Source organism: Odocoileus virginianus, chromosome 10 (genome assembly GCF_023699985.2).
Source record: "Odocoileus virginianus isolate 20LAN1187 ecotype Illinois chromosome 10, Ovbor_1.2, whole genome shotgun sequence".
NCBI lineage: Eukaryota > Metazoa > Chordata > Mammalia > Artiodactyla > Cervidae > Odocoileus > Odocoileus virginianus.
In genome coordinates, this window is record NC_069683.1 from 23069248 (window position 1) to 23357605 (window position 288358).

At 43.8% G+C, this 288358-nt stretch overlaps 2 protein-coding genes across 12 annotated transcripts in view; one reads left to right on the plus strand and one right to left on the minus strand.

Annotated features, from left to right (window-relative positions):
- The first annotated feature begins 13529 nt into the window (after nucleotides 1-13529).
- On the plus strand, nucleotides 13530-173110 carry SLC1A2 (solute carrier family 1 member 2). Its single transcript, XM_070473187.1, has 11 exons — nucleotides 13530-14191; nucleotides 109317-109456; nucleotides 111487-111639; nucleotides 113881-114131; nucleotides 118961-119129; nucleotides 123782-123908; nucleotides 134654-134887; nucleotides 140607-140801; nucleotides 144909-145043; nucleotides 158694-158925; nucleotides 163074-173110. Exons 1-11 carry the CDS (start codon nucleotides 14175-14177, stop codon nucleotides 163143-163145), a joined length of 1725 nt encoding a protein of 574 aa, XP_070329288.1. The 5' UTR covers nucleotides 13530-14174; the 3' UTR covers nucleotides 163146-173110.
- Nucleotides 173111-202180: 29070 nt separating this feature from the next.
- Nucleotides 202181-288358, minus strand: part of CD44 (CD44 molecule (IN blood group)) — an 88993-nt gene continuing 2815 nt past the window's right edge. The window contains exons 1-17 of one of the 11 annotated variants that reach the window (XM_070473188.1): nucleotides 274214-274449; nucleotides 254010-254175; nucleotides 249398-249531; nucleotides 244858-244926; nucleotides 242193-242441; nucleotides 235030-235155; nucleotides 232791-232904; nucleotides 232195-232311; nucleotides 229041-229169; nucleotides 227444-227581; nucleotides 223786-223887; nucleotides 221962-222051; nucleotides 220906-221100; nucleotides 218044-218109; nucleotides 213658-213729; nucleotides 211581-211659; nucleotides 202181-203131 (exon numbers count right to left, since the gene is read on the minus strand). In XM_070473188.1, the coding sequence (XP_070329289.1) occupies nucleotides 202927-203131; nucleotides 211581-211659; nucleotides 213658-213729; nucleotides 218044-218109; nucleotides 220906-221100; nucleotides 221962-222051; nucleotides 223786-223887; nucleotides 227444-227581; nucleotides 229041-229169; nucleotides 232195-232311; nucleotides 232791-232904; nucleotides 235030-235155; nucleotides 242193-242441; nucleotides 244858-244926; nucleotides 249398-249531; nucleotides 254010-254175; nucleotides 274214-274223 (2061 nt within the window). In that variant the 5' untranslated portion in view covers nucleotides 274224-274449 and the 3' untranslated portion in view covers nucleotides 202181-202926. Of the gene's footprint in view, nucleotides 203132-211580; nucleotides 211660-213657; nucleotides 213730-218043; nucleotides 218110-220905; nucleotides 221101-221961; nucleotides 222052-223785; nucleotides 223888-227443; nucleotides 227582-229040; nucleotides 229170-232194; nucleotides 232312-232790; nucleotides 232905-235029; nucleotides 235156-242192; nucleotides 242442-244857; nucleotides 244927-249397; nucleotides 249532-254009; nucleotides 254176-274213; nucleotides 274450-288358 lie in introns of those variants that run through there. The other 10 variants (XM_020912260.2, XM_020912261.2, XM_070473189.1 and 7 more) reach the window with 10 other exon arrangements.

The following is a 288358-nucleotide window of genomic DNA, read 5'->3' on the forward strand; positions in this document are numbered from 1 at the left end:
TATCCTTTCTCCCCGGCTTTCACCAGTCTCCTCCTGTCCCAGATGGTACCATGGAGGTGTAGTGACTGAGCCCTGGGACACTGGAGGCCTCCTGAGTTTCTGCAGGCTCTTGGGTGTGTGTGGTAGCACCTTCTCATTCCTGGGCGTCTGGGGGACACTGGGTGCTCAGGTCTGTAACAGTGTAAGTTGTGCGGAGTTCTCTCTGCTTTCCTGGGACTCTGCGGTCCTCCCCGCTCACATGGCTGCTCTTGGGGTCTGGCTTGCACTGATACTCCTGAGATCTGGGGGGAGTCTGTCTTGACACTGGTTTGTTTGGGTTACTCAGCCTCCTGGCCATAGAGGCAGCCTTCTTGGGAGGCTCCCCAGCCAGACTTTCAGTGACCTCCTCTTCCTCCCCTGAAGGCTTCTGGAACTTCTCTGTCTTTTCCATACCTCCTGAGGCCTGAAAGCCCAAGGTTGGTGCAGGACACGTGGGGGACAGTCCCATCCTACAGACCCCAACAGACACTCTTCCCTCCCTTATCAGAGAGAACTTCGACCCCAAGGACTTTAGCCCCAAGGCAGGTTGCCACCTCTGTCCCCCAACCTGCGTCCCCAGCTCTGTGTCTTTGCATCATTCCCTGAGCCAGCAGAGAATTTCTGGTACTTTCTCTCTTGTTTAGGCTTTCTTGGGGCTTTCCATAAGTCAGGCTCCCCACCCCCCACCTTTCACTCACTCCTTCCATCCTTGCAGCTTAATCTGAGAACAATGTATCAACTTCTGAGGAACAACCATCCAGCACATAGTAGGTTAAGCTGGACTGTTGGATTTGACAAATATTTATCAGGTTGCTCAAAAGGTTTTTTCTTGCTGTTTTGAAGCCTAGAAAGTTTGGATCTCAAGAGGTGTAATGGTGGTCAGATCAAAAAGATCTAAATTCCTGTCTTTCTACTTATTTTGAGTGATCTTGGGCAAGTCACGTAATGTCACCTGCGTCAGTTCGTCATTTATTAGGTTGGCATGCTGAAGTCTGTCTTTTGCGGTAGCTGTGAGGATTCAGTGAGCTACTGTGTAAAGTAGTAAACATAGTACTTGACACATAGCTCAGTGCCTCTAACCCCTGGCAGGGGCAGGACTGTCCAGCTGGGCACAGCTCCATAAAGCCTTCATATCTACCAGTTCTCACCTGGGCATCCATACTTACACCTTTGATTCTTTCACGCTGGTCTGACTCCTCACCTGCAGAATCACATTCCCTAGTTTCTTGACACTCTCCTTACTCTTTATGTCATTTTCTATCTTTGCCTCACCGCTCAGATTTGGTTCCTGTTACATCATCTCTGCTATGACTTTGTTCCCTTTAGAAGCTGAGTCTGGCCCCAGGCCGGGTGACACCACCTGTGGCTGCTTATTTTATATCGTCATGGCCACTTACCACTCTCCCTAGATCTTCCTGCCCCAGTACTGCTCTCATTACGGGCACTCAACCACACCAATCAGGACGAGGGAGTGAGATACAAGTCTGTCCCTGGGCCATACCTGGCACTGGAGGAATCCATCCATCTCTCTTTGTCATGTGGTCCTTACATCTTAGGGACAGAATGCCAAGGATGAGGGATCTCTTCTTAGCTGGAAATCTGGAGTGCATATCAGTCAGGGATTTTTCAGAACTTTTAAGGGCCATGTAGTATAAGGGATTACAATGACCAGACAACTATGCGCACTGGTGGCAAAGTCTCCTTGAGGTTGTGGCCTCTGCATCCGGTGTTGGACCTGAATTCAAGCAGGCAGCAACTGTGAAGGAAAGTTGAATGTGAAACTGGAAAAGCAAGGACGAGCTGCAACTCACAAGACATCGAAAGTCATATCTGTCTCTGCTGTCCCCAACCTCCATGATTTGAGTGACCTGCACCCCCGCACCCCTGGTCAGGGAGATTCGGAGAAGCTAGAAGAGGATTTCCAGCAGGTACGGGAGGGGCTGTGGGCCAGGGTGCTGTCCCGCCTGGGAAGGCTGAATGAGCCAATCAGTGACGCTGTGTATGAATGGCCACGGTGCCCGATGCTCTTACCAACTTCCAGAGCGTGGAGACAGCTGTGGCTTTACTCTCCTTTTCAAATCTCATGTTAAGTTTCCCTGGTGCCCACTCTAACCTGAAGCCATACAGGGAAGAGGACTCTGCGAACGTAGTTGCAGGCCCCTCTAAGTCGACACGGAACAGAAGTCATCACAAGTTACTGCATGAAATATTAATGTGGTTGTCGACTGGGGATGCCTTTGTGGAGAGCTGGTGAAGGCTTCTGTTTCATCCAGATTTGTTTGGCTCTAATTTCTTTTGTAGTGGTTTTTTGTTTAGTTTTGTTTTAGACACATGGAACCCCCAACATCTGACATTCTATCAGTGAGGCCTTGGTGTCTAAGAGCTGGCCTGGCACTCACTTCAAAGCTATGGTGTTCTCCTGCTGAAGATCAATTATTTCACAGCATGCTGGTATCAGTCAAGATCCTTCTGTGAATGTGATGGATCAAGGCAGACACAAGGCTGCTTTATATCTTGTCAGTGAAGAGGCAAAAGCAAGCTCATGATACAAACCAAAAAATAGCAATGGTCCCCCTCTCCCGGTTAAGAGCACTGACTGTCTTTACTTCTTTATCAATTACAGTGTTAGCCTCTATTTTTCCTTCCTCCTAGATAAGAGTTACAAAGATAGCCAATTACAGAATTATCTCCACTTAACTGATAGCATCCAATCCACAACAAAGCCCCACTTCCCTGGAAGTTCCTCAAAACCACCTAATAGAAGCCCGAATCTTAGAATAAGTTCTTTCTAAAACTCTCTTATTTTTTTTTTTTAAATTTTTTGGTTGTTCTGGGTCTTCGTTGCAGCTCTGGAGCTTTCTCTAGTTGTCATGTGACACATGGGATCTTAGTTCCCTGACCAGGAATGGAACTCAGGTCCTCTGCAGGAAGATGGATTCTTAACCACTGGACCACCAGGGAATTCCCTCTAATACTGTCTTGATGATGTACATTCTCTTTCATTTCAAAGAGCAATAAATCTATCTTGTTCAACTAGGATTGGCCAGGTTTAACATCAAGTGGACTTTCAAGAATTACTGACTGGTCAGCCACATTGCTTTCTCTTACTTAAACTCCAGCGGGAATTGAGAGGAAGGAGCAATCCAAATAAGCCAGTGTTTTTATTCACAGGGTAGTTAGAACTTCAATTGAGTCTTGAGTGTAGGTGGAAAGGAAGTAGGATACTGTAAGTACAGAAAAAGCTTGGAAAGTACATAAGATTAAACATGGAGGGGGGCTGGTTTAGAGAAGGGCCAATTCTCTTTTTTTTAATTAATTCATTTTTGGCTACACTGGGTCTTGGTTGCTGTGCACAGGTTTTTCTCTAGTTGCAACAAGCTGGGGATACCCTTTATTTCACTGCACGGGCTTCTCGCTGTGGTGGGCTCTCTTGCGGCAGAGCATGGGCTCTAGGCGCCTGGGTTTCAGTAGCTGCAGCACGTGGCCTCAGTATTATAGTCGGAGCTTGTAGACTTTAGAGAGCAGCCTCAGCAGCTGGGACGCACGGGCTTGGTTGCTCCGTGGCATGTAGAATCTTCCAGGACCACGGATCGAACCCGTGTCCCCTGCACTGGCAGGCGGGTTCTTATCCACTGTGCCACCAGGGAAGTTTAGGAAGAGTCAATTCTTTCCTAATCATGAATCCTTTATTACAATGACAGGCCAGGTTGGCCAGCCAAGGCCAGTCAAGGTAAGGCCATTTGGTGGTAGATCTCAAAAGCTAGGATCAAGAATTTGGCTTCTTATTGCCCATTTGCAAACATTCAAGCCCATGTTGATGTCTCCAGGAGAGTGAAAGGACAGAAGTGGAATTCTAGAAAGACCCGTCAGGCTGGCTGTGCTAGATAGAGGCAATGGTTAAAAGACCCAGCCTGAGTTCAAATCCCAGCTCTGTCACTTACATGCTGTGACCCTGAGCGTGACATTCAATCTCTGTCCTACTGTTGTTCCATCCACAAGTGGGAGTGAAATGATATGGGATTCAGGGAGTTAATGTGTCCATGACTGAAGTATGTAGAGCAGCATCTGCCCTGCATTTAGTCTGTCAGTCGTGGCCAGCTCTATGCGACCCCATGGACTGTAGCCTGCCAGGCACTTCTGTCCATGGGGATTCTCCAGGCAAGACCGTGTCTGACCTACTGCACTCTGTACATATTGGCCACTGTGATGATGGTGGTTGTTTCATTGCTGTTCTTCAAGGAGGAGGAGACTGGAAATGGAGAAACCAGTTATGAGTGGCCTTGCAATGGGTGGAGAGAGGAGAGGATTTAGAATGCTGTTGAGGTACAAGCATGTGGAAAGAAGTTTGGCAATCTGTGGAATGAGGTTGAAAACAGGAAAGGGTGGGCAGAAATAAATGAGGTTTCAGGTTAAAAGAACCAGCAGGGTTGAGAGCAAAAAGCAGTGGGACTAGAGACTTCCCTGGTGGCCTAGCATCTAAAACTCCATGCTCCCAATGCATGGGGCCCCGGTTTCATCCCTGGTCAGGGAACTAGATCCCATATGCCCGCAACTAAAGATCCTGTGTGCAACAGTCAAAAAAAAAAAAAAAAAAAAGAAAAGCAATGGGATTATGTAAGTGGGAGTAGTCTGGATAAATTTTTTAAGAAAAAGTGCCAGAGCTTGCAATTTTTACACATTTCCCTGTTTGCATGTGTGTGTGTGTGTATGTTTGGTGGGAGTTTAGGGGCATACAGGATGGACTTAATAAAAAGAATCAGGTACAGCTGGACAAGTAGGATATTTGCAGCCCTCTCGCTGAGTCCTAACCAGCATAATACTTGTTGTTCTTTGGAGTTATGGCTGTGGAGTTTGAATATGAATCTTTATAGTTCTTTAGGATTTTCATCCCTCCAAATTCATCATCTACTCATAACTTAATAGGCCTTCCACATTTGCCTCCTCTATTGGACTATTAGTCAATAAAATCTCTTCCATCATGAGTTCAATCAGAGATTGTGAGTTTATTGATTTTTCTACCTATCATTCATCCATCCACAAAAATTGAGTGCTAAGGATTGGAATACTAAAGATGGACAACATAGGCTTGGTGCTTGCCCTTAATAGGAGAGTCCCAGAAATAGAAGAATAATCAGAAATCATGATGAATACTAGGAAGGAAATCCAGAGTACTGTAAAATTGTAGAACAAAGGTTGCTGATTTAACCTGGATGGGGCAGAATAAAAGGTTTGCCTCCCTGAGGAGGTGATGACTGATCTGGGAAGAAGTTGACTATTAGATGGAGGGTGGGGAGAGGAGAAGAACATTCCAGGCAGAGATGAGCATGTGCAGAGATGTTGAGAGAAGGGCTTTTGGCATATAGAGAGAACTTCCAGAGAACCAGTAAAGCTTCAGAGGAAAGCAAGAGGTAAGGAGAGGTGGAGGAGGCTGGAAATGCAGTTTCGGTGTGTATGGCCACCCCGGAAGCTGGGAGCACCACACTCTGTCAAACTCCATGAACTCCGAGAATGTGCGCTAGGAACTATTAGTGAGGCCATCAACTCATCACCTATAGCCTTTGGCTCTGACCTTGTGTTTTTCTATTATCTTTCTAACCTGGTTATGAATGAAGACCTTGAGTCTCCCAGCAATGACACAATTGCATCATGTTCTAAAAAAGATCTTAAATGAGGATGAGGTGAGTTAAAAAAAGACTGAATGTCAATGCAAGAGGCAAAGAAGTGAGACCCTTATAGCTTCACTCCTGCCTTATTTTTTTCTCTTTCTTCAGTATCCTGTGAAAATGTTGAGTGAAATACTTTTTGGATCTCTAGGGCTTGGGGAAGTTTATCTTTTTAGGGCTGTTGGGAAGACAAGAACATTTTGGAGTGATTTGGTAGCCATTTGTGGTCTCTTTTTGCTTTTCTTGGCAGCAGGACCTGCTTTTCCTGGCAGGGATCTGCCGGATGTGCTGAGGCCCAGCATTTTAAGAAGACTGTCTCAATGGCTGAGGTTTTTAGGGATCGCTTCACGTTTGTATTCCAGTTCCCCAAGTGTTTATCCAGAGGCTTGTGGATCAGGCATGATGGAGAGTTTTGTCAACAAAGAAAAAAAAGTCAGTAGATAAAATTAGGGACTAGCTTTCTTGGGTGACAAATAATATCAGAGATTGAATTCTCAGAGGAAACAAAAATCAGTGTTATGTTTCTGAACTTATGGTTTCGAGGAAAAGATAACTCCAAACAAAAGAGAAAGAAAGAGTGTCATTAATCTTTGTTTCAAAAGGGGGAGAGGATGTTACAAATAAAACAGTATCTAGGTGCTAATAAATGAAACCTCCAAGTGAATTGGGACTCTTCTAATTTGCTGTTATTCCCCAAAGGCATAATTTAGCCTCTGATTTAAAAAATATTGCTGAATCAATAACCTCAACTTAGAAGTCAATTACCTGGTTGCTGTCTCTCTCTTTCTCTTGATAAAGAAAATAACTTTACAAGAAAAAATATTTTGGGATTTGATAACAAAGCCTCCCTCAGAATTGCCAAGTGGAAAAAAAAAAAAGTGAATACAGAAAATAGAACCAGAATCATATCACTGGATTTCTGGGGTCACAGAAGCCTAGCTTGGGTCCTTGACTTGATCCTTTAGCCAAATCATTTAGCATTTAACCCCAGTAAGCTGTGTCAAGCAACAAAATCCTCTCCTGAAGGTTAAAAAAAACCTCTCTCCATCATTTTGCCCATCATAAAGATGTCATTACTGAATGCCATCCTAGCAGAACAAAGGGAAGTGAAAGATGTATAAGTGGCATTCTTTGCCATGATTAGAAGAAATGTGATGGGTGGGAGATAGAAATGAAAATACCAGCAATAACTCTCAAGAAGTGTTTCTACTTTCCACCAGGATCAAGCTACTAAAAAAGAGACAGTTACTGTAATTCAAAATTGTGTGGTTTTTATGGTGGACATAAAGAATTTGCACCAACCCTGACATTTTGCCTCAAGTTATCTCCTAGAAGAAGATGCTGACACATAGGAATGATGAACCAGGGACTCACAATTCATCTTTTCCCACTGTGTCCTTTCCTCTTTCATCTGTGCTGAGTAAATGGAGTGAATTCACACTCCTTCCATTAGAATTCATCAGGCAATAAGTGTAGCTAACAAATGATTCAGTCTTCTTGAGCCTTCTACTTAATGAGGTGGTTTCTGCCTGAAGAATGGATTATATTTAGACCAAGTTCTCAGTCTGAATTGAGATTTCTCTGAAGTGACATCTCTTTTCTCATCAACATAGAGAGTCAGGTAAAAATAGAACTCCCTTACTTCCTTTTGCTAATGCGTGTTAACAGGAAAAGAGTGAATGAACCTAACTTGTATCTTACTGCTCTGAACACCTGTGGGAGGAGCAATTCTCTTTATCTTCTATTCAGTGACCACAATGGACAAACAGAGCTATAAGCAGGCTCTCTGTAGCTGTACTGTGTGGTTGGATCTGAAGCACTACCACCATTATCACTTCAGAGTGATCCCAGCATGATGGCCAGGAGGCTGACATAATAAAGATGACAATAGCCATCACTGTGTGCCCGAAACCGTGGCATCACCTCCCTTAGTTCTCCTCCAAGCACAGGGGATGGGGTCATTACTAGTCCCATCAATGCCCAGAAGGTTAAGTGATTCACTCATGTTCATTCAAAATGGAAAGAGGGGGAGATGGATTCCATTGGAAACTCACAACTCCAAACATGATTGAGATGAGTGGTTCCCAGGTCAGTGTAATTCTGAAAATGAAAGTCGCTCAGTCTTGTCTGACTCTTTGCAACCCCATAGACTATCCGTGGAATTCTCCAGGCCAGAATACTGGAGTGGGTAGCCTTTCCCTTCTCCAAGGGATCTTCCCAACCCAGGGATCAAACCGAAGTCTCCCTCATTGCAGGCGGATTCTTTACTAGCTGAGCCACAAGGGAAACCCAAGCATACTGGAGTGGGTAGCCTATCCCTTCTCCAGTGGATCCTTCCGACCCAGGAATCGAACCAGGGTCTCCTGCATTGCAGGCGGATTCTTTACCAACTGAGACATCAAGAAGCTAATTCTGAAGGTCATGCTATAACTTCCGCGTAGGCCACCATCACTTTCTTAAGACAATGACCTGTGGCTGCTGCTGTGAAGATTTTCCTCCCACCAGTTATCACCCTAAATTTCCTTCTCTTTCTAAAACCTTTTTGTTTTCAAGTTAGTTTCAGGCTTCTCTAACGTCTCTCTTTGATGCTTTTAGCTTCAGAGCCAGTGCTGTGCGAGAATATCACCTTTCCTCTAAAATAGAACATTGTACAAGGATTTTCATTCATGGTTTTCATTCATCCTAAAAATAGATTGCAGTTCTGAAAAATTAGCATACTCATTTTAATTGTCCCGATGAAAGGGCCTCCAACATCCCCTCTGTTTTATTTCTTTCTTAAAACCCTATGGTGTCTATCTTGCAGTCTAAGTGTTCAGACCAAAGTTTCAAAAGACAGATCCAGAGATGCTGCTGTTTCTCTGGGTCACTTTCTTCTGATAAACTCTGGACATTGAAACATTTCTCCTCTGTTGTCATCAGATGCGGAAATGGGTTTATTTAATGGCCTTTTATGGAGAAGCAGTGTAGGACTTTTTTCTTTCTTTTCTATATTAGGAGTCCCCCTCCCACACTGTGCAGCATCAGAGATGCAATAACCAATCTCAGGCAATCCGAAGGAAAACCAAGACAGGGAATGAATTCCTTAGAAGAACAAATAAGAGAAGGCAAAGTCTTTATCCCTTCTTTGGTCCAACTAAGCTCCTAAAAGGACTGGAGAAGAACACTGAGAATTATAGGATTTAGGATTGGAACCTTTGAGGCCATCTGGTGATTTCTTCCGTGGTATTAAATGTACCATCTTCTCATTTCCAGCAAATGGTCTGACTGGGTCCTCTCTGCTAGAAGATCCTCCATGATGGAGAGAGGCTGTTCCATGGGGGCATCCTGTTCCAATAGTGATGTCATTATTATTACTAGAGGTTGCATAGAAGAGAGATTAATAGCAAGATTCTGCAGAAAGACTGCCTGTACTCAAACACCAGTTTTGCCCCCACTTCATCCATCGGTCCTGTAGGTTCATTCTCTGATTGTCTCCATTCTGCGCTGTTCCCTGGGAGGTTGAATTATAAGAATTGAACTACAACTACTGCATATGAGTTATGCTAATGTGCTCCCCTGCCCTCTGCTTCCAGCTCTCATCAATAGGGAGTCCCCGCAGGGGAGAGGAGAACAGGAGGGAAGTGGGGGTTAAGTTATTTATTCCCAGACCCCTTTCCAGCAGGTTACCATGGCAACAAAGTCTCAGTTTGCATCAGGTGGAACTGGTGTGCCCTTTGGGTTCAGGCTTAGGGTGAGTAATGATGCCCCACTGTTACAGTCTATGGGCTCTGCCTTATGCTTTAGAGTTTCCCCACATCCTTCCTTGACCCTTCTAAATTGTCTCTTTATTAAACTTTGCACAACTTCCTTAATTTGAATACGCCAACTTTTTCTAGCTGAGATCTTGACTGACACAACCACTCACTATCTGTGTAATGTTGGTCAAATTCTATAACCGCTCTTGAACTCAGTTTTCTCTTCTGTAAAATGGGGGTAATAATAATAATATATGCTGTAGAAGGACATCTTAAGAATCAAATGAGATGATATATAAAGATACTTGGAACACACAGTAAGGACTCAATAAATGCTAGAGTAAAACTATTAATGCAACTACCATGAAGTCTCAACCTGAACACAACCTTAATTCAACTATGCTAAGTTGCTTCTCATAGCTTGACTTAGGTTTTAAGTCAACAAACGATAAAGCAAAAAAGAAAAAGAAAAATTCCTCAGAGTCAAAATTAGCCTTGAACATCCCTTAAGACGATGCAGTCAATTTTTTGGTATTCAGTCCTACAGAGTTTTTATTCATGCCAAGTTTGATAACCTGTGGGTGAGACTTAAGAAAGGTCAGTCTACGTGCAAATGTCAGAGCATCCCACCCTTTCTGCTTCTGTCATAACCATGCAATCCCCAGAGGAGACTGAGAGAAGCTAGAAAATTCTAAAGTGTTCCTGCTGGCTTACAGGGTTGACCTCGTTCTGTTCTCACATCAGAGCTTTATCGACTTAATGTTGGCTGGGAGATTTGTAGTTTGCTGTGAAGATAGAAAGGAGTTAATGGGGTCACACTTTAGATGGTTTTAGGGGAGGCTAGATTTTAAAGTGGGCTCAGTGGGAAATCAAATGGGGTGCATGCTGCTGCTCCCATATGTCTGAGATGACCCTTTGCTGATTATTCAGGGTGTGCCAGCCTCAGAGCTAAGCGTCTCCTCCATGTCAGTTATCCAGTTTAACCTCATGGCAACTATGAGGTGGAACTGTTATGTTCTCTGGTTTTCAGATGAGAGAGCTGAACACTTCAAGTGCCCAGTCTAAGACTATGCAGTCTTATTGACGCCAGGGGCAGTATTTAATGCGTGCCTCACTTAGCTCTGAGTTTAGATCCAGGACTGAGGCCTCAGAGCCTGGCTTACCCTCCAGTGGTCCATGTATATGCAAACTGAGAATTAAACTCCACGTTTGATAGCTTTTCGTGATAGTTGTCCAAAACAGCACACATGCGTTTGCATAAACAGATTTTTACATGCCTTGTGTATGATGAGAAGAGAGTCAGCCTGGTATCTTTCTTCCTCCCCCAACACCCCCAAAAGACTAAACACAACAACTTGCTTCAAGTGCTCCTCAGTGCCATGTTTCTGGAACCCTTTCCATCCTGTTGAACCATCTCTAGTCCAGTGGTTCCTGATGCTGGCTGGAGTAGGATAAATCACCTGAGGAAGTTAAAAACAAAAACAAAAAAACCAAACTGAGTCAGCACCCTGCTCCAAATATCTGGCAGGTGGCCTGAGCATTATTGTTTGTCAAAAGCTCTCTCAGTACATTTTAATCAGCAGCCAATATGGGAAAGCACTGCTCCAATTTGCTGCTAAAAAATTGAAGAATTAGTGGGGATGTTGGCAGGGCCCTCTGGAGCGAGGAAAAAGAATCGGTTCCTTCTAGCTAATGATTATTATCCAGAATTATCTGCGGCATGTTCCACACGATTTAATAGGCCTCATCTCCAAGGGCAGCTGGATGCAAATGTCTCTCATTGTAGCCTGAGATGTGAAGGTTCCCGAACAAAGCCATTTGCGGGGAAGGTGCAAAGTGGATCCACTTCTCCTGAGGAATCTGGCCATGCTTGTTGACTCACCAGAATTTTCTCTGATCCTGAACACTGAAAATATAATTAAGGTTGCTTTTGATGGGATGGTTTAAAACAGAAAATCAATGCCATCCCCCTTTCTCTGTCCTTTTACTGCCTCTGTGCTTCTGTGCCACCAGGAGTATTACCCTTGGCAGTGAGGGCTGAGGAACGCTGTGGCTCGGTCCTCCTCACCTGTGGGCAGGTGCTGAGGGTTCAGACAGAGGGGTTTCTCCGTGCTCCTTGTGGAGGCGGTGCGGTAGTGGGGCTGGGGTCACGAACATCCAGAGATGCCCGCGGCTTTGTTCTCCAGCTGCCACCTCAGCAGAAAGGGCACTAAAATCTCTAAGTTATAAAGAAAATGAGACTGCATATCCTGTACCTGATAACTTCACACACACAGTCACAGGCCCACTCTTGATGGGACTCGAAGGGCAGAACCAAATACCACACGGAGGCTCAGGAAGGTAGTTTTTCATCTACAAATGACGATAAATCACAACTAAATTTTAAAAAAAGAAAATCAGAGGTGCTATGAAGGGTCTTATGATAGATAAGATATAGGTCTGGTTAATCTAACGGGGCTCACAGGAAAGAGAGTGAGAGGGAAGGGACGAGATGGGGGAAGGTTTGGATGAAGCAAGACGTTCAGATTCAGATTTGGAGAAGGGAGGTGAAAGGAGGAGGTGAACAGAAAAGTTTAAAAAACTTCCATTTAGTTCTTTCCTCTTTTTCTTGTTATTTTTCTCATCTGCCTATTCACTCTTGGATATCTTGCTCAGAAAAATATCCTCCAAGGACGCTTAGATTAAACTGAACACTTTTCGAAGGTTTACTTGGTGCCAGACTCTAGTTTAAGAACTCTGCGTGTCTTTTACATTTCATTAGATCCCTTAGCTCTGTTCGGTTGGGAATGGTACTCCCGTTTTGCAGAAGGAATGAGGAAGAGTTGAGGAATTTCCTCCCAGATTATTCCACTGGAAGGTGAAGAACTCAAGCTCTCAGATATCAGCGTCAGGCGTTTAACCACGAAGCTCCCCTGGCACGGTGTCGGGGAGGAACTCCCGAGTTTCCACGTGGCCAGCTGCATTGGGTCTTCGGAAAGGTGTCAGCACAACCACACCCGGCTGGACAGCGCCTCTCCCGGGGAATCAGGCCAGGCACGCGGCGACGGAGGGCACTGCCCGCGTCCCAGACCCCGCCGGGAGAAACCTGGCAAGTTCCAAGGGGCAGGTTTGCACCGCGGACATCTCTCGGGCGCGTTGCCACTCTGCAAATCACTCTCTCAAGAGAGCCTGTTTAATTCTCACCGCGGTCCTGCAAAGGGGGTTATTTTGGCTCCATTTCTTAGAAGAGGAAAGTGAGGCGTGCCCTCCCCAGTGGCCGCTACGTCGGCAGGTGGTGGAGCAGTAGGTGTCTGCCTTGTCCCAGAGATAATAAAATCTGCACGGATTTTGCCATTATTATGCAAAGCCGGCGGGGAGGCTCGGACCCTCCCTTGACCTAGCCCATCTGTCTCCGCGCGCCGCCCCCGGGGCACAGAAGCCGAGTGGGTGGAAACCCGTCCCCGCCACTTGCCTCACCATCTCTCCGCTTCTTCACCGCCGGCGTCCCCAAGGCCGACCTCCCTCGGCTTAAAAAAAAAAGAAAAAAAACCCTCCCGCCTTCCCCGTACCCTCCCGCCGCCCCAGGGAGCTGCATTAATATTAATCCCGATGCATAATTGAAGGCCGGAGATTTATTTGGGCCGAGGCGGGGGAGGGTGCGCAGCTGGGCTGTATTGCGGCCGCGGCCACTCTTGTGTTTCGGCCGCCTGGGTTTCGCGAGGCCTGGTACCCAAGACGTGGGAGGATGGGGTGGGTGTGCCGCCGGTGAGGATGAGCTTGGGAATAAAGTGAGCCCGAGCGGGTGTGCCAAGGAGTGAGGCGGGGTGCCGGGGGCTGCTCCAGGGAGGCAAGGACGGAGGGGCATCCCAGGTCTCCGCGACGTGGCCTGCGCTGTGCCCAGCGAGGGGTGACCCGGGGCCACGCGGGCTTGAGGGGAAACAATAGCGACTCCTTAGATCCTGGGCTCCTGCCACGGGCAGCCCGGGCTTTCCCGGGAGACCAGCCGGGCTTCTTTTCTTATTTGGCTAATTTATGGCGAGAGGCTGGGGGCGGAGGGATGGCAGAGGAGGGACCGCGTCTGGAAACAGGGGGCGAGGGGGCGGCAGTTAAAGGAGTCTCCCGAGGCGGCGGCCCTGGTGATGTCAGCTCTCGACGAAAATAGAGAGGGATCGCCTGCAAATCCCTAGCTCCGGCGGGGCTAAACCTTGCAATCCCTCCCCGGCCGGCGCGGAGCCAAGGCGCAGGGGCCTCCACCGCCTCCCCTGGCGCGCACACAAACACCGCACACGCGCGCACGCACGCACCCACTCCCTTGCACACCCACGGCACACACTCGCCGCCCTCCCCCCTGCCACTGTCCTCCGAGCCCGCGCTCCGCCACGCGGCGAGCCCCGAAGCAAACACAGGTGGCCGCGGCTGCACGCCGTCCAGCGCCCCCTCCTGCAGCACGGGGGTGGCGCTCTCCCGGGGAAGCCACCCTCCAAGCACCCCCACTCCCCCGCCCTCCAGCCAGAGCACCCAGCCGAGCGACACCGAGGCCGGCGGAGGGAGCGCGGGACGCGCGCGGTGGAGAGCGAGGACGCGGCTTAGCGCCGGCTGGAGCCTCCTGCGCCCGTTGAGGCGCTAAAGGGCTTACCCAGGAGGGGGGTGGAAGGGCGGGGAGAGGCTCCCCCCTTAAATACCGCGTGCCGCTGCACTCGTGCGCTCAACCCGGCATCCGCTCACTCCTCGCCCGCCGCTGCCGGATTGTGCCGAAGAGGAGGGGGTGTTACCCCAGGCCATGGCATCCACGGAAGGGTGAGGGGGGCTTTGCTCGCTACCGGCAGGCAAGGGGAAGGGGGGCGCGCGCGCGGAGTGGTGGTTCCCTATCCCGGATGAGAACAGAGAGACGCCGGCGCCGGGCCTCGGAGACCGTGACGGAGCGATGGCTGGGCTGGGGGTGGGATGGTGGAGAGGATATTGATTTTCTTTCCCGAAGCTTGCTGCTTAACCCTTTGAAGATGCGAGAGACAGAAGATTGTTTCATTTTAATTAAAAAAAGATTTCGGTGGAGGCGTGCAAAAGAGTGACGAAGAATCCTTTTGAGGTTACTTTTGAGATTTGCAAACAATAAGGGATTGGGCACAGTAAGAGCGGCAGATGCTGCCGAGGGAAGCAGCGCCTAGAGCTCGGCACCGGCTGGAAGGTGGGGACCGGCCGGGAATGAATGAACTGGGACCCGGGCCGGGGCGGGGCGAAGCCCAGCGCGCGCAGCCTTGAATGTCAGATTTGCAGAGTCGCAGAGCAGATACCCGGCTTGCTCTGAGCTCTGGTTATCCCTGGATGGCGGAATCTCCCTAGCCAGTTTGAAGGAAGCGTGGAAAAGATTTGTGTGCTTCCCGAGAAGAGGCGGGAAAATAAGTGGCTTCGGGCAAGGACAGGAGGGACAGGAGACCCCAAATTCCAGCGAGGGGAGCGTTGATTTCCCCTGATTCTGCCCTCTGTCTTGGAGTTGTCTCCTACCTCCTGAGGCAGCAGTTGGATGGAGAATGGTCCCGGTGATAATAAGGGCAGGGTCTTTAGCAGGAAGGAGATTTAGCTGCAAGAAACCCTTGAGTACTCCTATGTCAAAGAAAATGAAAATTGCTCAGCCGTTTCTGACTCTTTGTGACCCCATGGACTAAACAGTCCATGGAATTATCCAGGCCAGAATACTGGAGTGGGTAGCCTTTCCCTTCTCCAGGGGATCTTCCCAAGCCAGGGATCAAATCCAGGTCTCCCACATTGCAGGCGGATTCTTTACCAGCTGAGCCACAAGAGAAGCCCAAGGAAGGGTCCAAAACCAGGTCCCTGGATCAGTATTTCCCAGGGAAGTCTCTTGGCTTGGTAGAGTCTGAGTAGGAATGAAAGGACTGGTTGGGGAGCTCGGCCCTTTGATTCATTCACAAAAGTGCACTAGCCTCTTGCAAGGCATCCCTGGATCCTTATTAAGTGGCAAGGAAGTACCAGGGGCTCCTCTGAGCACAGGTGAAGCATCCCTGGTGCTGGAGCTTTCCAGGGCTTCTAACAAATTTTACCAACTCTGCAGGCTTGTTTTGGGAAATGGATCTCTAAGTAGGCATATAGAGCAGCCCCAAAGTTTGATCTCTAAACTTCAATCTCCAAGGAAGGACAGATATTTCTTTAACTGTCTGCTCTGAGTTCAGGAGAAGGAACCCATCTTTTTTCTGGCCCGGGAGTGCTTCTGGCCCCTGGAGTCCTTCCAAAGGGGGTGGGTGGGGGCAGCTGGTATCTTGTGGTAGCATGAGATTTCTCCTCTCTTTTTGTCCTAGCAGTTCAGCTGTGTGGACCTTTTTGACTGTTTCTTCTCCAAACCGATGCTCCGGAAAGAGGTTTGTGTACAAGGAGGGCAGTACATTGTTCTCACACAGATCTCCAGAATTCAATTTTAATATGCCTCATCCTCAGTGTCTTTTTGCCCTTTTAATTAGTCATTCATATTAGAAAAGATATGAAGGCACTATTGACTGCTTTCAGGTCCCTTCTAGATTTGCCTCTGTTTGTAAGGACTAGGTTGGACAACATCTGTGAAAGAGATTGATGATGGCAGTGTTTCAAATTCTGCATCCTTATTTCGATGGCCAGATAGAAAAGGGAGAGGTTAAGACAAAAAGAATCCCCCAATTAAGTGGTGTTTATCTCACCTTTGTCCTAAATGAGAGCTGCCAAATGATTTGACTCTATATTTGATTTAAGTATAGAACAGAAGGGATTCACATTCTGTTAGTAAGGTATTATGCACCATGCCATTATTAAGAAAAGATTGGTCAAAGGCATTTGTATTTAGGGAGGAACTGAGAAAATTTGAAAGACTGGAAAACAAATAGAGAAAGAACTCTGACTCATTATCATTTCAGAGCAGTACTGATGAGCAGGTGACACTCTCAGAAGCCCTGGTCTTTCCTTTTTTCTTTTCTTCCTTTCTTCCATCTTTTCACCAGGTGCATTGATTCAGCACTTGTAGGGTAGACCTCACGTGGTGGGCACTCTGGGTGTGTGGGGGCTCCAAAGGCATAAGACTTTGATTAGTAGATTGTTCATATGGTTCAGTGAGATTCTCTTGCTTCTTCTGATACCTTTAGTCAATGTACCTTGTAAAGGGAAGTTCACGGAGAATCCGCAGACTGGTTGCCTTTGTTAGCCCATGTCAAGCTGTTTCCTTGAAACATACATTGCTGAGAAGGAAACAAAAAATAGCAACAGTCTTATGCTTTCAATATATGTATTTTCAGTTCGATTGATCCCGAATGTTTGGGGAATGGAACTGTATGGCAAACTGACCATTCTGGTCACCATTTATTTGGTGATGTAGTTACAGTCAACAACATAGGCAGATGACCAGTTTTGAAAGAATTATTAGAAGCCATAGTGACATCTTATGTTTGTTTAGCACTTCACTTTCAAAGCTCATTTGTGTCATCATCACATTTGATTCTTCCAGTAACTGTGAAGTAGGCAGTCCAATGAGGATGAACTTTAAGGATAAAATGATATAGAATGTATCGTCATCTTTCCCGGAAGATTCCAGGACTTGACCCAACTTTGGAGTTACCATCTGGAAATATCAGTTATCATGGAAGAGTGTGCTAGGCATGTCTGGCACAGGATACTACCAGCTTTCTTTCGAAACTTTGGCATACACTGTGCAAATTGCCTTTTGGAATATTCTTCTTATCAGCCTATGCACTTGATCATTGCCTTTGCAAAGCATACTCAAATGCGATCTGGTTATGTGAGGTTTCTGATTGTTTGGAATTGGGATTATTCGCATCCAGCTTCTAGAAGACTCTATGTGGACTCTTTGGTAGTTCCTAGACCCTGAGGGGCATTTTCCTGCAAGGCAGCGTCTAATTTGATAATTGAGGATTCTGTCTTTCTGAGTCCTCAGACATGGCTAAGAATTATGGTTTTGGTCCCTGATCCAAATTGGAAAGAGATTATTAGTATTAGACTAGCTAGTGTCCAATATAGACTGAATTATGTTGGAGGACTCAGATGCGTAGTGGCAGGCATTTCAGAAATATGTTCTAGGGGTGGGAGATGGCTAGGTCACCAAGTATGTCAGGGACCCAAGGCGATCTGTCTTCTGATCAGCTCCCAGGAGCCCAGGGGTCAGGGCAAAAGCCAAGTGCAAGGGCTTGGGTTTCAATTTGACTTTGAAAGCCAGCAAAACAGAAAGCTGCTGACAGCAGAGAAACCGGGCAAGAGGGACCACTGGATTTATTATTTCAAGCAAACAAAAGCAAAATATAACAATTGCCTCCTCCCGCCTCCCCTTGGGAGTGAAGCTGAGGTCAGCCGGAGGAAGAGCCCACAGAATAGACTTATTGAAAAGGGAACGGAAGGCTTGGGTTTAGGGTCCAGAGGGGGTTGCATGTTGCCTGCCTCATGCAGTTTTAATTTCTCATTTCAAGTATATAAAAATCAGCCTCCCTGGGTAAAATAAAGATGCGTGAAACTCAAATGAGAAAGCCATTTCACGTTTACTAAGATCGCCTCTTGTGAGTGATTGAAAGCTTAATTCTCATGAAACAATTTCTAAAACCAAATGAAGCCTGTGACATGGAAAAAGCCAAGATGTTAAAAACCAGAAACAGTTCTGCCCGTCAGTATCGATGGCCACTTTTCTTCTCTAATGCAGCATAATTAGGGGCTGTCTCCCCTGGCTTTGGATTTAAGGGAATTGTCAGATAAGGAAAAGTCTTTAAGAGATGGCAGTGCTTGGGCTGCAGAAACAGGCGATATTTAACAGCAAGGTGTGAGATTTCTGGGTCAGTGTGCCATAAATCATACAGATCCAGGATTGCAAAACTGACAGCTTGAAGCTCAACAAAGGTTGATTTCAGTGAAAATCTTGCCTCCCTACCCTTCTCCACCACTGTATCACACAATGCCCAGATGTCTGGTTTTTCCCTCTTTTAAAGGCAAACTAAATTGTTTTTCATGCTGATTTTTACCCCTTTGGGACTTGCTTCCTCTTGGAACCAACTGCATCTCCTCATTTCAATCACTTACTATGCTTATTTTAATCAAACCAGACACTGGTCATTTCAAATCTAGTAATAGTAGGCAAAAGAGTCATTCTCAAGATGAAATTTTAGTTTTGTTTGCATTTTCAGAACTTGTCCTGGAAGTTTGAAAAAGCAAACAAATGCCACACACTGCCTTGCCTGCTGTCTTCTCTCCCATACCCTTAGCAGCTTGTTGGGGGCCAGCAGACTGTTTCATAGCAAGGGTTTTAGGATCCAGATTACGGCAAATCTCTTTATTTACCAGATAGTGAATTTGCTCTCTCTTCCCTCTGTCTGCCCCTCACCCCTCACTGCACCAAGCGGCCAAGTCCTTGGAGTGAATTAATTAAAGGAGTGTTTAAAAATATCTCATTGCTCCATCTCCATGTGCTCCATCATTGATTGGAGGCAGATGGGTTGCAGATTTGTCAGTAGAATAGAAAAGGACCAGCATCTCGTTATAAATCTGTCTGGTTGGCATCGATGGCAAAAAAGACAATAGGCCAGCAATATGAAAGGGGAATAAAGGCAGGGGTAGATCCTTAAACTTTGAAAAAGGATACCTCATTTTCTTAGTGCGTGTTTTTTTTTTTTAATTTAAATGGCTGTTTTCCAATGATATTGATATTTATTTACTTATCTTTCATTTGTGGATCTATTTAATTTCTCACGGCTGTCTGCTGAACAGCCGTCTGGTGGTCTTGGCAGTCTCAGCAGCTGCCTCGGATTATGGACTCATTGAGCAAGGACTGTCCTTTAAAACTGGAATGAACTGTATTTGGGCAGCTGGATTTGTCCATCTGGGTCCCAGTAGAATAGGTGGTGGTCTGTGTTAAAGACCTTGGATGAAGTCTCTGGGGGCAAGGAGAGGGACAACCCCCACCCCCCCACTTACACACCCTGTATATTAGAGGCTTCCTTTCCTCTGTTACATTTCGTCAGGAGTGCCATCTGTCACTCCGTCTTTGTAATCTGGCCTGGAACTTCCCATCACATGCTCCTGCCACCCCTGCATCCCAGCCCCTGTGCCTGAAGGATCCCGGATTTGGTGGTCAAGGTGGAAGTGGGGTGGAGGCCTGTCTGCCCCCAAGCTCCGCTCTTCCCACAGCAGCAGATTTGGGGTATCGGATGCCCATGGACCGTAGGTGGCCCACAGACATCTATGTTTTGGGTCACACAGGATTCTGAAAACCTTTGAATAGTTTGCTTAGACTTAACAATGTTTCACCTAAAAAAGAAAAGATGTTGATTCCGGTTTTTCCCAAATGTTGGGAAATCTGATAATAAAGGACCAGCCCTTTTGTCTTGGTATCATTTATTGAAATGCTTAACAGTCCTACAGTTGTTTAAGCACTTTGCATGTATTAGTTGATTTAATCCCCACAACAATGTGATTGAAAAGGACTATTATTATCCCCATTTTACAGGTGTGAAAACTGAGGCATAGAAAGATTAAGCACCTTGCTGTTGGTTTTACAGCTAGTGAGTGGCAAAGCCAGGTTTTAAACCTGGACAGCCTGGCTCTGGAACCCATGACTCTAACCACTAGGATACACTGCTTGGTCCCACAGGGGTGGAGGGTGGGAAGAGTCAGCTGAGGATGAAGAGTGGCTGTCCCCTGAGACAGGGCATGTACTCTCCAGGTTGGACACAGTCTTTTCTGAGATCCCTTGCTTGTGTTACTTGCTTGACCCCTTATCTCTCTCTCTCTCTTTTTTTTTTTCGCATTTATTTTTATTAGTTGAAGGCTAATTACTTTACAATATTGTAGTGGTTTTTGCCATACATTGACATGAATCAGCCATGGATTTACATGTGTTCCCCATCCTGAACCCCCCTCCCTTGACACTTATCTCTCTAAGGCAGCCACTGATAGAATGAGAGCTTGGATTCCCTCTTCTCAGGGTATGACGCTGTCTAGCAGTTGTGGCTACTTTTTCTTGTTAACCCCTCAAAACACTCTCTTCTTATTTCCTTTAACTTTGTCCTTAAGGAAGAGTTCCTTTGTCATTATTGGTTGTCCAGACACCAATAGCATGGTCTTATCAGATGCAGCGCTTTGAGACAGCCCCGTGCACGGCCACATGGGTTCAATCCTTTGGACTATCGAGTCTTGAGAATACACTTCTTAGTGGCAAATGTAGTGGAGCATTTAGCAGGCCCTGGAATTTATTCTTTCTTTTGTGATTTTCAAGAGTGGCTGGTTAGGGCTGTGACTTCACTTACCCATTTCCTAAAACAGCTACTTTTCTTATCTTTTTAGGAGAGTGGCTGATGTCCTTGGTTTGTTGGTTTGTTTCTTTTTTTTTTTTTTCTTTTTGCAACATATGCAGACAGTGATGACTGGGGATGCCTTTTAAATTGAGAAAGAATCATTCAGAGAGTGTGTGTGTTCAGTCAATAGGTCGTGTCCAACTCTTTGCGGCCCTATGGGGTGTAGCCTGCCACGCTCTTCTGGCTATGGGATTCTCCAGGCAAAAATACTAGAGTGGGTTGCCATGCCCTCCTCCAGGGGATCTTCCCGATCCAGGGATTGAACCCGTGTCTCGCTGCATTGGCAGGAGGATTCTTTTACCACCACTGAGCCACCTGGGAAGACCCTCAGAGAATGTATTTCTGTGCATGTTTAAGAGTGGCACATTTTTAAGTAGTGGCTGATTGTCCAGTAGGTGGCAGTAAATGTCAGGACTTTGTCCAGACTGATTGACTGCCTTTGGACCTTAGGGAATCTCAGTTCCCACTGTATCCCATTCTCTTTTGATTAAAAAATGGCTCCACCAAATATATATTTTTGGTATTTGTGAGATGATTCTCATTTGTGTGTATGTGCTCAGTCATGTCCACCTTGTTCTGCGACCCCTTGGAATGTAGCCCACCAGGCTCTTCTGCCCATGGAATTTTCCAGGCAAGAATACTGGAGTAGGTTGCCATTTCCTCCTCCAAGGGATATTCCCAACACAGGAATCGAACCCTTGTCTCTTGTATCTTCTGCACTGGCTTACCACTAGCACCACTTGGGAAGCCCTGTTTACAGATATCACCATGAACAAATACAAATAGACCCGTTTGTTTGAACTTGGAATTCCAAGTCTATGTGACTATACATATATGATTTCATTAAGTCCTTGAAAAACTCTTAGGAAATATTATGCTCATATTACAGATGGGGAAACAGAGATATTTTGCTTTTACTCTGTAATTAGGTACCTGTTTTTTTGTCATCTACTTCTACTGTGTTCCATAGTTATCCACATTTTCCAGTAAATTCACATTTCTTTAAAATTTCACAAGCTTTGAAACAGTACAGGGCACAACCACATGGCTATGGTCCTTTTTTCATTTGTTTGGATTTGCTCCAATCACTTTGACCAAAGGAAGCAAGACAGCCAAGTGTCCTTGCAAGAAGAGATAATCAAGAATTTAAGAGGCAGTGCACAAGAAGGACAGCAATGGTGACAAAGAGAAATGAACTTATCTTGGAATGGAGGTGTGACATTCAAAAGAAAATACTGCCAGTGAAACAAAGTGGGAATAAGGTTAGGCACCTGAGAATGATCGTTAGACCTGAGCTTGTAGACGCTAATCTAGAGATTTTCAAATGGAAGACGTGGTTGCAGTGCACGAAGGGAAATAAGGTAAAAGAAAACAGATAAAAGAAGGAAAGCATTCTTCTCAATTAGGTATCAGGCAAAATTGTATTTTTGTTTGTAGACAATTTTTGTAGTTTTGTTTTTACCTCTTGTGCTTAGTCGCTCAGTCATGTTTGACTGTTTGTGACCCCATGGATTGTAGCCCGCTTGGTTCCTCTGCCCCTGGAATTTTCCAGGCAAGAATACTGGAATGGATTGCCATTTCTCCTCTAAGAGATCTTCCTGACCCAGGGATCAAACCCTTGCCTCCCACATCTCCTGCACTGGCAGGCAAATTTTTTATCACCGAGTCATCTGGGAAGCTCTTGTTTTTAATTTCAGTCTTCATGTAAAAAGACGGTTATGATCTGATAACCAGCTTTGTTAGAGAAGTGGACCAAAGTCCATGTGAACAAAGCAAAATTGGGTTAATATGTCTAGAAGTGACATGGATGAATATCAACTTAGACATGCTAAAGGAACTGATGATTTCTGGGTGATGGTTCAGCTGTTACTTTTTATACTAAAATGCAACATAGGGTCTAGAAAGTGTCAAAAGTAAATATTGGACTAATTTCTAAGAAGAGAATAGAGTGTAATGGAATTACAGACTGAATCTGTTCCCCTAGTGTTTTCCTGGGATTCAAAGTCATCCATCAGCAGACATTAGTAAAACCATCGTAGCATAGAAGCACTGAAGGGACCATTGATTTTTCCATCATGATTAATTGCTAACATTTTAATGAAGAGCTAATCATTTGTAGGCATTTCTCTCTTAGTCTGAGAAGATTCAAATTTGGAGTCTTTTCAAGACATTAATACATTGGGGTTGAGGACCTGTTGTGGTTCTCTCCTGGGAAATACTTTGGGATGGAGACTTGTGTGCAGGAAATTTATTGAGGGAACCTCTCAGAATAAATCCTTGTGGAGGAGAGAATGGAGCAAGGGTGAATAGAGGGAGAAGTTGAAACAGTCCAACAAAGTGCCTGTCCCATTCTTCAGGGAGTTCTGGTGCAGAAAGTTCCTGAATGGAGAGAAAAGAGACCTCTACCACTATATCAACCCGGCCCCTGGATTGGGTTGTGCTTGGGCAGTGGGCCTGGCCCTGGGTGAAGACACGGCAAGGCCTTAGACAGAGATAGAGTTGGTAAACATTGTCACTTATCAACACTGCCGGCAGCTGGGGGGACAAACGCCTCAGTCCTAAACGTGGGGGCATCCAGGGAAACTCCCCACAGCATCCACTGTTAGCTCCAAATTCAAATGTTCGAGAGAGGTTCCGTTGCTTTCCATCTGAATATCCAGGCTCCACAAAACTGTCATCTGTAATAAAATACTGTCCCTTAAAAGGAAGGTGCCGTTGGGCGACAGGGAGGCAGGTGGATTCTGGTGGGCAAGGCTGGGGAGAATCAGCAGGCGTCACTGCCTCGGTTCTAGCTGTGACCCACACAGCCCCCAAAGACAGATGACCTAACCCTTCTCATCACTCAGACCTTCCAAAGGTATCTGGTCCAACAGCAGGCTGGTTATCTCAAATGGATGTCCAGGAAATGGAAACCAGCTTTAGTGAATGGAAGGGGCCAGAAAGATCAACAGATAAATATCCCAGGAACCAGAGTCTTGCTGTTACTGATATTTCCAGCATTCACAGCAGCTGTTTCTATAGTCCTGCTAGTATAGTTTCTCATGGAGTCCTTGCCTTGGGAAAGGGGAGGCAGTGAACTGGGTCATCCCTTTCTGGAATATCCACTGCCTTGCTCTGTTGATTCAAGAAGTCATGCATTCTGTCAACCTCCGGCCCGAAGTGCTTGTATGTTGACTTTTCTCTGCTGTATTCCCTTGGTAAATATTCAGATGTGTTCAGAGACGAAAGAGCACTTTTGTATGTAATCCAAGGCTTTGCAAATTGTACCTCTGTGGGTATTTCCACTTGTTTTCTCACAGCAGGTGAGACCTGGTCTGCTTTGAGACCAGGACATTGGTTATCAATGTGTTTGTGTTTTTATTAGCATGACAACTCAGTTCAAATGGCTCAATTATAGAGTAACAGAAGATAAAGCAACCAACATTGAAGCCTTCCTTTCCTTATCTGTTTTTAAGAGTTACACATCTCTTATTTACAATGGCAGATAGATATTGTGTATGTTTCCAGCAAATGGGTAAGGCAACACTGATTGTTTACAATCTACATTTAGAAACTACATTTGGCACATGGAATATATCAGTTGAATAAAGGGGTATGAAGAATTTACTATCCACTGTCAAATAGATTATCTTAAACAATTAAAAGAAAAACTTTTTGTCCTCTGGGTCAGTGGCTCTTTTCCCATAATGAAAAATGTGGCCTTATTAAAAAACAAACCAAAAAACCCCTAAACTCTAATATTACAGAGTAGCATAAAGAAATAAAAGATTGTCTCTCAGCTCAATTCTGTTCTCTAAAAATACTCACTTTTTGGGTCTTTTGAGACAGACATGTAACATGAGACAATGTAAACATCCAATTCTTAATATGCAAATTGCATTATCCTATCCAGCTTACTTCAACTTGCTTTTCACTTCATACCTCTAAGTATATATGCATGTGATATATCTCTATATATCTTCTATATATAATCTATATATCTGGTAATAGCTTGCTGTCCACTGTATGGTTTTATAATAATTGATTTAGGCAGTCCTTGATTGATAGATATTTAGGTCATCTCCAAGTCTTTGTTATTATAATTATTATAAGAATTTTGAGTGAAATATGAGTTGGAAGAAGAGAATGAGGCAGGACCACTGAGATTGGTTAGAAGATGACATCTGGGTGGAAAATACTGACCTATATTAGGTTATAGAGATGTGTATGCATTACCAGATCCCAGGGATATTTAGAAAGACTCAGTCACCAAGCACGTGTAGTGGGCTGAAGGAAGAATCCCAGGGAGCTCTCCTGTATCTCGGGGGACAGAAGTGCTTCAGGGTACTTAGGATGTTGAGAAATAAGGAGGGGAATCAGGAGAGAATTAAGGGTCTTGGAGTGGCTGACACTGCTTCATGCTACAGTGATATCAAATACTGTAAGTCCTGAAAAGGGATAATTTTCAAGGCTGTTGCTGAGCAGAGCTAGAGTCAGCAAAATAATGGCTACTGTTGCCATGTTGGTGTGAGTTGGGAATGGCTGGAGAGAAAACAAAATGTGATTTTTTTTCAAGAGGGTCATCAAGGGGAGGATGGGAGAGCAGGGTTACGTTTTGGTTTACTTGCTTTAGTTTCAGTATAGGTGTGAGGTGAGCATGCTCAAAAGGTTGTCTAAGTGATGCTGAGGTCTTGAGTACCCTTTGTGGAAGAAGCTGATGAAAGAAAGGAGTAGAACCAGAGGGTAATTCATCACTTGCTCTGGAGGTTCCCGCAGGAGAGGACAGGACAGCGCTCTGAGTACTTGGTCAGAGCTTCCTGCAGTCTTCCTGCTTCATCCCATGATGCAGGGAACGAGAGCTCAGAGCAGAGGGTGAGGAAAAGCTCACATGCCTAGACTGCTAGACCCATGCAGTCAACCCTGGTGACCCTTTGAGTGACAGAGGGGGCAGCTGGCTGGAGTTGGATATATTTTAGTCATGGTTGTTTACAGTTTTGTTTCACCGTCCATAGCCTTTCTAAGTCTCCCTAGCTGGATCTCTTCTATTTTTCTTCATAATCCTTCATTTGTGCGCTTGTGTAACTCCTAAAGCTTCCTCGGACTCATTCTCCATCCCCATTCTCTTGGCTCTGCATTCTCTTTGGAGCCCTTCTTGGGCACTTGCATGCCACATGTATACTGATAACTCCCAAGTGTGTGTTTCTATCTCAGACCTTTCCTCCAAGCTCCAGTTTCCTATATCCTTCACCCTAATGGGCATCTCCATTTGGGCAATGCACAGGCATCTCAAAATGACCACGGTGCAGTGGAACTGTTGGTTATTTTCCCTGCAGACTCACCCCCTACTCCTTCCCAAGTTTCTCTAGAGAGTCAAAGCTAGAAAGGTGAGTATTGGCCCTGTTTTTTTCTCTTCCATCAGTCCCCACCTACAAGCTTTCTCAGTTCTATCTCCAAAACATACCTAAGTCTGGCCTTTTCTCTCCGTGGACATGCTTCATGCTAGCCCAGGCAAGTCATCTCTCCAGTGGAAGCTTCCCAACCTCCTAACTTTCATTTCCTCAAACACCCTCCAGTCTTGCCCACCTTAGGGTCCATTCTCTTTGTCTGGACCACTTCCTACCCTCCACCTACCACTATTCTCCAGTTGGCCGTCACCCTCTGATGCAGAAACATCCTTTAGTTCTTAGCTGGAGCAGTGTTTCCCAGAGAGCTCTTCTCTCATCCCGCCACTGAAAATAGGTCTCCTTTCTTAGTTTTACATCACTCCTCTTTTTCTCCCTTCCTCAGGGCATCAGTGACAATTTTATTTATCTTCTTATGTCTGTCTGCCTCCGTCACCAGAATGTAAGCACTCTAATGGCTGGTTCATCATGGCATCTCCCAGGATCCTAATGCTGTGCACTCTATACACATTTATTAATTGAATACTCACCTACCTCAGCCTGGGGATGTAGGGAAGCCTTCTCTAGAGAGATGACATTTGGGCTGGGCCTTTTCCAGGAACTTTGTCCCCAACGCATTTACTACAGCACTTTGTTATCACAGGAGTGTGCTAAGTGTTTTCTTGTCTGTCTGAGCCATCACAATCCTGAGATCTCGCTGAGGAGGAGGACTACATTCATTTCTTTGTGCCCCAACTTATCATTATCACAGTGCATGTTGGTGTAACTGAATTGTCTGATTTGGGAAGGAGACACGCAAGGGCACAGAGAGGATGGTTTTAAGGGAGGAACGGCACCAAAGTTGGGAAAAAAAACAACAACAACCCTACTCTTTTGCTTGTTAGGACAAGCCCTCCTTTTTAGGTCCTGGCGATCGGTTGAACTTCTCTGCCTAGCAGTCAGTAACCAGCCTTTTCACTGCAAAGGTTGACAAGGTTCAAGTAGGTTACAAGGATAACCGGGCAGCAGCTCATCTTGTGAAGCCAGAAATGTATTTGTCATAGTCAGTTATGTTACCATGCTGTTGTCTGGGAAAGACTGCAAACTCCTGTAGCTGCTGTTATTTTAAAATGGAATAAAATGAAATCAGATAAGAGTTTTTGAATCCATTCCACCCCCCTTCCCCCTGTCTTTTCCAAGACTTCTGGCTGTCTCTAAGTGATGTCTTTCTCTTCCTTTTCTTCTTTCCTTCTGAAGGAAAACAAGGAGAACTTAGCATCCATTTGATATTCAAAGAAGTATTTAAGTAAAAAATGATGTGTAAATTACATCAGCGAATAAATCCAGGGCTCAGCAGTACAATTGCTTGTGAAACTGGTCTAGAAAAAGGTCCCAGTAGCTGACAACTTCATTGTTAATATTGATGCTTTTAAAGAGATTCTGAATGTGTTTAATCATTCCCAATAGAGTTCTCTTCTTTGACTTCCTATTGTGGTTGGAAAAGAAAAGGCCTGGGTCTAAAAATAAATACATCTTGTGTTGGTATATGTTTTCTGGTAATGTTGCAGGAAGGGGGACCCCTTCCAGGGCCCGAAACTGGGCTCGTGTCTAACACTCAGAAATGAACTGTCCGAGGAGACACATGTGCTGACAAAGCAAGAGACTTTATTGGGAAGGGGCACCCAGGTGGAGAGCAGGAGGGTGAGGAAACCCAGGAGAGCAGCTCTGGCAGTGGCTGGCAGTCTCGGGTTTATGGTGATGGGATTAGTTTCCGGGTTGTCTTTAGCCAATCATCTGACTCAGAGTCCTTCCTGGTGGTGCACCCTAGTTCAGCCAAGATGGCTGCCAGAGAGGAGGATTCTGGGAGGTGGTCGGACATGTGGTGTCTCCTTTTGACCTTTCCTGAACTACTCTTCTGGTTGGTGGAGACTTATTAGTTCCTTGTTCCTTACCAGGACCTCCTGTCCTAAAACAACTCATGCAAATAGTTACTATGGTGCCTGGCCAGGGTGGGCGGTTTCAATCAGCATGCTTCCCCTAACAGTAATGTAAAGAAAAATGCGCGATATTCCTATATTTCTTGAAGTGAAGTTCTTTGCTGGAGTTTTCTAGGGCTGGGACAGACATGTTGAGGACTGTTTTTTGTGTCCTGGTAGAATAAGAAAATAAAAACTTGCTTGCTCGGCATGCTGTTTTCTCCATCCTCACGGAGAATTCTGTGATGGGATGAAGGGCCCGTTTATGGAACCCCTTCCTGAGCCTTATGAGAAAGTCTTCAGCTGGAACCACCCTCATCATCCTTAATGGCGAATGCTGGATTCTTCCTAGATTCAGAGCGGGGGCAGTCAGGCTGCTGTTTTGGAGTTGAAAGTAGAATCAAAGTAGAGACGCTGTGTTTTCTTGTCTCCTCTGACATACAAGTCGTTGTTAGCTGGAGCACCCAGGGATCATGTTTTTACTTTCTTTGCTTTCGCTGTCGGTCTGAAGACTCCCCGTTGGTTTCCAGGGGAGTAAGCTGCAGATCTCCACACACAATCCCTACGTGTAAGCAATGGTTCAGCAAGCAGAAAAATCTACCCGGTTTTCCCAGAAGGGGGTGCTGTGGGGCCTCCTGCAGGCCAGCTGCGGGGCGAGCAGGGGTGGTTTTCCTGCTGCACTGTATCAAGAGCCAGAAGGCGCTACTTCCTTCCCAGGCCAGCACCAGCTGTTGCCACGCTTTTTGAGAAGGGAAGCCCTACCGCTTTGACTATTTATATTCCAAGTGACCTGGAGTTGTTAAAATACCTGGGGACCAGAGCTCTGGAGCACAAGGCTATACCTGGGACAACAGGACTGAGGTTGAGAACAAGTTGACCGCAGTCACCATCGACAGCCTGGTCCTGGGTCGTCGTCCTGGTCCGCCTGGCTTCTCCCTGAGACTCGAGCAAGATTCGCTGGCTCCAGAGCCTGGGTAGGTCCAATCTGGTTTGGTCTGGGTTCTTGGCAGACTTTTTAAGAGTGAAGGGGCAATCATGGGGAGGGAGAGAAGGTTTTTAATGAGAGAGGGAAAAGACAAGGGATTGAGAAGTACATTTCAAAAGAACTGGAAAGGCCCCAGAGTAAACATGGCAAGAGAGGAAGCGTGAAAGCAGATATTCCTCTCTTCCAGATGACTAACCAGCCATCCCAGAAGTCCAGCTCGTGTTCCAACCCAGTTGGAAGCAGGAAATCGAATTCAAACAGGTGTGAAAGTGCTGTGTTTTGGGTGCCGGGCTCACTCCCTTAGGAGGAGACCATAGAGGAAGGAGGAGGGCCTTAGCCATGTGTCCACATGCTGGTCGAAAGAGGACGTTGCTCTCCACCTTTGAGCTAAGCTGCCCAGGCCAGTGAGCAAGATGGAGGTCTTCCCGAGTTTTCAAGCAGCAGGAAAATCAGGCTTCTGCGCAGCTGTGAGTTTAGCATCTGGTCAAGGGGGCATTTAAAATTAACTTTTGAGTTTCTCATGTCATAGAATCACAGGGTATTTACAGAATATATACAGGAATACAGTCAAAAATATCACTGGAGGGTTGAGCTTTACTGTGAAAATTTCTGAGTCCTCCTTCAAGAGGATCTTAGATTATTTGAGTTTATTGATTATACACATAGAAACATAGGGAAGCAGAGCTGACTTCCTGGGCATGGGATGGGCAGTTACACAGGGCTCAGAAGGGACCTGTCCTTGGTTTAAAGCTCTGTAGTCACGTTCTTGAAATTCTTAATAACAGAGTCCTGGGGTTTTAATTTTTGCACTAAGGCCCGCAAATCATGTGGCCAGTCCCACAGGGAAGCCAGCAGAAACAGTCCTGTATGGAATACTGCAGTTCATGGTGACAGTGACCATGAAGAGGATGATAACCTTGAGAATATCTGATCTCTTGCAGTGCCCTAGACTGTAGCATAATGAGATACTTAGCATAAAACAGCTTCTGGGACCCGTGTTGTAGTGGTTGGAAGGATTTTCTGTTGCACGGCTTCCTAACAGTAAAACTCCAGGGAAGTTGACTAGCCTCTCTGAGACTCAGTTTATTTATCTGTTAAATAGGGACAATATCACCCACCTGATAGGGTTGGGAAAGGATTAAGGCAGAATGTGAGCCTGGGACATGGAGGCCACCCCTGTAATGATGATTGTTTTTCTATCTCTTGGAGTAGCCTTTACTGTGTTGCTCTAAGCCTGCTGAACCTAGGTGGGGTTAACTGTCAATCTCCCTACTTTGTAAGTTAGGTTGCCAATATTCATACGCAGGGTGTGTGTTTGCTAATTCTTTCTTGAGGACCATAGGTGATAAGATTAGAAAGTTGGTCCTAGACTTCTTTGATCTTGTGGTATTTGCACTAGTGATGGTTTGTTTGAAGGTTTTTCTCTTTTTGTGCTTTTAACTCTTGAACTGTTTTTACTCATAACACACCTGACTCAAAACGTATGGTGCCTTTTCCACCACACTCTCTGATACCAGCTGGGTGACCTACCATTCAATTCAGTTCTTACACCATCTTCCTGGGAGTTAGCATCAGATTCCATAAGTTAAGAGCTCAGTCCCACGAGGCTGCCCCACTGCAGATGCCGGTCGAAAGCCCAGGTTGTATTTTGATTGACAGGCTGGACATTCAGGGGGTTCCCATAAGCCCCTCCTCAGGTTTGCTAATGTGCTAGAATGACCCATAGAACTCAGGGAAACACTTTACTTATGTTTCCAGAAAGTGAAAGTGAAAGTCACTCAGTCGTGTCCAACTCTTTGCAATCCCATGGACTATACAGTCCGTGGAATTCTCCAGGCCAGAATACTGGAGTGGGTAGCCTTTCCCTTCTCCAGGGGATCTTCCCGACCCAGAACTTGAACTGGGGTCTCCTGCATTGCAGGCAGATTTTTTACCAGCTGTGCTACCAGGGAAGCCCCCTATGTTTCTAAGTTTATTATAAAGGATACAACTTAAGAACAGCCAATGGAAGAGATGATAGGCAAGGTATGGAAAAGGGGGTCTGGTCCCCTCTCTGGGCACATGTTGATGTGTTTACAACCTGGTAGCTCTAGAAGCTTCTGTTAGAGACTTCTATGGGAGTTTCATGGTGTTGGCATGATTGATGACATCACCAGCCATTGGTTATTAACTCAATCTCCAGCTCCTTTCTCCTCCTCTAGGGTCCGGGTGGGAGGAGGGGCTGAAGTTTCCAACCCCCTAATGCTTTGGTCTGACTGGTGATAGCCGCCAGCCTGAAGCTGTCTTTTTGCTGCAGATGGAAAGAACTAAGTATCCTTTCTACGCTGCCTAGGAATTGATGATTGAGCAAGCTGCTTCCAACTGCAGGGCATCATCTACATGCAGGCGTTGAGTGCCAGCTCTGCTTCTCCCCTTCTTAACCTTCTTGTCTTGAGACCCAACCCTGTCCCAACCTGGGCCACCTCCCTGCCTCCAGCTGTGGTCATCTGGATTTTGTGCCCCAAGTCTGAGAAGGTGACATCTACCTAACTGCCAAACAGGGAGAATCATCCCATTTGTCTTTATTATCCAGGCAGGTCAAAGTTAAGGTGTGAGGACCAAGTCATTCAGAGTTCTTGCTTTCCTTTCTTATGTGACCCAGGAGATGTCTGTGGGGAGCTGAGTCTGTTGGACAGCTCTCGACTTCCTTAAGGATGAAGGGGCTCCACGTGGGGAGGACAGCAGGTCAGGGAGCAGGCGGAGTAGAATGGCCATGCTCAAGGTCTGCGTGGATGGGATGGCTCTTTCCAGGCTGGTAAGAAGAGATGAGCTGAAAATTTCTATTTTGCAAGTAACTTGCAGGCTAATCGCCCAGTAAACTCACAAATGGAGTCTTTCAGCTGGTGGCCCAGCCGTGGGCAGTCTCCATAGGGCCAGTGTCCTTCCTTCCTATCCAGGAGGCTCTGAATGGCTTCTCTTCTCATCTCACGTGTTTCACAGCCCCGTGGAGCTGAGTAAGAGGCTAAGCTGCTGCTGCTTAGGGTAAGACTCTGCCTTTATTTAGATCTCTTAAGATTAGGTAACTCACATCATCTTCGTGAGGGAGAGGAAGGGGCATTGCCTTTTATTACCCGACAAACAGTGGACCCCAAATATCTATTTCAGCAGGCTTTACTTAACTCAGTGTGGGGTTGCTGGAACTTAATACCCTCTGGCCGACTCACCCAGGGTAGCACTTCAAGTTTGGGCTGTGTTTTCTTAGCCAAACTCGGATCTTATTTTTGTTCCACCCTCTTCAAAAGAGAGAACAGTCAGGGCATGTGAAACTGCCTTGGCAAGGAATGCTGAAGTGGCTTCTCTGTCACGATAAGGATAATAAGGTATTTCTTGTTGTTGTCACCATGGACTCAGAATGTTCCAGAACATTTGGCTCAGCCCCCTCATTAGCCAGAGGTCCACGGTCCAACTGAGCAGAGAGACCTGGGTTTTAGTCCTTGCTCTGCTACTGGCTTCTGGACCAGAAATCGGTCCATTAAATCTCACAATACCCTGAGTACTGTGAGTTTGAAAGAGAGGGGGAGGAAGAAGGAAATGAAAGTTGCAGACTGTCCCAGGCATATTCTAAGCTCTTCTTCTTCCCTGCTCGCGTGTGAGCTTTGGAAGGCATGTTGCTCACGTCACCTCTGTTTTTCCCTCCCCCTTGAACCTCTGCTGGTTATTCTGGGGCTATTACTGTCACCCTGGGGCCATTACTGTCCCTTGGATGATGCTGCTCTGTCTGCAGTCTTGGGGGAAGGTGAGGTGGCAAAGCCGAACTTCCCTTAGCTCCCCCATCCTTTAATTCCCCCAGAGCCTCTCACATACGAGGGGGTTGTGGATGTGTAGACTTAATTGAAGATATGAGAATATCCAGAAGGGATAATGATTTTTTAAAAAAGATAACCTTTTAATGATTTTTAAAAAGATAACATTTAAAAAAAACTTTAAAAGATGTTTTTAAAGATACTAAAAATGTTTTAATATTATTTTTAAAATATATCTTAAAATGTTATTTAAAATTTAAATTTCTTTAAATATTTAAAAAATATTATTTTTTAAAAATACTATTTTTAAAAATTAGTATTCTCCAACTGCCACGTCATGACCAGCAGTTTAACTGGGCAGCAGAAATGGGACCCAGAGCTGTATCTCTCCAAACCCCGGGGCCATTTGGCTCTGATCATTTCCACTAACTAGATCAGAATCTACAGGTTCGAATTTTCCTGGAATTCCCTCCTGTTCTTGTCCGGTGGGATGGTGGCCCTCCAGCCGGTGAGCAGTGATTTAAGGTGTGGCCATGGGGTGAGCTCTCCAGGGTAGAAAGGAAGGGATCCGCCCGTCTGGCCTGTCCTGCCTTTCTCTGCTGAGTCATTCGGTCATTTTCTAGGCCAGAAAGTTCATGCTTCTTTGACTAATGTTAAGCGAATTTTTATATTTAATCAGGAGAATTAAATGAGCTATTTGCACTTTTATGTAGTTGAAAAGCATTCTTTCGCTCCAGCAGGTTCAGATGGCCAGATTTGCACATCCAATGTACGAGGGACAGTCCGGCAGGTATCTGGTGCCCGAGCAGTGAGCTGAGGCTTTGGAGACCCAGGAGCTGTGTCTCTGACCCCTTCACACCTGGCTGAGGACACGTTTGGGCACAGAGTGTGGATCTCAGCCTTCACTGTGACATCATGAGCAAAGCAGTATGCCCCCACTGCCTGCAGGAGGGAAGTGGGGGAAAAGGATCACAGCTGGGGGTCTTGTGCAAGGCAGGGGAGTTTACCTTTCAAGACTCCTGGGGTTAAGGTTGGGATTTGTTCAGGAGCTGGGGCAGGAGTTGGTGACAGAAAGGCAGTAAGCTTGCAAATTGCTGAGGATGGAAGGGCTCCATTAAACAAAGACGTCTTCTTCCTTCACACATGAACTGGAGGATGCTGGGTCTTGGTTATAAAAGGGGCTCAAATGTCTGAAAATTCCTCTAGTCATTCACACGAGATTAAAACCTCGGAGACGAAAGAGGAAAATTGTGAAAGAAATGCACAGGATGATAAAGGGAGTCTGGTCTCTCCTGTATTTAAAAACTTGAACATTTTTAGGCAAAGAATCCTTTAAAAAGTCTTTTTAATATCCACATGCCATTTTAAGATACATGTTCTATTGACACCTATAATAATTTTTATTTGGTTATATTTCATATATGGAGGAGGCCACAGATTAATAGAAATCAGTCTTGAATATTCATTGGAAGGACTGATGCTAAAGCTGAAACTCCAATACTTTGGCCACTTGTTGCAAAGAACGGACTCATTAGAAAAGACCCTGATGCTGGGAAAGATTGAAGACAGGAGGAGAAGGGGACGACAGAGGATGAGATGGTTGGATGGCATCACTGACTTGATGGACATGAGTTTGAGCAAGCTCCAGGAGTTGATGATGGACAGGTAGGCCTGGCATGCTGCAGTCCATGGGGTTGTAAAGAGTCAGACACAACTGAGTGACTGAACTGAACAGATTACTATAGAGAATGCTCAAAACTTGGAGGAAAAGTGATTGATGACTTTGTTCAAATTCATGAAACATCCTTTACATCTTGTCTGAATGCCTCTTCCCGATGACCAAATATTAATTTGAGGAAGGCTTAGCAGTGAATACCAGTTTGGGAATTACTTTTGCCATCTCTGCTCAGGACATTAAGATAGCAAAAAGAATTGGAAGAAAGAATGCAAATGCTGTGGGTCACCTGCAGCCGTCTGGCTTAAAAGTGACCAGGGAAGGGACTCCTGTGTTAACTGCAGGATGGAGGTAATATCAGGGGCTGGGCTGGCCTCTGCCTTCAGCATGGGAGCTTTAGGAGTTAGGGGAGTCTTCTGGAATATCACCTGGACCTCTGGCTCAGCTGTAGTAAAATAGGTGCTGTTCATTGAGCTAACAGATGCATGTAGAATGGCTGACCCTCTGCTTAGGTGTTAAGGATGACCCTCTGTAGGGATTCCCTGGTGGCTCAGATAGTAAAGAGTCTGCCTGCAATGTGGGAGACCTGGGTTCGATCCCTGAATTGGGAAGATCCCCTGGAGAAGGAAATGACAACCCACTTCAGTATCTTGCCTGGAAACTCGCATGGACAGAGGAGCCTGGCAGGCTACCATCCCTAGGGTTGCAAAGAGTTGGACACAACTGAGCGACTTCACTTTTCTCTGAGTCAGATACCGCCATCTGGTGGGGCCCAGCGCCCTGGTGCCTCGAGAGAATGCGGTTAGGTCTCCTGCTACCTGCTGTCCTCACAGTCTGGCCAGAACCTTAATGCAGGACCCCCGGCACCTACAAGGAAAGAGAGGCGCTCCAGTATCATACTGGTTATTTTCCTAATGAGCAACTTGGCTTCTCAGAGCTTCAGGGTCCTCTTCTGCCCCTACTATAAAGTAGAGAGAATAGCATCTACCTTGCAGGGCTGTAATGAAAGTCATCTGCCATTTGACTGGTCCTGAAACAAGTAGGTGCTTGGAAAAAGTGGCTGTTATAAAACATATTGTCAGGGCTTCCCTTCTGGCTCAGTGGTGACGAATCCGCCTGCCAGTGCAGGAGACATGAGTTTGATCCCTGGGTCGGGAAGCTCCCACATGCCTTGGAGCAGCCAAGCCCGTGAGCCACAGCTACTGAGCCTGTGCTCCAGAGCCCAGGAGCCACAACTACTGAGCCCTTGTGTGGCAAACTACTGAGCCCGCGTGCCCTCGAGCCCATGCCCTGCAACAAGAGACGCCACTGCAGTGAGAGGCCTGCACACTACCATGAAGAGTGGTCCCCGCTCACTGCAGCTAGAGAAAAGCGCACACAGCAACGAATACCCGGCACAGCCAAAAATACATGATAAGTACATAAATGCAAAATATAAAACATATTCCCAGGTAAGCACGGTAGTGCTTCAATCTCTCTGGAACACCTGAAACAGAGCCCTCAAAATGTATACAACCTTTATTCAGAGTGTACTCATTCTACATTTATGCACGTCCGCCCTCCAAGCACACATGTGCACCTCGTCGCTGTCGAAAATCTGCCAGAAAGAGAGCTCTGAGGATGCCAGGCCTGGACGGATGCTGTGCTGGACTCAGGGCATCGCTTCCAGATGGCTTTCCCAAGCCCTTCCGCTGCCACCGAGAAGAGTCTGGAAACCCTGGAAGCCTTTATTCTGACAGGCAAAATCCAGGCCTTGGAGCTCGAGCTCTCTCACTTGTCTCACTCAACAACCATAAATATTGTTTGACCCGGGCATTTCTATTGCCCGCTATGTGCAATAGTCTATATGCAATTGCCCAACAGGACCCCTGCCCCAGAGCAAGAGGCAGGCTTCCTCTGCCCGCTGCTGGTGATATCCCCCGCCCTTGACACAGGGGGGCGCTGTGGCCCCACGTTTTCTCAAAGACAAATGAGGTGCTCCCTGGGTTTCCTGACTGAGCCCTGAAGATCGCAGTCCTTTGTATGTATATGATTTCATTTTCGCTGTCTTTTCCTATGTGGAAATCAGTGGAAGGATGGCAGCGACCTAAAATCGCACACACAGAAAATGTGTGTAGCTTCTTCAACTAGGAAACGTCAAAAACTTGCCAGCAGTAATGTTTTCATTGTAACAAGTATGTATTCCACACACCTTGCGAGAATAGTCTTCAACACACACACGCACACACAAAATAGGACATTTATAAGTAATTTTTATATATTCACCAAAATAGGATATCACTCTGCAATCTTTTTTTTTTTCCACTTTATAATAGCCTCAGTGAACTTTTTCAGTCTTTCCCACACTATTTTTTTTTTCCCCAAAATGACTTTATTTAGCTATCTGGAGCCATCAAATCTGAGGTGCGAAGCCTTGAAGTATTAGGGTTGAAAATGAAAAAAGAGGCACCTTAGTGAAAAGCCCTAACTGAAGTAAGGCTTAAAATGATGGCATTTTGGTTATTCACAGAGCAGCATCTGAGCAGTATTTATTTGCATGGTGGGTCGAAAGCTGCTCACTCTCCCTAGAACTGAAGGAATAGTTACAATCCTTGAATTCCCTGAGGAGAGGCCTTCTTCCCCAAACCTGTCCCCATTTTCCTCTGGACTGGTTGACAGTCCGATGGGTCTGTTCTCCAGCCACAAATATGTTTAGTGCTATATCTAGTTAGGATTTGTTTGAGGGTTTGTCTGAGGGAGGGGAAAGTGTCTACAAGGTAGAAATGGTAGCCCAGGACTTGTTGTCAGGCTGTTGTTGCCCTGTATTTGCTGAATCGTGTCCGACTCTTTGAGACCCCTTGGATCGCAGCACACAAGGCTTCCCTGTCCTCCACTGTCTCCCAGAGTTTACTCAAACTCATGTCCATTGAGTCGGTGATGCCATCCAACTGTCTCATCCTCTGTCCCCTGCTTCTCCTTTTCCCTTCAGTCTTTCCCAGCATCAGGGTCTTTTCCAGTGAGTCGGCTCTTTGCATCAGGTGGCCAAAGTGTTAGAGTTTCAACATCAGTCCTCCCAATGAATATTCAGAGTTCATTTCCTTTAGAATTGACTGGTTTGATTTCCTTGCAGTCCCAGGGACCCTCAAGAGTCTTCTCCAGCACTCCATTTTGAAAGCATCAATTTTTCAGTGCTCAGCCTTTTTTATGGTCCAGCTCTCACATACACACGTGACTACTGGAAAAATCATAGTTTTGACTATACAGACCTTTGGCAGCAAAGTGATGTCTCTGCTTTTTTAATATGCTGTCTAGCTTTGTCATAGCTTTTCTTCCGAGAAACAAATGTTTTCTAATTTCATGGCTGCAGTCATGTCCCATAGTGATCTAGGAGCTGAAGAAAAGAAAATCTGTCACCGCTTCTACTTTTCCCCTTCTATTTGTTGTGAAGTGATGGGACCAGATGCCATGATCTTAGTTTTTTGAATGTTGAGTTTTAAGCTGCTTTTTCACTCCTCTTTCACCCTTATCAGACTAGCATGGGTTCAAATCCCAGCGCTGTTTTTTGCTGCCCAGTTGAGTGATCTGGGTCCAGTTACTTAATTGCTTGGAACCTCTTTTGAAAAGTGTGGTAATGAAAGTCTTCTTGCAGGATTGTCATTAATATCAAGTCAAATATATATGTATATACATATATATATGCACATTGGCTGGCAGATAATAAGCATCTGATGCTCTTTTAGAGATCAGCAAACTTTTTCTGCAAAGGATCAGGTGGTAAATGTTTTAGACTTGATGGACATGAGTTTGAGCAAGCTCTGAGAGTTGGTGATGGACAGGGAAGCCTGGTGTGCTGCAGTCCATGGGCTTGCAAAGAGCCGGACACGACTGAGCAACTGAACTGAACTGAGGTCATACACAGTCTGTGTGGCAACTCTTCACCAATACAATATGTGAATGAAGCAGAGAGGATGTGTTCCAATAAGGGTTTATCTACAAAAACAGATGGCGGGGTGGATTTGACATGGACAGTTGCTGCTGACCCTGCTCTATGTCAGCGCTGCCCGCTAGAACCTTAATATGAGCCTCCTCTGTAATACTAAGTGTTCTCATAGCCACAGAAAGAAAAGAGAAACAGGTGACATTCATTTTATTAAAATATTTCATTTGCTTCAAATTATCCAAACTATTCTTGCTTCCACATGCAGTCAGTAGGAAAGATCATCAATGAAGTATTTTACTTTAATGTTTGGTAATATTTTTAAGCATCTGCTGTGTATTTTAAACTCACGGCCCCTCTCATTTCATACTAGTCACGTTTCAAGTGCTCCATCATTACATTGAACAGCGCAACTATGGACAGTACTTCTCAAACTGCCATGGTAACCATTTAGTGGGTCAAGAAATCCATTTGCTAGAAAAAATTCAAATTAAGAAAATAAAGTAAAGGAGGATAGAATCTGTCAGAGTACATTCCATGTTGAAAGGATACAGATTATTTCCTGCAGTCTTGTGTGTACTTGCCCATGTGTCTATGTGCTTGTGTGTGAGTGATACGTGTAAGTGTGTGCTGAGTCATGATGAGAAACATCAGATGTATTTCTTCCTGTGGGCTGTTGTCAAACATGTTTAATGTTCAGTATTTTACACACTGTAGTCAAGCTTTTTTTTTTTTAAAAAAAAAAACAAACCTAGGCTGAGTTGTTTAGCTTCTTCTTAACTTAGGCCATGCAGACACTGTGCCAAGAGCGATGTGTTGACCACATGACTGGTGTAGAACCAGTCAAACTAGTTACCAAGTGTCATGCCAACCATTTCAAAAGCACAAATCAAAATTCTCAACTTTAAACTTTACCATCACTGTCCTGAATTTCAAAGAATCCTCCTTTTACAGATAGTAAACTGAAACCCGGCGTGGTGGAATGCATAATCAAGATCTCAAACATGAGCCGGGTTTTGGGGTGACAGTGAGACACGCTGTGTGCCCAGCTTGGGGACGGTTCCTGTGTCACATGTTGGGGCTCCACCTGCGCACGTGGACTGGAGCCTGGGCCAACTCACCCAGTGACTTAAGTGTCACGAGGCCCTGAGGCTTCGAGCTTTGGGATTTATGAAACACAAGTTAAAGGGATATTGCTTAAAAGTGTTTCCTTCTCTTCTTGATTCTTTCATTGATTCTTCCACACGTTTTTCTGAGCAATCCTCCATGACCCAAAAGTGAAGTAAGTTCATGCTCTGCCCTCAAACAGCTCAGCTTTTATCTTTCTATAATAATATGTCTAATATTTTTCAGAAGGTTGTGGAGAAGAGCGTGTTGTTGTGTCTAGCTCCTAATTCCATAAAAGTTGAAGATAAGAAACTGATAAAACTAGCTTTCCCTTCTTCTCTTTAGCTATGTGATGAAAGATATTTTAAATAATGTGTATAGTAAAAATTATTTAAGGTCCATTTTCCTGAAGTATCTTCTGAGTTTATCCCACTCTCAGTTGGGTTCAATTTTCTTCCTTTCCCACAGGGCTGGTGTGTATACACAGTACAGACTTTGGATTCAGGTTGACTTGGGCACAGATCCTGTCTACATGACTTCTAGGCTGTGAGGCTTAGCCATGGTCTCGAAGACTCAGCTTCTTCACCTATAAAATAGGGATAATAATTTTGGCCTCATAAGTTTATGGTAAAGATTAGTTGGGGAAATATATGTTAAGATAAGAAAAACTTTGTATGGAAAAATTTTTTTCCATATGAATTTTCCATATGAGTATGTTTTTGTAATAATAGAGCCAGGTATAGAAATGTTATATTTTTTCACTTCCTGTTCCTTCCAGGAGGGTGCAGTATAGAGCCAAGAAATGTTTTTGTGGCATTTCTTTTAATGTCCTGATATTTAATGACTTACAGACTGCATTTTACGGTATCTTTTCTCCACCTGTTCACATTTCACTCTCACACATATATAGTTTCTGTCAGGAATTCAACATTTGAGAAGAAATGGTCTTAAAAAGAAACAACAAATAAGGGCTTTCATCTGTCACCATGACAACCAAACCCTCTCCAGTCAGTTATCCAGAGTGAATTATTAAAGAGCTCTGTCCAGAGAGTCGTTCTAAGGGGAAGGTCACACGGTTCTAATAGCGAGAGATGCTTGCAGTGCTGGAAAGTGGGGTATGGGCTTGCTTTCTCACTTCATCCACAGGGAAAGGCTCAAATGAGCTAACCATTTGCACGTGATCCTCTTCAGTGACTAAAGAGTCTGTTTTCCCAGAATTTCAGGTTGCTTAAAAGAATGAGTGCCTCTCTGAGTCACTTTTTCAGAAGCAGGATGCTTAAATGAGCACTTTCTCTCATTCCCGGAAAGAGTTGACCTGTTTCTGCTCAGATAATCCTTCCTAAAAATTAAGATGTCCATCTATAGTGATTGGTCGATCAGGAACAAGTTGTTATACCAATTCCAGGAGAGAATGGAGGAGGCTGCTGGAAGATGAGAAAGTCAGAAAGTGTAGGTTTCCAACTTATTGAGAAATAAATGGCTGTCCTCATGTTTATTTTAAAGTAAGAAATGCCACATGTTAGTCATAGATAACCTTCTCAGACCAAGTAATATTAAGGCAACTTACCTAAATTTTCTGAGCCTCAGTTTCCACATAGGTAATATAGGTTTCACCAGATCTTTTAGGGGCAGTTGTGAGGATAAATGCATAGAAAATGTAGAGCAAAGTTCCTGGCACACAGTAAGTTTTCCATGTGCTAATTGTTGTGCTTAAAATGGTTGATTCCCATGCCACACATCATTATTTCCATAACATTGTTGAATCTCCTGCAATCTATTAGGATATTCAAAATAAAACATCTCAAAGGTGACTTTATTATCATTTTCAAAAATAAGAATTGGTTTCCTTTGTTTTTCTTTCCAAAGAAAATGCTTGAACCTGACATTCAAGTAATAATATTTTGATGGCTTTTCTTCAGCTTTGAGTTTTGCTTTATACTCACATCCTTGAATTTCATTGCAATGGTATCTGAGGTTGTCAGTGTCTGAAAGTATATAGAAAATATATTCATTTGTAAAAGACATGGTCCTTTGTGTTTGTGTGTGTGTGTGCGCTCAGTCGTGTCCAACTCTTTGTGACCCCATGGGCTGTAGCCTGCCAGGTTCCTCTGTCCATGGAATTTTCCTTTCCTGATGAAGTAGAAGAGTGAGAGATGAAAAGGCAAGATGGCCCTAGGATTTAGGTATCCCATTGAAGAGAGAAACCTGATGATATGGAAAAAAACATGGCAAGGAGCATGGTGAGGCTCAGAGACAGTATTTCCCGAAAGATGATTTTGCTTGCTGCTTTGTGTCCCTTCTGCCTAAATTCTTTTAAAAATAATTTTATTTATTTATTTATTGGCCGTGCTGGGTCTTCGTTGCTCCTCGGGTTTTTCTCTAGCTGTGGCGAGAGGGACCTACTCTCTAGTTGTGGTGTGTGGGCCTCTCATTGCCCTGGTTTCTCTTGTTGTGAAACGTGGGCTCTAGTGAACATGGGCGTCAGTAACTGTGGCATGTGGACTCAGTAGTTACGGCTTCTGGGCTCTAGAGCACTGGCTCAGTAGCTGTGGGTGCATGGACTTAGTTGCTCTCAGGCATGCTGGACCAGGGACCGAACCCATGTCTCCTGCATTGTCAGATGGACTCTTTACCGCTGAGCTACCAGGGAAGCCCCTAATTTCTAACTCTGATGAGTCAAATTTCTGTAGGGTCAAAAAAAATTATATGAGTTTGGTTAGAAGATGCTAAGGAGAATCAGGCAGAGAGAAATGAAACTAAGCCCTGAATCTTTGAAGGAACCCATCTTGGGGGAGGATCAGGAGAGCAGATGGGCTTGCCTGGTTCGTTGTAGAACTGGTGTTCTGAGATAACTTACAGGTCTCAAACAGTGTGTGTTTAAGGAATTCCAAAAAGACCATTTCTCTGGCAACCATGCCCCTCGCAGGATCTTCTGCCTGGGAAGAATGGGAGACACAGTACTGCAAAATTTGGAGGCTTTAGAATCAAACAGACTAGCTTGGAGAAATTACCTAACCTCTCAGAGACTCCGTTTGCTCATCTGAAAAAGGGGAGATACTATTTTTCTTGTAAGGTTGTGAAGAGGATGAAATGAGAAGCAATCTGTGATGTGCTTCTCATGTCATATACTTTCAACATCGTTATTTCTCTTCTGAGTATCAAAAACGTCCATTTTTCTAATTCATAAAGAGGAGGACAGAGATGGTTTGACCTGGTAGATTTACTGGTCTTTCTAAGTTACACTTAGGGGCGAGGGGGAGTACTTTTGTTTTTGAAATATTTCTATTTCACTCTGAGGCCCAATCACATATGATGTATATGTGACTATGATCTTACCATCATTCAGCATGTGGGTAAATTTGTATTATCATATGTCTTTAGTGTATCCTTGTATAAGCAACAAATTTCTGGGAAGTTTAACCAAGTGCCTCTCTATGAGTTGGGCCATATGTAGACAGGTGGTTACCTATTTGGTACACAGTACAGTAGGAAAACTATACTGCCCTGAGACTCTGACTGTAGGCTTCTGGGCTTTGGCAATCACCTTGACCTCTCTAACCTTTATTCTTTCTTTCACATGTAAAATATAAGGTTGCTGATTGGATTTCTGAAATCCTTTTGCATCCTCCAAATTCTATGATTGAAGTTCTCAGTTATTTGTGTAATTGTCTAATAGCACAAACAGGTCAATGGCCAAACTTCTGTGATGGTATTTTTTCATTCCTGAAGTTGGTGAATCTTCTGAAGGTTTGGAGGTTGGGACACTGATGGGTATGCTGCAGCGCAAGTATGAATAGGTAACTCAGCAACTGAGTAAGCCTCAGTGATGAATGGATGTTCTCTAATCCACTGGGCCTAAAGCTGGAACAGTCTGAGATTCATTTAGGATTCAGGATTCTTGAATCCTCCACATGCTTGTCGTTTTGAATTATGGCCATATGCGGAGCAGATGGCCTCTGGGCTGGCCTTCCTTGTTTGAGCAGGAAGAGGTCATCTTCATTTATCTGTACATTGTATTTCTAAAACTCATGGGATTTTAAGGATGAGTTCAGAATTAAGACATACTCGGATCAAGCCATATGGATGAGAACACTCATCTTCCATATTCCATGTGGGATCTGAGGTCATCCAGAGCTTGGCAAATGCTTGTCGTTACATACTTTCAGTTAAAATGTTTCAAGAATTATGATATTTCACAAAGTCATTCTCAGCTCTCACTAACCAATCATCCAGTCCCTGGTCCAAATTGCATTTGGCAGGACAACTTCTGTTATTACTTTGTTTCTTGTTGTTGAATTCCATGAGATACCCATGCCTCACAGTATCACACTCTTCCCTTTTGTTGTGTGTGACTGCATTTCTCTTTCAAGTAACCAGCAGAGTCCAGGCCAGAACAGTGGAGGAAGATGGCAGGCCATTGCTAAACTTTATTGGGTTGTGGCTGTAGTATTTTTCAGCTGTCTCCTTTATTCTGTTAATTGTCAGCACTCCAGACTTACCACTAGAGCGACTGGGACAGGATCTGGAGAGAGATTTACACAAGACGCATCATGATTGGGTGGTATCGTGGTGGCTGCTCCTGAAAGCCCTAGCATTTCTCCCAGGAATCCATCTGGGCACCATTCAACAGACATTGATCAGACACCCACTGTGCATGAAGCCCTGTGATACTTGCTGGAAATATAAATGTGGATAAGATAGGGTGCTTGCCCTTGAGTCGTTTTCAACATAATAAGCAACAGCTTATCCAGAACATGCCCTATGCCAGGCATTGTTTTAAATACTTCACGTGTGTGAGCTCATGTGACCTTCAGAACGACTCCCTGGGGTCACTATTACTATTCTCAACCCTGTTTTCTAGGTGGGAAAATGGACATGCGAGAGAATGGGCAACTTGCTCAGTTACAAAGCGAGTGAGTAACAGAACCAGAATCCAAACCCAGGCAGTTGACTTGAGTTTGGACTCCCACCCACCCTGGCACATTCTGCTAACACTTTCATTTTCTCTGATAACCTCAGTAACATCTTCATCTGCCTAATCTTTGTTGCCTTTTTATTAATAACCATTATTAACGATCATTTGTCAAATAGCATCATGATAAAAATAATGTTGCTCAAAACAAAACAAATTTCAACCAAAACAAAAATCACAAAGCAAGAAAGCAACCAGCAAAAAAAAAAAAAAAGTCACCCACAATCATTTTAGTTTATGTCCTTTTAACCTGTGTGTGTTATTTTTTTTTTAATCAACATTTTAAAGTCTGCATCTTTCATTGAGCACTGTGACAGAATTGTTTTTTCCCCACTATATTCTTCGTCAACATAATTTTAATGACTCAGTCACTTTGCAAGTTTTCAAATCATACTTATACTGTACTATTGACTTAATCACTTATTGTTGGACATTAATTCTTACACGTCACTGTCACAAACCATGTGATCATGCACATCTTTGTATATACATTTTTTTGCATATGTTTAACAATTTCCTTAGATTGTCTGGTTATCTGTTGGATTTTAACTTTTGTTGTGTTTGGGTGAGGAAAGCAGAACCAGACTTTGGAGTCAGTTTCCAAAGAAGCACTTAAGTTCTTTTTATTCCTGAAGAGCTGAGAAATAGTAATACCATAAATGCTTGAAGCATGATCTAAATCATCTTTTACTTTTTAGGTAAACAATTTTGAACTTAGGATTTGTTCTCTTGGAAATACAGAGAATTTTCATCTTGAGGACTGGATTCGTGATTCTGCCAAAGATTAGCTAAATCATGATGTAACTGGTCTGGTTGCCCCTCTTCCTCCTTCTTGAAGAATCACAGTGAATCAAACACACAAGAGTCAGGAAGACATCAGTTTAACAGGAGCTCTGTGGGAGTGAAAATGCAGAGAGGCTAACAGACCAGGACAGAACACACAGCGTGAATAAACAGCAAGTAAAGGTCCATCAAGCAATGGGTGGTTCAATACATAGTGGTTGACCACAGGCTTTGGAGGTACATGGGGTTGAATTGGAAGCCTGACTCCACGTCTTACTTGCTATATGATCTATATGATCTTGCACAAGTTGTTCCGTCTTTCTGAACCTCAGTATCTTCACCTGTAAAATGGGTATGTGATAGTTATCTGCTTCAAAGAGTTGTTATGAGGATTTAACCAGATCATGTAAGTGAACATTTTATGTGTATATATATATATATATATATATAGTAAACATTCCAGCAGTCATGTATGGATGTGAGAGTTGGACTATAAAGAAAGCTGAGCGCTGAAGAATTGATGCTTTTGAACTGTGGTGTTGAATACTCTTGAGAGTCCCTTGGACTGCAAGGAGATCCAACCAGTCCATCCTAAAGGAAATCAGTCCTGAATATTCATTGGAAGGACTTATGCTGAAGCTGAAACTCTAATACTTTGGCCACCTGATGCGAAGCACTGACTCATTTGAAAAGACCCTGATGCTGGGAAAGATCGAAGGTGGGAGGAGAAGGGGATGACAGAGGATGAGATGGTTGGATGGCATCACTGAGTCAATGGACATGAGTTTGAGTGAGCTCCGGGAGTTGGTGATGGACAGGGGGCTGGCGTGCTGCAGTCCATGGGGTTGCAAAGAGTAAGACACGACTGAGTGACTGAGCTGAGCTGAACTGTAAGGAAACTTCTAACTGCTGTTGACTGGCTGCTTTGCACAGGGCAGTAGACTATGGCAAGTTCATCATCATCAGTATCACTCAGTGGAGGGGACTGTGTGATCAGAGGTCAGTACTCACACTCTGTTGTGGGGCATGAAAACCATCAGGGAAGTTTGCTCTTCTGGGAATGACAGCAAATGAAAGCTTGCCATGTGACATCTGTGGGAAATGAATGTTAGTCTTTATTTTCCAAAAGTACAAAGTAGGATCAGCTTGGAATTCCCCATCTGCTTTCTGAGGGCAAATGAGGGCAGTTAAAAGGCCTTAGGTAGCAGGATGGGCGTGAGTGGATAGGCTTATGGCTTGTACTTGAACATTCCTCTGGTGTTTTTAGAAATCTACATTTGGAGATCACTCTGCCTTATGCTTCTTTGGGGTACTCTTGGTAGAACCCCAACTCAAAGGGAGGAAAGGGGAGCTTTATTGGTTAAGGGCACGAGGGTGTCTAGGGAGTCAGTGATGGACCAGGGCCACGGGCACAGACACCATCAGGGTCGTCCCATCCCCTCCCATCTCTTGGTTGGGCTTTCCTGGGTTGTCTCATTTCAGGTAGTGGTTTGAGGCTCCTGGGAGCTCAAAGCTTACAGCATCCTCACCGTCAATGCTCTTAGTAATAAAAAGTGCTTCTTTCCTGATGTTTCAAGGAAAAGGCCCAGGGAACAGCCTCATTAGCTGGACTCTCAGTCCCACCCATTCCTCATCTTATTGGATCACTTGGTTCACTTCTAGGAGCAGATGGAAAGGGGTGGAAGAGCAAAAAGAAAGGAAAAAAGAAAAAGAAAAGAAGGGGGGGAAAGGAAGGAAGGAAAAGAAATACATATAGCTACTAAAAACTCCTAAAACTCTCATGGTTATGTGGTTTATACCTGAGCTCTGCAATACTTAATTTACTAAATTTATGAAGAATTTTTTCTCCCTTTTCCACCTTCACTTCCCCATATGTGTGATTGCTAAGTCAGGTGTGGCCTTCTGACGCCTGAAGCTTCAGCAGTCGCTGTGTGCATCCTGCTGCTTTAAGCTCAGGGTGTCATTAGTGGCATAACAGCCACGCTGTGCCACTTAACTTCTCCCTACAGATTCTAAAAATACCCAGAGGCTCTCAAAACAAACAGCGAGGCTGCGGCGTGCGCAGGCGCGACCGCAGCCCAGCTCCCTAAATGCCTTAGCGCTGTCCTTGGAAAGACAGCCTCTGGGTCCCTCAGCTCCATTCTTAATTCTTTATTTTCCGCTTTGGCTCACCTACACCACTACTTAACATAGAGGAGGAAAAAGGGCTTATTGACAGAACAGAATTGACTGGAAGAAAGGGAAAGAGAAACAAACCTCCAACTAATTCATGCTGTCATTTTGCAGTTCGCTTGTAGACCTGAACTAAGATGTGTCAAGAAATCAGTCCAGGGAGCTGCAAAGATTAGCTGGGATTTAAAATAGAACTCTTAAACCTGAGATCACCTAGAATAACTCTCCCGTATGTGTCCATGAAGACACTCGAGGACCCTATTCAGAGAAGGTTAGTGCTCACAAACCATCTGGGTCGCTACCTGGATGATTTTTTCAAAGGAGTGTAAAACCCAGTCCCCTTTCTGTGAAATTCTTAGGTAGAGTTGACTCATCCAGGGTATTGAGGTTTTCCTGTTTCAAGGAGGTGTCCCATTCGGTGGGGCTGAGGCGCTAAGAATATTGGCATCACATGTTTGGGAAACTGCCTGGTGGTGTTTGATCAAATCAATGAGCCCTGGGTTGTTTTGGGAACTTGACCAAGGGATTAAATGATAAAATCAGATGGGTTATGAAAATATGTGAGTCATTACTGATCAGACCTTTTATAGATTTCCTGGAAGAATCAGATGTCTTTTGAAGATAATGAACCTGAACCCAGTAGAAGCGTGAGAGTAAGGGCTTTTGCTGTTTGTGCTTACATGGAATAATAGATGTCATGAGTGATGCTCATGCAAAGGCCAAAAAAAAAAAAAAAACCAAACACAGCTTTTTACTAACTCTATGGATGTCCAGACTACATTGAGCATTTGTTTTAGCTCTTGGGAATTGCCACGCGATTAATAGATTGCCCAGAAGTTGTTCTCAGAACAACCTTTCAGTTGGCCGATTTATGGCAGAATGCTGGGATTTAAATTAAAAAGTTCAGCCTTGTAGGCTAAGCATGAGTAAGTTCTTGGGACAGAATGTACTTAGCATTGTTTCCATCCTTACGTGAATGAAGGAAGCGTGTGTACCTTGGACATATGCTTCTCATTGGAAAATGCGATCAAATGTCTCTTTCTGAACTGGTTCTCATCAGAAGTCCTTGGCATCTTCTCAAGACTCAAGTAAAGACTCCTCAGCTCTGCAGTTGATAGGTGGTCTCTCCCTAGGAAAGTGTCAGAGGCAGGGGCTTCTTGCTCTTTGTGGGTGGGAGTTTGCTCATTCAGGATGTCATGTCCACCTTTTAAAAAAATCTGCATTGCTTATCTAAATGGAATTGCCTAAATGTGATGAAGGTTTTCTAATAGTTTTGTGCATATGGGCAGCCTAATAAGAATGTTAGTAATAACAACAGCAGCAGGAACAACAGCTAACTAACGTTGCTGCAGCACTTCCTTTATGCCAGGCACTGGCCTGTGTGTCACAAATTTTAATGCACTTAATCCACAAACAATGGGGTTTCAGCTTACCCTTCTGTCTTCTTTCAGAGCTACCATTAGCCAGGATGCCTACACACACTTTCCAAGATTGCCAGCTTTTAATGGCATCCATGCAGATTTGACTTTCAGTAGAATTTAATTGAAGAGAGCCACGTGTTATGTGTTTGTTGGGACACACTTCTCTTTTACATTCCTGTTGGTCTGTGAGCAGTAAGTTCAAAGCACACTATTTATCAATCCAGTCCAGAGTTTCAGTTCCTGGCAAAGACTCATTTTGTTCCCTCTGCCCTTCTTGCTTCCAGCACTTTGGAAAGGTTCTCATTGTATGCTAAATAGTTAAGTAAATTTCATGAGAAAGAAGAGCTGTGGACTTTTAGAGTTGCTCATAAAGACACAAGTTGCTGATGCAAATAGGAAGGGTGAGTGTTTTCCGAAATGAAGATTTTGACAAATCAGTTCAGGTTTGTGACAATTTTAAACTGCTTAAAATCAGTCATTAATATTCATTTCTGGCTTTTCCTCTGCCTTTGTACGGAGCTGCGAGCTGCTCTAAGATTGCTGAGTTCCCAGGAGACAGGGTCCCCCGAGTGGCCTGTATGTCATCACCCAAACAACATTTCAGAATAATCGGTCCCCAAAGTATTACAGTGCAAAGGCATCAGGCTGCTTCCACTGTGCCTGTGTTTTAGGGTCTGGGGATGCTGTCCTTTCCAAAATTCCATATTGCCTTTCTTTTCAGAATGTGAAACCCTATACTGAGAATTCACTTTTGAGGAAGGGGAAAGTGGTATTGCTGATTCTGTTTCTAAGTTTGAAACCAGTGCATTGGGCTTGCATTGAGGGGCACTAATCTGGTTTGGTGTAGCTTTATTCTGGCTTAAACCACTAAAGGAACTCCCAAGTGCCGGGCTGGTCCCATTTGCCATGTGCACGTGTTTTCATTTAGCAATGCCTATTTTGTGAAATGGATTGTGAATCTGAGTTTCTTAAAAACACACACACACTGGAATGCAAGAGTGGGGTGTTTGCAATTATCTAGTTGGTTTAAGTCATGGAGATGTCTAAAATAAGAGATGTAGGCCCCAAAGAAAAGAAAACAAGCAAATTAAACAAGCCACTCTAGTTTTTTAGGGTCTAAATAATCTGGATTTGATCACTGTGACAGGGAAAATCAAGGGCAATGGCAGAATCTGCGTGAATTTGCCTATGTAGGCCTATCTTTTAGGGTTACTTTGCAGGGACTTGAGGTTTTTTTTCTTCTTACCTACTTGATTTTTTTTCACCTTATGAGTCTTCCTTGGAAATGGAATGAATGAAGAGAGCATGATGGGCCTTGGCTATCAGGAAGATTCAAGTGTGAAAAATTCTGGTGTGCCCACTCAGCTGTCTGGTAACCTTTCTGAGGCCCTTACCTCCTTTGAACACGGAGGTGATAATCATTCCTCTTTGGTGATGATCAAATGCAATGATGGATATAGAGCATCTGGTACATAGTGTGTGTTCTGTGATATTTGTCTGGTTCACTTTGCATCTTACTGTCTGAGTTGAGGACAAACCAGAGGATGATTTGTTAGAGAGAGCCAGTCCAATTTTGGCTGAAATAAGAAAGTCAGCAAAGAAAGGGAAACCTACAGTCTCATGATAACATGCTTTTCATGCTGTATCACAACTCTACTGCTGACTTGCTGTGTGATCTTTAGAAATTGTTTAACGTCTCTGATCTTCAATTCCCCGATCAGTGACTTGGGAATTATAATCATAGTTCCTTCCTCCTAGGACTGTGGAGAGGATTAAACGAGCTGTTGCAGGCAGAGTGTTTATCTCCGGGCCCTGTACCTAGTTATAGGGAGCTGTGCGTCTGTTTGTCCTTTACGTCTCTGGCTGCCAGTCGTCTGGACCTTCATGAAGACGTGGGTCTCCCTGGCTTGCCCTTTCCCCCTAGTGTGTGTCAAACCTGCTGCACTTTGGGAAGCTCACCCGTGCCTATGAAGTGGTACTTCACCTCCAGGGGATCCAAGCCTTTCTTGGGCAGTGGCCATCAACCTGTTGGTACTGAGTAGATCTGTTGAGAAGTGATGCTGAGCATGTGAATCAGAGAGGGAAAGATGAGAGAGAGAGACACGTCAAAGCATGTGTAAGTGATCTGTTCTTTTTTCTTCCAGTTCTATTGAGATATAACTAATGTGCAGACCTGTGTAAGTTTAATGTGTATGGCATAATGATGTGAGTGACATACATCATGAAATGATGATCGCAGTAAATGTTGTGAACATCCATCATCTCACATGAATATAAAATAAAATAAATAGAAAAAATGTTTCCTTATGATGAAAACTCTTAGGATGTGTTCATTCTCTTACTAACGTCCATATATAAAATACAACATTATATTCATCATTTGTACGTTGCCTCCCTAGTACTTATTTATTTTCTAACTGGAAATGTGTGCCTTTTGACAGCCTTCATCCAATTCTCCTGCCCCGAATCCTCATTTGTGATCTCTTTTGTCTATAAATTTGGAGTTTTTTTTTTTTTTTGAAGTATAGTTGACCTACAACACTATACCTTAGTGATTCAACATTTCTATACATTTAAAACTGAAGTGATGTGTTTTTCTAAAGAAGATCCAGGTTTCTAAACTTAATCATTACCAGCTTTTGTTGTTGTTCACAATTTTAAACAGATTTAATGTCAAGTCAAAATGAGTACCTATTTACATATATAAGAGGAAATGTAGTCCGATTACAATGACAAAGATAAACACATTCATTTATAAACTGAGAATGTCACTGGTTTTGATCCTTTTGTCATTTGTATATTTGTTTTTTTCAACACCAAATTCTGTAAAAATTTTAGATAATTTTAGACTTAAAGAAGAACTGTAAAAATAATACAGAGAGTTCCCGTACACCCCTCACTCTGCTTCCTGTAATGGTAACATTTTACATAACCACAGGCCATTGATTAAAACTAAGAAGTCAACCTTGCTCCAATACTGTTAGAACTTGCTTGGATTTCCCCAGTTTTTCTAGGAAGGTCCTCTGTGTTCCGGGATGCAATCCAGGGTCCTGTGTTGCATTTAGCTGTCCCGTCTCCTTCCGCCAGTGACAGTTCCTCAGTTTTTCCTGTCTTTTGTGACCTTGCCATTTCCTAAGAGGTCTGATCAGTTATTTTGTAGAATGCCTCTCAAGTTGGAATTGCCTAATAATTTCTCCATTTCCAGATTTTTAGTTGACTGTTCTATGTATACTTGACTACTCAGGCTGAGAAAGATAAGTATTTCAAGGTCTGATAAATTATCTAGTTGCAAAAAAAAAAACAAAAATTATCTAGTTGCTTCTGAGAATAGCCTGATTAGGTATTATAGATCCTAGAGGTTAAGAGGACTGTGGAGCCAGAGAGCCTGGGTTTTGTGCCTGGCTCTGACTTACCTGCTCTGTGACCTCACGAATGTTACTTGACCTCTCTGTGTCGTCCACAAGATGGGGATAGTATTGGGGCTTCTTTGGGTTGTGGTGAAGACTCAGTTACAGCACTAGGTGCCTCAAACTGTGCCTTGCATGCAGTCATCACTAAGTATGTCTTAGCTGTTAGTTACCATTGCTGTCCTGCAACCCTGCCCAAGGAAGTTCAGGACTAGTGATTTCCTGTGGTCACTTCTCAGGTCTGCAAAGTCAGGTGTGGTTCTTGCCAGAGTGATGACTTGGCAGTAAAGCCCTGGGGTGTTTGGACATAGGCCTCATGTCCCATCTAGAAAACTCGTTTCAACAGGAGGATTGAATCTCGGCTGCCAGAACCATTAGAAGTTCGGTCTCCAGTGCGTCCTGACTGCTCAGCTCTTAGAGGGCACTTGTCTCGTCTCCCACCCTCAGCCCTGCCCACAGCCCTGGGATCTGCTCAGAGCTCTCTCCGGAACTCCTGTCTCTGTTCTGCCTTCTCCCGGGCCTCTCACCTTGGCAACGTCTCTTCACCTTGTTCCTCTGACCTGATGTGAGGCAGCAAGGCATAATGGTTACACACACTGCTTCCATAGGAACACTGGCTGGGTTTACTTCCCCGGCCCATCACTTCAACGTTACTTAGATCTCTGTGCTTCGGTTTCTTTGTCTCTGGAAAGGGCAAATGATAGTAACAATTATTGTAATGAAATTGACTTTATTCTCTGTGATGCACCATTTTATTTGTTACCTCTATTATTATAACTGTGTGACAGAACCACTAACATTCTCCCATTTTACGGACGAGGAAACTGAGAAACACAAAATTTAACTAGCTTGCCCCAGATCACAGAGCTAAGACATGGAGGAGTCTAGATTCAAACCCCACCTGGTCTCGGAGCTAACATTTCTATTCATGCCATGCTCTTTGCCACATGGAGTCTCAGGGTGGGGTGTTCTGTAAATAATTCTCAGGGGGTTAAATAATTTACATAGAGCATTTATCAATGTGCCTGGCTTGGGGTTAATGTTCAGTCAGTTTTAACTATCATTAAGCCCATGATCTGACTTCTGTTTCCTCTTGCTCGTGGTTTATGTGATTCTGGGTTGCAGGTCCTGGGGTTTATCAGTCATCGACCTGGTGCCCTGCACCGTGAGCAGTGCAGTCCCAGTCCCAGCCCAGTGTCCCCCCCGCCCATGCTGTATTAGTCCCACAAGCCCCCCACCCAGCAGATGGGCTCGCCCACAGAGCTTCACCTCGATACAGTCCAGCCTGCACTCCTCTGTCTGTTTCTAATCGACTCACTTTCCAGCATCTTTACTCCTCTTCGTTTAGTTTCACCTTGCACCTCCGACCCTTGGTTCCGCTTCTCTGGCCCAGCTTCTGCCTCCTTCCCCTCACCCATAGTTGGCCTCATGCCTTCTCTGGACCAGCTGCTTCCTGTCCCCAGGCTCAGCCCCGGCGGCCTCTTGTGTGGGACAGTGAGACGATCCTCATGACGGGTGTCCCTGCTGGATTTGCCCAAGTGGTGAAGGAACTCTGCCCTGTGGTGGAAACACCTGTTCGTAGGCCTTGAGGTCTGAAAGAAGGCGTTCAAGGAGCTGTTGTTGTTTGGTCGCTAAGTCGTGGCCGACTCTTTGCGACTCCATGAACTGTAGTCTGGTCAAGAATGCCGGAGGGGGTTGCCGTTTCTTTCTCCAGGGGATCTTCCCGACCCAGGGATCGAACCCACGTCTCCTGCATTGGCAGGCGGAGTCATTACTGCTAAGCCACCGGAAGGACAACTGTGGGAGGGGCAGGGGGCAGGAGCCAGGCAGCGTTTTGTTCCCTGGTCCCAGGAAGCTCTTCTCCTCAAACCTCAGAGTGTTTAGGGATCACCGGGAGATCCTGTTAGATTCTGTTTCGTGGGCCGGTCAGGGCTGCAGGGCTCTGCGTTTCTGTCTCCTGGATGATGGTCGCTGGAGCACTCGTTGATAAACAGAGATGGAGCACAGTAATTCAGCCAGTGGCATTTCTGACTCTTCGATAAAGAATTCAAGCTACAAAAGCGATGTCCTGAGCATCAGTGCAGATGTTGCCGCCTCCTAAAGGTGTTAAATGAGGTCATGGTCTCCTTTGGCACAGGTTTTGAGGCATCCCTCATCTTCTGGTACCAAAGAAAATGAGGCCACAGGTTCAAAATCAGCCTCTCAGGGAGCAGTCAGCTTCTTAGCTCAGTAGTCCTTGGCCACCAAGGTCGTATGCGAGGGCAAGAAAAATCCACTGTGGCCAAGGGATGGGGTCCTGAGGGCCCAGCTGGACCACGGTAGACACTTCTCCAAGTCAGCAGGAAGGGAGTGAGTGTGGGTTATGGTGGAGTTGGGGCCACATCCAGGTGCTAAGGGGAGGCCATAGATAGGAGATGAATGAAATGATAGGAGGCAAGGGAACGGGACCTATCCTGGAAGTGTCCAGGCTGGACTGGTGGAGGGGACCTGCTCAGGATGCATGAGGCCAGGCTGTCCTCACTCAGGCTTGCCACCAGGCTTAAAGGACCAGAGCCAATACAGGTGAATCAACTCATTCCATCGCCTGAGCAAGACTCTTCTACCACTGAGCCACCACGGAAGCAGGGAATGGAGACTCAACATGGAGGCCTCTTTTCGCCTTTGGTTTTTCCCCTCTGCCACCTGCCTCCAGTGAGACAGCCGCTCAGATGGAATGGAGAGAGATGCGTGGCCTTCCTCCTCCCCTCCCCTGCTCAGCCCTTCTCTTCCCTCTCTGCTCCTGTGACACCCTCTCTCTTGTTTGGGCTTCTCTTCCAACCTGTAAATCCCATCTCTTGGGCTGCTGAGCTTAGAGACTCCAGGCTGCTTCTCTTGTGGCCGGTGGGACATAGCTACCCCCATACCAGCATCATCTTTATTCCCTTGAAAGCTGAAGTGACTCCCACAGTTATTTCAGGAGAGTCCTGGCTCCTTTCTTGAGGACGCTTAGCCCAGCCTGGACTGTAGGTGGAGTGCCACCAAAGGCGGGTAGGAAGGGTCAGTGCCTTGGTCTGTGATTGCCTGCCCCCCAACATGTCCCCTAATGATTCTTAATTTCCATAACCAGATGAGCTCATTATTCCTATATGGGCTGTTCCTTCCATTTCTAGATATAGATACTTATCATATTCTGATTTTTGTTAGTTATGTATTTGAGTTACTACCAGTATCATTCTACTCCAGCCCCCTGTCTCACCACATACACATCCTGCTGACAAGTATGATGGTCAGTTCTCAGATGGTGGGGCCTAGCCCTGTTGAGCCTGCAACGGGTAGCATAGAAGGCAGTTCATGAAAATTCAGAATAAAATGTATCAGATGCTGATATGGAAATGCCAGGCTTCTTTCAGGCCCTTAGATATGGCCCATATCATGCTCTGGCGGGGTTTGAGGGATCTGGTGTTAGGGACAGTGTTGTGACAGGGATCCATAAAGCCATGTTCATAAATGAAAGACCATAAGTTTCCATCCATAACTTCCTTTCTCCTGCTTCCCACGAGTGCCTACAGGCAACCTCAGTGTCCTTAGCCACAGAACTAAGTGTCCTAAAGCTGCGAGCTGGTCAAGACCTTCAGGGAACTTCATGGGAATGTCCAGCCAGTCCTTTGCTTCAGAATCAAGTGATCAAAATCCCACTCAAGAGTCCAGTAGGTTGTGGGGATGCAGAGTGGCTTTTCTGGACTCTTCCACCTGTCCTGGGGCTCCCAACCTCAGCCAGAGACTTTTGGGGTACACTCTGAGTCTGACCCTATAGTGGGTTGAGAGCATCCTAGGTTCCCTGTCCCACTGTCTCCCAGACCATGGAGCTCCTTTCTCCCCCAAAGCCTTGTATCTTTATTTCCAGCCTCCAGCCTGGGTTTCCTTTCATTCTCTATGTACATGTGTTGCTTCAGTTTGGGTAAGTCAGGGACATGCAAGTCTTCTGATTAGGAATCTGGAGTTTTGTAAGGGGCACATAACTGAGCACCAAACATGTATGATATGTATCCCTTACAAGACTGAGGATGGGGCACCTACAGCGCAATCAGACCTTGTGGGTGATGCTGAAATAGAACTTTTTTTTTCTTTTTCATTTATTTTTATTAGTTGGAGGCTAATCACTTTACAACATTGTAGTGGGTTTTGTCATACATTGACATGAATCAGCCATGGATTCACATGTATTCCCCATCCCGATCCCCCCTCCCACCTCCCTCTCCACCCGCTCCCTCTGGGTCTTCCCAGGGCACCAGGCCCGAGCACTTGTCTCATGCATCCAACATGGACTGGTGATCTGTTTCACCCTAGATAATATACATGTTTCGATGCTGTTCTCTCGAAACATCCCACCCTCACCTTCTCCCACAGAGTCCAAAAGTCTGTTCTGTACATCTGTGTCGTTTTGCATATAGGGTTATCGTTACCATCTTTCTAAATCCCATATATATGTGTTAGTATGCTGTAATGTTCTTTATCTTCCTGGCTTACTTCACTCTGTATAATGGGCTCCAGTTTCATCCATCTCATTAGAACTGATTCAAATGAATTCTTTTTAATGGCTGAGTAATATTCCATGGTGTATATGTACCACAGCTTCCTTATCCATTCATCTGCTGTTGGGCATCTAGGTTGCTTCCATGTCCTGGCTATTATAAACAGTGCTGCGATGAACATTGGGGTGCACGTGTCTCTTTCAGATCTGGTTTCCTCGGTGTGTATGCCCAGGAGTGGGATTGCTGGGTCATATGGCAGTTCTGAAATAGAACTTTTATGCTAAAGAGTATCTGACTCCCTCCACCCCCACCACCACTGCCTTGAGTTCTGTGACAAAAGCCCCATCCCCTCGGGATTACATTAATCTGTAGAGCCCCAGTCTCTGGGAAGGCAGTGGGGGAGAAAAATCTACTTTAGGATGTGTTATTTCTGCTGCACCCACACTGTCAGCCCCAGAGCAGGACTTGATGCTGGTGCTTTAAGACCAGTAAGGGGTGTGGGGAGGGAAGGCAAGTGACACGTGTGTATGCTGTCTCTCTTCCAGACTTGTGCTTTTCTATCCAGGTGGTGCTAGTGGTAAAGAATCCACCTGCTAATGCAGGAGATGCAAGAGACCTGGGTTCAATCCCTGGGTTAGGAAGATCCCCTGGAGTAGAAAATGCAACCCACTCCAGTATTCTTGCCTGGGAAATCCAATGGACAGAGGAGCCTGGTGGGCTACAGTCCCTGGGGTTGCAAAGAGTAGGACATAACTGAGCACCAAACATATATGTATGTATCATCTTAAAGTGTTCTCTGCAAGTGGTGAATCTGAAGTAGAGTAGGATTAAAATCAGGTGAGACATGTATAAATGGAATATTAAAAAGGCACAGCAAATGTCAGCCTTGTCTGCAGTGACTTCTGCCATGATGAGTGGCAGGGCTTCGCATGTAATGATGCATCTCTGAGTGGTTTTAGATTAGATCTTTGCCCTCATGTGCTGCCCTCCACAAAATGGCAAGCCCCAGGGCAGGTTGGAACACTTTGGGGGCCAAAGATGAGGCAGGCGCTTCTCACTCTGGCCTGAATCTGCTCCAACTGACTGCTTACGTCCGGGCATCAACGCCTTCTGTGTTTTTGTCAGAGGCAACCAGGCAGGCCTGTAGAGTTAGAAAAAAATAAAATAGGAAGGGAACAAAAATATCCAACTTAAAATAGGTAATAATCCTGGCTGCACGTTAAGGCAGCTATTTATAAGAGTGGAAAAAGCAAGGCTGTGTGACCTTGACAGATTATGCAACCAGTCCTTCCTTTTTTTATCTGTAGAATGGGTGTCAAAATACCTAGCATATATTGGGACTTCTCTGGAGGTCCAGTGGCTAAGACTCTGCAAGCGATCCTGGTTCAATCCCTCGTCAGGGAACTAAGATCTCACATGCCACAGTTAAGACCTGGTACAGCTAAATAAATATAAAAAATACCTATCATACAAAGTTAACAAGAATAAACAGTAATGACAGCCATAATTAATTAAGCCTGACTGTAAGTCAAGCATTATTTGAAAGTCTTGACATTACGAAGGTGGGACTATGATTATCCTCACTTTGCAGATGAAGAAAGAAACCCAGAGAGGTTTAGGAAGTGGTAGAGCTGGACTCAAACCTGTGCTATTAATAGTAAAACCACACACGGTAAGAATCCAGGGCAGTGAGACAGCTTTATTCAAAGCATGAAACAGATGTCCCAGTGAAATGAAAGATGATTTAGATGACTGTGCACTGATGACAAATTAAGGAACATTTCATCACATGGTGAGAAACACTCCTTTTCTGAATCTCTTCCAATCTTTCTGATGATGACAACGTTAAAACCTTGGTCAGGTGCTGCTAGGCCTTTATCACTGTCCTAAAGCCTTTCAGTTTCCCTTTTAAACAAAGAGAGCAGGAGCCCGAGGCTTCAGCAAACATCCAGCTCGCATTCAATAAAGATATTTGTTGTCACGTTTGTTTTCATGCCTACCTTCTATTTATGAGAAGGGTTACTGGGTTTTCATTGATAGTAGGCATGTAAAAATCCCTCTGAAGATACGGATTTAACAAAGAGTCTGTCAGCACTAAACATTATCAAGTCAATTTTAGAAGAGGTGGTATTCAGATAAGGCAAAACCAGCCAAGGCTTATGCTTGTGAGTGACTCAGGCATGAGAAATCTTGTGATAGATCGTGAGCAGGTTTCAGCCTGATGCATAGCATGGGCTTCATACTCAGTGAATGTTAAAGACAGAGGGAAGGAAGGATGCCATGCTGTCTTCTGATCTGGGAACTGGAGAAAAAAGAAATGAGTCCTTGGTAAACTGCAGGAGACAGTCTTTCCCTTGAAATTTTGGGTATGAGTTTAGCTTATTCTGAAGGTTGCTGGATCAAGCAGGGGATGGAGAGAATGAGGTTGGTTTTGGTCTTCAGAGAACCCGGGTGGCTGAGTCTGGTGATGGATTCGGATCTTAGAGTCAGACCCCAAGTTACAAATGGGAGGCTCCAGATGGGGGGAGGGTTTTCCCCAAAGTCACTCAGGTGGAGAGCAGCTGTAGTATGGACTGGTGTTTTCATCTGTTTCTAGCCAAGTGCCTCGTCTTCGTCTCTTTTCCCAAAATAGTCACCAGGCTTGAACTGGTTCCTGGTAAAACCCAGATGGCTCAGGGCCAAGTCCCCATCTCTAGGTGCTCACCACTTCTCAGCACTGCATGAGGTACCCCGAGTTACAGGAACCTCCATGAGGGGAAAAAACAATCGTCTCCAACCTCAAGGATCTGGTAAAGCTCTGCTATATGATTTTGCCCTTAGACAAGCATCATTTGAGAGGTAAGTAGGCCAGGTTTTCTAGAATAGCATCAGTTAGGAAGGTCCCTCTAGGAGTGATAAGCCCTGTATGACTCGGCTTTCACCAGGTTTTGCTTCAGTAACAACAACTCCCAAATCTCTGTGGCTTACAACCACGGAAGTTTGTTTCCTGTGTCTGTTACATGTTGGTTGCAGGTCAACTGCAGTTAGCCACTGTGTTTCCTCCATAAGGGACCCAGGCCGAAGACACAGCCCTCACTTGGGTCATGCTTTTCTCACAGGAGAGGGAGAAAGCAGTGACAGAATCACCTGGTAGTTCTTGAGGCTTCTGCTAGGAAGAGAAATGTGTTGCTTCTATTCTGTTTTGGTTTGGGTAGACTCCAGAGCAGAATCCAGAATGAGGATTCCAACACGTGTAGTTTATTTGGGAGAGGCAGGAAACACCAGGAGGGAGGGCCGAAGTGGAAGGGCAGCCAAGAGAGGGTGGGTTATCAAGCTCACCACCTCTGTGGGCAACTCTAGTTTAACCCACTGGGAAGTCGTGGAGACAGGGAAAGTTATGTGCCCTGTTAGCCCTGGAGTCATGTGTCCTGGTTTCCTCTCCAGCAGTGAAGGGACTGATGTATTTACACATTCAAACCTGCTGGTCATTAGTTGAGGGCTGCTCCTTGCAGGGGCGTTTAATTTCCCAGTGTTTCTGGCACATATGGGGCCAAAGCCCTCAGGCCAAGAGATGCAGATATTGGCAGTTGGGAGTTAGCTGGAACCCATTAGAGTGCTGGACAAGTGCGAGCGGTGAGGCATGGAAAATGGCCTCATGGAAAATGGTCGTTCCACTGACCGAAGTGGAGAGGCATCAGGGATGGAGACAAGTGGTCCTCCCACAGAGGTCCAACTGTTCTCTGAGGTCTGAGGTGCAGTGTTCAGCAGCCCCTGAGCCCTGATGTACTGGGCGCAGTAAACTCTTGAGTCAAGAGCATGAGTGATGCTTAATTGAGAACTGCTAGGTAGACTAGGGGCTTCTAGTGGCTCAGATGGTACAGAATCTGCCTGCAATGCAGGACACCGGGCTTGATCCCTGGGTCGTGAAGGTCCTCTGAAGAGGGTAATGGCAACCCACTTTAGTATTGTTGCCTGGAGAATCCCATGGCCAGAGAAGCCTGGCGGGCTACAGACCATGGGGTCGCAAAGAGTCGGACAGGACTGAGCGACTAACACTTTCACTTTTTGGAAGACTAGACTGTGTTGACAACATTGGCATTTGGGGCTGGATCATTCTTTGCTGTGGAGGGGCTATCCTATGTACTGTAGGATGTTTAGCAGCATCCCTGGCCTCCACCCATGAGATGACAGTAACACCTTCCCACCTCCAGTTGGGTCAACCAGAAATGTCTCCAGATTGCCAAGTGTCCCCTGGGGGAGCATAATTGCCACCCACAGAGAGCCACTGATATAGATCATGCATGCATTGCTAATTCCCAGAGAACTGGAATAAATTATTAATTCCCAGAGAATTAAATTTTAGGTGCCTGGGCGGAGGGGTTCATAGCCTAGTGGAGGAGACAAATATAAACTCTAAGGACAAGTCACTCTGTATTGCAGCACTTTGAAATATGTAAAGGCAGGAGAACCAGTTCAAGAGTGGAAAGAAAGCATTCTTGAAGAGGGAGGATGGGCAAGGAAGGCTGTATAGAGCCAGAGACAGCTGAGTAAGGTTTTGAAGGATGAAGAGGTGTTTTCCAGATGAGTGATACCATGTGTAGAAGTCAAATATAATCTTTGGTGATGGTGGAGACTTGGGAATGCTATAATAATTGATGCTGGAAATACTGACTTCAGAGCCTTCTCACACTCAGGCCAGATTGCAGGACTGTAGTTGAATCAGCTTTACCTTGTGATAACAAAGCATTCTGAGTGTATCTGGACCTGAGTTCCAGCCCTCCTCTGTCCATCCACCAGCTGTGACCTTCTCTGACTCCCTCCCCATTTTCTCATCTGTAAAATGGGCATAACACCTACCTATGGGACTGTCTTGAGGACTAAATCATGCTATGTCTCTAAACTCTCAGCCCTGTATCTGGCATGTAGTATGAGAAGCATAAATGACAGTTAATTATTACCATAAATATTATGAAATAGGCTGAATTTGCATAATAATAGCTAACTTTTATTGAGAGCGTATTCTGCTCCAGGCACCACCACAAGGGCCTGTCTGTATTAACCTTTGAGCATGATAGGTATTGTGATTGCTCTCTCCATTTTACATAGGAAGAGGCCGAGGCACAGAGTAATTGGTATGGTGGGTGAATGATACTCAAATGCCAGCAGACGTCTGGACAAGCAGTCTCTTTGCTGGATGGTTTAGTACTTAGCATTTCTCCTTAACTTTTTGAAAAGAAATCAAGGGCTTGGTTATAAAGTTATTTTCACCAAAGTTTTAGAGGCAGTGTAGCAACTTTTGAAAAAAATGAACTTTTTCACTGTTGACTGAAGGTCCTTAATGCAGTTATAGAATATTAATAAGAAGATGAGTGAGCAGAGACTTATTTTTAACCACAGCATCTGAGCTGGCCTTTCACTGCAAGTCTATTGGGGTAGATGATGAATCACCCAAAGCTGACCCCTTCCAGAAATGTCTGTGAGAGGAAACAAGGGGAAACTTTCAGCTATTTAACTCTTTCCCCGGCCCCCACCCCCACCGCACCCCCCGGCTGTTAAAAGAAAAGCTGCAAGTGTGTTTGTCAGCCTCCTGGATACCAGGTCCAGAACAGGAGATGTGTCTCCTCTCCCTCTGTGACCGGGGCACATATGGTGTTCTAGGTATTACAGGAGCAGAACTGCTTTTAAACCCAGCCCCACTCCGTGTGCCCGCGATGGGAATCAGCGTAGGGTCCCGGTGTCTGGGGGAGCACCCTTCTTCTGCTGTACCCCTGTTTCCGGCTGAGCTCTCAGCTCTGATGGCCTCTCCTTGTAGGAACAGAAAATGCAGCTCAGTGAGGGCATGGGCCTGGTCTGCCATACGTAGTTCTGTGTCCTGAACCCATTGGAGGCGCTCCAACAAGAAAGAGTCAGTGATGAAAGGTGTGAGTGCTCCTTCTTTCCCAACACCACCCATCACCTGCCTAGACTACACCTGAGTTTCTCCCATCTTGGGCTCAGGTCCAGACTCCAGTCCTTGCCAGCCACGTGTTCTGGAGTAAATTACTTCCCCTCTTTATGCCCCGTCAGTAAGGTGGCATGTGTGTGTGCTCGGTCGTGTCCGACTCTTTGCAACCCCATGGACTGTAGCCAGCCAGGCTCCTCTGTCCATGGAATTTTCCAGGCAAGAATACTGGAGTGGGTTGCCATTTCCCTCTCCAGGGGATCTTCTTGACCCAGGGATTGAACTTGTGTCTCTTATATCTCCTGTACTGACAGGATTCCTTACTGCTGGCGCCACCTGGGAAGCGCACCAGTAAGGTGGAGCAAATAATAATTCCATGCAGAAGGAGGCTGGAAGAAGTCAGTCTAAAGCACCTGGCTCGTAGAAAGTACTCAGTGGTAGTTTTTTTGCTTATCATTTCAAGATGGAGCTGGATCCGTTGGAGGTATCCCTCGGGTGGGGGAGAGGGATTGGCATCCTAGAATTCCACAATCCTTCCCTTGGAGGGATCGTAAGGTGCCCTCGGGTTCCTTATTCCAAATGATGTTTGAAACCCTCTGGTGAGCCCATGTTTTCCAAATGACAAAAACCGTGGCAGCCTAGAAAAGCAGGCGTCTGCAGCAGCTTTGCTCTCGTTAGCTGTGGCCCGGGCTCCAGCTGGCCCCTCTTCCTCGCTGCCACGCAGCATCTGCTGTCTGCCTCCTACTTAGACGTCCGTGGGTGGGTGGCAACCCCAGAACTTTCTGGGCCAGATGTGAATGCGGCTCGGACTGTGCCCAACTAGGTGATTAGCTGGCTGTTTTCTCTGCACGACACCCCCCCAAAATGTTTTTACTCTCCATGCCTCACCCACACCCGTTGCTGCCTCCCCCACTTTCTATTCTTTCATCAATATGCGTGCTTCACACTACCCCTTCTCTAAGAGACAGTCAGCCCCTCCAGGGAGAGGCAGGGTCATGTAGTGGGTCCGGGCTCAGGCTCAGGAGTCCAAACTTGGAGGGTGTGGACCCCAGCTCTGCTGTGGAGCTGCTGTGTGAACTCGGGCAAGTTACTCAGCTTCTCTGTGCCTTCTCCTGGACTAGAAATGAGAATAATATCAGTGCCTACTTGACAAGGTCTTTGAGAAATTTAAACAAGCCAAGCTCATGTAAAGCACATAGAATGTGCTTTGACATATGGTGAGTCTTCAGTGAAGCTTAGCTAATATCAAGATCTTACAGTAACAAGTGGTAGCAAAAGAGGATGGTGATGCTTCAACCATAAGAGCTTGCATGTAGTCAGACTGCCAAGGGGATCTGGGTTCGAAAATCCAGTTGGCTGTGGATTTGCCATGGATTCTTTTAAAAATTTTTTTCTTTCTTTATTTATTGACTGTGTTGAGTCTTAGTTGTGGTGCATGGACTTAGTCGCCCTGCGGCAAGTAGAATCTTCCCAGACCTGGGATCAGGTCCCCTGCATTACAAGGCGGATTCTTTACCACTGGGTCACCAGGAAATTCCTTGCCATGGATTCTAATGGCAACTCTCAATAGTGAAATTGTTCAAAGGACCTTAAGGGCTCGTGAAGTGAAAGTGTTAATTACTCAGCTGTGTCTGACTCTTTGCAACCACATGGACTGTAACCTGCCAGGCTCCTCTGTCTAAGGAATTCTCCAGGCAAGAATACTGGAGTGGGTTGCCATTCTTTTCTCCAGGGGGTCTTCCTGACCTAGAGATTGAACCCGGGTCTCCTGCATTGCAGGCAGATTCTTTTCTGTCTGAGCCATAGTAAAGCCCTTGGGCAATGGCTATTGTGCTTCTGTAACCTGATGAATCCAGGTTAAATGTCAGGGAGCGAGGCTGCCAGGGAATGCGTAGTTAATGATCACAGCGGGTGTAAGGCTAGTAATGGAGGAATGAGAGTAAGTGCCAAGGAAGGATGGTGTGGTAACAGTGACTGTGGCTTGCCAGCTAGCTGCTGGGCTCACTGGGTGAAAAGTCACAAAACCCTGATAGGAAAAAGGTGTAGTTCTTGCGTATGGAAAGGAGAGGGACATCAGAGGTCTAAGATGATCCTATCGAGTTCTCTAACTCCAGTAATTACACAATGTTCAAACACTTACTGACCGTGGCGCTTTTCAGCCAAATGATACACTCAATAGGACAGTTTGTTACTTCTGTAACCAGAACACTGGCTAGATAAACTTTAAAGCACCTGAAAGATCTTCCTTCAAGGTACAATAGCACCGAAATGAAAGACAGAACTCATGTCGGTGCTACGGGGCCAGCCCGTTCCTGGAGACGAGAGGACGGTCAGGTCAGAAGTCTTGGGATGGGGTGGGGCTGGGCTGTGCGGGGCGATGAGAAGGGAAGAATCACTTTATATTCCTGGAGGAAAAAGAAAGATGAAAAGTGAAACAATGGGTTATTATAGCACACTCATTGGAGCCTGTTTTGGTATCTGGCAAAGACACTTGCTTTTCCCAGGGGTTGAGGTAATGTGTGCTTCCTTGTGTGAACCAAGTCTTTCCTGGGAATGTAGAGGTGTCAAGAAAGAAGGAGTAAAAACTGGGAAATATAATCTGTTCATCAGAAAACAACTGGTTCTGAAATGTTTGATACAGGTGAAGAAAATCTGTGGTCCGTGTACCCTGATGCCTAATGATGAGCCAGGGGTATGGTTCTGTTTCCGATGGGTATGTGTTGAATGAATAAATGAATGAATGAAAATCGTACATTTTCATATAGATGTTTTCTCCTTTAGTTGTTGTTGTTTAGTCAGTAAGTCATTTCTGACTCTTTTTGCAACTCTGTGGACTGTAGCCCACCAGGCTCCTCTGTCCATGGATGACTGCTTAAATAGCATATTAATAAGGTGTTTAGTGATGACTTGGAAAAACTGTACCTTGTACTGAAATCATCATCTGTGATTGCATCTTGAAGAACTTAAGCACCCAGATGTGAGACATAGTCCTTAATGAGGATGTCACCCGCATTCAATCCCAGACTCTTTCTAGAGGTTCGAATGTTAGCATTTTCAGCAATCATTGCTGAAGGAATTGGTCCATATAAAAGCCTGTGCATCTCAGTTCAGTTCAGTTCAGTCATTCAGTCATGTCTGATTCTTTGTGACCCCATGAATCACAGCACGCCAGGCCCCCCTGTCCATCACCAACTCCCAGAGTTTACTCAAACTCATGTCCATTGAGTCGGTGATGCCATCCAGTCATCTCATCCTCTGTCATCCCCTTCTCCTCCTGCCCCCAATCCCTCCCAGCATCAGGGTCTTTTCCAGTGAATCAACTCTTCGCATGAGTTGGCCAAAGTATTGGAGTTTCAGCCTCAGCATCAGTCCTTCCAATGGACACCCAGGACTGATCTCCTCTAGGATGGACTGGTTGGATCTCCTTGCAGTCCAGGGGACTGACTCTCAAGAGTCTTCTCCAACACCATAGTTCAAAAGCATCAATTCTTTGGTGCTCAGCTTTCTTCACAGTCCAACTCTCACATCCATACATGATCACTGGAAAAACCATAGCCTTGACTAGAGGGACCTTTGTTGGCAAAGTAATGTCTCTGCTTTTTAATATTCTATCTAGGTTGGTCATAACTTTCCTTCCAAGCATCTCAGCTCTGCCGTTTACCTGGTGTGTGATAACTGTATTTCCCTGTGCAAGCAAGTACCCGCTACGATTTCATTAAGACTGTGTTGTCAGTTAACCCTGCTGCAAAAGCTCTTCAGTCCAAAGATTTAAAAGCAAAAGTGTTTAAGTGGTGTTTCTCTGTGACCTGAACTTGGTGTGATGGGAAAGCCAGCAGGCTTGGTTTTCACTTTGGAAAGACACTTTCTGATATTGCTAAATACATAAGGTATTTGGTTCAATGTTGTACTCTGGGGCCCTGGTAGCATTTCTTATCTCTCTTGCAACACAAAGTGTAGGAGTTACAAAGACCACCAGCTCCTCCTGTCATTTTTCCTCTTCAAATCACTCTTCAATTCCCTCCATAATCAGGAAGAAATGGCTGCTGTTCATTTGTTAAGTACGTCTATTGAGTGTTTGTTATCAGTTTGGTGCTCAGTTTTAGGGTTTACTAGAATTGGGATGGTGCTCAAACACTCTGTCTTTTTATACATTGATTTGTGTTTTCAGAAGCCCAAAAAGATGTTTTAAAAAGTCTAATGAAGAACTAACTGCTGATAGCCATAATTCAGGAAATCAAAAAGAAGAGATCAGTGTGGAAAGGTTGGACTTTGAGCAAAGACTCTCTGTATGTGTTTGCCACTACCAAGTTGTGAAAAACCTAATGATATTCATTTTTTACATTAATTTAAATGATTTATTCTGTTCATATTTTGGCTTATTTCTCCTCACTGCTTTAAACTAATTTCTTAAAGTTCATTTGTTCATAGTTTCATTTTTTATAAAGGATATTAACATTATGATTATAAAAGTTCTATGTGCTTCTTATAACCAATGGTTAAAAATTTTTTAAGTATAAATAAGGGGGCAGAATCACCTGCAATTCCTTCAACCAGAGATAATCTCTATTCAAATGTATCTTTTTCTAGTCATAATGTAGGATAATATTTGGGACCATGTTTTATATCTTCAGTCTTATATCTGTTTTTTAGATTATCCTCCTCCATTATTTTTTTTTTTAAGAAAAGGAACTCAAATCATTATACTGTAAATTCCTGTTCTAAAGTCCCTTCTACTCCTAGTGATTATTCTTAAGTCCATCCTGTCTTGTGTGGGCTGTGAAGGGCCTGCTCTATGTCCAGCTGCATAGATAGGCATTAGGTTGACAAATGGAAACATGGATAAGAAATTGCACCTTTTAATGGCTCTGTCATACTTCACTACTGCTGTGGCATTGTTTGCTTAACCTTTCAGAGAGAATGAACTGAGTTGTTTCTAATTTTCTTATTATCTAAAGAGTGCTACAAATAATCATCTTGGTCTGAATTGAATTTATTTTTCTTGGACATTGTTCCAAAGATGGGGTTACCAGGCCCATGGATATAAACAGACTTATAATACTTGTTACCTCTTTACAGTATTACTTAATCCAATTAATACTGCCACCTGTGATGTCCAAATGTACTTGTTTGCAGAAAGCCCACTCCTGTCCAATTTAAGTCATTATATTTGTTGGGTTTCTCCGGTGACTCAGTGGTAAAGAACCCGCCTGCCAATGCAGGAGACCCGGGCTCGATCTTTGGAGTCAGGAAAATCCCCTGGAGAAGGGAATGGTGACCGACTCCAGTATTCTTGCCTGGGAAATCCGATGCACAGAGGAGCCTGGCAGACTGCAGTCCGTGGGGTCTCAAAAGAGTCAGACACGACTGAGTGCACACAGCAATTTATATTTGCTGCCTTAATAGGGACCTAAAATTAAGTGAAACAGGTTTGAATTTACTTTTTGAAACTCTTACCTTTTTGTCACCAGAGGTACATATAATGCTTGCCAAAAATGTGAAATGAGCTTGTTAAGTATTACCTAAACAGTACTTTAAAACATATAATGTATTATTAAAAGGTTAGCTTCTACTAAGTAATAAAATTAACATAAGGACTTAATGTTTGGGAAAAGTTCTGAAAGAAAAGACTTGCTTCCATCTTGATTTTCCCTCATTTTTCTTTATCTTCTCAACAAATTCTCAGGAATTTTACCACTCTCAATGCCATTCACCTACTTGCCCTAAGTGTTTCAAGCAAGTCTAAGCAATAAGAGAAAAGTGATATTCTAGACCTTCAGAACCAATTTCCTTTCAAGTGGTGCAGAAGGGTCCTTGGATTTCCTTGCCTAGGAAAGAAAAGATGCCATGTGTTCTGACCCAAAGTAGCTGCCTTGGAATGCACCCCTTCTCTGCTCAAATCCGAGCTAAAGACATTCTGCCCAGAGCTCCGGGTGAGCCGGAGACGCTGCCTGGAGTCTTGATCTTAGCAAACACACAGCCATAACATTTGGCTAGAGAAGCACGTAAACATGAGTGGGTTCTCTCCAAATGAACCTTTGTGCTCTCCAGGGACACCAGGGGAGTGGAAGATCTCATCCCTGTCCATTTATGAGACAAAGCAACACAAGCCCCTAACATCGTTGTTAAAAATCAATTAGTAATATTGTATGGGTTGATTATAGGTTTGTGAGTATGAATTTGGAAAAAATGTTACAGGCTCCCTCATTTTGGTCTACTTGATGGCACTGAACCATCAGGCTGAATTCAAGAACATCCAAAGCATAAACTGAGTACAAGGCTCTGGAGGCTTTAGAATCACCATGGCTGGATGTCTTACAATTCACTCAGAAGACCAAAACAACGGCTGCAGGTAGTCGGCCGTGCGTTTCACATGATGACTTTCACGTGATTATTTTACTTAACATCTAAAGAGGAAAAAACAACTCTGTAGTGGGCAATGCTATGATCATCCCCTGCCACTCCCTGTCTGAGAGAACCGAGCAGGGTTACCTTACCATGTCCAGTGAGATAGTCAGCCAAGGTGCTGAGTCTGTCACTGACCTCGCTCACTCCAGTCATGTGTTGACCAACCCCGCTGATCTGCAGCACCCATGCAGTCGGACAAGATGGTCAGCAGGCAGGACCCATGGGTGCTGCCCTCCCAGGGAGCCTCTGAACCCCCCCAGGTGCTAACCACAGGAAATGACGCCAGTTACGGGAGAGAACAGAACAGGGACCGTGGAGATGAAGAGGGTGGAAATGCAACAGGAGTGTATCGAGGGCCGAAAGGAGGGGAGGAGGGCAGCCCTCCATGGTCAGTGTCATCCCAGACCCTCTGGGTGCTAGTTGATTTTCATCCTAAGAATAAAGTCTGTGCTTTGAACTTTTCTTCCAATGAGGGGGAGGACTGTGACTTCCCACTGGGTGAGAGAACCTGCTTCAAGGCAGAAATCCTCTGAAGGCTTGTGTTTTGTCTTTGGCATTCAAGCGCAGTTTACACCACCTTCTATCATATCTCTGTGTTTATTTCTATATGTTATATTATTTAAAATTACCATTTAAATGATTCTAATATGCAATCATTTATGTTTTCATTGATTTCAAAACACCACATGGGTGGGGAGGGAACTACATTAATTAAAAGGCACATTCCATTTTCAGAAATATTAAAATATGGGGATAAGGTGTACCTTAGAATGAAGACAATTCAGCAAATTCTGAGTAAAATTACTGCTCCCAGAAGCTGTGTCGTATTTCTGGTGGGGCTGAGTCTGTTTTCTGGTATATGTTTGTGTACAGGTGGGGGTAGACAAGTACCTTGGTATCTAATGCACAGCCTTTGATGTGTTGTGGGGTGGGGGTGGGGAGTGTGTTGGGTTTGGGGGTGAGAGGCGTGAGGAATTTCCCGGTGTCCATTCTGGATTCTTTTCTGACATTCCTTAGGACAGGGTTCCTAGACCTTGGCAATGTTGGCATTTGGAGCCAGTTAACCCTGTTTGGGGAGATGTTTAGCATCATGCCTGGCCTCTATCTAGGAAGAGCATCCCTTGGCCCTGGTTGTAACAACCAAAAATGTCTACAGATGCTACAGAATTGCCCCTGCTTAAGAGCCGCTGCATTAGGGCCAAAGAGAAGCTTCTGAAGCAGTGGACCAACACAGAGCCTTTGGCATTTCTGTTCTTGGGAGAGTATTGTGGTTAAGAACAAAGTTTCTGAAGTTAGGCTGAGATTTTCAAAACCCACTTACTCTGTCACTTTGGGCAGATAACTGCACTTTTGGGGGCCTCAGTTTCTTCACCTGTCAAATGGGCATAAGAGTAGCACCTACCTCTGTGACCTCCCAGGATCGTTGTGGGCATAAAATGCTTGGCAGGACACCTGGAGTAAGTGCTTCGGACATATTATCTGCCATTACTATCAGTGTTGTTATTGTTGCTATTCTTATCATTGCTATTATTATTGTGGATCCTTTGGCCACCCCCACCAGCTGGGATAATCACTGGCCATCTCTTGACTGCAGGCTCCCGCCTGCTGACTGTATTGATAGGGCTTCTCACTCCCTGATCAAGCTCTTCACTTTTCCCCCTTAGATCCATCCTCTCTCACCCCCTGAATTCTCATTTACTTCTGCAGCGCTGTTTACCATCACATTAACCCACTCACTCCCAGCCTAATCCTCAGAGTGAAACGTGTCCAGTATGTTTATTACAAAGTAAGAGCAACTCAGATATGCAGATGACACCACCCTTATGGCAGGAAGTGAAGAGGAAATAAAAAGCCTCTTGATGAAAGTGAAAGAGGAGAGTGAAAAAGTTGGCTTAAAGCTTAACATTCAGAAAATTAAGATCATGGCATCTGGTCCCATCACCTCATGGGAAATAGATGGGGAGACAGTGGAAACAGTTTCAGACTTTATTCCTTTGGGCTCCAAAATCACTGCAGATGGTGATTGTAGCCATGAAATTAAAAGACACTTACTCCTTCGAAGGAAAGTTATGATCAACCTGGATAGCATATTAAAAAGCAGAGACATTACTTTGCCAACAAAGGTCCATCTGGTCAAGGCTATGGTTTTTCCAGTGGTCATGTATGGATGTGAGAGTTGGACTGTGAAGAAAGCTGAGCACCGAATAATTGATGCTTTTGAAATATGGTGTTGGAGAAGACTCTTGACAGCCCCTGGGACTGCAAGGAAATCCAACCAGTCCATCCTAAAGGAGATCAGACCTGGGTGTTCATTGGAAGGACTGATGCTGAGACTGAAACTCCAGTACTTTGGCCACCTCACACAAAGAGAAGACTCATTGGAAGAGACCCTGATGCTGGGAGGGCTTGGGGGCAGGAGGAGAAGGGGACGACAGAGGATGAGATGGCTGGATGGCATCACCGACTCAATGGGCTTGAGTTTGAGTAAACTCTGGGAGTTGGTGATGGACAGGGAGGCCTGGTGTGCTGCGATTCATGGGGTCGCAAAGAGTTGGACATGACTGAGTGACTGAACTGAACTGAACTGAAGAGCAGCTCATGTTCTCCCTCTTTCCCTCTCTCCTCTCTCTCTGTCTCGGGTTTGGTACAGCTCACTCTGAGTTATTTTTGTAAATCTAGATGGAGATGATGCTATTAGGAAGAGAGAGAGGAAAAATTGTGCCAGTCCTTTGGAGAAGCAAGCAGGAACCTGGCTGTTTCCTCAGCCATTGGAATGGCTTCTAGAAGGACAACCTTGGCACCAGGACAGGATAAAAATGCCTCATCTCTGTGACCTCTGAGGATCGGCCAAGGCAAGAGTGGATAAAGAGCTAACCTGCCCCGCCTGCCAGCCAAAAATAGGCCAACTGCGTCACAGGGCTTTCAGTCATTAAACCTTTCCTCTGCAGAAGGCTGTGGTTCCAACTGGAAAGGGGCCAGGGATGGGTTAAGGTAATTCCCTCACAACCCTGACATTCCTCTCTTTGCGTCAGAGGCAGGTTGGAAATTGAGTAGTGCTACATGGAGGTGTAAGTTCGTAACCAGGAATGATGTATAAGCAGCTAGCTGAGGGAACATGTGCAATGAGTCTACTTATAGATTAACTATTCTCTGTCTTTAAATAATGAAGACCTATTATTTGGATCAATCAATTTATTTTTTTAACTTTTGTTTCTCATTCTAAAGGTTAATTCATGTTTGTTATAGAAAGTTTGAATGTAAAAAATCAATAAGAAATTGAAATCCATCCATCATATTACCATTACAGCCCCTGGGAACATTTTGTGCCTTTCTTTTTTCTTTGCATCTTGGTGCAATGTAGAGTTTTCCTAAAATTGTGATCATATGCCATTTTCTGTCTTTTCATTTTAAAAGTGCACCCAAAGTACTCACAATGATACTGTATCTCAGATTCAATTAAAGTGTTAGGCGCCCAGTCATGTCCAACTCTTTGTGACCCCATGGGCTGTAGTCCACCAGACTCCTCTGTCCATGGAATTCTCCAGGCAAGAATACTGGAGTAGGTTGCCATTCCCTTCTCCAGGGGATCTTCTGACCCAGAGATTGAACCTGGATACAAGATCTCATGAGGTCATTAAATATATTACTTGAGAACCAGATGGATTTTGGCTTGTTAACCTCCTCTTGACTGGGCTGAGTGTCCATGTTGGTAGGAAGAGGCTCTGGTCTGGAGTGTTCTTCAGACTCCACAGTCTTAAGAGGAACTGATGTGCCATCTGTGGGAGCAGAGATATGCTGGTCATTCAGGGAGGTGGGGAAGGAATGGGAGGCTGTCCAGCTGCCCTGGAGAAGGCGTGGCGCAGGGAGTGGAGCGTGGGCTCCTAAGGAAAGCACTTCTGGGTTGTATTCGGTCTATGCCACCAATCAGTTGCCTGACTTTCATTAACCCATCTCACCCTCTAAACCTCAGTATTCCCATCTATAGAATGGAACTAATGATTGTGTCTGTTTCTTTGGATTACTGGGGATAGTACCTGACAGTGTGGGTACACAGTAGTGATCATTAGTATGCTATCATGATTAATTCCTCAAATGAAGACTGGGTCGCTGCCTCCATCCTATGAGGATAGTGGGTAGATGGGTTCACCTTTTAAGAAAATGTCTAAAAGAAAATAAAAATGTGGATAGGATTTAGTATGTTCTCCCAGAAGGGAGGTGCAGTCAAAATATAGGGTGGTCCAAAGAATGGAATTAGGGCTCCTTCCATTATGCTTTTGAGACCATTAGTGGAGATACTTCCAATGCCTGCTAGGAGGTCACCCACCCCAGAATCTGGGTCTAGACCAGGGAGGCAGGCATCTTTCTAGTCAGGCTTGATGGAGCAGCTAAGAGTATTCAATACATCATCATCATCAGTTTGTTGCTGCAGCCAAGGTTGTTAGGACCAGGAATTGACACATCGGGATGAAATCTTACCTCCCAGTGCTTTTGTGGAAGGATCCCCAGGTAGTGGGGGTTCAGGTCTGGCTTCAGTCAGGAGTAAGAAAGCATCTGAAATGGTTGGAGAGACCTGGGTTTGAATCCTACTTCTGCGGTAGCTTTAGGACTTTGGGTAAGTTTCACACACTCAGTCTCTCTTTACCTTCTCACTTGATCCAACTTAAACATCTGTACCTTGTGGGTTGATGTTGAGGATTAAAAGAGATAAAGTCTACAGCATGCCTAGCACCATTCTGGACTTGCTATAGATACTAAAAAATTGTTGATATCATCTTCCACTCCCCACATTCAGCAAGATAAAACAAGGAATAAAAGAGTCTCTTGGTTTCTCCATCTGTAAATAAGAAGGGTTGATAAAAGTTAATGGCTCACTCAGCCTCTAGGGTTTGGGAAATGTTTGTCTTGTCCTCCGATTGTCAGTCCTAAACATCAGTAGTGAGTTTCCAGTATTTGCTGCCACATCCTGGCAGATAACCATTGAGTGTATACCATGTGTCGGGCACTGAACTCAGCCCTTTGCATGGGTCAGCCCATTCAGGGACTACATTCCATAAAGAAGAGAAACAGAGGCTCAGAGACATTATTAAGAGACTCGTTCCAAGTTTCTTAGCTGGTAAGCAGTGGAGGTGGGATTTGTGCCTAAACCCTTGGACAGCAAATAGATCAAACTAGTCCATCCTAAAGGAAATCATCCCTGAATATTCATTGGAAGGAATGATGCTGAAGCTCCAATACTTTGGCCACCTGATGTGAAGAGCTGACTCATTGGAGAAGACCCAGATGCTGGGAAAGATTGAAGGCAGGAGGAGAAGGGGGTGGCAGAGGATGAGATGGTTAAATAGCCTTATTGACTCAATGGACGTGAGTTTAAACAAACTCTGGGAGATAGTGAATGACAGGGAAGCCTGGCATGCTGCAGTCTATGGGGTCGCAAAGAGTCAGATACAGTGTCGTGACTGAACAACACTTTACCTCTGGAAACCATTTTCTCAACTAAAGACTTCTGACCCTATTGGCAAAGATAAGTACAAAACAGGCTAGAATGGCCATTTCAGCAGCTAAATTGAAGCCCCCCTGAGCCCAAGGACTGTGGGTTGTGCACTCTATCCCTTCCCAGGCAGGCATGCAGCAAATAGGAACTTGTGGACGAATGTATGGAAAATCTAAGCATCTAAGTCAGCTTCCTTTAAGTGCAGATGTGAAGTGAACAGCAAGTGCTGTTCACGTAACTAGACATGTAACTAGCTGGACACGTTCATGTAGCTGGACATGTTCACGTATCTAGACACATAACTCCACTGCAAGGGAGACCAGGATTTTCTCGGGTCCCTGGGTGAAGGAGACTGAAAATCTGGAGGGGAAGGATGTTCCCTCAATTTTCGTTTCCCCACAAAAGGAAGAGAGGAGAGGACCAGAGATGAAGAAGACAGCTTCATAGGTTTCAAAACAGAAAACCATCTGAATTATTGATTTCCAGGACCTGGACATTAGCTGGACAAGGTTTGGTGGTTAGCAGCATATGTAAAGAATCCTTGTTTCTAAGGACTTAAAGAAAACTGCCACTTCATCCATCATTTAATTTTTTGTTCCCGGGAATGTTGGCCTTTGATTCCCTTTGTGCTTTGATTCCTTCCTGACTCTTCTTTTGTGTGTGTGTGTGTGTGTATTTATTCTTTTTTTTGACTGTGCTGGGTGTCCGTTGCTGCGTGCGCTCTTTCTCTGGTTGTGATGAGTGGGAGCTACTCTTCATTGTGGTGTGCAGGCTTTTCATTGCAGTGGCTTCTCTTGTTGCAGAACTCAGGCTCTAGAGTGTGGGCTTCAGGAGAAATGGCGCACAGGCTTAGTTTTCCCACCACATGTGAAATCTTCCTGGACCAGGGATCGAACCCACGTCCTCTGCACTGGCAAGTGAATTCTTAACCACTGGACCACCATGGAAGTCTCTGATTCTCCCTTTTAACGTGGCCTTGGTTTTTATCTTTATTTCCATCTGTATAGTGCACACCGTAATTTTGGCCTCATTCCTCACCCTCTAGGGGCCCCCATTCACATCCTAACTTCCCATTCTGCTCCCTGTTGCTCCCAGATTCACCTCCCACATTGTTCTGCCTGTTTCTGAACCTTGCCTTTCCCAGCCCGCCCCGGGCGCTTGCCCTCCGCTTCCTCTGCCTGATGCAGGTCTCCACTTCTCTGTCCCTCTGCAGTGTCTGCCTACGGCCTTCCAGGCTCAGCCCATATCCTCCTCCTCTGAGACTCTGTCCCGAACTGTTTCATCCATCCCTCTGTCACTCCGGTTACACTGATGCGTGTGTGCATCTGTTCCTTTGGCAGTTAACCGTGTGCTTCCTCTCTCCCCTCTCTCTTTTCTCCCCATCTACTCAGGAAGTCTCTAAATGTCTGTCTTATTACGGAGACCCCACTACATACAAGGCACTCTTCTGAGAGCTGAGGGACAGCTAAGAGGAATATCGAGTTTGCTCATCAATAGACACTTGAGGGAAGACACCCCAGAAATGTGTCCATTGGCCTGACTCATGACTGTAAGTTCTTTCACCAACCGCAGGGAAAGCCAAGGCAGGCATGTCTCTGCTTTTGACTTCCCTCATCTCTTCTCTGCAGAAGCAGATGCCTGGGGAGTGCTTTAGTGTGGGCCTGGGTTCACAGCCCTGTTCCTAGCGAGGTTGTACTCATCAGTCCCAGAATCCTCCAGCTATGTGAATTCAGCCTCTCCCACCGGGCAACATGTGGATGTTGTTGGTGGGTTGGGCACTTTCTCTGAATGAGAGCGGCCTCAGCTCAACCCAAGTGGACCCCAGACCATCACAGGGAGTACAGTCCTTGGCAGGGTCAGACTGGAAAGCTGGCTTCAGAGGGAGAGGCGCCTTTGACCACTTTTGCATGTCCTAAAGCTCACTGCACCCAGCTTCTTTGTTGTCGTTATTCTTAGGAATAAATGAGTGTAATAATTCATTTAATAAACATTTGCCAAGCACACCATTCTCTGATGCCCTAGTTCCTCGCTGGCACAAAGATAAATATGACTGTCTTGCTCTAAATGAGTTAACATCTAGGAAAGAAGGTATATGCAAATTACTCAGAGAAAAATGGCAAATATGGGCACTCCTCAGTGTTGTGTGCATGACAGACATTGCTAATCAAGCATAACTCACTCACTTTGAATCTGGATTCAGCTTCAGAATCCTTCTCAATACATTGTTCTAGGCAGCCTCGGTTATTGAATTGGGTATTGGGCAAGAGTCAACTGGCTCGTGATCCATTCTTATCTTTGTTGTTCAGTAACTAAGTTGTGTCCAACTATTTGTGACCTATGGACTGCAGCACACCAGGCTTCCCTGTCCTTCACTATCTCCTGGGGTTTGCTCAAACTCACGTCCATTGAGTCGGTGATGCCATCCAACCATCTCATCCTTTGTCGGCCCCTCCTGCCCTAAGTCTTTCCCAGCATCTTTCCCAGGGTTATTTTCAATGAGTCAGCTCTTCTAATCAGATGACCAAAGTATTGGAGCTTCAGCTTCAGCATCAGTCCTTCCAGTGACTATTCAGGACTTATTTCCTTTAAGATTGACTGGTTGGATCTCCTTGCTGTCAAAGGGCCTCTCAAGAATCTTCTCCAACACCAGAGTTCGAAAGCATTCTAATCTTTAAGGCAGTCTAAAGGCCACTGAGATAGAGGGAGGGGACTCATGTGTTGAGTTACTGTGTCTGTCTGTTTGGTGGAAGTGCTCAAAAGTAACACTGCTTTTGGGGAACCCCCCTAAGATCGCTCCTCATGACATCTTCATGCTTCCCCTGCTCTCTCAAGGCTCCTTTCTGCCCGTATTTTAAAAGGATTCTTCTTCCTCTCTTTCTCCACAGAATTAGTTGTGAGAGTCAGCTCTCATCCTTTATAAGGTCTTTGTTTTTGCCTGTTCTCCCACTTGCAGAGTTAATTGAGGTGGTCAACTCCCAAATCTTTATCTTCAGGTACGTGTTTTTTCCCACAGTCTCCCCTTCTTCCTTTGGCACTGGAGCACCAGGATAACCTGAGCCTACTTTATCTTCCCTACTCCCTCCCCAGCCCCCACTCCTGGCCTCCAGAGCCTCCGCTGGGAGCATCTGGGTCCACTCACGTGGAGTCAGCTTTGGGGCATCCTGCCCCCATGTCTCTCTTCTCTGCTTTGTCACATCCTAGCCAGCATCTGAGTCTCAGCTGAACTGTCACTTCACCTGGGAAGTCATCCCCAACTTCTTTATGCTTTCCAAAGAGAACCAGGGGCCGAGACTCTTACTATCTTACTCTTTCAGTCATTCAGTTAATAGCTACTAACTGCCTCCTAAGGATCTGCAGTGAATAAGATGCGAAGGCCCTCAAGGAGCCTGGAGTCTGGCCACGCTTCTGCTGCTAATTGTTCTTGTTCCTATGTCACACCTCTGCCATTAGACCAAACCCCTCATGGCCACTGTGTCCCCAGAGGCCTGTGTATGTACCAGATGCTCCACATATCCTGGAGTGGACTGAAAGGTGGCCTCTCTCAAGTTTGATGAATATGTAGTCCTTAGGGCAGCTCAGAAAGGGTGGAGGGCTGGAGAAGAAGGAACTTGGGACATGGAGGCTGGACCCCAGAGCATTGGGAGCCGGGGTAGGGATGGACGCCTCGAATGGAAAGCAGTTGTGGTTCAGACGCGTTAAGGACATGGTCTGGGTTTGCATTCCAGATTTTCTTAATAACTAAGAAATTTTGTCAAGTAACTTAACACATTATTGACCAGGGGATTTTTCAGAAACTTGTGGCAGATGATTTGTTATGTAAGTGAATATTGTTACATCTCCAATCAATAACATTTGGGTAACATATGTTACGTCTCTGGTCAATAAATTGTTAATTTCTCTGTGCCTCAGTTTTCTCATCTGCACAATGGGTCTTAAAATGTCACCCTTATAGAGTGGTTATGAGGTTTAAATAAGTAAGTGAGTTTAAATGAAAATAAAGCACTGAATACAATGCTTGGTCTACACATTGGCTATTACTTAGACTTTCCTGACAGTGGGATTTACTGGGGATTTTTAAAGTAACTTTCTGTAAACAAAGTGCATATTATTTATGTAATCTGAAAAAACAGACAATAAAACTATTTTTTAAGAGACAAGGAAAGAGTCTGGCGGGTAAGGGGGTCACAGTCATCCCTGCTAGCTCCTGCTCCTTGCCCCATGTGTAGATTTCTCGGTGCTCTGCATGTCGGGGAGGTAAGTTTCAATCCCGCCACCCTGCCTGTTCTCTTTGGCCCCTACTTGTCCTAAGAGTTTCACAGTGTGAGGCTCCAGCCTTCCTGGATGCTGTCATGGTTTGCTCCCAAGAGTCGTTTGTTCTCATAACTTGCTTGGAGAGCAGAAATGAAATCACCCAAGGGTTCTCTTGCAGAGAGGATTTGCTGAGCTGTGCAGTAGCAGGGATTCCTGAGGACTGGGCAGAGATCTCCAAAAGTGGGAAGGTATATGCAGTGCTGAGCAGAGGAAGGAGGGAGGGCCAGACTGCATTTGCAAAAGCAGGAGCCAAGTCCACACGTTTTATGAAGTGTTTTATGGTGAAGCTGTAATTGGAACCCTGCTATTTAGCACGAATTATGAGGTGTGATGGTCTTAACGCTGAGAGTCCTGTGGGAACCTGAGAGAAACTGGCAGGGGAAACAGAGAAGTAGGCATCGTGGAGTGGGTTGCTTGGACTCTTCACGCTGCTTAAATCTGCCTATTTATTATTTTTAAAATTATTGCCATTCATTTTTTACTTTGGGACATTCAAAACTCAACTTGAAGACAAACCAGAGATATTTGTCAGTTACCTGCTGTCTCTCTGAAATAGAGTTGCTAAGCCTCATTGAGTGGTTCAATTCTCTTACTACCTTCTAGAGACAAAAAGTGCCTCTGGGTCACTTCCAGCTCAGAGGGCAGGGGAATGGGATTCAATCAGAGTGCTCAGGACCCAGAAGCCCTTGCCATATAAAGAGGGCGGTTGTCAGGCCCACAGTTGATTCCGCTCATCATTGCCCCATCCTAATGTCTTAGTCCCCCGAGCTGTGGCTCAGTGGTAAAGAATCTGCCTGCCAATACAGGAGACTCGGGTTCAATCCCTGGGTTGGGAAGACCCCCTGGAGAAGGAAATGGCTACCCACTCCAGTATTTCTTGCCTGGAGATTTCCATGGACGGGAGCCTGGTGGGCCTACAGTCCATGGGGTCACAAAAAGTCAGACACTACCGAGCACGCACCCACAAGCTGAGGGAAGGGGCTCGCATTCCTTTGGAAATTCACAGCCTGCAGGCTGCCTGAAGAAGGGATGTGGTCTCATCTTTGCCTCTTTTACCACGTGAGGGATGGCGGCCACGACTCAGGCTTTTGGAGCCATGCCATGTCCAGGGCAACAATCTTCAGTGGTTGGAGAAGGAACAGAGATTGTTCAACAGGGCCCGTGAGTAAAGGCTTCAGGGGTCTTGGGTTGCAAGGAGAATGTTTCTGTATGTGCATTTTCAGGGGGAAACGCCTTCAATCACATCAAACGGGATTTGCCTGTCTGTGACGGTGAGGAAATCCTCCTTGCTGTTTTCCGAATTTACCACCTCGCTCCTGCCTCCGGGCCTTGGCACTTACTGTTTTTACTCTCAGAATACGTTTCCCAGGGTTTCCACATGGTCACCCTGACTTTCTTCAAGTCACTGATCAAATATGCTCTCCTGACCCACTTATATAAAATAGTCCTCCATCACTCTCTGTCGCATTGCATCACTCCATTGTTTTTCCACAGTACTTTGTGGTATATACACCGTATGACATTATTTGTTTATGATCTCTCTCTGTGTAAGCCTCTATGCTGTTCACTGCTCTTTCTGTGGTATGTAGAATAGTGCCAAGACCAGAGTAGATGCTCAGTAATGGATGAGCAGATGCTCAGTACCATCTGAATGGATGAGTGAATGAGCAAATTAATATCTTTGATTATATTTGGGTCTCAGATGTAAAATGTATTTTTTTTAAATGATAGAAGATGGAAGTCTGAGTTCTTTTTTAAAAATTTTTTATTGAAATATAATTGCTCTACAGTTGTGTGCTGGTTTCAGTTTCAGATGCCGGGAAAAGCAGTTCAGTTACACACACATATTTTAAAAATATATATCCTTTTTTTTAGCATTTGTCTCCATTATAGGAGACATTGAATGTCCTCCATTATTACACTGAGTTATTACAATAATATTACATTATTACATTGAGTCTCTTCCCTTATTATAAGACATTGAGTATAGTTCCCTGTACTATACTGTAGGTCCCCTTTGGCCATCCATTCTATCCACAGTAGTGTGTAGGTCCCAGTCCCAAACTCCTAATTTGTCCCTCTCCTGCTCCCTGAACAACCACAAGTCTGTCTTCCATGTCCATGAGTCTATCTCTGTCCCACAAATAAATTCACCTGCATCACTTTTCTAAACTTCACACACAAGCAATACCACACAATCCGTCCCTAGCTGTCTGTCCCACCCCTGCTCCAGCACTCAGCACACACACACCGCATCTTCTCCGTCCATCCATCTATCCATCCATCCATCCGTCGACACCCAGGCTACCTTCCTGTGCTGGCCACTGCAGACGGTGCCGCTGTGAACACTGGGGTCTGAGTTATTAGTGGGGCTGCTTCTCAGCCACGTACCTTGTGTCTCAAGCATCTCATCTGCTATGAAATACACATGGGTGCTGCAATGAACGTGTCTGTGTGTGTATGTGTCTCCAAATGAGGCGGTCAGATATTGGTGCACAGTTATTATTATTATTATTAATTGTTATATTCTGGGGGGCAGATAATGGGTTCCCCCCTTTGAAAATGGGTTTCCCTTCTATTGTAGACACATCGGCGTGGGTTTTGTGACTTACCTGAGCCCTTACAATCTGTCAGAGCAGGGCAATGATGAAAGTCTCATTTGCAAGCTGCAGCCCCATCCTAGAATCATTATTAACATTTTCTGGGGGAGATGTCCCAGGGGTTGACCTGAACTGACCAGGACCAGTCTGGGGCTAGTATTTTCTCATACATGAACTCTTGTGTGAATGGGATACAATAGCCTCTGTTACTGACCAAGGGGAAGTGGAGCTAAGACTAGGAAAGGAGATTCTGCATTTTCCTCTAATTTTATTTTTTAAAAATAAAAAAATTAAAATATTTATTTACTTACTTTTGGCTGTGCTAGGCCTCTGTTGCGTGAGGGCTTTCTCTAGTTGCAGCGAGCGGGGGCTGGTCTTCGTATCTGTGCATGGGCTTCTCCTTGCGGTGGTTTCTCTTGTGGAGCCTGGGCTCTAGGCACGTGGGCTTCAAAAGTTGTGGCACACGGGCTTAGTTGCCCCACAGCAAGTGGAATCCTCCTGGACCAGGGATTGCATCCATGTCCCCGGCAGTTAGCAGGTGGATTCTTAACTGCTGGACCATCAGAGAAGTCCCATTTTCTTCTAATTTTAAAGAAGAAATTAAAAGGTACCCACTTTTCCAGAAAGTATATTCCTTCTGGTCTCTTCTGGACAGATTATTTGTTTTGTTTTTGAGGCATAAACCTCAGAATCATTTTGGACAAAAGGTTGTCTTTTGTCAGTATCTGTATGGGGTGAGCTTGGAAGTAAATTCAGCACACAGGCTTATGACCTTCCTGACAACTCCTCTCTAAAGGACAGCTTCTAAGATTCGTGTTTTAAAAAGGTAATACTTTCCTGTATTAAAAAATATTCTGTCCTCTTCCAGGCATTTTAGATGGCTTATTCACCATTCTTCAAAATAAATTTTAACTATAGAGCATGGACACGTGTATAGCATTGTTTCAAAAGTCAGAACCTAAAAAAAAAGCCTACCAAAAATATGTATACACACACTCACCTCTGAAACACTCTTCCATTCCCAGAATTAACCCCTGAGAGTATTTTTTACTTCTTTTTCCGGAATTTTTCTCCATGCATTGTAAGTGTACATGTGAGTATACAATTTTTATATACTTATATCTTGTATATTTTTCCAAATAGTGATATATCATTCTTTAAAACAGATGTGGTCTTTCATTGCATCAAAGTGTATCAGAATTTATTCAGTCATCCCATATTGATGGAATTTAGGTTATTCCTCAGATTTTACTATTATAAACAGTTCTGCAAAGACTGTACATCTTTGTGCATAGGCATACATGCTTCTCTAGGACAGATATTAAGGAAAAAAATTTCCAGGGGATCCAAGAGCATTGCATACTTTTAATTTTGATAGAAGCTACAACATTAACCCTCCTTCCACCCCACCTTACCAATCTAGACATCCATGTTTAATTTCCTACATCCTTGCCAATCCTAGATGTTATACCTTTAAACTATTTTGTCAATTTAATGTGCAAAAATTGCTCTTTTCCTTTGCTTGCTCTGATTTCCAAGGTATTTGAGAATCTGTCTGTCGCTTGTGATACTCCCAGCACTGCTGGGTTTTTAACTTTATTTTCAAACATTTTCATTAATAAGACTATCCCAGAAATGCCTCTCTTCCAGGACTAACACACAGTTGGTAGTTAAAATATTGAAATCTTTTGCAAAAACAACCAACTTTTACCGTATGTGTGTTGATAGTGATATGAAAGTGACTTGGAGGGATAAAGCATTTTCTAATCTGGAAATCAGTATGGAATCACAGCTTCTGGTTATGTTATATGTTCTCAGTAACTCTGAAAACACAGAATCCTATGGAAAGAAATATATTGGGGTACATAGTTGGGTGATAATCATACTTTTAAAGCTAATATTAGAGGACTGAGGCCACCTCTGTCACTGATGTGGCCTGTGACTAGTTAATAAACCAGGAGATGAAACAATAAAAAACAAGTAAACACTGAAATACTTTCATACTTGTTGGTAGAGTGCCCTGACCTTTAGTTCCTATTCCCTCACCCCATGCCATGGACCTGCCTGGGAGGCAGCGATGAAGAGGCTAGGGGTGCGGGAGACCCTTGAGACCCTGCTTTGTCACAGTCCCAGCCTCTGTTCAGATGGTTTGGTGCCCTGATGTACTATTTAAACATTGTTTAGACAGTTCTCTCCCCTACCCACAACCACGTGTGCTCCATCCACCTACCTGTGTTTTAAGACATTTGGCAGTTTCTGGCTTCTGAGAGAGCCACTGGAACATACTGCTGGCTTGCTTCTTGAATGGGTCCCTGTTTTGTTTGCTGGTTTTCCAGGATTACGCTTGCATAATTTCCTTGTGCCCTTAGCCTGCACACCATAATCCCAGAGGGCACATCAGGGAAATAAGATGCCCCTTATGTAACTTGTTATGTAAGAGCCCAGAGATCCGAGTCTCACTGCAGAGTGTCTGCCACTTTTTCCAAGACTCTTGTCTCAAAGTTCCTTTTGACAGGGGTTTATGTTTTCTCTTTCAGTCAATTGAATTCTTTCAAAAGCATTGTGTTATTTCAGAAATAGCTGACAGGAAGGGAGAAGAAAGGCCAGTACTGCTATTCTGTGTTAGATGCTTAGCGGAAGTTATTATATCTAATTTAATCTTCTCTGCAATCCTCTTTCCTTCTAAACAGACCCAGGCTTTCAGGGACAAAAGCGAATAGCTGAGATTCGTGGCTGGAGATACCAGCGCTGGGCTATACAGTCAGACCCAGGTTCTGTGTATGGAATGAGCCTCTGTGAGTGTGTGAGAGTGTGTGTGTGTGTGTGAGTGCGTGTGTGTGTGTGTGTGTGTGTGTGTGTGTGTGTGTATGTGAGTGAGTGTGTGTGTGTGTGTGTGTGTGTGTGTGTGATGGAGCATGAGTAAATCAGAATCATGCTAGACCACTCTTGTTTCATGTCCTGTTTTCTTGAAGCCAAACTTTGCCTACTGACTTAAGGCTGATAGGAAGCTCAGACCGTTCTGAGCGCTTTCAGTGCCTTGGGGGCCAGGCTGAGGCCAGCTCTTTGATCTCTGTGCCATAGATACCCTCCCTGGGCCTGGCTGTGCCCAGATGGACTGAAAGCTGGCACTTTGGTTCCCTCATGCCCATCCCCTTCCTCTTTATCTCAGAGCTATGGCAGACCCCAAAGCAGCAGGTCCCAGGTAACATGCTTGCCCATCACAAGCTGGGTCTCCCTGCTTCTTCTCCCTCTGCTCAGGGAGAGTGGAGAGGAAATCACACCAGGGTGAATGTTTGCAATGACCAATCTCACCAAGCCTCAAAGAAAAAGCTTAACCAGGAAGCCTGAGGAAATGGGGTTCTGGTTGTTTAACTTTTAGGGTCACTGGGAGATGAAAGTAGAGGGGTTTCTCAGCAAGGATATTTTTGGTAATTCTCTCTTAGTTGTAATCCTTACATTAAGAAAGTAATAAAAGGCAGCCAGGCAATTGAGACTTACATATCATCCCAAGCTAAGAAAAGGGATAGGGGTCTAGGGCTTCAAGAGGAGAAAGGCAATTCATAGGAAGAGAAGAAGGGCAGACATTTGGTAGATAAATGTTTGCCCTGCCATGCTGCTAAGTCTCTCAGATGAAAAAGTTACGTCTGGTAATAGTTTTCTTCCAGAAATACAGACCTCCTTTCTAAATTCTTTTAGATAGTTAACAGGAAGGTAATGTCTTCCCAGGTGGCACAGTGGTAAAGAAGCTGCCTGCCAATGCAGGGTGTGCAAGAGACGCGGGTTCAGCCCCCGGGCTGGGAAGATACCCTGGAATGGGAAATGGCAACCCACGGCAGTATTTTTGCCTGGAAAATTCCATGGACAGAGGAGACTGATGGGCTCTAGTCCATAGGGTTGCAAAGAGTCAAACATGACTGAGAGACTGATCACACTCAAAAAGCTTTACTGAGTCTGCTGGATCTTGACTGACTTCAACTCAAGACAGTCCTCAAGCCAAAGAGGTTTATTTTGGGGTTGGCATGTTCTGCTCCCCTTCAATGTCCTGTGGGTGAATGGATCCAGTTGGGTGAGATTTCATGGAATCCCTGCTTCAGCAAAAGCAAAGACCTCTTTGATTCATCCTTTGCTAGAGAAGGATCCTAATTTTTAATCCTTTCTCCCTGCTTGGAGACTACCTGTTTACCTATGTTAATTGCTAGATCACCGTATGCTCTAACAGAAGGAGGTCAGTTTTCTCCCCAGCAAATTTTTCCCCCCTTAAGTATGGCAAAAATAAAGGGCTTGAGAAATGGCTAAGACACCACTTTTTATTACAACTGCCTCTGAATTACCACCTGAGAAACCAGTACTCTTCTGGGCCTTGTCACAAGTGGAAAACAGGATAATCCCCAAAGAACTACTCTCTAGAGAGCAGAGATACAGTTAGGCAGATTCATTTTTCAGAGAAAGGAAAATAACCTGTTGGTTGTGTTCCTGTCCTAATCTGATCTTCTGAAGAACTCTACATCTGGTTCCCTCATCTCATAGAGCCCCATGTAGACCTGGGTCCTAGCCTCTGCCATCTGCTACTCAATAGCTATGTAACTTTGGGCAGGTAAGTCTCCATGGGCAAAATAATTGTCTATTTCAAAGGATTGTTTTGTTTTAGTTGCAAGTGATACATGCCTGACTTAACCTGACTTTAACACGTGAACGTATTGGCTTATTAGCTGAAAAGTCCAGGGGTAGCTTCAGGCAGTGTTGGATCCAGAAGCTAAAATCCTATCATTAGGACTTGTTCTTTTTCCATCTTTCTTTGTCTTCAAACACAGATAGTTCATTTCCATGTAGGGTCTTGTTAGCTCTGGACTTATATCCTAGCAGCTCAGAAACCTGTGCAAAAGAAAAAAAAGCTTTTCCTTCTCACAATTTCCAATTTCAGTCTTAGGACTGAAACTTACATTCCCACCTCTGAATCTCTGTTGTCCTGAGGATGGAGTATCTTGATTTGTCAGGCCTGAGGTGGGCAATGGGTCAGCTCCACCCAAACCACAGGGTCACCAAAGGAGGTGTCCTAAGGGAAGTTAAAACAGCAGAACCAAGAAAGTAATATATGGATGCTAGGTAGGCAAGAGCAACAGGTTTGCAGAGTAGGGGCTAAAAGAGGGATCAGCAATTTTTTTCTGTAAAGGGCCAGATAACAAACATCATAGGGTTCCTGCTACAACTCCTCAACTCTGCCCTTGTAGTGCAAAAGCAACCACAGGTAAATGATGGACCTAGCTATGTTCTGATAAAACTTGATTTACAAAAACAGGCAGTGGGCTGGGTTTGGTCAATGGCTAGAGTTTGGTGATCCCTGATCTAAAAGAATGCACAGGATCTTCTCCCATATATTCCAAATGACATCTGCACATACAAAGTAATTAACAGATACTGGCTATTATTATCATTTAGGCTGTAAGTAAAGATAATAACAATGATAACATTGACAATAATTAAAGGAACACTAATTGGATAATGAGACGTAATGCATTGTGAGTAATATGTCAGCCCTGTGTTCCAGGACTGTTTCTACCCTGTTAGTGGGGCTTCCACTCCACCTACTCAAAGAGCTGGAAGGCACCACAGAGTGTCCAATGCCAATGTCTCCTTTTACCCATGAATCTTAGGCTAAGACCAGGGGCAGCTCATGTACAAGTTCATACAGCATACTGGTGGCGTTTTTGGAATTTGCAGCTGTTACCTCTGGCTCCTCTCCTTCAGTCCTAAAGGACTCCACCCTATAGACATGAGGTTTACACCTAGTACATTTTAAAATAGAAATAGAGTCAGATCATAAGTATTCATTGATTTTGAATCCAAACTGAGTAGTGCAGTGACTTCGTATCCGTACAGCTCTTGGCACATTCTTGAGCCAATGGAAAGACCTTCTTCTGGACCAGTATGTTTTTTATAACCCAGGAGAACTGCCTGCTGTTGGGATAACTCAGATATCTGTTTTACATGATTACTGAACACCTCTTGCTGCTTTTGAAAACAGTGAATAAAATGAATAGTTACTCATTGCCTTACTTATTTCCCTCTTTGTCATTGTTTCTATTGGCTTAGCATGATGGTAGCCATCCAAACAGCTAGTTTCCACTTTGGCTATATGCTGATGAAAGGTTTCCCCTCAAATCCCCCATCAGCATGTACAGAGACCCATGTGCACTAAGCGGGTCGACTTGTGGTGCTGGAGAAGACTCTTGAGAGTCCCTTGGACTGCAAGGGGATCAAACCGGTCTATCCTAAAGGAAACCAACCCTTGAATATTCATTGGAAGGACTGATGCTGAAGCTCAATACTTTGGCCACCTGATGTGATGAGCTGGCTCATTGGAAAGACTTTGATGTTGGGAAAGATTGAAGGCAATAGGAAAAGGGGGCAGCAGAAGATAAGATGGTTAGATAGCATCACCAACTCAATAGATATGAATCTGAGCAAACTCCGGGATATAGTGAAGGACAGGGAAGCCTAGTGTACTGCAGCCCATGGGGTCACAAAGACTCGAACATGGTTTAGTGACTGAATGACAACAAAAGAGTGTCATACCCTTTGGGCAGAGGCTTCATGATTAGCAAAGTACTCTGTGGGGTTTGGTTAACCAATAAACAGCCCCACAGTGATCCAAGAGATGGATATTGTAGAACCAAAGCTCTGTAGCTTCTCTTTTTTTCCACAGATTTATTTCCGATTGTCATTACTCAGGCTTATAAATCAGTTAATTTACATAAATCAACAAAAAGAAATTTTTCATGAATCAAAAATAAGCCATAGACTCCTCTGATCTCAAGTACTATAGGGACCTCAGTAAACACAACAGAACATTTGGGATTTGGTTTATCATTCCTCTAAGGCAAGGGTCAGCAAACTTTTTCTGTAAAGATCAGATGGTAAATATTTTATGCTTTGTGATCTGTTTGGTGGGCTATGATTTGCTGACTCCTGCTCTAAACTCTAGTTAGTTACAAAAAGCAGAGCAAAAGATATTTGCATGTGCTGCCCAGTTTCTCAAATGCAGTCTTTAAAAACTCGAGCTTTAGAGTTAGACAGATGTAGGTTTAGCTCTGTGGTTCTGCTGCTTTGTGGGTGGATTTAGGCATGTTAGTTTTCTTGCCTATAAAATGGGAATATTCGCAGTCTTCCCTTGATGGCACATGAAGATCAAGCAAAGAAAGTCACTTGCCCCAGAGTTGGTGTGCTGTCTAAATTATATTAGTATAACTTGCACAGTTAGCAATAACAAAGACCAGTGGGTAAAAGGAACTATTCGGTAGGACGCAATTGAGGAATTGACCTACCTGGTTACCTTCAAAGAAAATTAGGTAGGGGAATGACAAGAAACCTATTTTCATCATCATCTTCTAAGGGAGGACTCTGTGACTAGATCAGATTTGCTTTGCACTGTTGCTAGGAGGCTAGTGCTCACTCATGACAGACCATGTTCCTTTCTCTGATGAATGAATCCTTACATCATTCAGAGGAAAATCTCAAGTTAAAAATCTCATTTCTGAACACTTTCTTCAGTCATAGAGTTAAGGCAAGTGGCCTGCTTTAGGTCTGGATCATCAGCATGGTCTGAAAACAGGTGGGAGGAGGAAATACTGCCTTGGGAGCTCTGGGACCTTGCTAATTACTTCCCAGTGACTTCATCACGCTGCCTTGAGTTTGCAACTCTTGTTGCCATGGCTGAAGCCTGGAAGAATCTGGCCTGAAGCCACCTATATGCTCAACATACTGGGGAATGTAGCTTTCAATAGCTAAATTTTATATTTATTTCAGAAGAGTTATGAGCTATGAGGTTGAAGTTGGGTGTGTTGGTTAAGACTGGAGAATGAAAAGTTTACTTCCGAATGGCAAAGTAAAAGAAAGCGCAAAATAGTAATCTCTTTTTCTTACACACACACACACACACACACACACACACACACACACACACACCACACATCACATCACATCACACCACACCACACTCTACTTAGAACAATTGGAAGTCAGGTCTATGATTCAGTAAGTAAAGGAATATCTAAGAATGATATTCTCATTTGAAAGTTCCAGGTTTTTGCAGCTGCCATTTTTACGGTAAAAAAGGAAGAGGTTTTGAGTAAACACAGATCAGGCTGTGATTTCCAGCTCTGTTTTCTCCTAGCTATTTGACAGCAGGCAAATTGCTTAATCTTGTTTACTCATCTGTAAAATAACTTAACAGTAACTTCTCACATTGTACAAAACGTCTGTCTTAAAAGATGCTGCAAATAACGGACTGCACAGACTGGAGTCCAGATTACGAAATCTGCACACTCCGCCCCTCACTGTAGACTTGTTTAAAAAAAAAAAAAGGCTGAAGTCATTCTCAGCATTTTAGCACATCCTGAGTCATTGCTCTAGAGGGTTCTAATCCTGGGGCCATGATAACAAGGAGACCTGCTGGAAAGACATTGTAAAAGCTACTCCACCCTCCATAGCCCGGCTGGCCTGACTTTTTAGTTGTTCTTCTTTCCATTGTCTCTACCGCTCTCAGGGAAGGTGAGGGCACAGGTCACTTGCTTTTCACTCTTGTCCCCTGGGAAACTGTGTTCAAAGTTGTAAATTGTGTGACATCTTTAGTACCAACATGATTGACTCTGAACCACACTCCTGGCCAATAAATACTCAGTCCTTGCTTGGGGATTTCGTTATACACACAGGAAAAGTCCTCATCTATATAGAACTGCAGAGGACAGGGATTGCTCACTTAACAGGAGCCAGGCGTATAAATGAAGTCAGGAGGTGGTTTATGCTCCTGTTAACATTTCTTTCAGGAAAAACAGCAATGTAAGTTTTTGTTGTATCTGACACTTGGCCTTGGCATCAGGGAGCAATAGGGACTGGTGGGAACTGTGGCAGAGTAGAAAATTTGTGTCTGTCTAAAGGACAATCACTTCTCAGTTCTAGTTACCACTCAGGAATTAAGTTGGAGGATACCTAGATTTTTCTAGTACTCTAATAGATGAGAGAAATCTGAATTTTGACATGAAATCTGTTAGCTTTTAAACACTGTTCAATAATTGAAATTTTAAAAAGTAGTAACAACAACTGTGTGTTACTCTTGTGTTATAAGCCCTTCCATAGACTGAAAGGAAGAATTGGTGGGGAAAAAATGAAGTTGGGGTAAAGATAGTTGTGTGGACTAACACCTCAAAAAATGGTATATGGCATTTCTTGCAATACTCTCCAAGTGGAAAATCTAGCCTATTTCATTTAAGCTTTGTCATATTCCTCAGACTTTACTTACAAAGGCAGGAAAGTGGTCAAACACCTTTGGTACTTTAGATCCAAACAAAGAGCATTGATGTTTAGTTAACAAAAATGTAAATGGTTAACAATTTGCTGGCATTTATCACTGCAAATTAAAAGAGATTTTTCCGATTAATTCTCAACTTGTTACCTTTAACATTGCTAAAATTACTTCTGGCTGAACTTAGCCAAAAAGAAAAGGAATATTTGCCTAAAGGAGTGAATGGGTTCTGTGACTTCTCTCCCATTATTTTTGGTGTAAATACATAAGAATATTTTCTTAGTGGCTGAGAAAGACCTCTTTGGAAGTACTTGTTATACTGTGTAGGGATGGGGAAGAGACCCACTAAAAGGAGCGTGCTTGAAGAACAACAGCTGGGCAGCTGTTGGGCAATCCATCAGGCTTGTGTTTTGCTCAATGGACTATGGTAACTCAGAGTGAGGAATATGGAAGAGTATGAGGAGGAAGGACAAAGATGCTTACAATGAACTTTTCCTGTATGTTGCTAGGTGGTGTGTGATGTAAAACCTCGTTTCCCCATACTCTGTATTGCACTGTGAAGTTAGATCTGTTCTCAAGTGAGGGACAATGGGCCAAGTGTCAGCAGAATGTGACCCTAGGGCACATGGGCTGGGTAGAGGAAGGAGGCGAAGTTGCCCATGGCAAGGAATCCTGCCACTTCTGTATTAGCTTGAAGCCCTAGGATGTCCTGGATCCAGCGAACTGATTTCAAGGAACACTGTAGATCTTATCCAACCCCTATTATCATATTTTATCCTAGCACTTAATTTGACCTACTAGTTTTCACTCAACACCTATTAGGTGCCTGGCATTGTGCATGCCATTGTATAGTGGATTCAAGGAAAGATAAGACATGATCCTTGTTTTGATGTCATGATTTAAGAGCCAACCAGATAAGTCCTTGATGTGGAAATAAAGCACACTCAGAAATAAGTGAAAGATTTTAACGGTTTGAGCAAGACTGAACCTTTCTTCCCAAGCACCTGTGATGAAGAACTTCCACTTCAGTTGTTGTGGAGTGAAATGGTGTTGATGGTCCAATGGCCAACATACCAGACCCCTTCCAGGGATATTGGAAGAGCTGTGACTGGAATGATTCAAGAGTGCATAAAAAGTTAAGGTATGACTGCTTTCAGTAATTAGAGGCCCTGGTTGCTTTCGGCAGGTCATCAGATGTTAGTTTGAGCTTCCGGCCGACTTCACGGCTGAGCAGTTTTATATATTCTTTCCTTGTGCTGTGTTTCCGCTTCTCTCCAAATCCATGTCCACAGAAGAGCCTCTTATTTTGTGCCTGATCTGAGGAAGCTCCTGCCGCTTGGTGACAAAATCACCTCCTAGATCCTAAAGACTTGGGCCCCCCTGGTACCTGCAAATCATTAGTCTCTCAATGAAATCTTGTGTGCTTAGTCATTCAGTCATGTCCGACTCTTTTGACCCCATGGACTGTAGCTCACCAGGCTCCTCTGTCCGTGGGGATTCTCCAGTCAACACTGGAGTGGGCTACCATGCCCTCCTCCAGGGGATCTTCCCAATTGAGGGATCAAACCCAGGTCCCCTGCATTGCAGGCAGATTCTTAACCAGCTAAGCTACCAGAGAAGCTCCAATGGAATCTGAATAAGCACCTAATAAATATTGGGTCCAGGAGTAGATATGGGCCCTTCCCTCACAGAGTTTAAAGCCTAATGGGGAAGACATTCAGACATTAAGGAGGCAATTTGAATGTGATAAAGTATGAAGTGCAGGCTGTTACAGGCATAAAAAGTAGATTGGGACTCAAGAAAGGATTATTCAAAGAAACAATGTCAAAGAGTTGTTTGTCAACAAAATGTTAAGATTTTAGGTTTAATATAAGAAGTAATATAGTCCTAGAACACCATGAACTGCATCTAGTTATTAAAAGTGGCGGCGGTGGGGAGAGGGGGGGAGAATGGATCATAAAAATGGATATATTCCACTTGTGGGCTTTGCCGAATTTATGTAGACCACTGTGAATCAGATTGTCTCAATAAGTTGCCAGTTTGAGAAATGCACATTCTTCTCTTAAGAAGGAATTTTCCTGCTGATTGAATGGCTCTGTTTATCACTTGTAAAATAAACATACAAGACTAGTTAAGAGAAGATTGGGCAGTCAATCTGGTGGAATTAACAGGGACTGAATATCTAGTTGATAGATTCAGTTCAGTTCAGTCACTCAGTTGTGTCTGACTCTTTGTGACCCCATGGACTGCAGCACACCAGGCTTCCCTGTTCATCACCAGCTCCCAGAGCTTGCTCAAACTCATGTCCATTGAGTTGGTGATGCCATCCAACCATCTCATCCTCTGTTGTCCCCTTCTCCTCCTGCCTTCAATCTTTCCCAGCATCAGGGTCTTTTGCAATGAGTCCATTCTTCACATCAGGTGGCCAAAGTATTGGAGTTTCAGCTTCAGCATCAGTACTTCCAGTGAATATTCAGGACTGATTTCCTTTAGGATTAACTGGTTTGATCTTGCAGTCATTTGCAACTCCTTGAAGTTGACAGATTAATAGCCATATATTTAGCAGCTCATTAGAAGGAACCAAGGTAAGAAAAAACACAAGTCATCTAGGAGGCCCTGAAATGCTTCCTTTGGTGTGTTAACCTAAAACAATGAAGCAGCCAGTTATTTTTTTTACTAGCAAAACGGGTTTACTTAGGAGCAGTGGAGAACTGAAATTTGGGACATGCAACTGTGATTAAACATGTATAGATCTGGTTAAAAAAAAAGAGAGACTGTTATAGAGGAGAAGGGGAAGTTGGGAGGGACTGCTATAAACATAAAGTCCAACGGAGGAAACTTCGAGTTCAACTCTAGTGGCTTCTCATTGGCTAAGTTGTGACAGTCTCTCATTGGCTTAGCTTTTGCCAGGAAACCAGAAATCTTTCTTCCTCCTGATCAGGGTAGTGTCTCTCCCTGCTGGAGATGCAAGGTATGTCTCTTCCTGTTGGTTTGTGCATCAGAAGTCTCTCTTCTGGTCTCCTCACCCCACTGTAGTGAGTTTGCTTTTGTTAATTTTCACAGGAGATCAGTGCCATTTAGAGATAGGATGATGACCAGTCTTTGAAACAGGCTAGTGGTTAGGGAAAGATGGTGCTTTATCCTCTGTTTATCTAGAGCTTCCTTCACTAGTGGAAGAAGGGTGGAAGGGTGATGTTGAAGAGTTCTGCCTACATCACAGGAAGGAAGGCTGAGAGGCAAGTATTTGAGCCAACTGCCTCTGTGAACAGAACTCTAGAAGGAGAGGAGTGGATATTAATCAGAAACTCTCAGTGTCTGCCACCTTGCCTCTTAAGCTTACTATAAATGTCAAATAAGACACTTAGCCTACAGTCTGGGACTATATTACTTTTCTATTGTTGCTATAACAAATTACTACAAATTAAGTGTTTTAAAGGCTTTCCAGGTGGCGCTAGTGGTAAAGAGCCTGCCTGTCAATGCAGAAGGTGTAAGAAATATGTGTTCGATTCCTGAGTCGGGAAGATCCCCTGGAGGAGGGCATGGAAACCCACTCTAGTATTCTTGCCTGGAGAACCCATGGACAGAGGAGCCTGGCAGGCTATGGTCCATAGAGTCACAAAGAGTCAGACATGACTGAAGCAAGTTAACGTACACACACAGCCTAAAATCAAGCTGTCAGCAAGACTGTGTTTCTTTCTGAAGGCTGTAAAGAAGAGCTTGTTTTTTTGCCTTTACCAGCTTCCAGAAGCTGTCCACGCATCCCTTGACTCACGGCCAACGATGTTAGACCAAGTCTTTCTCACATTGTCATTTCTCTAGTTCTCTCTCTCTCTCCTGCCTCCTTCTACTTATAAGAGCACTTGTAATGATATGGGTCTCACTTCAATAATCCAGAATAAACTCCATCTCAAGGTCAGTTAATGAGTAACCTTAATTCCCCTTTGCCATGTAACTGACATTCTCATGGGTGCTGGGGATTAGGGCATGGACATTTTGGGAGAGTGGGCATGATTCTGTATCTGTACTATTATGCTGGTACACAATAAAAGTCAATCAATGGTCCCTGTTTATTATCAGTACTCCTGATCTGTTCTTTCTCAAGTGTAAGGTTAGCTACTGGCCTTCATTCTTCATATGCAGGACCAAAGCCTCAGCTCTGGTAGACTTTAGAAAGCCTGTACTTGACTGGCTCAGAAGGCAGGGATGTGGCCAGACCCCTCCTGGAGGGTTGTGTCTGGCCTAGGAGGTACATTGTAAGTGGATGTAAGTGGTCTGAAGTGCTGCAACCAGGGTGGTCAGGAACTTGAAGGAGAGAAAAATATGGGAAAGCTGGTAAGTAGAGAAGGAATTAGACTTCGTGTATTACAAGCGTGTCATGAATAAGAGCATGCACCTTACACATGTAGAGCTGGGTTCCCATTCCAGCTCAGTCACTCACCAGCTGCCCAGCTTTGAACAAATGACTTCCCCTCTCTGATCTTCAGTTTTTCATCTATGAAAAGGAATAATAATAATATCTATGTCATGAAAGTGTTTGAAGTGGTCAGTGAGATAATGCATGTGAAATGTCTAGTATGTTGCCTGGTGCTAACTATTATTAACTGATTCCATGGGGTAGAAAAATAACCAGTGAGTAGAAGCCACAGGGACAACTTAGTTTCATCGTAAAGGAGGAGCTTTGTAATAGTAAAAGCTGTCCACTGGCAAGATGGTGAGATGTGTGAAATCATAAGCGCCCCTTCACCGCACTGGTTCAGATTTTGACTGGACATCAGCCTGTGGATTGATAATAGCAAAGCCACCTTGATGTTTTCTAAAAAGTCCAGAGGTCTAGGACTCACCTGATGTACTGAACTGGGATAGTCAGGGATGGGGCTTAGAGATCTGTGCTTTTCTAAAAAAAAAATAGCACCCAGGAGCATTGATTGTCTGAGACAGGTGACAAAATGATGGGTTCCCTGAGTTCACATTGCCTTTTCCCTCCACTAGGGTCAAATTCCTCTCTCTGCTTTCCTTCTCTGGGAGCCAGAATCGCATGTCCCATAAGTTGCTAGTGCCTGGGCAGAGAGGGAAATATTTTTGTGTCCATCACTCTGCAGACATCCCTAGAGAGGATGTAGCCAAAGGACCCTAGGCTTAAATGCAGAGTACAACACAGGATTTCATTCTACTGCAAGACCACCTGGTTCAAGCCCCCCAGCTCAGCTGCTTCTGAACTTGTGCGAGCTTCAGAATCTCCATGTCTGAGATGGGATAACTCCTTCCCAGTAGAGGACGTCATAAAGAAATAAGTTAATAGATGTGCAAATATTTTGTAAACTATGCAAATGCTAGGTTGTTACTATTTTTAGTTTATTTATTTTGGCTGCACGGGTCTTCACTGCTGCTGCCGGGCTTTCCTTAGCTGTGGCGAGCCGAGGGCCACCCTGCAGTAGTGGCTCTCAGGCTCCAGAGGGTGGCTCAATATTTGTGGCTGCTCTGCGGAATGTGGGATCCTCCTGGACCAGGGATCGAACCCATGTCCCCGGCCTTGGCAGGCAGATTCTTAACTGCTGGACTACCAGGGAAGGCCTTATTAAGTTATTAGTAACTTATGTGTTTATAAGTTCAGTGGATAAAATGTTAGTTATTATTTATGATTTCAAAAGAAGAATGAGAAGAGAAGAGCCTACAAGGAGCATTCCCTTGGAAGAAAATCTGTGCGAGTGCTTTGCAGTTACGGGCATGCAGAGGCAGATGAAGCCTGGGAATAACTTTCCTGCGGCCCATGAGACCACTCTCGGGTTAACCTGGGCTACCCAGAAACCCCACCAATTTTGTCTCATCTGAAGAAGACCTTTGCTGTTGCTGCTGCTGTTTAGTCGCTCAGTTGTCCGACTCTTTGTGGCCCCATGAACGGCAGCCCACCAGGCTCCTCTGTCCATGGGATTCTCCAGGCGAGAATACTGGAGTCAGTTGCCATTTCCTTCTCCAGATCTTCTTAAAGTGTTTCTTCAAGTCTAAGGGGCACACAAAAAAGCACATAGACTTTAAATCACCAGCTTAATTAATTTTTGTAAATTGAACACACCTATGAAACTAGCCTCTAAATCAAAAAGGAAAGTAGAAAAAGAAAATTGGTAGCCTTAAGAAACCCTGCTGAGGCCACAGAATTTTGAACACAGTGACTTCAGAACTGGCTGGGGCAAAATTCACATCCAGTGTTCTGGCCTCCCCTCCTTTTGTTTGGCTTTTAAATGTGGTTCTGGTCAGGACTTGTGTCTAGGGATTTTTCCCCAGCAAGTCCTGTTCTTTGGGAGAGATCTGAGAAGATCCTTCACACTGATGTGTCAGTGAATATCTTTCCTTGGATATCTGTGTTTCATCTGGTCTCCTACTGGGAAATAAAGGGACAGGTCCTTCTTGAGGAGGACTTTCAAGGCCTCTGGGAGCCAGGAGTGGGTAATTTTGAAGACGATGGAGAAACCTTAAAGAAATCCTAAAGCATCACCCCACAAAAGCACAATGTGACCTTTCGATTCCCCGCCCTTGGAGAGCTGATCTTTTACATGGTCATGATGGTGACTTGCCTTCTTACTCATTCCTGACACCACATTTCAAGATTGGCTGCCTGGAGAGAAAAGGCACACAGACGACTGCATTGAAGAAAAGCAATGGTGAGGTGTGACCACAACGCCCAGGAAGTCTTAGCTACTGGATGCCTCACCCAGTTTCTACTGGTGCCTGAATGCTGTGTAGCTCATTAAGCTACTTAGTCAACATATCAGCCACTCCCATGTCTCGGGCACTGATTGGGAAGGCCCAGTGTGGGAAGCTTCTGGGGCCAAAGGAGGAACTTCCCAGGCCTCTGGGCCAAATCCAGAGCTCTGTTAATAAAGGGCGTGCCTTGAAGTCAGAGGCCCATTGGGAAAGGAATAAATGTCCAGGCTTTTTGGTTGAAGGATCACATTTTCAAGAATCCAGATTTAGGGATGTTGATCTTGGCATTGGAGTCCGAGAAATGGAATATTTCCTGCCATATCAGTAAACAAGGATGTCACAGTCACTAGCAACTGCAGCCACCACTAATGGTAAGGCAGTGAACCCTGAGGAAACTCAGGAATGCCTGCTACCTAGCAGCCATCAGACTGCAGCCACTCCCTACTGTAAACCCTGGAAAAACTCAGGATGTGAAAAATGCCAGAAACCAGCCCCAGATAGCTGAGGTGCATGTCAAAGGAATGATTTTACTGAGCCCAGACTCTCGCATCTTCCCAAATATAGAAAAGCTCTTGTTGTTTAGTTGCTAAGTTGTGTCGGACTCTTTGTGATCCCATGGACTGCAGCACACCAGGTTCCTCTGTCCTCCAGTAACTCCCAGAGTTTGCTTAAATTCATGTTCATTGAGTCAGTGATACTATCTAACCATCTTATCCTCTTCCACCCCCTTCTCCTCCTGCCCTCAATCTTTCCCAGCATCAGGGTCTTTTCTAATGAGTCAGCTCTTTGCATCAGGTGGCCAAAGTACTGGAGTTTCAGCCTCAGTATCAGTCCTTCCGAAGGATAGTCAGTTCTTCCAATGAATATTCCAATGATTTCCTTTAGGATTGACTGGTTTTATCTCCTTGCTGTCCAAGGGACTCTCAAGAGTCTTCTCCAGCACCACAGTTCAAAAGCATCAATTTGAAAAATGATAAATTTCTTAATTTGGGATATCTGGCTTCTTTAACTAGTAGTAATCTTTCGATGTTCATACTACCTGCCCTTTGTTGCAAAACTTCTGTACATGCTGGCTCCTCCCCTTGTCTTTTCAGCAGTGCTCTCAGGGTTACTTCAAGTGCTGTCTCCCAGCCTTAAGTTCTAAAAATTCCCACCAAATAAAACATAACTCTTAACTTTGAGCTTCTGAATATTTTTTAAGTCCCCAGTCCTAATGTATCTTCCTGTGTCTTCATCAGTTTTCCTTGAAGGCCTCATTAGCTGAGGTTCATGGCTCCACATTCCCAGAGAATGCTGGAAACAGTGAGGCCACCACGCTTGGGCAAGGCAACTGGATCAAAACTACCAGCAAGGAAGGGCCAGTCCTTGAGTGGTGCTGACCTGCCCTTCCTACCTCCCACTGGTTTTTCTAATGTATTTGTACTTTTGTTCTCTTTTCTCTCCTCCTCATAGATTTCTTAGTCTTTTAGAACACTGCCATCTAGAATGGAGTATCACACAGAACCTGTGATTAGAACATATTTTTTTGTCTAGTCACCCATCCATTCACTTATTTCTAAACATATGTTGATTGAGTGTCTACTATATGCCAGGAATCACACTGAGTATGGAGAAGACAGAATCAAGGAAGTCAAGATCTTGCTTTAAAGAATTCTATTCTCGTGGGGGAAAGACAAGTAAATTGTGATAAATACCTTGAGAGAGGTAAGCTGCAGGAAGAACATCCAAAAAGCAAACCCGGGAGTCAACAAAGACTTCCCGAGGGAAGTCATAACTGAATTGAATTTTGAAGTGGAAATAAAGATTAGTCTACAAAGGCTGGGTCAGAGGGCGTGGGGAAGAGGGAATTTTAGCAGAAGAGACAGTTTGCCTCAAGGCAAATTAATTGGGGCCAGGTTCCCTGTGGCTCAAACCTGGAGCCCATGCCCCATAAATTGCCTCTTTTAATCGGACTAATATGAAGTTTTCAAATTTATTTTCATATTGTTCAGTGAACCAGAGCCAAAGGGAGTGGCATTTACTTCAGAATCAACACGCCTCTGGGGATTGGGCTGACCAGCGTGTTCCTAGGCCATGGCTCAATCTTTATTTTTAGAAGGAGTTCCCAGTTTGGGAAGATCAAACACCTCCACCCCAGTCTGTCACTTGGGCCTGGAGATTCACTGTTCCTTGGTGTCTTATTTCTGTTTTGGGTGATGTACCTTTCTGGAGATGGGTGATTCCATTGGGTCAAGGCTGACTCAAGTCTCTACCCTGGGGAGGACCTCACAAAAATCCAGAGGTTTTATACTTAAGGGTGTTCTCCTGATGCTCTTCCAGAGGTGGTCCAGGCCAATTCATAGTGTGGAGCTTACAGCCCTGGGAACTTCCTAGGCTCCCACCCACTTGGGCCTCCTTCTGGTACTTTCTTTTTGTAAAAAGCACAAATACCATCTGTTGCTATAGCGACGTACTAAAACTCACTGGTAGCTAAGCTATCTGAGTGGTCATTTTGTACCATTTTAGGCATTTAAGACAAGGAAAGGAAGCTGAAATAGAATGTTGATTTTGCGTTAAATACTGTTGGTGCTTTCATAAGTACCATCTATTTTCTTCCACTCCAAAATCATAGTGGACGGTGACTGCTGCCATGAAATTAAAAGACGTTTGCTCCTTGCAAGAAAAGCTATGACAAACCTGGACAGTGTATTAAAAAGCAGAGACATCACTTTGCCTAAAAAGGTCTATATAGTCAAAGCTATGGTTTTTTCAGCAGTCACGTTTCATTGGAAGGACTGATGTTGAAGCTGAAACTCCAATACTTTGGCCACATAATGTGAAGATCTGACTCATTGGAAAAGACCCTGATGCTGGGAAAGATTGAGGGCAGGAGGAGAAGCGGACAACAGAGGATGAGATGGTTGGATGGCATCATCGACTTGATGGACATGGGTTTGGGTGGACTCCAGGAGTTGGTGATGGACAGGGAGGCCTGGCCTGCTGCTGTTCACGGGGTCGCAAAGAGTTGGACATGACTGAGCGACTGAACTGCACTGAACTGTACAGATGTGAGAGTTGGATCATAAAGAAGGCTGAGCACCAAAGAACTGATGCTTTCAAACTGTGGTGTTGGAGAAGATTCTTGAGAGTCCCTTGGACAGCAAGGAGATCAAACCAGTCAATCCTAAAGGAAATCAACCCTGAATACTCTCTGGAAGGACTAATGCTAAAGCTGAAGCTCCAATACTTTGGCTGCCTGATGTGAAGAGCTGGCTCATTGGAAAAGACCCTGATGCTGGGAAAGAGTTTAAGGCAGAAGAAGAAGAGGACAACAGAGGATGAAATGGTTGGATGGCATCATCGACTCGATGGACATGGGTTTGGGTGGATTCCGGGAGTTGGTGATGGACAGGGAGGCCTGGCGTGCTGCGGTTCATGGGGTCGCAGAGAATCGGACATGACCGAGCGACTGAATAACAACAAAAAATCTTACTGAAGGTTCTATAATGACCCAGTGAGTTGAATGTTATTGTTCTAGAGATGAAATGAATGCCTTGTCCCAGCCATAACTGGAAAAGGTAGATTTTAACCAAGAATCTGATGACCATGTAATTATGTCTTTGCATTCTGCCAAAGTCCCTTCTATCAGCTGCTAATCAGAGCTGGTGTTTTTGACTTTTGGTTCTCAGCAGAATGAGTGTCATTTTATTTATTCCTTCATGGTTTTTTCTCCTAGTACTTCTTCTTTTTTTTAATTAAAATTTTTTTAAAATTTATTTTTTATTGGAGCATACGTGCTTTGCAGTATTGTGTTGGTTTCTACTGTACAACAAAGTAAGTCAGCTATAGGTATATATATATCCCCTCTCTCTTGAGCCTCTCTGCCACCCCACCCCCTACCCATCCTAGCCCTCTAGGTTATCACAGAGCACCAAGTTGAATTCCCTGTTCTATACGGCTGCTTCCCATTAGTTATTTGTTTTACATATGATAGTGTATATGTGTGTGTATGTATGTGTGTGTGTGTGTATAAATTTTTTTGTGTGTGTGCTTAGTCGGTCAGTCATGTCCGGCCCTTTGCGACCCCATGGACTATAGCCCACCAGGCTTCTCTGTCCACGGGGATTCTCCAGGCAAGAATACTGGAGTGGGTTGCTTCTGCTGTTCTCTCAATTCATCCCACTCTCCCCTTCCCCTCACTGTGTCCTCAAGTCCATTCTCTGTGTCTGCGTCTCTATTCCTGCCTTGCAAATAGGTTCATCTATACCAGTTTTCAAGATTCTATGTATATGCATTAATATACAATATTTGTTTTTCTCTTTCTGACTTACTTCATTCTGTATAACAGTCTCTAGATTCATCCACATCACTCTAACTGACTCAAATTAGCTCCTCTTTCTGGCTAGGTAATATTCCATTGTGTATATATCTCCTATTACTTCCTGTGTGAGGTCACCTGAAGTCCCAACTGACTCTATTTGCCATTTATGTCATTACCCAGTTTGGGCCCCTTGGCTTGGAAAGTGATTTTTTTTAAAAATTTCATTTTTTTTTATCTTGAATGTTTTGTGAGTGCCTCCTGTCCAAATCCATAGGATTTGACTGTGTATGAGATATGTGACCTTTCAGTGATTCAGTGGTGAATTTGGCAATTGGCTGGTCAAATGCCAGTTCACCTGTTGGACTATATTCCCACGACATTGATCTGCCTCTTACAGAAGTCTAGACTAAGAATTGGTCATACATGAGAGGGTATTAAGATGATTCCTGTGTCTGAATTATACACTGAATTTGACCCCAAACTCAATGTTAGTAGCTCTAGAAAACCGTGCTTATGTAGCAGAGACAGGAAAGGAGAAAATGGAGATAAAGACATTAAGCAATGGTTGTTGTTATCACTGGTTTGTCTCTTATCTGTAAGTCACCCATAAAGTCTAAGCTCATCAGTCCTGAATAGAATAGAATGGAGGCTGCCTCCCTGGAACTGAAGGCTATTAATTACCACCTTGCACCCCAAGAGAATTAGAGAATCACAGAATTTTAGAATGATAAAGGATTTCTAATACAACCCTCTTACTTTACAAATTAAGAGTCTGGGACCTAAAATATAAAAATCTGCCAAAACTGATACCTAAACCCCACTGGTATTTCATTTTAAGAGTGTATTTTTATCATTTCACTGTGCTTTACTCTTCTGTCCGCTGATTATGGTCAAGTAAATTTACATCCATCTGATACTATTTCTGACACAGCCAGTTAGTAGCACCCTGGAGTTAGAACCCAGACCTCCTGACTTCCCATCTCTTGTTGTCTACTAGGTCCCATCCCGTCATGATTTGGGATAATTGTAAGCTGTGCTCCTTTAGCCAGACCCTCTGATAGTCAAGAAGGAGCTTAAGATGTATCATTTGTGAAGTCTGGTGTTCACTGGCAGGGCTTTTCCAGCTAGTTAGTATGTGATCCAGGAAATGGACACAGTGACCAGGGACTGAAGGAGATTTGGAGGCTGTGAACCTCTAGGTTTCATTTATTCTCAGGATCAATGAGGACACAGCATCTGTCAGAGAGATTCTGACTTCTTGGCTAGTGAGCATCCTTGACTTGGTTAAACCCAGTCTTACAGGATCTAGAATGGGTGAAGGGAGTGGTTGTTAGAAAGTCCCAACTGTTTTAGAGTTCCAGTACCTTTCCCTATGGGGTGGTGTTCTTTAGGGAGTCAGGGAATTCCCAGATGTGGGACAATCACAACTGTAACCACCATTTTATGGTGTTCAGAGCTGACAGCACTGCTATTTTCTGCATTCTTCTCCAAAGACCTTGGCCACCTTGGGGGAAAGCCCCCTCAACAAACACTGTTTCTGTTCTTGAGGGTCTAATCTAGTGTCTCCCATTAGGGCAGTTTCTGGACACTATCTTTTCTGCGCCTTTGAGCTCTTTGATTTGGGCAGCAGAGGGTGGGAGGGGTGATGTTCATGGCAGATCTCACATCCTCCAGATGAAAACACACCAGTTGCTTTTAGGTTCCCTGGGGAACATTCTGTTGTCACCTCATTGAACCAGCGTAGGAGGAAAAAGAGAATTCAGTGCTAGTTAAGTTGACACAGAAGCGTGCAGGCAGGAAATCTGTATCCAACACCACATCTAATGAGCCTATCCTTAGAGGCTCTTGGCAGAGCGAGGAAAAACAAACGCAAATGAAAAACAGGTTCTGAGAACTGTTTAAAACTTAGTACCAGCCCCATTACATGCTCCGTTTGGATTCACTGAGGATGTTCCGTACATTAAGCTGAGCTTGCCTTTGAAACAGAACTCACGTGGATTTGCATGAGAACAGGCCAGCAACTGACTGCAAAATTAACAGCTGTTTAAATAGTTCAGTGGAGGAGCTAAGGCAGAAGGAAGTTATAGGCTCGTTGTTCAAGTCTGGATTATCCAAGGACCTCTTCCATCACATGGTCTTACTTTGTTGGGCAGTGGAAAGAGATCTGGTGGAACTGGCTTATAGAACATTCCAGTAGTCTGTTAAAGAATTGCATTGCTAAATCTTCCATCCAGAAGGTACTCAAGTAGAAATAGAGGTGATGAACAGTTTGGAGAGAGCATCAGGCTTGATGGATTTGGTAGAACCAAGCCATCACACTTGGCCTTTCAGAGTCCTTATCGCTTGGTTCCCTCTACATAGCCACAAGTTGTAGGAATGGAGTGTTACTATAAGGATAAGTATGCACACTTGGATTAACTTATTGTGTTTATCCAACAGACTTACCCAGATCAGGCCTTGCCCTTCCTGTTCATTGCCAGGGTAGTAAATCTGCAGGCTGCTGTGACCTCAGGCCTTCCTCCTGGGTCCAACTCACATTTCTCTGGAATTCATTTCTCTTGAAGCTGGGCCGGTCATTGAAATCCACTATATTCATGATGATAATGGGATGCATTACTGCCTTGACTTTTGTTTGAATCTGTGCCTGTGCTAAAAACCAACATGTGGACACCAGAATTGGCATCTGATGGGAGCTTCAGGTGCTAGTTTGGACAAATACATTCCTAAGTTGTGTATATTTCATTTATTTTGCTAAACTCTGGACAAATTGCATTCTTAATTTAGGAGACCCCTCATTCCTCCAGGTTTCTGGTCAATGTCCTTTATCACAGAAGCTCTCCTTTCCTGACCAGCTGATGCAAAATAGCTCTGTCTTCTTTCTGCGTGTCACCCCCTTCCTAGCATATCTTCACTTGAAATATATTTATTCATTTATTTGTTCCCCACTAAAATGTACATCCTGCAAGAGCAAGGGCTTTGTCTCTTTTGTCTATTGTGTTATTTTAGCACCTGTAACAGCATGGGGCCTATAATATATGCCTGGTAGGAACTTGTGGAATAAATGCAAAATGGTAAGAGGGTTGCTAGGTCGTATGCTGCCAGCTACTGTAGAAGGACCTTGTTCCCAGGAGGAAGCACAGTGCCCTGTATAGCTGCTTTCCGGCTCATAGTTTCTTTGAACAAACATTTATCAAGTGCTTGGGGCCAGGTGTTAAAGAACACAGTCCTGCTCTTAGGGTTCGAAGAGTGGTGGAGGATGTAGACGTTTAAATTAAATCCATCCTTTAAGATCCAGCTATGGTATCAGTCCCTCCTGGGAACCTTTCTTGAACTCTCTTCTTCTTCCCCAAAGCTAGGTTAGGCACCGTTCTTACCAGGCCCCATAGTGTCCCGTACAGGATCTCATCATGGCCCATATGTCAGGAGACCAGTACCAGACCTTGCGCTCTGTGTTCCACATACGAGCTCCTTAAGGCAAGCATTATACCTCACTCATTACTGCCTGTCATGTCTGACACAGAGTCCTCAGTAAATACCCGGTATCCTTGTTATCACTGCTGTTACTGGGTACATTCAGTAGCCAGCATCCACATAGCTGTGGATGTGTGTAAACTCATATGGAAAACTGTATCTGTTCCAGGGATGTAATGTACACCATGATAAGTATAACAACACTGCTGTATGTTATATATGAAAGTTGTTGAGAGTAAATCCTAAAGGTTGTCATCACAAGGAAAAATTTGTTTTCTATTTCTTTAATTTTGTACACATATGAGGTGATGGATGTTTTCTAAACTTACTGTGATACTCACTTCACATTATATGTAAATCAAATCATTATGCTGCTTACCTTAAACTTATACAATGCTGTGTGTCATTTATATCTAAGTAAAACTAGAAGGAAGAAAACCTTACAACTATTGGAAGGAATAAAAATGATTGTTGTTATTCAGCAGCTAAGTCGTGTCCTATTCTTTGCTACCCTTGGACTGGAGTATGTCAGGCCTTCCTTGTCCCTTGCTATCTCCCTGAGTTTGCCCAAGTTCTTGTCCATTGAACCGGTGATGCTATCCAACCCTAAAGATGATTAGAAATGGTAAATACAAAACAAAAACAAAGCAATACATCTGTTCCTCTGAGGATATATAAGGCTTAGAAGCAGTTCTGTATTGTGCTGTACCATATTGTTTAATGTTATGTTCTATAATATTCTCCATTGCAAGCTCTCTTTGTGTTCTGGGGGATGTAGGGATCACTTAGATTTGTCAAGGATTTTTACAAAAAGTTCTTAGGGGACTCACTGCATCCCCAGAGGCAAGACAAGACCCTGATGCACTTTAACAATGATTTTCTACACGCAGATGTTAGAAGCTTCTCTGAGCCTGGAGCACGTGTTTAATTCCAAAAGGGCAAGTCACAGGCATCCTCTCAATAAATACTTGTGGGTTCATGACATTTTGATGCTGCCACTTTGATGTGGCTGTTTTGATTCTGGGCTTCAGGGATATTTTGCCATGGCTTAAAAGACAAATCGCTAAACAAACAGAGATTTTGTGCGACTCAGAAGGGTGGCCAACCACACTGCTTGATGGGGTGTGGACATTAACCTAATATTTGTGTGTTTTTACTTGGACGTGGCTGTCTTGATGCCTGACACTTTCATTACATCGTATGGATCTTGCCAGAATGTCTGGTTTAAATACTTGATAGTCTCACTGAAATACCAACCATGATTCTAATTTCAGTGGCAGGAGGGCTTCAGATGAAACAGAAGGCAGGGGATTTTGCTCTTGAGGCGCTCATAGAGTATTTCGCCAAGGGCTGGCTAACGAACGCATTCACCATTTTAGAACACGTACGGCCGCCATTCTCTATTGGCAATTTCCTGGTTTACAATTTCAGATTATTGGCTGGAGAAGTGTTTAAAAATATGAAAAGATCCTAATGCAAGCATGGAAATATGGTCCATCCATGTTAAAAAGATCGTTTTTATCATTTTCCCTGCTATGCTGTAAAAAAGAACTTTTCCATCTGTTTTATTTGGTGATGGGAGGAAATGGTCTTTACTGCTTGCCGGTCAGACAGCCCTTGTCTGCTTGCAGTGAACTTCCTGCCCTGTTTTCTTTAGACTGCCTGAATGATCATTAACATACACACATGCCAGATAGTCGGGGGGTGCCCCCAAAATAACTAGATGAGTAGAAAATTAGGCCACTGTAGGAAGACTAAGATGCTTTTATTTTGACTAATGTTTTCATCTGAGTGTTCTACCAGACCTTGCTACATTATTCCTAATTTTAAAATATTTTAGAAGCAAGTACATTAAGTAAGAAAAAGTAGGTCATTGTATTGGGTCCCTGGTCTTGACTTTGAGAGTCCAGAAGCTAAGCTTGGTGTCTTGAAAGAAAGAAAGAGAAGTTGCTCAGTCATGTCCAACTCTTTGCAACCCCATGGACTGTAGCCTACCAGGCTCCTCCCTCCATGGGATTTTCCAGGCAAGAGTACTGGAGTGGGTTGCCATTTCTTTCTCCAAAGATTGTTTCCGCCCAGTTTTGAACCGGGGACTTTTCACGTGTTAGGCAAATGTGATAACCACTACACTATGGAAACCATATGGCTATATGTCCCTAATGGTGTCTAGAGTGGTGGTGCAACTGGATGGGTCCCCTAAGTTAAATGTCACACGTGTCGTGAAAATTCTCTGGAGAAAGGAACCATGTGTGCTGGCTGCCTAACATACATCATCATGTTTAACTTCCACAAGGTAGGCCTCGAGCTTTTCCTTCCTTTTTCTTTTTTTTAGAAAATATTTATTTATTTATGGATATGTCAGGTGTTATTTATGGGGCGAGGACTCTTCCTTGCAGCCACACAGGCTTTTCTCCAGTTGTGGTCTGCAGGCTCCAGAGTGCCTGGGTTCTGTAGTTCGCAGCACACAGGCTCTCTAGTTGAGACCCTGGGCTCAGCAGTTTCTGGATGTGGACTTGGTTGCCTCACGGCACGTGGGATCTTAGTTCCCCGACCAGGGATCAGACCCATCCACCCTGCACTGGAAGGCAGATTATTAATCACTGGACCACCAGGGAAGTCCCAAGCCCTTCTTTCTATAAACCACACAGCTAGCAAGTGATAAAGTCATGATTTGAACCCAGGTTCTCTGATTCCAAAATCCACACCATTTCCAGTATAACCAGTGATTTCAAACTACTGGTCTGCAGGTTGGTGTTGACTCCAAAGGAATGTCTCTCCAGTCTGTGGTGGGAATATCAGGGTAAGGCTGACACCTGTCTATCTTGAAGAAAGGCGTGTGTGCTAAGATGATTCAATCTCGTCCAGCTCTTTGCAACCCTGTGAACCACAGGCCGCCAGGCTCCTCTGCCCATGGGATTCTCCAGGCAGGAATACTGGAGTGGGTTGCCATGCCCTCCTCCAGGGGATCTTCCCAACCCAGGGATCAAACCGGTATCTCTTAGGGTCTACCTGCATTGGCAGGCAGGTTCTTTACCACTAACGCCAGCTGGAAATAGTTGTTTATTCAGAGACTGTGACTTGTGTTTCAAGGTGTTAAAGACCTTTTTTTTGTTTGTCACCTGATGGTAGTTGTAAATGACAGAAATGTCCTAAGATGTCAAAGTAAAAAAAAATCAGCCTCCCTATGTTGATCCCCAAGCTTAAACTTGAGATGTTACTGGTCCAGGAAGTGACACAGCTGGAAAAAAAGAGACAACTACTCATTGTCCTGGCAGGGGCTCTGATGGCTGACTTAGCAGAACTTGGGTTCACGTGGGGTTTTTCTGGAAGAGGACAGGAGTGCATCTGCAGTTGGAGGCAACCACAGGCTGCTTAGAGAGATGCCCCTTTGACCCTGAGGAGCATGACTTTTGGGTGGCTCAGAGGAGTCCTGATAATGCAAGTGACCTTTTAAAAACCACAATGGAATCATTTTTTTTTTTAACTAGAAAAATCATCTTTTCCAAAAGAGAGGTAGAACTTGGACTACTAGCATGTCTGAGTTTTCTGTGTCCAGGATGGGAAGACTGGAGCTCAGAAGCATTTAATTTAGCAGTGACTCAGGCTGTTACTTTTCTGACCTTAGATTATTAAAAAGTCATCTTTTTGCTCTTGATACAAGAATGAAAGGGTTCAGATTTTGGAGGCAGACATATCTGGGCAAATTACTTTCTGTAAAATGGGGCAGGGACACTTGCCTTGGAGAGTTACCATGGGACTCTTGGAAGAACCTTCCACTGCCTTTCCTGCGATGATTCAAGATAATAGGGATAAAAACACTTAGCTCGTTGGCATTTGGTGTGTCCTGGTGTCCTGCTTACAGGTGAACAATCATTCAGGGCACCCTGAGTTTCTTTGACTTTTAATTCCCTGCCAGTGATTCCAGAATCCCAGCTGTGCCCGGGGAGGCTGTTTTGCCTCCTACATCCTGAGCCCCTCAAACTGCAGAGGGGCGGTGCCCAGCAGACTCTAACCACTGCCTTCACTTCTGTTTCAGTGCCAACAACATGCCCAAGCAGGTGGAAGTACGGATGCACGACAGCCACCTGAGCGCGGAGGAGCCGAAGCCGCGGCATCTGGGGCTGCGCTTGTGCGACAAACTGGGGAAGAATCTCCTGCTCACCCTGACCGTGTTCGGTAGGAGACAGGTGGCCCCACCCGCCCCTCCGTCCTGGGTCTCTCCTGGCTCTGTGTGGAAGCTGGTTCTGGCAGCGGGCACTCTCACCCAGAAAGCAAGCCACACGTGCTGCCTAACCCCACCTTTGCCCTGACACAGCTGCCTCAGTGAGACTCTTCCCTTTCACCCTCCCCAGCCATGTTTTCCTCCTTGGGGTTCTAGTGGATCTCAGATTCCAGTGAGCATGACCAGTTTCTGTGGGTATATTAGCATGCAGTTTCCCGGGTCCTACTCCCAGAGACTGTGCTGTGGGCCATTTGCATGAGACCTTGGAATCTGCATCTTAAACCGTCTGTGCATGTGTGTGTGTGTGTGTGTGTGTGTGTGTGTGTGTGTGTGCGTGCACTCAGTCACTTCACTCGTGTCCAACCCTTTGTGACCCTATGGACTGTAGCCCGCCAGGCTCCTCTGTCCATGGGATTTTCCAGGCAAGAATACCGGAGTGGGTTGCCATGCCCTCCTCCAGGGGATCTTCCCCACCCATGGATCCAACCCACATCTCCTATATCTTCTGCATGGCAGGTGGATTCTTTACCACTAAGCCACTGGGGAAGCCCCTTAAACCTTCTAGGTGATTCCAAAGCAGATGGTCAGTATACCACATTTAGAGAAGTACCTGAGTCCTGATGAAGACAACAGTTGCCAAAACCTCACCAACAGGAGTCCAAGGATTCACCTTCTCCATGCCCCTCATTAACTTAGATTCAGTTAGCACAGTAGCTAACAAGGTCCATGTGGAAGAAGCTTGTCCTGAAGCTTTGACCTGCTCCAACTCCACCTCAAAAGCCTTGCTCCTATGCTTCAGGTCTCAGCCAGGTGCTGGTTGTCCTTTTGTGTGACCATTGATATAGACTTGGCCTTGGGTTTTCAACCAGGATTTATTGAAAATAGGGGAAATTGCAGTTTCTTGTACTAAAACCACATCACTTCACGCCTTCTCCTTTGAGTCAGTCATCTTGGATGTCAGTGGACGACAGTCAGGAGTGGACATTTGCCCCAGCTCAGTTCACTTAATAGAAGAAAACCACAAGCATGATAGGGTCTTCCAAGGGTTACCCTCCATAGAAGGGATGAAATTTCATTCACCTTAAGTTTTGAAAAAGTGTGCTCTTCACTTGTGGAAGAAAACAATATCCGATTTCTGGCCGTGTTACTTACTCTCTTTGCATCTCGGGAGTTAATCCCGTAGCCACATACCTAGGACCCTGCTGCCTCCCTCCCCGACTCCCGTCATGCTTATGACCCCATTTATGGTTTCCACAAGGGTGGCTTATGTTAGCCACCAGTTTTGAGCGATCCAAGGTTTTGTTGTGGAATCCTTGAGTATGCAAAGCAAAAGCCTCCTGGTAGCAACTCTGCCTGAAGTTTCCTCCCAAATCTTATATTTTTAGACACCCTCCTTGATCTCCCTTCTAAGATCAGCACGTCTCAAGATTATGTATCAGGACATAGAAGTCAAAGACAAAGCTCCTTGAGGATGAGCCACGGGGAAATGACTGGAGGTCAAAGAAAATAGTAGAAAAAAGAAAACTAACCCCAGTTTGATTGCTTAAATGTTCCTTTTGTCTGATATTCAGTTAAAAAGATAAGAAATATATTAGACACCATGGCATGTTGCCAGGCTAGACTTGGAAAAGAAGCATATCTGACGTTGTGGGTTATTTCTACTGACAATCCCTGACTCTGCAAGTGGATGATATCCTAAAGAAACTGGGATCAAGTTGCCAGGTTATATTTCCCACAAAGCCTTCAGAAGGCTCTTCTTGGCTCTTCCAGTGCAGCCTTTTAGAAGAGTTGGAGATAGAAAATATTTTCTCACAAGTCAACAAAATTATCTTCACTTTTCTAATGGTATTTTTGTTATGTGTTAGTCATCATCTGATAATAGAGAGGTACGAGAAAAGTCAATGTTATTGAACGATATCCTAGAACTATTTATTCACTTGATGAGGGCAAAAAATAGATTCATATTTTTTCTCCTTCCTTATAGGTGTCATCCTGGGGGCAGTATGTGGAGGACTTCTTCGCTTGGCATCTCCTATCCACCCAGATGTGGTTATGCTAATAGCGTTTCCAGGGGATATACTCATGAGGATGCTGAAAATGCTCATTCTCCCTCTAATCATCTCCAGTTTAATCACAGGTAAGACCACTTCTCTGGCACTGGGTTGAAGTGGGTCATACTCCTGCTCCTGCTTTTGGACTGACCATAAAATCTCAATTTGGTTGAATCAATGAATCGGATCATCATCTGTGTCATTTCACTTCAGAGTCTTGGTTTTCCTATCTCCAAAACTGAAATAAGCAACCCTAAAAAAAAGAGTTTGCCGTCTATTGGTCGGTCCATCTGTCTGTGCAACAAAAGATAAAAAGGAAATAGCCATATGTTAAAAGTGATCATCTCTATAGATTTTAATTTTTAATGTACACTTTTCTCATTTTCTATACTGTACTTGTTCAGAAACTGACAAATAAAGATAACGCATAGAAAAAGAAGTTTTTTCTTTAATATTTAATTGGGTGTAGAGGGAAGTGGTTATTAAAGATAAATGAAATACTAGATAAGAAACTCTTGGAGTGTTTCAGAAGAAAGATACCCTTAATGTATAGTTCATGTCTACTTGTTTTTTGGCTCAAAGAGTTGTTTCATTTGAAAGTATCTTTTTTTTCCCCTCCCTGGGCTTATACAGGTAGTTTCCTCCTTACCAAATATTACTCAAATGTTGTTGAAATTGTTGCATTTTAGAGACTAAGTTCTGGGTTAGGGATGAAGAACTGGGTTTTGGTTTGTATCTGGGGGACCAACAGGCTGGGAAACCTTGAGAAATCTGTTCTAGACCATCTACCTTATGAATATAGTGAAACTCTGGTAACTCCAAGAACTCTGTAACTCAGCTGTTACAGTCTCATAGCTGGTTGACCAATGAATCCAGTGAGGGAAAGAGCTGACACTCAGTGTCAGGAAGGTGTTAGCATTCAGCCTTAGACTGAGTAAAGCTGTATTTTACTTTAAATGCTCCTTTTGAAACCAGAGAAATTTGTTTTCCATGCTTGTTTAATAGACTGTACATTAGCCAACCCAGTAAGGAAGTCTCATTTCCATTAGTCAGAGTTAGACTTCAGATTGTAAGGACAAATAGGTCATATATGGGTCAGCTTCATTCAGAAAAGTTAATGTCAATCATAGCTTCCTCCCCCATGGCAAAAAAAGACTGATCCCCAGTAAAAGTTGCATGTCTCAGTCTAGTAAAAGCAGGAACTGAAACCAGGAAGTAGAAAAACTGAAGAAACTACTGGAAAAAAACCCAGTGAAGGCTGGAGTTTTTGTGACTTGCTTGGAATTTCTGCTAACCATCACAGAAGCTTCTGAGATACAGATGAAGCTTCCACCCATGCTGGGTGTTTTGCGCATGTGTCCTGACATCCCTGCAGAAGGTCAGAAAACGTGGTCTCCATCACGAGTGATAGGGCTATGCTAGAACCATTTCCACTTTCCCAGACTTTGGATTTTGTGACCCTTAATGTATTCAAAAGAGATTTTGAATACATAGGGCTACCAACCTTTTGTTTCCCTAAGTGAGGACCTTCAAACAAACAAACAAGAAAACCTAACATGTACCAGCATCACCACTTCATAAGGAAAGGATTTCTTAATACCTAAGAAGTGGGAAGGACATAATCTCAGAATCAAAAATTGAATAGAGCATTCAACTTTCACTATCACAGGCTGAAAAAAAAATGTTGCCACCAATCAGTTTATAAACCCTGGACCAGATGTTCTCCAACTCTTCCCAGTTCCCTGTGTGCATGTGATCAGTCGCACAGTCATGTCTGACTCTTGTGACCCCCGTGGACTGCAGCCCACCATGCTCCTCTGTCCATGGGATTTTCCAGGCAAGAATACTGGCGTGGGTTTGGATAGAATTGTGTCTCTTGTGTCTCCTGCGTTGGCAGGCAGATTCTTTACCACTAGCACCACCCTCTAGAGTCTCAAAAATATCCTTGGAAAATTGAATCATAAACTGTGGCAATGACCAAATATTCAGTTGAAGGAGGTTTAATTAACCATTAATACATTTGAGTAATACAAAGCCAAGGGTTGGTATAGGTATGCGCGCCAAGTAGCTTCAGTCGTGTCCAACTGTTTGCAACCCCATGGACTATAGGCCATCAGGCTCCTCTGTCCATGGGGATTCTCCAGGCAAGAATACTGGAGTGGGTTGCCATTTTCTCTGCCAGGGAATCTTCCCAACCTTGGGATCAAACCCAGGTCCCCTGCACTGCAGACGAATTCTTTACCACTGAGCACCTGGGGAAACTGTGGGTATGCAGACGGGGGCAAGTAATAGGAAGATAATGGAACTGGACTTCTTTTTCTATCCAGGGTTGTCAGGCCTGGATGCTAAAGCCAGCGGCCGCTTAGGCACAAGAGCTATGGTATACTACATGTCCACAACCATCATTGCTGCGGTGTTGGGGGTCATCCTTGTCCTGGCCATCCACCCAGGAAACCCCAAACTCAAGAAGCAACTGGGGCCTGGGAAGAAGAATGATGAAGTGTCCAGCTTAGATGCCTTTTTGGACCTTATTCGGAATCTCTTCCCGGAAAACCTCGTTCAAGCCTGTTTTCAGCAGGTAACCCAGAGTTCTGATAGTCTTACGTCTCCAAACTCCAGTGTTATGAAGGTGATAACTTTGAGACTATTTCAGCAAATCAGCTGTGGGCAGTAATTTTTTTCATATTTATATCTCTGCCTAAGTGTTGTGGGGGGTCCTCTGGGGCAGAATATTTGGATAGGAGTCGCTTAGTCTTTTTTTTTTTTTTTTAACTTCCATTTCTTTTGCAGTATTTTTAATAGCATTTAGCTCTGGAATTTCTCTTCTCCCTTTTTCTGTTTGTCTCTTTTTCTTCTTTTTGGTTCTTGTCTCTTTATCATCCACAGGCACATTTTTATCACCCTTGCCCACAACCTTCTAGAGTACCCAGTGGTTCTTGATCTTAGCAATGTAGCGAAAGCACATGTGGTCCACTTCAAAATGCTTATTTATGCTCTACAAAATCAGAATCTCCAGAATGGGCCCAGTAATTGGGTATTCATCCAATTAATACTTGAGGGTATTTGTCAAAGTAATACATGAGGACTGTAGAAATTTAAAGAAATTTTTAGATGCACATAAAGTAAAAATTCAAGTCCCCATGTCCCTTCCCTAGACTACTCATGTTTCCTCCTATGTGTGTATATATATATATATATATATTTGTCACATATATGTTGTGTATATGTATATAAAATTAAAAAAATATCTATCTGGGAGTATTGCATCATACATACGGTGCTATATTCTACTTTCTTGTTTAACAGGGTTTTAGTGTCATCTCTCTTTTTCTGTTGTTGTGTAGTATTTCTAAAGGATAATTTCTAGAAGCAAAACATGCCTTGCCAAATAGTTGATATTTTGAATTTGCTGATGTTATAAAAAATGGTCCTAAAAAAATGGTCCTACAAAATTTGTAGCAATATATACTCCTACCAACTGCGTACACGCATATCTGCTTTTTTTAACACACAGTTTTTAAAACCTGTTGATTCTGCTGGGTATATTACCGGCCAGAGTTCTTAGACTCTAGAAATTGATAAGAGGTCAGACGAGAAATTCAGGCAAGGCTGCAGCTAGAGGGAGTGAGAACAAGTAACAGCCTCTTTTGCTTTGTCCCTGAATGTGTGTGGGGGGGGGTGGCGGGTTGGGGGAGTGCAGGGGTGCAGGACAAGCTGGTCCCTTAAACTGGGTGAGGGTAGGGTAGTCCAGGGGTTAGGCCAGTAGGGTGCCTTGGGTGGTCTGCCCACTCCCTTGGTGGCACTGTGTGCAGGGGTCATGCCTGGTACCCTGCTTTTGTTCCAGAAACCTCAGAAGTGGCAGTTGGGTTTTGGGCCTTTTTGCATTGTGTTGTTCATAATTTGCCTCAACCGTGCATGCATGCAGTTGTCTTTAGTCCCTAATAACTTCTTTTTCCTGTTGATTGAGGAGACATTTGCCCCGATGCAAGCGTGGTAGCAAAGGGTCCTGGGTCCCGGGTCCCAAATCCTAGCCTCTCTCAAGTAAATTCACTGAGTCAGCTGCCCAGACCCCCCTCAACAGGCAACCAGCCTCTTGTCTAGACCCAAAATTAGTTTAGGTTAGAATACACCTCCGTTCCCATTAGCCCCGGTTGGAAGTAAACTAGAACCAAGGGACCTCCTTCAACCATTTCCAGTGAATCACAGAAGAATAAAGTTAGGAAACAGGTTACAGAGAAGAGAAGTCTGCATCTCCAGCTGACCTCAAGGTGCCATTCCCACCCACTGCTGAGCCAGTGCACTCTGGATAAATCTGGAATATGGTCTGTGCTTTCCAACGCCACTTTGGATGCACTTGTAGCAAGGAGCTATATTAAAGGAGACATCCCAGGCAGGAGAAGCTGAGTGGGGAGTGACTAGAAACCGACTCGGGGGCTTCCCTGGTGCAGTGGACGGGAGTCCGCCTGCCAGTGCAGGGGACATGGGTGTGGTCCCTGGTCTGGGAAGATTCCACGTGCCACGGAGTGGCTGAGCCCGTGTGCCGTGACTGCTGAGTCCGCGGGCTGCGGCTGCTGAAGCCTGCATAACCGAGGGCCTGTGCTTCGCAACAAGAGAAGCCACTGCCACAGAAGGCCTCGTGCCGCAAAGAAGAGGAGCCCCCACCCGCCGCGACTAGAGCAAGCGATGAAGACCCAGTGCAGCCGTAAATAAGTACATTTAAGAAAATAAAAACATTCTTTGTCCTGCAAGGAGTCATAGATTGAAAAAAAGAAGAATGAAACAGGCTAGGGAAGGGGTGCTTCCAGGTACCCTCTCTCTAATGCCCCTGCCCCTCAGCCAGCCTGTTTAGAAAGACGAACTTGCTGGTTTTAGGGCAATGGACAGGTGCCAAGTCTATTCTTAATGTTTTGGAAAGAGCTCTCTGGAGCGGGAGCAGCGGGAGACTGAGCCGGTAGGAGACCCGGGGTGGGAGTAGTATCGGAGGGAGGGGAGAGGGACAGATTTGGGCTTCCCTCCGGTGCCCGATCATGACCACGCTCCATGCAAGGAGTGCCTTTTGTCTGAGTGAGTGAGGCAGGACTGAGAAGCAGGCAGGCCCCTGGAGCTATGGATGTGAGCTAGAGGAGAGTTCTTTGGTGTCAGCCATGCTCACGCTCCCTGAGCTGTCTGGTCGATGGGCAATCTCTGCAGGTTGCTGCCCCAGCCAAAGGGCACTGAGGGGTGGGGGGCAGCACCAGGATGTGGGGGGCAGCACCTTCTCCGCCCGGCCCTGGACCCACACCTCCACTGGCAAAATTCACATGAGGAGTGAGCCCTTAGTCTTCCAGCGAAATCCAAGGACATAGTCCCTTTGGGTTAGGACTACTGGGGGGAAAAAAAATCATATGGAATATTTTACCTCAGGCTGAGGGAGGGTGCAGATTTCATAAGCCAATCTCTGGGCAGCCCAGAGGAAAGGGAGCTTAACGTGAGTGCAATCCCACGGGCTTAGGAGGGTCTTGAAGAGGGTTGGAAGACAGGGAACGCTTAAACGGTGACATGGTATTGCCAGAAAGAAAGGCAGAGAACCCCGTCTGGATGGCAGCATCCCTAGCGCCTGGCCTCCAGCTCAAGCCACTCACCTGTGCTCTTGGGGAGCAGCATTTTGGAGTCAACAGAGCTCACTTTGAATCCTGCCTTAGTAACTACTAACTCTCGGTCCTAGGGTTAGTTACTCAGCCCTGTGAGTCTTGAGGGGCTCCTGTTGATATAAGAGATAGACAGATGTTGCATGATCATGGAATACCTGGCCACCTGATCCTGGAGGCCACCATTCATTCAGGCCAATGGCTGTGGTGGCGCTAGTGGTAAAGAATCCGCCTGCCATGCAGGAGACTCAAGAGACAAGTGTTCGATCCCTGGATCAGGAAGGTCCCCTGGAGAAGGAAATGGCAGCCCACTCTAGTAATCTTGCCTGGAGAATCCCATGGACAGAGGAGCCTGCTGGTCCATGGGGCCGCAAAGAGTCGGATATGACTGACGTGACTGAGCACACACATGGCCATTACCCTTTGGAGCTTTAACTATTTTAGCTTTCTCAGAATAGGCCTGTATTTGGCTATGGTCCCCACTTTGTCCCCAGGCACATGACTCTGTTGTCCATGGAGGCTTCCCTTCAGATCTCCCCTGCATTCTCTCTTTGGGCCATCGTTGCCCAGGTCCAGGGGGCTGTGAGCTGCCTGCTCCCATTCAGCCGACCTGCCCCTCTCCCAGCACAAGTGCATGTGGCCAGGTTGGAGCACAGAGCACTGCCTCGCCCCAGGGAGTGTATGCTGTACTTCCCGCTCCCGGTTAGGAGAGCCGATCTGCTCAGCCTTGCTTACCCTTGAGCTCAGCTGCTGGAGGATTGTGTCCACATAGTTTAGCAGGCAGCACAGCTGGTAAAAGAACTCGGGGGTGGTCAGTGCATCGAAGTTGAAGTCCCAGTAACTCTATGACATCTGACGAGTCACTTGACTTTTCCATGCCTCTGCTTCCGTATCTATTCAGGCTTCAGCCATCTGTCGCCTACTACGTGCCGGCACTGACATTCTAGGATTCTGCACGCCTTCTATTTTCATGCCCGGGGAAGGAGTGATTCTCTGGGCTCAGACGTTGCATTTTCACAGCATGCAGAGTGCCTGGCACCTTTGAAAATAGGATGGCTGCCCCCAGATGTCGAGGAACAGCCCAAGAGCTTCTTAGGGGACTGTTGGCCCAGAGATGCTTGGGGAACAGGAAGCAAGTCTTGGCATTATTGCCCGGAAGGAGAGGCTGTCTTCCCACCTCACACCTCCCTGCTGTGGTGGCTGCTGGTGGCTGGCACATCTGGCAGCCAGGTGGAAATCCCCAGCAGAGCCAGGCTCTGGGAGGAGCCCGCATGACAGTGGGTCTGTGAAGACTCCGTGTGACGGAAACCAGGCAGAGAGAAGCAAATCATGTGGGTTATGGGGTGCTGATCTGACCCCCACCAAGACCCTCTGCCTCCTGTTCCGGGCCATACCCAGGACCCATCACAGGGGCCAGCAGGTCATCCAACTGGGTCTCATATTTGATATTGTCTCCCTGGGAATGAAAGAAGAAGACAGGCGTCCCTCCACTCAAAGCTTGTGTCCTGTTACTGACCGTACTGCTCATAGTAGTTACAAGAGAATGTTATAAATCCTGTCCCTACCATGGGATGAGGACAGCCATTTCTCACCTGTATTTGTGCCTTAAAGCATCACTCTGTCAAACACAGACATATAAAATATTCCCCAATTTTATAATCTCGTTTATGACATTTCTTAATTATTTTTTACCTATTAGGAATTTTAAAACATAATTGGCTAGGATTTTGGTAATTTTAACCGCATCTTGTCTTTATGTTTTTTCCCCCCACCCCATTAGATTCAAACAGTGACAAAGAAAGTTCTGGTGGCCCCCCCATCAGACGAGGACAGCAATGCCACCGACGCTGTCCTCTCGCTGTTGAACGAGACTGTGACCGAGGCTCCGGAGGAGACCCAGGTGGTTATCAAGAAGGGCCTGGAGTTCAAGGATGGCATGAATGTCTTAGGTGAGTACCCTTGTCTTCACCGCCTTGCCGGGGCCACGTGGCCGGCCTTTCCCGCAGAGCAGCACCCGGGCCTCCCTGTGTCCTTCTCAGAAAGCCAGTCACCCTGCTGTCCTGTAGGTGGAGCAAGAGGCTTTCTCTGGGGAGCGATTTGAGGGTAACTGGGACTGAGAGTTGAGATGAAGGGCAAGGGAGAAGGCTGGAGCAATACCAAGTGGGGGTGTGGGGACTGGAGTCGGAGAAGGAGAAGGGACTGACGCTCACGGGGCACTTCCCCCGACTTTCTGTCTGGTGTTGGCCAGTCACTTGCTCTGACTCTCCATTTCATGAGGTTACACTTCCAAGTCTTTCATTTCTTTCTTTTCTAGCCACCCTTGTGTGAGTCCCAAGACTGTGTAGGCATAAGAGCTGTCCCGCCCCAGTCCTCACAGTCTATAAACAAAGGCAGTACTTTTAGAAATGGAAAGTGTTGGCATTGGTGCTTAAAGGAGCTTCTCAAAAGGAGAAGCTTTTGTTTTAACTTTCTGGGATTCCAGGGAGCCCTTTCCCCAAGTGTGGAACCATCTGAGCATGCCATCACAGAGGTTCTTTTTTTTTTTTTTCATGTATTTTTATTAGTTGGAGGCTAATTGCTTTACAATATTGTAATGGTTTTTGCCATACATTGACATGCACAGGGGTTCTTGGACTTTGCAGTTAGACCAGTTTGGATCCTGTTTGCATCCCTTGTGGACTGCATCACTGATTATCTAACTGTGGACAGATTCCTCTATGTCTCAAGATTCATCTGTAAAGTGGGCATGGAGTTGGCATTTCTCTTGTAGATCATTGTGAGGATTCCGTGAGACTGTGCACATGGGCACAGCAGTATGTGCCATGTGCTTTATCACGTGAGCTACTCTCATCATTAAAGGTGAGCTGCTCAGTAGAAAAAACCCATAGAAGATACTCCTATCATGGGGATAACTCTAGTTTGCTCAGTTTACTCCCCACCTACCCCCTGGGTCCATTCTCCCCACCATAACCCAGTCCACTGTTAGAATGGTGTCCCCAAGCCAAGACAGAGGGACATTTGGTCATAAGGGACAAGAAATGGGAAATCTATGTGGAAGAAATATGCTGATCCATGCAGAGTGAGCTTTCTAAGGATTTGAATGAGAGCTCTTTAGAAAAGATTGAGCTCTCTTTGTCATCTAGGAGATCAAATGCCCTTGTCTCTTTGGTAGGGGTGTCAGTTAAAATACGGGGTGCCCATTTCACGTGAATTTCAGGGCTTCCCTGGTGGCTCAGATAGTAAAGCATCTGCCTGCAATGCAGGAGACCTGGGTTCCATCCCTGGGTCGGGAAGATTTCCTGGAGAAAGAAAAGGCAACCCACTCCAGTATTCTTGCCTGGGAAGTTCCATGGATGGAGAAGCCTGGTGGGCTACAGTCCATGGGGTTGCAAAGATTCAGACACGACTAAGCGACTTCACTTTCACTTTTCACTTTCAGATAAACAACAGATAATGTTAAAGGGTTATATCCCAAATATTGCACCAGATATACTTGTATTTAAAAAATTCACTCTTTATCTGAAATTCAGATTTTATCTGGGAGTCCTTTTTTTTTTTTTAATCTAAATTTGGTAACCGTACTCCTTACTCATCCAGAATGGTTGACTCAGCAAGATTGCCCCACCACTGAAAAGTGTCTTTTTCTTTGACCTGACAGGAAGTGAGAGTGAGGGAAGAGATAAGGAGACCAGGTTGCCAGGCAACAGAAGATCAATAAATATTGTTGACAATCAGTGGGAGGCGAGAGGAGGAAGGAGAAAGTGGGAGAGTTCCTCTGAGGAGGAGGGTTTGCAAACACCTGCATCCAACCTTGAGTGGCTCTTCTTTGCCACTGCCCAGATACCTGTGACCTTTCAGGCATTCCCAACTCCCCTTGTCCCCCCACAACCCACGGTCAATGTGGCCCCACCGTTTTGTACTGTGGCCATGAGTAATGGGGTCAGGCTCTGGAGTGAGTCATTCAGAATACTTTTTGTGGTCGTTTCCAGCATCTTGGTGGATTCTGGGAAGTCACATGACCTTTGGTTGTACTGGGGAGTTTCACCACCATTCAGGACTTGCTCAGCCCCAGTGACCAAGTCTAAGAGGGCTTTGTTCAAATGAAACACTGGTTGTTCCAGAGAGTGAGTTCAATGAGGCAGTGTTTACAGAGGGAAATGACAGGCTGGCCATGGGTTTCTAAATGCAGATTGAGGCCCTGGAAAGCTAAGGGAAGTTAAACTGTTGAGAAACTTCCCATTTACAAATCATGGCTGAAATAAGGTTCTTTCCATGGTCTTCCAAGGCAGAGATGGTGGCTTTTTTTTTTTTTTTTTGGTTTTGGTTTGTTTTTTGGCTTTGGAAAGTCCCAAGGATCAAGCATTGCAATAGTGAAGATAAAAACTCCGCTTCCAGCCTCCCACTTCTTTAAAGACTCATTTCTCTACTCCCCAAACCTCCAGACTACTCTGGGCTTCACTTCAATTCAATCCCAACCACTTAAGTCAACTCCTGTGAGAGATTGCTTCTTTCAACATCTCTCTCTCTTATACTCATGGAGATGGACACTTTCTGCTGACCCTGCCAGGGATGCTATTTTATCCCAGTTCTTTGGGACCTTGAGACCTTGGGCATTTTCTCTTAAAATTTCCAGATGGAATTAACCATGTGACACTAACTATTCTCAGCCATGATATTCACAGATTATCACTCACCACACACCTAGAAAACTCCTCTCTGTGGGCTTGAGATGAGACTAAATTTGATTTCCTCTATTACTGCAGAACTAGGTCACTCTAATTCTAGGTCACGCTAATTCTCATTACACCTTTGTGTTTATGGCCAAAACTGACTTGTAAGTCACTAGTTAATGTTTCTGGCTAAGAGCTAAAAAGGGGAAATATTAAATATAATGGATTAAGAATTTCAGTGCAACTGCTAGATTCTTTTTGCTGAAGAAGAGAGGGTCCAGCAAAGGATAGTTGAACAATCTGGGTTGATATGTACTTGGTATGAGAAGTGAATCGTTTTGGTAACTATGGAAAAGGCAAATTCAGAAGTTTGGAAAGAAAGAATTTTCCTCTAAAAGAATCAAATCATAATGCTATAATTTACCTTGATATGGCTCAAGACTGTGGGCATAAGTGGACACTTTAGGAAACTGGATATAATAGGGAGGGGCTGGAAATAAAGTCTGCCAACATGGGACAGAGTAGGTGTAAGGAAAAGGAAGGGGAGAGAGGGAAGAGTGGATGGCCCATACTGCAGGGCAGAAAAAAAGTCAGATGGGCAAGCAAGGGCCCATTGCCAAGGGGACAATGACATTGACTTATAGTCCATGGCAGTCATTAGCATTGGAGCACCAAGACTGGCAGTCACAGATTGGTAGTTGGGCCCATGATGACTGGTTATCAGAAATCCAGAGACACTGCCTGCCCCCCCACAGTCAGTATGGGGACATCTGTTAGCCATGGAGTGCACCCCAGACACTGGGAGAGTCTGAGTGAGACTCCAGGGTGAGATGCTGAGGAAGAGGGGTGGAGGGAGTGATGGCAGAGAGAGTTTTCTGGGGAGAGGAAAGCTGGGTCTTGCCTCGGAGGAACTAACATATCAGACAGGTTTCCAGGACAGATACTCAGAGAATGAGGCAAAGGCAACACAGAAATAAGATCCAAGGTTGGTTGTTGGTCTTGGTCCAGGACTTAGTGCAATTTGATGCTGACATCAAGAGGTGGGGACGGGCTTCCTCAAACCCTCCTGGCCTGGGATTAGATCGACCCTGGGAGCTGGGGTGCGGCTGCACTTAGATGTAAGTCAAGTGACATCAAGTAAAAGGAGAAGAGGGCCAAGGGGCTAGGAAGTAACAAAGAGTATATTCTAGTTTTATGATCCTGAAAAAAAAAACACACACACAGTAAAAAAGAAAGTATTCTAACCGTTTGGACCTTGGAAAAAATGATGATGAATTAATAAATAACAGGTTAAATCCAAACAAACTGGGTCATCTGGGGTTTCCCAGCTGTTTTGGATTTCTCATTGCTTTCCCTTTGATTTTTCAAGATTTCTTCCTCCTTCTCAAATTAGCAATAGAAAAACAATTTTATGTTTAGGATTTCCCTAGAGTGAAACATATACCAACCATATATTAATTTGGGATAACACCAAACTAATATAGACATAACCCTGGCAGAGACTGAATTGGCTAATTTATCTCTACTCTTCTAATATTGACTCCAAAGTTTGCATGATAATCCCCAAGTCCCAACAAGCCTTCCTTCATTAATCTATGTACTAATGGAACCCGCTTACACATGACTTCATAAGTGAGGGGGAGAGAGAGAGAAGAGAGTGCTTTAGTTTGGAATGAAAATGAATTCATTTTCTCCAAGGAACTAACCTGCTTACAGTTCAGCTTGCTCATGTGGAAAATATTCAGGAAAGCCATAGTTGTGCAGGGGAAAGGTATTTTCAGTGTGGGACATAATACTTCTGTCTTTTAATGCTTAATTCATAGGGTAGCTGGTAGTGAGAATGTGGCTGCATACACAGGAGATGGTTACAAACAAGAAGAAAACATGTATTTTATCATTTGTCCTTTTGTGTCCTGTGATTCACCCAACAGGTCTGATAGGGTTTTTCATTGCTTTTGGCATTGCCATGGGGAAGATGGGCGAGCAGGCCAAGTTGATGGTGGAATTCTTCAACATTCTGAATGAAATTGTAATGAAGTTAGTGATCATGATCATGTGGTAAGTGGATCTGTTCTTACATCATTGTGGTGGGGGTGTGAGGTGGTCTTGGGGTCTCCAAAGGACCCTGGACCCTCCTAGCAGGAAAGAGTGAGCAAGCATGAATCAAGGAAAGATTTCTCTGGAAAGACTTTGAAAAAAGGAATGCAAATCTCTTTTTTGAAACTTTCCATAGAAAATGGGCAGGAAAACTATATAGCCTGTGGGCCAGATCTTACCTGCCATTTGTTTTGTGTGACCTGTGAGTTAAGAATGGGTTCTATGTTTTTGTTTTGCTGGAAAAAAAATCCAGAATAGTAATATTCACAACACATGGTTATGCAAAATTCATATTCAGTGCCCATAAATAGTTTTGTTGGGACCCAGCCTACCTATTTGCTCATGTATTGTTTAGGGTTGCTTTTGTGCTAAAAGACAGAGTGGAGTAATTATGACCAAGACTGTGTAGACTGCTAAGCCTAAAAAGTTTACTGTTTGACCCCTTACATAAAAAGTTCACCCATCTCTGCCCTGGAGGAAAAGAACACACCCATACACACAAAACCGAAAAACCAAACACCAGACAAGCTGAAAATATCAATCAGTAATCATGAACCTGAGCAATATCAGGATACACTACACTAAGATAGGGCCAAGATCCCAGAGATGTGGCATGACCCAGGGTGTGTGGAAGAATCACTTCTCCAATATTCTGGTGTCCAAAATGAAATGCCTCTTAGATCTGGGTTCGCATGACTCATAAAGAAAATAAGTAAATAAATAAATAAAAGAGACAGTTCTCAGGCTATGCAAGAAAAAGTGCCATCACACAGGATTAAGTGCTCTTGGAAATCTGGTTCCACCCTCTAGTTTTATAGCAGAGAAAACTGTGGTCCAGAGACACTAAATCTTGATTCTTTAACATTGTCATGATTACCTTGATCTTTATGGCTTTCCTTTTATCTGCCAAGAGTCATGAGAGTGCTTCATACCTCTCAAGTGCAATCCCTACAACCCTGCAAAGATGGTGTTATGGTTCCCATTTGATAGAAAAGGCAATGGGAAAAGGTTCATGGAGGTGAATTAACTTGCCTAAGATGATATAGGCAGGGAGAAGAAGAGCTGGTGTTATACTGACATCAAAGTCTGTGGTGTGTAGGTGGGTGGGGGTTTTGATGTTGTTTGAATCATGTGAGTGGTATTGTCTCCACTTCATCTCATGTGTGTTTCTGGTCAGTGGTTCTGAAGTTTAGGGTAGCCCAGGAGAGCATAAGCTTCTCCTTCACAAGGGATCTGTGTCACTTCCAGTTACTAGAAATTTCTTACCAGATAGAATGATTTTTACATGTATGCATTTCAGATCCCTATGATGGTCCTGTATGCCTTCCTGGGAATAAAGTAAAACCACTCTTAGACCAAATAGCATGTGTGTTCTGTTTGCCACGGAAATTCTGGGTTACAGATTCCTTCACTCTGCCTGCTCCAGTCCCCTACACCTGCCTCCCCAATCCTCCTCCACTTTCCTTCCCCTGAAATTCCACCTGTTTCATCTCTTATTGCTTTCCTTGGCCCTTACTTCCCACCTTCCAAGGGCAAAATCTGTTCTCAACTTGTATCACCAAGCAAAGTAATGTGCCAGTAGTAAATTCCTACTAAAACTTTAGGAACAGTGGGCTAGCTGAAAGCCCCAGGGTCTCAGATCAAGAAGATGTTCCTCATGGTTTCATGAACCATATTTAATAGTTCTGGTCTGTTCTGATCATTGCTTTATTGACTTTGGAAACACAGGAAAAAGTCTCATACAATAGTGTGTTCTTTTCAATTATTGTATTGATTCTTCAACTTCCTAGGCAAGGCTAGATTTCTAAATATTTCTTTTGTGTGAAGATTTAAAGTCACACACAATGTCATGCTGTAGAAATATTTTAAAATATCTTTTAAGGGCTTTTCTGGTTGGTCCAGTGGTTAAGGCACCGTGCTTCCAATGCAGAGGGCATAGGTTCAATCCCTGGTTGGGGAACTAAGATCCCACATCGTACAGCCAAAAAAAATAGTCTTTTGAATCCATTCTGAGCTTGCTGAGAGTTTAATAAATGGTAATATGCAAAGCTTCCTCCAGCCCAGCATTTCTCATGATGTACTCTGCATATAAGTTAAATAAGCAGGGTGACAATATACAACCTTGACATACTCCTTTTCCTATTTGGAACCAGTCTGTTGGTCCATGTCCAGTTCTAACTGTTGCTTCCTGACCTGCATACAGGTTTCTCAGGAGGCAGGTCAGGTGGTCTGGTATTCCCATCTCCTTCAGGTTTTTCCACAGTTTACTGTGATCCACACAGTCAAAGGCTTTGGGTCTGTCTAGTCAAAGCCATGGTTTTTCCAGTAGTCATTTATGTATGTCAGAGTCGGACTATAAAGAAAGCTGAGCGCCAAAGAATTGATGCTTTTGAACTGTGGTGTTGGAGAAGACTCTTGAGAGTCCCTTGGACTGCAAGGAGATCCATCCAGTCCATCTTAAAGGAGATCAGTCCTGGGTGTTCATTGGAAGGACTGATGTTGAAGCTGAAACTCCAATACTTTGGCCACCTGATGCGAAGAGCCGACTCAATAGAATAGACCCTGATGCTGGGAAAGATAGAAGGCAGGAGGAGAAGGGGACGACAGAGGATGAGATGGTTAGATGGCATTGCCGACTCAATGGACATGGGTTTGGGTGGACTCCGGCAGTTGGTGATGGACAGGGAGGCCTGGCATACTGCGATTCATGGGGTTGCAAAGAGTCGGACATGACTGAGTGACTGAACTGAACTGAATATGCAAAGCAGAACAGGCCTCTTAGTTTTAAACATTAAAGATCTGCCTTTACTTCCTAGAATTCCTAGCAGAGTGAGCACCCTCACTGTAAATATGCAGCTCCGTTTTCTTTACTCTGATGCCAGTGATGTGGGTTATGTATGAAAATTCCTTCCTTGATCCATGCCAGTGTCATTTCCACTGAGCCCTTGAAGCAGAAGGAATCTTCTAGGAAATCAAATGAGTCATGGGATAAAGTGTAGCCTCCCTTCTCCCCAGGGATGGAGTGGGTGTGGATCAAAATGTTTCTTCTTCACTGAAACCAAAACTCCTAAAGATTTAGCATCATATCCCAGGCGATGAAGAGCAATTGTGAGTCAGGAGCAAGGCCTATGGAATGGTTTCTGACAGCTGTTTGGTTACCGCATCCAGCCCAACAGTCTGGAGGGTGTAATATGACATGAGATGTCAATCCTACATATTTATTTCATTCTTCAGCTGCCTTGCCAGCAATTGATGATGATGTGTATAAGAAGGTTCTGGATAAAACAGCCAACCACATCTTAACTGACACCCTCAAAGCTTAAGTCATCAGAGTTCTTTTGTGGTCATCTCTATGCAATAGTAAGAGCAGTAATCTTAGTTAGAAAACAACCTAGTGCTGCCACATGACCCTACAATCCCCCTCCTGGCCATATACCCCCCAAAAACATGATCTGATAGGATACATGCACCCCAATGTTCATTGCAGCACTATTTACAGTAGCCAAGACATAGAAGCAACCTAAGTGTCCACTGACAGGTGAAAGAGCAAAGAAGATACGGTTCATGTATACAATGGAATATTAGCCATCAAGGAGAATGAAATAATGTCATACGTACTAATATGGATGGATCTAGGGATTGTCATGCTGAGAGAAGTAAGTCAGACAGAAAGGGAGAAATATCATATGACATCCTTTATATTGGGAATCTAAAAAGAAATGATATGATCGAACTTATTTACAAAACAGAAACAGATTCACAGCCTTAGAGAATGAACTTATGGTTCCCGGGGGAAGAATGGGGGCAAGAGATGGTTAGAGACTTTGGGGTAGACATGTACACATTATTGTATTTAAAATGAATAACCGACAAGGTCCTACTGTATACACAAGGAACTCTTCTCAATGTTATGTGGCAGCCTGGGTGGGAGGGGAGTTTACAGGAGAATGGATACATGTATATGTATGGTTGAGTCCCTTTGCTGTCTATCTAAAACTGTCACAACATTGCTAATCGGCTATACTCTGATATAAAATAAAAAGTTGTTTAAAAATGTTAGAAAAGAGTAGTAATAATAGCACAAAGCATCATTGAGGAGATTGCTATTAATCTAACAATGCTAGCGTGTGATGTGTTAGTCACTCAGTTGTGTCCAACTCTTTGTGACCCCATGGACTGTAGCCTGCCAGGCACCTGTCCATGGGATTTCTCAGGCAAGAATAATGGAGTGGATTGCCATTTTCATCTCCAGGGCATCTTCCAACCCAGGGATGGAACCCGTGTCTTCTGCATTGCAAGCAGTTTCATTACTGTCTGAGCCACTAAGATGTTAAATTATAACAGAATTATTAAATTCTGCTATATGTTCAGCACTTTTTCAATTATTCTCCTGTATCTATTATTGAGAAAGTAATAATTGTTATAATTATTATTTTAGGTCATAACTAAGATTTTCCAAATTCCTGCTACATGCCTAATACTGTTCAAGTATTTTACATGCATTGACTCTTTTATTTGTCACAGTAAGACCTAGTGAAGGTGCTTCACTCAATATGCCAGCAAATCTGGAAAACTCAGCAGTGACCACAGGACTGGGGAAGGTCAGTTTTCATTCCAATCCCAAAGAATGGCAATGCCAAAGAATGTTCAAACTACTGCACAATTGCACTCATCTAGCAGAGTAATGCTCAAAATTCTCCAAGCCAGGCTTTAACAGTATATGAACCGTGAACTTCCAGACGTTCAAGCTGAATTTAGAAACAGAAGAGGAACCAGAGATCAAATTGCCAACATCCACTGGATCATCAAAAAAGTGAGAGAGTTCAAGAAAAACATCTACTTCTGCTTTATTGACTATACGAAAGCCTTTGACTGTGTGGATCACAACAAACTGTGGAAAATTCTTAAAGAGATGGGAATACCTGACCTGCCTCTTGAGAAATCTGTATGCTGGTCAAGAAGCAGCAGTTAGAACTGGACATGGAACAACAGACTGGTTCCAAATCTGGAAAGGAGTATGTCAAGGCTGTATATTGTCACCCTGCTATTTAACTTATATGCAGAGTACATCATGAGAAATGCCAGGCTGGATGAAGCACAAGCTGGAATCAAGATTGCTGGGAGAAATATCAGTAACCTCATAGACACAGATGACACCCCTCTTATGGCAGAAAGCAAAGAAGAACTGAAGAACCTCTTGATGAAAGTGAAAGAGGAGAGTGAAAAAGTTGACTTAAAACTCAATATTCAGAAAACTAAGATCATGGCATCTGGTCCCATCACTTCATGGTAAATAGATGGGGAAACATTGGAAATAGTGAGAGACTTTATTTTGGGGGGCTCCAAAATCACTACAGATGGTGAATGCAGCCATGAAATTAAAAGATGCTTGCTCCTTTGAAGAAAAGCTATGACGATCCTAGACAGCATATTAAAAAGCAGAGACATTACTTTACCAACAAAGGTCCCTCTAGTCAAAGCTATGGTTTTTCCAGTAGTCATGTATGGATGTGAGAGTGGGACTAAAAAGAAAGCTGAGCGCAAAAGAATTGATGCTTTTGAACTATGTTCAAAAGTGTTGGAGAAGACTCTTGAGAGTCCCTTGGACTGCAAGGCGATCCAACCAGTCCATCCTAAAGGAAATCAGTCCTGAATATTCATTGGAAGGACTGATGCTGAAGCTGAAACTCCAATACTTTGGCCACATGATGCAAAGAACTAACTCATTTGAAGAGACCCTTAGGCCGGGAAAGATTGAAGGCAGGAGGAGAAGGGGACAACAGAGGATGAGATGATTGGATGGCATCATGGACACGATGGACATGAGTTTGAGTAGGCTCTGGGAGTTGGTGATGGACAGGGAAGTCTAACATGCTGCAGTCTGTGGGGTCACAAAGAGTCGGACACAACTGAGTGACTGAACTGAACTGAAGACCTAGCAAAAATAGGTACTTTGGTGAGCCTCATTTTCTAGATGAGAAAACCATGCACATTGGTTAGCTTGCCCAGTGTTGCATGGCCTTAGTAATGGGAATTTAGAGAAGTGTTATTAAACTCAACTTCTATCTGAACCTGGGGTCCTCCTCTTATGAGCTGAGTGACATTAGGCAAGTTAGATACACTCTACACTCCTCATCTTGACCTGTGAGATGGATTGATCATAGAATCCACATCATAGGGTTGCTTTGAGAATTGAGTGAAATTGTGACAAATAGTTGTGGAGCAGTTCCTGTGTGCTGGGACCTGCCTAAGCATTTTATATGAACTAGTATTGTCATTAGGGCTTCCCTGGTGGCTCAGGGGTCTTCCCCAGTGGCTTGGCTGGTACAGAATCTGCCTGCAAGGCGGGAGACCTGGGTTTGATCCCTGAGTTGGGAAGATCCCCTGGAGAAGGGAAAGGCTACCCACTCTAGTGGACTGTATAGTCTCAGTTCAGTTCACTGTATAGTCTATAGGGTCACAAAGAGTCAGGCATGACTGAGCGACTTTCTCTTAACTGGTAGCCCAGCAGTAAGAATCTGTCTGCAGGAGGCACAGGAGATGCGGGTCCAATTCCTGGATCAGGAAGATCCTCTGGAGGAGGGCATGGCAACCCACTCCAGTATTCTTGCCTGGAGAATCCCAGGGACAGAGGAGCCTGGTGGGCTACAGTCCATGGGGTCGCAAAGAGTTAGACATGACTGAAGTGACTTAGCAAGCTTGCAGGCACAATATTGTTATTATATTGTAATTACCATTATTATCAATTCAATCCATAACCTTTGTTTCTCTGTGCTCATGAATTCCTTAAGAAGCCTGCAAAGCCCTCTGAATCACCTAAAACAAAGAAAGAAAAACTCTTAATTTTGGTGTGATTTTCATATCCTTATTTTTTGCAGAGTGCTTTAAAACTTTTTTTTTTCAAAATCTGCAAAACATATTGAAAGTAAAACTTTTCATAATCTCACCACCATAGAAACATAAAGTAAGAAGTGAAATCTCTCCTCACTGTTTTAATTCTCCCTCTCAGTTAACCCACTACCACCATCCATCCACCCCCAGTCCACCCAACCACCCATCCATCCATTCATTCTTTCACTTCCAAAATACTTTTGAGCATGTCTTCTCTGCCAACAACAATGTTAGGCACTAGTGATATAATGGAGCCTGGAACTGACTTTCACTCTATCCTGATAAAAAGTTCTAACCCCCATATGGTAACTCTCAGCAAAAGTGACTTTTCGGATAGCCAGAAACTCTCCTGAAATAAAATGGGAAAATGGAGATTTGTGTTTCTTCCTTACCCTGAATATGGACAGCACCTTGGGTAATTTTTGGAATGTTCATCTTTATTGACAAGCTCTTCCAACTCGAGTTCTCTTGAAATCTGCCCCAAGCTGGTAGACCGGTGTTGTTATTGGCAACGGGTGGGACAGAACCACAGTGACTTCAGGGCAGGACTGAGAAAGTCCCTTCACTTACCTCTATCCACTCCAAGCATCTGGCCCACCATCTGTCCTGTCCTTGAAAGTCCCCGGTTAATCATTTTAGTGGGTTAAAACTGGAAGCCTTGAATAAATTGCAGCTAAATAATTAAGGAAATGGTTTCCAAAGACTAACCATGGAATATCTGTATTTCAGCCATTGCAGATCAGATTTTATTGCTGAAAACACTGATTTCTAAACATGTCAGAATGGCCTGGGGAACTTGTTTGAGGTATAAATGCCCCGAGGCTAGCTCTAGGAAGTTCTAACTCAGTCGGTGTGTGGTGAGTTCAGGGAATCCATGTTGTTTCGGGCAGGCCAGGTGATTTGGAGGCAGGAGTCTGTGGTTACGTGGACTGAGATCAGCATATATTAGTGCTGTGGATGAGCCTGTTTGTGGAGTAGAGAGCAGACCTTGGTGAGAACCTTAAGATAACAAGAACTGAGGTGTGAATGGGCGGAGGAAGGAAAGAGTGATGCAACAGTAAGAAAAAGATGCCACAGACCAGTCCTGGATGAATCAATGACTTTGAAAATGCTGCCCAGAGCTGAGGATACAGCCAGTTTCAGGGCAGCATGGGAGCCTTTTCCTCCCCCAACCCTGTAGTCATATCCTTCTGATTTAGAAACTGCTGGGCATCACTTGGCTTTAGAAACCTCACAAGAGTTCTCAGCCTCTTCATGCACTTTGATTTATGGCTTTGGTTGTTTGCTTCATCACTTTAAGTGGTGATCTTGAGTGCTTACTCATAAAATCATCTGTAGTTGGGTGGCAGTAGCCTGTGAGATACCTTGAAAGTGAAAGTCACTCAGTCGTGTCTGACTCTTTGTAACCCCACGGACTGTAGCCTGCCAGGTTCCTCTGTCCTTGAATTCTCCAGGCCAGAATACTGGAGTGGGTAGCCCTTTCTCTTCTCCAGGGGATCTTCCCAACCCAGGGATCGAACCCATGTCTCCCGCATTGCAGGCTGATTCCTTACCAGCTGAGCCACCAAGGAAGCCTTAGAAAGTCTCTTTAACTCAGACTTGACTCATTCAGCATGGTGATGAGGGGACATGGAGTAGATGTGTGGAAATAGAACATGCAAGGGACTCCTGTGTCAGGAGTATTCCCCCATGGCTCAGTGGGTAAAGAATCTGCTAGCAATGCAGGAGACAGAGGAGCTGTGGGTTCAGTCCCTGGGTTGGGAAGATCCCCTGAAGGAGGAAATAGGAACCCACTGCAGTATTATCACCTGAAAAATGCCATGGACAGAGGAGCCTGGCGCGCTACAGTTCACAGGGTCGAAAAGAGTCGAACTTGATTGAATGGCTAAGCACACACACCTGTGTCAGCAATCAGAGAACTAATGGTCCTAACAGGGGTTGGTGGGGAGCAGGACTTCTGATAGTGTGTGCATATATGCAAGTTCAAAAATGTAATCACAGACTTCCCTGGTGGACCAGTAATTAGGATTTCGCCTTCTAATGCCAGCGGTGCAGGTTTGATCCCCAGTCGGAGGCTAAGATCCCACATGCCTTGCGGCCAACAAGCCAAGGCATAAAACAGAAGCAGTATTGTGACACATTAAGTAAAGACTTAAAAAAAAACAAAACCCAATTCTCACAGCAATCCCATGAAGTTGTAGTTAGCCTCTCTGAGCCTTGACTTGCACATCTCTAAAATGGAAGTAAGTCACCAACCAAGGTCATAGAGCTGGTAAATGGCTGGAGAGGCTCCGTGTCTCATGTAATTGTGCATATGACTCCTCCTCATGGCTTTGCTTTAACCCAGGAAGTGCTTGCTTGCTCCAAACACAACTGATAGGAAAAAACCCACCAAATCTACTCACTGTCCTTGTCTTTTTTCTGACCCCCCTCCCTCAGCTGGGAGCCTGACTTCATTTGCCCCACAGTCTTTCTTTCAAATATATTCAAAATTATTAATAAGGTAGCAGTGTTCCCACAGACATATTCATTTCAGTCAGAAGTGTCATGGGCTGAACAATTTCATGCTCCAACGCCAGCAGGTTAAGCAGTGGAAAAAGGGGTGTTGCCAGACATGTGAAAAGTATACCCAAGGTGAGAGAGAAAGAACATGGTTGGCTGAATGAAGAGTGAGGACAACAGTAGATTGTTTCCAAGCATACTATAAAATAACAATAATATAGAAATAGAAAATAAGTTTACTTTAGGATAGATTGGTAGGTGGCAAATTGTTTGCTTCTGTACAAAAAGCTACAACTGCTCCTTCAAGGAAGTGGTTTGGTGGGTAGAGGTGAAAACCCCCAGTGGTAGAGTTTCACAGATCTGAGATTATTCTCCTCCTCCTCTTTCCTGGTTTCATGATCTTGTGCCAGTTATTTAACTTTTCCAAACCTCAATTTCCTCATTTGCCAAACAGCCATAAAGAGACCTTGGTTTTAGGGTTGTGGTAAGAATTAAATATGTGGATCTCCCCCCATAATGCTTGAAATACGATGAGTGGCAGTCAGCATTCTTTTTGGAGTAAGTAGAGAAAGAAACACTTGGAAGTGATAAAATCACGTTTCTCTAAACATGCTCATTGGCTCATATGATTTTCTTGTTTGGGCAGCTCTCTCTCTCTTTCTTTGTATTTTCTAGATTCCTTCCAAGCCAAAAACAAAGCACAATTTACAAACCCCAGTGTTCATAAATTGATGAAACTCGAATGAGTTTTCTGGGAAGCTCTAGATTTACTCTCAATTTTCAAGAAAGGAGATATGGAATACAGAAGTCAAACAAGATTATTAAAGATGTAACCTGGGTGTCTCTTAACTTTAAGCGTGGTGCTTGTTTAAGAGGCAGTAAAACTTGTCTCCTCTAGCCCTAAAAAATTACCTGAGTGGGATGGGGAGGGAGGTGGGAGGGGGGTTCAGGATGGGGAACACATGTAAATCCATGGCTGAGCCATGTCAATGTATGGCAAAAACCACTACAATATTGTAATTAGCCTCCAATTAATAAAAATAAATGAAAAAAAGTTTACCTGAGCAACAAAGTTTATCTTGGGGTTTTTCATCAGAGCAGGAGCCACTGGGACCACAGGAAAGATTTCAGATAATGTGGCTAGTCAGAAGCAAAATATAGTATGTATTGAGTCTCCTGGTCCTCTTTTGTAAACACTCTTTGTACAGAAATGTGCAGGGTTTTCCTCAGGGTGTGGTACCTAGGAGGGCCCAGGTTTTAAATTCTGAATCCCGTCACCAGCTCCTTCATGCTTTTTCTTTTCTGTTTTTCAGGTACTCTCCTCTGGGTATTGCCTGCCTAATCTGTGGGAAGATCATCGCAATCAAGGACTTAGAAGTGGTTGCTAGGCAACTGGGGATGTACATGATCACGGTGATTGTCGGCCTCATCATCCATGGGGGGATCTTCCTCCCCTTGATTTACTTTCTAGTGACCAGGAAAAACCCTTTCTCCTTTTTTGCTGGCATTTTCCAAGCTTGGATCACTGCCCTGGGTACCGCTTCCAGGTAGAGAACACCAGACATCACCGTTTCTCTCTGCTCGCTCCTTTAACTTCTCTGCCACTCCCTTTTCAAAACCTTCCCATCACAATACTCAATGAGAACACTTTTCACATATTATTAGAATATTTTCGAAAGGGTAGCACTCTATAGATTCTTGGCTCCGTTTAGGAACTTTTGATTTTTCTGATGAACTTTTTGCTGGTATGCCGCTGTCCTGGAACTATGATCTCATACAACATTTCCCAGGTGAATGCCTACTGTTCATCTCTAGGCATAATTTGCCAGATATAGCATTAAGGAAAAGTGTTAGTTGCTCAGTCATGTCTGATTCTTTGTGACCCCCATGGACTATAGCCTGCCAGTCTCCTCTATCCATGGTATTCTCCAGGCAAGAATATTGGAGTGGGTAGCCATTCCCTTCTTTAGAGATCTTCCCAACAGAGGGATCGAACCTGGGTCTCCCACATTGCAGGCAGATTCTTTATGATCTGAGCCACCAGGGACTTGCATATAGTGTTAATTCAGCTTTAAATGTTTTCCAAAAGGGTGTAACAGGATGCTATTGTATTTAAGAAATCCTCTCACCTGTGATTTGAAAAATGCTATTACAGCATATCACTCTATTGAGTAATTTTTCAAGAATAAGAGAAAAAGATTTTGCAGGGTGAATGGTAGGTTAGATGAGATTTTTCAGGGAAACCAGAAATCAGGCAAGTCTCTGAACCTGTAGTGGACTATTCAGTCCCATTGATTTTGAGGAAAGTCAGGTTGGTATTGATTTGACTTGACATTGACTAAGAGTTGGTTCCTTCTTCGTTACCTAGTTCCAGTGGCTCAGAAGCCAGCGAGGACTCCAGAGATATGCAGACAAAAAAAGCAAAATCTCTTCTTCCTTGGATACCATTTTGGACTGAATTTAGCAAAAATAAACCAACAACTCAACAAAAACAAGTACATAGAAACACCAAGCAATGTAGAATTTCCAAGACTAAAAGAGTTTTATTCTCTAAGCCTGCAATATTTGCTTTTATTTCTGCACATGTATCCTTGGTTCCTGAAACCAAGACTGAGGCCATAAAGCAGGTGGCAGGGAGACAGACAAACTGCAACCCACAGCTTAGCGTTATCTCTGGAGTCACAAATCGGCAAGTCTTTGTTACAGAGCCCATGACCATGCTCTGCCAGGGAGACAGCTGCTCTGTGATACAGGGCAACTGCTGCTTCTAAACTACTGAGCAGACCATCATGTTTTTCTTAAGTTACATAGTAGGCCCATAGTGGTGATACCTAGGAAGCCAAATTACATTTCCATCTTGCAAATGAATGAGAAATTTTGACTAGTAAAATGTAAGGTTTCAGAAAAAGTGAAAATATGTACAACCTGGAAGATCTAGATTCTGCATTTGGTTTCCCGAGATTGAGGAAAGCACTCCAAGATTTCCTTTTTCCTTCTTGGTCCTATAAACTTCTTATGGTTAAAGAGTTCTAGCCATAAAGATCCTGTCTTTCTAGTGAAAAAGTTAACTTTTTTCAAAAATAAAAACAATCAGGTTTAGTTTTATTTTTGTTTTCTAGTTATGAGCATGATGTTTTCTCATTATGAACAAGTTCAGACAGTGAATAGAAGTTTGGAGAAAAGACAGGCATCACTACTGATACCTCGTAGTAACATTTTAGCTAATCTTTACAGTTATGTGCATTTCCAGTTCCTATTATGTGCAGATATTGTACATTGCTAAAGTGAGTCGAGAAGATCCCTTGGAGAAGGAAATAGCAACCCACTCCAGTATTCTTGCCTGGGAAATCCCATGGACAGAGGAGCCCGGCAGGCTACAGTCCATGGGGTTGCAAAAGAAGACCACAACTTAGTGACTAAACCAAAAATAACAAAATTTTCACTGGTTAACATATCATAAGAGTTATGTTATGTCTGTTGATATAGCTCTTACTATATTTCTATCACTATTATTTTTAAACTTCATAATAATCTACTGTATGTACTATAATATAACCCCATCCCAAATGTACATTTAAGCCTTGTATATTGAATAGGGCTGTGACATGCATCCTTGTAAATACATCTCTGCAAGGATGTCTAATGATCCCTTCAGGATAAATTTCGAGTTTCTGAATCCGGTGGTAAGCACATTGATGGTTTTGAAGCATATCACCAGATTACAATTTGGAAAAGTATGTTAGTTTATGTCCCTACTAACTGGGGACATAAAAGCAGTCATTTTAACACTTTCCAAACCTATTGGTGAAAAGTGATCTCACTGACTTTGCGTCACTCTGATTCCTAGGGTGGGAAAACATCTTTTTGTGTTCTTTTTGACTATCCTTCCCTTCCCTCCCCTGCCCTGCGAATTGTTTGTGAGCTGAGTTTCCTGTTGGGGTATTTATCCTTCCCTGATTGGTTTTCAGTTCTCTTCATGTATAAAAATATCAACTCATGTATCATATGTTGCAAATAATGCCCCTCTTCACTTGATATTTGTCTTAAAAATTTACCGTGCTTTGTATCACTAGCAGGTTTTAATTTGTGGAGCTTCCCCAGTGGCTCAGTGATCAAAAGAATCTCCCTGCAGTTCAGGAAGCACAGGCTTGATGCCTGGGTCAGGAGGATTCCCTGGAGGAGGGCATGGCAACCCACTCCAGTATTCTTGCCTGGAAAGTTCCACGGACAGAGGAGCCTGGCGGGCTGCAGTCCATAGTGTTGCAGAGACGAACATGACTGAAGCGACTGAGCATAAAGTCATCAATGTTTTCCTTTAGCATTTAAAATTTTGACTTTGCTTAGAAATATCTTTTCCACCAAAGATTGTAAAATATTACCTTATATTTTGTTCCAATGCTGTTATGGTTTTGATATCTATACTATCTCAAAATATTATCTTTTCTTTAGAATGACTAGACAATTATCCTAGTCCCTTTATACGACAAAGGTAAATCTTAAAATCATAGAGAAAACCCAAAATTATATTTAAGTCAAAGATAAATTCTTGAGTTATCTGACCAAGACAACAAACATTAGACTCATTTCTCCCCCTTACCTTGTATTTCATTTGAAAAAAGAATATGGTTTTAATCTTTGGTTAAAATGTGGCTTTGCCTGGATGTAGAATTTCTTTTATTTTCTTTTTAAGGTCACTGTGGCAGGAGTCTTGTACTGAGAATTAATGCAGGGTTTCTTTTCCACTATGACTACAAGGGAAAAGCCCCAGGGACAGCCAGTTGAATACACTTTCTACCTCCTCGGACCTTGGCCTGAATGCGACATAGAGGGGAGGGTTGGCCCCATTTTCTCAATAGGCACAGGGGCTGGTGTCAGGGCAGCCAGTTTGTGGTGGTGGTGGCCTGGGACACATCTCTTTGCATCCCTCTGACTTCAGTGCCTGCTGTTAAAACTAATCTGGATAATCAAAAAAAGAAAAATCTCGAGTACCAGACAGTTATAATCAGCAACATTTGAAGAATGTCATATGACCATGGAGACAGGAGCCAAAAAAAACAATGTCAGAATGTCAGCCTGTCAATACAAGAAAGAGTTAAAATCCTCAAATCCCAATTTGGACTGATGGGGTGCATATGAATTTTTAATACACAAACCATATCCCCTAGTGGCAGTAAGAATATTTTCATGCCTCACCAATTGTGTTCCTCAGTCTGTTGAATTGTCTAAAGACCCTTTGATGACAGTGTAGGGAAATGAATGTAGTAATAATAGTGGATATATTCCAGTCATCCCAGCAGTATCCTTAGATTCATACCAGTGAGAATCTAGCTGCCCACCACAGCTATGCTGCCATTTCAGACCAGTCATGGAGTCCTGTGACCTCAGAGGGTCTTAGGAAGGGGCTGGGGGTGTGGGAGAGGAATAAAGGACACTAAGTGAAGTGAAAGTATTAGCTGCTCTGTTGTATCCGACTCTGTGACCCCAAGGACTGTAGCCCACCAGGCTTCTCTGTCCATGGAATTCTCTGGGCGAGAATACTGGAGTGGGTTGCCATTCCCTTTCCGGAGGACCTTCCCCACCTAGGGATCCAACCTGGGTCTCCTGCATTGCAGGCAGATTCTTTGCCATCTGAGCTACCAGGGAAGTCAAAGGACACTAACTTCTCTTGGAATAGCTGGGGCAGCAAGCCAGGTACGACACCCCCGCATGTAAATGAGGCCAGACCCCAACCTTTTCCCTGGGTTCCTAGAGTTTTTTTAATGAGAGATCTCCAAACATCCATAACTTTTCCCCACCTAAAACCAAAGAGGAGGCATGAGACAGACCCCTGACCTGAAATCACAAAGAATGGTTCAGTAAGATGACTCTGGCTTCTCTAAGGTTGTTAATAGGGTTTGTGGGTCTGTGGGATGTGAAGGTGCAGATTTAGGAGACCCTAAATTTGGAGCTTCAGGGTCCTTGGTTCTGAGTTGGTCCTGGAACCTGCATTTTATTTGTCATGCCTGAAGCTGACGGTCCTCTTCCACTCTCTAAGAAACCGAGACCTTTGCAGGTGTCTTTGTCCAGCTTGGCTAGAGCCCTAATTCTGACAAGTAGGAGGGAACTATGACTAAGGCTGTAAAGGCAAGAAAGAAAAATGTGCGGTCCACATTAGGGGTTTCTCTCAAGTCAGTTTGCTAAAGTTTGAATAAGAAAAAAAGAATGGCTCACAAGGTATTCCCATGGCAATTGGAATGTTCTGTGTTGCTTTCCATATTCTTTAAACTTTGAAGCAAATCCACTTGCTCTCCCATCACATCTATCCACATGGAAATAAATAGTCTGGTTTTCAGCAACCCTTACTCTAGTAGGTCTCCTGTTTTAGAAGACACCGAACATGTCAGGAGTTCTGGCCTTCGAGACTGATTCATATGGTCATGAATTTGCATGCCACGCCTGGGAGGAGTGGGAGTGAAGTCTCTCCACATTGGGTCTTTGATTAGCTACAGAGCTTTTCTGCCCTATTTCATAGGAGAGACTCTAGAGTTGGCAATGATCTTTTATCAGGGAGTTGGAATGTCTGTGAGGATCCCCAGGGAATTGCTAGAAACTTGGATTCTTACTGAATGGTGTTTACCATATTTGTCCAGCTTTCTCAAAATTAGCAGGCCAGCTCAGGGCAATTCCCAGGGGCTGGGTACAACCCATGTAGTTAATCTTGTTGGAAACAGTGTTTCTAGCATAAAATTATGGATCATTCAAAAATTCCTCATTCTGTCTTACTATTGGTAGCTGATCCTTTTCTGATACCTTTTTCTGCAGCCCAGTTAATGTGGGCAATCACACAAGTTTTGAATATTTAATCCAAGATGGAAAGAGGGACCAAAGGGAAAGGAGAATTTAAAGCTCTGAGTAGATCTCAAAAACTAGAACCAACAAAAATATTTTGCCGCCTATTTAGCACCTTAATAAGATTGAATTTGAGCCTCCAAATCAAGGTTTTTTTTGTTTGTTTTTGTCTTGTTTTTTTGTTTTGCTTTATTGCTAGAATTAAAATTTATTTGGGTTTAAAACATTTTTTTACTGGAGTACAGAGCTCTATTCAATACTGTGTAATGTCCTATATGGCAAATCGATGGGTTTTAATTTAGTTCCAGATGCTGCTTTTTTCAAGTCACATTGTTTGATTGGAACAGAGAACAAAAACCTTGTAGTGGCATTTCAGATTGTGCTTTGTCCTGCTTCTCTAAAGTGGACATAACTCTTGTCTCTCTTGTTGTCCGTTAGTGCTGGAACTTTGCCCGTCACCTTCCGCTGCTTGGAAGAAAATCTGGGGATTGATAAGCGTGTGACTAGATTTGTCCTGCCAGTCGGGGCAACCATTAACATGGATGGTACAGCCCTTTATGAAGCAGTGGCTGCCATCTTTATAGCCCAAATGAATGGCGTCGTCCTAGATGGAGGCCAGATTGTGACCGTAAGGTGAGTGAAGTGGGTTGGATAAAGCCCTGAAACAATCCTTTACCCTTTTGTCCCTTCCACACTAATTCCATTTCACAGAGGCCACTTCAGTTTCAGTTATCCAGGTAGAAGGATGATGAAAGAAATAAAAGAGAAGAGGAATTATTGGCAAGCTCAAAGGGAAGATTGGAAGAGGAATTAAGCAGGCTCACAATAATATCTTCTGTTTGTATTGCCTATGTGAAATTGCTTCAGAAGTTTGATATTAGTTGATTTTTAACCATCTTGTGATGTTCCAAGGCAGTTACTTCTATGTTTATTTAATAGATGAAGAAGCACAGGCTTTGGGAGCTTGGTAGTTTGTCCGAAGCCGTAATACTGTCAATAATGAGCCAGAAGGGCTGTCACTGGGACCAGTATCAACTGACTCTGGATCCAGTTTTTCTTAAAATATGCTCCCTTCAGCATTCCAGGGAATGACAGCATAACCGATAAAGTACTTGGAGGAATTTCTCAATACAGCACATAACATTTTATTACAAATAAATAATAATTTTTTTGTTTTTGCTAAAGCCACTTTACCTATTATTTATCATTTTTAAAAATTCAGAAAGAATACTTTTCCAATATGTCATTAAAAACATATTGCTTCTCTGCAGACTTAAAGATCACACCTACTTGTATGTATTAACTTATCTAATCCTAACAACCATCCTAGGAGGTATGTACTTGTCTCAGTCAGCTCAGGGTGTGTAACAAAATACCACTGACTATTTGGCTCAAACAGAAGATGTTTATATCTTACAGTTCTGGAGGATGGGAAGTCCAAGATTAAGGTTCCAGTGGGTTCAGCTCCTGAAGAATGTCCTCTTCCAGGCTTGCAAATGACTGCCTTCTAGATGTTCACTCATGTGGCCTTACCTTGGTACCTGGAGAGAGACAGCAAGTTCTCATATGTCTCCTCTTATGAGGGCATTAATCCCACCGTGAGAACTCTGCCTTCATGACCAAGGCTCCATCTCCAAGTACCATCACACCGGAGATTAGGGCTTCAACAAATGAATTTTGGAAGGATGCATCTCAGTCTATAGCAGTACTGTAAAGGAGTCTCAATTTCAAATAATGGGACAATAATCACATATTCTAGAGGTGATTGAGAGCACTGTGGCTGATACATAGTCACCTGGCAAAAAATCTTAGCTACTAGTATTATTACTACAATTGATGCTTAATCAAATACAGTACTCCTAGCATATGACAGAAAAATGTGACAGTGATATAGTGAGTAACATGATGTTACTTAGTGGAAAACATGCTTTACGTCAGATTATCAAACCTTCTAAGTCATGTCCTAACAGACTGTGTACAGGACTGCCAACAACCCTTGCTTTTAAATTCAAAGACAAACCAACCTCCCTTACTTTAAAATTCAAAGACGAATGGGGCTTTTTTAATGTTCTTTGAAGTCTCCCATTGATGAAGCAACTATGCCTCCCATCAAGCTCACATCATTAGATGAGAACTTGCAGATTGGACCAGGTGATTGAGATTGTGCTTGAATTATTTGAATTTATCCTTTATTTTAATAATGCTAGTACTGAGAATTTTCACTGGACAAGGATAAAGTTGGCCAAATATATTCAATACTGGTGGCCCTGGCAAGTTCAACCAAATCTGCTATGTTTGTAGACATCATAAGGGCTGTCTCTGGGAGACAACCCCCCCCCATGGAATATATGTAGTTCATATGTAGTATATGTATATGAAGTATATGTAGTTCCAATTTAGTCAGAGAAAAATAGCCAAGTCTAGCTTCATTGCTGTGCGTCCAAGTACATTTGTTATCTTCTCATTTCCCTGCATGTAACAGAACAGTGGCCAGGAATTCTCAGCAAATTTGTTAAGTCTTAGAGTTCAGTGTGAGAAGGGATCAAGAGACATAGAAAGGCAGCATGACATTGGATTCGAGCAGACGAGTGCTCAGATCCCAGCAGACCATGGACAGGCTGAGTGACCCTGAGTTTCTCCACCCGTCCAGTTGGTGGTACAACCAGATGTACCTTGCAGGGTTACTGTGAGGTCCTGCTGTGATTAATGTGTGTGTGGTATTTTGTACAACATCCAAGAACCAGCCAGAGGAGTGAGCCAGAGGAGCGGGAGGACGTGGAAAGCGGAAAGGGATAAAGAGAGGGAAGATCTCGGCCCAGGGGTTATTGCAGGACTTGGGGTTCCAGACAGCCCGTCTATGTTCGGGTCAGGGAATAACTGAGATGGAGGAACAGAAAGAGAACCAACTTCCAGTAAGATTTCTTTATAGAAGTTTGTCTCACACACCAAGGGGTAACAACGTGGCCACGGTACCCAGGGATGTGTAAGAGTGACTCATAGAACAGAAGCAACTGAGGTTTTAAACAAAACAGCTTCGGCCGAGACCGTTGGAACTTGGGAAGTTCCCCTTCCCTCGTGTGTTCTGTCCATCTTGGGGAAATGGCTGAGGATTCCCACCTGCCAGCTCTCGGGACTTTAGGGACGTTTTCCTCGCAAAGCGGCCTCATCCTGCCCAGATTTCCCAATGAGAATAAAAATTCACATGTATTAGGGGGAGGGGAATTTGCAGTGCGCCAGCCTCTTCTAAGTGCTTAATTTCTGAGCTCCTACATATTCCATGAGTGAGACCCCATTATTAACTCTTGTTTTACAGATAAGGGAATCAAGGCGCAAAGAGGTTAAGTAAGTTGCCCAAAGTCACGTGCTTAATAAGTGGCAGAATTGGGGTTTGAAGCTGGGTCGTTCAACTTGAGAACCTTCTCTGATAACCACTACTAATTACTCTCTCCTATGACCTAAGTGGATGCCCCTCCACCCCCCAAAAATGGAGCTCTTTAAACCCTTACATCAGCTCCATATTGCTGGGGCAGGGTAAAAGCAAAGATGGGTTCTAATCCCACCTAGGAGGAGTATCTGTTTTGTGATAAGCCTAAGTGGGGGGAGGATGGCAATATGGAAAAACCAGTGCAAACCGCAAAACCTCCTGGGAACTTTCTTTCCTCATGTGTAAGATTAGGTAAATTCAGATTCCTTTTGACTGTAATACCAGGGTTCTATACATGGACATACCAACTGGCAAACCAGTTTGGGAGTCTGATTCTTTGTTTGAAGCCAGAAGACCTACTGTAAAAACTCTATAAAAACTGTTAAAAAAAAAAACAAAACCAACTTTATATAACCACAGAGAAAGCAGCCCCCTTTTTCTTTTCAGCAGTCAGAAAAGCAAGTTCAGAATCCATATTTTCATAAACTGTCCATTCAGAAATGACAGCTTTTATAAATAGCATCCAAAATAGAGGGAGAAAAAGTCACTGTCCTTTGCTGGACCACAGAGGCCCTCTGGTGTCTAGATGGGGTGCTTGAACCCTAGATTAAACTCGTTTCCAGAGACAACTTCAAAATGGCACTGGGATGCCCTTGGCATTCCTTGCAAAGCAAGGAATGAGATGTTTCAGGAGGAAGGTCTCCCATTGTTTTATTATCATTTCTTGGCACCCTCTTTCTGAATAGTTATTTTCCAGCCCATGGTGAAATGTCCAGGCATCTAAAGCTTAATGTCATTTGGAATTCTGTCAGTTTGTTTCCCTGATGTCCACTCAGTTGAGTCTGGATATTTGCTATTCCGAGTTCTCATGTTAATGTTGGCAATGACCTCCTCAGACTCTTGCCACTTAGTCTAGAAGTCTCTGTTTCTCACAGAGACATAAAGACGTAAGCAGAAATGAATGCAGTGGTGTTCCTGTGGAAGGATTAAGGGTGATTTGTTTTTCTTCTTTACTATTTCCTTGCCTGCATTTAGAGCCATGCTTACTTCATTTGAGCCCTGTGATATATTTGGCGATTTGCATGTCATGATGGGGACAAGACTCTGATCCATGAATTTGTAAGCTTCCATCAGGCTGAGCAAAATCCAAATAGACCCTATTTCCTGGGTCTTGGTAGTCCAGATTTCTCTATTTCTTGGGAGGAAAAGGGCATTTTATGACTGCTGGGAAAATTAGAGCTTAAAATTGCCTGCCAGTGATGGTTTTGGCAAGGCTATGTTCTCTTCCTTTGACCTGACCTTTTCTGTTCTCACAGCCTCACGGCGACACTGGCCAGCGTTGGTGCAGCCAGTATTCCCAGTGCGGGGCTGGTCACCATGCTCCTCATTCTGACGGCTGTAGGCCTGCCGACCGAGGACATCAGCCTGCTGGTGGCTGTGGACTGGCTACTGTAAGTGTCTGGGTGTGGTTCTTCTGCTGGGAATGTGAATACCGCCACCCAAGGGTGGACAAGATGCAAGGTTGTGCCAAGATCTTCTTCGCCAGTCCCCATGACAGCTCTCTCATGTCCTCCCTCCTTTCTTCTCCCTAACATTTACTGAGTGCCTCTTTGGGAACCAGAGAAGAAAAAGAATGTTTGAGGGCTTCAGAGTTTAGTGGAGGAAGCAAATTAATTAAAATACAAAGTTAAAAGCAAAGCTATAAAGGACCAATTACTGTTGAAGCATGCAGGGGATCTCAAAACAGAGTGAACGGATTATACTGAGTGAACAAAGCACAAAGGAATATATACTGTATGATTCCATTTATGTGATGCTCTAGGAAAGATAATATGATCTCTAGCAGTAAAAAGAGATCATGGTTGCCTGGGCCCAGAAATAGAGGCATGAGGATTAACTGGGAAGGGCCCAAAGAAGGCTTTAGGAGTGACAGAAATGTTCCATAGACACCGGTATGCACAGGTGTTCACAAGTCGGAACTCAATAAAACATATACACATTTAAAATGCATACATTTTATTGTATGTAAATTATACTTCAATAATGTATATTTCTAAATTGCACACACATAGAATAATAGTGATAGTCACCCATCCCATGCTAGGATGGAAGGGCAGAGTGGAGAAATCAGAAAACAAGGGAAATGGCTACTGAATACTATGTGTCAGCTACACTGAGTCCTTCACAGCTTTCTTTAACAACACTGTAGATTTGGTGTTATCACTTCCATTTTAAAAATAAGAAAACTGAGGTTTAGGGAGAATGAATAGAGATTCAACCCTAGGTCTGCTTGGGTTTGGAGGCCAACACATTCATAATCATGGTCACATTCAAGTTCCTAAAGGTAGTGATACCTAAACTGGATCCTAACAGGTAGGTAGAAGTTACCCAGGTACACATGGAGTGGGGAATAGGACATTGTGGTCAAGGCAAGCCTACACAAAAGCACAGAGGCAACAAATAAAGTGGAGACCTCTGAGTGGTTTGGTACTGTTGGAGCACAAAATGTAAGGTGGGGAGTGGTGAAAGGTGACATAAGGCAGACAGACAGCCTTGAGGCTGTGCAGAGATGCTTGAACTTGGCAGTGTACATGTAGCCCAGGCACGCTTTTCCAGTGAAGGACATTATCCTAGTGTGAGACTCACTGTCTATTCCCAAAGGTGAGTCAGTCTATGAGATGGCCCCCAACAGGAGGCTGGCATATCCTTGCTAAGGTCTTACTGGAGCTCTGATGGTCTATGGGATGTACACTGATACTTCCAATCCAGTCCTGGCACTCCATGACAGGGGCCAACCCTTGGCTTCAGAGTCAGAGGCTCGGAATGACGAGTGCAGAGATCCAAAGTGCTCACACTTAATTTTGTAAAGTTGCCCTACCTGCCAGTAGCAATTTTTCTGACATTTATTGACACAGATTTTAAGAGCCAGAAGCCACATTTTATGGACTTGAGTTCCTCCATGCTCAAAGAGGTTCCACTCTCTACAAGCACTCTTCTGAAGAGAGAAACATGCAAGTGGCCGAAGGGAAGAAGAACATCTTGGAAGGTTAGAAGGAAGCCTGGTCTTTCTAGAAAACTTGGCCTGTTCTTGAGGTTTAGTTAGAAATCAGAAGTGGACAGAATCTGTTCAACCCAGGAGGGGCACGGATCTTCCTGACTGGTTCATCTGTCACCAGAGAAATGCCCTGGAAATGCCTTTCATGGGAGATGAATCTTACCTGTCTCTGCCTGTCTCTTTCAATGGGGGTAGCAGGGGCCTTCGCACTAGTTTGGTGGTTCTCTGTGCCCTGTGCTGGCCCCAGGGGGCAGGCTTTCTCATGATGTTCATTCAAACAAGGCAGTTATAGGGGCAGCTGAGATTGGTTGGTGGGGTTTGGTGGAAGGATTTGGAGGAAATAGGATAAGAGAGACTAAGGGGTGGGGTCAGTTTTGGTTAGGAGGAGGACAAAGTGGAAATAAAGACCTTGGCAACTGTTGGGGACAGAGCATACAGCAGGAGCTCAATAAATGCATGCTAAAGTGACACAGAGAGCCACCTTGTGATAACCAGGGGCCTTTCCACACGTGAAGAATGACAGACGAAGCTATTAAAGTCCCAGCTGCTTCCCTTGTGACTTTAGCTTCCTCTGCCTCTTTGACCTTTGAACTTATGTTGTTAGGGTCCTTTGCCTGCTCCAGCTACATCGCCTACTCTCTTCTTGGACTTGTTGCCAAGGCCTGAAATCCACCATTAGAGATTCATCTCTTTAGCAATGATTAGTATAGATGCTGCCCCCCATTATAATGCAAATTCATTTAAGTGGAAAAATGCACTTGTATTATCAGGAATGGAGCTGATATTTGGTGGGTACCACCGTGCTCTTTACATTAGTTTACAGTTAATCCATAAAGGGCACAGTGGCGTGTTTCACAGATGAGGGAACTGAGTGACAAAAGGCACAGGATAGCTTGTGTGGCCAGGTCAGGACCCTTCACACCACCTCACAGTTTCCTAGTTGGTACCCAGGAGGAGGCACAAAGGGGTTCAGAATCAGAGAGGCTGGGAAAAACAAGCTGATTTGGGGCACCCTTGGTTCTACATACTAACCAGAGAATTTTTTGTCTGACTTTTTTTTTCCCTCTCCCAGGATTAAAACAAAACAAAACAAGGAGGTTAAGTGGGGACAAAACAGGGCACAATGAAGGTCTCAGCCACTCTTAGACTCCAAGTCCTCCGGCCTCCTTGGATCAGCCATTGTGGGCTGGTCTTCCTGGCAGTCATCTTCTTCCAAGCCTCTTGGAGGAGAGGCAGCTCAGGAAACATGCACGACCCTGCCTCCTGCTGACCTAAATGTCAGCAAATGGGCGCTCACAGGCTCACACCTGCGCCCAGAGCAAGGTGTCCTCATTCCAGAGGTGAAACATGCTAGCAGGAGGGAGTTGGCTGAACAACAGCAAAAACATGATGATCCGTTTGGATTAACTCTGTTGATGAAATTGCATGTGAGAAAACGTCATTGCGGGCTACAACTGGAAAGGGTAGAGTGATTGAAGAACTCGCTTCTAGTTCTGGGGTCTGATCTCAGAGGGAAAGAGGCTCTGTGATCAAGGGGAGAAAGGCAGAGGTGGGAGCCCCAGGTCTGAACTCTGCACCTACTCATGGTGAGACTGGGGGCTAGTTACTTACTTTCTGGATTCAACTTTGTTATGTGGACAATCGGAACAGTAAACCTACCAGCTTGAAAGCCGCAGTCTAGACCCCCGTGCCCTTGAATGCCCTTCCAGTTTTAAGACCCAGACTAGGATTCTGCTGGTGATGGATGTTTATATACAAATGAGCATGAACATTCCTTTTCAGAAGCAAAGACAAAGGGAGGGTAGAGGATCCTGGGAAAGTGTGTAGGGGTCTGTAGCTAGGTCAGATCTGCTTTGAATTAGTAACGGTTCCACATTCTTTCTCACCAGCAAGAGGAGTTCTGGAAACACACTCTTGGTCATGGGCTCCATGGCTGTTGGATGCCCTTCAGTGTGTGAGTAGGACAGCGGCATGAGTTGAGAGAGGGATGCAGGGGGCTCTGGTTTTTCCCTGGTGATGTAGTCTGTGCAGGAGACAAAGAAAAGCAGGACATAATTCCTCCCCAGGTTTGTGAGGTTTGTAAGCTTTCATAACTCCAGCAATTTTTCAATTTAGAACCAAACAAAGCCCACAGTGACATTTAATGTGCCATACTGTTTGCCAACTGCTGGAGGTCAGCCAGCCACATTACTGCCTGCCAAGCCCTGGATGATTTTCAATGAGCAGGCTTAGCTGCTCTGTAAATGTCATGGTGAAAACCAAGATTCTGGGCCCTGAAAATGTCTTGAGTCCTAGAACACCGGATGGGAGGGGCTGGTAAAATCAGAACCTCCCCCAGAGTCCAAGAAGCCCTTTGCATCAGGCGTCCTTGGCAGATATTTGTGAGTCCTTGCTGACATCCCCCCTCTCTCTGAAGGCGTCAGGACGGAAGGAAAACTGGGGGATCAGTACCAGGCTTGCTTGCTTAGTCACTCAGTCATGTCCGACTCTTTGCAACCCCGTGGACTATAGCCTGCCAGGCTCCTCAGTCCATGCGATTTTCTAGGAGTAGGTTGCCATTTCCTCCTCCAGAGAAATCTGTACCTGGCGGTGATCAATTAATTGTAAACACCGATGCTCTTGGACCAGCCAGGGACCGACCCAGGGATTGAACCCACGTCTCAGTATGTCTCCTACATTGCATGTGGGTTCTTTACCACCAGTGCCACCCAGGAAGCCAGTACCAGAGAAAGGTGATAAATAACTGAGTCAGACCACAGGTGGGAAAAGGAAAGTCAGGTGGATCTATGGCCCACTTATCACATAGGGCTGCTGGTGAGATTGTTTCTGCAGACGTATTTGCTCACTGAGGACATAGTTGAATTCTTTCCTTATAAGGACGCCTAAGGGGGCCTCCACCCTGCAGGGGGCACCCTGAAGTTCCCCCATTAGCCTCCCAGAGGGAATAGAGCTTTGGTTCTCAAGCTTGAGTGTGCACTCAGCCTACTGGAGAGTCAGAAGATCTGGGGAGGGGCCCAAGAAGTGGCTTGTCTAACAAGTTCCCAGAGGATGCTGATGATCAATCCAGGGACCTCACCTCCAGAAGAAATGGAGCAGAGGTAGAGAAGGGGGAGCAGGAGTTCCTGACTGTGGTATATGAACATCTCTACTCTTTTCTGAGTTCCAGTTGACATTGGGGACATCCATTCAATGAAAGGAGATCAAGAGGACACTGGACTCTAATAACTAATACTCAGTGTCAGATGTTGTTCTGCATGCATCACATGGACTTATTTAAAAAGTTTCAGCAAATTGTAAGGCAACTGATAATACTATCCCTGTTTTACACTTAAGAAAACTGAGACTTAGAGCAAAGAAATATATCCTAATTTGGTAGGTCTTAAAGGGCTGACCTGGGTTTTAAACCCAGACCATCTGGCTATTCCTTGGGTGTCCCAGGCTTTCCCATCTCCATTTTCATTATCTCATTTAAGTCATGCACACATGCATATTTACCCACAGTTAGCTGAGGTAACCCCTACTCTTGTGTCTGGTGGGAAAGAAAACCATTCCTATGCATACCATACCTCTGAGGATTCTACGGGTTTATGTTTAAGTCTTTTGCTTCAATTTCCTACTTCCACTGACTTCTCTTTTCAACATCTTACCTCATCTTTCATTCTTTGTCATCCTTTAACATGCCAGCCTTACCCTTTTTGAGTAAGTCTTTCTCTCCCCTGCCAAAGTGTTCCTGACTCAACGCAGTGTAATTCCCAATTGAGGGAGTGGGGTGGAGGTGGGTCACATTTTAATCCATCACAAAGGATATATATATATATATGCTCATGGAAAGATTAGAGGAGGGGCCAAGCTCAGAAGAGCTATAAAATGAGAAAGAAAAATCTCCTTTTCCTTGCAGCTTCATCATGAAAAGGAGCAGAATATGAGACTCCCCAAAATGCTGGTTAGCATGTGGCTTATTTTAAGCTGAAAGTGGTCAGGACCCATCAGACTAAGGACAAGCTTTCACCTCCTCCTTAACTGACTGAAAGGATGTAGAAGGAAGCCTATGCCAGGAAGAACTCTATTACCAGAGAGAACTTTTTCACTGGAGAGGCTTCTCTGCATGGCCAGGCAAACATTTGTTTACCAAATATTCGCTCTTCCTGTGAGTTGTCTTCCTCTCCTTTCAAGCCCCAGATGCTTGTCCCCTTCCTTCCCTCAGGATGGCATGTAAGTCTCAATTACCTGACTGCCTTTGAGTCTCCTATTAAGGCTCAGGCATATACAAAATTACATTTTCCCATTAATCGCTTATGTAGATTTAATTATTAGAGCAGCCAAAGAGTCTAGAAGGGAAGAAGGGATTTTTTTTTCTTCCCCTATAATCTCAAGTCTTGTTTCTCTTGTACCAGAATAATAATTTATGGAAAGTAAAAACTTAATAATAGGCATCTATTTCTTTTTAAAACATCCTTTGGTGTACCCCACCCCTGGGAATCTCTTCCTACACCTGTTTAGTTCCAGTTTCTGCCTATTTGGCTGGTCCTCCTCACTCTCCACCTCCATGTCTTTCCTCATTCCTCAAGACACTGCTCTCATTTTCCTCTGCAAGGGAATCTGGGCTATGTCCCCCTCTTCTTTCTTCTAGATCACACCCGGTGTCCTAACTTTTTACTACTGAAATAGCCAACCAGAGGGTTGATGAACAGAAGGCAGTTCTCTTTCTAGAGTTAATCTGCTTCCACTTCTTAAACAATGATCCATCCCCACCCTGCCTCCTTCACATACCCGCTTACCTCCTTTCCAACCCTCCTCCCCTCCTGCCCATGTCATAAATGAATGCAACATGGTGTCCACTCTGAAAGGGCTTATAGTCTGGTAATGGGGACAGATGTGGTCAGAAAATCCCAACAGAGGTAGGTACAGAGGAGGAATGTATAAGACGTGATGAAGGAATAAGAGAGGAAGTGATTTTTCTCCCCCCTGGGCTTGGACCAATGATGATGGTGGCAATGCAGTTAAGGTTGAGTACTGAATTTCGGTTAGATGCTCTGTGAAGCCTTTTATAGGCAGTTTGGTCCAGGGTCTGTCAGAGGTTGAGCACTTCTGTGGGTTAGTGGTTGTTATCTTCTCAATACTCTTGGAAGTGGATATTACTTTTCATATTTTACAAATGACAAAGCTGAGCAGAAAAACTAAACAACCTTCTCTGCTGGAGCCAGGATTGCAATCCAGTCTTGAATCCAAAATTCAGTGTTTCCGTGGTTCCTTCTTCCCTTCCCTAACCCCATGTGGTCTGAGCCCTCAGATGCCCAGAATAGTGCCAGCCTTCTCAAGATCTGGGACCTCAGGGGACTCCTTTGCCACACTATGCACCCTGCATTCTGAGAGGCAGACACGATGGTTTGTTTCTATGAGTAGTAGGCTGGCTCATATGAAATTGCCAATAGTTGGCCTTTCTGAAAGAAAGTGAAAGTGAAAGTTGCTCAGTCATGTCTGACTCTTTGCAACCCCATGGACTTTACAGTCCATGGAATTCTCCAGGCCAGAATACTAGAATGGGTAGCCTTTCCCTTCTCCAGGGAATCTTCCCAACCCAGGGATCAAACCCAGGTCTCCCGCATTGCAGGCAGATTCTTTACCAGCTGAGCCCAAGAATACTGGAGTGGGTAGTTGGTCTTTCTAGACATAAAAATGGCAGTTTCATGTGGTTCACTCCAGTACAAGGTACCAGTTGAATTTTGAGTGACCCTGGATCTGTTCTTCTGTGAATAAGACTTTCAGACAATCCCACCATCTTCCTTCCAGAAGATTTAGACTGAGAGAAGGAGAAAGAGAGAGCCACTTGGCAGTTGTTTTTTCTTGCAAGAAACCCGACCCACTGCCTCAGCATGAAGGAGCTTCATCAAGTCCCCATTTTGGTTTTGATTCTCGGTAACCCCAAAGAATAACTATATCATTTTCTGAATTTATTCAATCAAAAGCTCACGTCTTTCCCTTCTCACAGTCTGGACATGCCACATCCACACCAGGGAATAACAGGAAGTGCTCTAAAATTCTTTTTACAAAGCAGCCTAAAAATCTCCTGAGATCAATGGGGTTACATGAACATTTGGGGCTGTTGGGAGAGAAAATGAAAGCATTTGCCTGTGGAGAAATTTTCCACATGTGAGCCATAAATCCCCATATCCTGCTCTCGGCTAGAGTCGGACTTCCCCAGAGTTGATCAGATATTTCCCTGGTGGCCTCGAAAGCAAACCCAAATTTCTCTCTTCTGCCTGCCTCTGCCATTGTCCCCTCGGCTTCTCAATTAGTCATCTTGAATAAGTTGGTTCTACAGTGTCCTCCTCTTCCTTAACTCTCATTTAAGCTTCTTCCAATGGAGAGCTGGCTTCTGGCCCTGCCTGTGTATTGAAGCTACCCTTGCCAGGTTGATCATGGCCTCTTCATTGCTGAAACCAAGCGACACTTCTTTTTCTTATCTTACCCGACCTTCAGGCTGTCATGGGCATTGTGCTTCCCTCACCCTCTTCTAAATTCCTGCCACCTTTGCAGGCTCTTATTCCCTTGCCCATTCCTTAACTATTTTGTCTTCCTCAGAGTTCTGGACTAGATTATCTGCTTGTTTCACTCTGCTTTCTCTCCAAGGATGAACTGAACCTGCCATGGGGCATCCATGGCCTCTTTAGGTGTTGACTCTTCATTCACTACCTGCAGCTCAGATATCTCTCCTGACCTTTGGTCCATATTCCCAGTCATTTGCGAGACATTTCCCCTTGGCTGGGTCACACTCGGCACATTTATGCTGACACCAGAATCTTTTTCCGCTGAACTTGTTATGCCCACTTCATATGGTAGCCTTGTCCTTTGGTTGCCCAAGTCAGAAACTTGAGAGGAATTCTCGACTCATTTTTTTTTCCTTTTCCACAATCAATCAGTCCTCAAGTCCTGTAATTCTGTCTCCTGGTTGTTGTTGTTAAGTCGCTAAGTCATATCCAACTCTTTGCGACCCCATGGACTGCAACACACCAGGCTTCCCTGTTCTTCACTGTCTCCTGGAGTTTGCTCAGATTCATGTCCACTGAGTCAGTGATACTATCTAACTCTCTCTCAGGTTCATCTTTCTCTGTATCTACCACATCTTTACTAAGCGGATTTTGCTCTTTCAGTCTTGCCATTCTTTATAGTGAAAGAAGTGAGATGCTTCCCTTCCATGGCTCCCCATCACACTTGGGATAAAGTCCTAACTCTTGCACTTCACTGATAAGGCCATACATGGTTTGGTCAGTCCTTTCTTTCTGCTCCCACTGTACTCATTAGCCAGCCTGAATGCTCCTGAGAACACCTACCTCTTAGATTTCACACGTATTAGTTCTCTCTTCTCTCTAGCTGATTATCTCAGATCCACCCTTAGCGCCTGACTCAAGACACTTCTGTTCAAGCCATTGATGAGACCCCAGTGTAAATAAAGTGCCCTGCCTACAAAACCCAAGAACATCCAGTGCTTATTCCTATTAGAATTTTTATCTTATTCTATTGGAGGATAAAGACAAGTAAAGAGAGTGTGAGTTTTTACAGAAAAGAGAGCATAGGAAGGGTCTTCTCTTGTTCTTTACTGCTTGGACACTTGATATAGTACACACAGTAAAATGCTCCTTATGTATTTGTTGAATGAATCAATAAACTATTAGATTGGTCAAAAACTTATTCAGATCTTTCTGTAAGATACTATGGAAAAATCCAAATGAACTTTTTGGCCAACCCAATAACAAAGAGCTCAGCAAGTATTCGAGTCCACATTCTTATTTTGTTTCCACTTAACCATTTTCAAACTCAGTCATTTTCTAATCAGGGCTGCCTGGCTCCTGAATGCTTTGCATCATATGGTGGACAGTAGATTCTAGAGTCACATTGCCTGTGTCCAGATTAGGTTCTGTGACTCTACGAGGGTGTGTGACTTTAAAAAGCCACTTAATCTCTTTCAACCTCAGTGTTTCCATATCTTAAATTTGGATGATAGTCCTTCTTATAGAGTTATGGCGAGGATTAAATAAGGTAATATCTATAAAGTATATTCCAATTCATATAAATGTGAGAAATCATCACATTTCAACATCGTCATCAGGCTTCCCTGGTCACATGGGGTGGCAACGAGTTGGACACAACTTGGCAACTAAACAGCAACTATCATCATCACCACCATTACTCTGATCCCTCTTTTTGCCAATAAGACAGATTCTTCTGGGCCATGAGATGAGTAGGTATTCAGAGCATTCTTCTTGAAGGCTTTAGTTCTCTTTGGAAACAATTGACCAGGAGTGTTAGGTGCACAGTTCAGAGCATAGCCAAGAGGAATGGGAAGTAGAGTTGAAAAACAAAAAGTAGACTACAACTCTCTGAGGAACAAATAACTCAGCTGGTTAGTTGGGAGTGCCACTTTAGGAATTGGCCTATAAATAGGGTTGATGTTTTAAGGGGAGATAGGAACTTAACCAGGCATGTTTGGATGGTCTGCCTAGGAGCTGCCAAAAGAATATATGAATTGACTTAATAAGATTAATAGTAACAGTGAAAATGTTAGTCACTCAGTTGTGTCTGACTCTTTGTATCCCCCTGGATGGTAGCCCTCCAGTCTCCTCTGTCTATGGAATTCTCCAGGCAAGAATACTGGAGTGGGTTGCCACTCCCTTCTCCAGGAGATCTTCCAGAGCCAGGGATCAAACCCAGGTCTCTTGCATTGCAGGCAGATTCTTTATCATCTGAGCCACCAAGGAAGCCCAGTGATGATGGTAGCTCACATTTATCTGAATAGGAATATACCTAATAGATACTACCTTAATCCTCACCATAATTCTATTAGAAATAAATGTATACATCATGCAATAATTAATGTTTTGTGAGTTCTCATTAAATGTCTGGAACTCTTCTAAGCATTTTGTTATTTTATTTAATCTTCACAACAACCCTTATGTAGGGAACATTTTTGGTTGTTGTTATTTCCATTTTATAGATGAGACAACCAAGGCTCACAAACATGAAGTATGATCAGGGTTGTCCAACAGGTAAAGGGAAAATCAGGCGTTTGAATCCAAGTTAGCTTGCCTCCAGAGTCCAGGCTTTTCCTTCCTTTCTTTCTTTTTGGTTGCTCTGGGTCTTCGTTGCTGCATGCAGGCTTTCTCCGGTTGCGGGGAGGGGGGTTGCTATTCACTTCACTGCATGGGCTGTTCATCCCATGGCTCTTGTTGCAGAGCACAGGCTCCAGGCATGCAGCCTTCAGGAGCTGCGGCTCATGGGCTCTGGACCCTGGTACTCAGTAGCTGTGGCTCATGGGCTTGGTTTCTCGGATGCATGTGGGATCTTCCCAGATCAGGGATCTAACCCGTGTCCCTTGCATTGGCAGGCTGATTCTTATCCACTGTGTCACCAGGGAAGTCCCAGGCTTTTTCTTACTACATATTCCTTCTCATCTCCTTATATTGGGGCTTCTTAGTGATCTCCACGTCAAGTGCCTACGTATGCAGATGACCTCAAGAACCAGTCTTCATTTATGTTAAGACTATCACTCTGAGGTAGATTCTCTAAAGCAGAAGGGAGGGCAAGAAACTTCTCATATATAGAGATGTTCCTGAGAGTTAAAGTGGGCTGTGACCTGTATTTGTTTCATGGACAGTATCTTCTTGCTCAAAACCAGAGGGATAGCTGGCTCCCAAGCTCCTTGCAAGAGAACCAAGCCAGACTCCTTCTACTGCAACTTCATAATGCCCGGGCTTCCCTGGTAACAGAGCTGGTAAAGAATCTGCCTGCAATGCAGGAGACCAGGGTTCGATTCCTGGATTGGGAGGATACCCTGGAAAAGGGGTAGGCTACCCACTCCAGTATTCTTGGGCTTCCCTGGTGGCTCAGATGGTAAATAATCCACCTGTAATGCAGGAGATGTGGGTTTGATCCCTGGGATGGGAAGATCCTCTGGAGAAGGGAACAGCTACCCACTCCAGTATTCTGGCCTGGAGAATTCCATGGACAGAGGCACCTGGCAGGCTACAGTATATGGGGTTGCAAAGAGTCGGATATGGTTGAGTGATTTTAAATGAAAAATAGATTTGATCAGAGCAGGTAGAATTTATTTTAGGCTTTTGTTCCAAGAACCAATTAAGGTTTCCACTTTGCCTTAAACCAATTCTGGTATCCTTTTTTAAAAAAAATTTGAATCAAATGCTAGAGTGCTGGGCTAAGATGTCTCGGTAGCATTTTTACTTAAACTCCTTTTTCTTTTCTCTGTGATTTTCTAGCATCCTTCTGTTTACAACTTTTAGTATCTCACAAATCTGGTCAAAAGGACTCTTCACACTGTTTTTAACTTATGGGTGAGAGATTACAACTTACTCTTAAGAACTTAATTAGTTTTCCTGATGCTGACATTTTGAGAGGGAGTGTTATGAACCATCCTATTTTTTCCAAGTCAGAACTTGAGAAACAGATTTGAGGAAGGATTTTTCTCAGCCCTTCCTGGTTCACGAGGCCCTCTGGAAGATTTTATTTTTTTTAGATTATCAGAAAGAGCAAGAGAAAGTATTTTGGTTTTTTTCAGGGCACCTCATCACTACACATATTAGTCAGGGAGGAAGTTGTGACTGGGTGTCTTAGCCAACAGCTGTGCCTGTGTATGTGTGTGTGTTGGGCAGAGATTGGGGTCCATGGGGGGACACGGGGCTGTTTTTATCCTTACAAAAAAGATAAAATTTTTATCATGAAGCAATTCACAGGTGGTTACTCTTTCATTAGGAATTAATAAATAAGTAGAGGTAATCTGGAGTCTTCAAAGAACAGTTTAAATCAAGCGGCCTTGCTGGAAATAACTAGGAATGGCTGCTGTCTGGGTACTCATTCTGAGATCTGGACATTGTTGTTGCTGTTCAGTCACCAAATCATGTCCAACTCTTTGTGAACCCGTGGCTTGCAGCGTGCCAGGCCTCCCTGTCCCTCACCATCTCCCGGAGTTTGCCCAAGTCCATGTCCATTGAATTTCCCATCATATATGAATGGCTCAGATGGCAAAGAATCTGCCTGCAGTGCAGGAGACATGGATTCAATTCCTGGATCTGGAATATCCTTCAGAGAAGGGAATGGCAACCTACTCCAGTATTCATGCCAGAATAATCCCATGGACAGAGGAGTGTGGTGGGCTACAGTCCATGGGGTTGCAAAGAGTCAGACATGACTGAAGCAACTTAGCATGTACGCAGAATGTGAAGCAAAGTGAAAGAAAGAGGATTCAAACTTGATTACCGGTGCTGCACACATTTCAGTTCAGTTTGATTCAGTCGCTCAGTCATGTCCGACTCTTTTTGACCCCGTGGACTGCAGCATGCCAGGCTTCCCTGTCCATCACCAACTTCTGGAGCCTACTCAAACTCATGCCGATTGAGTTGGTGATGCCATCCAACCATCTCATCCTCTGTCGTCCCCTTCTCCTCCTGCCCTCAATCTTTCCCAACATCAGGGTCTTTTCCAATGAGTCAGCTCTTTGCATCAGGTAACCAAAGTATTGGAGCTTCAGCATCAGTCCTTCTAATGAGTATTCAAGGTTGATTTTCTCTAGGATTGACCGGTTTGATCTCCTTGCATCCAAGGAACTCTCAAGAGTCTTCCCCAGCACCACAGTTCAAGAGCATCAATTCTCCAGCACTCTGCCTTCTTTATGGTCCACCTCTCATGACTGCATGACTGCTGGACATTACTTCCCTCTAATTCTTCCTCCTTCCTGCCTCCTTTCTTTTCTGCTATTGTTTATTGGGCTTACCATTTCATTAGACATTTTACTAAGCAATTTATGTACATCATTCCATTTAATTTTCATACAAGCTTATGAGAGAAGTATGATTGTTATCTCCAGTTGAAAACAAGGAAATCAAGGCTCATGAAACTGAAGTCACTTGGTCCAGATGAGACAGAGTGAAAGGTAGAGCTAGAAGTCAACCCCAGGGCTCTCCAGTCCAGACCTTGACCTCTCAACCCTCACATCATACTGCTTCCTCACTAAATGTGTTCTGTTCTTTGCCTCCAGGGACAGAATGAGAACGTCTGTCAACGTTGTGGGTGACTCTTTTGGGGCTGGGATTGTCTATCACCTCTCCAAGTCTGAGCTGGACACCATTGACTCCCAGCACCGAGTGCATGAAGATATTGAAATGACCAAGACTCAGTCCATTTATGATGACTTGAAGAACCATAGGGAGAGCAACTCAAACCAGTGTGTCTATGCCGCACACAACTCAGTAATAGTAGATGAGTGCAAGGTACCTTTCCCATTCATGGATATCGAGACCTGTATATAATAGTGCATGCTCAGTTTCTTAAAGCAAACACAAAAGCCCTGCATGTATTATTGTCACATTTATTTTTCTAAGAAATCATGTAACTCAAGCTTCTATGAGTCCCAGATCATCTAACTCTGTGTCTAACATGGCAGCAAATCAACAAATCTAACAGTGAAAGAGTCAGACAGTTGCTTGTTTTGTCTATGTGAGATAAATTCTGATTCCCCTGTCCACCCACTCTGCAAATTTGATCCGTTTTCTTTGAATATTATGCTCAAGAATTTATGGTTTCTAGGGCTTTGCTGGCTTTCAGATATTCTGTTCCTCAAGTGAAACATCAAGAGAAATGCCCAGAATCACTTGATTTACATAGCACAAGTGTTCCTCCTTGCTGAATATCAGGTATTGGTTAAAAAAAGAAAAACATGCCCACATAACTTTGCAAAGCTATCATTCTCTTAATTATTTTTGTGGGAGCATGAGTTTTGACCTGGAAGTCACTTTGCTCCAAGAATGGGGAAGCAATTGTCTCCTTCAGGACAATTATCCATAAATGTCTTTTAAAAAACACTACATGTCACACATTGCCTGGCAGCACCATTATTCCTGAAGCATGGATGTTCTGGACTCTTTTCCAAGCTGTTGGATGCTAAGTCTTAAAGCTCAATGGGCTCTGTCTCGCCTTCATTGTAACTAACTTGACATTGTCAAAGACTGAGTGTCATGACCAGAGTGAAGCAAACTTGGAAAAACCCCAGCAGGTGAGCAAAGTCAACTCTGGAGGGTCTAGACAGCAGTTGAGGACAATCTGAACCCAACACAGATTTCTGAGACCTTTTTGACTCCTGTTGAACTCATTGAATAATTAATTTCCCCCTGTGTTTCTGGGTCATTCCAAATATATGCCAGACAACTAAGGATGACATAGAAGTGACTCTCTTTACTGGACTATAAGATAGTCCAGTGGCTCATCCCCTCTGTATCAACTACATTGTGCGTAAACCTAATTTTCTAATGAAAATTAGGGAGGGACTCCACTCATCAAGAGGCAATTGGATAAATTAATTAACTCTGTGAAAACAATTAAAACTGTTAGAAATTAAGATGGACCTAAATGGTAAACTCCATTCTCCTGAAAAGTCAGTGTTTTCCACATCTAAATGAATATGCTGGATTATTCTCCATCAAAATGTTAGTTTTGGTCAACAAGAGTCAGTATTTCATGGAATAGCTTTATGCTGTATTATATTTAACAAGTATTTATTGTGTGCCTTGTGGGGTTTAATTGAACACCCCCATCTTGTTCCTATGACTTCCTATATTTTGATTATTAATCATATTTTACCGAGTGCCCATAACCTGGCAAAGCCCTGAATTAGGCACTGGAGGATAGCAAAATGAATGTACAATTACATAGCAAAGATACAGCTTGATCCCAACGGCTGCCATACAAGGAAATATAGTAGTATGAACCAAAATAAAATCACCATATGTACTTTTTAATTTTGAAGTTATGTATTAGAAGGATTTTAGTGGTTAATTACCTTTGGAGTGACCCTTTTGGAGCATCTCAGCAGGCTTCTTAACAATATTGTATAGGACAAGTTTTGAGGAAGATTTGTAGGCATGGGGATAGGTTTAGATTTCAGACTTCCCAGATTTTTTTTTTTCTCCCTTAAAGGATGTCAAGCATATCAGGACAAATTCATTTCATTTTTTTAGCAAACAATTCAACCCCTAAAGGGAAATGTTGGTCAGCTCTCCCTATCACTGGAAAATAAGCCCATGAGAAAAGAGACTGTATTCCTGTTTATCATTGCAGTGCCCTAAAGCAGTGCCAGGCATGCAACAGGCTCTGCAGAAATATTTACTGAGTGTATCCTTCTAGAACTTCCCTGGTGGCTTAGACGGTAAAGCGTCTGCCTACAATGTGGGAGACCTGGGTTCGATCCCTGGGCCAGGAAGATTCTCTGGAGAAGGAAATGGCAACCCACTCCAGTACTCTTGTCTGGAAAATCCCATGGATGGAGGAGCCCAGTAAGCTACAGTCCATGGGTTCATAAAGAGTCGGACATGACTGAGAGACTTCACTTCACTTTACTTTACTTTATCCTTTTAGCATCCTGACCCTATGCTTTAATTCAGATAACCTTTTTTTTTCCTTTTTTTTTTTGCTGGGCAGTTGCATAGAGATAGTGGCTTAGTCTCTCTAGGTAATTAACCACTGAACCAACCACCTGCAAACTCATTGGTGAATTAGTGTTTAGATAATCAAGTAGTGAAACCGAGCAGGTCATGAAAATAATGAAACGACCATATTGGTTTAATAATTATTCAGCTGTTTTCATTTTTTAGTTAAGTGATGAAGTTCAGCTCTGTGAAGATCGTGAGGTCAGGCAATTGACTCTTCTTGTTCTAGACCAATCAGCTGGGTTGACACCCATGCACAAAGGAGGCAACCAGAGCTACAGAGATGAATTCGCAGGCTTTACCCAGAATATCTGAGTTACGTTTACTCCTGCCTTTGAAACTCTTTCTAGTCTATTTTGTTTCACTGTTTTAAAAACTGAGTTGGGGACATCAATGCTTACCGCCAGTCCTCTATCCTTTTGGTTTTCCTATTACCCAGGTGTTGGAAAAGAGCCGGGTGGAATGGATGAGGGGGTGGAGTCCCCACTTCTTTTAATCCAATCAGAAAAAAGAAATGCCCCCAAAAAACTGCTGTCCTAGCTACTCTAGAGACAGAAGTCCTAATATTTGAAAACAACTCCCCCCCCCAGTTTCTGTCTGGTTTTCCAAAGGCACCACACTGAGATTTATAATGTTGCACAGCTATTGATCTGGTTCAGCGCTAAAAGCCAGATAGGCACATCCAAGGTCATGGTGAACAGGCAGCTTGCTCCAGGCAGACAGTTTGTCCCTGGCAGTCCTTCCTGACAGTTCACTGAAGGGGAAACAAATTTGCTGCTGCTCTGGTCAAAACTTTAACCATTTTAAGCATTGTTATATCATGTTGGTCTCTCTAGTTTCAGACTCTTGCCTTGTAACCGTAGTTTGAAATTATGCAGTGTTTTTTATTTTAACCAGGATAACTGCATGTGATGCTTACATTTGCTTCTTGCATGGTCTTTTTTTTTTTTTTTTAAATGGAGGCTTCATGGGGACTGGTGGAAGGAGTAGTTTTTATTTTAATTTGCTTGGTTCATGAAAGGCATTTGGTTTTCTGTTCCTAGCATGTTGTGTGTGTTCATAATGCATGCGTCTCCCTTCCACTTGGGTAAGAAGAAGGTCAGATTTCTTTCAATCATTGCTGCCGTTTGTCATGTCTCCATGTCCTAATGCTTCCATAAATCCAGTCTCTCCATTATGTGGAATATCAGTCGTGGGTTTAAGTTTGCACATGACGTTGAGGACAGACAGATGGAAGGTAAGCTAGGAAAACGATTTAGATGTGGAGGGGGAAACCTCCCATTTTGTGTAAGGGTTCAGTTTGCTTAGAGCCAGGGAAGCATAATCCAGACAGTCTGGTGATTACAGTTGATTAATAAATGTCTGCATTGAAATAGTTTAGATTTACTGATCCCCGGCTTTTAATTCCCTTCTTTTCTTCTTTCAACATTTAAAGCCTGGACAGCTTATATGGTGGAGCCAGACCACCACGACTTCTGATTTTAAAATTGGACATGTATAAAATCCACCTGGGCTCATTGAAACTGAACCTTTCACGTGCATGAGTAGAACTAGATCTGGTTCTGGATTTTTTTGTTTCTCTGTGGTTGTCTGGAGTAGCACAGGGCACTATGTTTTAAGGACTGCATTATTGTGTGGTGAGTCTATGGGTAATTAGACCCCCTCACAACCCTAAAAGCATCATACAAGTTATTTATTCCCCAACTTGCAAAGTCTAGTGCTTCAGATACCTCCCCAAGGCAAACATGCATTTTTAAAGTGTATAAATCATTGTTGAAAACTAAGACCAGCTTAAAATCAATTTGGAAAGAACAGTGTTTAACATTAATATTTAACTTTCATAGTAGAGACTGGGTCTGGTGCTCCTCCACATAACCCCCGGGGTGGTTTTCTGGTTCATGGCCTGTAAGCTGGATGTTGATGATAATTATTTTCAGGTAACTCTGGCAACCAATGGAAAGTCAGCCGACTGCAGTGTTGAGGAAGAACCTTGGAAACATGAAAAATAAGAATATGACTCTCAGCAAATTCTTGAATAAACTCCCCAGCATATCTTATGGTAAAAGAGGATATAAACAAGCTTTCTTTAAAAAGAAAAAAATACATCTATTTCTGTGTTTACTTAATCTATTAGCTGAGGCTTAGAGGATCTGTTGTGAGTCAGTGACAGGCACGGTGCTGTGTGTCATTGCCAAATAATGCTTGGTAAATGTCTCATTTTCTCATTTGTATTATTGTTTGAATGGATGCTGCTGGAGGAATCAGTTTGAATTGAAGACGAGTTCTTGCCAGCTTCCCTTTTCTCTCAAGATGCAGAAGCATGGGTGCTCTTTTTTCCAGGAGACACAGCTAAAGGCGTGTGGCACATTCTGGGGACTTGGAATAATGAGCAGACACTTGGTGTGTTCTCCAGCCTCACCTTGTAGCACAGGAGATTCTGTTAGAGCTTTTATAAGAAAATCCCCTTCGGTGTCTTAGAGCATTTGCCCTTGTGTTGGTGAAAAGAAAGTGCCCATCTTAGGGAACTCTGACATTTTCTCTTCTGTGTATTCTTTAAGTTGAATGACTAAATGTTTCAAAGAGAGTCACGTTTGGAGCCATATCTTAAAAGCAGCCTGTTATGGAACCCACTGAGTCTCTGCTCCACCCCACCTAGTCTATGGGAATGATTGTTGAATTTCAAAGTATGTTTCATAACTTGCTCTAAATTCAGTTATGGATTAGGATGTAACTTACATAGAATTGCTGTATATAATGACAACACTTAGAGAGCACAGTCAACACACATTTTAACCAGATTCAAATTTGTTTGTGTTTGGATTATATCACCTGGTATAGTGAGATCAAGTGAGATTATTTGATCTATGTTTCCCTGTCTTTGTTTTGCCCATAAAATTCTTATTTTGGGTTTCTACCTAAAAAAAAAGACATTCTTCATCCCCAAATTATTTCTGTCATATTCTCATCAGACTAAAAGACTTAATCATTTTACTGTCCTCACAGATGGAAAACAGTTATGTTGGCTGTGCCTCTTTTAATACTAATCTCATGATAAAAGCAAAACCAAAACACGATTAGTTATCTAATATGTAGAAAGCTTTTTTTTTTTTTTTTTATCAAAGTACCTAAAACCAATTACAGGACATAGTTGAAAGCAGAACCCATCTTTCTCCCCAGTCTTCTCTGTGGAAAGAACCAGAAAACAAACATATGTGCAAAATCCTATAAAGGTGACATTTCTACGGCAAAGTCAAGGTAGCCTTGAACCATAGAGTAGGAAAAAAGGGTGGCTTTATGCAACTTCACAGACGGAATCTTTTTCCAAGCTGTGGAAGTTTGAGGGGATACATAACACTAGAATAACTCATCAGTGCCTTGCATGCTATAGGCATCTCCAAGCTACATTTTTCAGTGTCTGTACTATCATTTTCTATTGAATAACCCACAGTATTTTCGTAAGGTAGCTGACTTTGGGAGTTTGCTAAGGATTACTTGAACATGCATCACTGAGAAATAAAGCACACTTGACTCTAAGGAATGTGTAGAACCTTGGTCCAGTGTGGGAGTAGGGTGGTCATCTGAGGCCAGCAGATGTGTGCTGAGATATTCATGAATAGTTGTAGGATCCAGGTTTTCACAGAGAAGGTGTTTATGGACATCACATGCCCTTCATTACTTACTCCGTGTGACCTTACTCTTCTACATAGGAAAACTTTGCAACACACAAGAGACTTGAGATTCTAATAGTTTTGTCTCTTAAGCCCTAGTTTTTGTTTTTGTTTAAAAAAAAAAACAAACAATCACTGTTGAGCAGTATTAAGTAGCTCTTTGCTTTTTAAAAAAATAATGCGTTGGCCTTCATTTTCATTAGATGGATGGTTAAGAGGATGGCCAAGGACTTGCTGAAATGTAGTAGTGACAAATGCACCCTTTATAGTAGATGTCATGGGTTGTAGGGATGGTTCCTAGATTTAACTGTGAAACTGTCAAGGAGTCTCTTTAAGTTGTGCTTCCGAGGGCATTTTTTTATGGTGAGGAGAAGGATGTAGATGTCCATCTAGGAACTTGTGGTTTTGTTGTTTAAGGCCAGCTTAGCACTTGAACATACTGACAGGCTGCTCAAAGGAGTGGTCTCAAGATTGTCTTCCAAAGATTCTGCCGAAAAGTCTTCCATAATTGCTTGTCTTCAGGTTTTTTCTAGTTATCGAGTTAGCCTATACATATATAAGGGGACGGTGTATTCAGAAGAAACTAGGTGCTCAGCTTAACAGAGTGGGTTTTTCTAGTTTGAAACTGTATGCGGTAAGTCTCATGAGAATATCCTTAGGAAATGGGTTTATTTGGAAGTTCAACAAATCAGTTAAAAATAAGCAATTTCTCAAATGCAGGAGTAGCTTGAAAACCCAGGGTGTAAGGGGAACTGATGTGCGGCTGTGTCCTCTGGGTTTTCAGGCCTCTCATCCTTCTCATGCCATGCCCACTGGGGTTCCTCGTCCAGCATGTGTGCCATAAACAGCACAAGTGCATCCGGAATATACCTCTAGCAACCATTTTCTAAACAGGATATTATAACTTGTCAGTCGTATGCAGAGATTTATTTTAATAAGTCCAACACAAATATGAATGCTTATAACACTCCATTCATGTTTGATCATGCATAAATGTTACTTGTACACAGACATGGCAGGCTAGATACACACACTGCATCCTGCAAGTTCTGTTAAGTCAGGGCTTTGGCAGCATCATTTTTTATGGACTCATTTACTATATTTAGGGATCAGAATCATTTCAGAAGAAAACCAAGTAGACTTTTATTCTCTCCTTTCTCATTTATGTCCTTTGAAAAAAACCCAAGTGGCATCATCATTTGATTACCTACTACAATTCAATGAATCAAGTCCTATTCGTGAAAAGAATGGCATAGCTGTCAAGGCAAAGCTTTATCTTAGACTTTGGGGATGTACCTCCCATGAAAAGAGCACCAGAAATTCAAGGCAATCATCTAAATCACTCAGCTCTTCGATATAAAACTTTAGATGGTAAGTTCTGCATCAAGTAGCTATCAGATTTTATTCTTACTGTTGGGAGTGGAGACACAACCTATAGCCTGCAGAAGTTACCATGTTCCATAAAATACAAATATTTACTTCTCTTTAACTACTTATCAGCCTGGATGTTCAGGAAAGTCTAAAGAAAGGTTGCCAAAATGCCTGGTTTTGGGATTTGAACTGGTGGAAGCTAAGAAAGGCTTAGCGGAAATTCAGTTTATGGGGAGATGTACTCTTGGTCAGTAAGGTCAGGAATCCCAACAGCTGGTGAATTAGAAAGTCTCAGATCATTTCCACTTGTGCTCAGAGACATATGTCATTTGCGAGTGTATATCTAGTCAAGAAGCCCCTTTGGAGTCGGGTAGAAAATCCCATGGATAGAAGGAGCCTGGCAGACTACAGTCCTTGGAGTTGCAAGGGAGTTAGACACAACTTAACGACTCAGTAACAACAATTCACCCACTGGATCTCCAGAGGGAAACCCAATCCTGCCATGTTTTTGCAAATACCACACTTCCGTTTGTTCCCAATAGCAAAAAGTATGGTACCATATTTCACTTTTGTCTGAATCAAGGGTTCTGTTTGTGCTATGTTTTCCACACAAAGAGCGTTAGAGAATTAAGGCAGTCATCTAGAGCATGCAGATCTTCATGATCTGAACCAAGTAGCCGTTAGAAATTCAGCAGTGAATTCAAATAGGTACCCACATGTTCAGAGAATTCTCCCTTGTTCAGACTCTTGATAAACAAGCCTCAGCAGCTCTTGCCTGATGTGATGGCTAAATGCTCAGCAGTTACACGCAGTGGAGGTGGCCATTCCCACTTCATTGCTCCTCAGCGCTTGGGGTCATACAGTTGCAGGGGTTGCTGGTTGAACTTTGCTTACTGCCACTGCTACCTCTGCGGCTGCTGCCGAGTCGCGTCAGTCGTGTCTGACTCTGTGCGACCCCATAGACGGCAGCCCACCAGGCTCCTGTCCCTGGGATTCTCCAGGCAAGCACACTGGAGTGGGTTGCCATTTCCTTCTCTGGTGCATGAAAGTAAAAAGTGAAAGCGAAGTCGCTCAGTCGTGTCTGACTCTTCGCGACCCCATGGACTGTAGCCTCCCAGGCTCCTCCGTCCATGGGATTTCCCAGGCAAGAGGACTGGAGTGGGTGGCCATTGCCTTCTCTCCAAATAAATTCATTCCAAGCCAAGGAAAGGGACCAAATGGTATTTTTCAATTATATAATACTTGCTCTTTGAATACAATATGATGATCTAGGAGCCTGAAAAGATTAAGGTTAAAAGCAAAAGGACTGAAGGAATTTTGAAGTGAGAGCTTTATAAATCTAGTTGTCAAAGAAGATAAATGGTCTCAGTATCTGGTAATTTTGTCTAAAACCAAGAAGGGCCACTGAGCACCAACCCAGACAGGTTGCACTATTGGCAGGTTGGTCTCCTGGGAAGAAGTGAGTGCAAAGCTATTCAGACATCAGTTGCTTTTGATTTTTTTCTGAAAAGAAAATTCAACTTCCGCTCTTGCTTTTCCTCTCTTCTTATTCCAGTGATCATTGCTGCTCAGTTTAGTAAACGACCATCCAAGTTAGCCCAAAGGTTGGTTTTAGAACAGATGACAGGGAATCTTAATTGAGTAGTATCTAATTTCATAGCACAGCTAACTTAGGAAATAACAGAAATAACAGAGATGAGGAGAAATAATGCAGTTGGGAAAAGAAACATTTGACTGAGAGTCTGCCCATTTTTATTCATACAACTTATAGTCACTTTACACATGAGCACCATTGGGAAAAAAAAAAGGACAGGCTAGATTAAAATTTAAAATGCCCATCCATCCCTAAGAAACCACCATATAATGATCTCTGCTTTAACTTCTTTTTCTTAAGAGGCTTACTACTATGTGTGTATTCTAAGTCACTTCAGTTGTGTCCGACTCTTTGCAATCCATGGACCATCGCCCACCAGGCTCCTCTGTCCATGGGATTCTCCAGACAAGAATACTGGAGTGGGTTGCCATGCCCTCCTCCAGGGGATCTTCCCAAACCAGGGATTGAACCCACGTCTCTTATGTCTCCTGCATTGGCAGGCAGGTTCTTTACCATTAGCACCTCCTGGGATACTTACTTACTGCTATAACACATTACTTATTTATATTGTAAGTCAGAGGAGCCCACAATAATGAGTAATCAATTTGGATTTTTCTCATCCCCTTTGGGAGAAATTAAGTTCAATCCTCTCTCTTCATTTGATGTCTTACGACAAGCTTGGAAGATGGCCATGTTCATCCACAGTTTGGTGTTTGGGAATACAAACCAACGTCCTTTTATAAAACTGTCCTTTACTTAAGGCGCTGTTCTAGTAGAAGTACCCATTCAGCTCAGGGAAGAGTGCTGCCCCAGTTACCATGAGGGGCCAGGAAGAATCTGTGGCCTCCCTCAAGGTCTTGCATCATTCCTGCTGTAGCAACTGAGCCCACGCTGAATACCCAGAACACACAGTTTCCTCCAGACGGTCCTAATTGCCAACCCAGTATGGGAATTTGGGAGCCTTTGGCAAATCAACTTGAACACTCTTATGAAATTTGGTGCAAGACTTACACAATAACAGCAGCTGTCTGTAAATACCTTCCTTTTCACCAGTACTCAGACACGCACATCCACATACAGGGTGGGATCGAGCCAAGTCCTTTCTCTGGAAAGGTTTGCAGGGATGTTTGATTGAGTTCATTTGCAAATTTTCCTCTTGGTTTGTTTTCACTGTGGTCATCACATCACAGGTGGAGAAGGTCTGTATTACAAGAGTGGACTTGTATTGGTGATCCTAGATCTTCTTCTATGCCCAGAGTTTCTAAAGTGAATAAAATGCATAGTCTGTCTGCAGGGGGCATGTGACCAGCCATGGCCTTTGAACAATCTCTTGAACATTCCAGTATCACTGCAATGGGCTGCTGTTTGCATCCTTGTTCTTTGTCCAAACTTCTGCTAACTACGGAATAGGATTTGTATTACTGTGCCATGAGCACTTTCATTAATAGAAAAGACCTCAGCTCTGTAGATGCAGGGCAGAGAGATGTAAGCTAGTACTAAAAGGATAGAGTTAGTTTTTGTTTGTTTAAATTTTTCATGCAGAAGACCTAACGCTAGAGCATCAATAAAAAGATATTTCTTAACTGACCCATTTAAGAACATATGAAATAGTAAAAGAAGCCCTCAAATTCTTATTTCATTCACTTTAAGTAATTACTGATCAGCTTGCCTATGTCCAGCCTTGCCTCACCTTCTTACCCCTGGACCATGTATCCATTTAGATATATTTTAAACTCCTTCTGATTGTTATTCAGGGCCCTTTGGGGCTGAGGATAAAACCTGCTACTGAACAGATCCCTGTACCTTGCAGAGTCAGCACTTGACCTAGAGCCCAGGTAACAACAGGTCTCCAGTTTCTCCGGAGACACCCCTCATCCCTGGGTGAGTGTTGGAACGTAACTTATGACCATGACCATTGTCATCTTTCCCCGCAGAGGTGGGGATGATGCAGTGGGAGCCTCACTCCTTCTGGGGTTCTGTTTCTTCTCATGGCAGCCAAGTAAGCTGCCTAGAAACAGTCTGTTGCCTTTGGTAGGAGAGAAATGCACACACTAGCCCAGGAAGTTAGTTTAGCGTATCTCTGAGGTTTCGCCCCCATGGAGCGAGTTCTCTGAGACGTATGATCAGAAAGCTGGTACTCTGGTTTCTTACTTCTCCAGGAGAGTTCTTCTCCTTACTTGGAACTCATCCTTTCGCAGCCAGATCTTTCCATAAATGACCTTCACTCCTTCCCTTCCTCCTTCCCCCCAGGAAATCTCAGCATTACATTTCCATGTTGCACAGGACAGATCAGGTTATCTGGTCACTCTAGAGATTTGTATATAAAAAAATACTTTTGTGAGGATTTTTGTATATTGTTTTTCTATTTGTTTTCTATGGCTTGAGGAGAGAGCTGGCAAACTGTGAATCTAATTTGATCTTGCTGCCAGCAGACATATTTTGGCTTCCTGGTAAAAATCTATGTTACCAGGGACAATTTATTGCCCTCTGGTCAGTATTGTACCCTCCAAAATTCACAGATTCCTCCAATCCAACCTTACATTCTTTTTAAAACAAATCCCTGGGCTTCTTTGCTGTTATTTATAAAAAAGCATGAGAAAACGTATTTAGAGTCCTGGATATTATATGTTTAATATTGATTTAGCCTTTAATGATGTTATAGGTTTGTATCTATTCTTCATAAACCATAAAGAACTCAGCGTAGACTGAATGGATCTATTTAGTATCTGTAATTTTGCAGACAGATATTTTCTTACGGTATTTTCTATATAACCACATATGTAGAATTACAACTAATTCAAGCACAAGACATTTCTATAGCAATTTAGAGCTGTCCCTGTTTCCTGAGCATACAGTCACATTTGAAAAATGTAAAAACCCAGTCCTTTGTGATGCAATGAACAAAATGACCATTAAGAACAAAGAGTCAGTTAAATCCTTTAGCTGGGAAGGATATGTATAACATTTAAACAATTAGGCTTTTTAACTCAAGGAATGGTGCTGACTCTTTATTTTTGACACCACGTCTTGTTTTTCCACCTAAACATTCTAATTTTGCTTTTCTCCAAGAAAATGAAAAATAAGGTGATAATAGTGGAATCATCTCTATTCAGAATCTCCCATGCCTTCCTAATAATTTATGTGAAAATTGGCTTAGGAAAACTTTGGATAGCAGAGATTGAGGGTGAGTGTGAGGAAGCCAATCAGTACAGATTTGTTGCAGTTCATTCTTGCCAAGCAAATTGGTAGTAAATGTCACATTGTTATGTGAATTGAGCACATATTTTTAAGGTTAAAAAAAAAAACACATTAGTACCAGCTATGAAGCAATACTCTATCAATGGGGCTTAGAGTCTCACTGAAATTATTTAGAAGCAGCCCAGGTAGATTCTGTCCTCAGGTGAGTAACAATCTGTGTGAATTTCCCCAAAAGGCAAATCAAAAATCACTGCAAAGACAAGGAAGGGTCTTCCTTCCGCCAAACACACTTTCTGATAATATGATTGTAGGGCTAGTATTTTTGCTATGTTTTAGGAAATAGTTACATAGAAAGTGTACTGGTGTGTATTTAAATCCATTCCTCATTAAGCAATCAGATTAGATGTGCCCTCAACTGGCAACAGTTATATCTGTGATTTTCAAGTACAGATAGCTGTCAAGCATGAAATTCTTGTGTATACACAATAACACTTGGTTCACGCATGAAGAAAAGTGCCTATGCACTTTGTGTAGCTATAATGTAGATATCTATGTGTAATTTCAGTGAAATGGTATATAGATGTATTGTAATTTAATTTAAATGTTATTTTTGGCTGTTTATCTAAGTGCAGTAGACATGTTGGTTGATGTTTTGAAAATCCTTCTTTTCCTTCTTAGATAGCTAGTGGTGAATCATTTCTCCTCTTTCTTAAAGTGACTTGGGAATGTATATCAGTGAAGAACTTATCTGTGAATCCTTTGTACTGATGATTGGTTGAAAGTCTGTGTGTATCCAGTATCTTTGTAAATATGTGATTCAGGGCAAGGGGGTGTTGGCTGTGTGTCATGATTCTTAGTCAAAGGTCATCTGATGTCTATGTAGTGCCCAGTGAATACATTTGTAGAACTTTTGATTATCTAGGCCTAGGTAGATTTAGAATAAGGACATTTATCTGCAGCCAAGACATTTATATTTGCTTGATGAATTGAGCTCAAAGAGACAAAATGTTAGTCTGCTGAGCATGAGCATGTTAGCATTGTGTCTGTAGGTAAAGGTCTGCTGCTTTGGTTGCCAAATACCAATCATCATGCTCATGACTTAAAGGTTGTGAAGAGCCTTGTCCCCCTTGGTTTCTTGAGTTGGGGTATAGGAAAGACATTCACTAACTGCCATGCAGGTAAAATCCCACAAAAGCACACTTCTGGTAAATTGCACAGTTGTCTCTAGAAAGGTAGAGCATAAGAAGCACAAGAATGGTCAGTATACTCTTGGGGGGACTGCAAAAAAAAAACAACTAGTGAAGCACAGATCCCGCATATGTGAAGGGAGTAGGACCTCTAGCTACTAGGCTTTGTGTGTGTGTTTCCAGTGTTTGAAGATAAGGTTAACTAATGCAATTGTATACTTGCCTCCCCAAACACACATTCTGTCTAATTATCACTAAGTTGAATGCTATGAGGTCTATAGCTCCTGTAACCCCCTTTTCCTTCTTTAAGGACAGAGAAAAATGACCATGTGCAGCTGGGAACACTGAGTGCCCCTCTCTTTTCACAAGAAATGTGAAGCTAAGAGATCCTCTGAGGGCACAGAGCATGTTAATTTTCAGTGTCTACTCCAGTGACTGAAGTGAAAGGATGTAAGTGTGAACAGGCACATTTTTTTTCTTGAAAATGTGTCTTCTTCAACTTGTGTTATAGTCAGGATGGAAACCTTACTGAAAGAAATCTAGCCTTTAGGTAGAATTCCCTTTGAAGATTCTTGTGTATGTCCAGAATGAAAGATAAGAGTAGTTGTTTCCCTCACATTCACAATCCCCATTGATCTAAAGTCATGTAACATAGAGCATCTATAGCACATCAGGTTTAATGAATGAAAAAAGATAAAATTTTTTACTAATTTTGGAGTTGTTTCTTACATGTGGTACTAGGAAATGCCTTGTTGGCAAAGCACATTTTGGGTATTTGAAGTATTTTGCTTTCACCTTTAGCTTTCTTACAGTGTGGACTGATTACTGTAACATTACATGTGTAAAATAACTGGATATTCTTTATATACTGGAAATAATCTTTAAATCCAATATTTCACTAAGTGTTTTAACTTTTATGTATATATCTCTCATTAATAAATGTGGATTCCAATTTCTCTTGGCTGTTGACTCTCCTTCAATTCCAATTTTAAACTAGTGTTCATTACATAGTAAGGGTTCCTTTTGGAGAAACTTGTGAATTCAAGCCTACAATGTCTAAATGAATATTTTCTAGGAAGCCTAAATATACAGTAGAGTCACATCTTATGCTATAAGGTTATGAGTTGGACAAAAATGGTGTATAATCAAAATTATGCTTGTGAATCAGCCAGTATGGGTTATCTCCTACATCTCAGGAGCTTAAAGCAACCAAGATTGATTTCTTATTCATATAACATGTCCATCACCATTTGTCTGGGGGACTCGGGTCCACACCATCCTCATGGAGGGAGTCTGAGAGAGACTTCCTCCTTGTGCTTCTGCCCTTACCAAATGCAAGAAAAAAGGAACAGGGCAGATCTTACCTTGACTCCTAAAGTGCCCTTCCAAATGCTGCATGCCTCACTTCTGCTCATTTATCAATGGCCAGAACAAGTCACATGTCTCTACCTAACTTCAAGGAAACAGGAAAGTGCAACCTGACCTGGTGTCCAGGAATAAAACTGGAAAGAGCTGATGAACAGCTCTAATGGCTATTAGGCCATAAAAAAAAAAATACCCTTAAATTATTCATAACATTTAGTATGCAAACATGTAGTCTTTCAGTAAATCCAACACAGTAAGTTTTTCTCTAGTATTGGAAAAGCCAATGCTATGGAAGTTAGTGACCAGCATTTAATGTTACATTGTAGAAATAAAATGCATGGTCTTCAAGAGTAGGGTCACATTCAGAAGAATGAGATTCTCATCCAGTGAAAGGTATACATACAGGAATGGAGCCCCATTGAGAACATGACAGCCTTTCTTTTCACACTTCAGGGCACCCACAGATTTAATAGGATAGTTTGGATTAGTTGAATTATTGTCACTCATTCTCTTGGGGAAGGATAAGGAGGCAAATTACTTTGCCAACAAAGGTGCATCTAGTCAAGGCTATGATTTTTCCAGTAGTCATATATGGATATGAGAGTTGGACTGTTAAGAAAGCTGAGCGCCGAAAAACTAATGCTTTTGAACTGCGGTGTTGGAGAAGACTCTTGAGAGTCCCTTGGACTGCAAGGAGACCCAACCAGTCCATCCTAAAGCATCAGTCCTGGGTGTTCATTGGAAGGACTGATGCTGAAGCTCAAGCTCCAATACTTTGGCCACCTGATGCAAAGAGCTGACTCATTTGAAAATACCCTGATGCTGGGAAAGATTGAGGGCAGGAGGAGAAGGGGACGACAGAGGATGAGATGGTTGGATGGCATCACCGACTTGATGGACATGGGTTTGGGTGGACTCCAGGAGTTGGTGATGGACAGGGAGTCCTGGCGTGCTGCGATTCATGGGGTTGCAGAGTCGGACACGACTGAGCGACTGAACTGAACTGAATTGAACTGAACTGAACTAAAGGAGGCAAATATTTGATTTTTATATAAGTACCTAAATGTGATACATCACAATTCTTTTCACCAATGCCAGCAATTTATTTAAATTGTTGATGAAAATGGGCACTTCCTTTGAAAAGACACTTTTCTTTATTCTCTTGAAGTCAAGTGTACATCACATCCATATTCAAATATTATTAAAATCTTATTTACAGAAAATATGCTCATCGGTAAATTTCTGGGCTGCCATTTTGTTTTAAAGTAGCACAGAGCCACCGATTAGAGTTAAGGTAAGCTTAACACTTTAGTATGGATACAACTTGATCATTATCAACCACTCCTTCATAAGAAACATGACTTCGCTTGTTCAGGGAGTATAATCCCCATGTTTTAAATTCTTGCCCTTTCTTCTGGAACAGAGGTGTTTAATCCGCCCACAGTGGTTGTAAGGCCACTTATTATGCTGCTTTCATTTATTGAAAGAAAAAGAAGTAGAAGAGGAAAAATAAGAAGAATTTATTTGGGGGCTGAGAATGGAAGGAAGAATTATAGGCTAGGAACCAGCAGGCAGTAGTTCTGATCTTCGCACAGTCACTAAAGGATTGTGCAAATGTGGCCAAGTCCCTTAGCAATTTGGAAGTCATTTTGACATATGTAAAATTAGGGGTTTGAAGTAGATACTTCCGGAACTTTTGAACTCTGAAATTTGAATTCTATCAGCTGGGTAAGTCAACATGACTACAGATAATTTTGTTTTTTAATCTGATTATTTTAGCATAATGTCTCATACATACAAAAGGATATATGCAATCTATATCTAAGTTAAAATGCCACATGATATAGAATCCTATGACTTAATAAGCCAGTGTAGGAACTAAAGCATCACCCATCATTTCGCTTGATCTTTGTACTCCTTCCTTATTCCATTCAGCTGCTTTACTCCCCAGGGGAAACTGCTACTGGAATATCATTCCTCTACTTTTAAAAATAGTTTTTTTTTTTTTTTTTATCTCACACATATGCATGACTCCACAAGCTCTGCTTATTTCTGAGCTTTATAAAAAGGCTATTGCATTGCATGTAGTCTTTTCCAATACGTCTCTTTTCTTCTTAACATGTTTCTCAGTTTATTCATGCTGTTACAAGTAGCTGTGGTTCATTTTCACTTCTGTATAATTACATAGTATGTGAAATGTGCCATATTTTTGTTACTCACTTTCCTGCCAATGTATATTTGCCTCATTTCCAGTTGTTTTCTGATGTCAAATAATGCTGCTATGAATGTTTTTGTATGTTTCGTGGGCATACAACCTAGGGAGGCCTTGACACATGTGCTTCTAGAGATAATAAATAAAATAATGTGTGTTTTTGTGTGTCTCTGTGTGTCTGTGTAGCTCTGTGTATGTGTGGACGCGTGACTGAAAAGTTCCTCTTCAAATCTTCCATTTATTTGTCCATGGCTCCTTCAGTGGGCTCACTTGTGAACCACCGTTGGAAACCTTGGTGATTCATATACTGCTGGCTGTTTAATGGAGTCCATCTCATTGGCAGGAACACTGAGGCAGACAAAACCAGAGTATTTTAATTTTTAATTTTTGGCCACATGTGGAATCTTAATTCCTCAACCAGGGATGGGACCTACATTCCCTGCACTGGAAGGCAGTCTTGACCACTGGACCACCAGGGAAGTCCCTTTTATACGGTGTGTGTGTGGCCACACTCCGTGGCATGTGGAACTTGCCTGACCAGAGATTGAACCTATGCCCCCTGAAGTGGAAGTACAGAGTCTTAACCTCTGGACAGCTGGTGAAGTCCAAAACAAGCATTTTTAAAAGGGGAATTTAAATGTGAAGCTGACGACTTCTTTCCTCAGGCTCACATGGTACGTAGGGTCAGAGAGCACAGCTCTGACGGTAGCCAGGGAGGGCCCGCTCAGCTCTTGACCTCTTCTTTAAGCAATAATGTGCTACACCCAGCAACTCCAGCCGACATCAGCAGGTTGCTTGATATGATGCAAACAGTGGTTTGAAGGAAGAAGCTACAGGAAGTCACAAGAAATATCTCTATCTATCCCAAGAACCACCAATGGCACAATTAGCCGCACTCTGTACCCCCACAGTGGAAGATTGCAGAGCCATAAAGGGCTCTGCGGCTACCACCTACGGCCCTGAACCTTCTGGGCATCTCTCCTTCCAGGCACAGTGACATAAACAGGAAGCCAGGACTCGGTGCTTCAAAGAGCCACAGGTAACGGAGGTCTAGGCACCTCCAAGGAAGCGCTCATGAGGTGCTCCCCCTGCTCGTCACAGCTCAGCCCAGACAGGAAGGCGTGGGTGGAGATGCCCACACAGTTGACGTGGGCCCCGCCAGAATAAAAGACTGTGGAGTCCCCAGCAAAGAATCCTTTCCCTCCTGGTAATTTTTTAAGTTCCATTCATTCACCTTCTTACTGAGGCAGTGAGAGGCCATCTTTAATCCCCATGTCATGGTAAGAAAAACTGAGCCGCAGAGGCTGAAACTCAGGAGTGTTAGCTGACCTCCACAGCCTGTTCAAAAACAGTCTAAAGAGAACAAATCCATCCAATATAAATACTGTTCTTACCCTCAAGCACTTAAAAGCAGTGATTTTAGGACTTCCCTGGTGGTCCAGTGGTTAAGTGCAGGGGACACAGGTTCAATCCCTGGTCCGGGAAGATTCCACATGTCCGGGGGTCACTAGGCCCATGCAGCGCAACTGCTGAAGCGCATGCACCCTGGAGCCCATGCTCTGCCAGAGAGGCCACCGCAGTGAGAAGCACTCAGGCCACAACCAGAGAAAGCCCGCGCACAGCAGCGAAGGCCAGTGCAGCCAAAATAAACAAGCAGATAAAATTTAAAAAATAAAAGCAGTGACTTTAAATTCTTCTGAATTCCATAAGCAGACAAATAAAACATTATTGCACTTCCCCTGTTGCTCTTGATTGGGTCAGAATGAACATTCAAAATCCCAACATCTATTTTTGTCTGTGATTTGGGGTGATCAGATTTCAGCCTTCCAAATACTGTCTGGAAAAATCTAGAGGCCACTAGTGAAGGAAAAAAGACAAATATAGAACTGCTGTCATCTACGGTATACTCCTTTTGTTGCATGAGCTGACTTTCCTGGAATTCTCCAACGGCTTCTGTCACTTCTCAGATGTTTTCCAGGCCTGGATAATGTATTGCTCACAGAAGGAAGGGCCAAGGAATTTCCAAACTGCCTTCATCTGAGTGAAAAGTTCAACTGGGACCCAGCTTCTCTTTTCCAGTTGCTTACTCTCCTGATCCCAAACTTTCTCACCTCTTAGTGAGGAGGACAGAAATCATTTCAAACTGTAAGCTTAGAAAGGACTTTGGGCAAATATTGGAAGTTTAGCCACATCTTTTTGCAGATGAGGGGTTCCGTGGTGTCTCAGATGGTAAAGAATCTGCCTGCAGTGAGGGAGAGCTGGGTTCTATCCCTGCATCAGGAAGATCCCCTGGAGAAGGGAATGGCTGCTCACTCCAGTATCTTGCCTGGAGGATTCTATGATAGAGGAACCTATCATACAGTCCATGGGGTCGCAAAGAGTCAGACATGACTGAGTGACTAACACTTTCACTTTCTTTTGCAGATGAGGAAATCAGTACCGTAATTAAAATGAATTAGAGGTAATACAGTGGCAAACCGAGGTTAAATCCCGATTCTGAATTTTCTAACTGTGGGCCATTGGAGTGTTTATGTAGCTTTGCTTTCCTCGTCTGTGAAATGGGGCTAATCATGCCTGTGCTACATAAAGCAGATAACACAGTACTTGGCACATACATATTAAGGGTTCAATCAATGATAGTTATCATCAGCATCACTGTTACCACCCTTAGCACTATCAGTCACAAGTTCTTAGTGACTAAACTGGAAGAAGTCTGGCTTTCTCTTCCCCAATTTGGCCTCATTTTCAGCCATACCACATGGACACTAGCCTATAAAACAGAGTTCAGCTGGTCTTCCAAAAATCTGGGCTTAATTGTTGGACCACGACCTCTCCTGACCTGGCCTGGGATAATCTCTACTCCTAGAGGAGCTTTATGAACATCACGAGCCTTTCAGTCTCTTGTTCCTGATGCCTCTCTACACTTTCTTCTCCTGCTCGCCAAAGCTCTGATTCTTGACAGTGAGGGAGGGCACTGGACTTCTTCAGGGACAGGAATTGAATCTCAGCCCTACCCAAGTGGCCTGTGACTGGGATGGAAGCCTGAGCTTGCTCTTCCAACGGGAAGGGGAACATGACATCCAGAAATGAAGCAATCCTTTTCCTCACACAGAGGTCCCTCAGGGAGCCCCACGCTTGCAGTGTTGCACGCAGTAGTAGAGACAAATGTCATGAGAAAAGCTGTTGCTGTGGAGTGTGGCCAACCCAGCAGGTCCCTCAGAGCCCCTTGGCCCAGTCTATTCCTGGCAGTTTCCCTTCCCATCATCCTTTTCCCCATTGCCTTGTCTTCTTTCAAGAATGAGGTTCACGTTCTCCCCCAACAGTGTCAAGAACAGAACTTGGGAGAAACTTTGTGGAACCTTTTGGTTTGGGGAGCTCATCCGTTGTGGTGTTAGAATCATCTCAAAATGGTGCCCCTCTTCAGTCTGCAGCTGCTTCAGGGCATGGCCACACTCTGATGAAAGTGAAGTCGCTCAGTCGCGTCTGAGTCTTTGCGACCCCATGGACTATATAGCCTGCCAGACGCCTCTATCCATGAGATTTTCCAGGCAAGAATTCTGGGGTGGGTTGCCATTTCCTTCTCCAGGGGATCTTCCCAGCCCCGGGATCAAACCCGGGTCTCCCGCATTGCAGGCAGACTCTTTATCGTCTGAGCCACCAAGGAATCAGTGAGGAGCCTGATAGTTACGGCTAATAGTAGCTATTATCATAGGTGGTATCCCTAGAAGCAGAACCTGAGACAGGATTCAAGTTCACAGGGTGTGTCTGAGGGCGTACTCCTCGGGAAACCCTATGAGAATGGGAGAGTAGTGGAAGAAGGAAGGGAAAGAACCGAGAAAGAAGATAGCTTCAGGGAAAGCCTAACTTTGTGTTGTCCCCACTTGAGGAAAGGAAACTTGTCTTTGGCACCGGTATCAGTCAGTCACTGACTGTGGGCCACGTAGGGGAGGTGTGGGCAGAACCTGCAGCGTAGACAGCTCTCATCTGCAGAGAGCCGTTCACTAGAGAAGGGACAGCCCTCAGCTGTTAGCTGTCAGCACAGCAGTTATGAGATGGGTGGACGAACCTGAGAAGGGCATCTGGGCAGAGCACCTGTGGCATCTTCTACAGTGTCCCTTCCACACGTGGCAGGCTCTTGTACACCTTGGGTGTTTGTCTTCTCACGCAGGCGCTATCACCCTCCCTGTTTCACAGGTGATGTAAACTGAGATTCAGAAACTTACAGACCTAAGAAGAAGCTGGCTCGGGGCTTCCCTGGTGGCTTAGTGATGAAGAATCACCTGCTAATGCAGGAGAGACAGGTTCAATCCCTGAGCCGAGAAATCCCATATGCCATCGGGGCAACTAAGCCCATGTACCACAACTACCAAGCCTGTGCTCTAGAGCCCAGGAGCCTCAACTATTAATACTGAGGCCTGCAAGCCCTAGAGCCCATGCTCTACATCAAGAAAGGCCTCTGCAGTGAGAAGCCTGTGAACCGCAACTAGAGAGTAGGCCCTGCTTGCCACAACTAGAGAAAAGCCCATGCAGCAACAAAGACCCAGCATAGCCAAAAATAAATAAAAATTAAAAAGCTGGTCTGGAGGTCTTTTTGGTTTCAATATCTCCCACCATACTGGCTCCATTTCCCCAAATAACCCAGCAGAGTACATTGCCACATTATTGATTGTTTTAATGGCACTTAAACCTCTGGGCTGAATGCAATAGTCCTCGATGTCTCCTTAGGAAGTCTGATCATGCATGAGACTTTAGGGCATTCATTCAAAGAGGATTGGTCATGCTTATCATCCCATAGGTTCTTGCATCATCTACTTAACTGCTCCAAGGAATCATGAAACCCATGTTTGGTAAAGAGCAGATCTCAAAAGATACCTGTAGCCCTAAGGTATACCTGTCCTTAGCTGGCCCAGGTTGCTAGAACATTTTCTCTTCCTTAAAACGTTTGCTAAGTCAACAGGCCAGTGAGTGTCATCCAGAGTGTCAACTCTGATCAACTGAGAGTGAGGGGGATTCCCAGCTGCCATCTGTGCTCACTAGGGCAGAATCCTGTTTGATTATCAATGACTGCAAGCGAACAGGTTGTGATTTACATTTGTCTTATATCTGCCATCGTTCATTGTAGCAGTCTGGATGAGTTGCACAGCATTGACAAACAGCCCCAGGTCTTGGTGGCCTCAGCATGATAAGGTTATTACTGGCTCGACCACAGCTGAGGTTGCAGAGGTCTGCAGAGATCCCTCCATTCACTGCAGTTACTCACGACCCCTCGATGATCAACCAGCTACTATCTCATAAGAGAGAGGAAAGAATTCCAGGAAGGTCCTCAACACGAACAGTTGAAATGTCACTTGGCTTCCAACTTATTGGCGGGAAGTAACACAGGGTCCCACCCAGCCCCGAGGGAGAAGGCAATGCAGTCTCACTGCATTCTCAGGATGGGGGAGATGGAGAAACATTTGTTGACCAGCACTAACAAATTATTACGGCCCACTTCTCTCATCACCTAATATCGGTTGCACTTTGTTTTCCAAATGCAAAATGTGTTTACCATTTGGCCTGTGGAGACCATATCAAAGTCTCACCCAATTATGGCACGAGGCTCAAAGCCCAGGATCTTGGGGGTGATGCGTGGGCATTTCTGCATATGGTTTGGATGTGACTCCTGTTGGCCTAGAAACCAATAAACAAACAAATAAACAAAAATCCAAGTTTTCTGCAGCTCCTAATCTCTCCTGCATATCCCTCCTACCAACATAGTCCCATAGTGAAATAGGGTTAATTTAGTCACCTTGAAAAGTGAAAATCAAAGTGTTAGTTGCTCTAACAACTAACATCTGTCTCTCTGTGACTCCATAGACTGTAGCCCACCAGACTCCTCTGTCCATGGAATTCTCCAGGCAAGAATACTGGAGTGGGTCTCCATTCCCTTCTCCAGGGGATCTTCCTGACCCATGGATCAAACCTGGGTCTTCTGCATTGCAGGCAGATTCTTTACCGTCTAAACAAGCAGGGAAGCTCATAGTCACTTTAAATATTCCCATCTGGACAGGAGACAAACAGAAGACCTAGAGCCACAGCATTGCAGAAATCCTGATGGGAAGACATTAGAGGTGCCCCATACTACAGATAAGAGAAATTTCTTGATTAGGTTTTGATCTGCCTCCCTGGAAAGCAGTCCATCCCCCGCCCCCCACCAATGACCCTTAATTCCACCTCCTAGTAAGTCCTTCTTTTTCCGTTATACTTTATTGATGCACATGAAGAGGATACTCAGAAATAATTTCTGCTGTAGCAAAATTCTCTACCTTTTGTTCATAGAAAGACTATGCTGGATGCCACATTAGTTCCTGCAGAGGTTCACAATAGATGTGACGACCATGTACTTGAATTGACTTTTTTCTGAGGCTGAGCTGACCTTTAGGGCACAAAGCATCTCTCTATTTTGTTTGGGATTGAAAAGTGCGAACTTCTTCCAGCTCTACAGGTTTTCACATTTCTAGAGTCTCCCCTTCCCTCTGGGGAGGTAATAAAAGTATTTGACTTAGTAACTGCCCCATTTGTCAGGGTCTCTCAGTGGCTCCGACGGCAGAGTCTGTCTGGGACCTGGAATGGGCATACAGCATACAGTGGGCAACACGGTTTTGTTATCTGGGGCCACGGAGAATTTGCAGTTGTTTGTACTGCTAACGGCTGCCTGATATATTAGGCAAATTTATTTCCTGCTCTGGGTTTCAGCTTAAATGTTTCCTCTCTGCGGCAGCCTCATTTGGAAACAAAATCATTTATGATTCGGTAACGATCTGAAGATGATGTATGTTTAACTGTCCTGAAGAAAAGGGAACTCAGTTGTTCCCTGTGGAAGCCAAAAAAGGCTTCCAAAGGCACGATGGAGGAGAGACAGCAGAGATAAAGGCAGTCTCGGCTGCATTAAAATAAGTTGTTTTTTGAAGATTGAGGCCAGAGTTTCACAATCACAAAAAATTATATTTTATATGCACCAACTTCAAATTAGAAATGAGATTTTTTTAAAACCAGATATGTTATTGGAAAAAAATTATGAATTGGCTAATTAAAAATATTGTTAATTAACAATTCTACTGTTACACCTTTATTTCTGACCCAGTGGAATGGGCATCTCACTATCCTCTGATTGATGGAAGTCAGAAGGAAAGTCTGTCCTTTCACCAGCTGGATTCTTGCTTTGGGGAATTCTTCTGCTGCCTAGGGGGGCACAGGGGCAGTTTCTTGTTTAACGTGTATTGAACCGGTGTTAGGTGGCAGGCACTGATCTATGGAAAGGATATCTTTATCTATATCCTCACAACAACTCTATGGCATGGGTGCCTTCACTAACCCCATTTAACAGATGAAGAAACTGAGGCCCAAATATGTTTTAAAAAGGTGCCATCAGGCATAATGTCCACTGGGCTTCCCAGGTGGCACAGTGGTAAAGAATCTGCCTGCCAACGCAGGAGATGCAAGACACATGGGTTCAATCCCTGGGTCAGGAAGATCCCCTGGAGAAGGAAATGGCAACCTGCTCCAGTATTCTTACCTAGAAAACTCCATGGACAGAGGAGCCTGGCAGGTTACAGTCCAAGGGATCACAGTGTCAGACATGACTGAACGCACTCACACATAATGTCCATTAGGAGGAAAGGATATCGCTTTTTCTATTCTTGTCTTGGACAGTTGGAGGCTGGAAGAATGCTGCCACCATAACTTCCATCACCAGCTCTGCCACTGGCCGTGGCTACCACATTCCTACAGCCATCATTCTCTCTTTGTGTCTCTCTTGTCTGTGTATCATTCTCTCAAGATTCAAAATCCAAGACAGGTGTGTCCTCTTAGCCAAGCTTGCCTAGCGCAAATTTAAGTCACACTTTTGCATTTCTCACCCACACTCTGTCCACGTGATGCCTCAAGACCCAGGGCTCTCCTGGGTTCTGCTGGACCTCTTCTCAGAGACACTTGCTCTGCACGCACCTTGGGTTAGAGCTTCCTACACAGCCTGAATCAGGAATCCCTTACCATTTACTTTGAGTCTTCCAAAATCAGTTGATATCTCTTTTTCTGCTTAAGTGTCTTCTTTCATTCCTTTTGTGTGGATTGGTCTAAACTTTTGACGCATTTGCTATCATTTGAGTAAGTTTTTTTTTTTTTTTTTGCAGAGCTTGGTCTGTGTTGCTCTGCTGGGGCTTTTTCTAGTTGCAGCAAGAAGGGGCTGCTCCCCAGTTGCTGGGGCTTCTCCCTGCAGTGGCTTCTCTTGTTGCAGAGCAGAGGCTCTAGGGCGCACCGGCTTCAGTAGTTATAGCACCTGGGCTCAGTAGTTGTGGCGCAAGGGTTTAATTGCTCAAAGGCATATAGGATCTTCCCAGACCAGGGCTCGAACCCATGTCGCTTCATTGACAGATGGATTCTTAACGACAGGGCTACCAGGGAAAGTCCTTGTGTAAGCATTAAGAAAAACACATAAATGACTATATTCAATCTGCTGGCTTTAACAGAAAGTCTGAGTTGGACTATCTGTTCTCAAATGGGAACAATAGTGTATGTCATGTCCCTTCCCAACTGGAAGTGCCTGGCTAGGACTTAGTCACCCCCGCCCATGCCCACATCCCTTGTTTATATACATCACTGTATAAAAGAAACTCTTCTATACACCATCAGCGCTCTCGCTAGTTAGGTCCACTTTGATATCTGGGTGGCATTCTGCTAACTCTTCAGCAGCTGGTCTGAGGAATATATTCACAGCTTAATTCTAAGTTATGACTTGGATTGAAAATAACCAGACTCCATATCCCCATTCAAATACCCTGGAATTGACCTCCAATAGCAGCCAATGAATTAGGTCCCTCCTTTTCTGCCACATAGGACGTGTCTCTTGCTACGCCTCCCCGGTGCATTTGATCAACACACGTGACTGAGTACCTACTGTGTGCCGGGCATTCCTCCAAGTTCAGAGGACACTGCAGGGAACAGGAAGCTTATTGTGAAGGCTGTAATCCAGCTACTGGATTAAAAAAACTTCCAACTAATAAAAATAAATGGAAAAAAAAAAAAAACTTCCGTATTTGCAGCAATACAGTAGGGGGAGGGTGCCCAGGCACTGTGGACTGATTTAACCGTCATTTCAAGCTGGAGTGTGTATGTGTGTTGTGGGGCGGGTTGGTGTTTCCTCCTGGAGTGGGCAATGTGAGATGTGCTCTTCATTTGCTCTTAGCTCCCGTCCGTCTTGCCACCCTGGGTGGTGGCTGGGCGTCCCCTGGATTGTGCTGTGCTAAGTCACTTCAGTCATGTCCAACTCTGTGCGACTCTGTGGATCCTAGCCCACCAGGCTCCTCTGTCCATGGTATTTTCCAAGCAAGAATACTGGAGTGGGTTGCCATTTCCTACTCCAGAGCATCTTCCCAACCCAGGGATCAAACATGCCTTTCCTGCACTGACAGGTGAGTTCTTTACCAGTAGCACCACCAATTAAGCATATTTCATCACCTCTAGGATTAATTTCTTTCAGAAACCCCCTGTTCTGACCTAAATTACACATATTTTCTTCCATTCATTTTTACACTCCCCCTAGCAGAATTAATAACTGGACTAAATATGCTTCTAGAGCATTCACACCCATCTGGCCTCTGAGGTCATTTTTCAGACACCTTACTCTTATTGGACAATAGAGAATATCTTATCCAAATCATGTTTCCCTAAATTCTGAAGGCATGAGGAAATTTCACTTCATCCAGTCCCACTGATGTTATTTGATATTTAATTCATTTGTGTAATTTGTTAACAAACTGGAGGATACTTTGGGGGACAAAAATACTTCCAGCAAAAGAAAGACTTCTAGGAATAGAGTTTTCCAGAAAACAGATACTTGGTTGTCTCTTAACTTTCCATAGTAATGGAGTAGACCATTAATTTTATATTTTTAAAAAACTTTTTTGGGGGACTGCATCCCCATGGCACATGGAATATTCTTCCCCAACTGGAGACCAAACCTTCACCTCCTGTATTGGAAGTTGGGTTCTTAACCACTGAACCACTGAGGGTGTTCCAAATTTTGTGTTTTTAATATTAACTCTAAGAAACAAGACAAAACACCGAATAAGCCAGTCCCTTCTTTGAAGAGCTCTAGATTCTTTTAGCAAATTCATTTAGTTAAAAGAATAATTCCAAACCAAAATCAGGAGCCACAGTTTGGTATGGGATTGACTTTTTCCTCAAACACCAAACTGATAAGTAATATGTGCTGCATGTAGAACCGACTAATAGGCATAGACTGTTTGAGTCCCAGATGATTCTGAAATTCATTTACTAGCTGGTCAACGCGGATGCCAGCATCTTTAAGAGCTGTAATGAGAACCATTCCTGCTAAAAAGATGGGTAGGTTCACTCTGCTATATTTAAAATAGATAACCAATAAGGTCCTACTGATTAACACAAGGAATTCTGCTCAATGTCGTGTGGCAGCCTGGATGGGAGGGGAGTTTAGGGAGAATGGACACATGTGTATGTATGGCTGAGTCCCTTTACTGTCTGCCTGAAACCGTCACAGCATTGTTCATCAGCTATACTCCAATATGAAATAAAAAGTTTTTTAAAAAGATGGTTCAGGCAGTATATGTAGGAGTCAAGGGAAATAGGGAGTTAAGGGAAATTGCCAACATCCATTGGATCATCAAAAAAGTCAGAGAGTTCTAGAAAAAACACCTACTTTGGCTTTATTGACTATGCCATAGCCTTAGACTGTGTGGATCACAACAATCTGTGGAAAATTCTTCAAGAGACGGGAATTCCAGACCTCCGGACCTGCCTCCTAAGGAGAACATCTGTATGCAGGTCAAGAAGCAACAGTTAGAACATGGCACGACAGACTGGTTCCAAATAGGAAAAGGAGTACATCAAGGCTGTATATTGTCACCTGGCTTATTTAACTCATATGCAGAGTACATCATGAGAAATGCTGGGCTGGATGAAGCACAAGCTGGAATCAAGATTGCCAGGAGAAATATCAATAACCTCAGATATGCAGATGACACCACCCTCATCAGGAAGCATTTAACAAGAGGCTTCCTGTGTGCTGTTTTGGATCTGTCAGGAACCTTCTGGCCCTTACTAATTCCTGAATATTCAGAAATTAAGAAGAGAGGCATGCCTTTCCCGGGGCTGAGGACTCCAGGCATGTCCTTCGTTAGCTTTTCAATATGGTGATAAGTACCCTCTTCCTTCTTATGAACCATACGGTAAAAAGTGATTGTTTACCACTCTCTCTCTTTGATAAGGATTGACTTATGTTTTGTAAGTTTGGAATTTTAGTCTTTATCTTTGCTGTGAATAACTGTCTTATAAGACTGTATATGTGCCCACACCATGTTGATGAAAACGCCTTTGCTCCATCAGAGCTTGGGTCCCCGTGTCTTTCTTTCTTTCCTTCTCTCTCTCTTTCAGGCTAATTCCTTGGAGCGCGGAGGCCCGCTGAGCTCACTTTCTTGCCTGGGCTTCTAAGACCCTCTCGAGAAGGCGCCTGTGCCTTCACCCACTCGAGAGGGCGCCCGGTGCCTACGAGCAGCAGCGCGAGCTCTAAGAACAGGGCTTCGCTGGCTTTCCGCGTATACCAGGGGATATCAGCCTCTTTCTCTCTCTTACTTTCCTATCGTCAACTCCGGACCACTAGGTTCTGGTCCATTAAAGGACCAACACATGCTTATGGCAGAAAGGGAAGAACTCAAGAGCCTCTTGATGAAAGTGAAAGAGGAAAGTGAAGAAGTTGGCTTAAAACTCAACATTCAGAAAACCAAGATCATGGCATCTGGTCCCATTATTTCATGGCAAATAGATGGGGAAACAGTGGAAACAGTGACAGACTTTATTTTGGGGGGCTCCAAAATCACTGCAGATGGTGACTGCAGTCTTGAAAGTAAAAGACGCTTGCTCCTTGGAAAAAAGCTATGACCAACCTAAATAGTATACTAAAAAGCAGAGACATTACTTTACCAACAGTCTGTCTAGTCATCAAAGCTATAGTTTTTTCAGTAGTCTTGTATGGATATGAGAGTTGGATTATAAAGAAAGCTGAGTGCTGAAGCATTGATGCTTTTGAACTGTGGTGTTGGAGAAGACTCTTGAGAGTCCCTTGGACTGCAAGGAGATCCAACCAGTCCATCCTAAAGGGGATCAGTCCTGGATGTTCATTGGAAGGACTGATGCTGAAGCTGAAACTCCGATACTTTGGCCACCTGATGTGAAAAACTAACTCATTTGAAAAGACCCTGATGCTGGGATAGATTGAAGGTGGGAGGAAAAGGGGACAACAAAGGATAAGATGGTTGCATGGGATCACCAACTCAATGGACATGAGTTTGAGTGAGCTCCGGGAGTTGGTGATAGACAGGGAGGCCTGGCGTGCTGTAGTCCATGGGGTTGCAAAGAGTCAGACACAGCTGAGCAACTGAACTGAGTTGAAGGGAAACAGGCGCTGGCTCCAGGCTGCTCATGTTGGCTCTGCCGCTTACTAACTGAGCAACTTATTCTCCCAGGCCTTCATTTCCCCACCTGCAGAATGAGAATAATAAAGTACTAGATTTCACATGATTGTGTGAGTCTTATTTTAGTTTTCTTATTTTAGCACACATTTGTGCTCTGTGCCAGACACTATTCTGAGACCTACAAGATGTTAATTTGTTTAATTCTGATAACTCTGTAAGCTATGTTCTAAGACCTATTTAGCCCCAGATAGGTTAAATAACTTGAGTTAACATATAAGCACACAAATTTTTTTAGTTCAATTAAAATTTCCAATTGAAACATTGTTGATTTACAATGTTAATTAGTTTTAGGTGTACAACAAAGTGATTTGATATTTTTATAGGCTTTGCCTCATTTAAAGTTATTATAAAATATTATATTCCTTGGGCTGTACATTATATATTTGTATCTTATTTATTTTATACCTAGTAATTTGTACTTCTTAATCCTTCCCCTATTTTGCCCCTCCTCCAACCCTTCCTCCCACTGATAACCATTAGCTTGTTTTCTGTATCTGTGAGTCTGTTTCTGTTTTACTATATTCAATCATTTCTTTCATTTTTGAGAGTCCACATATCAATGAAAGTATACAGTATTTTTCTCTGCCTGACTTACTTCATTAAGCACAATACCCTCCATGTTGTTGCAAATGGTAAAATTTCATTCATTTTTATGGTTGAGTAATATTCACACATGTGCTTGTGCACACGTGCACACACACACGCCGCATCTTCTCTATCCTGTCATCTGTTGATGGATACTTAGGTTGCTCCCATCATACCACATGCTTTAAATAGTGAGTCAGGCAGATAGCGAACACCTAGTCAGTGCCAGCCTTCGTAGACAGATACCCCCCTACAGAACCGTCTGTCACAGCAGGTCGTCTGCTCCAGTTGTGTGTGTGCCACAGTCAAAGATGTGAAGCCCAGCTCACAGTGCATGCCCCGTACATAGGAGGAGGTATTCAGTATTACGACTAAATGGCAATTGATTAATATTTCCTTCTCCTTTAAGCATCTTTGAATCCTTTTCAAAATGCAAGGGAGTGATTTAAAAGAAAACGTGGACCATCAGCTGTAGTCTGACCCTTAGTCCCATCACCCAGGCAACCCAGTTTCATTTCCACTCCACACAGCCTTAGTGCACAGACTCCCACCTTCATCTTCTTCTTTCTGGTTTTACTTTGAGGATTCAAGGATGGAAATCAGGGGCTAGTGCTAAGTCACTTCAGTTGTGTCCAACTGTCTGCAACACCATGGACTGTAGCCTGCCAGGCTCCTCTGTCCATGGTATTTTCTGGGCAAAGATACCGGAGTGGGTTGCCCTTTCCTCTTCCAGGGGATCTTCCCAACCCAGGGAGAGAACCCACCTCTCTTACGTCTCCTGCATTGGCAGGCGGGTTCTTTACCAGGTTCAGTTCAGTTCAGTTCAGACGCTCAGTTCTGTCTGACTCTTTGCAACCCCATGGACTACAGCACGCCAGGCCTCCCTGTCTATCACCAACTCCCGGAGCTCACTCAAACTCATGTCCATTGAGTCAGTGATCCCATGAAACCATCTCATTCTCTGTTGTCCCATTCCCCTCCCACCTTCAAACTTTCCCAGCATCAGGGTCTTTTCAAATGTGTCAGTTCTTCACATCAGGTGACCAAAGTACTGGAGTTTCAGCTTCAACATCAGTCCTTCCAATGAACACCCAGGACTGATCTCCTTTAGGATGGACTGGTTGGATCTCCTTGCAGTCCAAGGGACTCTCAAGAGTCTTCTCCAACACCACAGTTCAAAAGCATCAATGCTTCAGCGCTCAGCTTTCTTTATAATCAAACTCTCATATCCATACATGACTACTGAAAAAACTATATCTTTGACTAGATAGACCTGTGTTGGTAAAGTAATGTCTCTGCTTTATAGCATGCTGTTTAGGTTGGTCATAGCTTTCTTCCAAGGAGCAAGTGTCTTTTAATTTCATGGCTGCAGCCACCATCTGCAGTGATTTTGGAGCCCCAAAAAAGAAAGTCTGCCACTGTTTCCACTGTTTCTGTGTCTATTTGCCATGAAGTGATGGGACCAGATGCCATGATCTTAGTTTTCTGAATGTTGAGCTTTAAGCCAACGTTTTCACTCTCCTCTTGCGCTTTCATCAAGAGGCTCTTTAGTTCTTCTTCACTTTCTGCCATAAGGGTAATGTCATCTGTGTATCTGATTACTGATATTTCTCTCCGCAATCTTGATTCCAGCTTGTGCTTCATCTAGCCCAGCATTTCATATGATGTAATCTGCATATAAGTTAAATAAGCAGGGTGACAATATACAGCCTTGATGTACTCTTTTCCCTATTTGGAACCAGTCTGTTGTTCCATGTCCAGTTCTAACTGTTGCTTCTTGACCTGCATACAGATTTCTGGTATTCCCATCTCTTGAAGAATTTTCCAGTTTATTGTGATCCACACAGTCAAAGGTTTTCGCCTAGTCAATAAAGCAGAAGTAGATGTTTTTCTTGAACTCTCTTGGTTTTTCAATGATCCAGCAGATGTTGGCCATTTGATCTCTGGTTCCTCTGCCTTTTCTAAAACCAGCCTGAACATCTGGAAGTTCATGGTTCACATACTGTTGAAGCCTGTCTTGGAAAATTTTGAGCATTACTTTACTAGTGTATGAGATGAGTGCAATTGTGCAGTAGTTTGAACATTCTTTAGCATTGCCTTTCTTTGGGATTGGAATGGAAACTGACCTTTTCCAGTCCTGTGGCCACTGCTGAGTTTTCCAAATTTGCTTTCATATTGAATGCAGCACTTTCACAGCATCATCTTTCAGGATTTGGAATAGCTCAGCTGGAATTCCATCACCTCCACTAGCTTTGTTCATAATGATGCTTCCTAAGGCCCACTTGACTTTGCATTTCAGGATGTCTGGCTCTAGGTGAGTGATCGCACCATTGTGGTTATCTGGGTTATGAGTATCTTTTTTGTATAGCCCGTCTGTGTATTCTTGCCACCTGCTTCTGTTAGGTCTATACCATTTCTGTCCTTTATTGTGCTCATCTTTGCATGAAATGTTCCCTTGGTATCTCTAATTTTCTTGAAGAGATCTCTAGTCTTTCCCATTCTATTTGTTTTCCTCTATTTCTTTGCATTGATCACTGAGGAAGGCTTTCTTGTCTCTTCTTGATATTCTTTGGAACTCTGCATTCAAATGAGTATATCTCTCCTTTTCTCCTTTGCCTTTCACTTCTATTCTTTTCTCAGCTATTTGTAAGGCTTCATCAGACAACCATTTAGCCATTTTGCATTTCCTTTTCTTGCGGATGATCTTGATCACTGCCTCCTGTACAACGTCAGGAACCTCCTTCCATAGTTCTTCAGGCACCCTATCAGATCTAATCCCTTGAATCTATTTCTCACTTCCACTGTATAACTGTAAGGGATTTGATTTAGGTCATACTTGAATGATCTAGTGATTTTCCCTACTTTCTTCCATTTAAGTCTGAATTTGGCGATAAGGAGTTCATGATTTGAGCCACAGTCAGCTCCCAGTCTTGTTATTGATGACTGTATAGAGCTTTTTTGGCTGCAAAGAATATAATCAATCCGATATCGGTATTGACCATCTGGTGATGTCCATGTGTAGAGTCTTCTCTTGTATTGTTGGAAGAGGGTGTTTGCTATGACCAGGTGGCTGGACTCAATTTCCACGTGGATCACAGGGATGTTTGGAAGTGTCCACTAGGGGGCGCATGATCAACAGGTCAGAAAAGGCCGTCAGGAGGTTGAACTTAACGGAAAAAACTGAGTTTCTGAGAAGACTGAAACTAGGGGGAGAATTCATGTTGATCTCATCCTTGGTTTGCCAGCTGAACACCCAGGATTTTTCTTAGCTTTTCCATGAATCTCTAAATTTTGCCAAAGAGGAAAGAGGTGTAAAACAGGGGGTCAGAAAGTCTGCCTGCTGAGAGAAGTCTCAGCCTGGTGCTGTCCTAAGACAGAACCCCCAATCACCAATGACTCTGTAACCTGGCCAGACTTTCCGAAGGTGCCAGACCCCAGAGCCCACTGAATGTGGCTTCAGGGGTGCAAAATAAGAGCAGCCAAGTGTGGCTAATTCAATCTGTCCTGGGAGTGCAGCCAGCAAACCTCACCAAGAATAAGGAGAGAGATGCTGTCCTTCTTGAGACTTTTTGGGGCCAATTACACCTGTTCTTAGACTTTCCAAGTAACTCAGGAAAATGAGTGAAGAATCTGCCTGCCAAGGCAGGAGACTTGAGTTCAATCCGTGGGTCAGGAAGATCCCCTGGAGCAGGAAATGGCAACCCATTCCAGTATTCTTGCCTGGGAAATCCCATGGACAGAGGAACCTGGTGGGCTACAGTCCATGGGGTCACAAAGACTTGGACACGACTGAGAATGCACACACACACATACACACACACCTGTTCTGATTTCTATGACTGCTAAATGCCAACGGTCCTTAATAAATAGGTACTAACTTTTTACTTTCAGGACAATTGTTCAAGTCTTGCTCTTCTTTGTCTTCTTCTAATTCTATTTTTATCCTTCTGACTGCTTTTCCTGACATTTCTTTCTTCATTTCTTAATGAGATTTAAAGAAACTTGGAAGGAGTAGAAAATTAAAATCGCAGCTCTTCCTGAACTCCAGTAACCTTGCCTGTGCTGGAATTGCCCTTAAGCCTTTATAGATAGAAACCTGTCTCCCCAGTCCTGCATGGAAGACTTCCCAAGGTGTGGGCCTGCCAAGGTGTAGAGCTTGGTCCCTGGAATTTCAACCTGTCTCCTCTCTCTCCCCAGGTAGGAGCCACCCTGAAGCTTGGCTCTGGCAGGGCCTTTGTGTAGTTAAGATTTTGTCAATAACATGCTTTGATAATTCCACCCTTCTCTAGAAAACAGGAGGGGAACCTCTTTTCCTTTCCGATGGCTATTTGAGCATCTCAGGGTAGGAGGTTCTTAGGACCCCAGTTCTTAGAAGGGTTTGTTTTTGGGGGGGCTGAAAAATTCTGGAATACCTCCGACTTCCCCTGTACCCTGGTTCACATTCTATCTGGGTCCCTACTGTGGATTCACACAATAAAAACTTGGAAGATGTCAAGAAAGAGACAGGAAATGTGTGTTCAAAGACAATATTCCATGCATTTTACATGCATTATCTTATGTAATCCCCCAGCAGTCTTTCTGGTGGTAATTACTATTCCCAAGTTACAGATGCTTTAATGAGGCACAGAGCCATTCAATGACTTGTGAAGGTTATAAAGGAAGTAAGTGGCAGGGGGTGGATTTGAACTCAGTTTTATTTTATTTTATTTGGCTGCACTGTACAGCTGGTAGGATCTTAGTTTCCCAACCCGAGAATGGAACCCACATCCTCTGCAGTGAAATCGTGGAATCCTAACCACTGGTGTGCATGCTGAGTCGCTTCAGTCATGTCCGACTCTGTGCGGCCCGATGGACTGTAGCCTGCCAGGCTTCTCTGTCCATGGGATTCTCCAGGCAAGAATACTGGAGTGGGTTGGCATGCCCTCCTCCAGGGGATCTTCCTGACCCAGGGATTGAACCTACCTCTCTTATGTCTACTTGCATTAACAGGTGGGTTCTTTATCACTAGTGCCACCTGGGAAGTTACCACCAGGAAATTCCCTGTCTCATTTTAAAGACCATTATTTTCTAACTAAACTTCAGCTGTCTTTCCTGAGATTTTTGCCACGCCTCTTCAAGGACTTAGGAAGAAGGAAGTGGTTTGGACTAGACTCCTGGAAAACAGTAGTCATCATATGATGAAGCAAGCAGTTTGGAAACCTGAGGGGGCGGGATTGAGGAGGCGGGCGATGGGGAGCCGTGATGGGCAGGTGATGAAGACCAGATGTCAACACAGGCACAGGATGAGGCTGGAGGCTGAGGTGCCAGTAACTGGGCAAGAAGGATGGCTCAGCTAGACTGCCCACTCCCCTGACCCTTTCCCCCAGGCATCGTGGTAAAAATCACCTTTACACGTGACTGACTCCTTCACTTTTCAGTAAAGACAGCTTCCATGAGGTTGTTTATGGTTCCCTAAATTAATTCTATTACCACTATGGCCAAAATGGTAAATGTATCTTCACTTACTCATCCCCAAACCCTTCCTGTGGTTTCCAAACCCCTCCTTTGGCCCCAGCAGGCGCAGAGAGGGCGTGCTGACCTGGTTTGTGATGCTTGGAGACCATCTCTTAACTTTGACAAGTTCAGTTTACCAAAAGTCTGCTAACAGGCAATAAAGTAGGTTAAGTCAGAGACTTTGGATGCAGTTGGGCTCCACTTCAGGCCCCACCACTTCCTACTTGTGTAGCTGGGACCATCATTAACTTCTCAGTACCCGCCGGTGCCTCACTTGTTCAAATGGGGTAAGAATTCCCTTTCATGGGTAGTAGGGAAGACTCATGAGTGTAGTCAGTGTCAAAGTTGTGTCTGACTCTTTGCAACCCCATGGACTGTGGTTCCCATACTCCTGTAGGCTCCTCTGTCCATGGGATTTCCCAGGCAATAATACTGGAGTGGGTTGCCATTTCCTTCTCCAGGGGATCTTCCCAACCCAGGGATCTAGCCCACATCTCCTGCATCGCAGGCAGATTGTTTAACACTGAACCACCTGGGAAGCCCCATTGCAGGTGGTTTCTTCACCACTGAACCACCGGGAAAACCCAGGGAAGACTAACAGATGTGCAAACCCAGGTATCCATAAGTGAACAGCAGATGATAACTTCTGAGGCTGTTATGAAGCTGGGCATTCTGTTGTGTGTTGGAGATACAAAACCAAATCCTGCCCTCAAGAGACTCATTTGTCTCATGAAAGAGAGCTGCTGCTAAGTCCCTTTAGTCGTGTCCGACTCTGTGCGACCCCATAGACGGCAGCCCACCAGGCTCCCCCGTCCCTGGGATTCTCCAGGCAAGAACACTGGAGTGGGTTGCCATTTCCTTCTCCAATGCATGAAAGTGAAAAGTGAAAGGGAAGTCGCTCAGTCGTGTCCAACTCTTAGCGACCCCGTGGACTGCAGCCTACCAGGCTCCTCCGTCCATGGGATTTTCCAGGCAAGAGTACTGGAGTGGGTTGCCATTGCCTTCTCCACATGAAAGAGAGACCCACAGACAACTTGAGAAAACGGCAGAGTAAGACCTACTTCAGTGACATGTGGACAAGCTAGAAAGGTGCTCTGAGGGGAAGAAAGATCTCTGTTCAGGTGGGGGTGGGTGAGACTACTTCCTGGAGGTCAGGATCAAAGCCATGGGTGGGGATCCAGCTCTGGTTAATCTGCAACCACAACTTGAATAGCCGAGATTTCATCAAAGGACAGCAGCTACCCTGCTTCCTGGACTGCTTGCTTTTCAGTCTTGCTTTAAAGGAGAGCCTTGGGTTCTGAAATATTCTGAGTCCAGATACCCTCAGTTAACAGTCACTCACATTTAAAAACTGGCTAATTCATGTTGATGTATGGCAGAAACCATCACAGTATTGTAATCATCCTCCAATTAAAAATTAAATTAAAAAAAAATGGCTAGAGTTTGGAAAACTGGAGGGGGTGATGAAGAAAGAGATTAAGTACCTAGAGTGTGTCTGTGGGAGATGAATTAATATTCAGATAAGAATGAATATTTTTAAGGACCTGATATAGGCCACGCACTGCCATGTACCGATTATCTCCTTCAACCCTCATAGCAACCCTGTGAAGGTTTTGTGGTCTTTTTTTTTTTTTTTCACAGATGAGAAAGCTAAGACTGAAAGCATTTAAGCTGTGTGAGCAGGGTTGTGCAGCGGCACAGTGCTAGCTGCTGCTGCTGCTGCGAAGTCAGTTCAGTGTCCGACTCTGTGCGACCCCACAGACGGCAGCCCACCAGGCTCCCCCGTCCCTGGGATTCTCCAGGCAGGAACACTGGAGTGGGTTGCCATTTCCTTCTCCAATGCAGGAAAGTGAAAAGTGAAAGTGAAGTCGCTCAGTCGTGTCCAACTCTTAGCGACCCCGTGGACCGCAGCCTACCAGACTCCTCCGTCCACGGGATTTTCCAGGCAAGAGGACTGGAGTGGGGTGCCATCGCCTTCTCCAGGTACAGTGGTAGAGTCAGTATTAAAACTCAGATTTATCTAATTCTAGCGCTCATGTTCTTTCTACTCTCCTAGGCATCTCCCAAACTATATTTACATAGGATCCGGCTCCTTCCTTTTCCAATGAATAGCAATTATGAAGTTGTTTATGGCTTTTTAAAAGAATTCTATTGCCAACACAATCAATATGGGGGTGTATATCTTATGCATAAACAGGAAAGGTGCCCTCGAGCATAAGAATCTTTCAACACATCTGTCATAGGTTGATTGTACTAATGGCCCTGGTCATTGGCCTCCTCGAAGCTACGTTTTTTTGTGATAGGACTGCAGCAATTTCCGTAAAGAGGTAGAATCTACTTCCCAGCCTCCAAATCTGGGCTGGTCTTGTGCCTTGCTTTGGTGAATAGCATAATAGTGTTAGGGTAGAGGAGAAGTTGTTGGCCTCAAGAAGTGTTGTGGGCACGTGCCCTCAGCTGGAACGCTGTCACACCTGGACTAGGTAGTTGGAAGTGTGTGAGGGGCACACAGAAAGAGACGCCAATGGTCCCACCCATCCGAGATGAAGCCATGGTAGATGAGCTCACTTCTAGTTGACCTGTTTGCTAAATACAACCATGAGCAGTCCATTCACGCTCAGCTGAGCCCTGGCCAGATCCCAGAAGCACCTGATCAATGAGAGGACTCATGAGAAATAACCAATGTTTGTTATTTTAAATTGCTGTGCTTTGGAGTGGTTTTCAAATGCATCAGTAGTTAGCTGCCATAACTGAAAAATAACCTTTTTAATTAGAGGTCAGCAAAGCCAAGGCATTTATTACTTCCTTTATTAATCAGTACTCTAGTTTGGATTGATTGTTCCTGAGACATGCTATACAGCTGTCAGCTCAGGGTCTCCCTTTTATTATGTCTTTAGGAATTCCTTTTACTTTGCTTTCTGAATCTCATGTTTCCCTCTTTCTTAGTAACTCTCTTGCTTTAATGGAGTATATCCTTCAGGATTAGCCTGGGAATGGATGACTAGGTTTGGAGATAATGCAGACATGAAATGTTTTCACTCTGTCCTTACAGTTAATTTGTGGTTTGGCTACCTTAGAATTCTCACTCAAAAACATTTCTCTTAAAATTTTTACAGCACTTGTTTCATAGTCCTCACTCTTTCAAAGTGGCTGTTGAGAAATCTAAATCTATTCTGACTCTCAATCCTCTTTATGATATACACTTTCCTCCTCAGAAACTTATAAGATGATCTCTTTGCCTTGACTATTATGAATTTTTAAAATGATATGTCTTATCGTGTATCTGTTTTCATCCTTTGTGCTAAGCACTCAGTCCTTTTAGTCTAGATATTCATATTCTTTAATTCTGAGGAATTTTCTTGATTTACTTCTTAGATTATTTCTCCTTCATATTCTCCATTTTCTCTGTTTGTAATTCCTATTATTTGTAAGTTAGATGTTCTAGAATTTTCTCTTCTTTTCTCTTTTGTTTCCATTGCTTTGTCCTCACTCTGTTTTCTGGGATATTTCTTCAATTTTATTTCCCAAACTTGTTGTTGAGTTTTTTTTTTTTTTAATTTGTGCTTTCAATTTGAATTTTTAAACGCTTCTTTTTTAGAGGTTCACTAAATTTTCCTTTTTTTCCATAGCATTGTGTTCTTCTTTCATAGATAGAATTATCTCTTATTTTCTTACTGAGACTATTACTGATATATATTTTTAAAGTTTTCTTCTCCATGAATTGTCTCATGGGTAAGAGAGAGCCACAGCAAGCTAAGAGCCCTGTGTATCTGGAAGGATTTGAGATCTTCATTGTAGATTGCTTTGATGGTCTATAGCCTTGAGAGGCTATCCTGTTGCTATCTTTTGGTTTGCTCTGAAGTTTATCAGATTCCCCAGGAAGACTGAGTTTTGCCTGGAGCATATTGTATGCTTGGCTACCAGCATTCTGGGAGCCACGTTGGGGGAAAATTCTAGGAAGGCTGACATTCCTTACGTACAGCTTCACTTTACATAATGATACTTTTAATGTCAACTGTGTATGCCTTGTTGCTCCACAGTCAGACTCTTTTTTGCCCTCTTCAGAGAATAATCTTCCCGTCTTTTGCTGGAATGGAGGAAGAACAGTCATTCAACTACTTAGTCATTTAGCCATCTGCTTAACTTGAGACCTGCCTTCTCCACCAAGGTGGACCCTTCTCTGCCAGGGCTTCTCTGGTGGCTTAGACGGTAAAGCGTCTGCCTGCAATGTGGGAGACCCGGGTTCGATCCCTGGCTTGGGAAGATCCTCTGGAGAAGGACACGGCAACCCACTCCAGTACCCTAGACTGTAAAATTCCATGGACAAAGGAGCCTTGGAGGCTACAGTCTGTGGGGTTGCAAAGAGCCAGACACAACTGAGCGACTTCACTTCACTTTCTTCACCGCGTCTAGAAACAGCTAATGCTGCCAAATCTTATGACTTTGCGAGGTCTGCTGCACACATCTGGTTGCTTCGCACTTTCCCCACTCTGGCTTGGCATCCAGCTTTTCCAAATTTGCTCAGTTATCAATGAACCATCACTTTCCAGCTTCAAATTTTTGCTGTTGTCGACTCTTTCTCCATCCTCTTTGGCCCCATGGGTTTATGTCTTTTTGCAATATCTCTTCATTGTTTTTTTAGAGCCTTGCATGAGGGTAGGAAGGTGAGTATGTTCTCTCTCCTTTCTTTAACTAGAAGGCCAAGGGTAGTTCTTGGCTTTTAAAGAATTAACACTTTACAGTATCTCATTTAATTTGAAATGTGTGGATCACACACTTTTAATGGAAAATTATACTTTCTCCAAAAGAAGAGTTTTAAGTGTTAGAAATTAATTTAATGTTTCTTTTTAGAAAAAAATGAGTGTGAAGCTCTAGTCACCTCACAAATCTTTAGCTTTGTGCATCTAAATTACCCAAACAACCAAATAATCACAGCTCTGCCCCCCTAGGCCTCCTACCCCTTTAAATCAGAGGCTCCTGAGTCCATTTCCCTTTTAACCCACTAACCTTTTTAATAGTAGCCCTTTAATAAGTTCCAATAAGTGCTTCCAGCTGAGTAATATACATAGCATGCCTTCCTCATTGGCCCATTAAAAAATATACAAAAATCAGAGTTGAGAGTGTGCTGTGAAAAATCAAAGTATTTAACCATGGCCATCACGCATACATGAACAATGAGCTATTCTTGGAAAATTCAACACAAGTGGTTTATAAAAAGACATTCTATGACATAAGGGTGAATGTTATTCTTAAGTACATTTTGCTTTCTAGAGAAATCAGCGATTTCTTTCTCCTACTCCTCTGCTGTGTACTGGTATATTGAGTGAATGGAGGCTATGAATTGATTCTAGTTGTCACGGTCTTGATGTAAAATTTCTTGAGAGGTTCTGCTAGAGAAATCTCTGCCAGGCTAGAATCTGAAAAATATGGATATGAAGGTATCTTTAGCCCCATTTTATTTTTCACCCAATGCTAATTTAAAGGAAGCCCTCAGGAGACACAAAAGATTTGTGGTTTTTCAGGAAAAATTACACCTGAAGCCCTCAGCTTTGCAAAACTATCAGCTTTGCTCTCCTAAGCTCTGCAAAATAATAAAATGCTGGCCCCTTTCTTTTACAAATAATGCTCAGTTTAAGACCCAGCCCAGGCCACCTGGCAAGCTACTTGTAGGAATGGCATGGAGTTACGTCCTTATTTCAAGTGGCAGGGGTAGATCCTTCTCCCTAAGCACAGGCAATGTTGCAGGGGTATTGCATCCCAGGGTGAAAGTTTTAGACCTCCCCTTTTCCTTTTGTAAGAACACAGAGGTATATCCAAGTGAGGGGTGACAACAATAATGAAAGGGAAGATCATATGTAATTCCAAAAGAGAGTAGAAAACAATCTCCTATTTCAGCCTACTTGATGGAACAATCACTGCAGATGGTGACTGCAGCCATGAAATTAAAAGACGCTTGCTTCTCAAAAGAAAAGCAATGACAAATCAATAGCATATTTTAAGCTGAGATGTTATTTGCCAACAAAGTTCCATCTAGTCAGAGCTATGGTTTTTCTGGTAGTCATGTATGGATGTGAGAACTGAATCAGAAAAAGTCTGAGTGCTGAGGAATTCATGCTTTTGAACTGTGGTGTTGGAGAAGACTCATGAAAGTCACTTGGACTGCAAGGAGATCAAACCAGTCCATCCTAAAGGAAATCAATCCTGAATATTCATTGGAAAGGCTGATGCTGAAGCTGAATCACCAACACTTTGGCCACCTGATGCAAAGAGCCGACTCATTAGAAAAGACCCTGATGCTGAGATAGATTGAGGGCAGGAAGGGGACAACAGAGGATGAGATGCTTGGATAGCATCACTGACTCATCAAGCTCCAGAAGAGAGTGAAGAACAAGGAGACCCGGCATGCTTCAGTCCATGGGGTTGCAGAGTCGGACATGACTGAGCGACTGAATGAAATTTCAGCCTACTTGATGGGAATGTATAGAAGGGGTGGAAAACCTCCCCTAGCTGTGAGACTTGTATGACTGTCCAGGACCCCGAAGAGAATCTGGGATAGGTTGAGCTGGGCCTAGCTTTCTTGAATCTGACCCTGTCGTGGTTTGTTGCATTTAAGTTGAAGAGCCTGCATAAGCCTGTCTGGGTCTGCAGCAGCCCAGGAGGGCTCTAGCTAGTGGGGGTACTTGGACAACAGCGGCAGTAACAACAGTGTGGCTTGAAAATAAAAAGAACACCAGGCAGCTGACTATGGAGCTGACTGAGGATGTCCACAGAAGAGAAAGGAAACTTTCTAAGAGCAGGATGGGGAGGGGGGTGTGAGGGTGGATGGGGAAGATTGAGTTCCAGAATGGGCAGAAAGCCGGCAACCCTCCTTTAAATACTGATACATTCTTCAGAATCCACTCTTGGTGTAAGCCCAGCCCTGATTCACATGGGACTTTTTTTTTTTTTTTCCTTCTCTTCCATCTCCTCCTCCATCTTCATATTTGGGCTGGGAAACATTGTCAGTTGTAATCAGTTTAGGCAACAAATTACTTTTATGGGGACCTAAGGAAGGAGGTCCCAGTTTATAGAACCCCTTATTTTTATAGATTCAATTTCTTCTATTACAAGAAGCCTTTGGAAGTTTTAGGACCAACAGAGCCTCCTGAACTTATATATAAAGACTGCTAAAGACTTGCCAAGCGGAGATAAAGCATTATTCTCTTATTTGGCCATATAACTGCTTATCTGGTGATGAGTCTAAGGTGGGAAGCCCTATAACCTTTAGAGGGATTCTCCAGCCACTTAAGTTAACCCTGAGTAGTAACTTCTTTGGATGGAGACCACTGGCTTGAAAAAATATAGACAAATACAGTCATAAAAATCCTCCGACAGGATCCACCTTTCCTACTTATGCCTGTCTGTGCTCCTTCATGTCTGTTGGCTTCTCCTTTTGTGACAGAAGGTCGGAAGGCACTTCCGTATTGTTTTTGGACAACACCATCAGGGTCTAGGACATGGAACATCACAAAGGGTCGGTCATGCACATGTAACATGACTTTTCACCATCTTTCAGGGGAAAGAATAGGCAGCCATCAACAGATAAAAGCAGCTGAAGCTCCTCCTCTCACAATTTTGGTTGTAGGACAGGCTAGAATGCCTTTGGAACCTCAGAAATAAAACAATACTGTCTCCCCTGGTCCTCTATGAGATTTGGGTGAGTGAGCCTGAGTGGGGGCTTTGTGGCTCTGAGATGAAGACTTGCAAGGAAGACCTCCTCGCCTCTTCCTCATGAGCTGTTGGACCCAGACTTTGCTGGTTAGGAAACTGAAAGATCACAGCACAAAGGGTTAAGGTGGAAGAAGTACAGGTGTTTATTATGAACCAGTATAAACCCTTTTATGCCTCTGACCAGGTAGGTAACAAAAAAAAAAAAAAAAAAAAGAAATCATTGATCAAAGGACCTCCCGGGTTTTTTCATATTTCAAAAACACAGATAAATAGCTTACTATAGATAAATAGCTTCACCATTTGGGTATTTCCCAGAAGCATCTGAAAATTTTCCAGGGAGTCTGTAGAAGGGGATGTGTAACCAGTACACCCCCATCCCCAACCCCACTAGAAAGAAATGCCCAGGGATTGGGCTGCTGGAAGGGCAGTATGGACCCATTCAAATTTCCTCCCAGGGGCCAATCCCTCTTAGCCCTGTAGGATGTCCTTAGCAGGTGGCTGTTCCCTGGCAGGTGGGGTGAAGGGGAAGGTTGAGGATCAGGAAGATGGACGTGTGGCTTTTGTTAGAAGCTGCCCATCACACACCTCAGGGAGGTGAGATGCTTCTCGGTGGGGACTAGAACAGTCCAATTCTTGCCATTTACTAACTGGGCCCTTATTTCAGAAAGCAATGCTGTTTTTATCAACTGGATCTGACTTTAAAAAATAAAACACAAAAAACTCCCAAAAAAGGAATAGAAAATTTTATGCTAAAAAAAAGATCCCCAATGAAACAATCAGTAGCACATTGCATCTGTGGTGTCCCAGCTCCCTGTAATGGTTGTGTCTCCAATGGTGGTTTATTTCCAAGGTCATAAAGTAGGCGTTACACCCCAATCTTCATATCCACATTCTGCAGGTTCCGTGTCTCGTCTGCCGTCATGAACTGGTCTGGAGTCTCTGACGACCCCTTGTTCACCAAATGCACCATCTCCTGAGACTTGCTAGCTTCTCCATTGAGTCCGCTAGGCTTTCTTTCCTCCATGGTTCCATTCCCATTGTTGATCACCAGCTTTTTCTTCTGCCCACATCTAAGAATTGAAAAAAAATTGTAAGAGAAATGGGTACAATGATTCTGTCATCACTGTCACAGTTAATGCCACCATCACTATGGTTTATGATAATCTGAGTATATTTCATCCTACTGACTTTTAACAATTGGCACTTTTCAAAGCAAAGTCCTTGAACCAGTAGCCAAAGCATCACTTGTAAACTTGTTAGAAATGCAAATTCTCAGGCCCACCTCAGACATCCTGAATTAGAAAACTCGAGGGGCGGAGACCAAGGTCTGGGATTTAGCAAACCCTCACAGGCTACCTGTGGTCACAGTGGTCACAGCTATGGAAGTCAGGGCTCATTGTATCCCCTATCACAGCTAAAGAAATCTTGGGCTTGGAAAATTCCATCACTTGTCCCAGGTTATTCAACGAGTACTAAGAGAATTGGGATTCAAACCCTGGTGTGTCTCACTCCCAAGTTCTAACTCTCCTTCCAGCATATCATGTAAGGGAAATGTTTGCCTCTGTTAAATTCTGGCTGTTTCTGCAGGCTTAGATAAACCATCAACGGGATGACTGTAAATCATTCTGATTTGTGTATTCAAGAAAGTCCCATTACTTCCTCTCCCAGTCAACACTATGTTGGTGTTGTCAGGGTTATTATTGCAAATACCAAGAAGAATGAGGCAACACTTTTCTAGAAGTATAGTGTTAGGGTTAGTTACTCAGTCATGTCCGACTCTGTACGACTCCATGAACTCTAACCCAACAGGCTCCTCTGTCCCTGGGATTCTCCAGGCAAGAATGCTGGAGTGGGTTGCCATTCCCTTCTCCAGGGGATCTTCCCAACCCAGGGATCGAACTCAGCATTGCAGTCAGATTCTTTACTATCTGAGCCACCAGGGAATATATAAGGCCACACTGATTTTTCCCTTATCCTTGGTTAATTGCCATGTAACCTTAGATATGGGAAGTTAAACTCCATAAGGCAAGTTGTTCACTATTTAAGATTTCTCAATAACATTACTCAAATGCAGGTCCTCTATAGCAGAACATGACCTTGATCCTGTTGCTGGGTCAGGACATTGCCTTACCCCCACCCCAGCCTGAAGCAATGCTTCCTCTTTCCTGTAACATGATCACTGCCACACATCAAGAAGTCAGATGCTGCTTAAACAAAAGCAAAAGTGCAAACCAAGAAGTCAGATGTTGCTTAAACAAAAGCAAAGGTGCAAATCCTCACAACTACAAGTGGAGTGGGAGTGAGGGGAAATGTGCATTTATTGGACACTTCGTGAATGTCAGGCACTTTACATGTAATTTCATGTAATCTTTACAATAATCTCACAAAGCAGTTGTTATCCCCATTATACAGCAATGGAAACTGAGGCTCAGGGAGGTTTAGTAACTAGCTTGAGGTCACACAGCCAGTAAGAGGGACAGAGTCAATATTCAAATGTAGGCTTTTATGACCAAAGTCCAGGGTCTGCCGCCCTTGCTTTATTCATGCTGCTAACCATCTGGAGATCTGGAACAAGTATGAAGTTGGAATTGTTCCCTTTGCCGCTGGATATCTGCAGTTGTAGAGACAAAGCTTCTATTATTCATGATCATGGGCCATTCCCTCTGAACTGCCAAGGCCATAAAGTTTAATCAGTTGTTTGGGGAAGTGGAAATTATACCTCCTGAATAGGAGGTTGATCCTGTATCCTCTGGCATGACTCTTGATGAGGGTAGGAGGAAGGACACTTGACCTCCGCTGGTCCGTAGGGCTGGGCATATGGATGCAATCCAGAGAAAAGAGCTGGTGCTTGGAAGGCCTGGTTTGAGGGCCTTACCACTGTGTGACCTCGGGCAACTCACTTAACTTCTCTGAGCCTCAGCTTTCTTACCTGTAACACCAGGCTGTTAAGAGTACCAGTGTCACAGGACTGTGGAAATCCCTTGAAACAGAGGCTGGCACTGGATACATGAGTTTACCTTCATTTCATCTGTTGCTCTTCTGAACAACGTAGAGTAAGGAAATTGAGGCCTGGGATAAGCACTTAGAACTGTATCCGAAACACAGTGAATGTTCAAGCAACACTTGCCGTACTTGTTAGCATAACCAGAGCCATGAACAATGTTTGGTTTGTTTCTTCTGGCTACCTCCACTCCCCTTGTTACATTTACGATGAAGATGTTGTAAAAGGCTAAAGGTGGGTGCTGCTTGTGTTTTTTTCAAATTACCAAAGGTTATCTCACTTGTTTTTGCTTTTACAGTTTTTTGTTTAAATGTAATTTTGCTGTAGTACAGTTGATTTACAACATTGTGTTAATTTCTGCTGTATAGCAAAGTGATTCAGTTATACATGTTCATAAGTACTAAGTCACTTCAGTCCTGTCTGACTCTTCGACCCCATGGACTCCTCGGTCTATGGAATTTTCCAGGCAAGAATACTGGAGTGGGTTGCCACGCCCTCCTCCAGGAAATCTTCCCGACCCAGAGACTGAACCTGCATCTCTTACGTCTACCTGCATTGGCAGGTGGATTCTTTACCACTAGCCCCACCTGGAAAACCCTCGGTTATACTCATACACCACCGTTACAGCAGAAAGTGAAGAACTAAAGAGCCTCTTGATGAAAGTGAAAAAGGAGAGTGAAAAAGTTGGCTTAAAGCTTAACATTCAGAAAACAAAGATCATGGCATCTGATCTATCGCTTCATGGCAAATAGATGCAGAACAGTGGCAGACTTTATTTTTTGGGGCTCCAAAATTACTGCAGATGGTGACTGCAGCCATGAAATTAAAAGATGCTTACTCCTTGGTAGAAAAGTTATGACCAACCTTGTGAAGTTGCTCAGTCAGTCGTGTCCGACTTTTTGTGACCCCAAGGACTGTAGGCGATCATGCTCCTCCGTCCATGGGATTTTCCAGGCAAGAGTACTGGAGTGGGTTGCCATTTCCTTCTCCAGAGGATCTTCCCAACCCAGGGAAGATGACCAACCTAGACAGCACATTAAAAAGCAGAGACATTACTTTGCCAACAAAGGTCCATCTAGTTAAGGCCATGGTTTTTTCAGTAGTCATGTATGGATGTGAGAGTTGGACTGTAATCAAAGCTGAGGGCCAAAGAATTGATGCTTTTGAACTGTGGTGTTGGAGAAGACTCTTGAGAGTCCCTTGGACTGCAAGGAGATCCAACCAGTCCATCCTAAAGGAAATCAGCCCTGAATATTCATTGGAAGGACTGATGCTGAAACTGAAACTCCAATACTTTGGCCACTTGATGCAAAGAACTGACTCATTTGAAAAGACCCTGATGCTGGGAAAGATTGAAGGTGGGAGAGAAGGGGACGAGATGGTTGGATGGCATCACCAACTCAGTGGACATGAGTTTGAGTAAACCCTGGGAGTTGGTGATGGACAGGGAGGCCTGGGGTGCTACAGTCCATGGCGTTGCAGAGTCGGACATGACTGAGCGAATGAACTGAACTGAACAGATATACACACATACATATATTCTTTTTCATGTTCTTTTCCATTACGGTTTATCACAGGATATTAAATATAGTTGCCTATGCTATAGAGTAGGATCTTGTTGTTTATCCATTTTATATATAATACGGGGTTGGCAAAAAAGTTCGTTTTTTTCCCATAACATCTTACAGAAAAACCTGAATGACCTTTTTGGTCAACCCAATAGTTTGCATCAGATGGTCTTTGGAGAAAAGGTATCTTATTAAAGTAATTTCCATTCATCCACCAAATGGGTAGTTGAGAAGTTGGATGAAACAGTGGAGGAAAGTGATTTATAATCATAAAATAAATGTTTGTGCAAGGGGGCGAGGTGGGGATTAACATTATTACCCTAAATGAAGCTGATTTTGAAAGTGGGTAACATTAGACCTGCAGGGCGGAGGAATGTTGTGCTTGGGTTTGGTCCTGCCCCCATTTCCCTCTGGATTTATGTGTCTCTGTTTTCTGTCTGAGTTTTTTCAGGAGGGCAGGGTGATGCTCATAAATAACTCAGCCCAATATTTGGTGCTCCGGGCAATTCATAAGTACTTTTAAAAACCAAGCTCTAATTTTTTTTATTTCTTATTAGTTACAGGAATTTAAAAAGAAACATTAGAGCTGAAGGGACTTCAGAGGTGATCCAGCCTATCTCTTTTCTGAGTCCAAGAAGTCAAGCATATCACCCAAAGCCACCCCGCTAGTTGTAACAGGAACTACATAGTATTTACAACTTAGACTTTCTGACTCTAAAGGTCAGAGATCTTTACTGAACCACATCTTGCCTGTATCTCCTTTCCCCTTCAACCTCAGGCATCAGCTGAGGATGCAAGTGACCTCACGATGAGGAAGCTGCCAGGCTGAAGCCTGGCCAGGAGTGGGTGGGCAGGCTGTGTGGGGTTTAGAAGCCAGGAAACATATTCTTTAGGGCATGGAGGAGTTTATCTCAAAAGTTAAGTGGTAAGGTAACTTAACAACTGGCCTTGGGACTTCCCTGGTAGTCCAGTGGTTGGGACTCTGAGCTTCCAAAGCAGGGGTTTCAGGTTCAATCCTTGGTTGGGGAGCTAAGATCCTACATGTTGTTGTTTAGTCATTCAGCCGTGTCCAACTCTTTGCGACCCTGTGGACTGTAGCCCCCCAGGCTCCTCTGTTCATGGGCTTTCCCAAGCAATAATACTGGAGTCAGTTGCCATTTCCAACTCCAGGGGATCTTCCCAACCCAGGAATCGAACCTGTGTTTTCAGCTTGGCAGGCAGATTCTTTACCACCAAGCCAACTGGGAAGCAAGATCCCACATGCCGTGGCCAAAAAATAAAAATAAATAAGTAATTCTATATGTAAACATGTGTATTGATATTAAGTTCATACTGATGTCGTCAGTTCTAATCCATTACCACAGGGATCATTCTGGCCTCCTCCCCTTCCTTAAAAACAATATCAATAGCAAAAAAAGAAAAAAAAAAAAACCAGAAAACAAGACTGATTATGTCTCATCTATCTGAGAGTCCTGAAAGACATTTAAGAGATCTATTTTGCAGTGTGTTGGAGCTTTGCCATTCCATCCAGTAGACACCAGCCATAGGATATAAACTAATTCAAATGAAATAAAATCAAAAATAGACTTCTTAAGTTGAACTAGCCACATTATGAGTGCTCAGCAGCCACAAGTGGTTAATGGTTGCATATGACCACAAGCGCGGAACACTTCTGTCAGCACAGAAAGCTCTCCCGGACAGCTCTGTTGTAGAGGGCAGAAGGAGTTTGGGTGAGCTGAGATTAGAGTGAACTAGGCTGGAGCTTAAAAGAAGGAAGTCATTTCTAAGTCATGGAGATTAACGGAGGGGACACCCCAGGCAGAGGGTACATGACTGCCCTCTGGGATGGAGAGGCAGGATGATTATTCCCATGACAGTGCAAGCGGGCAAAGGCCTCTTCTCCACAGTCGATGCAGAAACATTCCTTAATCATTGCTCTTCTGTGCAGCTTTCTCTCTCCTCTTCACACAAACCCGATAAATTCTTTAAGGAGAAAGGCGTCTAACTTCTCTTCAGTCTCATCCAATATCTACCAATCCAACTGACTCCTAAAAGAGCTGTTGGCTCTAACAGAGAGTGAATAAAGTTCTGATTTCCACTGAAAAGGTGCAATTCAAGGACTCTGGTTATAAACAGAACAGCAGGAAAGGTAATAATGTGGGCTATGACAGGGATGGGGAAGGCGAGAGAAATTACAGGACCCCTAAATCGGCATCTTTAAGACGATGAACTCATAGATCACTTCATGGAAGCCCATGTTTAATTCTCCAACCTCAACTTCAGTAGTTAATGATTTTCCACTTCTATCTTTTAATCGTAATTCACATAACAAGGCCTGGCCCAGAGTATGTTGGCAATAAACAATAGCTGACTCAAAGTGAACAGGCCAATACTGCCACAAAACTTCAAGATTCTTGCAGAGAAGGCATGGTACCCTTTTTGTTTTCATCTCTTCCTCCTCTGTAGTGCTGACAGTCACAGCTGCCCCTCAAAAGACATTTGCTGAATAAGTGAATACCTGGTATAGGCCTCTTATCTTCAAACAAACTTTCTTTGATGAAAATAGGATTCTGTATCCCTCTAGAATGTCACGCTCCAAGCAGAAAGGCCTCTGCCTTTTGAGAGGATGAGAAATGGGCTGGTGGCTTTAGAATCATAGTGTACATCCCAGGGCCTCTGTAGCCGTTAATCAGTCTTTAGCTCTGTGCAAATCTGTTTTCAATTATCAAATCAGGACATGGTTATTCAGAGCATCCGAGCAGCTACTTTCCCAGTGAGACGCTCACTCTACGGGATCCTGTGTGTCCCTGTTTGCCAGTTGCCAGGATGACCAGTGGTATTGGGAGGAAGGGGTGGGGAAACAAGGGGGCCTGCTTATGCTGCTGACATGATGGGAAGTGAAACTACTCGGGGGACAGCTGAGATGCTTCTCCGAGTTCTCCCCCACGTTGAGAGCATCTGAGGCCAATGTTTCTACTTGTGGGCTACTGTATATGTGAGCAGAAGTGGTACATTTTATGGCCTGGAATAAAAGGACTGATTTCCAACAATAGGAAATTCATATTTAATTGAGCAAAAGTCATCTATGAAAAAAACACAGAGGCCGAAGGAAAGTATAAAGGCTCTTTGTAAGGGCTCCCTAAGACATATTATTTAAATTCAACTAAAAAAAAATGTCTTTCCATTTAGTCATGGGAGATTTTTAGGAGGTCTTTCAGATTTCTTTTCCTGGTTTTTGTTCCTTATGAAATTGGCTAAATTTTTTTGTTTGTTTTACAGATAGCAGCACATCTACTTGACTTTAAAAGCACTTTCATTAACTTGTATGAATGTAAAATGACATTATTTGATTTCCTCCAAAAAGGAAAGATACTACATGAGCCATACATGGCAATGGAATTTAGCTGTTCCTTGGCTTTCCAAAAGACAACAAGAAAGATTCTAGAATTTTTCCCAGGTCTTTTCCCAAATGTAGGGGCATTTTCTGACCTGTTTGATGATCTAATGATACAATAAATGTGGCCCTACTTGGAAATAAGATTATTTTTGATTTATAAGAAGAAACCTCAAGGGACATTTACAAAAAGTTTGATGTTCCTCTGCATTTTCTTGGAAAAAAATTGTGCATCTTTAGAGGATCTTGACATTTAGAGCTATATTTCTGGAGTACTCCTGTGAAAGCTCATTTCCTCTGATGCTAGAATTACTGTTTTCCTTTGCTTCGTATTAAAGGTAGCATTATTTCTAGAGGCTGGTCACAGCTGAATCAGGTATATGCAGATATATCACTACAAAACAATAGGCCTTGGTTGAGGGAGGGAGAGAAGATGTCTGACGATATGAAAACAACCCACGTGCCAGTTCTAGAGAGGTGACTGTCTTGTTTCAGACTTTCCATGGAAAATTCTTCATTGTCTCCTATACCTCGGTCTTAGGGAACTCTTCCTAGGCCATAACCTGAATCCTTTTGATGACAGCTTTCAGAAAGCAGAAAACAGTGTCATTACAAAAAAATAAAATAAAATCACAAACCCAATGCCTGCTTTAGGTAAGGGTTCTAGGTTTCTAAGGACCTCAGACAGGCTAAAGGGCCAATCCCTGAATCTCTATACAGTATTATTGTTCACTGTGAAGACACTTGATAAATATTTGTTCAGTGAATCAAAGTGAACGTGTTAGCCGCTGAGTCCTGTCTGACTCTTTGTGACCAGATGGATTGTAACCCACCAGACTCCTCTATCCATGGGATTTTCCCAGCCAAAATATTGGAGTGAGTTGCCATGCCCTTCTCCAGGGGATCTTCCTGACCCAGGGACTGAACCCGGGTCTCCAGCATTACAGGCAGACTTCTTTACCATCTCAGCCACCAGGGAAGCCCAATGAATCAATGAATGAGTATACTATTTCATGTCTTCCTGGTGAGATATTGCACAACTTTCATCACATACCCCAAAATTAAGACCCACAAAAGACCCATTTAAAAGCAGATGTCCAAAGAATCACAGTCTCCCTTCTCTAAAGAATATACCAGGGCAGAGCTTCTTAAACTGTACTGTACACGTGAGTCCCTGGGGTCTTTATCAAAACACAGACTCTGATACAGGGGGTGGGGTAGGGCTTGAGATGTAGCATTTCTGACAAGCTTTCAGGGTGCAGAGGCTGCTGGTTGCAGGGGCTACACTCTGAGTAGCAAGGACATATTGCCTATGGCTTTGTTTTTTTTAATTGAAGTATAATTGACTCACAATATTCTATTAGTCTCACATATACAACATAGTAATTCAACATTTCTACAGATTATACTCCATATAAAGTTAATACAAAATATTGGCTATATTCCCTGTGTTGTGCAACATACCCTTGTAGCTTGTATTTTATACTTAGTAGTTTTACAGCCTAAGTTTAAATGATGCCCTTTCAAAGTTAAGGCCCTGAGGAGCATCGCCTTACCTTCTCCTACTGTTGACAGCGATGCAAACCGCGAGAATCAAAGCCAAGGCCAGGAGAGATGCCAAGATGATCAGCCATTCTGGTGGGAAGCCAAAGACACGCATGAGCTTGGGGAATGCACTTTATAAATTAACCTGGTCCAAACAAGAGCTACAGTCAGCTCTACACATGGAGCCAACCAAAGGTCTAGCCAATAGCCAGCTAATAGTGGAAGAACCATTTTGCTATAGGTCTTTGTCTAACAGGACTGTTTATCATACCCTATGACCAGTCAAGATTTCCAAGTTCTCCCAGGAGAAACACATTTCCAAAAAGCATAGAATGAACTGTAAAACCTGTAGATGCCTTTGGTGTGCTATCATTAAATAAATTAAAAGAATGTTCCTTACAAGTATCATTCCTTTTCTATATGAGAGCATTTGCATTAAATTTTATTAAGGAACAAAAATGGAGATCATATACTAGTGGGTGGCAGAAATGACATCCCTGTAGAGAGGTCAGGGGGGTCATTTGGCAAAATTTGTCAAAATCCTTCAAACTGTGCAGCCTTTGATCCATTTGTTATACTTCTAGGAATACAGGGCCTCAGACTTGGCTATAAAGATGTTTCTTACTGTGCTATTTATAATAGCAAAAGTTGGAAACCATCTACTATCCAACAATAAGGGACTGGTTAAATGAATTAGGGTCCATCATTGTATTGTGTACTAAGATACAGGGGAAGAGTACGTAATGACATTGGAAAGCTGTGACCACCCAGTCGGGAATGAGTTTACTAAACAATGTGTCAAATTACATGTTTGTATAGAAATCAGACAGAAAAATAACAGAAAGGATACACATGAAAATGGTTACCATGGTACTCTGGATGGTGAGGTAGATAACAAAGGAAATATATTTTTATCCTTTTGTTCAGCAGTATTTTTTAAAATGCCTCCAATAATTAGTGTATCACTTGTAAACCAATAAAATGTTACACACATGTTTTTAAAACCAAGCTGTAGTAGGATTAAAATATAACTTGACAATCTGAATAAATTCAATAGCAAAGTAGATTGTATATCAATGCAATGAACTGAAGCTGAAGGAACAAGAAAGATGGGAAGTCATTCACTGGCTATTCTTCTTTGAGAATCTTCATTTTCCTCTGATATCCTGCTCGGTACTGCCTCAGCCTGACCCTTCCCTGGCTAGATGAGTTTGGGAGGGAGGTTGAGTCAGGAGATGTGGAGGCTGACAGGAAGGTGTCATTTCTGTTCTTTCCCCATGGGTCTAGCCCTAAGATGCTCCACACTCACTCTCACTAGAGCTGGGAAAAATTCTGCTGCCTGATTATAGCAACCGCATCCCACCCACCCCCTTAGTCCACACCCCCGCCTCCACATGCTCTGCTCAGGTAAGCCGAGGCAAGGGGCCACGGGCCACACCACACTCTTCCCCAGGGAAACCTTCCTTCACTATAATCCCACTTTACAAATGTCCAGTTTGGAGCCTAAGTCAAAGAAAGAATTTGCCTCAAATGCCTTAAATCTTGATGCTCAAGGGAGCCAGGTGGTCCAGCCCTCTCACCATATTCTGAAACTTTCTTCTCTCTCCATCAGTAAAGATTGTCCCTAGAGAAAAAGAAGTCTGGAGACCAGAAGAAAATTTTCACTCCACCCAACACACATGACTCTTGTATTTCCCCATCGTCTGCAACGTGAGGAGAAAGTTACACATCCACCCTCAAACCCGGAAATATAGAGGGAACTGGCCTGAAGTTCCTATCCCCTGGGATAGGAAGATCACTCACTTGGGGAGGGAGCTTTAGTAACTAACAAGGCACTTCTTTGGGACAGACCAGGGACAGGTCCAAACATGACCTCAGCCAATCTATGGGACCAAAGAAGAAGGAAACGTTTCATTCTTCCTCAAGAGGCTGTGGTACTGCCATTCACCCTTTAGCTCACCAAGAGGAGCCATCAAGTTCAAGGGTAGACGTGTAGGAGAATGTGCTTTCCAACTGGTCTTTCTTCCCTCTGTGACATTCGGAGAGACCTGCTTTCAGCCTTTTTTTCCTTCACAGCTCAAAACTCACCTGGAATTTGAGGTTTCCGCACAGGACCTGAGGTTGTGTTTGCCCCATGGTCTTCACTCCCACTTGAGTGTCCTAAGGAGAAAAAACAACATCTCTCAACAAAGTCTAGAACATGTAACCAGGAGTTTCTCATAGAGAAACACAGAAGGCCAAACTCTACATGCTACATCACTGCAAAGCTATAGATCCAAGCCACAGACATCCATTATGTGTTGTGTGAAAGACACATCTCTCCAGAAAAGCTCAAGTTTGATGAAGGGTAAGGTTTAGAAATGTCATTTTTCATCAAGAGTATGAGAATTCTCAGCAGTAGTACTATGCAGTGTTCAGGATAGCCCTGGATTCAAGTCCTACCTCTGTCTCTCACCAGTAATATCTGCTGGGACAAGTCATCCCTTGCCAGGTCTGTTTTCTCACTCATAAGATGGGGGTAATAATAGAATCTGCTTCATCATCATTTTACAGAGGTTTAAAGACATGAATAAGAATGGTAATTGTGTGCAGTTAACTGTAATAGTGAAGAACCTTTGTTTCTATTACCAGCTAATCATTAAAGAAATCCTATCTATAAGCTTAAATTATGCATAGTGGCCCATCTCTGGGAACCCTGCCTTCCAGGGAATGAGCATTAAGTTAAAATATCTTGGTCTAGTTCATAGGAAGCATCCTGACAAGCCCCACCTGTGAATGACTGTAGGAAGGAAGACTAACAAGCCTGATGGAAACCAGGAAAAGTTTAATTTCACTTCTGTCCCTGTTAGTATAAAAGAAGCCTGAATTCTAACTCAAGCAAGATGGTTCTTTGGGACACCAGTCCACCATCTTTTCTGCTGGATTTTGGAATAAAGTCACTAATCTTTGCTCCAACTACTCATCTCTTTATTTACTGGCCTGTTGTACAGCAAGCAGTACAATCTTGCAGTCGGTAACATTACAATTCTCTATTTTTAATTTAAGACCTTGCTACCCTAGACCAGCAACATCACTGTGGGAGCTAGCTGGTAATACACAGCCTCAGGTTTCATCCCAAACCTCAGAATATTCATTTTAACAAGATCCTCAGGGGATTCAAATGCTTTGGGTAGTTCAAAGCAATCTAAAACTTATGTCCAACATCTTCAAGTCATAAACATTAAGAAAAAAAAAAAGGATTCAAGGTAGGGTGGGATGGGCAATGTCCCTTTCTCTTTGTGAAAAATCACCCTAAGGAGAGCGCCTGCTAATATGTCTATATTCCCAAAACACGCACTTCTGAGAAGACAACATTCTCTGCTGCTACAAAACCAAATAAGGAGACAAAGAATCAAAACTGGAAAGAAGCAGGAAGAATCACAAGAGAAAGAATTCAGAAGTCAGAACGGGAGGTTCATCACAATGAGGGAGGAATCATGTTTTAAATGAAACTTCAAAGGCATTTTGTGAAGAGACTCACCCAAATGAAAGCTTTGGGTGGGTGTGTGTGTGTGCGCGCGTGCGCGCTGTGGGGTGTGTGTGTGTGTGTTGTGCTTCCTGCACTGTTTCAAAACAAAATGTGAAAAATTCCCCCTAAAATGAACTCTTTTCCCCTACCCAATGGGAACCCACTGCAGAATCCTGCAGGGTTCCCAGGGAAGAAAAAAACCCAGCAAGTCTGTTTGGCTAATCAGTGAATGAAGATGTCGTTGTCCATCAGTTGCTCGATGGTGTCCGACTCTTTGTGACCCCATGAAGATGGGCAGAACTTAAATAGCCTTTTCTCAGAGTCAAATTTCTGACTGTGCATGGTGAACTCTGAAATTTTGATGACTGTGGTTATTTTGAGTAGAATGGCTCCTATTTATGCAATTCAATGTACTAGTTAAACTCAAAACGGAGCAAAACAAATTCTACTGGACATCTGGCTGTTTCAGCAGGCCGTTTTGACAGTGTCTTCTATCAATCAGAAGGAATCCAAGGGGCTTGCTCTAGCTGCCTCCCAGAGGCCTTGGTCATCATTGGCAGGTGTTAGCCTGAACAGGTCAAGGGATACTAGCTGTCTAAACTAGAGATCTTTGCCTGGAAAACCACCTAAGAGGTACAGCCACTCACATTGGTCTGTCTCTGACTCACAGAAGCCTTTGATATTTGAACGGGAGGCCATCAATGGGTCATCATCTCTTTATTTTGATTTTCATAAAAAGTGCTCCCAGCAAGGAAAGATCTAGGTGTGTGTACAACCAGATGAAACCTTCCATTTGAACAATACACACCTGCTCAGGAAGCAAACATAAGAGACTAACCCCCGCCCACCTGATTCTCACTTCAAGAAAGAGCTGGAGAAGACGAATGAGACCCAGCAGGCCTGGTCTTGCACCCTAGAGCTCTGTGAATCCAGCCGGGGTAGGGCTGGTTGGGGAAGTAAGTTCTGCAAAGAGGGATGCTTGACAGTGCAGTTGGGAGGTGAGATCCAATCTGAGACACGTGCACAGGAGGCTCGCACTGTGAGGAAAAAGTCTAAACAGTGCTTCTCAAACTTTAAAGCACATACAAACTGCATAGTGGGGGCAGGGCAGGGTAGGCCTGGATAAAATGCAGTTCTTGATTCAGTGGTCTGGGGAGTCTGCATTTCCAGCCAGCTCTTAGGTGATATCCCTGCCACTGGTCCAGGGACCATGCCTGGAGTGGCTGAAATCACTTGATTTTAAAGAGCACCTCCCCCCCGAAATGAAATAAAAAACTAAAGAGCACCTCCTTAAAGTAACAGCTCCATATAATTTTCAAAACACTTGCATATTTTTAATGCAGCATGCTCATCACAAGAGCTCTAGGAGGTAAGAGAGGCCTATGTCTTGATCTCCTCTTTCACTAATAAATTGAAACTGGAAAAGGTTAAATGTTCTACCCAAGGAAGCCAGAGAGCCTGGGACTTCTGTCTTTATTTTAGAAGCATTTCTACTGGGCCCCTACATCCCTGTGCTGTTTACAGGATAAGTTATTTCTGAAGCCACCATGTAAATATCCATTTCCATATTTGCTTTAAGTGTGTGAACCTTCAAGCTTGGAGGCAACCCAACTCCCAAGCTGGGAAGGAAGGGAAGGACAATAGTTCATATGGGGCTACTTGGCCGGCATGGGGTCACCTGGGCAGGCAATAATCAGGGAGACCACAGTGAGACAGCCCTGGCAGAACCTTTCAGGAGCCCCAGCATCAGTGATCACAAGTCAACCTGCCTCATGGCAGACTTTTGCTGGCTGGAGTGATATTTCTAGAGGCATGATCATTACAGTAATTATGGCACTAATGACGGTCATTACAGGGAATCTCTCCAGATCATGCTTCTGAGAGGCAACACAAGATCCTTGGGCTTGAAACCTGGCCCCACCATTCAGCTCTACCAAGTCAACTCAGCCATGTTGATTAGCTTCTCTGAGTCTTAGTTTCCTCATTTGTAATACTGAGATAATACAATTACTAACATAATTAAATGAGAACATAAAAGATGAAATATAGGAAATCACTGATAACTGACTGTTGATCTACAGAAATGGCAGTTTCAGATAATCCAACCTAACACGTGTAAAGTATTCAGAAAGACACGACCAGCACACAGTAAATTCTCAGTAAAGGCTAGTTATTATGCCATGTGTGGTGGGCAGGGGAATTATGCTTAAGACTTTACAAGTATACATCATTTAGTCTTTAAAACAACGTGTGCATGTGTGTGCGTGCTCAGTCACTTCTGACTCTTTGTGACCCCATTGACTGTATCCATGGGATTTTATTGGCAAAAATACTGGAGTGGATTGCCATTTTCTCCTCCAGGGGATCTTCCTGACCCACGGATTGAACCTTAGTATCCTGTGTCTCCTGCATTGCAGGCAGATTTTTTTACCCACTGAGCCACTGGGAATGCCCCTTTAAAACAATGCCCTGTGACAATTTATTATCATCCCAATTTTTTTGGTTAGGAAATCAAACATCAGATCCTTTAAACAAGGTCCCTTGTTGGCATGCGAAGGAGCTGGAATCAAACCCAGGCCATTCTTTCTTTAAAATCTATGTTCTTAATCACTCTGGTAAAATGCAGTGCTAAACTGAGCGACTGCTTGAATTCTTTCTGATTTTTTCAGGTGGAAGAATTTTCTCAAAAGCAGTCATCCTCAAAGTGGAGTCTGTGTCTGAGCAGGATCAGCATCACCAGAGAAATTACTAGAAATACAAATGCTCAGGCTTCATTCCATTCCTACTAAAGCAGAAACGTTTAAGGATGGGGCCCAGCAGTGTAGTTTAATAAGTTCTCCCCGCGATTGTGACGCATGCAAACAATGTGTGAGAACCACTTTCAGGGATACAGGACTCATACATCATTAATAATTAGCAGGTTCCATGATGGTAACAGTAAGTGACTAAAAGCAGCTCAAACTCACCAGCTGATTCAGACACATGAGTTGTATAGGACCTCCCACTGGGGTCGCGGGATGAGCCGTAGTCTCCTGTAAGGAGCAACAGAGGGAGGTTCAAAACCATGTGTTCACTTACATTACTGTCTGGGCTTCCTCACCTGTGCATTTTCATACAGCCCCTCGCAAAGTCTTTTGAAGGTAACCAAAAATAATGGCAAAGGAGTTCTGAATGGGTCCATGATATGAATTATTGTTCACCGCTTCATCCACTGATGAGTGGGTTACAGCTTCAAGCAAAATCTTAAAAACTGGGACAGCACAGACGAGTAAGGATGACCATAAGAAGTGTGGCTTCAGGAGAAACCCCAAAATTGTAACTACCAAAAATACTGTGATGTCTTGGCAAGTCTGAAGTTGGGATTTGATACTGTGTCTTTGACATAACGATTATGTGCTTTGAATTATGATAGATGTGATCATTGGGAATGCATGTACTCTGTGGCTTAGGGCAGGGGACATTTAAAGAGATTTCTCTCCACCCGATCCCTCTGGGTCAATGTATGGCAAAAACCACTACAATATTGTAAAGTAATTAGCCTCCAACTAATAAAAATAAATGGAAAAAAAAAGATTTCTCTGAGGTAGGAAATTGAGAAATGTTTTGTTTGTTCAGTAAAGTATCTTGGGGTTGAATCAGTAAGGATTCAAAGAGAAAAGTCAATTCAATTTAGAGAAAATTAAGCCTGAAAATAAGTGAAAAAGAAATGGGAAGTTAACTAATATGTGGCTAAGGTGTACCTGGTTATTAAAATATATTTCAAATCATATTTTCCAAAAAAAACTTAAATCTGTATTTTCAACACCAAGAGTTAATATAACCCCATCTTTTCAAACATCCATCACCAGAAGGCTTTACATTGAAACAAGCTCATGAATTGCTAAAATTTGGATCCACAGGTCAAATCTCAGGTTCAGCATATGGAAACTCTGGGTTCCTCCCCCTCCTCCCCACACACTTCCTAAAATTATAATGGAATCTTGAAGCAAAACAAAACAGGTTCATAAAATGGCTATGGTCACCCATTATGAAAGATTCCTCTAAAGAATACACAGTAATCTGATCTTCACAATGTCCTTATTTAGAGATGGAGATAGGCGACCTGTAATCGCTTACACAATTGTATGGAGGAGATAGATTGCTTTGTTCCTTGGCTGATGGTTAGAAAAGCTGAAAACAGCATCTGCTGAAATGCTGACACCAAAGCACTCAACATGACCACCACCATCACCATCTTTCTCACCACCACCATCACCACCCAAGACCACAACCACTACAATTGAGGATGTTTTCATTCTTAACATGAAGCAGAAAGACAGAGAAAAAAATATATGGGAAGAAATTAGCCTTAACTGAGTATTCTGGAAGAAAATCAAGGATGATAGATCACTTAATCCATGGAGAACTATGGAAAATCCGTCTGTATCACTGCAGAATGCAGAAGGGATCAGGGTATGTCATTATCGATTTTGTAGAAAGCATTTTATTTACTAACAAATAGGCTATGTAATCCTTTGAGGCTACTGTGACTATTAAAACTGCCATTTAAATTCACTCAGTTGCATAAAAGGCCTTATTTTGCCAAAAGAAACCAGGCAGTGCTCTAAAATTCATTTCTCCAGAAGAATACCAACACGGCTACTTGGGATTTTTAATAACTGAGGGCAGAGCTATGGTGAATAAAGAACCACCAGGTGTAAAGGGGCCTTGTTGTGCCAAAACTGTTGAGGCCAAGATTTTTCAAAACTGTTTCCCTTGAAGCCCTGAGATGGGCAGCCCAAGCATGTGGGCTCTAGGATAGAGGCCAAGCACATGGCATTCTGTCCCACAACAGTCACAGCATCACACCTGTCATCTGTTTTATATACTGAGTTCTCATGAGACTTACTCTTTATCTGAGGGGGCATGGGGTAGGAAAAGACATGTGCTACTACATATATATATGTTTAAAATAATGGATCTTTAATATTCCTTAATGGTTGAATAGTAAGAACACTTAAATATCTGGTACCAGGAAGAAAGAGTTCAATTTTAGTTTCTTAGCCAGGGTAAGTATTTTGCAGTTCCCTTTTCTTCAATATTAGTTTCTTAATGCAAACTGAGAAACAAAAGTAGAAGTGGGAAGGATGGCTAGGTCCATGTGTAACTTAATTGAATAAGTCATGTTCAATCAACTCTTTTCTCTCACACGAGAAAGGGTCAGTTCAGTTCAGTTCAGTCGCTCAGTCATGTCTGACTCTTTGCGACCCCATGATCCACAGCACGCCAGGCCTCCCTATCTGAGAAAGGGTAGCTAGTCATAATGTAGATTAAATCATAAAGGTTTAAGTGCACACCCTAATTAGAAGAGGTATCCATAAGCCCTTCACCAAAAATAAAATTCACCAATCTATCACCAATAAAAGAATAATTTCAGAGCAAAGACATTAGTATAGAGAAATTATTCACAAGTTGGGTAAAACCTTACATAAGCAGCACATATTAGCTGAATCAAATGAAACTGATACTTGACCACTTTTACTTACAAAAATGTCGATTTCATATGGTTCAACTAAATATATCACAAGGTCAGGAATAAGACAAAGAAAGAAATTCTACCATAACAACCAAGTCACAAAACATAAATAGAAATTACACAGGTAAATCAAAGTATTATTCATCTAAAGTAAATCTACTGCATTAGAATGATGACCTGTGATGAAAGCCATTCCCATGACACAAATCAATCTAATTACAGTCTACACAGAGAAGACGTTCTTTACTATATGAAAGTATGTGTTGTTTCTTCCTATAGAGAAAGCAAACCAGATATCAAATGCCCAAATTACCTGGTAAAGTAAGATCAGCCTTAGAGGTGGAATCTCCAACAATAGTAACTTCAGTAACTCCAGGGGACCCAGTCCTAGTAGGGGTCACTGGGGTGAGGGTTGTATATTCATTTGTGTCTGGAGAATGAGTGTAACCTTCCACTGAAGTAGTTGCATCTTCAGGAAGATTTCCACCTCTTCTGCCATCGTTCCTATCTGTGTGGAGGTGGAATCAACGGTAAACCCACATTTGTAAGACCACCACCCAAAACACGCTTGTCTTCAGCATGAGTAATTGCCGCAAAAACTTTCCACTTGTTATTTGTGAGCATGGAGCAAAAGATGGTGCAGTCTGTCACCCTATTGAACAGAATCAATACTTTGCAGTCAATACCATCTGGACATCATTCAGTGAAGAGAGTGGCGATCCTAATATCTAGAAGAGACATTCATTGCAATATCTGCCTGGGTTATTCAAATACGGTGTATGCCTCTAGAATTGTTACCTTGAAACTCGGGTACTACATAATCTTGAGTTCTTAGTCAATTGAACCCACCACTGATGAAGAGGAAAAAACGTGTTACTGAATTGAAAGGTAAAATTAGGCTGTGCAGTTGGAATAGCAAATGCAAAGTTTCAAAGATGTGAGGCTTTGCTTATTCTTTCCTTTCCTTGCACTGCTTCTTGCTCACCTGCACCAAGGATTTGTGGTCCAGAGGATAAATGGAAAAATATTATTATTATTGCAAGGAAAATAGAGAGTGCTATAATTCAGATTTTTCCACCCAATCACACACCAGCAATTTGCTACTCTTAAACAAACTCACTAACTCTAGGATTTAAGAAACCCAAACTTGAAGATTAAGAAAATAAAGCTTGCATTTAATATACAATGGCTTCTAAGAGATCTACAAAGCAGAAAAGACAGAGAACCGTCACCAGCCACACCTTCTGATCAGGAGTAACAGCATGACAACTGCCAACTGATGCACCTCCACCAAAGACACTGCAAAAACACCCATGCCTTATTGATCTTTTTTCAATAGCTGAAGCCACGTGGGCTTTCCAGTCCTTACTGATAGATGTTGGAGTAGCAGTCGTTGAGTGGTCTTTGTCTTCTTCTAAGCCGCCATGTGATGGAGAGAGGCTGTGAGTATCACTCTGTTCTGTTTCAATGAGGGATGAGTCCAGTATTAATTTGGGGCCATGAGACAAATCCTCTGTTATCTGCTGACAGGGAGGATCTGATACAGTCAGGTGGGTAGGTACATAGGAATACCAAGGTGCTTGCATGCCATTCTCCTCTGATCGAAAGAAATGCACAACAGAATTCTGCTTTGCCCCTTAACTGGCTTTGTTTTTCTGTATAATAAACAAGGTGAAGTGCCAAGATGAAATCTAAGCCAACACTGTGTCCACCCGGGATCATCCTGGCCCAATTATAGCATTGCTTCCTGTCATTTAGGAAAAGCCAGAAAACAGAGACAAAGAGAAAGGAATGCTTGAGTCCCCGTGCTCCTATCACCCACCAAGAGCAACTTTACTTTGTGTCAAAGAAGTGTGACTGTAGGGAGAATAAACAAAAGCAGAGCAGGTACTATACCTGTAACCACAAAAGATGAAGAAGTTCATCTAGAATAACCTGCTCAAGTAACTCAGATCAAATTTACACAAGGAAACACTTAAGTCACTACTGTACTCCATGATTAGCTTTTTGATCTCATTTGTGGATGAGGATTCTCATCAATGCACTGGAAGGTCAGGAAACGCTTGTCTGGGCAAATACAGGGCCCTCACTGATACATATCAATTTCTGGTTGAACCACTGCCCATGTCTGAAACGGTTTTCATTGTTTTGAGTTAATTTATTTTGTGTTCTTCTAAGAAAGGGACTGACCTCTGAGTTACAGGAGCAAGCACACCACAAAGCGTACCACTAAACCATGTCCAGTAAATATAACCAGGAGAAAGACAGTCAACAAATCCCAAACCCAACAACAGAACAAAAGTCAACAGTGACATAAAGTAGGACTATAAGACCCTTCATTGGCAGGGACCATTTTTAGGCTTATCTGCATCTCCTTTGATGCCTGGCTGCTGGGTTATTTACATTCTTGACAATGAACACGTGCTTGCTGATTTTTCCTTTTGCCCGAGAGGGCTCACATGAAAAGACTCTGCCCAGTATGTCTAGCAAGCAGTGAAATGAGGCCCTCGTAATTCTGGATTTCTTTACTATTCTGTCAAGAAATTATGAATGACTTTATGTTGATCTCTGGGCTAGCCCTGCACCTATGGTGGATGTTAAGGCAACTAGAAGTTTAGCATTGTTTCTGCCAGATGTTTAGTGATAGGAAGAGATATGAGCAAATGTCCTTCTTTCGTTCCCAAGGCCCTACCACCAATGTCAATTGTCAAAAAATTGTCTTGATCCTCTTCTATGGGCTAATGTGATTCCCCTACTCTTTGTGATTATCTAGCCCCCAAACATCTTTTTACAACCACTGAAAAATGCTACCCCTCTTCTGCCTTGATTGAAAGATGGGACTCAAAAGGAACTGGTCAGTTAAAACAGAGAGATACCATTACCCTAGCTGTGATCTTCAATTTCACTAACATAACTACTCAGAGCAGGAAAATCAAGTGGAATGGAGTCCCACATCCTTCTCCTTTTTAACACAAAGTTATTGACCTTGGAAAGCGCCACAAATGAAGGTATAATCAGATTTAAAGAACCACCCAGAAAATAAAGTCAAGGAGGACAGATTTGATATTCTGAGTTGAGCTGAACCACACAGCCCTGGATGAGCTACACCACCACCAAGCCCTGCATCAGGGCCAAGGAGAGCAAGAGCTGAAGCAAGAATACAGGTCAAGAGGCTGAGTGTCTTTATCCTTACGAGTTGTCACTGAGAGAGGTCCTGTCCTGTCCAAGTGTCCCACCGAACTCGTGTTTGGGTCTGCAGAAGGCTGAAGCGTTGTACTAGGGCTGGTGTCTGTATCTGAAGGAATTAAATCAGTGTTACTGCTTGATTTTCTAACTGCTATCTGAAGGTAATTTCTGGTCTAGAGATAAATAATTCTTATATTCAAACCTGCATGAGAGCAAAGAAAGCACATACTGATTCATGTTTCCAGAATTGAAATAAATGATCATTTCTCCAAAAGGGCCTCCCAAGAAGTAACTGGCTTTCACTTAAAGGCTGAGTTGTATGAAAGCTACAATCTTTGTTGTTTTTTGCTGAGTCTGGAAGGATGGTAAATGAGTACATGATGGGCCTCCTAAGCCTTGCAGAGAGACAGAAATATAACCCACGTGTGACTTGTCCTGTTCTCTATAAATGATCTATGCATGTGTGCATGCTCAGTTGCTTCAGTCTTGTGCAACCCTATGGACTGTAGCCTATCAGGCTCCTCAGTCCATGGAATTCTCCAGGCAAGAATACTGGAGTGGGTTGCCATGCCCTCCTCCAGGAGATCTTCCCGACTCAGGGATCAAACCCGCCTCTCTTTTGTCTACTGAATTGGCAGGTGCATTGTTTACTGCTGAGACATGGGATAAGCCAGTGATCTGACATGTGGATAAAAGACAAAGTGCACTGGTTCAGGCACCATTTTGTCACATCCTCTTGACTTGGCAAAAAAAAAAAAATGTTGTTACAGTCCTCTTCCCTCATTTTCTCCTCTTTTGCTTCATGAACTGAAAGTACAAATAAAATCATCATCCCATACTATCTAGATGGAGTCCATGGGGATTTCTAGGGCAAAGAATAAGAAGCATTGGATATCAATGAATCCTTCTTCCCATACACACACATAGGAGATGTCCTTGGAATGTAACATGTATAATGTTGAACTACACAAAAATTTCACTGAAATATTTATAGAAGCTGTTTCTAATAACTATCACAAATCAATTCTACTGAAATAACAAGTCCCGAGTGAAATAGAGGCCACACAAGCCATAAACACCATCACTATTGCCGATTCTTGGAGTCAAAGTCCACCCACCCTGCTGCCTCTGGAGAGATTTAAGCTGTTCCAAATGACTCCAGAGGGGAACACTGGAATATTAGGGACCCACATCTACACTGTAGCCTTTCCATTGCATGTCAGGGTCTTTACAGAACAAAATGTGGCTGACTCTACTGTTTTAAAATAATAGTAGCAGTAAAAAAATAATAAAAAAATAAAATAATAGTAGGATTATTAGTTGCTAAAAAAGAGGAAAGTCTGGCTAATCCAAATCAAAACCCCAAATGGATATCCTCCCAGAAAAAGTCCAGCCTGCTGATGGTTCTAGACACTCTCGTTCATCTTTCCTTCCATAAGTAGAATCCTTTAAGAGGTGTGACACCATTCTATGGTTGAAGCCAATTGTAACGGTCTTGACATCATCAATCTGATGAAAACCCTTTCTGTTCATGAAGACAGTATTGATTCTGAAGCTCTTTTACTGGCTTGGTTTTCCACAATGGGTACCATCAGAGCCTCTAGCCACCTCCAGCCATGTGCATAAAATGCGTGCTTGGGTCTACAAGTGGCACTTCAGCTGCACAACATAACGGCCCCAATCTCACCATTCACACTCATCTTACTTTGTGATATATGGATCCACTCACTCTGCCAAATTCATTCCTTGGCTTTGTTTCTTTTAAATCTCTCCTTATATGTGTTTCTTTCCTTAAAAAAAAAAAAAAAAAAAAATTCCCCTACTTCCTTTCTCTGACTAACCAGATTTTTTTTTCCCATTTTTCAAAAACCAGATCCAACCTACCTTTCTCTGAGGTTCTCCAAGGGATCCTCCAAATTTCTTTTGTGTTTATTGCTAGCAATGTTCATTTGACATCTATTACTTACTCTCTCATACTACTAGATCTATTTTGAAGCTGTTTTCCTAGCTAACTTTTAAGTTCCTTAAGAGTATGCATGTGATTGCTAAGTTGCTTCAGTCATATTTGATTCTTTGCGACCCTATGGATTGTAGCCTACCAGACTCTTCTGTCCATGGGATTCTCCAGGCAAGAATACAAAGTGGGTTGCCATTTCCTCCTTCAGAGGATCTTTCTGACCCAGGGATGAAACTCGCGTCTCTTGTATCTCTTGCATTGGCAAGGGGGTTCTTAACCACTAGCGCCACCTCGGAAGCTCTACCTTAAGAGCATGGACCATGAATTACCTGCACATGGTGTGTCTCCATAATGCACTGAACATAAAGTACAATTACATTAGCAGACATTTAATATAGTTATACTTTAAGGGATACATGATCACTCATATCTGGGTACAACATAGTTAGGATGTGCTGGAGAAATGAGACCACAGAAATTATTGGATTCATTTTGGAGATAACTTTGCTTAACTCAATACTGAGAGACACTATATGGCATTCTGAGAACTCACTTCAATAAGTCTTGTGCAGTGCATACCCTTGGGAGTTTGGACCCAAAAAAGATATGTGAAACTATGACTGAAAATTCATATCACAATATTTGTTCTCTTGGTTGATCTCCCTTTGTGGAATGTTACATGTCTGTGATGAAGACATCTTGTTAAATTTTTAAAAATTAATAAAATTTCATAATTCTATTCATGGATTTAGTACGGAACATGGATTCTTCCCCTTAGTAAACACTGGGAAAACCGGGGCACCACTTGCTATCAATTCTTACAGATTCCCTCAGGAAAGTTGTCATCTGGTTGTGCTAAAGGAAACATTTCTTTTAAATTTAAAATTTTATCAAATACAATAATAATCTTCCACTGTTGCAGAGCTCCAGCTAGCCTTTACTCACTCTCTCTTGTTTAATTCTGTTTTTGAATCGCATATCAGTAAATTGCTGTTTACTCACTAAGTCGAGTCCTACTCACCACGACCCCCATGGACTGTAGCCCACCAGGTTCCTCTGCCCAAGGGATTTTCCAGCCAAGAGTACTGGAGTGGGTTGCCATTTCCTTCTCCAATAGGTAAACAGGAATGTTAATTAAGAAAACAATGATTCCATCCTGTATAAAAGCTATCCATGCTTTAAATTCACAAATATTTATGGAGGGCCAAGGGTGGTGCAAATCCTAAGTCACTGAGTATAGTGTATTTTATTTCTAAATTTCCAAGAGTAATTCACACAATTTTCTGGAGTCTTTTAGTTACTTGTTTGGGATTTTTGACCTCTAGCATTTCTCTACCAAAGACAAGTTTTATTGTGGGACTATACTGGAAATAGTCACTGGATCTATCACTTCATTCTTTTCAAAACCCTGCACTTGGAAGTAAATGGAAAAGAAATCTTGAGACTGCTCCTCTTCAGAGAAAATGACTTCCATTCCCATCATTTTAGGACTAATCCTTCTTTACTCTCCTGCCAAATTCTCCACTCTTGCCCAGGACTTCAGATTCAGATGTATATGCATATCAGTCTTACTAAGAAAACTAATTTTGGAAGAAACAAAGTTCTTCAGGAAAGCAGACTGGTCTAAAGCCAAAGGGATACTTCTAGGAAAATAGCCATTTGGTGGCTTTCTAAAACATAATATATAAAAGAGCTCAGAGATTATTACCCATCCTTCCTTTTGTTTGATGACCTCGCCCCATTGGATGCGAGACTGGGTCGAAGAAGTAAGTCCAGGAACTGTCCTCTTGGCTCTGCGTTGTCACTCTTTGATGTGGATGGCTGACATGCGTTGAGGCTGTTGTGACTATGCAGTTTAAGCAATTATCAAAGTGTTAGTTGACATCTGGCCAGGGATACACTGATTTTTTTTTAAAGACTATATTCTCTACTCAAGACAACGAAACCATCTTCTGGGTCTAGAGGGCCGGGAAGTTGAGTAAATGCAGAATGTTTTAGCAGGTACAGTTTCATTCATGCTCATTTTCCCTAGCAATCAGCATGTAAAGTAGAGGATGCAAAGGCATTAATTAATAACTTCTCTAGGGGGTAGATGAGAAGTTATAGATAAAGTAAAAGATGGAAGAGAAATAGTTCTTCACCTACACCATGTTGCCACCATCCCTGGAAGGAGGAAGTGCAGGAGTCCAAACATGAGATCATTCCTAGACAACCACATCCCGGTGAAATGCATGTGAGGCCAGTAGTGATGTAGAGAAGGAGTCAGGTAACAGCTTCCCCACCCCCCAGATAGACAGGAAAGTCAATGCCATTCATCTCAAAAGCATGAATGGACTCCATTAGAAGCATTACCACCAACAATGAGATTTATGGCACAAGTGACATAAGAATGCAGCACGTGCTTTGGCTTCATTCTGAGCCAATGAAGACGCAGAGGTAGAAAGGATGACAACAGTGGCCCGTTGGCAACAACCACACCATATAGCCAGTCACTGAATCCACCACTCTGTCAGCTATGAATTCAGAAGCTGCCACACACCGGAAGAAAATCATGCGTTATATCCTATATTGCAAATGAAAACACAGGAATATTTCTCACTGCTATCAAGTAAGGATATGGAATTCACATTCTTTTACAAGATAGGATGCATTTCAAGGCTTCTGTCACACATGCATAAGAGCTGGCAGAGTGAAGTTATCCGGCAACGCTTAAGAAATGACAAGAGATAACAAGATTTGACTCCAATCCCCCCAATTCCACAGTTCAAGTATAGAGGTGGTTTTTTTTCTTTTTAATTTAAGAAGAAACAATTGTATATTCAAGGAGAAATCTCCAAATAAACATGACAAAAGGCCAAATGACACCAGACAGGTGTTTGTCTCAAAATGTCTGGCTCCATTTCTTCAACTACTGAGGTTTTTCTGACCAAATGCCTTCTAACAAGTCCAGTATTCTATAGAACTGTGTTATAAAGCCTGGACCCACATCATAGAGAAGATTCCCTTATAAAAGAAAAGGTAGTATTTTACACGATCAGAGTCTCTTCTACAGTCTCCCCAAGGGATGCCCACATTAGATCCGAAAACGACACATGCAAGGACATATTCTCTGTGTCTCTTTCTGCGCCTGTATCCACTTCTGTTCAGGGGATTTATTACGAGCACTTCAGGGTTGGCTCCGTGTTGACTGCCTGGTCATTGATTAAGGGAATGTAACATCTTGTGACAATTCCTTCCAATTCTTGTTCACTGTCCTCAATGCCTGGAATTTAACACCCAAGTCTGCCTGCGAAACCGTGCATTACCAGCTGTCCCTGCTGTTGAGTGAGAGTCTTCTTTTGGCGTTTGGGGATATTCCCCAGGCCTTCCATTCTCAAACCACTGCTCTTTCTGGGTAGCTGTTTCTTCCGCTGTGCTAGTAGTGGGTGCCTGGGCTGTGAGAAGAATGTCAATGGTGAGCTGTGATTGTTCAATTACTTTCCTTACCGACACATAGCTCTCTACCTTAAACACATATACAGGTGGGACAGGAGGCAGAAAGGGACGGCAAGAAAGAGAGAGACCACTGGTAACTCTAAAAGGGATATCAGAAATCAGATGGCCTTTAGTCTTCAGTCTAAATCCTTTATCACGTGAGAAAACTGGGGCCCAAAGAAGTTGTGATTTGCTCAAAATCACATAGCCAGATCGGCACAAAGTTATAACTAGATCACAGTCTATGAATTCCTAGTACTCTTCTTATTTTACTAGGGTTTATGGCCTCACATACCCTGTCTGAAAGAACTGTTCATTCAAAAAAATTAACCTCTTGTCTTCAGTGATTTGAGGGGGAGGAGTATATTATCTAATAATCTATGATGAGATCAGCCTAGCAGGAAGCCTTCTCAAATAGTGGTCACATGACTCAACATCTCACACACTGGAAATGTACCAGCAGTGCATTTGCCCAGCATGAAAGATGCTGGGAATGGTTGAGATGCTATTCCACTGATATACTACGAGGTTACGTCTATGGAGCATCTAAAATTGTCAAAATCATGTTTCAATAAATTTAATTCAGTGGAAGAAAACTCTTCTAGCAAATGTTTGACATTATGTAAAACCTTTCTAACCAGTGTTTGGCATTATAAAAGTGTGTAACAGGCTTAAATTTCAAGCACTCAATGTTGTAATTATCTAGTTTTAAAAAGGACAAAATGAATGAAATAAAATTGTATCAGGGTGCCTTTGGGAAGAATCAGAAAGTCATTGACATTTTCATCCACTGTGACTAACACTGAAGTTCTGTTCATCAAGAAAATCAGTTAAATACTGTACATCAACTATACCTCAATAAAAAAAAGAAAAAGAGGCTGTATAAACTTGCCAAGCTGAAGTACAGTTTGCAACTTGTAAAACTAGTTTATTTCATTATTTTAGAAAATAACGTGTGTGACTTGACAACACCAAAGACATTTAAAAAAATAAAACTTACTGCCCTCATTTTACCCTTGCATTGGCCAAAACATTCCTGAAGTTAACTGGTTATCCAGAGGGAGGGGAAAAAAATAAAAATCTTAAGTTTTACCTCCCCCTGATTAAATCACTACCTCCTGACAAAAAATGAAGTTAGAAACAACACTGGATATAATTACCAAAAAAACAAAACAAAAAAAAAGAAATTTAATCCAAACATAAACTGCTTAAAGTCAAAAAGAAAAGAAAAAGAAAAAAATGCACACACTATTCTGTAGTCTTTCTACCACTATCTTTATAAACACAATGATCCTTTAAATAGTCAGTAACCCTCTGTTGTCTTCAATATATGGGTTAGCAGACTATAGGATTTCCATTGCAAATACAAAAATTGACTCTCTTCTAGAAGCTGCAGATGTTTTTTTGATAAAGCCTAGAAATCTCCAGCCAGAATCACTTGATGTTTTGCAAGTCCCCATAAAAGAATCGCTGAAGCAGCTGCCACTTTGTTAGGTTTTGTTATGTCCTGTTTTTCAGCTACCCTCCAGTAATCATGCCCCTGCCGCACTACTTTTTGACAATAGGCTCATTAATTCCCAGCCTCTTATATAGTTTTCTGCTTTTTAGGTACACACTGTCTTAATAATTTCTAAAATAAACTATTAGGACCCAAAGGGACTGGTACAGAATCCCGTTCTGAAGAAATTTCTGTTTCTTATTTCTGTTTTATTTCTCTTTTTTCTGTTTCTCATTTCATTAGACTCTTTTTGTTGACTCAGCCCATAATTCTCATGCGTATATCAAATCTACTGTGGTCAATAATGAGATGCAGGCCTGTTGGGCGTATTCAGTACAATGCTCTGTGCTGTGTTTAGTAGCTTCCAACTCTTGGCGACCCCATGGACCGTAGCCCACCAGGTCCTCTGTCCATGGGGATTCTCCAGGCAAGAATACTGGAGTACTGGAGTGGGTTGCCATTTCTTTCTTCAGGGAATCTTTCCAACTCAGGAATCAAACCCAGGTCTCCCGCATTGTGGGTAGATTCTTTATTGTCTGAGCTACTGGGGAAGGTCACAATGCTCAGGATGTAGTGATCTATTCAGTCCTAGCTGATGTGTGAAAGTTTCTTTTGTTGTCTGAAGACATTTTCAAACCATGGATTCCCAAACTCCTTTGGCTTTTAGTGATTGTTTCTTATATTTTTTGCTTTTGGAGTGTTCAAGGCTATAAGAACCATGGTTGAACCATAATTTCTATAATGCTATGAGCTGTTATCCTAAATTAAAGCTTCTTTTATAACAAATATCATAGACATCTCTGAGAGAGAGACAAAAAAAGAAGAGAATACACTTACTTCTTTTTTTGTCCTATCCTCATAGGCCCGTAGAAAGACTTGAAATTGCTTTAGGAAACCTGAGATGTTTGCACATAAGTAAAAATAACAGCATCAAAGCCTTCCCCCAAATTACCCTGAGTTTAAAAACAGAAAAAGAACAGTCAAGGAATTCAAATATAGTCCATCTAAGTCACTGTCTTTCCTCCTAAGAGTACAAGGGAGGTATTTCTACAATGGGATGAGAAACAGAATGTGAAAAAGAAGCTGGATTTATCAAAGATCTTTACAGAAAACAGAGTTCCAAAGATCCTTGCATTTGTCACATTTTCTTTCCACATGCCACGACTAAGCACCAAAAGAATACACTCTCCTTCAGACATTTCCGTAAAAACACACAAACTACCCAAATGGAAACTCTGGGAATCTTTAACACACAAAAAAACATATCTTAGATATTTTTAAACATTTTGGCCTTTTGGGCAACTTGACAAGTTAGTATTTTTAATTCCAATTTCTAAGAAACCATGTGCAGATTTGGCAGCTTTTTGTGTTCTGGGAATAAAAGAAATTACTGTGTGGAGACAGAAGACGTAGCCAATGTCTTTTCCCTACCCTCTGGGGTGGCTTCACTACTCAACTAAACCAGAACTGCTGACTGCCATTCTTACTTGTGCTTGTAGAATGCGGGGTCTCCTCTTCATCATGATACCCTTGGTGACTGAGAGAAGAGTGTGGTTCCTGGGTCCAGCCTTCTCCATAAGCACTGGTGCTACTTCTGTCCACATCTGTCATGATGATGGTTATATACATTGTGACTTTTTATCAACCGGTTTTTGATGGTTCTGTTTTTCCTTTTTTCTTTTCATCAAAGTACACGCCATTTAATGGTTCAATGCCTAAGTAGTACCTCTGAGCATCAACTCTTAATACTTCTGCGTGACTTCACTAATCTCTCCCAAGAGAAAACCAATGTGCATAGAATGTCTTCATGATTACCTGTTATGCCACTATGACCACTTTGTCAAGGGCAGCACCATAAACCATTTTAACATGTTCAATTTTATAATGAAGCAACGTAAAATATCTTATGCCCAGATGATATAATTGACAAATGACTCAAGCTGGAGTATCCTCATGAAAGTTCACTAAGAATTTGTGATGAGATAGTAACTAAATTTTCCCACTGTGTCCTGATGATTGACATTTGCAGCACCAAAGACTTTGAGGGGAAAAAGAAATCTTTTAAGTATGTGTAACCCATTACCAGTCATCCTTGTGGTTGTCTGAAGTGATGCTTCTGGATTCGAATGGTCGGGGTTCCTTTGGATCCAATTCTGGTTCTGTTGTGGGTGGGTAAAAACCCATGGTGTGGTTGAAACTGTGACAATGATGATTCAAGTAATTAGGAGAACGTTATTTCTTGAGCCTTCACCATTTGTTTTGTACATTTCTCCCTTCTGTAGTCTACAGTCATTCATCTATACCAGGCTGTATAGATGGTTGAGTAGAAATGAAGGGACAACAGAGAGTGACTTCAGCTTGACTCAGCCATACTGTTAAGTATCTCAGTGTCCTTCGCATTCTGTTAGAGAACACATGGAGGTCAGAACATGAGATCTTCTGGAGAAAGCAGGCAAAGAAGCTGCAGCCGGAGGAAGGACAGCTTTGAAAACACCAGCCCTCCACCGAGGAGAACCAAAAATATCAATGCTTTGCGCGTCCATGCAGTCTGTAACAACCCTCTGCACTTGAAAGGAATCTCAAGTGTGCTTACATGTAGATGCTTGAAGGTTATGCCATGATGACCACTTTACTTCATTAGTAGCATTATGGGGAAAGAAACACCCTGAGCAGCCAGAGCTTTCCTACTGATGATTCAAAGGAAAAATATCTACGTAGAACAGCCATGTGATGAGCTATGTATTTCTGAATATTTATCAAACACCTCAGAAATTCTCATCAAATACAGAGCATTTCATGAGCAAGCCATTCATAGCCAATGAAAAGAAAACCAAGATGCATACATTCAGTAGGAAAAACCAGAGGTAACCAACCACCATTGCAGCAGCTCCCCTAAAATTAAAAGAAGCAGACATCCACCACCGCCCTGATATTGTCACCCCCAAACATGACAGGGCTGGAAGAAGAGATGCACATGACCGAAGAATCATGACAAAATCAGAATCAACGTCTTTTGGAAAGGTTATTTGCAAATCCATCCTAACTCTTTTGAACTTTATTTTGATACCCAAATAATACAAAACTCTTTTCAGAATGATAATACTATTGGATTCTATTTTACAAGTTAATAAAATCAGGTAAACTCATTAATTATATTCTCATTTAGTATGAAGAACTGGCAGTTATCAATCCCCAATAGAAGGAAGTGGGCATCCTGCTCAAATAAGTGCATGGGTGCCAAGAAGAAAAGTGAGCTGAAATGGAAAAATATGCCGTAGAGATGAAACGATATGAAGGGACGTTTCCCCCTGGAGCCTGAGCATACAATTTATTTTCAGGTTGATCTCTTTGGCTTGCCATTCAAGAGGGTTTAGTTTCTCAAGTATCAAGACCACATCTTTCTCGATGCCCAACCTAGATGATATGGTTATATCCTGAACCCAACAGACAGTATAATAGTAAAGCTCCAGTGTTTTGAGGGTATTTGGTTTTCTTTCTGAAGTTACTAAAGAGAGCTCCCTTGTTAGTTTCTAAGCTCTGCAGGGGTGTCCAGCTAAGGAATACAGCTTTGACATAAAGCATATAGTTCACCTCAAGTATTTGTTGTACTGATGTCACATACTCAAATGCCTTCAGGTCTAAGCTATTCTTTTGGACCCCTTCCTCCTGGGATGCTATACTTTTGGGGATGAAGCTCCCACGTTCAAATAGGACAGACTGGACTTTGGTGACCTTAGAGAGCTCATTTAGCACCCCAAAGGTACATCTTCTCTTTAAAAAAAAAAAGGCAGAGCTGTGATGGAGTCAGTTTCAGGAATCTCATCTCATTCAGCAATATCTTAGCTCATGAACAGGTAAGTATAGGAAACTCAGTTATCTGGCAGAGTATTAGACCAATTTTTGATTTTTTAAAGGAACTTTCAGCTCAATTTCCATCTCTATTCTCAAAAAAGTTTTATAACTGTCACAAACTTGGATACTATGATGCAATGGCTTCACTATTTGTCTTTAATAATTGGCACTGTTATGTTATAGCTCAGCTTTAACATATAAATACACAAAACAGGAAGGATTTACATGAGGAATTAAGAATTTTATAAAAGATTTTCCCCATGTCTCCTCCAAGGATATTTTGGCTTTCATTAAAAAAAAATCAGTTTCTTCCTTTATAATCTCATCAATGCATAATTAACTAACCTGTGATCAGAGGCTTATGCTCATTTCTCATATTAACTATTTCCCAAGAAAGATGCTATTGGGCATCACTCAGATTAAGCGATAAGCCTGGCACAGATGGTTTTATAGGAATTGATTATTCTTACTGGTGCTGGAGATAAAATCTTCATCATCATCAATGCCTGATCCAGAATAACTGGGGTGTCTGTCTCTTTCATCTTCATTTTCTTCAGTTGGCTCCCAGCCTGCTGAGATGATACTTGAATCCGTACCTGTTGTGGTGACTTGCGTTAGTAGCTGAGCTGAATGCCAAGTGACCCATTTCACAAAGGGAGAAAAACAGGCACAGAATGTATACCGAATTCCCAAGATTATAAGAAAGAAGTGAGAGATTTGACTTCTATACTCCAAATTGTTACATTCTGGTCTCAAGCTAATGTATAGATCTAAAGACAACTGGGTACGATCTTTACAACGGAATACTCTTTTCAAGGAAGTTAAAAGAATAAATATAGACATAACTTCACCAAAGAAGTAAAAGAGCATAAGGCCGATAAACTCCCCCATGCTTTCAGATGCATTTATTATTAAGCATACGCCATGAAAGCTAGGCTGTTAAGAATACAATAAAAGTTTCACACGTGCCTATTTGTTTTGTTAAGCCACCTTCAGTAATACCTTGGAATCTAAACCCAAGTCAATCATTTCTAAAAATCCCTCAATTGTATTCACAGTTTGCTACTCATCCAGCTATTAGGTTTGATCTTCTCTAGCATTTGATTACCGTAACTCTGAATGCAAATGAAAGCTACACTGCAGTTCTCAACATTATTTTAGCTTACAACCAGAAGACTGATGAGAAGCCTTCACTCCGCAACCAAAAGTAGCAACTTGAGAAAGTCTGTGTGAAACAAGGAAGACTCAGTGCAGCTAAGTAGATAAATACATAAGTAAAAATAAAAAGGTGATAATGGGAACTATCCACCAATGAGCTTTTACAGAAAGTATTATATCCCTCACCATCAGAAAGGTCATTTTTCAGAGAAATTGTGTATAAGATTAGATGATTAGAAATGGTGACTGAACAAGACATTGATCCTTTCCACATATGACGCTGATGCTGGGAAAGACTGGGGGCAGAAGGAGAGGAGGGCGTCAGAGGATGAGATGGCTGGATGGTAGCACCAGTGCGATGGACATGAACTGGGGCAAACTCTGGGAGATGGTGAGGGACAGGGGGACCTGGTGTGCTGCGGTCCATGGGCTCGCAGAGTCAGACACGACTGGGCAACTCAGCAACAACCACATGTAACAGTCCATGATTCTGAAATCCAGCTCTTCTCCAGTCCTTCACCTTCTACCCTCTATTTTGGTCAACCAGTATCATCCTCTAAGAATTCAGGGTGTGATACGTCTGCCCACAGTCTCAGAGACATGGCCCCAACAATACCAGACACATGGCAGAAGGACAGCTGAGGCGAAAGCCTGAAAGAGATGCCATTCCACTTTTCTCCAGTCAGAGTCCAAATTCCCAAACGACGTTGCCCGTGGTTGCTTGTACATCAATGCCAGATTTTGCAAAGCAGAACTGGACATTTTGAGACTCAGTCTCTGAAAATAGAATAATCAATCAGGAAAGACAAACTGAAGTGACCCAGTGATCTCACTAACAAGACTAGAAGCCAGAGTCTTGATTGGAAACTTCCAAAGACTGCCATTTCTGTAGCCATGATGTGTGTCAGAAGAATAGTAGAAAATAGTGCTACGTGCTAAGTCACTTCAGTAGTGTCCAACTCTTTGCGACCCTGTGGACTGTAACACGCCAAGCTCCTGTCTCCATGGGATTTCCCAGGCAAGAATATTGAACTGGGTTGCCATTTCCTTCCCCAGCGGACCTTCCCGACCCAGAGGTGGAACCCACATCTCTTAAGTCTCCAGCAATGGCAGGCAAGCTCCTTACCACTAGTGCCAGAAAATAGTATATACAAAAACTGAGAAAAGTTCAAGCAGAGAGGCTGAAACCATCATTAAATCCCCAAATACAAAAAGTAAGGTGAATTAGATTTCTTTTTTCTAGCTATCAAGAAAGCCCAGAAGTGGCCCGAAGAGAAGTACTGACAAGACCTTTCCCTTCACAACATTTGTCTGATGAAGATAAACCTTGTAAACATTTTAAAAATACCATTTAAAAAATTCTTCAGTCAATCTCTCCCCCACCCTGCCAACATTATCTAATCACTACATAATATCAGTACTATTTTCCTTATAGGAATATTTGTCAAAATAAAAAATACAGTTTATTTTGTCTTATAAGCTAAGCAAACATAAAGGATCTTTTTTTATAACTATTCTTCTGAATTAAAAAAGTTCTAATTATTTTGAAATATGGTCATATCCTCCATCAATGAAAGTTAGTAAATGAAGATATGCTAACAATATCCCATTGTTACAGACTTGGAATCTTTTCCCACAAAAACTCTTATGTCAAAACACTTTATAGCTACTTAGAATGAATAGTCAAACATCCAGGGAGCTTGTCAGAAGCCTAGATTTTGACATCAAGCACAGGTTACTTCCTACATTTTACAGTTAAGGTAGCACATGTCCAAACAATTGTCCACAGCTTACGCTTTCCATCTGTAAATCAGTATTTTCCTCTGTTATTATTATTGGCTGTGTTAATTAGATCAGCAGAAACTAGGTGTATGCGTTTTCTAATAGACTTCTTTAAGAGGACGTGTTCTGAATGAATCTCTTAATTAAAGATCTGAAGGAAAAATAATTCTGATTCTAGGTGCATGTTGCCAGTAGGAAAACAAACAAGATGTTGAGTAGAATCTAGTCATGTCCCCAGATTCACTGGCCTCTCTATTAAGCGAAATGGTGCCAGATTCTGTTCTCCCTAAGGATGGTGACACAGCATCAATAGGAAATTTTGACATGATAATGGGGTCCTTTCCAATAACACTGAAAGGCTTGGCATTCAAGACAACAGAGAAGCAAGAGACATAAGAGTTTACCTGTCACTGCTGTTGTCTGATCCTGAGTCTCAGGCTGTGAATTACCAAACCAAGACCACATCCAATTATATCGCTCCTAAGCTGCTGCATGGCCGTGTGAAAGGTGAACAAACCAGATCAATTATGAAAACATCATTTATTTGGGGTCTTTCCAGAAAAACTTTACTCCCAGTACTATCTATATAAAATGTATGCATATATTATAGAATGAAGATTAGAGAAGATTGAGGCCTGATTTTATCTTTCCAGGCTCCCCAAATCTCTTAGAATCTTAGGACAACATCAGAAATGCAAATTCAGTATGCTTATCCATACAGTGTTACTCATTCTTCAAACTAAGCCCCCTGAATACAGGCTCAGAACAAGAAATCAAGTAGCAACTTAACCCGTGATGGAAAAGAGATTTTATACCTACTTGATTAGGTGACCCAGCCATGAGCTAGAAGCCTTCTATGTAGCATTTCATAAAGTTGCTTTCATTCATTTATTTTTGGAGTATCTTTAGAGGTGCTTGCTTGTATCTTTTGGATCTTTCTGTCATTTTACCTGAGGAAGCTTGTAATGACATCTAGCATTTCCAAGTTCCGCCCACATTCATTAATCTCAAGTTTTATACTTGAGCAGGAACTTTGCAAAAGGTGTGTATTCCAAGTGTTGAAATCAGATAAAGATTTCTCAAGAATCCATCTATCACTTTCTGTCACTTTTAATTCTCATACAGAACGTGCTTTCAGAAAGGAAACAAAAACTTCCCAAGTTAGAGAAATTCTGGATTCTATTCAAATTAGAGGAAGGATAATTGCCATTTTGCAATTTTGAAATCTCCCACTTGATTCTCAAGTTGGACTTGAGTCCAGACTGTTTCCCTGAAGAATGGCAAAAATCATCAGGATAAACCTCTAAGCCAGTTGAGATTTTTAAAAACCATTTTGAGTCATATGCCTCTTTGAAAATCTAATATAAGTTACAGCTGCTCTCCTCAAAAAAGGAAGACTATACATACATGTTTTCAAAGTTTTGCATAATTTTTTCTGGTGGCTCTTGAATACCTTACGGCTTATCATTGAGCCTACTGGAAGCCCATGAACTCTAGGTTAAAAGCTTTAAGTCTATACACATTCAATGTCAACTCCTTACACAATATGTTCTGTGCTACAAAGGACACATATGCATAAAAGGGACTAGACAGATAGGAGCCAATTTCATGCTGGATGCCCCAGCTAAACCTGGGCATCCTCCTGGAAAACCTGCAGATAACCCATTCTTAACTCAGAAACTTTATTAAAGATATAGAACTCTAGCCACCCTCTCCCTCTAGTACATCCGGTAGAAACCAACAGGAAGTAAACATACAAGAGCAGGACAGAAATAGGCATTATTTCTGTCTTCTGAAAACAAGGTGTATGAGAATTGGAGAAACTGTAAACAGCTCTCGCCTAGCCAGCAGAGTTCTCTCTTTTTTTTTTCCCTCAGAGTTTTCAATCTTACCGACACAAGTAGACCATGCTAGACCAAAAATAAATATATTAATATATATTATTATACATATAATAAATATACATGTATATGTAATTATACCCAGAAGACAAGGAGATAAGAGTGCTCCAAGGCAAGAGTCTGCTTCTTGAATTAGTTTAAGTTCTGGATTCCAAACAATTTCAGATCACCAATAGCAAAAAGGCTGACGACATACCTCCAGGAAGGCGCTTCCAAAAACAACATTTATAAGAAAAGGCTTGCTGGAAGTCAAACACTTCCCAGATGGTCGTTCTCACTGGCTCTCCCTATTGCCACCCACCAAGGACCCTTTAGGATGGACTCAACCACACAAGCCAAAGATGCACTTCTCAGTGCTCAGCCAGCCCTCCTCTTGACCTCTGCCCTCCTGCATCCATCAGGGAGGTTTTGTTATCACTCCCTCTTGCTAAGTCCCAACTCTCGGTCCAATAGCTATGAGGCTTTGGGATTCTCCTCACTCGGCTTGGAAAATATGGTCTGTTCAGGAACTTATCAGTGCTAATGTTCTCAAGTCTGCCACTTGAACTGGATATATTCAAGTCTCCACCTGCTGGTTTTCCTTGACACCTTTCTTCGTGTGAGCTGATTTATGCCATTGACAATATGCCATTGCCATATTGGATCCTAAACACTCTCGTGACTCTCAGGCTGGCTCTGGACTTGCTCCCTAGACATATAAGTCTCCTCCTACACTATTGAAACTTAGCTAAGTGATCTGGAGAGAGAAAAGCACAATTCTTTTCTCAACCTAAATGCTACACTATGTTTTAGTTAAGTAAACAATACTTAACCAAATCATTCTCTTGATTTCTGTATAGGATACAGGCTCCATGAAGGGAGGTCCACCTCTGAGTCCCCAGTAACAAGAGCAATGTCTGGCTCAGAAAAGACCTCAAATACTGGCTGAATGAAAGTCGAGGTTACTAATCCTTACTTTTCCTCAATAGTACCTTCTAATGGTGTTTACCACTGGGTCCCAAGCATTAGAATAGCTTGATACATAGTAGGTCTTCAAAAATATGCTTGCTGACTAAGGCAGGAAAGCTATGGTCCTTAAAGGATGTGCCATGAATGTTTATAAAATGTCCTCATTGCCTTTCCTGAAATACATGTGAAATACTATTTTCTATAGGCTATTAGCAGCTTACATGTTAGTTTCATCTGGTTCCCACAAGATACATTTTGTCTGGATTTTCTTCTTTGAAGGGAAATGGTACTTTTAAGACTGCCTTGATCTGCTTCCTGCTGAGACCACTAATTGTTGCTTTTGCTAAAACTGCCTTCCCTGAACACCTTCTAAGTGGTTACTTTAGAAAAGGCAGAGAACTGGGGAAGGAGCAAGTAACTAGCAGCCCAGCTGCTTGGTTTGCAGCAGCCTCTCTCCAGAAGGGTTGTCCAAACCTGGAGGGACAGGGTGGGGATGGAGTAGGAGGCGGATTCAGGATGGAGGGGACATATGTTATACTTACGGCCGATTCATGTTGATGTATGGCAAAAGACATCACAATATTGTAAGGTAATTATCCTCCAATTAAAACAAATAAATTTTTAAAAAAGGATTGTTCATAGGATTATAGACAATACTGCAACGCAGTCTCCAGAGATCCAATAACCTAGGAAGTCATAGGAAATTTGAAAATATCTGCCGTTTGAAATGCTTCAAAGAATCTGTGGAGAATGACTGGATCCCAGCTTTATCTGTGCCCCTCCCTCGGCAAGCTGCTAACAGAAACTTAAAACACCATCAAGAAAGTCACCTTATGTTAAATCACAGTGCTCTGACAAACCGCCCTGGCTTCTGAAGAATAGAAAAGGGCCCCGTCTTGAGCACTGGCAAACCAGGACATTTCTGCCACACTCTCTGGAGACCAGAGTTCCACCGCCCAAGAGGCACAGCCGGGAGAAGATCCACACCATACTAGGAAAACTGCTCAAGAGGCAGAAGGCCTGTTTGAGTGTGAATAATCCACAGAAGGAACGCAGCCAATCTGGAAACCTGTTTTAAAACAAACTGTAGGGGAAAAAGCAAGGAAGGAAGCAGAGACGACCAGAGGAAGATGTAAACACTTTCCAATGAAAGTGGAATGCCGGGGCCAAGCCCCAAAGAAACTGAATGCAGACCTTACATGGCTGCACCCCAGCAGTTCCCAGCGAAGTGAGTCACCCACAGAGCCAAGCAAGTATGAAGAGCCTTCCCCAGCCAGCTGGGATATAGAACTCATAGGTAGATTTAATTTGATCAGATAACTCCTGCAGATACACTCCCTTAGGCCAAAAACAAAGGAATTGTTTAGTAAGTCATGAGTTAAGAGTATGACTAATTATTACCCAATTAACAATATGAATATAAATCAAGTTAAAACCTAAATGTATAAAATGAACCTGAAAAAAAGGTAGCAGATGAAATGGTATGCATATTTTATGATCCCGACTTTATGGAAACAATTTTATCCATAAATGGGTAAGAACAAGAAGGGAATGTGCCAAAATGAAACTACCTTGTGTTATCAGATCTCAACTGTCACCATTTCTCTGGGACAAGAGGACAAGGGACATTCTTCTGAAAATTTTCCAGTACGGTACTTCTTAGAGATGGGAAAAAAAAACAATTTTTTTTTGTAAGCAGTAGCAGTCAATGATATAGCATACTGACAGCTGCAGGAGGCCACTTCCCCAAATCAGGTCACCACCTTCTAGAGACAGACGCCATCCACACAAGCTCATGTCCCTCAGATAGACCAGAGACATCCCTGTGAACGCATTCTCCTTACTGGTATCCGACGTATTCTCCGGCTTGCTGGAGACCCAGGGGCTGTCTTGGTCTGGGGGCGGGTACGCGGTCGGGAGGTGCGTGTGGAAGATGCTGTAGTCTCCTGAAGTGCTTCTCTCACTGGGGGAGCCACTGCTCATCTCATCATCTGGGGGGCTGCTGGGGCTAACGGCACTGGGGTTGATGTCCTCGGGGTTAGTTCTGTATTCGCCTTTCTTGGTGTAACGGGTGCCATCACGGTTTACAATAGCTGGAAGACAGAGGAGCCACTTTCAGAACCTGACAGCTGATATATTCTGACTATAGGAAAGACGGTGGCTTATCTTATAAGATAGTGACTTCAGAGCTATTTTTCTTTTTTTTTATTAAGCAAAACAGCAGCTAACTACATCTCTAGTGGGGAAGACAGAGTGACTGATGCACTGAGACAGTGAGTCCTCGCTGCCCACTCACACACCCTAGAAGTGGGAAGGCGGGGGACAGGGTGTATTTGGATGTCCCCAGGTTTGAATCCCAGCTTTGTGTGGCTCTAGACAAGGTAGGCAACCCTCTGAGCTTCAGTTTCATCATCTGTAAAATGGGAATGAAACTACCTTCTGTTATGAGTGCTATATGATACATTGTATGGAAAGTACTTAGCCTAGTATTCAAAATAGAGCTGGTGCTCAATAAACAATAATTCTCCTGCCTGATCCTTACCTTCCTTCTCAAGTACATGTAATATTTGTTGCTATTAATTCCATCTATTTTGAGAAAGGATTTGAAATAGGAGACAAAGAGGCAATCAGTCTCATCAGGGAATACAGGACATAAATCCTTTATTAGTACTTCAGTTTATCGAGCTTCACAGATACTGTGTTTTCCACATGGAAGTTTGTGGAAACTTCGTTGTCAGATAATGGTGAGCATTTTTTAGCAATAAAATATTAATTAAGGCATGCACATTTGTTTAAAAAAAACCAAAACAATGCTATTGCACACTTGGACTATAGTATAGTGTAAATATAACTTCTATATGTGCTTGGAAACTCCCCCAAATTTATCAAAATGTTCACTTCATTGCAATGGTCTGGAACCATACTTCTGCAGTATGCAAATCCATGAAGAATTAGATTTTCTTTCTAAGAGGAAAATGCTTCCAGTTTCAATGAACCCCCAGCCCTGGCTAACAAAGCAGCATGCTGAAATATTGACAGAGGCTCTGCCATCTGTGAAATTCAACTTGAAATGAGGACATAGGAGTGAATATAAAGATCAAAATCTTTGGTTTAAACAAGAAAATGACTAGAATGACATGAGGAGAAAGAGCAAGAAGGGCTTCATTCATAGTTCTCTTCTAAATGTGTTGCCTTCAAGTGTGAGTCACTCACTGCACAAGTGTGCATTTAGCTGAAATGATTTTCTACTATGTGGCATGGGCAGGACTAAAGATTCCTTCTGTTTGTCTATCTATCTTGTCCAAGTGAAACTATTAATCAACTATAAATTTAAAAAAATTCAAAGTCTAAATCACCCTAATAACCCTACAGACAGAGATCTGATAAAGAAATAGGACCACACTTGAACAGGTCTGGACGTGGAGAGAGAGATCTGTTGGGACCAAGGAAATGGGCATTTATTGAGCATCTACTATGGGCCAGGCATGATCACATTATCTTTTTTAAGTTTCATGACAAATCTTATATGTTGATTCATTACTCAAATGAGAAAACTGAGGCTCAGATCAACCAGATTGTAAAGAACTTGCATTTCAAACCAGGCCTGTCACACACAGAGCTCTTCACAGTTGCCGGCCCCCTCTTCTGTCAGGTACAGGCCAGGGGCAATTTTCTGCCTGTGGGAGCTGGAACCGTGTGGTCCAGGAATGATTTTTGTTCCCCTGCCACCACGACCACTCCTGTCACCTTGCATATTGAGGGGTCTGGCTTTTAGGAGGTAGAAATCCAACTTCCTCATCACTGTCGTACTTCTCAAAACATGAGGCTCAGAGGCAATCGGATCAAGGTTAACAAGTTGACCTATTTGAAAGTTCTGGCTGAAATACTGTATTTTCTGCAGTGTCAGCTTCTCAGGATAATCAGGAAGATTTTAGGTCAACATAGTGTAAATAATGTTGAAACACAAATCAGGAAGTTTGCACCCTTATTATCATTTTTAAATACTCCAATCGAATCAAACAGAAAATGTGGGAGGACAGAATGTCCCTGCATCTAACACTTATTAATCCCTGCCTCTGAGAAAGGGAACATGGTTCAGACTCGGTCTTCAACAGCTAGAATTTAAGAACATTATTTAATTTTTCTTACATTTATATTTATTTCTAAGGTTACCTTTTACTTATGACCAGAGGTGTTGGCTTTCCATTTGGAGTTATATTAATGCTTTTTAAGTAGAAAACAATGGGTCAAATGAATGAAAAATATTAAGTAAATGACAGTGCTGTGTCCACAGAGATGCCAAAAAATGTGAAAACAGTTCTCAGGTGACTGAGGAACAATGAATGGACTGGGGTAAATCATATAGCAATAAAGGGACAGTAAATTATAGCCCTGTCTTTAGCCTTAGGGAAATGAATGCTACTCCATTCAAATATGAAACATAAGAAATGCACCTGATCTTTTCCCCAAGAATGGGAAAACTCAGTCAAGGTTAGAAGAGATACTTACTTATGGTAATGGGTCCTTCAAAGGCATTGGGCAGGTCCGTGACTGATGTACAGTCTTCTCCAGGTGGAGCTATGAAGTGGAAAAGAAAAAATGACATGAGAACTCTAAAAAACAGAAGCAGAATTGATGTCCATTTCTCTTTGTTAGGAGGACTTTTGCTATAACTTAACCCAGATCATTTTCTTAAACTTGGCCAAGTCACCTAGGAACATCTCTGACCTCGGTGATACATTTTTCACTTTTTATTTTACTTCACACATCTTTGGAAGCTCCCCACGCCAACAAATCCATTCATTAACAAATGTATATGTTCTATACCAAGCATTATAGAAGGCTGGTTGATAACAATGGTAGTAAGATAGACACGGTCTTTCTTTATTGAGGCATGCATTAGAAGTTATTTTTAAAATTTGTTATTATAAAATTAACATGGGAAACACTGCAAAAAATGTTAAATAAATGAATGAACTATAATGCAGAAATCACATGTAACCCCAATGATCTGCAGAAACAATGGAAACACATGGCTGACAAATGCAGTCAAATACTTATCAACATGAACAGCATCAGACACATAGAACTTACTTGGTAGGAATGTTTTTTTAAAAAAACCAATCTTTTGTCTTTTTATTAATGTATTAGTTAATGCATTTAACTAATCCCCTAAGTGCCTACTCTGAATAAAATACTTCTCACTGTACAGCTTCTGAGGTTGTCCACCTTTGGTACAGGTGCCCAGAATATTTTCTGAGGCTTCTGTTTTGGCTTATATCACCACAGACACTTCTGACTTCCTTTTCTTCTTCCTTCCATTTATCTTCTACTTCCTCCCTTCTTTGGGAATAACGATTTCTGACGGTACGTTGGGCCTGCCTGATCACCCACAGATGTTATGAGAGCAAATTAATGCCCTTTGAAAAGCAAACTCTGAAAGTTTCCTCCTGCCAGCCATCCCTTGAGTACTCTAGGAAGCCTGTAGAATGCTTTAACCAATGGTTCCATTCCTGCCCAAATGCTCTATTCTGTAACTGGACCTTGGTTAAGCTCTAAAAACTCACAGAGCTTGAAGCTAGCTCTGCTGTTACAGGAAGGCTGGATTCAGGTGTGAATTACAGTTTTTATACTCGTGTGTGTGTGTGTGTGTGTGTGCACGTGCACGCGCGCTTTAACTGATGAAATGGAAAACTGACTTCTTAGGTTAGTTTCTTCTAGAATTGCTTCTTGGCAAAGAGGACAGAACAAAGAAATGGGTGGGTGGTTGGTAGATGGATAGATGGATGGATGAATAAATGGATGGATGGATGGATGGATGGAAGGAAGGATGGATGGACAGAGGGAGGCAGGCAGGCAAAGTGCTATTACAAGGAAGTCTATTATCACAAGTATTTTAAATGTCCTGCCGTAAATCACTGGGTATTTATGACTTGGACAAACACACAAGTCTAACAAAGCAGGGTTTGCTTGCTCCCCAGCTCCTAGGAGCATCTTTTCCCACATACAAAGGGCATGATGCCCTTTACTTGACTATCCTTTGCCATCATAATGGAAACACCTGGCAGCTTTATACATTCAACCAGAGAATAGCAGGTTTTAAAAATAACCATTCTTGCAAGGGCTGATTAAAAGATTTCAGAAGAGAGATTCTTCAAAGAGAAAGTCAACTCCTTGGTAAGGTCATTCCTCGTAATCCAATCTAAGCTAGCCCCAACACCCATCACCACTGCACAGTTGTTCTCTCTCATGTCTTCTTCTCACTCACCACTAGCTGAAATTGTCTTGTTCATTTTACTTGCTGGCTATTCATAGCACATCTCCCGTCCCCGACCCCCCTGCCACCCAGCCATCTCCACAGAAATATAGAAACTCCACAAGACAAGCAGTAACTTTATCTTTCTTGGCCGGAACATTTATGTGCAATGGGGCTAGAGAGGTACTCAAATATTTGTTGAATGAATGGGAAAAAAAAACCCAATATAGTTTTCTTACCGTCCAATTTTCCAGTAAACATATCTAAGATATTAACCCCCCCAACAAATGGTCTGCAAATACAAACAAGTCAGGAAACATTCTTATCAACCCTGAATGACAATGCGTAAGAATTAATGAAAGGAAGTTTCAGGCCTATCAGTTCTTTTATTCATTTTAAACATTTACTCAGCACATATGATGGATCACAGTATAAACAAGGAGCAAAAGATAAACATTTCTGTCTGTTTTTGAGGAATCTGCAGGTCATGGGAGACAATAATAGTATTTCTTTAGACTTCTACTGTTTTCAAAAAATTCCCAGTGATTCCCTCATTTTCAATCAGAAAAAACAGCCAACCTGGGAGATCCTGCAAACTATCTACAGGATCTATTCTGGGGACAGCACCAGAAGCTGACCTGACCCGTGAGATGTTTCTGACTTAACTGTTAGGTTGCACAGACCCAGAAGCAGGCCTTGAATTATGACTTCTTAATGTCAAGGATGGAATAACCTCCCCCAAATTCAAAGACAATTGCAGGTAACAGTAGTGCACTGGAAATTTCCAGGAATAAAGTTGCAAGAGAATGAAGCATGATGTCAAAACCAATAAGGCAGTTTTGCAAACGATTAGTGCATTTGTTGGAATGGAGTCCCTTCATGCTCCAATTCACCCTAAATTTCATAAAGAATATCAAATCTGGCAGGCATACTACGATGGATGCTGACCCAAATGTGCAATACATTCATGTTCCCATGTCAGATACAGGGCCTCATTGGACAGCCTTTCATTCTGTTTAATGAGCATCACACTGCTGAGAGAATCAAGCCCGTGGAGTTTCCCTGAACTGAAGGATTTGTTAGACAGACTCTGAGGTGAGCCTCCTGATACATTGTGTCTCATAAACCTTGCCTCCACTACACCAAAATAGCCAAGAGAAATGTTAATTATTCAGTCTAGCCAATCACTCGGGGGCAGATGGACAGACAGCTTCCTCAGTGCCCAGAACATACTTGTTGAATAAATGAGTGAATTAATAAACAAATGAATGTAGAATCTTCCCCTAAATTTCTCCTTTCCAAAGAGAAACAGGCATTTTACTGAAAGTAAACGTCAAAAATGAACTAATTCAGGTCAGTTTTCTGTATTAACACAGAAGTCACCAGTGCTGGGCCTGACCACTGAGAAAGGAGGCAATAAACAGCATGAAGCCTTTCCAGGGTCTGCCGTATTTTCATTGGTCAACCACAGGCCATGTTTTACAAAAAATACTGCTGACATTTTAAGCTTGTAGAAGGTATCTTTTAAGATGGAGCTGGCTTTGGTCCCTGAGGCCAGTCTGCAAGAAGGATCACATCACTGGGCCCTGACCACCTGCTGAGTAGTCTCAGGCTAAGATGGATTCAAGGATCTTTCCAATGAGATCCCTGGCACAGAGCAGAAGGTTATCAAGATCTGTCACCCACTTAACACCCCCATCATCATCCAACTCTAATCTAGGACATTTAGAATGTATTTCTCCTTAGATAAACATTCTTCCCTAGCTCCTTTATTTTTCATCTCAGGACTTCGACAAGATTAACTCTGGAGACAAGAAAGATGGCCTCTGATTCCTTGTCACTCTACTCTCCCCAGCACAATACTGAATGTGTGTCATTGATCACTAAATACTCTTTTTTAAAACATTGAAAATTGATAAAAAGCACTCTAACATACTGAGTAAATTTCGATACGAGAAAATGAAACCCATCACTTTGAACTTTACTGCTTTACTGCGGCTACTTGGGCAGGCAATACTCCCCAGGACTTCTCAAACTTTTTCAATGGAACTAACCTCCCCGGAGTAGAGGAAGGTTCATCAGTACTGTTCACTCCCTTCTCTGAAGATAAGCCCAACCGTATGGGCAAAAAGAAAGGCAGGGAGAAAAGTCTCAGTGGTATCTGGCCTGTGTGTGCCTCCTAAGTCGCTTTAGTCTCATCCAACTCTTTGTGACCCTAGAGACTGCAGCCTGCCAGGCTCCTCTGTCCATGGAATTCTCCAGGCAAGAACACTGGAGTGGGTTGCCGTGCCCTCCTCCAGGGGATCTTCCCCACCCAGGGATCGAACCTGCATCTCTTATGTCTCCTTGCCGTTGTCAGCACATGCCCTGAAGCTCCCACGGACCCGGCTGTGCGCTGCTGTCCACCACGCCGTGGCTTCCTTCCCTCGATTCCGTCAGGGCTCTACACACCCACCTCCTGACGGGCACGTTCTCTGATTATCTTCTCAGGAAAAAAGCACCCTTAGCACTCTGTCGTCCCTTGCTCTGCTTTCTTTTTTACAACACTTGTCACTCTCTGACTTCACGTAAGTGATTTCATACATATTTGCTTACTGTGGGCCTCTCCAATATAGCAGGGAAGCACCCTAGAGACAGAACTCTCTTTTACTACTGACGAAATATGCAGCAAGCACCTGTTATGTGAATGGAGGCTGCATGAATCCCCACTGAAGCCGAGATTGTCAGCCATGCTGCCGAAGGCTGGCTGGCCAAAAGTCACCTAGGACTTAAAGCGACCCGCTTGGGACCAACCTGAGGCATTGAAGCAGTACGTGTCATACTGGGAGGTGTTGGACGTGAGGATGTACACCCCCGTGTTGTTCGCAGCACAGATGGAATTGGGGTGGATCCGTGGAATCACCACATGCCCCTCTATGAACCCGTACCTGCAAAAGAAAACCAGAGGTCATCCATCTGCAACAGTGTAATTAGGGACTTCATAAAATCCCATCCAACCACGTTTCATGCAGTGCAATACTTCCTTCAGCTCACCCCTAGGCATGTCAGAGTTTTTAACAACTGAGTTACACAAAAGCCAAAAACAACAGCCGAGGGACAGTGAAAGGGACCAATAAGGCTGGTGTAGACAAAGTGATTTTCTTGGAGCTCTATAAAGCTTTTTAAAACCATCGATCCATTGCCAATGAAATCTGTGATCAGCAGTCAGTTTGAACGAGCAGAGGGAAGCCAAAATCATGGATAAAATGACCCCTTTACCATGTGAGATCCACTCTGGCCCGCCATTACCATCCTATTTGCCAGAAAATACAGAGAACGACTGGCTCCCATCAGATGGGAACTGATGTTACATTGCAATGTCACATTCATCTCAGTCCATAAATCGCAAACCTGCCTTATTTCCCATACCCGCCTCTTCTTTCCTGGACTCATCTTTTTCTGGGATTCCCTCATTCCGGACTTCATTGCTCTAAACATGTTTAAGTCACTCAGTCATGTCTGATTCTTTGCGACCCCATGGACTGTAGCCCACCAGGCTCCTCTGTCCATGGAATTCTCCAAGCAAGAATACTGGAGTGGGTTGCCATTTTCTTCTCCAGGGGATTTTCCCAACCCAGGGATTGAACTTGGGTCTCCTGCATTGCAGGCAGATTCTTTACCAACTGAGCCACCTTATTAATTAATATATGCCAGATACAATACCTCTTGTCCCATGAACATCTCAGGCATGATTCCACTGCTAGTGGAAGTAAACTGACAGTCATTAAAATGCGAGTATTAATGATTAATGGGCTTCCCTCATAGCTCAGTTGGTAAAGAATCCACCTGCAATGTAGGAGACCCTGGTTCAATTCCTGGGTTGGGAAGATCCACTGGAGAAGGGATAGGCTATCCACTCCAGTATTCCTGGGCTTCCCCCGGTGGCTCAGCTGTTAAAGAATTCGCCTGTAATGCGGGAGATATGGGTTCGATCCCTGGGTTGGGAAGATCCCCTGAGGAGGGAAAGGCTACCCACTCCAGTATTCTGGCGTGGAGAACTGCGAAGAGTCAGACATGACTGAGCAACTTTTACCACTAATGATTAAGTAGATAGCAACGCCTCATTAGCTCAGGAATTTTCCAGAAGCAACAGTCAGAGAAGTGCTTAAACTCCTCCATCCCATCATGGTGTTTCTGGGAGCGTGCTGGAGAAACGTGTATCCTTTTCAGATACAACATACAGTACCCAGCCTCTGACTAGCATCCTGGTGGTTGAATACGTACCGCACGATTTCTCTCAAATCTAAAATGCTTCAAAAAATGAGGTGTGGGCTGAGAAAATACCATTTGCAAGGGAAAAGGTGGTGGCAAGGGAAAAGCAGAGCACTAAATCCAACAGGTTTTTGAAAATGCAATGCTGGCTAAAATGCACAGCCCAAATCCCTTCAATCTTTCTTGCCAGGGGCGACAGTATGTACTGCATTGCCCTGCAAGACCCACAGAAATGGCTGTGAGTCTGAAATTTCTAAGCACCTTGAACTCATTATGTCTAAATTGCAAAAGCTGACATGACTAATTCCTCATCTGCATGGCCAGACTGGTTTCTCCAAAGACTCCTGAGCTTGATGGGGGGAGGGGCACAATTAAATATTAATGCGTTTCCATGTATCTGAGGATCCTAACTAATCAGGGTGGGGCAGACTTTAGAGAGTAGGTGCTAAGGTTTTCCCATCATCTCTTAGACTCTCCCATCTGTCCTATGGCAGGTATCTGATTCACAGCTACCTGAGTGAAATTATGGAAATATATTTTGCAACATTTAAAACCAGCTATGGGTGAAATGATAGATTACTTTGGCACCGTTTTTCTTTGCCTTTTTTAAATAATAAAACTCCTGGTGAACCCACTCCCCATTTTACTACCATCACATTCTGCTAGCCCGTATAACACTGACATTCTAGAATTTACAATACCCTCTGTAAATTATTCCTAAGTTTTTACCACATTGTGTTGACTGTAGGTTTTACGTGTCACCCTGCCCATAAGTTAGGGATATTAAAATTTTTATGTTTGTATACTACATGAGTCGACTTAGCACACATGTACACATACTACATGAGTAGGTTGCTGTTCCCAGGAAGAAAAGAAATACTCGACAAATCCATCCATGCAGCAGACTTTCATCTCTCTTTTGCTCTCGGTTCTTCAGGAGGGCTGGGTCATTAAATCTTGCCCTGGGCTCAGAAGCTGGCCTGGAGTCTAGACTCCTTCCCATGCAAGTGATGTGGCCCAGGACAGGCTGCAGAACTAAGCCTCGGTTGCTTACTCTGCAAAGTGGAGTCATACAACCAACCCCTGGAGCAGTTTGAGGATTAAGACAGAGATACGCTTAGATGAGCTGGGGTCTGTGCTCAGTCACTGAGTCATGTTTGATTCTTTGCGACCCCGTGGACTGCAGCCTGCAGGCTCCTCTGTCCATAGGATTCTCCAGGCAAGAACACTGGAGTGGGTTGCCATTTCTTCCTCTAGAGGATCTTCCCAACCCAGGGATCAAACTCAAGTCTCCTGCATTGGCAGGTGGGAAGCCCTTTGTCCACTATCTAAGGGCTGGATAATTGGCCACTGGGGACAGTAAGAACTTCCCTTGTTCTCAGCATATAAGAACATTTCCGTATTTCATAAGTTTTCCTTGCCTGCATTTCACAATCAAAATTCAGCTTATGAAATCCACTTTCTTAGGCCACTGGCCTAGTCAGGGCCATATTTAAATAATTAGCCTTAGGTATAGAATAAATGGACCTGCTAATTAACTTTTCTGCATTGAGCCTACACCTCAAGTTCAGAAGCTACCCGAGCTATCTGCTCCTTTTATATTCTCCCAGACCCTGCTGGAACACACGCAGATGTCTGCACACATCTGCTCTTCACTTCAGAGCAAAGCTGCTCAACACAACTTTCTGTGAAATAGAAACATTCTATAATCTCAGTTGTCTGATAAAAGTAGCTGCCAGGCATTTGTGGCTAATTAGGCACTTGAAACATAGTTAGTGCCACCAAGAGCCAAAGTTTTGATTTTATTTAATTTTAATTAGATGTCAATAGCCAAGCGTGGCTAGGGGTCACCGTATTAGAAATATTGAACTCGTCAGCCTAAGAGTCTCAGTTCCCACCCAGACTAAAGGTGCCTTACCCAAGGACAGGGGATAGATGCACTTAACTTACATTGAATGGTTTCCAAAAAGAGTTCTGCAGCTTGACTTTTTAAAAAGCAGCCTGTGTTTGTATGTGAGCGTGTTAACGAGAAAAGAGAACCATGTTACCTAATGTCATATTGCAAAAGCGCAGAGGGGCGGCTGCAGGATGGGGCGGAAACTTCGGACCGCAGTTGTCCAGATTCCCTAGGGTTCTTCTCATGAAAACAAACCAAACCCAAACACCTCACCACGGTGGTCACCACTGCTCGCTCTTCATGTGCACCGCTTACCACGGGGCCGTAAAAAAAATTCAGAAAATAAGGGCCATGCCTGCTGTGAGTGGGCCATGCCTGCTGTGAGTGGGCCATGCCTGCTGTGAGTGGCTCAGCGGTAAGGAGTCCACCTGCCAACGCAGGAGACGCAAGAGATGCAGGTTCAATCCCTGTGTGGGAAAAATCCCCTGGGGTAGGAAACGGCTACCCACTCCAGTGTTCTTGCCTGGAAAATTCCATGGACAGAGGAGCCTGGCAGCCTACGGTCCGTGGGGTCGCAGAGAGTCAGACACGACTAAGCAGATGAGTGTGCACACACAGGCGAGCCTGCTGCGAACATCCTGGACAGAAGGACCCGAGGACGGCTCCCTGAGCGCTGTGAGGTCCGGTAGGAGGCGCTCAGGAGGCCTCCCTCAGCCCCTCTCACCGCTTTGCAATCACTTGTAATAATATACATCTTAATAATTCTCGTGCCCTTTTCTCTCAAATCAGAGCAACACAGAAGAGAAACAAAATCAAGAGAGAGAGAAAGTTTGAAAAGCCTGCTTCAGCCAAGTCTGCAGGGTCAAGCTCCAACCAGGCACGTATTTATCTTAAACACTGTTATTTGGTTTTTCGATTTCTTGTGGTTCTGACAATGATATTGCCGGCTTCTTCAAAGACCAGAGAGCGCGCTACTGACAGGAGCTTCAGGCAAGTGGATTCCAACCTATGACCTTTAAAGCCTCCCCTGGGAAACTCTGCTGTGATTCACAAAGGTGTCTTTGGCTGGCCTTAAATTTTAGTAGTCATACTGGTTCCAGATTGACTTGCCCAAATTCATGGGTGGGGCCGACTCTTCAGGCAACCGGCCACTCAGCTGTCAGAGAGGACGCTTCCGGGTCTAAGTCCCGCCCCCTGGACCCAGGCAGCTTGCCTTCCGAAGTGGGCTTGGGGCCTAGGCAGGTGCCGGTCACTTACCTGCAGGTCTCAAACCCTATGCTCCGGGCCACCTCCATCTGGGCCATGGTGGGAAGCGTGCTATTGAAGGCCTTGCAGAGGTCGGCAGCCTCAGTCTTGGAAATGCTGTAGCGACCATTCTTCTCCACGTGGAATACGCCTGCATATCGGCAGGTTATATTCAGATCTGTGGGATGAAAAGGAAAGGTTAGATGGTTCTGCATCCATAATTTGGAAAGGGTAAGAAGTTTGTTTTAGAGCAGCCTCATTGCAAAGCCAAATAATCTTCCCTACTGGCCAGAGCCTTCCACCTTCACTGCAGCATGTCAAAGTGTAGCTCCCTCATGCTTAAACCTGAGATAAGAAGCAGGAAAGTAGCATCACTTGTACATTCTGTCCAGGTGGTGCTAGTGATAAAGAACCTACCTGCCAATGCAGGAGACACAAGAGACCTGAGTTTGATCACTAGGTTGGGAAGATCTCCTGGAGGAGGAAACCGCAGCCCACTCCAGTGTTCCTGCCTGGAGAATTCCATGGGCAGAGGAGCCTGGCGGGCTACAGCCCACAGGACCACAGAGAAACACGACTGAGCGACTGAGCACATCACTGAGAAAACTGAGGCTCAGAAAAGTGAGCTGCCCGAGGGAGTGAGGGTTGCTGTCCAGAGCCTGTAACTGCCTTCCTGAATCCCAGCTGTTCTGTTTTAGCAATATATTTCCGAGCTGATAGCCAGGGTGGGAATGTCTGTGACTGCAGTGTCCCTGGGTACCCAGCTTCTTTGGGGTTCTGTGTGGCATCATCTTTCAAGAACCCTGACAGGTGACTTATAGATGAGTTATGTACATATTATTCATAGGTGAAGAAACTGGAACTGAGAAAAATGAAATGACTTCCCGAAGTCACCCAGCAATAAGTGGCAGAGCTGGAATTCCATCTCAGGTCTGTTTAACACCAAAACCCACACTCTGATCCACTTATTCCCGTGTGCCCAGGAATCCTTCCATGTCATTAGAGCAAGTTTTCACTCTGGAGGGATACACCTAAACAACTGTGACCTAATGACAAAGATAGGGTCAGCGTTAATGGAACTGTAAGGACAACAACTGCTCTCTCCTTTCTGAGCAGGAAGTAGCTTCCAACCACGAGAAAACAGTGTCTGACAAAGAGCAAACTGAGATGATAAGAGAACTGTGAAACCTCTCCACAATCTTTCTCGATTCTGAACATAGTAAAAGGAGAAATGGTGCTTTGAAAAGACATAAGGCAGTATCAAGTGATTTTCTTTTCTTTGTTTCATCAGCACACAGTTGCTTTTAAAGAAGTGTCAGAACTAGGTGAAACGGAGCAAATGTGTTCGGGGGATTTCCTTTCTGGTCTAATGGTGTCCTTCGGAAGCCACTCACACAACGCTTGGCTGATGAGGCTAGAGGAGCACAGAGGAGGGAAACGGACAAGGTGCTTTTGAAATACTGTTTGTTTTTACTGACATTTTCGGCTTTGGCTTCGGTTGACCAATCTTTGCCAAGAGAAACTGTTGCGCTGAGTGACTGTCCTTCCGGAGGCATTCTGTGTGTAGCTTACAAAAGAGAAACAAAGCCTCCCAGTCGGCTTCTTGGAGGTGAGACTGTTAGGAGAGATCTCAGCAGATGTCAGGAGAGGCAGTGCGTGGCCGTCAGCACGCGGCCGGGTGGCTGCTGTCACTCCCAGCTTAAATATAGAGTCTGAGGCATGGACGGTGGCTTGGAGCTAAACGGCAGTTTCTGTGTTATTAACATGAATTTGAGTTTGCCACCTGGCATGTAGAATATGCAAATGCGAAAGGAACCATTCAGATTGAGACTTGTGAATAAAATCTCTTAAGTTCCACGAGGAGCAACCAACATCCCTTGATAGACAACACACACATGCATGTGTGAAGGTGTCTCTCCGTGTGCGTGAGACTAGTGAGTGTGTGTCGTGTGTGCTTGTGGTCAGCCAAGACAGGAAAGCACGGATAAAATCTAGCTTCAGCCTTCCTAGAAATGCAAAAATTAAACGGGGCGTGCAGTAGATCTCAGAAAAGGGGCTGCTGGGTGAATGAAGAAATTCTATGCAATGTGAGGATTCCACAGCTTATATTCATCTTCGTCTCACACATAAAAATGGTCCCATCCTAGCCCTGATGGCATTCAGCCATCTGGGAATTGCAAAGACGGTTCCAAAACCTTCAATTCAGGTCAAGAATATTCACAGTTCCTCCTCTCTGGGTCCCTCGTGCCTTAAAAAGGACCAAGAGCCTTTCAGGGCTGTGTATCCGTTAAGTCTTCATACTGTATGAAGATTTTTCAACACTTTCTTAACACTTACACAAGCGGAAATTACTACCCCCAAAGGGTATTAGTAATACTAACAGCAATAATAGCTGTTAACACATATTGTGCACTTATGATGTATAGGCCAGACACTCTTCTGTGCATTTGACAAGTATTAACTCATTTTATCCGTAAAACCCCGCTATATGGTAGGTAATATTATTGTCCCCACTTTCCAGATACAGAAACTGAGGCACAGAGAGGGGAAGAAACGTGCCCAGGTTCACAGAACTCGTAACGATGGAGCCAGGGTTCAAACCCAGCCAGTCTGGGCATCAAGAGACCACAGGCTTAACCACCAGGCCACTACTCCTGAACCCAATCTACAGAACATGTTATGCACTGTCAACCTCCCCCATTTAGAACCCGAAATATCCCCAAGGTTTAAGTTAGAGCAAGGCTGAGGCATGAGCAGCCATGGACCACCAATCACAGGACAGCCACCCGTATCCATGGCAACGGCCGCACTGCCAACACCTGGAGAAAGGCAAGACTCTCCAGACATCTGGGCATCGCTCTGGATAAACAGAGATCTCTGTGATCCAGGAGCTGCCGTGACTCAAGGGCCTAACAGTAAATGGCCAAATGAATCTCTCCAACAAGCCTGTCCAGCTGGACATGAATCAACAATGCTTTCCGCTGGGCCCTCTGGTCTCCAATAAATCATGAAATAAAGGAGTGATCCCATGTTCCTCCCTCTGAGAGATCTGATGGGCAACACTAACGGTTGGAGGCCACTTTCAGATTTGGGGTGGTGTCTTTCTGGAGGGAGAGTGTTTGTTATGATGGGGTTTCCAGGAGGACAGAGTCACCCAGGGATCTCACTGCCCATGTGGGAAGAGCTCTACCAGTGGCCTGTTGGGAAGAGCACAAAAAACGTGCTCACCAAGAGACCTGTGTATCCACTCTCTGGCACCAACTCACAATGAAGCCTTGTAGTTCAACTTAGAGGAGATATACCCAAGGTATACCCTGGCTTCAAGTCCTGACATTGCTACTAGCTCTGGGTTACACAGATAAGATAGTTCCTTAACCTCTCTGACACTCCGCCTTCTCCTTGATGGGATGACAATGTCACCAGGGTTTGTGGGACTGTGAAATGAGACAAAGCATGTCAAACACTCCATATGATGTTTGGCACTTAATTAGAGCCAATGGGTGTTTTATACTCATTAGGTGCGTGATCTACTTCAGCTAAATTAATTCTCACAAAAATGCTATGGAATAGGCACTACCACCAAGCCCATTTTAGAGAGAAAGAAACTGAGGCACAAACAGGTTAAATAGTGTGTCCAAAGTCGCCCAAGTGGGGCAGTCAGGGTTCCATCTCCTGTGCTATGCCGCCAATTCCATGGGGTTCTAGGTAGATTTGTTTTTGGATAAACCAAAGCTGACCCATAACACCATTAATCTTGCCTATATTTTTCACTAAGACTCACGTCAAGAAAAATAGATCTTTTTAGTAAAATCACCCTAGCACATTTCAGAATCTTGCCGAGGGCTTGAGATGAGTAGCTTCTTGGTTTACTCCAGTCGCTTCACAAGTGGAAGAAAATCACAGCCTCTTCTGAGAGTACCACACTGTGTAAGCTTTACCCAACGCGCCATTGTCTGAGGGTCTCCAGAGTCTAGAAGGTGAGTAGCGCTGGGGAGGGGATGTCACACAGCTGACCAGTAGGGCTGAGGGACAAAAGTTTTCATCAGCGGGTCTTCAGGGGTCTATAAACCTGTGAAATTACTTATATGCAAGATTCTGTGTGTATGTACGTATCTATGTATCTGTAGGCGTGTGCATGCAAGTGTGTACACGTGAGTAGGTGTTTCGCTGGGGACAGCATCCCTGGGTTTCCATTAGCTTCTCAAAGATGTCTATGACAGAAACAGGTAATAAATTATAAGAAATTATTATCTTTAAAGTGAAAGTGTTAGTCACTCAGTCATGTTTGACTCTTTGCGACTCCATGGACTATAGCCCACCAAGCTTCTCTGTCCATGGGATTCTCCAGGCAAGAATACTGGAGTGGGTTGCCATGCCCTCTTCCAGGGGATCTTCCTTTAAGGTCTCTTCATTAATTAGAAATTCCAGGGTTCTAGAAGTTTGGAACTTCTTTGTGGGCTTCCTGAGAGCAGTGACTGCGTCTCTCCCCCAGGACCTTGTGCAGTACCACAGAGGTAGGCACACGTGGAACAAATGAATGAAGGAAGGAAATGCTCCCCACTCCCCCCAGGACAAACAGACTGTGTGAGGTACAAACAGAACAAGTCGTGTCTAAAAGAATCAGCAGCTGGCCTTTTTGAGAATCCCCCAGTAGATACTTCAAATGTCTTGAAGTATTTGCTTCTGAAAACTTTTGCCATTTTCCCTGAAAGCAAATGTGGCAGAGACCAACTTTCAGCTCTGTAACCAGTACTGTCTGTCTGGACTTCATAGTCGTCCTCTCCGAGATGAGCACAGCCTTTTTTCATCCTATCATAGGGCCCCTTCTGAGGCCGGATCTCCTGAGAGAGAACACACACAGTCACCCCACATGCAGACCCCAGGAGACCATCTGCAGTCATGCTGTGCCCAGAGACTCAGTTCTTCAAGCCAGGCTTCTCCAGATGGCCCCAAATGAATTAGTGTGTTTTCCAACAGGCGCCACCTAGATGGGCCTGGCCCCTTCCGTCATCTCCTCAGAAAGGGTGAGGCAGCATTAAGGCAGAATGAGATTTTTTTTTCTGGTTTGGTCTCACCAGAGTAGGCTGTGTGTCTGGGGAAGTTGGTCTTCTTCAAGACCAGGAGAAGGCCAGTTTCTGCAACTGAGTGACTCGTGTATTTTCCACGGCCATGATAATAACTGCAAACATTCATCCAGCACCTAATTGAACCCATATGAGGTTTTTAATATTTTACACCTAAAAATTCATTTAATTCTCACAGTAATGGTGGTATGTGGCAGGCACTTTTATTATCCCCATTGGTCACAGAAGGTAACTGAGTCTTTGAGAAGACAGGAATGACCTGAGCCAGGGGCCAGCAGACCAGATTTCCGATTGGGCAGTCTGGCTGATCACAGTGCAGTGTTAAGTGGCACCTCATGCGTGGGACAGATGCTAAGCTACAGGAAATCCTCTGCTTCTCCACGTGGTTTGTAAGGTGCAGAGAGGTGAGAATTAAAAGAGGGCTCTGCAGAGAGAAATTTGAGCTTATTAAATATTAACAAGCTCAAGTATTATTTTAAGATCACAGGTCTCTTGATTCTGGACCAAAGGCTTAAAAAGGTAGGGCCCTTCTCTTAAGAGTTTAGGAAGATGTCAGTGGGAAAATCTGCACTAATGGAACTTACACCCTTCTCCCCGAGGCAAAGATGCCAAGGAGGTCCCTGTGTTTGCTGACTTTCCCCAACAGAAGGCTGGCTTCCTCTTTCTCATCCTACCTGTCCTCTTCCCATCATACCCTTGAAGATCAAAGACTCCAACCCCAGCTGCAGTTCAGGCCTCCTCTAAGACTCTGGCAGAGATCAGGCAGGGAAGAATGAAGACAGGTTGACCTAGGACTGGGATACCAGACCACAGTCTGTCCTTGTGACATTTTGAGATATCTGATGACCAGCCTACAAATTTCAACAGACCAGGCCATTCCAGCTGGGGCATGATACTCCATCCACTCCATCAAACTCCTGGAGTCAATCATATGCAAGCCAAAAAGCACTTGTGGGTTCTCCACATTTTTCACCTTTATACTGTTTATCACAAGTTAACCAGGATCCTTTTTCTATCTTCTGATTTGCTGAGCTCATGTCTGGAAAAGGTTATGCAACTCAAAAATCTAATGGAACTGATTCTGATCAGAATTAAGGAGAGAAAAGGTCAATTTTTTTTTTAAAGCACTATTGCTAATTGGATCACCTGTGTTTAAAGCCAGGCGGGATAACAGGGAGCAGCTAACCAAATTCTCATGAGACACAAGAGGAAACAAAAATCCACAATGACTGAGCATGCCCCCCAGCCATTGCGAGAGAAACAGGACCTCCAGGGTCCACAATTGCTAGATTCCTGACCCCTGTCCAGTGCTCTGACTACTGAACTTGCTTTTATAAGAGGCCTGAGCAAGTCGTTCCAATAAAGGCCACAGTCCACAGTGTTAATGGGACACGAAGAAACCATTCTGTTCTTCATTGCGATTGTTTAATGCTTTCAAAGCCCAGAAGTTTCCATCTAGGAGTCTTCCTGGCAATTACAGCCCCTGCTGCCACCCAGGTCTGCCAGTCCAGAAGGCTGGCAGCGTTCCTGCTGCCCCACATCTCTCACCCCCATCCCCTGATGCCCATGTGATGGGCGCCTGATGAAAGGGTCTATTGTTCAGCACCCCCTTCTGAACCAGGCCAAAATCACGCTCAGTGGCCGAATCGCCTTTGGCTGCCCCAGGCAGACCATGAGTCTTGAGTGACTCAGTCTCTCCCGGAATTGCCCTGAAGGCGGGTGAGGGTTTAATGAGCAGAGATAATACTCATACACCATCATCCCCAGAGAATTTCCTCCAGAATGTGTTCTGGGTGGCTTTCAACTGAGCTATTCATCTCCTGGCACTCAGAAGGGAAATGCACCCCAATTTTTTGGCACCCGACTCTATCCCCTGGCCTCTCAGCCTCCTGTCCAAGGAGCCTGTCATGGCAGCCAACACTGAACCCACAAGGACCTATCACATCCGCTCTGTCAGAGGAGAGTCCAAGGGCTCTCAGCCACTACCCTGACCCTTCAGTCTAGGCCTCCAAAGGACCAACCCCATGAAGCTCTTAGCTTGTTTGTACAGAGTCTAAAGAAAGAGCCCCCACCCCTGCCTCCTGGTGGAAGGATGGGAACTGGGGGAGAGGAGAGGGTGGGAAGGTCTGCTTAGGCCCCCACTCCTGATCCTGGATCCAACAGTCTTTCTGGCCAAGGAAAGTGTGCCCCAGAACTGTCACCTCAGTACCCAGTTCTGTGAGGCTAAGTGGTTTTTGATGAGCGAGTCTCCGGGAAGACAGCTGAGGGAGAGAAACCACAGCGTGTACCCCTACATGTTACCATGGTGACCAGAAAATGCTCAGGGCCTGAGACCTTTGTTTTCTTCTGTTTTCTTCTTTTTTGGATCATATCTGTTTAACAGACTGACTAACACAAACCCAGGATGTGGTTAAAAACAAATGAAAAAGTATCTTAGGAGCCCACATGGGGTTTTTTTCCTGTTGCAAGTAGAAAGAAAAAAAAAAAAGAGGTCCTACTTTGTCTCATAGCTATATATACTTGGCGGGGGGGGGGGGGGGGGGGGGGGGGGGGGGGGAGCTAGTTACAGTTACATCACCTATCTAGTTCAGGTACAGCTCTGGCTCAGGTCTGGAACCGGATCTTTGAGGAACTGGCTGGTTTTATTTTGAGGGGAGTACTTCACGAGGGGCTTCCCTGGTAGCTCAGCTGGTAAACAATCCGCCTACAATGCAAGAAACCCCGGTTGGATTCCTGGGTCGGGAAGATCCCCTGGAGAAGGGCTAGGCTCCCCACTCCAGCATTCTTGGGCTTCTCTGACGGCTCACACAGTGAAGAATCGCCTGCAGTACGGGGGACCTGGGTTCAATCCCTTGGGTTGGGAAGATCCCCTGGAGGAGGGCGTGTCAACCCATGCCAGTATTCTTGCATGGAGAATGCCATGGACAGATATGCCTGGCGGGGTTCAGTCCATGGGGTTACAAAGAGTCAGACACGACTGAGCGACTGAACACAGCATAGCACACTTGATGAGAGCTGAGGTGGGCTGAAACTGTCACTCACAGAGAATAGCTGCTTTTCGGGAGGGTTAGTGAGTCACTGACAGCAGATGACCCGTTGGGCCCCATCTGGGAGAAGGGTGAAGGGGTTCTAGCCTAAATCCTGTTCATCGTGAGCTGCGTGACCTTGAATAAATCACTCTCCATCTCTGGTTCACACCTAAACTTCCTGCCTCCCAGGATGAATGGAGGAGTTAGGAAATGCTTGAGCTAGTAGGATAAAGCAGGGAGAAGCCAGATGCATACCTGGGGTGGTATCAACGTCTCAGAACACTTTTCAAAAATCTAATATTGATTAAGATGCATACAGGCTCCAATCCCAGCATAACAGGTGGATCAAAGCACAGGTGTCAGTAATATCACTCTGGTGGGGTCTTTCCAGCTCAATTATGAAGCATTTCCACATCCAAAAGCAGCCCTGTGAGGCCCAACAGGTAGGTACCATGGCCCCATTTTACAGATGAAGAAACTAAGGAGCAAGAGATTCAGAGACTCCTAAGTCTTACAGAATTTGAATAAAACCCAGACCTCAACTCTGATTTTCGAGGTATTCTGATTTTCCCCATTATCTGTGGTTCTGACCTTTCCTTCTTGGGTGTCACCCAGCAAAGGCGAAAAGTGGCGGCATTCAGACAGAAGGGTGATGGTTTTCATACTTTACCTTCCCTTCTCCTCCCAATGATGTCTTAGGCAGAACCACAATATTTAAGAATGGAGGGAAGCAGAGCTGCTTCCATGGGAGCTGGAGTGAGGGTGAAGGGCCAAGACCCTGGATCCAACAGCACTCATTCTTGCCCAGCCCCCACCCCACCCCACCAAGGGTCCTGATACCCTCCACAGTGCTTTAGGAAGCTGCATGGAACACTCAGGAAACCACTGCAGTAGGGGCCCATAATAGCGATGATAACCACTGCTTGGCAAGGCATCCTTTGTGCCAGGGGCTCCAAAGCATCCTAAGAGGGTTAGTCACCCCCTATGACAGCTGTGAAAGCAGAGGGTCAGAGCGCTAAGTCATTAGTACAAGGCTCTGCAGCTCAAAGGCTGCAGCCCAAATGAAATGCATTGTATAAATTGCTTTATAAATGATCCAAGCTTAGTAATTAAAAAAAAATGCTCTCATCAGTCTCAAGAATAAAAATGTCTTGCAATGTAAAGTTCTCCTTAAAGGTTGGCCCTGGTTTACCCTGTGGAGAGAAGATAGCTAAATTTGCCTTTCCAAATCTAATCTGCAGTGATGGGAGCTGATCAGCAATGGACTCGAGAGGACTGACAGATCCAGAAACTGAGGTGAAGCTGCTGTCCTCCAAGGTAGAGCCATCCAGGGTGAGGGGAACAGAAGGCCAGCACCAGTTCCCGCAGAGCCCAGCAGGACTGCCCAGGCTGGGCTGTCTCCAACTTGGATTTGAATTCCTTGACCCTATCTCTTCCAGCATCCTTTCGAGGGATGAAGAAAAGATTCTGGAATGTATGGAGCTGCCTTTTGGTGTCGGACATTAATCTAGGTGTGGTAACAGTGTCCTACCATGGGAACCCCAGAACGGCTTTGAGAGGTCAAATCATCAACTCCATTTTGCAGATGAAACAAGTGAAGTTCAGGGCACAACTGACTCAACATTCGACTATGAAACTGGCATGGTCACAAGTCAAACACTGGAATTATACCAGGTCTCTGACATGAGTTAGTTTAGATGTTTACCAAAGCCACGCTCCTCTGCTTGGGGCACAGACTCTCATACTGGGGGCTGGAAAGGCAAGGACCCTGTTGGGTGTGGCTGGGACAGGTCCTACTGCTAGACCTCTGGCTGGGCTCCTCTGTCACATTACCATGAATGGAGCACCTACTATGTGCTAGGTGCTTCATACTGATTGTCTCATTTAATTCCCACAACAAGTGTATGATATAAGGACTATTATCTATATCAGACCTTATTACAGATAAGAAAACTACAGTTTAGGAGAGGTTAAGAAACTTGTTCTTTTCCTATTCATTTATTTATATAATTAAATGTAAGTTGCCTCTATAAGTTAATTATGTCAAATTAAACATTTAATTAATTGACATTTTAATATTTAATTGTTGACATTTTACCTGTTTTTCTTATTTCTGAATTTTGGTACTTGGAATACAGACTCTTATGATATCCAAAAAGAAGAAAATAATTTGTCCAAGTTTGCACTGTTAAGGGGTCAGGCAGCCTGGCACCTTTACATGGATTGAGATAGAACAAGAACCAGGCCTTTAGGTTGCCCCTTTCCTCTTCAAATTCAACAGCAGTGAACTGATGTAGCTACAAAGGCATGTATTGATAACAACAAGTATTAAAGTGACCAAGGAGAATTCCAGATTCCCACTGATTTTGAATTAGGAGGGCTTGGAAATCAACAGGACGTGTTTTTGTGACTCAGTCATTCTCTCTTCTCATGGATTATGTTTCTCTCTCTCAGATGCTAAAGTGAAGAGCAGTGTGTGTGCACCCATGTGAATCAGTCTCCTTTGCAGTCCAAGAACCTGACCATTATTCATTCTCCAGACGCTTTTGGAATATTACTCAGCCATAAAAAGCAACAAAATTGAGTCCTTTGTAGAGATGTGGATGGACCTAGACTCTGTCACACAGAGTGAAATAAGTCAGAAAGACAAAAAAAGAACCATATATTAATACATAATGTGGAATCTAAAAAAACGGTCCAGATGAACTTATCTGCAGGGCAGGAATAGAGACACAGGCATAGAGAATGGACATGTAGACACAGAGGAGAAAGGGAGGGTAGGATGAATTGAGAGATTAGAATTGACATATATACACTGCAATGTGTAAAACAGATAGCTATTGGGAAGCTGCCATATAACACAAGGAACTCAGCTCTGTGCTCTGTGATGACCTAGATGGTTGGGGTTGGGGGGCCAGGGGGGATAGAGGGAGGTCCAAGATGGAGGGAATATACGTATACATGTAACTGATTCATTTAGTTATACAATAGAAACTAACACAAAATTGTAAAGAAATTACACTCCAATTAAAAAAAAAAGATTAATACAAACGTTTCAAAACAGAAATCCTACAAAGGGAGACGCTGGATCATGGGGATATTTTTAAAAATCTGGGCCAGAAGATTTCTAGGATCAGTATGGTTCCAATTGCCCTGTGAGCTAAGAGCTTGTAATTCATACCTCTTCCTGAGCTTTCAATCTCTGAAATCTCATCTGTAACCACAGATGCTAGATGCAAATGCCAGGCTCCAGAGAGCTCATTCCTGACAAGCTTTTAAATCCGACTCAAGCCACAGAGTTTGGACTAAAATCTTTACCATTTCATGTGTAGCTGGTGTGGGCCAAACATAACTTCCCGCTCTTAAGGAACATGGCTCACACAAAAAAGCCAGTAGGCTTGGAAATAGAAAAGGATATAAATGACCCTTCTGCCAAGCTGTCAAAGAAAATAATTAGATCTGGATTTTTCTTCAAATAAATGGTCACTGGACACGGAAAGAGACCCCACTAGGTGAAGGCCTAAACTCCTTTCACCACGGACATTTGAGGGGCATTCTAGAAGCACTAGGATGAGGATGACAAGAACTCTTATGGAATCTGTGCCTCTCAGGTCACTATTGCTCTCCCTAGGGCATGGTGCAAGGCATACATTCAAAGCACCTTCTAGAAGATGCGATCCTGGGAGCTGAGGATACACAAAGTCCCTGCCCTGAAACAGCTTATGCTCTAGTGTGGGGAAACAAGACAGTCACACAGGGAAATGCTTAGAATATAAATAAGGCAATGGGGTAGCGACAGTACTACACAAAAATAAAGGATAAACAGGCTGCCTCTTCCAGCAGTCTGTGTGGTCTGAGGCTCACTCTTTTCTGAAGCTGTTGGGTATATTTTCCTTATTTATTATGGGGCTCTTGGTGAGATCAGATACCTGACGAAAGAAAACACCTATACACAAACAGAGAGAGATTAAATCATGTTTGGAATTCATTTTTGCCTTCCAGGGTCCATGACAAGATGTCCCTAGAATGCGGACTTAGGATAAACACGGGAAACTTGGAAGGCAAAGGCCAAGGAAACTGAATGAGCCAGCTTCGGTGTCCACTTGAGCCATAAGCTGGGTACAGAGTTCATGGAAGTGGGCTGCAGACACCCATTCTGGGTCTTTGCCTGAACTTGAAGGAGGCAAATCAGCGTGACAGAGCAGCCCATCAGACTGCAACTGTGATAAGTCCACGCACCAGCCCTGAAGGCTTACAAGAATCTCCCTGCATCTTCACCCTCTCGGAGTTGACAGTTACTAAGGTGATGGAGCAATCACCCCCGTGGTACTGGAAGATGTACAGCAGCCAAGCTCATAGGCCTTCACATTAGAGAGGCTGGGGTCCAAAGCCCGGCTTGGGGTCCTGGGGGATGTTAGGCACATCATGGTTTCTTAACCTTTCAGCCTCATTCCTTCCTTAGTAAAGAAAAGGTGGTAACTCCCTCATGGGGTGCTTTTAAGTGTAAATGAAGACATGCACTTGAAACAGGTAGCAAAGTACCTGACGCTTAGTCAAGTGACTGGGATTTGATTAATATTAGACAATCACCTTATAGATTAAAGTGTATTTAAGGATAAGAGCCTTCTGCTCTGACAATTCTTGATAAACTGGCCAGCCATTCACTGTATCACTGGTAACAGCCACTCAAGACCCCCAGTTAGGAGCCAGGAGCCTAATTATTCAGATACACAAGCCCCCACTCTATACAATATGTGCAATTGACAGATAGGAAGGAAAGAAAGAAGGAAGAGGGAAAGAGAAAGGAAGGAAGGAAGAAATCATCAGATAGATGAATGGATAGATGGATAGACAGACACTATTTATAAAACACTATTCTTGGAAGAAGTCTGCCTCAAGTGATACTAACCCATAGAATCAAAATGGGTTCCATTGGGACCATTCCTTGTTCATCTTTATATCTGTGATGTCTGATTCATAGTATGGTGGCCAATAGATGTTACTTTAGTTTTGTGGAAATGCATTAGAGTCCAGTGACCTGGCATCTGGAGTTTGACTTCTTACTAATAAGCCATCAGTTCTCATCAGTAAGGCTTCAGTTTCTTTATCAGACCCAGGAAGAAGTTGGCTTTGGTAGTCTCTAGGTCCCTTGGCCAACCAAAGGCTCTGCCTTTAGAAGGACAAGTCTGTTTCTTTCAAACTTGTTCTCTAAACCTGAGTGGCTCCCTCTTGCCTGCAGGGTTGTGGTATTTCCCTCCGGAATCAAGGCGGCGGTGGTGTGATGGCTGCGTCAAGCAGGCTGGAGCGGCCAACAAAAAGAAATAATAGACAAAACAAGAATGTTACCAGCATCCTGCTCTCCGATTACACCAACTAAACGCCTTCCAGCCCGCAGAGACTAGAACCTGCCCCATCGAAGTCGGAGGGAGAGAAAGGTTTCAATTAAGAGAAGCACAGCAGGATCGCGGATTCCCTTAGAGAGACTACTCCTAGATTATTACAAACAGCCCCAGTGCTCCCTGTAGCAAATTTCAGCATCGCGGGCCAACTCAGACCATTCTTTAGCTGTGAGGCAATCCTCCAGTGAGGTGCTTTCAAGCAGATCCCACCTGCACCCCTGGAAGTCGAGACGCCCACTCTCAATTGACTCCCTGATCTCTGGCGGTCTCGCAGGTCCCCCTGCCAGTGCAGACAGCAAAGAGGGAGGTTCCCGCCACCTGTTTTTCCAAAGATGACTCTCAGTAGTACTAAATCGTTTCAAGACCGTTCATTTTCAAGGAGCCAGAAAAACCCAGATTCTCAGGAAAAGGAGACGCCTTGAAGCTTTAAGGCCTCCAGTTCTGGAGATTGGGAGGATCGGATGGGCCCCATAAGACTGAGTGGGAACGTTGGTGTGGTATTAGAGGGAGTGGATTGAATTCCAGCCCCAACACATGAGAGCAGAGCCTTCTTGGGCAAGTTACTTCATCTTTATGAGTCTCAGTTTCTCAGCCTATAAAATGGCTCTGAGGAAATGCAGTCATTCATTTACTGAATGGATATTTGCCGCACGCCTCAAAGAGAGGTTTATGGGAGTTAGATAATAAACTCCCGGGAAAGCATCAGCGTTGAGTTTGGTTCATAACAAGTGTTCAGTAAATGTTCATTTTTTTCCTTCTCCCACAGGAAGATCAAAAAAAAAAAAAAAAACACCCTGGATGACCAGTCCCAGCTCTCCCATATACCAAGGGGACCCCTGGGCTCGGATTTATAACGTATTTACACTATGAACAATTGTTTGTGTTTTGATAGTCTTGTTTCAGCACAAACAGCAGTCTGCAACCACACTCTTAAGAAACTAAAAGCAAAATGAGAAGCTGCCACAAAGGCGAACACTCCTATTAAAAGATGCAGAAGTTTTAGTCACATCTGAGGTGCGGCTAGGAGGGGCCGGATCTTCCTTTCTTTAGAGGCGAACAGAGCTAAGCAGTTAAAGGCAATTAAAGGTATTTGGGGGAGATAAGAGGATTGAACATCCCAATATGATTGAGGGGTGGGCACTTCATGTATTCAAAAGCTGGTCCCCCAGCCCCAGTCCCTCCACAGCCAGGAAATTCCAAGCCTGGGCTTCTGGGGGAAGCAGTGACCCTGAGGAACTTAAAAATTTCCAGAATGAGATGGAAGCTACTGCATTAAATTGCCCCAAGGGTCTTTCTACACTCTGAGACCAGGAAATAGCACTGTAAAGGAGTGCTTCTCCCCAAGAGGGAGGGAAATACCATCTCCTCCTCCAGCCTCATGCCAACTGTCAGCACCAAAGGCAGGAAGAGGCAGATCCTGCTGAGACAAGCAGCCTTGGAGACTGCCTGTCAGCAAGCAAGTAAAGACAGGCCTGGAGCGCGTCGGCTGACTCGTTTTCACCAGCTTCTGCAGCAGCCAAGCTTCCCGGAACATCCCCGGCTGCCGTGTATGCCTGGCAACAGTTGGTCCAGTAAGCAGGTGGGTGTCAGCACTTTGGTGTCCCCTCCCCACCAAATTAAATGCGATCTTATTGGCTAATATTTTGCCCAGAAATGGAATAAGCATCTTCCAAAGGCTGCTGGAAGCAATTCTCAAGCGCAGCTGGAACAAAGTTTGGGCTGAATGAGGACAGGAGAGGTCCAGGGTCTAATACTGCTCCCTGTCAGTTATTCCACACATGATCTGGTAATACTTACACAACCCTGTGCCTAGGTATTATTACTCTGCCTTAAAGATAAGAAAACTGAGGTTCAGAGTGTTGTCAATTGCCACATAATTGATGAGGGGCAGGACTCGAACCCAGGCTTCTGGATGGCTCAGCGGTCAAGATGCCGCCTGCAATGCAGGAGCCACAGGAGATGCAGGTTTGATCCCCAGGTTGGGAAGATCCCTTGGAAGAGGGCATGGCGACCCACTCCAGTATTCTCATCTGGAGAATCCCATGGACAGAGGAGTCTAGTGGGCAACCATAGGGTTGCAAAGAGTCGGACACGACTAACGCCACTCGGCACACATGCAGGACTCAAACCCAGATTTAACTCCAGGACCCACAGTGCTTTCTGAGAGCCTGGGATACCAGACTCAGACCCCACTCATGAATCCCTAAACTCAGTGCTTAGCCCAGAGGCTGAACCGACAGTCAGCCCTACTAACTACAAGGGTGATGAGTAAACATTCTCTAATGTAGCCTTTAGAAGAAGACAGAGAACCTGACTTTGAGAGACTATTTCTTGATGGCCTATTTGAAGAGATGCCTGTTTCTAAATGTCTGGGAAGCTCATCTGGAGAAGAAACCGGATGAGTTTCCCAAAGATTTTAACAATGCAAACAATACAGAATACAGAAGTTGCTGTTGACTTTAGCCTTCCTGGCAATACAAATAACAGGAAGCTCAAACAGATAATAGGGTACCTTTCCTCTACCCTGAGAAACAGTTCTTAAGGAAGGCTGGAGATTATCTAATGATGTTTTTCTGTAAGGAAACTGAGCTGCCCCAAACAAGTTTCAAAAGAGAGCCATGGGGAGCCCCACCCTCTGTCCCCAGTAAGAAGAATCTAGAATATCCAAGGCTTGCCTCCCCAAACCTTGCTCCATCCCTTCTCTCCCTCAGCAGAACATGTTTCCTCCTTGTCTTTCACAACCATCCTGAACACTGCACATATTCAGCCTCTGTTTGGAGCCTTTGCAGGAAACCACGGAAGAGACTATATCTAGGTGATGATAGCCAAGGGGAATGGAAATTGGGGTGGTGCCCAGTCACAAAGGAAGGAGAAAAGATGTGGTCTGTTTGCTGACCCTCATTTGCTTTCTAAGCAAATTTGTCTCTTACTCCAATAAATAGATAAATAGACAGATGATACATACATGGATAGATAGATAGGTACATAGACCAACAGATAGATATAAATGATAGATATATATGATAGATACATGGATGGACGAACAGACAGATACATAATAGACACATGTATACATACATACATAAAGTTGTTTTTTTAACTGAATTTGGTCATCACAGACTGAATCCACCAGGGTAAGCCACAATCTCACAAATCCAACCAAATAGTAAAGTGGATACAGGCCTTCAGAAAAGAGAAGACCAATTCCAAGCCTATTCATTCAACAAGGTTTTATCCAGTGCCCCCATGGGCACTATGCTGGGCACTGATACCAGGGCACTGAAAAAGGTCAGAACGGTCATTGCCCCAGCATAGACGATGGTCCAAGGAAGAAGACAAACATTCAACAAGGCAACAAAAAGCTCAACAAATGCTGTAACAGAAGTGCAATGTGCTGAACGCTTCGTTTAAAGGGAAGCCTTTCCTCCCCATCCCTCACCCAAGGGATGCCTCCCCGAGGCACTGTCGTTTCAGCTGAGAACTGAAGGACAGACAGGGAACTAGCGGGCCAGGATCAGCAGGCCTCACAGTCCGGAAATTCACCCTCAGAATAAAGCGCAAATCATTTCAGTTTGCTAGAATCCATTTCCTCTCGCTCTTTCATCATTAGATTTTGAGAAGCAAGGCCCCCTTCCTGTGTCAGAAACCATCACATTCTTGAGGTCCACATTAAACATCCCCTGGGTTTCTCTCCCCTGGATTCAGTCCTTATAAATCCTTTAATGATACTTAAGTGATTAAAAAGGAATGGAAAACAAATTTTAAAATTCTGAGTTTCCCTCCAAGCTGTTAGATTCATGAGCACACTGCATGGAGGCAGGACACTGGCCCAGAAAACCCACCTGTCTATCTTTGGACTAATCAAAATGTTAAGATGTTAGACCTTTGAGCTTTGGACTCAGAGAAACTATTAATATTTGGAAGGAGTTTTTCTTCTTATGAAAGAGCAATTATCCATACAAAATTCAATAGTTAATTTAGATTCCCTGAAGCAAGTCTGATCCATGGGGAGTCAACACAGTGTGGTTGCAGGAACATCAACTCTGAGAGTGGAGAAGCTAGGATTCAGATCCTGAATCTGCATCAATTCTGTGATCCTGGGAAAGTCATTAAATGTCTCTCCTCTACAGGAGTGTAATAATGCTAAGTGGGAAGTTGATGTCAGTGCTGGATTAGATAATGGAGCTGAACACACTTCACACACATTTAAACACTCCAGGAGTGTAGTTTTTGAAAAGGGAAGCCTGCCTTCTCCCTTGGGGGTCATCATCTCATAATTTACAGGAAGAGATGCTCTTCCAAGGTCGCAGTAATTCTTTTTAAATGGATCACTACAGACTCATGGTCTCAGCAAAGTGCAGCTCCAGCAGCGCTGAGATAAGCTGGAATGATGAGTTTCTAATAATAAAGCGCTCAAGTGTGCAAAAGATGGACTATTTCTTGTAAATTATAACAGATTTAAGGTTATTCCCTGATATGCTTTTATTGGAGAGAGGAAAAGATAAAGTTATAGCTATCGTGATTGAGTATAAACCCAGACCATCCAAGCCTCCAACTGCAGCGTGTCCCCCATGTGAACTCTTTGTCAGTGAGGTGTGTCTTCCCGGGAGAAGCGTGAGGGTGTGACTTAGAAAACACAAGAACTTGCCTTTTTTCTTTTGCCTACATAGAATTGTAGATCAAACTCTACCAGCTGTGTCGACTCCCTTAGCACCTATTGATTATAAGAGACACTGCTACCAATGCAATAAAATTCTTCTAATTGAAAGTGCTTCAGGAAGACGAGGCCACCAACTCCTAACTCATTTGGGTGGATCATGACTGGTCTAAGTCGAGCACTGTGGTCAGAGTTCTCCTTGCCAGTGATCCAGTTAGTGTGGGTCTCCTGGGGAACAGCACCCCATTCTTTCAACGAGAAGTAAAGTGAAGTCGCTCAGTCACGTCCGACTCTTTGCGACCCCATGGACTGCAGCCCACCAGGCTCCTCCATCCATGGGATTTTCCAGGCAAGAGGACTGGAGTGGGTTGCCATTTCCTTCTCCAAGGGAAGTCAATTACGGATTCTGGAAAAGCCATCCTTCCGCTTTTTTAGAAGAGATATTTATGAATACGTATCCCTTCTTCTGGAGGTAGACACTGCGTTTTGTTTTGTTTTTCCGTAGGATGCCTGGAACTGTGCGAGTCCATTTGGGACCATGAAAGAGGCTAAACTATAGGAAGAGACTATGAGGGGCAGAGTGGAAAGCTGGAAGAAAACTGCATCTTTGATAACATCATTGAGCTTCTGGAATCATCCTGTTTCCATATTTCTTGCTGTGCTAGATAACAATTTATGAGGGTTGATGATCTGTTACTTACAGTGATAGCAGCTGACATGCACTGATGTGGGTATACCAAGAAATATGACAGATAGCAATTCCATGGGACTGACACATCATGGTTTGATGCATAGATGGGCTGTAGCTTTTGTTCAACCATGATAGCTATAACTCCATCCTTATCTCTGCAACCCAAGAAAGCACATCTGAACAAAAGGAAAAGGATGCCATCATCATCACTGGGAGGGGGAATAATCTGAATTTGTTCTTGTTTAGAAGACACAGTTGTTTCTAACTGATCATCTGGATGGCTGGTGCCTATACTCTGCTAATTGATAAATACTATTAGCATTGTGTGTGTATGTATGTGTGTGTATGTGTGTGTGTATGCACACGTCTGACTCTTTGTGACCCCATGGACTGTAGCCCTCCAGACTCCGCTGTCCATGGAATTTTCCAGGCAAGAATACTGGAATGGGTTGCAATTTCCTACTCCAGGGGATCTTCCTGACCTACGGATCAAACCTGTGTCTCCTGCATTGTCAAGCAGATTCTTTACCACTGTGCCACCTGGGAAGCCCAGCCTCTGCTTTTACCTGAAAGCATTCTAAGTGATGCTTTGTTGGGGGGTTTTTTGTTTTTGTTTTTTCCTTACCACATCTATCTCACCTTCCTGATAGAGTCCACTGTGGTCATCTCCAAGTATTTACCACCAACAAAGAGATAAAAAAAGTGAGGACTTTGTAGTCAAATAGTTGGACATCTGAATCCTAGGGCTCTTGCCTGCTCCTCCTGCCTGGACCCAGTCAATGCACCTGCATAGCTGCTGGAAGTCATCCTACAAACCACCCCGTAGGGACACATCAATCAGACTCTGGCCTCAAACTCTTGCCACCAAAGTGTTCAAAACAAGACCAAGAAACTTCCAATAAAATGGACCAAATTTGACCCTAACACAAGGCTTAATGCTCAGGATACCTACATAAATTATGAATTTTTCTCCCATGGAAAAATGATACTTTTTGTTTCCCAGAGTTTGGGTTCCTTCATTTCCCCAACATGTGCTTCTAAAAGTTTGAGTCAACTTGGAGGTTCTCATGGTTCTCTTCCCAGCACTGTCTATTGCAGGGCAGGTAGGACAAACCTATTGCTTTCAGAATTTGGAGGAATAAAACCTTCTTTTTGGGCCCTCTTAGTCAGAGGACCCTGTGTGAGGCAGCCAGAACAGGAGCTGCCGTGGCTACAGTTGTGATGACGAGCTCTGACCCCAGTTACCAAACTGTCCCCTGGACTTGAAAGCTGGTGGGAATGAGGAGTCCATCAGGTAGCCCCAACCCCGCCCCCTCCCCCAACATGGAGCTGCAGGAATCCTGCAAACACACTCACTGCTAGTCATGGAGAAGTCTTCTCTGATGCTTCAAATCAGGCGCAGTCTCCCTGTTACATGCCCTCACAAGCTTCTGTACTTCTCCTTCTGAGTTCTGACCACAAGTGTCATTAAACAAGGGTGTAATGAGTTGTTTACAGCGTCTTCCCAGCTCGAGCATGAGTCCCATCACAGCAGCAACTGTGTGTCTCTTTTTTGAGGCTGTATTCCTAGTGCCTGGCAGAGTGCCTGGCATATATTGGTATTCAGTAAATGCATGTTGAGTAAACAAATGCACCGTTTGAAAACCACTGACTGCTCAGAGAGGATAGGTAAGAGCTAGGCCGGGTGATGTTGGGCCTTTTGGTTTCCAAAGATTCATTGAGTCATAAAGGATCAAAACAAACACCAAGTATGCATGCACAAGGTACTACACAGGAAACCAGATCCGAAAACAGTGACAGCCCCAGCAGAGTATAAACACCTGCACTATTTCCCACTGTGTCACACACACACACACAAAGCCCAAAGCCCAGGACTATTTTCTCTTCCTCTCTGTCCCTTCAAATCTCCTGGCCTTGGTCAGCCATGTGTCCTCCTGTTTAGTGCCCTTTCCTATCATCTCAAAGGATGAAATGGAAAGGGGACTGGATGGAGCGTCAGAAACCAGAGTTTTGACTCTAACCAGTTGTGTGACCTTGGGCAAGTCATGTGCAGTCTTCAAGATGGCTTTCCCATAGTCATCCAAAAGAAAGAGGTGGACTCTGTAATTTCCAGCACCTTTCCCGATCCTGCCATGCCATCATCATTGGCTTTGTGTCACCAGATCCTGAAAACGTCTCACTGAGGGCCCTTTCTCCTCTTCTCCCTCTTTGGATCCATAATTCAGTGCTGCTATAGGATGCAGCTCAGCCTTGCACCTTCTAAGCCCTAGTAAAGCATCTGAAAACCCCCCTCATTTGCCCCCAGCACTTTTATTGAGTCACTGCACTAGGGGTGTTGTGACAGAACTTGGCAGGGCACCGCAATCCCCTGCAGGCTGGCAGTGTCTGCCCGCCTCCGGAAACAGCAGGATCAAGAACTTGAGCACATACCAAGGGCCCTGGATAAGCGCTACCCTGGAGAGGAGGGCAGCACGTAGGAGACGGGTGAGCATTCCGAAGACTACAATTTCAATGACTGGGGTCAGCCAGCAACAGGAGACAGAGATAGAGGTGAAAGTGACTTCAGTAATAATAGAACCTTGTAGTTTCAACATCACATGTTCTGCCTACCAGCACAAAACACTTCTCCAGCAGCAGGTAAAGGTGGAGCAGTCTAGGGGAGGCAGAGGGATTATTACCCCCATGCCGTTTCACACAGTGCACTGAAACATGAGACAGATAAAGCCAGCAGCCCAGGGTCACACAATTAGGCTTTGACACGCTGGGAATTAGAGCAGTGTCCTAATCTCACCCAGGGGCTATTTCCAGTAGACTCCTGATGGGGCCTTTGTTTATCCGTGGGTTCTACCTTATCTTACCTGCCCAGGCAGTGAGCTTGCTTTTTTCCCTTGGGGATGAACAGGGGGAAACTGGAGCAGCTCAGAGTGGACTGACCAGCCTGAGTTCAGAACCCAGCCTTCTTGACTTGGATGCTCCAGTGGGGCCAGCCTGTGGAATGCTACCACTGTTTGTATCTAGGAGGCGAGGAAGAGCCCCCCGTAGCAGCTGAGAATGCAGAGGCTCCAGGGCTGATAAAAGTTGTAATTAACATGCACATACAACCCTTTCATCTTCAAAGGCTTTAGCTAACATGAGTTAGCTATCATCCCCATGGCTGAGGAATCATTTTCGTCTTCCCAGTTTACAGATGAAGAAGTTGATGGGAGAAGCTACCCTTGGCCATGAGGTCTGGCCCTTGTTCAAACAGAGGAGATTCCTGGCTCCAAGCACCTTACTTCACTAGAGTTGATGGGAAAACAATGTGAATGAATCAGAAGAAAGGGCTGAGGGGATCAAACTGCTCCGGGAAAGAGGCTGCATTTATACCATTCTGGAAGGAGACTGAGTCTATGGTATGGCTATTTAACCAGATTAAGTGGGCTAACCTCCCAGCGTTACACACACTATCAGAAAGGCACATTAGAAAAGCCTGCTGCTCTATTGTGGTGATGTCTGTGTGATCCAGGACGGTCAAATCCTCCATACTGTGCCCACAACAGACGTCATTAATTGACCTCAGCACTCTCTGCGGGCTTTCCGGGTGGCACTAGTGGTAAAGAACCCATCCGTCAATGCAGGAGACATAAGAGACATGGGTTCGATCTCTGTGCCGTGAAGCTAAAGAGTCTGTCTACAATGCAGGAGAGCCAGGTTCGATCCCTGGGTCGGGAAGATCCCCTGGAGAAGGAAATGGCAACCCACTCCAGGATTCTTGCTGAGGAAATCCCATGGACGGAGGAGTCTGGCGGGCTACAGTCCATGGGGTCGCAAGAGTCAGGCATGACTTAGCAACTAAACCACCACCACCAATATTCTTGCCTGGAAAATTCCATGGAGAGAGAAGCCTGGAGGACTGCTGTCCATAGAGTTGCAAAGAGAGTCGGACATGACTGAAGCAACTTAGCATGCATGCATACAATCTCTGCGGCTGAGCCAAGGTCTGGCTTCTTAGCACACACAGCCTCTCAGGCAGCCTCGAGTAATCAATGGGAAACAACGAGGAGCTGAAATCTGTTTGCTATTGCTGCCCTGCCGTAGAGCCTGTTTGCGATTCTCTTAAACTGCCAAAAGTTGCCTAAGTTTTTATCTCAACCAAGGCTGGAACTGACCTTTTTCTGAACTCTGTCTAGCACTCTCTAAAGAGGGTGTCATGAGAACTTCTAAGTCTCTGGAATGGAATCTCATATATGGTGCCACTTGATCACTTGAAGTCTGTCCAACCTCATCCTTCACTGTTCTTCAGCATGGTGTCTCTTAATTAAAGTGCACGGAGCCCCTCACTGACCCCAATCAAGTCACACTTATTTGCCCAACTTTAAACTTTCAGTTCATTCTTTATGCTTCCCTAAGTCACTCTCCTTTCTCTGTTCATCTTCTTGAAGTGAAGTGAAGTGAAATCGCTCAGTCGTGTCCGACTCTTTGCAACCCCATGGACTGTAGGCCAGCAGGCTCCCCCGTCCATGGGATTTCCCAGGCAAGAATACTAGAGTGCATTGCCATTTCCTTCTCCAGGGGATCTTCCCAACCCAGGGATTGAACCCAGGTCTCCCACATTGCAGGCAGATGCTTTCCTCTGAGCCTCATGCTCAATTCATTCTCAAATTTTACTGCTTCCATGAAACCATCCTACACAATTGCCACACACAGAAATGTCTGCTCTTTTATATCCTTTCTTCACTTGCTTAGTTCTTCTTTTACCAAACAGTAAATTCTCTGAGGACAGACACTAGACCTACTTCCCTCACTTCTTTCCACAAAGCCAATCACATAATAGTTTTTAGTGCATTTATTGAATCGGTGGGTTTATCCCCATTTTACACCCAGAGAAACAGAGGCAACTAATAAAGGAAGAACCTTGCCCACAGTCATCCTGTAACTAAGATGGAAAAATGCTGAGCCTCCGCTGGCCACATGTGGTTCTCACTTCTCCTTGAAGGCAGTGTCTGGGGGATTGACTGGAGATACAGATGACTGGACCATACCCAGCAATTACCGAGAGCAATGCCAATGACAGAACTGAATCCATTCAGAAGTATTTCAACTTCTGGTCAGTGGATTCTAGATGGATATGAAACAGGGCACACCCAGGATGCACTGTGATCTGACAAGGGTTTTCAGTGACCGACAGAAGATCAGAATCCCAACAGAGCATTTAGTCTTTGACTTACCACCTTGAAGTGACAGCTTAGTTGCTCAGTCATGTCTGACTCTTTGAGACCCCAGAGACAAGCCTGCCAGGCTCCATGGAATTCTCCAGGCAAGAATACTGGAGCGGGCTGCCATTCCCTTCTCTAGGGGATCTTCCCGACCCAGGGATAGAACCCAGGTCTCCTGCATTGCAGGCAGATTCTTTACCATCTGAGACACCAGGAAAACCCAACTTATCACCTGGACAAACGCCTAAGTAATGTAGTCTTTCTAACTTCCTTTCCCACTTCCTGCCCTCACTGAGCAGGAAGTTTCTCTGGTTGCACAGAAAAGAAATAAACATCTTAGTAGGAGTCTGGAAGTTTCTCCATAGAAGCAGCAACTCACCATCTCAAAAGACTACTTGTGCCACCTTAGTTATATATATATTTGTTTGTTTGTTTTGTTTTCAAATTCCCATGGCCACCCTAGTTCTTTCCCCTAGGATGCTACAGCTCATCCTCTAAGCACTGCTCTGGCTGAATACTGTGGTTCATTTTGAACCAACATGTTACAGGGATCCTTTTGAGGAAAGCTGAGAAATCCAATGTGTTCATGGAGCTTTGAGAGTGAAGGACATAATCTTTTCTGTTCTTCAGGGGCTGACTTCTCTAGCCTCTTGAAGCAATGTTTGTTCAAAGAATATTGCATCTGGAAGTGAAGTGAAAGTTGCTCAGTCTTGTCCTATTCTTTGAGACCCCATGGACTATACAGTCCATGGAATTCTCCAGGCCAGAACACCAGAGTAGGTAGCCGTTCCCTTCTCCAGGGAATCTTCCCAACCCAGGGATTGAACCCAGGTCTCCTGCATTGCAGGTGGGTTCTTTACCAGCTGAGCCACAAGGGAAGCCCTATTGCATCTGGATCCTGTGGCTAATCCCAGGACTGGCTTTGGGCAGTTTTAGCTGTGGGACTGACACCTGTTGCTAACTTCTCTGGCTTAGACTTCATCTGCTTACCCGCAAGTGGTCAGAAGGATCTGGCGGAGTCCTCTGAGCAGAGCACCTTGGCCCAGGAGTCCATCCGGCCAATTGGCACTTAAGAGTATAACTCGGTCCATAGACTTGTTTCTGGTATGGGTTAATAATTCACTTCTGATATTTAATACAAACCAGGCATCACTTTTGTGTGTTGGGGGGCAGTCAGGAGGGGAGGGACTGCACCATAGTTTGTTATTCCTTGCATTAACTTTAATGAGGCTTAGGTGTTCATGGGCCTGCAGAATGGTGGGTTTACAGAATGTGAGGCTGGGAAAGGACTGCACAAACCAACTAAAATCCTGCTGTCTCATTTGACACACAGAAAATTGGAGGCAAACTAGAGTAAAATGACTGGCTCTGCATCACACTGTGAATCAGTTATAGAGAGGCGCTAAAGAATTATAGTCATCTCTATACTTGAGGCACCTTCTGTGTGCTAGACCCGAGCTCCAGACACTAGGTGCTGAGCATTGTTCTAGACACTTAAATGTGTGCGAGCACTGGGGCTCATGCTGCTCTAATGCGCCCAGGAGGAGAATCAACTTGTTTCACAGCCCTTCTTCCGTCCACGCAGCCCTTCTTCCATCCACGCAGCCCTTCTTCCGTCCACACAGCCCTCCTCCAAAGCCAACCTTCTCATTCCCATCCCACCACATGGAACAGCTGGTTCGGTACAGAAGGTCTTTAAACCATTGAAAGAAAGAACTCCTCCCTTTTTTCCTTTTAACATAGTGACCAAAAAGCCCACCTCTTGTCTCTGAGTGTCACTGGAACACGATTTTGAGGCTTAGGTTCTGTGTACATGAGGTCAGATTTGGCAGTGCTGGGGCTGAGAGGCAGACAGACCTCTAGGAAATTAAGACCCTTGGTCTACTGGACAAAACACAGTGAGCTCTAAACTTCTCCTGCCTTGCCTGATATGTCAAACTCAAAGAACTGCACACTCAAATTAGAGAGAATGCAGAGTAAAGCGATGTCAAAGAGATGAAAGGATCAGTATAGAAACACGAGAAAAAAAAACAAAACAGGTTTCTATAGATCAGAAAGATCTAAAAAGATGAAAAAACATTAGCCAGAACCTATGAAAATCTCAAAAGGTAAATGATAAAGATGGCTTTGCTAGCCAAATCCAGAACTTTCATTCATTCAGTCCAACATTTATTGAACATCTACTATAATTGAGAAACTGACAGATGGGAACCTCAAGGATACAAAATTGTACATAATGTACATAAAACATAAGCTTTTCCCTAAGGAGCTTATAGACTCACCTGTGAAAGAGAACAGAGACCATAAGATAGCTCAGCAGCATCCTTTGAATTTGTTAGTAGAAATACGCTTGTGGGGTTTTCACGAATTATCAGGGAGAAACAACTAGTAGACAAAAGGGCAAAGCAAAAGTCACTTGAGGAAGTCTAGAGCAAAGGTCTCCAACCCCTGGGCCATGGACCAGTTTTGGTCTGCAGCCTGTTAGAAGCACAGCAGGAGGTGAGCAGTGGGTGAAACTAAAACCATCTCCCCGCCCTATCCATGGAAAAATTGCCGTCCATGAGACTGGCTCCTGGTGCCAAAAAGGTTGGGGACTGCTGGTCTAGAGGGATGAATCTGACCTCTAAGGCTGACCTTGGGAAGATAACTAGTTCCATCACAGAGAATCCACTACAAAGATGAAGTTCTGGGCAGGAGATTTCTATGGCAGTATTACTTGTCTCTCCAAACTCTGCTTTATGTCTATGTGACCAGCTTTCTTGTGGGTACCTATACCCTTGTCCTCCCCTTGTAGGAAAGTGTGGCCCTGAAACTCATTGGTGGCTGAGGGGCTGACATCAGCTGGTCTGCTATAGACTGTAAGATGATGCTCAGCTCTGTTGGAATCTGATTCATGAACTGGACACATGCACCAATGCCAACATTTGTAACTGGCATACAGTATGTACACCATTTGATACTTTTGGAGCCAGGGGCCTGGCTAGAAATGATCTTCCAAGCCAGAGGCAAGAGACCAGGTCTGAGGTGCATGGAATTGTTCCTTTCTCCCTGGCATCTCAAGTTCCACAATGGTCAACACTTGTGAAGAGGCCTTATCATCCCCACTCTAATATCTTGGTGGGTTCTCTCTCAGACAGCAAGTAGAAATGCTGCCTGGATCCACTACTGATGGGTGGTTTCTTCTAGAAGGCACTGCAGACCTACCCAAGTGCAGAAAGATGTACTAAAATTGAAACAGATGGGGCTCTGTGATGAGTCGCTGCTCCCAGGACAAACGCCCAGCTGCCTACCTGCAGGCTGAGTCGGAAGTCTCCAGGGGCCTTTGCTTCCCCCCTTCCGGGAGAGCACCCAGAAGAAATGCTCCCTGCCCTCTCCCATGCAAAGGTCACCTCCTGGGCCAAACAGTAGCCAAGCCACAGGTTTGCACTGGAGCTGGGAAGACAGGCAGAAATAAATGTCTAGTTTTGGCCCAATTTCATGTGCTCAGGGTGAGCATAGCCTGTTGCCTGACACTCTTCACTCTCAGAGTCTATCCTTCCGTCTCCAATTCTAGCTGGTAGAGAGAAGGTCCTGGCATTAAGGACCTTCTTAAGGACCCTTAAGCTTAGGGCAAACATTTTTACTGCTGTTCGATTGGCTCCTTTCCCAACTTTGTCATGAGCCAAGGTCCTGGATGATGGAGCCACCAGTCAGCAACCTTCATCCACCATCCAGGGGACAAGTACTGAAGTGATACTGAATAAATGACTAAATTCACCACCCCCTTGAATCCTACTCCTTCCTTAACTCCCCCCACTCTGCATCCCGTACGGAAGTGAGCAGAACTTCTATCATTGGAATGAAGGAGTCGCACAGAGTAGCAATGGGAAGACGTTTCCATGACAACTTCTTTCTCCTTCATATTTGCAGCTCCAGCCCTCTCCTCTGACATCATGCACAAAAAGGGAGAGCAAATCCAGCTCTGTGGATGTTATGATCCTGCCCAGCAGTGTACTAGCAGGTATGAAGACAACCAGCAAGCATACTAGCAGGTATCATCGTTTGGGTTTCTGGGCACCCTGACTTCTTGATATACTAAGGAAGGCAGAGCAATGCAATCAGTAAGGACATGAACTCTGTAGCTAGACCACCTGGACTTGAAACCCAACTCTACTACTTACCAGCTCTGTGGCCTTGGGCAAGTTACTCAAATTCTTTATGCCTCTGTTTTCTCATATGTAAAAGAGAAAGAGGAGCATGCGTTCCTAAGGTTAGTGCATGGATTAAATACGTTAGTAGAGGGAACAGGATGATGTCAGCATGTGGTCAGGACTCCGTGTTTGCTATTATTACTAACAGTAGTGACAGTATCTCCAACATATACAACTGACTGCAAAGAAATAAACACAAAAGGTACAAGAGCTCTAACCCTCCAGAAAGGTTGAGGGTTAGAAGGATGAACTTTCAGGCACACAGCTCAAGGAGACTCACCATGACACCATGGCAAAGTCTCAAAATCACGGGTCTCTGTGAATTCTCTCTCTCCCTAGAATTTTGCAATTAATGTTCACTCTCAAAAGCTGAAGACTCGGGAAAGACTTTGGGGACCTGAGTTTTGCAAATTACCTCCTTGGTGACTCAGCCCCTCCCCACCCACCTGGGACATATCTGCCCACACTTGCTCTTAGGAGAGACTCTTGCCTCAAGAGGACACACCCAGGCAGCCAATGCACCCCCAAACTCAGGGAGATCTGGGTTCGTGAGGTTCTGGACCCCCCTGACACTCACCCCTCATCCTGCCCCCAAGTTTCACGGGGTGGATGAGCCCTGAGTAGGCAGGACCTGCCCCATTTGTGGTCAGCTTCACACGTGGCAAGCTCCATGGAGACAAAGCACTGCTGGCCTCCATATCAGATGTCAGGCTTTGCTAAAGACCTTTAGTAGCTGCAGGAGACCCACAGAGAAGGCAAGGATCTTCTGGGAAGTACTTCCACCTCTCTGCCAGCTGCTAACACCTTCCAGAAATCGGAGGGGGGGAGTGTTGGAGGGGTTGGAAGGGAGAGTGTGGGTCTTTCACCCAAGAGCTCCAACGTCAGATTAGCATCTCCAAAATAAGCCAGAGTTCCAAGCGGGCCACTGCCCAGGAGTGTTTTATTTTGAGGTTTCAATGTGGGACTGGGTGTCATCATCCAGCCTAGCTCCCACTCCCTTCTTGGCCAAGAAGTGAGTCATCCTGTCCTTAGACAGACGTCCCCAGTCACGGCAAGCAGCCACCAAAGCCACAAACAGATGGGTGATCTCCCTACTCGGGCAGACCAAAAACGAGTCCTGTGGTGGGCAGCTGTCCAGCCAAGCACTCATCTCAGCCTTGTCCTGCAGGCAGTCCTCAGCACCGTTACCATATACAGATAAAGGCCTCTGCATCCTAGGTAGGCTGTGCAGCATGTTTTCGTATACCTGGATGTAGTAATTTCTATACTCTAAATATTCATTTCAGTTCAACAGTAACAGATAACAAATATGGGCCAGGACTGGGTTCTGAGACTACAAAAATGAATGTGATTCCATCCCTGATGTCAGGGGGACCCCCCCACAACACTGCAGAAGAGAGATAAGAAAAGATCTCTCTGGTCTGGGGTTTTCTGCCAATGAGAAGTGTGAAAGTCATGAGCACCTCTTGGCCTCAGAAGATAAATAAGCTTATTGATCTTAATTTCCCTGTGCATTTTTTAGGCTAATTAACTGGGGGCCTATGAGGACCACATATCTTCTTGTCAGAAACGAGGCTGGCCACCATTGAGTGACGCCAGGGATTCTCAGCTGGGGGTGACTTAATCGCCACCCCCATTTGGCCATGTCTGGAGGCAGTTAGAACTGGACAGGGAACAACAGACTGGTTCCAAATAGGAAAAGGAGTACATCAAGGCTGTATATTGTCACCCTGCTTATTTAACTTATATGCAGAGTACATCATGAGAAATGCTGGGCTGGAAGAAGCACAAACTAGAATCAAGATTGCTGGGAGAAATGTCAATAACCTCAGATACGCAGATGACACCACCTTTATGGCAGAGAGTGAAGAGGAACTAAAAAGCCTCTTGATGAAAGTGAAAGAGGAGAGTGAAGAAGTTAGCTTAAAGCTTAACACTCAGAAAACTAAGATCATGGCATCTGGTCCCATCATCTCATGGGAAATAGATGGGGAGACAGTGGAAACAGTGTCAGACTTTATTTTGGGGGGCTTGAAAATCACTGCCGATGGTGACTGCAGCCATGAAATTAAAAGACGCTTACTCCTTGGAAGGAAAGTTATGACCAATTTAGATAGCATATTAAAAACCAGAGACATTACTTTGCCAACAAAGGTCCATCTGGTCAAGGCTATGGTTTTTCCAGTGGTCATGTATGGATGTGAGAGTTGTACTGTGAAGAAAGTTGAGCGCCGAAAAATTGATGCTTTTGAACTGTGCTATTGAAGACGACGCTTGAAAGTCCCTTGGACTGCAAGGAGATCCAACCAGTCCATCCTAAAGGAGATCAGTCCTGGCTGTTCATTGGAAGGACTGATGCTGAAGCTGAAACTCCAACACTTTGGCCACCTCATGCGAAGAGTTGACTCGTTAGAAAAGACCCTGATGCTGGGAGGGATTGAGGGCAGGAGGAGACGGGGACGACAGGGGATGAGATGGTTGGATGGCATCACCGACTCGATGGGCATGAGTTTGAGTAAATTCCGGGAGTTTGTGATGGACAGGGAAGCCTGGCATGCTGTGATTCATGGGGTCGCAAAGAGTCGGACACGACTGAGCGACTGAACTGAGCTGAACTGAACTGACTGGAGGCAATATAGGCTGTCACACCTGGCCGGGGGCACGGAGAGAGGGGGAGGGAGGTGGTGGTGGCAGGCGTGCACTATCAGAATCTAGAGTGTGAATAAACCAGAGATGCACTGTCAGCTGTTATCCAGGAAACCCTCCACTCAACCACAAGCTACTCGAGAGTGAGGACTGTGCCCTGTTGACCATGAGCTCTCAAGACCTAATCACTTGGTGCACCAAATAGGCAGCAAGTGCTTGAGTTTTGCTGATATGCTGTCCGGTTAATGAACTTGCTTGAGAGTTGGTAAATGAACCGGTCAGTCGTGTCCGACTCTTTGCGACCCCGTGGACTGTAGCCTACCAGGCTCCTCCACCCACAGGATTCTCCAGACAAGAATACTGGAGTGGGTTACCATTTCCTTCTCCGGGGATCTTCCCAACCCAGGGATCTAACCCGGGTCTCCCGCATTGGAGGCAGACACTTCAACCTCTGAGCCACCAGGGAAGCCCAAATGAACCGCAGAGAAACAGAAATACACAAGGCCCGAGCTCATTTCCCCTTCTTCGGATGCTCAAATCTTCTCTTGTGCACACGGTCCCCTCCTCTTCCCCATCACTGAGACCCCCAGCCCTCCTGGCTGTGCCTCAGCTCGGGAAGGCTGTCAGTCCTGTGGTCCTAGTTGTTCCACATGGAGAACCTTAAGGTTCTCGGATAGAGTCCCGCATCTCTCACATTTAACTCCCCTGTGATACCCAGTACGGTGTGGGACCCACCGAAGACACTATACAAGCTTAACGACCAACCAGCAATACCACATTATGGGTAGACACATGCGTTGAGATACTTACACACCTATGGGCACACCTACCATGTATATGTCCACACCTAGCCAGCAAAAACCCAGTATGTCATTTTTCTTGGGGCTTCACATATTGGGATGATCAAGAAAGAGAGAGCAGAGGGGCACAAATGTTCCTCTCCAAAGTATAAATTTTCTGAACCAGACAGTAATTTAATTGGATAGTAATTTAATTAGGCTGATTCATGAGCTGTAGAGATGTGATTTTCACTTATGCAAAAATTCATGCCAGTTTCTGACTTCTAATCACACAAAGTCATGCAACTTATTTGTAGAAAAAATCTGTATTAAGTCAAAATATACACTGGACTTCAACTGGTAGAATATATGCATGTTTGAAATCCTGACCCTCCTGGAAAATCCAGAGTTCCCAACCGCCGTGTCCATGCCAAGCCAGATCCCACAACCACACACTTAAGAAAACACTCCTTCTTTACTCTGGCAGATTGGGCTGGCTTCCCAAATCTTTGCTGGGCAGCTTCGAGGGAGCACACTTTTTAAGAAAAATATCAATGTGCTAAGGGATTAAGAGTGGCGTTCCAATTTAAGGTTGGAGGCATCAGCCTCCCCTGGCGAGTCTAGAGAACACTGGTGTGTTTCCCACTGAAGCAAAGACACAGAGGAAATTGAGTCATCAGCATCTGGCTCTGCAACTCCTCAGACGTTCTCTCTGAAGCAGAAAAGATCCCCTTTGAGAACTCCACTTGGTGGCGGGATTTGCCACCTGCCTCAGTTCATTCTTTCACAAGACCCACTTCCCTTTCAGTCTCTGGGTGGAGTCAACTAAATAGGAGGTGCGGGGAAACACAGGGGTAAGCCTGTAACTCAGCCCCCATCCCAGCCAGGCTGGGTGGCCGGAGGGAGGCTTTGTCCCTCCCATAACCTCCTCTTCATCAGGGACTCCCCACCTAGAACCGTCTGACAGTCAAGGCCAAACTGAAATCTCACTTGAGTGGCCACGTGTCACCTCGCACCCCACACTGACTTTCCGTTCAAGATCCTTGCCTTTTCTAGAGAACCTTTTCGGCCCATCACCGGGGGCCTCAACACTCCCCCTCACTGGGGCACACACAACCTGATAAATGCTGAGGGTTTCCACTGAGCATATAACAAGGGGGCTTCCTGGGTCATTGCACCTAAAATGCTTGCAGGGTCAGAGCCTCTGCAAGACCCCCAGCCTTTTTTTTTCCATTTCCAGGCAGAAAGCCTTGCCCTGACTTGTCTCTTAGACAAGGAACAGCCTCTCCCTTTTTTCCAAGCCTGCAAATGAGAGCATGTCTAGAAGGGCAGCTGGACTCTGATAAGGGAATTGACTTATTTTAGTAACAAATAGCTAGGTTGGCATCTCTCGACAGCTGTGGCCAGGACTGGAAAAGAGACAGGCCAGGGCAGAGCAGGGCAGCTAAGAGCTCTCAGCCTGCTGGGGAAGAGGAAAGCCACTCATCTCAGGCTTCACGTTTGCTGGCCTCACACAATTTCCAGAGTCCTCCAGAGGCAAATAATGAATCAAAGGAACACAGGCACTGGACTCTAACACAAAGGATGTGAGACATCAGAGGACCCCAACTCCATCACTCATACTAGCTGTGTGTCTTCAGGCAAGTTATTCCATCTCCCTGAGCCTCTCAACTTCTTTATCTAGAAAATGGAATGAAAAGATTGCTAAACATACACAGGGCTGTTTTGAAGCTTATATAGGATAACCTGTTCAAAGCCCATGGCCAAATGCCTCCTATGAATTGTGTGCGTGTGAGCTCAGTTGTGTCCGACTCTTTGTGACCCCATGAACTGTGAAGCCGTCCAGGCTCCTCTGTTCATGGGGTTTTCCAGGCAAGCATACTGGAGTGGGTTGTCATTTCCTCCTCCAGGGGATCTTTCTGAGCCAGGGATCGAACCCACATCTCCTACATCTCCTGCCTTGCAGGCGGATTCTTTACCACTGAGCCACCAGGGTCAGTGCTTGGTAAATGGTATTTCCTGCAGATTTAGGACCCTACTTTGTACAGGAACCGAGTGTTAGGCTTTTAAAGCCAGGATGCTGCTGAGTGAGAGGGATCCAGCGACACTCCAGGAGACACTGGACAGTACAGAGCATCTACCCCAAAGCAGCCACTTTGCTTGATAAGAAGAAATTTATCATCTTTATTCTTACATTAAACCCAACTGGATATTTATGGAAAATATAAAATTGTATTGAGCATTTAAGACAGTAATTTAAGGTATGAAACAAACGTTGCTACCTCTGTAGACGACACATTCCCCACCCACTGTAAGTAGTGGAGGTGGGGTTCAGTCCTGGAGGATCAACTTATTTCAGAGACCTGAGGTTTGGAAAGCGTCCTGTGCTAACACTCAGCCTGAGAGAGGGGAAGTCACCTTTTTCTCTCTGGGGATCTGTTTCCTCCTCGGGGGGGAAAAAAAGGGTTTTTCTAAATGATCCTTGGAGTCCCCATCTCGGAGTCTACAATAGTGAGTCAAGAAATATTTCTTGAATGAGTGGAAAGGGATCTGTCATAAACTAAGAATTTCACGCTGCCCAGCAGCCTCTCCAAATTGCGTGGGCCAATTTGGAAAAAGAAGGGAAAGTTTTTCTACTGGCTGCAAGACGCAAACACACCTACTTGGCACTATGCCTTTGCAGGAAGGAAG

Bases quoted from the DNA above. Each gene is read 5' to 3' on its own strand.
- SLC1A2 (XM_070473187.1), top strand. The intron at 140,802-144,908 runs GTGAGTGAAGTG...CTGTTCTCACAG, and splicing joins GGCCAGATTGTGACCGTAAG to CCTCACGGCGACACTGGCCA. The intron at 145,044-158,693 runs GTAAGTGTCTGG...CTTTGCCTCCAG, and splicing joins GTGGCTGTGGACTGGCTACT to GGACAGAATGAGAACGTCTG.